This window comes from Lynx rufus, unplaced genomic scaffold (genome assembly GCF_022079265.1).
Source record: "Lynx rufus isolate CCGP_SWC_20201006 ecotype Redwood Valley unplaced genomic scaffold, mLynRuf1.p SCAF_2, whole genome shotgun sequence".
NCBI lineage: Eukaryota > Metazoa > Chordata > Mammalia > Carnivora > Felidae > Lynx > Lynx rufus.
The window spans coordinates 166,021,791-166,310,148 of NW_025814834.1; the positions used below are offsets into that span (position 1 = coordinate 166,021,791).

General features: G+C 41.1%; 1 protein-coding gene across 3 annotated transcripts; it reads left to right on the forward strand.

Annotated features, from left to right (window-relative positions):
• The first annotated feature begins 111,447 nt into the window (after nucleotides 1-111,447).
• Nucleotides 111,448-213,897, forward strand: WLS (Wnt ligand secretion mediator). 3 transcript variants are annotated; one of them, XR_006962621.1, is made up of 14 exons: nucleotides 111,448-111,779; nucleotides 154,449-154,721; nucleotides 181,340-181,464; nucleotides 186,186-186,347; nucleotides 187,663-187,799; nucleotides 190,687-190,855; nucleotides 191,072-191,149; nucleotides 192,180-192,277; nucleotides 192,634-192,697; nucleotides 194,870-195,013; nucleotides 196,200-196,283; nucleotides 202,830-202,983; nucleotides 209,945-210,033; nucleotides 213,046-213,223. XR_006962621.1 is itself a non-coding variant. In XM_047082559.1 (13 exons), exons 1-13 carry the CDS (start codon nucleotides 111,674-111,676, stop codon nucleotides 213,153-213,155), a joined length of 1,704 nt encoding a protein of 567 aa, XP_046938515.1. In that variant the 5' UTR covers nucleotides 111,450-111,673; the 3' UTR covers nucleotides 213,156-213,897. The 3 variants fall into 3 exon arrangements, 2 of the variants coding, with proteins under 2 accessions (XP_046938515.1, XP_046938516.1); XM_047082559.1 differs by lacking the exon at nucleotides 209,945-210,033 and having other exon boundaries at nucleotides 111,450-111,779; nucleotides 213,046-213,897; XM_047082560.1 differs by lacking the exons at nucleotides 191,072-191,149; nucleotides 209,945-210,033 and having other exon boundaries at nucleotides 111,451-111,779; nucleotides 213,046-213,897.
• Nucleotides 213,898-288,358: the final 74,461 nt, after the last annotated feature.

Genomic DNA, 288,358 nt, shown 5'->3' on the forward strand with positions numbered 1-288,358 from the left:
AAAAGATTGAAAATTCAAGTACACACAAAAATTAAAATTCTGTTTATCAAAGGAAGGTCAACATTTAAAAAAAACTAAACAAGGAAGGAAAAGACAAGAAGTCTGAAAAGCACACGTGTATCGCGTCTCAGGAGTCACCAGGGAAGTGTATTTGAAGACAGGAAGTTGCCATCTGTGTTCAATTCTACTGAGAGGCAGACTTAGAGGAACACAGTAAAGTGTGCATTGGATTTAAAGACACAAACAACACTGGTGAAGAGAACAAGAGCCGTTTCAACCAAGTAGGAGGAAACCCAAGGTAGTGCATGGACTGCTTATACATCCCCTTCCAGAAAATGCCACACCTTCCTAAATACCCAAAATGCCACGGCACTTGCAAATTCCCAGTTGTCCTCAAATACCTAAGCATAGTAGAGACAGATTTCTATAACCGAAAAAGTATAATTATGACCTGTTTCACAATTTACTTAGCTGATTTCATGTGCTTTTGACAATTCTGTCATTTCTCTGAAATTTCTCCCATAACAGAATTGAGGCAATCTCTGCAGTCAAAATAGTTCTTTATTGTTTCTAGTCAAGCTGAGCTTTCTGGAGTGTCACGGGATAGATATGTGAGGTGCGTCCAGCCAGTGCTAAAATCCTACACCTCATATGTGTGCATGCAGCACACACATACAAAAAAAAAATCTGAAATGAACCTTCCCTCTCTTCTTGCTCTCATTGTACCTTGCAAGGTTGACCTAATCGGTCATTTTGACCTCACTACTTCAATAAAAAGAAGTCAGGTTAGGAAGTGCAGGGCACAGGAACAGAGGCCTATTCCCCTGCTCCCTCAGTAGGGGTCGTACTTCAACCCATGGAACTTTGAAAATATTCCCCTTCCTCAAAATTACTCTCCTCCAGCAAAAACAGCTTCTAAACTACAGACACTCTGGATGTGCAAAAGGATTTCAAAATTTCACTAATGAAGATTATAATTAAAATATTTAAATAGGTTTTTAATTTTCTTTCTGGGCTATGCTATTTCCTAGTCCTCTCCAGGAGCTGCTATTGTTCAACCCTGACAGAATTCTCTGTTAAAAATTATAGCCTGCTGCCTTTCAGCATCTTCATTAAAATGCAATGCTGCCAGATATATCTGCATGCATATGAATGAAGCATCTATAGAATAATTAAGTCATGAATAACACATTGCTGAGCACGGCTTTTCCTGAATAGGGAAAGAATGTTATTTATGAACCCAGAGATTTTATATTATATGAAAAATAATTGGCAATAATAAGTATTATTTGAGGGCTCATTAATTTAAATTATGATTGCCCTGTTATAGACTCCTTTTTTAATAAAATGGCCATTTACATTGGAAAATGGATGTGAATTTATGTGCTATTTTTCTTCATTTTGCTCAAAAGGCCACCCAAAAGCTTTTTGGCAATGAGGATTGCATAATTTGAGAATCTTCTTTTAGATCTATTATAAACAAAAGGTCATTAGCATCCCAGCAACTTTACAGGCCTGGGTTCAAACTCATAGCAACATATCAATGGAAAAACATAGATACTATTCTTAAGCACTTCTTAGGTTTTTTCAAGGAATATTGTAGAAGCAAACACTGAGGTTCCCTGAATTCAGCCCTCCCCCAACGCAGTGTGTTTGAGCCACGAAGCAGTTCTTTTAGGAAAGGCCCCTAAGTTTAGTAATGACCATATTCTAGAGTTAATCTGTGCTGTAGTTTCAGTTCTGCACCCTCCTAGGATTCTTAGCCATAAGGCACTGTGTGCTAAAGTCACAGAGGCAGAGGCAGAGAAAGAGTAAGAGAGAAGGCAGAGGAACGGGGATACAAGACTTAAGGTGTAACATCTCTTCCTTCTTGACCTCCCTCAGGTCCCTTGGTTGATTCTCTTTCTTCATCACAGTTCCTTGTGACTCATTTCACATTTGACCTTTTCCTTCTCTTCCAACAGCCAGCACATGTAGCAAATTCTCCCTGAGCAAGGGGTAGAGTCAAACGTCAAGGGAGCAAACAAGGGACATCTACTGAGTCCCCAGGGAGCTGAAGATCTGCTGTAAATCTTGGGAACCCATTTCCTCCTTTCCAATTTTCCCTTCAAGGGGCCTGTCTGCTCTCCTCCTTTTGTACCTGGATTGTATACAGCAGCTTCCCCTCTAGCACCCTGCCCACAATCTCTCATGCTCCCATCCAATGCCCCACCTTGCCTTTCTATCCTCCACACCCCACCCAATACAAGTACATGCCCCAAACCATCTCTGACTACATCATTTCAGTGATAAAAACTCAGCGGTGACTTCTCATGGCACTGAGGATCAATTCCAAACCACTCAACATGGTCCAAACGCCCTGTAAGACCTGGCTGCAGATAACCTCTCTGCCGAGCCCCACATGGTCCCCTCCCTCCAGAATTACTCCAGTAATTACCAGAATTACTCACCACTCCTTGAGTTCTTCATGTTCCACATCCTCACACATATTGTTTCTCTAAATGACATCTGTTCCTGCTTAAACTTTCAGCTCAATACCCTGCTGGTCCTGCAAGCATTCCCTGACCATCCCCACTCTTGCTGGTTTTGATGCCTCGATGGCACCCCAGGTATCACATTTACACCTCTAGGAGACCGGTTTCTTGCAGCACAATTGTGGATTTGCAATTGTTAATTTGCTTGTCTGTTTTCCCTGCTAGAGTATAGTCTCCTTGAAGGTAGAAAAGCGTTTTTTTCAACTTTGTATTCTTATCACTGGTACCAGTGCATAGTTATAAAAGTTACTTGAAGGAAAGAATGAGCTATATATAGGACAATGCAGGATGAGGTAGGAGTTGTCACCTTCTGCTTTATATGGCAGTGAGTAAAAGCATAGGTTCTTGGAGAACAGATGGCTTGGGTTTACACTTTGACTCTACTATTTGCCAAATGACAGTAAATTATCTTGTTCCTCTGAGCATCCATTTCTTAATCTATAAGATTATATTACATATAGTATACATATAATATATATATTATATATAGTGTATATATATGTATGTATATACAATGTGTATATATATTGTGTGTATATATATATTATACATAATGTGTATATATATGTATATGTATAATATATATACTGGTATCTCACAGAGTTATTTGAACATTAAATTAAGTGAAAGAATATAAGTGTTTAGTGGGGGCTGGCACATAGAATGCAATCAGTAATGATAGCTATTAGTATTCTTGTTACTATTTTTATTACTATTATAAAACATAGCTAATAAAAACTCAAAAAGCCATTTGGGGTGGGGTGGGATGTGTTGGCCTTCATTTTAAAGGTTCATGATATCATTAAAATAGAATACTAGACCCCTAAGTAATCTATAACAAAATATCATAACTAAAACAGCACAAGCAGACTGGCAGACCAAATTTATTTTGCTACTCCCTCTGGTTCTTCGGTCATAGTGTGGTTGGGAGAAGGATCCTCTACTTTAATTGTAATAGTTAAATTGCATCTCTTTATGTTTGTTCCCACATTCACCGAACACATATCTTTCAAGAGGCACTGTGCTTAGTACTAAGCGAAGAGTTTATTTTTTTAATATGAAATTTATTGTCAAATTGGTTTCCATACAACACCCAGTGCTCATCCCAACAGGTGCCCTCCTCAATGCCCATCACCCACCCTCCCCTCCCTCCCATCCCCCACCAACCCTTCAGTTTGTTCTCAGTTTTTAAGAGTCTCTTACGGTTTGGCTCTCTCCTTCTCTAACTTTTTTTTTCCTTCCCCTCCCCCACGGTCTTCTGTTAAGTTTCTCAGGATCCACCTAAGAGTGAAAACATATGGTATCTGTCCTTCTCTGTATGATTTATTTCAATAAGTGAACAGTTTAAACAGCACCGAATAACTCTAGAATATGGTCATTACTAAGCATTACTAAGATGATACCCTGACCCCTGAATCAGAAGGTCTGGCTTAACTATGGCATTCACAAGTGGAGTAACCATGGGCAAGTCATATCTATTTGGGCATCCATTGTTCCCTCACCTACATAATGAGAAAGGTAGACTATCTGACCTAAGGTTCCTCACACCACTAAAATCATAATTACAAGTGGAAGTAGGGACCCCATCTTACCAAAAAATTGTCACTGCAGTGGGACTAAACTATTACAGTATAAATGACCTGGTTCTGTCCACTTGGTCCCCTCTCTCCCTGCTCTCATATCGCCAGGCTAATACTTAGAGTTCATGTAATGGAGTCCCCGGAATGGGGGAGGTGTCAAAAATACAAAAGCTGACTGGGTGGTTATTTAGAGTAAGAGGGGAGAGAGCTGCAAAGTGACAGAGCAGGTGGATGGAGAGGAAGAGTAGGAGGAGATTGAGAAAGACGGTAGAGATGGAATGACAGACAGGGAAAAGTTACTGGGTGCTACCAGAGGTAGCCAGGGATGTTCATGAGTTGCCACTGGATACAATCTCTAGTCCCATTTATGCCCTTCAAGAGAAGCACGTGAAACAGATTCTGAAGGACTGTACTTCCCGGGATGCAGCATCTCCTGAAAGATTGGACCAAGTGAGTCAAAGTGTCAGTGGACAGAAAGAAGCGCCAACTGGAACACCCACAAACGTGTACTCTGAACACGTATTTAATTTTCAGGGCAAAGAAGATCCATGAAATATGCTCGGGGTGGCTTCAGAACACTTAAAAAATTAAATTTTTGTCATTTTAGAGACAAAGAAAAGAGAAGAGTGGTGAACTTCATCATCATCCAACAGTAAGACGGTTGGATGAAATCAATCCATTTAAATGACCTAATCAACAAAACCAAAGTATTCTAATATTGTGGATGGGAAATTATTTCACAAACATGTTAGGATTACCCAGAAAGTTAATTTTTTTTCCTCTTTTTGTTTTATTTTTATTTATTTTTTTATTTTTTAATGTGTTTTTTATTTATTTTTTGAGAGAGAGAGAGGGAGCACAAGCGGGGGAGGGGCAGAGAGAGGGGGGGATAGAGAATCTGAAGCAGGCTCTGCACTGACAGCAGTGAGCCCAATGTGGGTCTCAAACTCACAAACTGTCAGATCATGACCTGAGCAGAAGTCAGATGCTCAACCAACGGAGCCACCCAAGCACCCCTCTCTTTTTGTTTTCACAGATGTTAATAAGGCAGGTAACATGGTCTCTGTTTTAAGAAAGGTATGACTACCTTTCTACTCAATATAGCAGACCCTTTAGCTGGATTTTTAAGGAAACTAAATGTCAGTTGGGTAAACAACATGTGTGAAGACACAGAATCTGATGAATTCAGAGAACCATAAATCATTTAGTAATACTAATAGGGGACTGTGGTCATTAGGGTTATTAGATCTGCATTTTAGAAAGATTATTCTGGTCGCAGAGTGGAGGACGGCATGGAAGGAAGCAAGACCAGGGAGTCCAGACTGGGATAAGAACCCAGATGAGAAACAATGGGAACCTGAACCAGACAATGGAGTTGAGAATGAAGTGTGGATAAAAGACCGGTGTGAGCCCCAGCTTTTGCACTTACTATACATGTGCTCTTGAGCAAACTACTTCTCCAAACCTGAATTTCATAATCTAGAAAATGTGAATAAGAGTACATAGAGCTGTTAAAGAATTTTAAAAAGACAAGGCGTACAAAGCATTCAGCACAGTTCCTGGAATGAAAAATATAGACCTGGAAGTAATCAGTAAATGTGTGTGAGTTAAATGAGATGGCCCAAATATCAGATACGGAAGAGAAAAGCAGAGGGTCAAGCTTGTCCTTGTTAAAACAGTGGATCTCTGACTCCTGAAACCCTAACCCTCCGGCTGCTACAGAATCCCACTGCTTCCTCAAGGAAGATAAAACCCACACCATGTAAATGCTGGTACCGCTACTACCAACCAGCTATTGCTTTTTGGCAGCTCTGTCTATGGCTCGTTTTTGGAACCAGGAGCAAGAAAGGAGACAAAAGAAAGTGTAAGTGAAGCCCTCTGGTCTGCCTTCTTGATAAATCCCACCATCCCTCACTAGGCTTACTGAAGCTGGATGGTTTTTCTCAGTTGCTCAGATGGGATGGAAAAATGAGGTCTGCCTTTTTATTCTGTTTTGATTTTTAGATTTAATTAGTGTTGTTTCTGGGGAATTCATTGCTTTAATTAATGATGTGCCCTGAATCTCTTAAGTGAAGAATGCCACTGCAAACATGAATATGTAATGAGTACAACTTTCTTTATCCCAGCTGAGGAGGGTGGCTGTTGCTTGGCTATCACCTCTCAGTACAAGTACAAGGACCTCAGGTACTAAAAGGAGCTGGGCTACAAGGTTTTATTTGTGTATCTGTTTTTTTTCAGCTCGAGTGCTCTTTTGTTTTATTTAAAAGCTGGGTCCATTAACAAGGAAACCAGAGAGAAAAAATAATCAGCTTGCTTTGGTGTACTTTTAGACCTTCTCTTAACTGCTTATAAATCAATAAGCTAAGTTCTAAATCAGGGTTTCTCAATCTCAGCACATTTTGGACCAGATAATTCTTCATTGTAGGATGCTGTGCTGTGTATCATAGGATGTTTAGCAGAACCTCTGACCTCTAACCAGCAGACTCCAGTAGCATTTCCCATTTGTGACAGTCAAAAATTGTCTCCAGATGATGGCAGATGTCTCCTGGAAGCAAAATTGCCCCCAGTGGAGAACCATAGGTCTAAATGAAGGACTTAATTTACAGGAAGGCAAAGGCAAGGCATATTAATCAACAATAAACATATGTGTATTGAAAATTTGCAAAATAGTGTTTGGTGTGGTGAAAAATACAAAAATGCTAGAAGTATTATGCAATATTAGGAAAGACCTTGGACTAACAGTCTAGATCCACATCTCTGCATACAAGCTATGTGTCCTTGAGAAATTCACTTACCTTTTCTGCATTTCCTCATCTTGCTAAGGAACAAGATTGAGAAATGTAAAGTGAAAAGATATATGTATTTGCAACTGGATGACTCATCTTAGTAGCGTTATCTAAAAGCCTCTAGTGATGAACAAAAGGTCTTTGTTCTCCAGTCTGATCCGTTCAACATTTTTATTATGACTTATATGAATGAGGACACAACTGATGTGTTGATCAAATGTAAATACAACACGTACTTGGAATGGTCTCTAGCTGGGTGAGAGTACCAGAGCTTGAGATGCTATGGAAAAGCCACATCTAGGGGTGCCTGACTGGCTCAGTCAGTAGAGCACGTGACTATTGATCTCAGGGTCATGAATTCAAGCCCCACATTGGGTGTGGGGCCTACTTAAAACAACAACAACAACAATTTTACCAAAAAAAAGCCACATCTAAGCAAAAGATATTTGTGTATACATAATGTAAAGCCATGCATTGGAACTCAGAAATTCATACCATAGCACAAATACCAATTTGGGGAAGTCATTGTGTATACGGGTGAGCAAGAAGGAGAGTAGGAGATGATGAGATAATAGATATAGGAGTTCAATTATATAGGGTCTCCTAGCTCATATTAAGATAATTTTGTCATTTACTCTGAGACGGAAAGTCATTTGAGGGTTTGAAGAAAGGAGTTAACTGATTGGCCCAATTTTTATTTTATCAGATTACTTTGGTTGCTGCATTGAGTATAAGTTAAATGGGGACAGGGACAGAAACAGAACAATTAGTAGGCTACTGCAATAAGCCAGGAGAGACATTATAGCAGCTTGGACAAGGGGTAACAGGGAGTACAACAGATTGGACCTGGGATATCAGAAAAAGAAAGGAGTCTATATGACTCTAAGATTTTAGATTTAATAAGATGGAAAGATGGAGGGCCATGAGCTAAGGTGGGGTAGGCAAGCTAAATGATTTAAAGGTAACATGAAAAGAGAACATCTGTGAAGGCAGAATTTGACTCACTCTATAAAAGTTTTGGATGAAAGCCAAGAGGTAGAGTGCATAGATACCACCATCTGATTCAGGATAAGAAAGCAGTGGCACCAAAAGAGTGGGTAAATGTGTGAGACAGCGGCTCAGTAATAATACCGACCTTTGCTCCTACTTCCTGTGAGCCAGACACTATTAAGGACTTTGCTACCATTGTTACAGCAAATACTCGGCGCCCAGGAAGAGACAAGCCACACGTACTCGGGGAATCAGAAAAGACTATTTACTGTGCACCAGTGCCGGCCCAGCAGAGTCACCTCCAAAGGTTGAGCCCCGAACCTTGGCATCGGCCTTTTATGGCTGGGATGGTAGGGGGTTGAGAGACAAAAGAAAAAGGGGAGGGGCCTTTATCAGTGGTGCTACACAGGTAGTTGGTGGAGGCAGGAGGCAAACAAGATGACAGAAGCCAAAAGTATGCAAGGGGAGTATCCAGCCTTGGGCATCTGGCTGTTCCCTTTTATCTTGTTTTTATTAGCTTTTCTTCTCACCATTATCTCGTTTAATCCTCAAATCAGTCCCATTTCACATATGAGAAAATCAGAGTTTGTAAGTGATTAAGCTACGCAGAGGTTGGTCTGAGTTCAGACTGGCAAAACTGATAACTCTGAGTGAGTTAAGGTTAACTTTCCTGTTGTTTTACTCTTGCTTCAACCAGTAAGCCAAGAGAAAACAAACAAACAAACAAACAAACAAAACCAAAACACACATAAAAGCAAGATGGGGGAATCCCTGTGTAGCTCAGTCAGTTAGGCATCTGACTCTTGATTTCGGCTCAGGTCATGATCTCACGGTTCATGAGATTGAGCCCCATGTCCATCCAGCTCCATGCTGACAGCACAGAGCCTGCTTGGGATTCTCTCTCTACCTCTCTCTCTGCCCCTCCCCAGCTCATGCATGATCTCTCTCTCAAAGTAAATAAACTTTAAAAAAATAAATAAAAGACAAATGAAAAGAGATAAAACTCTCTAGCAACATTTTTTCTCAAGGAACCAGCCTAAAGTGAAATCATTTCAGCAACTCATGTAGTTGGGAGATCCTCCAGGTTGGAAGAATCTGCAATACTTTACTTGCCCTTTAATCCTTTTCAAGGTGGAAGGACCTTTAGACCCTAGTGTCAAGGCTCCAGCTTCATAATTTTTGGTTAGGCCACTGTTATCTAATCTATCTCCATTTTTTGGTTCTTGCTTGGGCAAGGTGCCCATGTGAGCCTCCATGCCATGCCATTGCCATTACTGTGGCCATGGCCCGCCACAGTAGTGAGCTAGGATTTGAATGTGGGCAATCTGACTCCTAAGCCTGGTCTAAAGCCTCTCCTAAGCCTGCCTCCACACTATGTGCACATAAAAGCATTAAAGAAGAGACTCCAAACCCATTTGGAAAAATGAAGTTGAGAAAATGTAAACCTCAGATATGGCACGGATTAGGTGACAAAGTAACTTCAAATGTCTAGAACATAAGACTACCTCTTTGCCAGCCTGTTGGGTTGGTGAGCTATGATAAAATACAGGAAAGAATTGGAGAGGGATTGTTATTATTACATGTTTCTGCAGGGCAGAAATCCAAATCGCAACTACGTCTTCTGCAATGGGGATATCCTCTGTTCTAGATCTTATTCAACTTTCTTGTCTCCAAATAAACCGTAAGAGTAATGTGTGAACATATTGTTTCTGCTTCCAGAATACCTTCTCTTATCCTCTTTTCTCCTAGATAATAACAACTTCAAGACTTGACTGAGAGACCACCTTTTCTGTAAAGCCATTCAGAATACCACTCCTCTATCCAGTCAGCTTTGAGCTCTCCCTTTCTCTCTGATCCCAGAGACAGCCTCTTGGACCTGCTTTGTTCATCTGATTGTTACATATATTTATTTACTTACAGGTTTCCTCCAACAATATACCATTTCCTTGGATTGCTGATGATTTTTTTTCTGAGCTCTTTTCCAAGATGCTGATACAAAATGCTGTCTGACTGTTCTGAGTTTCATTTATCTAAGTAAATGGCTGGCTATCACAAGCAAGGTGAACTGGAAAATGAGATGGTGGTGGCAGGGTGGGGGAAGGAGTTTGTATCGGAGGCCCTTGCAATAGTCCAAATGTATAGAGGATTTGAATTTGAATGAAGATGAGAATGGGAAACATGAGGAATAAAGGAAAAATGCAAGATATGTGGGAGTTCAAGACATAAGCATACAAGAAAAGATAAAAAGGATCTTTCTAAATGAATGGGCATTTCTGGCAATACGGCTTTATAAACATTAAATGAGACCGCTTGTAATAAAACGCACCAGAAAATGCTAAGGAAAAAACATTTTCTTATTGCAAAAAAAAATTTTTTTAATGTATAAGAGAGCTGGTGGGAAGGAACAGAATTACTCAAAGGAGTCCAATAATGCACAAAAAGTTAAGTTAATGCAAGAGCCAACCTTTTCCTTGGGGTACTTGCTGATTCCTGGCGGCCTAAAATCTGAATTTTAATGAGTTTCTGCAAGCAGGAGACACAGTCAGAGGCCTAAGTAGAGTGGGAGGTTGAATCAAAGACTCTTCCATAAAGTCAGGACCACCAAAGGGTAATACCCTCAACGAGTGAACTAGAAATAGGGAGTCTCTCTCTCCCTATAGAGAGACTCTTGGTGATACTTGCCTTTCTCAGCCTTAGCTTTGTGTGAAAAGGAAAAATATGAAAATAAAAGAAAAAGTAATGCTTCCCCTGGGAATTCCTCATAAAACGTATTCTCATGGTTTAAAGGTGAAAATCTACACTGCATATATTTGAAACCCTAAGCCAAAGGTAAACTGACCCTTGGTTGATAGTGCTCCCAGAAACCTGGCAGAAAAATTAAATCCACTGTAGAGAAATTAATTTTAGGCACAGACTCGAAGAAAATTCTCAGAGATAAAATTCTAAGATATATAAGTTCACAATAAAAAATTATGGAACTGAGAGGCACCTGGGTGTCTCAGTCGGTTGAGTGCCCACTTCGGCTCAGGTTATGATCTCACGGTTCATGGGTTTGAACCCAACATCAGGCTTTGCACTGACAGCACAGAACTTTATTCAGATTCTCTACCTCACTCTCTGCCCCTTCACCACTCGCGGTCTCTCTCTCTCTCTCTCTCTCTCAAATGTAAACACTAATTAAAAAAAACATATTTTTTGAATTGTTGAACTGAGAAGGAAACAAACCATGATGAATAAAAGTTAGCAGGCAGAATACATAGAATAAGACAATAAAGACTAGGTGTTGGAATAACCAGGCCCCAAATATTAAATGAGTATGTTTAATATGTTTCAAAAAACAAAAACAAGCATTGAAATACTGCAAAGGCACAAGAGACTATAAGAATTGGACAGCGAGATTTAAAATAGAACCACATACAAATTCTAGAAACAGAAAAAAAAATCAAAATCAAAAAGCAGCAGATTAGACTCAGCAGTGGAGAGAGTTAGTGAATTGGAAGATAGATATTAAAACAAAAATTTACAAATCACTACCCAGAAAGACAAAGGAAACTATGAAGTAGAGGATAAGACAACTGAAGGAGATAGTGAGAAAGTCTGCCTTACTCAATGAATTGGTAAGAAAACTCTGAAGGGAATATGAGCTCTATCAACTGCAAAATTCAGGTGACTTCAAAAACTGCCCCCTGCTATGCAGATTATTAATATTAAAAGAGCATGGGTAATTGCTGAGTTCCAAAGCGCAGAGGAAAGTCTGCCAACTTGAGGCAAAAAAAAGATGAAAGGGAAAGTCTGACCATCCTCTTCTCCCTTCTCACTGAAATCAATAGTATCATATTAATACAATCCCAAAAGAAGTGGGGAGCTGGGTCCTAAAAGCCACAGGCCTAAGGATAAACTTATAATGGGACCATGGCACAGGGGATGATAGGTTTTCTGGAAACAGCATTGATTGTTGCTCATTCTCCCTGCTCATATAAACCCTGCTCAATTAAAACAATCTAGAAAATAATTATATCCACCCTTCCTCCTTGTCAGAAATGGCCAAAGATCTGCCCCTAAGAGAAGGTGTGAGAAGCCCATCTTTTGTGTCCCAGTTGTGAACATCCTTATGCAGAAATAATCACATGGAAGAACAGAAGGGGGCAAGCTTCTTCTGTACAGGTCCAGATAGCAAGTATTTTAAATTTGAAGGCCATATGATTTGTATTGAAACTACTAAACTCTACCTTTGTAATGCAAAAGCAGCCACAGACAATGCATACGCAAATGAGCATGGCTATGTTGCAATAAAATTTTACTTACAAAAACAGCTGGTGGGCTACAGTTGGTAACCCCTTATCTAGAAGTACAAATACTGGCAGCATTCAAGAAATGAAACTATACTAAAATGATATTTTAATGGTCACTCATTTTTAAACTCACGCCAATATGATAACTGAGGAAAAACATGCTCTAGCACTTGGGCATTGTGATAATATAAAAGCCTGGGAAATACAACCCAGTGAGTCACAGTGGCCCAATTTAAACCATATACTCATAAAGGATAAAGTGACCAAGTGGTTAAGGCAATAGTCTGCTAAACAACGTACACATGCTGATACAGATCTTAACAGATGGAGTGAAAATGACTCTTTCAGAAGGCACTACATGTGGCAAAAACTTTGTTATTTTCACACAGTGAAAGTCATTCACTTCTGAGTAAGAGATACCTTGATGTACAGGCGGAGAAGAAATCCCAAAGGAAGCACAGCATTAGAAAGCAGATGATGTTGAAGGAGGCTTACCACAGTGCCCTTTCCTTTGGATTCTGCCCCTGCTATTATAAAAGGTTATTCATGTCATTTTATCACACCTCTAGCTTCAAACAAACAAAGATTTCCCGGTAAATCAGAATTTCATGATTTTGTTATTATAAATACAACATAATACTTTCTTTTTCCATTTGGAACAAAATGGGTGTGTCTTACAAATTTTCATTTTCTTTTCTTTGGAAAACTCAAGAAATAGAAACAGAAAAAGAATTGTAAAATTTTTAGAGAGTAAAAGTGTTTTTTATTTTCAGATAAATTTTTCATCATGCAAAATAATGGTTGATATCACTTACTGTTTACAATGTCCAGGCACCATTCTAAACACAGTATGTGTATTATCTTACTTAGTCCTCATAACTCAATAAAGTGGGCACTATAACTGATTTGCAAGATATATGTGACAGCCACTTAAGACATCGATTTTACTTCATTTTCGTGGCTTTCCTCATATCCACTCAAAAATGCCAATATTAAACTCAGTAAAGAACTTATTGTGTGAGACCACAAAAGTCTGAGGAAATTAGAATGGTTCATTTTCCCAATTCTTGTAGCCTTCCTTACTAGGGGAAAAGAGATAAAGATAAAATAAGCTGAAGTCAGATCCAAGTTCCTAGATGTTAGAATTTGCTACATGAACCTTTACTTCCTCACTGCTTGTTTGGGAGTGAGACAGACAGCTATATTATTGTGGGGCTGCAAGAAGTGGGGACTTGTACCTTGCTTGCCAATTTCTTGTCAGCTGAGCCTTAGGGCTTGCTACCAGAACTTGGGTAAAGGAATATGAGGAGGAAGGGATGAGTACTGGCGAGGTCAGGCAGAAGAGGGCAAGGCTCAGACCCCAACTTCTTCCCACCACACATACACCATGTTTCCTGAGAGATGTGAACAACGGGATCACAACCACCCCCACTGACCTCAAGAACAGGAAGACAAGGATATCAAAATATGGACAGGAAGGGAAGGTTTTTACCTAATGGATCATGTTCACCAGAGATGTAGGTAAAATGGCTGTCAAATGGAAGATGCCACCAATTACTTAATGGAAACCGCAGGTGCCTAGATAGCTGCTCAGAGACAAGTCTATCACCATCCAGACCTGTACAGACCTAAAGTTCTCCCTCAACAGGAGACTTGGAATGAGCTTGATCAATGGTGATGACCAATTGAGGAGTGTGCAGTTCATTAGCCAACACCAACATCTAGGTGATCATGAAACGATCTGTCCCCCAACACTACTTCTTCCAGAAACGATGAAAGGAAGGAGGATAATATTTCACACCTCTTTTTTCCACTATTATCTCCCAACCAAATGTGTGTGTCAGTTCAGATCCTCCAGGAAACAGACAATTAATTGGGGGGGCGGGGGGGGGGGAACAACTATGAAGAATAAAGGGGAAGGAATAGTAAATGGAAAAAGCCTTCCAACCATGATGCCACCTGACAGTTGTAAAAGGAGAGGAAAGAAGGAGGATTGGGTAGGTAGTTATAGATCTCAGTACAGTACAGATCTCAGAAAGTCTTGAGCAGACCAATGGGGCACCCCAGAGCCAAGTTTACCCATTCAAGAAGCCCTCTGTTGGGTAGGAATGGCCCAGCTGTAGTACTTCTGCCATGTTGTTGTTGGCTTGGAGCAGCCCAAAGAGCATGTAGGCTCCTTGACACAGACACCTCAACGGATCCCAAAGGTACGGCATCTGGAAGCTGTCAGCTAACTATTCTCTTCGCAGCATATTCTCACATCAAGAAAGATATGAGCAACATACACCACAAGATCTATGATGTCTAATCTGGGATGATGGATTGGGCTTCAAACTTGGACATTAGAGTGAACTTATAAAGATTTTGCTCCAATTATAAAGATTTTACTAGGGGAGTAAGACCAGTCGCAACCTCTTCATTCACCATGTTTTAAGAAAGAACTAGGAAACCTGGTACATCTACTCTATATCAATTCTTTTATATATTCATTTCCTCCCACTCACTGCCTCCTCTCACCATTCAACCACATACCTGTCCTAAGAACACCTTCTCTGGTATCAAGACCACATTCTGCCAGATGGCAGTGCAAGTAATAATTTAAGTATAGCTGGGACGTTGCTTTTAGTAATTGATAAAAGGATGTGTAATTTTTTTTATCAGTTTTTGTCTTAGCATCTCATTCTTGTTTTAAAAAATTTTAAACGTGGCCAAGAAAGAGAAATCATCCCTAATTCGGGATAGATCTCAAATCAAGATATGAGAGGCTATTATAGCATTACTGAACCTAATCAAAGGGGCCAGAGAAGGTTTATTTGAAGAAATAGTTCAAAGTTAAGATCTTACAAGGGGAGGGAAGCACACAGTCCAGGCAGAAGAATTTACATGTACAGGGGCTCTGAGTGACTGAGGTAGGGTTGTAAAATGAGACTAGAAAGGTAGTTGAAAATCAGACATTCTCACATAAGTTTCATTATCCTAAGAGTAACGATAGGGTTTTAATCAGAAGAATGGGATAGAAGAAGGATGATATTATGAAATTTGTACTTTGAAAAAAAATCTCTCTGGATAAAAAATAGAGAACAGATTAGAGGATGCATGAGGGGATACTCAGAGATACTTAGGACATTTTGTTTATTTGTTTCATTTTGTTTTGCTTTGTTTTGTTTTAGAGCTTAAGTGAAAGATGAGACCATCTTGGACAAAGAGAAGTAGATGGATTCAAGAAATATTTACTTGGCAAAATATCCAAAACTCACTGGTGGACCAGATATGGGGCTTAAGAAAGAAAAGGGTGTCGGGGCACCTGAGTGACTCAGTCATCGAGCATCCAACTCTTGATTTCAACTCAGGTTATGATCTCATAGTTCGTGGGATTGAGCCCCACTTCAGGTTCTGTGCTGAGAGCAAGAAGCCTGCTCAAGATTCTCTCTCTCCCTCTCTCTCTCTGGCCCTCCCCTGCTGGCTCACATACTCTCTTTCTCAAAAATAAATAAATAACCAAAAAAAAAGGGAGAGAGAGAGAGAGAGTGAGAGGTGTCAAGATGACTCATAGGTTTCTAGCTAGAGGCCCAGATAGATGGAATGATAATGATATTCACTAAAATAATAAATAACAAAAGAGAACCAAGATGGAGGACAAGGCTATGAGTTCAGAATTAAACAGTTTACCAGTTAGGAATCTTTTAATTGATAGTGACTAAAAAACCAAAGTCAACCTCACTTGAAGAAAGAAAAAAATGTGGTATCTCATGTAATTGTAAAATTTATAAGTATGGCTGGCTAGGGGGCACCTGGGTGGCTCAGTCCATAAAGCATCTGACTTCAGCCCAAGTCATGATCTCATGGCTCATGAGTTCAAGCCCCGCGCTGGGCTCCATGCTGACAGCTAAGAGCCTAGAGCCTGTTTCAGATTCTGTGTCTCCCTCTCCCTTTGCCCCTACCCTGCTTGCGTTCTGTCTCTCTCTCTCTCAAAAATAAACAAACATTAAACATAATTTAATAAGTACCGCTAGCATTACCAGTGGCCTCATTTAAGAATACAGTGATATCACCAGGATCCATCTCTCAATTCTACTTCCTCTAGATTGGCTATATTTTCAAACATTGCATGGTGGCTCCCGGCGGCTTCAGGTGCACATCATCACAAGACTTCATTCAGTGCAAGAGGAAATTCTCTTTGCGAAAAGTTAAACAAAAAATTCCAAAATCAAGTCTCTTTATCCTTTATGGTCTTGATTTGGGCAGAGATCAAACCCTGAACCAATCACTATTGCTAAGATGATAATATGTGCTCATTGGATCCTGCTAAGTCATCCTCAAAAAGAAGTTCATGGCTAAAAATGGAGGAGGGTTATATATCCCAAAACAAAATCAGGCATTATTGCCACAAAAAGGGTAGTGGACATAAGTAGTGAAACCAAAAGATAACTATCTCTTATAGGTAAATATGATTTCTGAGGTTAATAACAGTCAGAATATGGTGGACATTTAAGAAAATCTAAACCTCACTGATAAACAAGGTGCAGTTAAAATCAGCTCTGAGCTTTGGCAGAGGTCAAGACTATGGGCTTTCAGTGACAACTGGCTTGATACAGGAGCACAGACTGCAAGGGGCAAAAGCGACATAAGATACAACCAAGAAAATCCATTTTTTAATAAAGATTCTCCGGAAAATCCATCAGGTATCTTGCTGTGGCATAATCAAAATTGATTTTCTTTCTATTTATGTTTGATTCACATTACACGATATGGGTTCAGTCAGTCTGTCTTACTTTTTCAATTTTTTAAGTATTCCTCCAGATAGCAATAGAAATATAATCTAAAATGGACAAAAGCAGGAGGGAGTGCAGCTTCTTTATTTCCTGTTGTATCAGCCAAACCTATTTCTATCTGGGAAAACTAACTGGTACACAAAAAAACCCTTTTGGGGGCTGTCTTGGAATGACTGAAAATGAAAAATAGTTTCCACTAGAGGGTGCTAAGTCTCAAAATAAAAATACAAACCAAGTACAGTACTTTCGATTTTCCCATACTTTTCAATATTCATTGAGCAACTAATAATTGTATTAGCCTGGATTCCCCAGAAAGCAGAGCCTGAGGCAAAGCTTATGTGCTACTACTCTATTATAGAATGTACTCCCAGGAAGCAAGAATGAGGGAAAAGGAGAAGAAGGCTGGGAAAAAGAGCCAGTCCAAGAAGACACATTACTGCACAGGTCACCTCTTGAACACACTGATTCCTAGATCTTATGGTACCTTCCACTACAAAGCCATATAAAAGCTGCTTCATAGAACTGACTATCCAGACTGGTTCAATCTTCCATTGTCAAAGTTTCACCCAGTGGGCACTAATTCACTCCATATGTCTGAGTTGCATGTTTGTGGACACTGAGCATATTTTCAGTGTCTCATGCCAGTGACTACAGAACAGAAGGTGAGAGATACACAGAAACGGAAAAAGCAAAGATGATGTCAGATTATTCTGTGGAACTGGTCCCAGTTCATGCACAGCTAGGTATTCAGTGCCTACGTCTGGAACAAGTGGCCGTAGGCCTCAGAGACAAGCAGGAAGCACACAAAAGGTGTCTGACATGATGAACAATGTTCAAAATAAACAATACACAACTGAAAGGGAAAATAAATACCTTACCAAAGATTTAATGCCATGCAAACAGCAGTTGGAGAATGTCCTTTGACAGTAAACATTAATTACACATCCTGTTTAACAAGACAGTTAGTTGTGAGTTTCTCAGGTATTTTTTTAATGTTTATTTATTTTTGAGAGACAGAGAGACAGAGAGAGAGAGAGAGAGAGAGAGAGAGAGAGAGAGAGAACAAGTGGGGGAGGGACAGAGAGAGAGAGGGGCGGGGGACAGAGAATCCAAAGCAGGCTCCAGGCTCTGAGCTGTCAGCACAGAGCCTGACATGGGGCTCAAACCCACAAACTGTGACATCATGACCTGAGCCAAAGTTGGATGCTTAACTGACTGAGCCACCTAGGCACCCCCTTAGGTACTTCTTAGTTGAAAACAGATTGCATTAGACTTGTTAAGAAATCAGTTTTGTTATTTATCCCCGAATTAATCTTATTTCCTTTGCCAAATAAATGCCATATTGTGATTGAATAAACAGAGTTATTTTTTTAAGAATGAGAACTTTTGAATTGTTTTCAAGTTGATTCATTTTGGGATATTTATAACTTTTACTGTGGCATTAGAAACAGATAGACTATAACAAGAAGACAGTTAAGCTGTGTCTTTAAACAACTATTGCACAATACTACAAGCTTGTTTTACATTTGTCCACTTAATAAATCAAGCCAATTTTGTATAGAAGGATTTGTCTAACTGCCATAATAATTTTCACCCATTTATTCTACCTGTTAGATAATACTTGTTCTAGATCCTCTTCTGTTCATTTTAACACTTTAAATGTTAAATTTAAAGCCATTTTCAAATAGGCTTTTTATTTGGAAGTAATTCCATGCTTCCAAAAGGTGGAAAAAATAATGGGGCACTTGGGTGGCTCAGTTGGTTAAGCGTCCAACTTCGGCTCAGGTCATAATCTCGCTGTTTGTGGGTTCGAGCCCCATGTCGGGCTCTGTGCTGACAGCTCAGAGCCTGGACCCTGCTTCAGATTCTGTGTCTCCCTCTCTCTCTCTGCCCCTCCCCTACTCATGCTCTGTCTCTCTCTATCTCTCAATAATAAATAAATAAATGTTTAAAAAAATTTTTTTAAGTTGCAAAAATAAAAATAGTACAAATGAATACCCATGCACTCATTATAGAGATCTGCCCATTGCTAACATTTTACCGTTATATATGGTTGTAGTTCGTGACTCTTTACCCCTAAATAATTCAAAGTGTATTTCCCAAGAATAGGGATAGCCTATCAAATAATCAATTATATTGTCAATCAATTATACTGTCCAATTCCAATATTATTAGTTAACCTACTAATGTCTTTTATACCATTTCTCCAATAGAGGACCCAGTCTAGGGTCAGGTACTGTTTTTAGTTGTAATGTTGCCTCAGTCTCCCTTGGTCTAGAATAGTTCCACAGTCTTTGCTTTTCATGAACTTAACATTACTGAAGAATATAGTCCCATCTCCCTTTTTTCTCTCATTTTATGATTGTCTAATGTGTCCATGTGATTAAATATATTCTCAGCCAGAGCATGCATAGGCTATGTTATGTCCTTCTGAGGGTATCACAATTGGAGCCCAATCACTTCCGTCTGTCCCTCACTGGAAATAATTTTGATCGTCTGGTCAAGGTGTTATCTCACTTCTCTGCTATGTACTTACTGCTATTTAAATTCCTCCTTATAATAAGCAATATGCGAGAAGACACTAAAAATCCATACAAATATCCTGCTGCTAAGCAAAATTTCCTTCTGAATTTAGCATCTGTTGATGATGCTTGCCTCATCCAATCTTGACTATGATGGTTATAAAATTTATGATTTACTACAGAACAGTGAGTCCTTGGCATTCTACTATAAGCAAGAATCCTTCTTTCTCCTCCATATATCTTCCATCAGTATGGACTCATGAATTTCTATGCTTTTCAATAGTTTAGAATTCATTACTGTACTTAATTATTTTATTGTTTAAATTATCCCAGATTTGGCTAGCAGGAGCCCTTCAGAGCTAGCTCCTGCATCCTTATGATTCTTTTTTTGGTAGCATTTCCTTACTACCTGGTATAATAAGATATTCCAGAACCATCTTGATCCTAACTTGCTCCAATTCTGCAATCAGCCATTTTTCTAAGGAGCCCTACTTCCTTTTGGTGGGGAATCATATTAGAAATCAAGACTTGGGTGATATGTGTGCTCACTCCTACCATTGGGGGAGAGAGGGTCTTTACTTCCTGGCTTTTTCAACCAGAGCCAAGAAACTATGCATACCCAGGCATACAAATATGCATATATACATAAATATATTAAAATACATGGACATATAAAGATGTGCATACATCCATTTTTTTTAAGAACTCAAGGGTCCACACTGAAATTTCCAGTAACTCATGCCTACAGTGTTTTTTCTTGCTTTTCTATATTCCACAGTTGTATGTCCCTTCTTCCACAAAGAGAATCCTGATTTCCAACATCATATTTATTCAATTGTTGAGTCCAATAGTACATCCTCAATAGTTTCAGAATTTCTTCTCCAATAGTACTATAATAAACAAAACTACTAAGAAGAGTTCAGAATTTATTTCCAATCCTGACCCCCGAAAGGATTGAGACCATTATTCTATGCCCTGCCCCTAAGTGTCTTCTTTGATAACTCCCAAATCTACCCTTCGCTCCACACCTTCCAAACCCCATTTTCATATTAACAACTATGTGCTTGATACCCCATCTAGGCAGGAGATCAATATATCCAAAACTTAATTTTTCTTCAACAAGCCTGTCCATCCTTCTGCCTTATTCCTATTCTTTTAGCCTTATTCAATTTCAAAATTTTGGATTTAATCTTCATCTCCTTTTTTCCCCCACTTCCTAGCACCCCATCTCTCAAGCAAAGTAGAAAGGACACAAGATTTGGAGCTCCACAGACTTGAAATCAATCTCAGCTATTCTATGTAGTTGTGATATCAGGAAAATCACCTCACCTCTTGGAGTACTAGTTTCCTCATCTTTAAACAGGAGAATAACAATACATACTCTGCAAGGCTTTTATGAAGATTACAAGAAGGAGATTTTGCAAAGTGCCCAGCTTTGGCACATAGAACTCTATGTATATAGATCCCCACGTCACCCCCAGATACTTTCCAAGACCTGTATGGTCAATATATTTTGACCATAAATTGGTATCTCTAGAAAACTCCAGAATCTCTTTTCACCCTCCTTTAACCCCAAACCTCAAGGAACAGAGTTGGTCAAATCCCAGAAACTATACTGGATCACATTTCTAAAGAGAGAAGATGGTAAGTGGTTAAAGACTGACCTCACTTGTAGGTAATCAATTACAGTCAGTAAGCAGTGCTAAAGGGTAGCTTGGGGTGGGGGCCCCTAACTTTCCCCCAAATCCCCATCAGCACACCCACCACACCTAAATTTTTGAAAATGATAATTTTATATGGACAGTTGATATTTTGGTCAATTTTATATATACTTCCAGTAAGGCATATTTTTAAAACCTTTGCTATTTTTATTATTCTGTAACAAACAGGATAGCCACGTCCTGGCCCTCTCTCTCCCCAGATACCTATCAGCACCCTTCTTGATAGAACATATTACCTCCTTTCCTATTGCTTCTCCTTTAGGGTTGTGCCACTGTATAAACTGTCCCATATACAGCTCTCCAAAAAAATCTTCCTAAAGTGTAACTTCACACATGCCATGCTCCTATCCATCAAAACTTTCCTTCACTTCCAACTGTTCAAAGAAAATAAACAAATTCCTCTTCCAAGCCCTTTGCACTCAGGTCCCAAACTAGCTCCTATGTCTCATGGTTCCCCAAATTACAGCCTATACCTTAATTCTAGCCAAAATGGATTATCTGCTATTTCCCAAATTGTTCTCATACTTTTTCTTTCATGCGGTTCACTCTTCCTGGATGTCTTTTATTATCAGATCACTTGCCTTTCGAAAGCCTATCAGTCCTTCAAGATCCATCCTCAGTACTACTTTATCCCTGATGGCTTTTTTTTTTTTTAACTTACACGGGTGTTAGTTAGGGAAAAGAAATAGTTGGTTTTTTCTGTATGTATTTATCAAAAAAACAAACAAACAGACAACACTTACTTATCTAGAATTTGGAAGAAACTGGGACCGGGAGTAAAATAATTGGCACCTGATAATATACTGTGAGGGCTTGATACTTTAGCCTCAACAGACCCAAGTCATTCTTGGTGGACCCTAATTTCACTATCAAATAGCCTTGAACAAGTAATCTCTTTGGCCTATGCTTATCATCAATAAAAGAGACATAAAAAATATCTTCTTTGGAGAATTGTTGTGGAAAATAGAAATAATCTTACACATGGTAGCCTGTTTGTCACTGTTGCTGAACATGCTTAATAAATGTCTCAGATGAGTTGGGATCCAAGAGAGACCAGATTCCAATCCCAACACCGTCAACACCTTGAACAATTCACTTCTTCTCTCTAGGCATCCTTCCCTCCCATCATGTGTAAATCAAGGTGATAAAACCTGTGTCCTCTGACTCTGAGTCAACCTGGTAGTTCATCCCAAGCTGCAGGGTCCTTAGTTTAGGCCCATACTTTGTGTCGCCACTAGCCGGCAGGATTGCCACATGGTTGCTTGGCCACTCCCTATTTCCATCCCCATCTCCAGGAAGAACTTGCCTTCAGAATTCGGGACCAAAACAAACAGAATATTCCAGCCCGGCAGTAGCCAAGACTTTGAAATGGAGTCTTATCAGGCTATAAAAGGAGATGGGAAAGCAAAGTCTCTAGCGCCTTTCTGCAAAGAAGACACTGATTTGTCTCAAGCCCAGAGGAGCAACTAGGACTCCAAGAGTCAAGTGACATCTCTCCAGCCCATCTACTACATGACAGATGCCCTTGTAGAGACCTACAGGTGACCCAGGCCAACACCAGGGCACCCTTTGAAGAATTTGACGCTGAGTCCCTCAGAAACCACTTCGCATGCCTTATATGATACTTGTGAAAAGGTGAGATTTGGACTTATAATGTCCAAATGTGTAGGTAACTCACTTTAATTTCTCCAATCCTGTTTTCTCCTTTGTAAAACTAGCATAAACCAGGTTTCTGAACTTGCTCTGTCTCCCAGGGCTGCAGGCAGTGCAGAATCCTAGAAAGAATATGGGCTTTATGAATACACAGACTTGCTTCAAATCCTGTTCTTGTCATTTATATGAACCCAAAAAAAGTCTTCTAAGTTTCCTCATCTACAAAATGGAGATAGAAAACCTTTTATTTCACAGTGCTTTCTGAGAATGAAATCAAATAGAGTCAGGACAATGGCACATATAGAGGCTCAATAATGTTAGATCTCATCCCTGATTATAAAAATACAAAACAGCATGGTTCCATAATCATTAAAAATTTATACACATGCATAGAAAGGATAAAATCAAAACACATATATCAAACAGTTAGTATTGACTTCCAGTGTGTACCCCTCTGTCATTTCTCAGTTTTCTAAAATGAACCATTATTACTGTTGTCACTTGTTTTTTTTTTTTATTGTGGTAAAATACATGTAACATAAAATCAACCATTTTAACCATTTTTAAGTATACAGTTCTATAGGATGATGTAATTCCCACTGTTGTGCAACCACCTGCCATGCCACCATCCATCTCTAGACCCCTCTTATCATTCCACACTCAGAATCCGTACCCATTAAATTACAACCCCCATGATCCCTTTACCCTGTCCCTAGAAACTACCATTCTGCTTTGTCTCTACGAATTTGACTATTCTAGCTAGACACTTCATATAAGTGGAATCATACAATATTTGTCCTTTTTTTGTCTGGCTTACTTCTTATTTCACTTAGCATGATGCTGTCAATGTTCATCCACGTTGTAGCATGTATCAGAATATCCCTCTTTTTTAAGGCTGAGTAGTGTTCCATTCTAGAGATATATCACATTTTGTTTATCCATTTATTCATCAATAGATATTTGGATTACTTCCACTTTCTGGCTATTGCGAATAAGGTGAACACTGGTATGCAAATATTGGTTCAAGTCCCTGCTTTCAGTCTTTTCGTTACATACCCAGAAGCAGAATTGCTAGGTCATATGGTAATTCTACATTGAATTTTTTGAGGAATGGCCATACTGTTTTCCACAGTGGCTTCATAATTTTACGTTCCTTTTTTTTTTTTTTAATAATAGCCACCCTAATGGTGGGTAGTGGTATCTCATTATGGCTGTTGCATTTACCTAATGTGCTGATTTGCATTTCCCTAAAGATTCGTGAAACGGAGCATCCTTTCATGTTGTTAAGAAACTTAAAAAAAATATTTTTCTACTAAACAAATGGATATATTATGGACTAGAATATAACATTCATATAAATTTTCAAGTTAAACCATGAGACCTCAAAGAAATTTCCCATATTGGGTGGGCATCTTTGATCTACGCCCCTGTATTTCCCAGGAGATGCCATTCGTTCTCCTTCCTTCAATTTTCCTCTACCATGGGGATGGGTCTGGGGACAGTTTGAAAAAAGCCTTCTTGTCCCTGAGTTCAATCAGGAGAAGAGAAGGTGTAATAAATCAGAAAGACCACAGCTACCTGACAAGATAGCATTTAATAAGAGAAAGTTTCCAGAGGCACCTGGGTGGCTCAGTCAGTTAAGCGTCCAAGTATTGGTTCTAGCTCCAATCATAATCTCATGGTTTGTGGGATCGAGCCCCACATGGGGCTCTGTGCCAACAGTGTGGAGCCTGCTTGGAATTCCCTGTCTCTGCTTCCTTCTCTCTCTGCCCCTCCCCTGCTCACTCTCTCTCACAATAAATAATTTTTTTTAAGAGAGACATTTTCCAAAGGAAAGTCAGCCCAAAATTAAAATGAAATCAATTTAATAAATATGTAAGGCATGTGGAAGGAAGCCATTCTGCATGCGTGTGATCAAGTTACTCTTCATGAAGAAGTGAGTAAAACAGACACAGCCTAACGAGTATCACTGATGGAAGAGAGGACCACAGGAAGTGTCATAGAAGGATCTAAAACTAAGGAGTGCAGTAAACACAGAGCCAGATGCTGAACTGATATGTCAGGAACTACAGAGGGAGACAGACCAGGGGCTAAAAGGAACACATAGAGCAGGTTGTCCTAAACATCTGTCTGTGGGCAAATGATAGCTAATCAGCAGTGAAAAGAGAAAAATAAGAACGTTCTCCTGAGTTTTTTATAAAGCCAAATTTACTCCACATGGGAACTACCACAAGGGATTAAATGTCCTTTCTTTTATAAAATAAAAAATAGTTTTAATGAACCAAAATAAAAGGTGCAAGCCCACATCATTTCTCAAATTTTATTGTGACCTTTTTTTTTTTTTCGTCTGTGACATTTCAGTTCTCCTAGCACTTTAGGAATTGCCAGCAAGGAGCAAGAAGTAGGGATAAGCCATGGAGAAGGGCCAGGTGGTCAAGGTGAGTTAAGGCCCACAGAAGGCTTGGTTTAGGAACTCCCACCTCTTCCAGACAGGGCCCTTGTATGACCTGATATATGCAGCCTCTTTCTTCACTCCCATCCTTCCAAGCCAGAGACATGCATTTAAAGAGGCAGGAATCTGCTAACATCTTTCAGATTTTTCTGACCCAACCTCTAGAGAAGGGTTGGCAAACTTTTTCTGTAAGGGGCCAGATAACAAACTTTTTAGGCTTTGTGGGCCACATGATCTCTGTCACGACTACTCAATGCTGGCATTGTAGCGCAAAAGCAGCCACAGATAATACATAAACAAATGGATGCAGCTGTGTTCCCCTGAAACTTCATTTACAAAAATAGGCAGAAGCCTAGATTTGGTTCACAAGACACAGTTTGCCAAGGGGTACTCTAAAGAGCAGAGAGGAGAACCTTATAAAACCCAGATCGGACTCGGCAATAAAAATAGATTGTGGTCATTTTATACACGTGAAATTCGTGGCATATGGAAACGTGTGGTTTTGAGTCCAGCTTAAACAGATGTTTTCTGAGCATCATTATCATCATCATTGCTAGAACTTTATGATGATAGTTGACCCTCGAACAATGTAGGAGTTAGGGATGCCAACGCTCTGTGGGTTTGAAAATCCACATATAACTTTTGACTCCCCTAAAACTTAACTGGTAATAGCCTAGTGTTGACTGGAAGCTTTACCTACAACATTAATGGTCAATTAACACATATTTTGTATGTTCCATATATTAATACTGTATCCTTTTCAGTAAAGTAAGCTAGAGTAAAGAAAATGTCATTAGGAAAATTATAAGGAAGAGAAAATACATTTATAGTACTATATGTATATTTATTAAAAAGAAATCCACTTATAAGTGGACCTGCGCAGTTCAAACCCATTTTGTTCAAGCATCAACTGTAATTGCTATACATCAAGCAATATACTAAAAATACCATATGAATTAGTTTACTTAACTCTCACAAGCACACTATATGCTGATATCACCAGAAGTTTCACTTTAGATCTAAGGGAATTGAGGAATTGGGAGGTTCAGTAACTTGCTTAGGCCCACTCAGTTGGTGAGCAGTGGGGCTGTGGTTCATAAAGCAGAATGTGGACTTCTGCTTCCAGCCATGGTGAGATGAGATTTACCTTCCCACCTTAAACAACTAAAACACTGAACACAATCCATGAAATAATGGTTTTCAGATATTCAGTAGCTGGTAGAGCAGGACAATGACCCCAATGAGAAGGTAAATCAAGAGGTAAGCCCAAGGATGCCCCTGCTTACTGTCTGCAGAATTTCCAGGCTATACCAAAGGAAAGAGGTTTGAGGACACAGAGCGTGAATGGAGTTCCTGGAGGCCAAAGCAGCTAAAGTTTCTGAGGCAAGAAACTGAAGAAGAGAGAGCTGCACAGAAAGAAACTCCAGAGAGATACAGAGGATTCCCCTTGCATCTTTAGCTGAGTACTAATCAGCACATGTGTGTAAGGAAACTGCTGACCCAGAGACAGAATGATCAAAGACGAGCACTTCCCAGGCTCACCCAGGGTTGGGAATATTTTATGTTCCTTCCAGCCAGAGTAAAAAGATCTCCTAATATTTGCCTCCTCAAAAAAATACCACCTTAGTAGTAGGGTTGTATCAACCCTACACTAAAGGCTGTTCTGGACCCGCCTAAGAAAAATTAAACCAAAAGGATCAATTTGTTTCCAAGTAACTTGGAATTTTGCATTCCCACAAAAAAAAAAAAGAAAAAAAAGCCTAAAAAATATCTAAAGGATTGAAAAACAAATCTGCAACCAGCAACATACAATTCACAATGTCTTCCACCCAACAAAAAATTAACACGCATTCAGAGAAGCAGGAAAATATGACCCAAAACCTGAGGGGAAAAAAATCAGTCAATAAAAACAGATACAGAAGGGGCGCCTGGGTGGCGCAGTCGGTTAAGCGTCCGACTTCAGCCAGGTCACGATCTCGCGGTCCGTGAGTTCGAGCCCCGCGTCGGGCTCTGGGCTGATGGCTCAGAGCCTGGAGCCTGCTTCTGATTCTGTGTCTCCCTCTCTCTCTGACCCTCCCCCGTTCATGCTGTCTCTCTGTCCCAAAAATAAATAAAACGTTGAAAAAAAAATTAAAAAAAAAAACAGATACAGAAATACCACAGATGATGTAAATAATAAACAAGGAGGTTAAGACAGCTTCTATAAATATACTCCATATGTTCAAAATGGTGGAGCAAAGCATAAGCATGATAAGAAATTAAGGATATGAAAAAGACCTCAACGATAGAAAACAAGCAATGGCAATCTCTGAGATGAAAGGTCACTCAACCAGTAAGTGGCAGACCTGAGATTACACCCCTGGATGGACTCCAAGTTGTGGTGCTCATTACATTACTGGAACAGTTTTGTAGCAAAGAAGACTGATCACAGAAGGCAAATCAAGCACCATTTTCTTAATTAAACCAATTGGTTCACACATGCAAGTAGCATTTTAAAAATTTCCCTGAATATATCAGAACTATCTTCTGCTTACACTGCGCTGTGGGGATCAAGGCTTAGTAGCCACTGACATGCATAATCTCTGACAATCAAAGTAGAGGGTACTAGGAAAAGAAACAGAGGAACAACCACTGCTACACAAGTGTAAATCTAACCACACCCAGGTGAATTTGTTTAGTTTCTTTCTTGTTGAGAATAGTCACCCTTTGGTTTGTTTGTTTTTCAGACAAACGTATATAATAAAAGTTCATTAATTGTGCTTCAGTTCAGGAACTACTCAGATGGTATCGAGACCTTCTTGATCCATGAAGGACATAAGAGGCATTAAAGAAAGACAAGACACTATTTTTTTTTAAGGTTTTACCTTTAAGTAATCTCTACACCCAACATGGGGCTTGAACTTACAACACAGAGCAGGAGTTGCATGCTTTAACAACTGAGCCAGACAGGCACCCCAAGAAGACACTACTGTTAATGGGAGAAGATCTTGCCTATCCCCAGGGGAAGTCAACCTGATTCTGGCACCCACATTCCACCACAGTGGGGCTGGAGCTCATCATGTGGCCTTTTAGGATTTTTTGAGGGCAATATCTAACCAGTAAAAAAGAATAAAGAGTTTTCAAGTCCCTTTGCCGTGTTTATTTTCACATTACACATTGCCAACCACCCTTGAGTTTATCTGTTTAGGTAAAGCAGACTAAGTAAGACCATAGTTCCATATGTAATGCAGCACATCTTACAATTAGACACCATCTTGAAGATTATGTAGTCCCCTCCTGCCATTTCACAGGTGAAGACACCAAGGCCACAACCATAGATGATAATGGCAGAGCTAGAACTAAAACCTCTACTTCTCAGAGAATTGGAGGACATGGAGGAAGAACCGGCTGTATCCTTCAGAGCTGTTGGTTACTGGGTCAGATCCTTAGCCTTTCTAAATGGAACTAATACCTTCTGTGGATTACATGAGATAATATATGGATGTTGCTTTAAGTTTACATTTATTTCAGTGGCTGCCACACAGGAAAAGCTTACTAAATGAACTTAATGCTCCCCCCACCCCGAACTTGTTGACTAGTATCCTCTCTAACAGAGGCCCCTGTTGGAACCTACACAAAATTAGAAAAAGCCAACCATCCTGAGAGCCTAATAAACATGGATATTTTCAAAGTCTAGGTAAAATAATTGAGGTGAAGTCTCAGGAAGGTATAACCAGAATACAACTGATGGTGGGAAAAGAGCTGTGGCCTAATGAACTTTATTTTAATCTTCCTAAAGAAAGATGACAATGGAAGGGGATCTGCAGAGGAACTAAAAAAAGGGCCAGAAAAGAACATAAACTGGCCATGTTGCCTCCAGTTTTGTCCAAGAGAGGTGATGCCATGAGCTGGATAATATTGGTTGTTACATTCATCCAGGGAATGCTTTCTTTTCTGATTCTGTGCTTTCGAAGCACCTGAGAGTAATAAGTGTTAGAACAATATCCTTGCCTTCTCAACCTCTAGTTCTCCCCTCTTTCCCTCCCCTCCCCTTCTCTCTCCTCTCCTCTGGCTTCCTCTCCCCTCCTCTCCCTTTATCTTCCTCCCTTACCCTCCTCAGACCCACTCTATTCAGGACCATGTGGTATGCAGATGTAAAACCAATGCATTCATTTGGCTACCCTAAGAGGAAATCAGCCTCAGAATGAATACAACACTGTAGGAGGCAGAGGTAAGGCACACGAGCATGCACACATATACACACACACACAACAAACAAACAAGTAAAACCAGAACTTGATAAAATGGCTGAGTACCTAAGTCAGTAGAACTCCCCATTACATTCTGCTTTGGATTTCCAAACATAGAAACCATCAACCCCCACCACCACTGCCACCGTTCATGTCATGCATTTTGAAATGCAGTTCCTGTTACTTACAACAAAATGCAACCTAATGAGTCAGCATTGGATTATCGTGAGGACTTTCCCACATAAGAGACAATGTACCAATCAGCCAGCATACATATTTGGTCCAACTGAAAGATCGCTTTCAAACAAAACTAACAAATTAGCATTAAGTTTTATGTTGAGGTCATATATGACTTTGTTTAACATGATTCATTTACTTACTGTGTGGGATGTGTCTTCTAGACTCTCTAAGTGGTCATTTCTAGCAATACCAACAATTTCACATTTCTGAACCTACAGATCTAAGGGCCAGACCGTAAAACGTGGCCACCATGCTCCCGTGTTGCACTTGTGTGATCCAGACTAAGTATCTGCTCTGTTCATCTCATCTCTCTCCTTTACAGCATCCAGTTCACAAAACTCCCATTACAGTGCCCTTTCCACCATGCCTCATTCTCATTAGGTGGTTAATTACATCATGAGCTTGAAAGTAATAAAACAGCATTTCTTACTTTTTGTTAATTCAGATAGGCCTGCCCTCCAATTAGTGCAAATTATCGAGGTTTTATTATATACATACATATGTGTTTGTGTTTGCAAAGTTTCATTGATGAATAATGACTATGCAGCCACCCACGGACCAGATGGAAATGATTGGAGATCATTAAATACAACATTGTTAGGTCATTTCCAGCATGTAATCAGCAACAATGGCTGTGGTTAGACTTGTTACATAAACAGATGGAGGAGAGGATGACTCACTGAGTGCAGAATTACTGAGGCCTTAGGTGTCCCCAACAGGGCTTACAAGAAATAAGCTTGGGGACTGCTAGCATGGCTTAGGTGGTGCCTAGGTTGAAGGAATGATAACAAGAGCTGGGTCTGCTCATTGCATGTTGACCATAGCTTGAAGTTATGAAGAGACTCTCCCTTCTCTTCCTTCCTTCCTTGCCTTATGTCCATTTGTTCTTTCTTTCTTTTCTTTCTCTCTCTCTCTCTCTCTTTCATGTTTATTTTGAGAGAGAAAGAAAGAGAGTGTGTGAGTGGGGAGGAGCAGAGAGGGGGAGAGAGAATTCCAAGCAGGCTCCGCACTGTAAGTGCAGGGCCCAATGCAGGGCTCGATCCGGCGAACAGTGAGCCAAGATCAAGAGACAAATGCTTAACCGACTGAGCCACCCAGGTGCCCCTATGTTCTTCTTTCTTAAAAACACTTATCGAATGTGCCACTCACTGGGCTGTTTATTTAAAAAGACAGTCCCAGGGTGCCTGGCTGACTCAGTCAATAGAGGATGTGACTCTTAATCTCAGGGTTGTGAGTTCAAGCCCCCATATAGGGCATGGAACCTCCTCAAAAATAAATAAATAAATAAATAAATAAATAAACAAACAAATAAAATTTTTAAAAATTAAAAGGACAGTGCTAACTTCTGCCACACTATTTCCCGATTCCATGGCCTTACTCAAGTAAATTAACTTCCAGAAGGTCAATTTCTGCATTTAAAACTGAAGATAAAGTTGCCCTCCATGCCTCTACTCCAGAGTTGCTTTGAAAATACAACGAAATTAGTGAGATAAAAGGAAGGAAACCCCTGGGGAGCTGCTATTATTATGCCGTGTCCAGCACCGCTGTAGCCCTCTAGCACATAATGTCATACTTGTGCCTTGCTTCTAAGCACATTTTCGCTAACGCTTATGTAGTACTTTATGTGTGACGTTTGTTACCAAAAAATCAGGTTTAAGTCCCAGCTCTACCATTTAATAGCTGTGCAGCACTGGGCAAATCTCTCAAAGTCTCTGGGCTTCAAGAGATTATTGAGAGGAATTAGGTTAGGAAGGAAAGGAGGAAGGACAGAAGGGAAGGAGTAAGGGAGGAGGGGGAAAAGGAAAGTAGATAGGTAGGTTTTTGGTTGCAAGGGCCATCTTTAAAAAAGAGAGAACATTTATTTTCAGGATTTATATTGTCTGGAGGAGGAACAAGAAGGTGACAGGACTTAAGATCCCTCTGAGAACCAGACAATTCTTTCAAATTCTTTCTCATTGCATCTATTTCTCTCCACCTATCTGGTTAGTGCTCACTGTATAATCTAGAGGAATCCTGAAGCAAACCAATCTGGGTAAGTTAGCAAATCATTATGGCCTCCATGAAACAGAGGCCCCCACACAAGATTGTCTCTAAACAAGCCCACACTGGCTCAATCCATGGCCACTCCTGCTCAAAGAACAGTCAAGCACTACTCTTCTGATTAAGGGGCTGTAGATGGGCCAAGGGATACTGTATGTGGCAGGAAACATCACTGACATTTCCAAAATAAGTCAGGAACACAGAGTACACCGTGTTGAGAAAGAAGCAGTAAATAGAAACTGCCCCCTGAGTACTCTGAGGGTATATTTAATGGTGTCCCACAGAAGGTGCCATGGCTTAGGGAAAAAGAGGTTAGGTTCCAGTCAGAAAATAATTTTCCTTGCTTAAAGTTTCCCTTCATTGCAGCAAATAGAGAAAAAAAGAAAGTTAACATGTATGGGGGGGAGGGGATGGGAGAGAACAGAGGAGGCAAGTACCATATATAAACTCAGGACCCAGAGTATAGAGATGAAGTAAGGGAAACAGAGATGAAACACCCCGCAACCATTCCCACAGCACAAAGGCAGGCAGCCAGCATTTTGCAGCAGGTTTGGGGGGATTCCAGTCTCCTCAGCAATACTGATGATAAAATTTGATACTCAATGGGAATCCTGAGTAATACCATAAGTAATTCCTACTAAGTGCCCTAACAAATATGCACAGAGTAACTTGGGAACAAAGAGTGTGGGACACCAGAGGAAAATCAGAGGAAGCTGGAAGAAGATAAAACTAAACTGTATCAAAATCAAGCCTAACCTCCTCAACAATACCTGTCTGCTATGAATTGAATTGTGCTTCCCCACAAAAAGATATGTTGGTACTAACTCCCAGTTCCTCAGTACCTCAGAATGTGACCTTATTTTAAAATAAGGTCTGGGGTACCTAGGTGGCTCAGTTGCTTGAGTGTCTGACTCTGGATTTCGGCTCAGGTCATGATCTCATGGTTTGTGAGTTCGAGCCCTGCATCAGGCTCTGTGCCGACAGTGCAAAGCCTGCTTGAGATTTTCTCTCTCCCTCTCTCTTGCTCCTCCCCCGTTCTCTCTCTCTCTCTCTCTCTCTCTCTCTCTCTCTCTCAAAAGAAACCTTAAAAAATAATAAGGTCTTCACAGAAGTATTCAAGTTAACATAAGATCATTAGGGTGTGCTTACATAATCCAATACAACAGGCAGTCTTATAAAAAGAGGAAATTTGGACACTGAGACAGGCACACATAGAAGGAAAATGATGTGAAGACACAGAGGGAATGACATCCACCAGCCAAAGATGGCCCGCAAACTACCAGAATTTAGAGAGACTTGGAACTCTCTCAGAATTTAGAGAGACTTGGATCTCCCTTAAATCCTTCAGAAGGAACTAACCCTTCCAACTCCTTGATTTCAGACCTCTACCCTAAATTTCTGTTGCTTAAGCCACCTAGTTTATGGTATTTATTTATGGCATCCCCAGAACAGCAATATACTATCTAAGGACGTTTATCAGTTCCTCAGGGAAGAGGAGAATAGAAAGTGACAGAACCTCATTGATAAGTACACATTCTTATTGCTTATAAATTATCTTATCATACTGTTTTTGTACAGTGTGTAGGTTCTCAAGCTCCAATATAAATTCAGTCCTTCCAGCCCTGAGTTGGAAGCTCTCTAGCATCTATTCTAAATATCTGAACTTGGTGTCTTCTACCTGAGTATTACAGTCTCGATTCCAGTAGCTGCAGTAGTCAAAGCCAGAATTCCTCTTTAAATGAGAATGACTCTTTAATATGGCTTTTATTTTTACTGTCCAAGTGGGCTATATGATACAGAAGCACCCTAAAGACTGTGAAATACTAAGAAATAACAAGAACACATATCCCACTGATAAAAAATATTCTATTTTATGGCTCTTCCTTATCTACAAAGACAGCTGTATGAAAATCCTATAAAACTCCAGGAAAGTGGTACCATGGCAAAAGTTCTATTACACCAGAATTACCCTAACAGTAACACACAAAATCCCCTCTGAGAATTCATTTCCCCTTTCCCCTCACCACCCTTCATACAACTGCATCATCATCTAGATGAGTTAGAGGAAGTCTCTCTGTGGCAAATTCCGGTAAGTGCTCCTCAGTATATCTACTCTTCTTTTTTTAGTTAGCCTGTAAATTTTATCTGGAGGCATAACCTCCCAAAGTGAAGACAGACTTTCCAGCTTCCACATATGTGCTCCTGTGTGATTAAGTTCTGACCAGTGGCAGGCAAGTAGAAGTGTTGAATGTGGTTTCTCTAAAAAGGGAACACGTGTGATCAGTATCCTTCTGTCTTCCTGGTTGGAACATAGACACGATAGCTGCTTCTTATAACACGATCCCTAAGTCATCCACTGAGGATGGTGTAACAACATGACAGAGGGAGGCCAGGCCTTTGCCACTGTGTATGCCTACCCTGGACTGCCAACACCGGTACATTTTTGTCAAGAGAGAATGACAATTCTGTATTGTTTAAGTCATGATTATTCTAGGATTTTTGTAACATGCAGTCAAGATTCATCCTAAATGATTCAGTGCCTTGGAATACAAAGAACAGAAAACTTACGTTGCAATGGTCCAAAGAATATGGAAGCTTATCTCACATAAGGAGAAATCCAGAAGTCAGGCAGCCCCAAGACCGGTTAATTCAGCAATTTAGGGAGGTCCAAGCACCCAGATTTGGGCATCTTTCTGGCCTATTTCCCACTGCTTCCCCACAACACCTTATACTTCAGGCCTGATGAACTACTGCTGGTTCTCTAAATACGCCATGCTGTTTTAAGTCTCCTTTCACTTAAATACACTGTGGCTTCTCCTTGGAATACTCTTCCTTCCCTTTTTAGCTGGTGTCTTAATCAGCTCAGGCTGCCATAATAAAATTGCACAGACTGAGTAACTTAACACAAATTTATTTTCTCACAGTTTCTAGAAGCCCAAGATCAAGGTTCTGGCCAATTCAGTTTCTGGTGAGGACTCTCTTCCTGGCTTGCAGAAGGCCACCTTCTCCTTATGTCCTCACATGGCCTTTCCTTAGTGCCTGGGGTGCCAAGAGAAAAGGGAGTTAGCTCTCTGGTGTCTCTCCTCATAGGGACACTAATCCTTTTAGATCAGGACTCCACTTTGATGGTGTTATCTAACCTCAAGTATTTTGGTAAAAGCCCTACCTCCAAATACAGCCACATTGGGAGTTAGGGCTTCAACATGTGGATTTGGGGAGGACACAAACATTCAGTTTATAACACCTGGAAATCTCCTCTTAATCCTCTAAGATCTAAAAAAACTTCATCTCCTTTTGGAAAGCCTTCCCAGACTTGAGAATTAGATGTCTCCCCTTCAGTTTCCACATTAGTTCCTATCATGCAGTGCTGATCCAATTGAACAATGATTAAATACATATTTGTCCCCTCCTTGTCAGTCCACAAGAGTCTTAAAAGCAAGGACAGTAGTTTGTTTGTTTTATACACCTAACACCTAGGACAGCACCTGGCACAAAGTTGGTGTTTAACAAAGGTCTAAGGAAGAGGGAGAGAAAGAAACATCACATCTTTAGAAGATAATGTAATCTGTATTCCAAATGAATTACAATTGAATTACAAATGAATTACAAATTACAAATGAATGCCAGAACATCCATCATCCACTGGATTTGTCTTAATGATATATAAATTCAATTTCCAGATTACTAAACTTGGTGTAGTGGGTGTCAGGATTAAAATGCTGTCTTCCAACTTAGTGTCTATATGACTTGATTAATTACTTCCTATGGTAAATCTTAAGTGATTCTAAATTCCTTGATGTCCCTCCTATTCCCTTCTCCTTGAATCTTGGCTGGTCTTAAAGACTTGCCTGTGGTAAAGTCACCTTCTGGGGGTTCTGAGGCTATATCATAAGAAGACTTGCAGCTTCAGCTCAGGCCTCTGAAATCCTTGTTCTCAGAGTGCTGGGGCACCATGAAAGAGGCCCACCTACCCTGAGTCCAACATGCTATGAGGAAACTCAAGCTGGCCATGCAGAGAAAGAGATGCCTGAGCAGCACCCAGACAATAAGTCACCCCCACCGTAACGAGCCTGACTCTGCTATGCCCTGTCCAAATCCATGACCTAAAGCAGCAAGAGGTAACAGTATTATTGTTGTTCTAGGCCAATAAGTGTTGGAGTAGTTTGTTAAGAGGTAATAGATGATGAAACACTACTGGGCCTCAGTGTCCTTGACTAAAAATGAAGATAAGAACAGTTTCCAGCTCTCGGCACTACGATAAAAGTTAAACAGGTTAGAATTTATAAAGCACTTAAAACAATACCCAGCCCAAAGTAAGTGCTAATAAATATTAGATATTTCTATTTGACTTCTTTATGTTTGGTTTCCATAGATCAAAACCATTTTGTTTTGGCAAATTTAATGATGGCTTAACTTAGGCAGTGGAACTCGATTCACACCCTGTTATAGGTTAAGGCAATCTCTTGCTGAGAATCTGTAGGTGGAGAGGGTGGAAGGAACAAGCCCCTGCCCCAATTACCAATGAATCATCTCCCCAAGACATCAGACTATGGCCTGGGCCTGAGAGAGGCCTCCTAGTAAGCTTCCAAATTTTCTGTTTACACGGCTGGAGTTTTTTCTTTTCCTCCTCCCTCCTGGGATAATTTGACACTAATGGGCAAAACTATTGAGGGTGGAAATTGTTGGTCTTTTCTCCCCGTGTGCCTGGAATCCAGCTTCAGAGGAGGAGAAATACAAACATGACACTAATGGACTTCCCTTGTTCTCAGTTCTTCTCATTTCAAGACAGCAGTCCCCTTGGCATCAGGGCTCCTCACTTCAGATCCATTAGCGCCGGGCAAATGAGCCGTGTGGTTTCTCTCATCTCCTGCCCATAAACCACCACACGTACCTCTCTCCTGACCCCTCCCTCTAGTTAACATTGTTTAACAGACTCAAGGACACAGTTGCGGTTCTTTTCTTCCTAGAAGAACAAAATGTGCTAATGCTCCTGGTGCTGGCCATCTGGGTCGGTGGGCTGTTAGATGCTCTCTCTTTTAAGATGTTATCGATAGTCTGTTACTGAGCACCTGGGTGATGGAAAGGGCCCCTGGGAGCCCACTGACACCCCTGTGTTCCTCCACTGACACCTCCTGGCACAACCCATTTACTCTCCTCGGACTTCCCAACCAGGCCCTGATTTTACTGGCTCTGGGCAGCATCAGGACCCTGAGCTGCTGGGGTTCGGAGGCCGGGGCAGGGTGCGCAGAAGAGGGACCCAGGACTTAGACTTAAACAGCTAGTACCCTAACTCAGCTAGCTTATGAGAAAAGGGGAAGCATTTATGGGCTGGGCTGGATTTTTAAGTAGCATCTGGAGTATAGGAAAGTGTTTCAGTTTTAAAACTGCATACCTGGGTCTCAGGCCCGCTTGGCCTTATACTAGCTGTCTGATGTTGGGTAAGCTATCTAGATCTCAGCCTGCTTAATTCTTTAAATGGGAATAAACTATTTAGCTTAGAGGACAACTTTGACAGTTGGACGAGATGAGGTTTTACCTTTATGCTATACAGCATCTGGGAAGGAATGCAGATATCGACCATTACCAGAAAGAGCCTGGTTTTCTTGTAGCTGGATCACAAACACACTTGGAATTCAGAGGATGTTGCAAACGTTTTTTGCTACTGTTCCTAACAGGTTGTCTTTCAGTCCACAAAGAATCTGCAATCTCTATTTCCTCTTTACTTCCTTTTTCCTTTCTAGCCTTTGCCCTGGGTCCCAGCCACAGGTAGGGTCTGTCCCTCGTGGCTGAGCCTGAGACAAGCCATATTCCAGGCACCTTCTGCGTGGAGCTCCTGAAATGAAACAAGACTCTTGCTGATCCTGATTGTCTCCTTAGCATAGCTTGGATGTATAATAACATTGAAAGATCTGTCCCATTGAAAGAATGGGACCAATTTAAAGGGACAGAGAGGTGCACCCTGACCAAGATGGGAAGCACCTAACACATAGTAGGCATTTAATAATGACCCTGCTTCCTCTAACTAAATCTTTACTAATTCTTCAGCCTACCAAATGTATGACCGGGGGCAAGCTGCTTAACCTCTTATGCCTCAGTTTTCTCATCTGTAAAATAGGGATACTAATAGAAGCTAGGTCATGCATGGGGTTGTTACAGAAATATGATGAGTTATACACATAAAACTCAGAATGATGCCCAGAAAATAATAAATAACATATAAGGGTTTGTTGGTATTATTGTCATTATTCACTATTTTAATTGCTTTTTTTTTTTTCTGAAATTGGGTTTCAGGGCACCTGGCTGGCTCAGTCAGCAGAGCATGCAAGTCTTGATCTCAGGGTTGTAAGCTCGAGCTTGGGTGTAGAGACTTCTTAAAAATAAAATCTTTTAATAAAATGAAATAGGCTTCCATCTAGGTTAACACAATTTAAAACTGAAGGTTCAAACAATTCAGTCTCTCCCTTCTCTCTCCTTATTTATAAATTTTAAAAAGTTGTTTCATTTGTTCAAAATCCCATTTGTTGTGGTGCAGGGTGACAGACTGGGAGCCTACAGGTCTGAGGTCTTCAGGCTCAGCCACTGTGTGACCTGGGGCAAGGCACCTGGCCACCTGCTCCTCCCTTTTATCCTCCATGACTCACTCTTAGCAGGTGATCTGTGGCATCAATTCACCTTCAGGCCAGGAGAATGGCAGGGCCCCTTTGATACTGAATCCCCGTGTTTCTCCTTCACCCTTGATTCCAGGCAAGACTGAAAGCAGCCTGTTTTCAAACTGTTCAATTCTCAAGAGAGGAGGAAAACCTGCCTTCAAACATAGTTTACTGCCTTTCCCCAAGATAAGCACCGCCCCCAACCAAGGCTCCCTGATTATCAAACATGTCAGCAGTATTCTAAGAATCCTGTATAAAATAAGCAAACCAGTCCTCCGGGAAGACCTGAGGGATTGCTTTGAATAAAGTGAATAAGGCTTAATGCATAAATGGATACGTCCTCATTAAGCTGCAGATGCTGGAATCACCAGGACAGTGACCCTCACTCAGGAGGTGCTGCCCCTCTGTGGGTGGGGGTCACCAGGGAGCATAATTGTCTAGCCTCTGTGGAATACTTGCCTCCAACATCTTTATACTCTCATCGTGATACCTGTAGAATTACGATTTTTTTCTTTCTTTCTTTCCTTTAACCTCTCTTTCCATAGTAGTCTCGAGCCCCTGCTATGCACCAGATTCTGTGCTTACTGACAGTTACATAAGGAAGATTAAGACATGCTTCTCGCTTTCAAAAAATTCACACATCAGCAGGAAAAACTAAAATGTAAAGAATTCTATAATACAATGCCAGGCTAAATCTGGTTTCCCTGTTAACACTCTAATGGCACTTAGTACTTTGCCTTCCTATAACTTGTCATAAGTTAGAAAATGTATTTGTCTTTTCCAGTAATTAATTCTGCTCTCCCTCTCCCTCCTGCACAGTATAGGCTGTGATGCTTTGAGCTAATATTTACTTAGTACGGATTATATCGCAGACACTAGTTTAAGTCTTACATATATCAACTCTTAATCTTCACAACCACTTTAAGATGAATGTCCTAATATTATTCTCATTTTACAAATGAGGAACTCAGACATGGAGAAATTGAGTAACATGCTAGAGGTCACACAGCTGTTAAGAGTCAGAGCCAGGTCTTAAACCTAAGCAGTATGGCTTCAGACCCCCGCTCTTAGTTCTACATTAAAGGGAAGACATCAAAGCTTTTTTAAAGGTGATAGATATGTACATGATACAGTCTAGAGAGATCTCCTTGTAAAATTATGGTGTTCTGGTAATGTGGGTAAACTTTAATTTGTCTGGAAAATCCATTCATGCAGAATCCCTAGTGACAAATGCAAGTAAGTGAGGTATTGCAGTGTATACAAAAGACGAAGAAGGGGGAAATGGCATCATTTAGATCAGATTAAGAAAAAGAACATTTGTTGAGGGGCACCTGGGTGCTGCAGTTGGTTAAGCATCTGACTCTTGGTTTCGGCTCAGGTCGTGATCTCATGTTCATGAGTTTGAGCCCCGCACTGGGCTCTGCACTGACAGTGTGGAGCCTGCTTGGTACTCTCTGTCTCCCTCTCTCTCTGCCCCTCTTCTGCTCACTCTCTATCCCTCTCGCCAAAAAAAAATAAAAATAAAAATAAATAAATAAATAAATACATACATACATAAACAAACAAAAAAAAGGACATTTACTGCAAAGCAAGTCTATGTGTAGAACTGAAAAATGCAACTATCCGAAGAGCACAGGGCTGTACCTTATCAGATTTCTGACTTGATCTAAATTTATAACTATGAAAACCAAGAAAATTGGTCAACTATTGCCTAAAGAAAACCCACTCTGAGTGTTATACCAATTCAAGTCATTGTCAGTCTGTGGGCAACAAGTACTTCTCTGTAGACCCTTACCATCTCATCAATTGAAATAGCAAAATGCCTATCAAAAATAAAAGATTCCTTTATGCAACCATGTAATCAAAAGACTTACTAAATTCAAAACTGTTTAACTATTCTGTGCCTTATGAAAGTATCACACAGAGACTTTTTATCTTGATGTGTTAAATTCTTGTTGGTAGTTTAAAGCATGAGGCCACACCAATTAGGTTTTGACCCCAGATCTCTTACTAATTGTCTACATAGATTTTAACACATCATTTAGCCTCTATTGGTCTCAATTTACTTAACTGCAAAATTAGGAGACTGAAATGGATTGTTTTTAAGACTCTTTTGCTCTCCTCTAACATTCTGAAATTTGATGATGTATTAAGCCTTTTTATATCTTTGTATAATGGTTTATTTTCATTCAGTTATGTTAGAAAATATTCATGCTTGACTCCACTTCAAATTCTTTCCATGAGTATTTACTATAATAAAAACCACTGAATTCACTTAGAAAATAAACTGAGGTAGTGGGGTGCCTGGACAGTTCAGTTGGTTTTGTGTCTGACCCTTGATTTTGGCTCAGGTCATGATCTCACTGTTTGTGAGATAAAGTCGCTGCATTAGGCTCTGTGCTAACAGCACAGAATCTGCCTGGGATTCTCTCTTCCTCTCTCTCTGCCCCCCTTCGCCCCGCCCTAAATAAATAAATAAACAAACTTTAAAAAAATAAAAGAAACTGGGAATTAGGATTTGTGCCCAACAAAGTCATGCGGTTCTCAGAGCATCAATAAATAGATGAGTTCAGGACATCTGATACAGAGATTACTGGTGTTTACAAATGCCAGGGTTCTGCTTTTCTTCTGGACACAGAGCTGGACCACATCCTGCAGTTAGCTGAGGCCATGTGTCTGAACGTCCACCAATGGGATGTGAACTTATGTGGCATGAGCCAGTTCCAGGCTGAAATATAAAAACCTCCTTCACGTATTCCTGGTCCTCCTTCCCCAACCACTTCCCCAACCACTAGCTAAATAGACAGAATCTGGAAGGTAGTGAAGGAATACAGAACTAAGACAAAAAGAAGTTTGCTCCCGAATGACTATGTAGATCAGAATGCTATTGGGTGGTCACATGAAAGGGAAAAGAAAATACCTATTGTGTTAAACTACTGAATTTGGGCAACAGCCTACCCTGACCAATACATCATCCTTTTAGATTTTTATCCAAGTGAAATTGCATTTTAGTGAACATCTGGTTCAACCCTGAAGGAAGGCATTCGCACAAAATGGTAAGTATGAGGACTTCTGCTGTGACACCCCTAACACCTTATCCTGCCATCTTACACATGGTCGCCCTAGTTTGCCAGTCATCCACGGGCACTTTCAGCACCTCACCTGCTGCTCCCTATCCAGCCCTTCCACAGCTTCCTAATGCTCCATTATCCAAACCTCCTCTCTCATAAGTGTGGCTGAGCTGTTCTTCATTTGTGTTTGCGTTTGTTATTTTCTATGACATAACTTGCAAAACATGTTGAGTTTTCTAATCTGTCACATTATTGACGAATGTTTCATCGCAGTTAAGACTGAAAGCTGTTTAAGAAAGCTGTCTGTAGATTGATCTATTTCTCCTTGCACTTCTATCAGTTTTTGCCACATGTATTTTGAAGCTCTATCATTAGGTGCACGTGTGTTTTAGATTATAATGTACTCCTGATGCAATGACCCCTTTATCATAATGAAATGACATTGATTATTCATGGTAATATTCTTTTCTCTGAAAAGTACTTTGCCTCCCTGCTCCACTGCCTGGAAACTCTTTAAAGGCAGGAAGATGGGACAATTACATAGCTTGCCTCATGTGTTTCCCATCTCAAGAATTACTGCCTTTTGTTGCCTGTCGTCCAGTGTCTTAAAAACTATTGCGTCACATATTTTAGCCAGTTTTGGTTTGTTTTGGCCAGGAGGGTAAATCTGGTCCCTGTTATCCCAATCTTAATCTGAAAGGAAAGTCAAATCATTTCATTTGTTCCTCAGAGGAACCCTCACAAGGTGACTCTTATTATCCTTTTTTTTTTTTAATCTAAATACTGAGTCTCAGAGAGGCTGCGTAATTGGCCTAAAGTTACACAGTTAATAAAACTAACTGACGTACATGGAAAGGTCAAGATTGGGTGATAGGTGCACCAGTTTTCTGAAACTAAAATTAGGCACATGCCATGAGATTATTTACATAATAAATCTCAAAACAATTAAAAAAAACAAAATGGTCGTGCCTGGGTGGCTCAGTCGGTAAAGCATCCAACTCTTGATTTTGGTTCAGGTCATGATCTCAGGGTTCATGAGACTGAGCCCTGCACTGGGCTCTGAGCTGACAGCCCAAAGCCTGCTTGGGATTCTCTCTCTCCCTCTCTCTCTGCCCTTCCCCCACTCACATGCGCGCGCTCTCTCTCTCTCTCTCTCTCTCAAAATAAACTTTAAAAAAATCAAAATCCTTGTTAGTACACATGTAGTAATTTGCCTTACCTGGCCATAGTTGCAGTACATGAAATGAGGTCTGTCTCAGCAAATCTGGGCTACAAGTTCAAAATATTTGATGGGAAGGATGATGAGATATTATAGCCAGTGAGACTGGACAAAGGATAAAAGTTAATGACACTTATTTCAGGTAGGTATTGGTCCTGCCATATTTTTAAAATATTCTCTGAGCCATCAATCACAAAGGAAATGTCTTCAGTATTCATGGAAACACTTAAAAGAAACAAATAACTAACGTGTTTTTTTTAATCCCCTATTTTCTTTTGCCTATTGGAATGAAGCAGAAGTAAATCATCTGGAATGGCTTGGGAGGGGCCATCCAAAATAGATGATTCCATTTATACTACAAACACAGTAGTACGTAGGGTACAAATGCCTCAGTTTAGCAATGTTCTCCAGTGGGCTGGGCAGGAACAATGGGAAAGCCTAGTTCAAAGGTGCCTTCTTCTTTTAAAGTACCTATCATGGTGTCTGACACATCAGATTCCGTTCAGCAAGTGTGCATCCCCTTCCTTTCTTTCCAACCAGAATAGATCAGACCAAATACTATCTCTGTCACAAAGGAAGCAGCAACTCAAGGACATGCAGGCAAGGCTGGATGAGGAGGCTTAATTTGTTTTTATCTTGGAGATCCTTCCATTGACACTAATTAATCTCTCCCTACAACTTGGAAGGTTAGCAAACCTCTTTTAAAATAGCAGCAATATAATGCTCCCTAAATGGGATTTTAACTAATGTACAATAATTACTCTTATCATAACAGCATCTCTTTAGCACATTCAGAAGAGAACCTCGCCTGTCTGCCCTAAGTGGTGTTATTAGAGGGAGGAGAGTGTTTTTCCTGTCCATTCATGCTCCAGCTGCCATTTAGCTGCATTCTGTGGGGACAATGATCCTTGCCTTTCATGGAGTGCAGATGGAAATGCAGAAGTGCGGCATTCAGAGAGATTCTGCTGTCTGCCAACAATTCTAGTCAGCCCTTCTCTTTGGAAAGGCTTAATATTTCCGAGCTGTTATGAAAACTTCCTTTAAAAAGAAAACTGCTTTCTGAGTTGACTATTGCCCAGAAATAGAGGTTAGAAGTGGGGAGCTGCCACAGCAGACCTGGCCTTTACATAAAGTGCCTTTTTCATTTGTTCAAATGCAGAGAATGTTCGCATGAACCAAAACTCAGTTGCCCAAAAATCTAATTGGAGAGCTCATGTTGCCATTGAACACAGTTGCAGGGAAGCATCTGCTTAGACTCAGCCCCTCTGCAATCTACTGACGTCTTAAAAGCATGGGCCTTTAACATCATATCAGGCCTGTGTTCAAATCTTAACCTGCCATGTACAGACATGGCCTCAAAGGCAGTGCTGTGCCGTAGAACTTCTGCCAACACAGTGATGTTTCTGTATCTTTGCCGTCTGGTAGAATAGCCACTAACTACATGTAGCTATTGAGCACTTGAAATGTGGCTAATGAAACTGTAACACTGAATTTTTATGTATTTTTTACTTTAATTCATTTAAATTAAAAAGCCACATGGGTTTAGCAGCTACTCTTTTGGAAAGCACATCTCTAAGATAAAAACAAGCTGTTGCATCTTGTACCTCCTCCCATTAAGAAAGACTTGCGCCAGGGAGCTTGGCTGGCTCAGTTAGTGGAGCATACAACTCTTGATCTCGGGGTTGTAAGTTTGAGCCCCACATTGGGTGTAGGGATTACCTAAAAATAAAAATCTTTTAAAAAACATTAGAGGGGTGTCTGGGTGGCTCAGTCGGTTAAGTGTCCAACTTTGGCTTAGGTCATGATCTCACGGTTCATGGGTTCGAGCTCCACGTCAGGCTCTGTGCTGACAGCTCAGAGCCTGGAGCCTGCTTTGGATTCTATGTCTCCCTCTCTCTCTGCCCCTCCCCTGCTTACACTCTGTGTGTCTCTCTCTCAAAAATAAATAAACATTAAAAAATTAAAAATAAAATAAAATAAAAATAAATTAGAAACAAAAAAAGAGTTGTGCCTTCAAGCACTGAGTTGGCCTCTTTAGGTTCTGAAGAAACATAAGATAATGGGGAACATTTTTTATGTATGATATAAATGGGGAGCCATTTATAAGATGACTCAGATGGCTGCCGGCTTCATATAGGACCCAAAGCAAGAGAGGAGTTTGCAGGAAGTTGAGACTCTGGGCCCACTTGCTCTCCCACTCTGACTATAAACTGAAGGTAGCAGTGGCAGGTGAGAATGCTGGGTGGAGGACCAGGCAAGTCCCAATAGGAGAGTCGCAACATAATCTCCTAGAACTTGAGGGTAAAGCCATGTCATTTGTAGCACTGAACAACTATCTGTTTGAAAATCAACACCCGACATTCCACCCAGACCCTAGGAGGGACTAAGTACTAATATCAAGGACTATGTGACCAGAGCTTCCCATCATATGCTGGATATTGTTTGATCCACTGTGTTGTAAGTTCAAGCAAGTGCAACACAATCTATGGAAACAGTACATTGGGGATTGGGTCCAACTAATTCAACAAGGTACAAGTAAATTGCAAGTGACTCAGACTCCCACTCACCTATCTTTATTGTATAATTATCTCTCCTAAAACTCAAACCTATAGCTCATAGTGGGATTCCCTACAACCAATTGTCAAAGAGGAAAGAATCTGGGCTTGGTTCACAGATGGGTTAGTATAATATGCTGGTGCTGACTGAAAATGGCCAACTACCATTACAGTTCCACTCAGAGGTATTTCTAGAGGACAACAGTGAAGAGAAATACTCCCAGGGGGCAGAGCTGCTAGCAATACACTTGGTCACCGAATTCTAATGGAGGGAGATGTAACATGAGATACTTAGACTCCTGGTAAGAGGTTGCATGACTTGGCTAGCTGTCGAGGGGCCTCAAACGAACAACACTGGAAGATTTAGCACAACTAGTTCTGGGGAAGATGTATGCAAATGAATTAATAGAAGTGAGGATGAAGCATGCAGACCTTTGTGTCTCACCACAATGCTCATTAGAGAGTGTTCACTGCAGAGGAGGCTCTCAACAGTTAAGGGAACAGGATGACTTCCTATAGATATCATCATTTGCCCCATGCCTTAGCAACCTCAAAACTCATGAAATGGGCCAATCAACAGAATGGCCACACAGTAGGACTAAAGACACTAGATGGTCCTAACAGCATGGACATCCTCTCATCAAGACAGATACAGCTGCTGCCATGGTGAATATCCAGTTTCCCAGGAAAAGAGACTAACTCTGAGCGGACATTATGGCACCATCCCTCGAGGCAACCTAAAGGTTGGCAGTAGACAAATACAATGGGCCACCTCTACCATGAAAAGGATAGTGATTTTGTCTCACTGAAATAGAAATCTAGTTAGGATGTCAATTTGCCTTCCCTTGCCCTTCCCTCAGCATCACCATCCACCAGCTCACAGGATACCTGATCTATTAGCATTTGTTCTATACACCACTTTTTGGAGCAAAATCACTATTTATTCCAAAAGAAGTGTTGCAGTGGATGCAGTTACATGAATCACTCATCTAACTACATAGACCTTCACCAGGAGAAGCTGTCTGATAGAACACTGGAGAGCCCCATGTAGCTAAGGTTGCCAGGTCAGGATTGGTTGCTGTCCTCTAGGATGGAGAGTATGTGCTGATTAATGGCATATACACAGTGATGCTTTATTTTAAATAGCATGAATACTGGGGCACCTGGGTGGCTCAGTCGGTTAAGCGGCCGACTTCGGCTCAGGTCATGATTTCACAGTCCGTGAGTTCGAGCCCCACATCGGGCTCTGTGCTGACAGCTCAGAGCCTGGAGCCTGTTTCAGATTCTGTGTCTCCCTCTCTCTGACCCTCCCCCGTTCATGCTCTGTCTCTCTCTGTCTCAAAAATAAATAAACGTTAAAAAAATTATAAATAGCATGAATACATGGGTATGAGAAGCACAGGGTGAAAATAAAATGGGTTCTTTTACCATATTTCTAAAACTAATAGAATTTGTACTTTCCAATCATAGGTTCTACAAGGTTAGAGACTGTGGTTCCTGGGGACCAGATGGGTAGGGTGGGATGGGAGAATGCTTCTATTGCATGACACAGAAAAGTTCCTGCTGAACTTAAAGGTGTGACCTACCTGTTCACTTTGAGCTCCTTGTACCAGGAAACAATAGGCAAGAAAGGAGTTTTTGCCTTGTCAAGGGTAACTGATCTTCATTATCATGAGAAGGAATTCAGAATTACTTCTATGTAATAGGGATAAAAAAAGGATGTGTCAGGAACCCAGGAATTCACTATGGGATCTCTTTGTGGTTTTATGCTGAACAAATAATCAATTGTAGCAACCATAGCTTGACAAAGGCAAGGCAACTATGGATACATATCCTCAGGGATGAGAATCCATGTCATTCCAGCAGGCAAGCAACTGAAGGTGATGGAATTCTAGAATAGATGGAGAAGAAGGGAGATGATATTTATTATACTCTTGGAACCAATTGAAGCTGACAGCATGCTGTTCTCACCAAACAAAAGAAAGAGAGAGATCACTGTATGTGGTAGACAGGTATCATGACAGCACATGGGTTGATGTGAATAGTGCAAGGGGGTGGATTGTTTCATATACCACTTATGGCTGCTTCAGATTCTCTCGACCTCTGTAGTTACCAAACTATTCCAGCACCAATAGCCGACATATTGACAAACTCTGGTTGGATTCTGACAAACCTAATGTGGGCACCACCTAACAGAATTTTACACATGTCCACACAATGCACATCTTGCCTCCTACTCCAGTTGATGCTGAAGGATGAGATGACGTGGGACCTGCTAGGTACCACATAGCACAACCTGGAAGTGCAAAAGAATTAATGTCCTAGGAAGCAAACTTCTGACCACTAAGAAATGGAAGCACATGGATAAATTCTCCCTCTTTTCTGCCCAGGAAGGACTGACTTAAGAAGCAATTGTTTTTATGGTCTCTCAGAAAGTCCCATGAGATTAGGTAACAGACACACTTGATACCACATACAACCAGCTTAATAATGCACCTTTTCATCAGCTCTTCCCCCAATATCCCTATCTTGCTCTCCTCCTTCTTCAGCCCTGCTGTCTAGGATTAGGAGAACCCAAACCAAGGGAGAATGGAATTACTGAGATTTTCTGGATGTGTGTGTATGTATGTGTACACAGTACATACACACACACACACACTAGATGCAAGAAAACAGGGGGCTATGTTTAAACATCCTATGAAGAATAATGTTAATATGCATCTGTCCACTTCAGGGAGGCAGCCTCAACTCTTGCTTACTCATTGTCTGTCAATTCCAACTCATCTATCCTTCAGACCTCACCCAAATTTTTCAGATGGCAGCACCAGCAAACACATAGAGGTCCCCAGAAGAGGAGAAGGCCATAAAGAAAAGGAAATGAATACTGACTAAGCACTGTGCCACATATACTCCATATATTATCCACTTTTCACAAGTAGGAGGTATTATTATCTCTATTTTACAGAGGAAGGAATAGGAGTGCAGACCAACACCACCCAATTACCAAGTGGCTGAATATCAAACTCATATTTTTTTCCCACTAATGTAATTTCTACAAACTGGATTCTTTTATTCAGGACCAGAGTTGTGTTAAGATACTCTGTTTCATGACCTTATTTGACTCAGAGAAAAAGAAGGCTGGTATTTGGGGAAGAAAAAAAAAACCTCCCACAAACTATCTTGGCAAAAGCAGAAGTTAAATACAGTTATATGTAAAAGAGGAAAATAAAAGAGAACAGAGAAAGTCAGAAGCTTAGACTGCATTTGTCCAGATCAATAGTTTACCAATAGTGTGACACAGAACACCTATGTATCCAACAATCTGTATGTGTAACTAGTTTTTTTTATCAACATGCTCAATACACTTTGGCTATCACTAAAGATATTCTGTTTAGCCAAGCCCACTGATTAAGCATTGCATTCAGTGGCTTATGTAACATGATGTAGTCAGAGCAAAACTTGCTCTGAACCAGAAAGATTTGTATCACAGATTCAAGCAGGTACCAAAGAAAGAAGTGTTTGCTGGAACACTTGAGAACATTGTCCTCTGTGTATATAAAAAAGAGTAGTTAGGATATTCAAATTTTCTAGCAAACAGCAACAGCAATGCTGGAAGATCAAGGGAATACTGAAAAAAAATTAAAATGTAAGACAATATTATTCTCTGTAGTTCAGACTGATCGATAATGACTGCTAACTTGTTTACTGCTGTTGGATGAATCTTTTAATCCTTTTAAGTCCTGCAACTAAAAATACCAGGAACATGAAAAGTGTGAGAATTACTGTTCTAAGAAACCTATTTATGTAACCAGACTTGCCACCTCACCTAAACTGAGAAACAAATGGGAAACCCGGCTTGTTAAAGCAATTTATTGTGTTCAAAAACCACCTTTCCCCACCAGTACAACCAAAAGAAAAATAAGGGGCACTTGGGTGGCTCAGTTGGTTAGGTGACCCACTCCTGATTTGGGCTCAGGTCATCATCTTGAGGTTCGTGAGTTCAAGCCCTGTGTTGGGCTCTGTGCTAACAGAGCAGAGCCTGTGTGGGAGTCATTCTCTCTCTCTCTCTCTCTCTCTCTCTCTCTCTCTCTCTCTCTCTCTCTCTCTGCCTCTCCTGTGCACTATCTTTCTCAAAATAAGTAAAATAAACTTAAAAAAGAAGAAGAAGAAGACTAGTGAGACAGAAATCTACATTCATGGAGCTTTCTGTCAGAATCAGCAGCATTCCTTTGAGACAGGTGACTCACCTGGGCCCAAGTGGCCCAGAAACCCTGAAGGGCAGAAGACACCATTCACTAAAAATATATTTGGGACGTAGAAAATCTAAAAATGAAATTCTCTGAGACCTGGGCAGCAGTTACAACATACATTAGAAAGGGCCAGAACAGGGTCTCCTGGGTGGCTCAGTCAGTTAAGCCTCTAACTTTGGCTCAGGTCATGGTCTTATGGTTCATGAGTTTGAGTCCTGCATCAGGCTCTGTGCTGACAGCTGGGACCCTGGAGCTTGCTTCAGATTCCACGTCTCCCTCTCTTTCTATCTCTCTGCCCCTCCCCTGTTTGTGCGCTCTCTCTCTCTCTCTCTCTCTCTCTCTCTCTCTCAAAAATAAATAAGCATTAAAAACTGTTTTTAAATAAAGAAAGGGCCAGAACAGGCACATCTGGGTGGCTCAGTCAGTTAAATGTCTGACTCTTGGTTCCAGCTTGCATCATGGTCTCACAGTTCTGAGTTCAAGCCTGGCATTGAGGCTCTGTGCTGAAAGTGCAGAGCCTGCTTGGGATATCTCTCTCCCTTTTTCTCTCTGCCCCTCTCCAGCTTGCGTGCTCGCTCTTGCTCGCTCTCTATCTCTCCCTCTCAAAAATAAATATATATAAAAAAATCTTTTTAAAGAAAGGGCCAGAACAGGCTTCGAAAGAAGAAAGCCAGGATTTTGCTTTGACCTGGCCCTTCTGTCTCTATTTTGTAGCACATGAAGGGAGTCTGCAGAGTGTAGAGGCTTTCTTCAGTAGATCCCACATTTGCTGAAGAGCAGAGGTGAAACGAGCCACCAAACGCTCCAGAGAGGCTCTGAAACAAGTCAAGCCCCCTGGTCAGGCAGAGACTGAGGAAGCTGTTATTGACCCTACAAATTGACTACAGCACTTTCAGGAGAGTTGGCTGCAGTTTCCTTTGCAAGATTTAACCACAACAAGGAGACAAGTTTCACTTGCCAAAATCTCTTCTTTCACACTGCTGTCCTTTTATCAAGATTTGATGACAACTCAATATGCAGCATTGGCTTCCACATTTGGCTCCTGAAAATAACAACTGACAAGTGAAAAGTGGCCCATGGTGAAAAGGGTATGAAAGGTGCTAGATGAAAACAGTAACTCCACCATTTACTGTTTGGGTAACAACTCTCTGAGCTTCAGACTGATCTCAGTTAAATAGGGAAAAAAATGATACTTGCCTTACAATAGTATTATGAGAATGATTTTATGTAAAGGGTCCAGCCTGTAGTGGATGCTCAATAAATGTTAATTCTCTACTCTGATTACAGTTAAATTCCATGTCTCCTTTAATCCTCACAGCTTTCTAAGGAATATAGTCAGGTATCCTCACATAATAGACCAAAGAAACTGACACTGATCAGTTTATCATTGTGGTGAACGATAGAATTAAGGGTTGTCTCCATGTCTTTTTAAACTCCTAATGTCTTTGCTCCTTTATACGGTCATCAGGTTCTGATTAATTTATTCATTCATTCAGCAAACATTTTTTTCAGTGCCTAATAAGCACCAGATATTAGAAATAAAGGACTCAAAGAACCAACAAATCTCTTTCCTTGTGGAATTTCTATTCTAGTGAGTGGACCATGTCAGAAGGAAAATGAAGTGCGGGGATGGGGGGCTGAGTGTGTGTGCTAATTTAAAGCAGTTGGTCTGGAAAAGGTTCAGATAAGCTGAATTTTGAGCAGAACTGAAAGAATAAGGAATGAGCCAATATAGATATATAAGTGATTATGTTTCAGGCAGAGGAAACCATCAAGTACAAAGGGCCTGAGGTAGGAACATTCTGCTTCCATCAAAGGAATATCAGAGAGATTCTGGCTCTGCACTTGCATTAATATCTTGATTCTTGTGGATCCCTTCAAAAGAAAATGAAGGAAACAGAGTGTGGCCAAGCTGAACCTTAAATCTGATAGGTTTGGGTTGAGTTAAAAAACGTCATTTTCCACTTTTGTCTATTGCTTCCCTCAAACCTATTCCCAGCACTCCCAAAGTGTAGACAGGGGGCTGATTTGAAAGCTAGACAAATAGAAATTCTACTGAACAAATAGAAAGTCCTCATATCTCGTCAGTACTGGATGACTTATAAAGCCCTCCCATAGTCACTACACCATTGAATCCTTCTGACAGCCCTATAAGAAAAGAAGGCAGGACAGGAACTATTGTCCCCAATTGACTAGTAAGGAAACTGAAATTCAAATTACTACTATTGCCCAATAAAACCACTGTTAAATGCAGAGTCTACATTAAAATCACTAGAATGTGGGTCTTCTGGTTTCCACACATAATGCTATTTAATAATAACAACTGCCATCTATTGAACACTGTATACCTAATGTTCTATGAATAGTTCATATAAATTATCTTATTCACTATTTACAAATGCCTATGAGATGCATGTATTTCCCCTATTTTATAAATGAAGAAACACTCAGAAAGTTTAAGTAATTCAATTATACCTCAATAAAGCTGAAATTAAAAAATAATAAAGTTCTTATATTGACTTCAAAAAAAAAAAGGTTAAATAAATTGTCCTTCTGATACTTTTGGGAGATTTAGCTAGGATCAACCTTGCCCCAGTGGGTGCTGTTGAGTGTCATATAGAGAAGTTTGGGTTTACAAATGGATTTTGACACAGTTGACCACTTCTTCACTCTTACCACACTTACCTCTCCAAGCTTTTTTATTTTTCCCCCTAGAGACATCACTTAAGATTTTCCTCCTACCTCAAGGCCATGGCTTTTTAGTTTCTACTACTAATTCCTTTTCCTCTATAATCATCTTAATTTTGGAGTCCCCAAGGGCAGATTCTGGGCCCTTTTTCATTCTTCCTCTCCCTAGATGGTTTTACCCATCCCCTTGGATTCAAATATAAACAGTTTCTAAAGATCCTTAAACTTCTGTCTCCAGCTTAGCAGTTCATCTGAGCTCTAGAGTTTCTTCCACATCCAATGACTTTCTGGCATATCTGCCTGCTGGTTTCACCAACATCTCAAACTAAACGTTTCTGAAATGAAAACATATGAGTCCCTCTTCACTCAACTCCTAAACTGATCATATCACAGTCTTCCCTTTCTCTGAAAATGACAGACCACCAGTTGTTAAGCCAGAAATTATGATTTTTTCCTTTCTCTCACTATCAGCAAATGCTATTGCTCTGTCTCCAAACTAAATCCTGAGACTCTCTAGTCCTCTCTGCCCTAAGCCACTATCCATTTTCATCTATGTCACCTCCTAGCTCTCCTACTGTGCCAACTCTTAGCCTTCTCCCATCAGCTCTTTTTTACATTGATTTTTTTGAAAATAAAAACCAGCTTATGTCACTCCCCTTATTTCAAAGCCCCCAGTGACTTCCCATAGATGCAGCAAATTTTCAAGTTTCCCCTTCCTTCCTTCATTATACTCCAGTCATGCTGGCTTTCTAGAAGCTCTTAAACTTTCCAGTTCTTCTACACCTCAGCACCCTTGGTGCTGCCTCTGTCCGGAGAGCTTCTCTTTTGACTATTCATGTGGCTGTTTTTTTGGTCTCATCTTGAACCCCGTCTCCTATGGGAAGCCCTTCCTAACTATTAGAGTCTCTGTCACAGCACCATGCTTACTTTCCCCACCACGCTTACCACAACCTGTAATTATCTTTTTTTGTTTATGTATTTATTGCCTGACCTCACATGAGGGCAAGGTTTTGTTTGTCTTGTCACTATCACGATACAGTCTCTATACATATGCGTCCTCAGCACACAAAGTTCAGTAGATATTTATGGAGTGAATGAAAGAACGAATAAATGAATCTCAGTTTTCATTTTGCAGGCCTCCATTTCCATAGAAATTATGTCGTAGTTATGTTTATCCTCTGTGGTCTGCTACTCTGAAAACTTGGGGAGGCATCCCAGTGATGAAGTCATGTAGAAATGAGCTGTGGTCAGGACCTAACTCCTATTAAATAAGAACAAAGAGGACAAACCATATTGACTCAAAAGAACCCAGGCCGTTAGGCCAGGTGCCAGAAGTTTTTGCTTTTTCATTTCCTTAGGTATATAACAGACTTGAGTTTCTGAGAAGTCATCCAAGATATGACCATATATTACAAAATCCATTTCACTTAGCCCTTAGACACATGTCATGCTCCATCTCAATATCAGCCAGATGTCTCATCAGCATTTACAGGGTTGGAGGTCATATCTGATCCAGGTCTTCATGTTTGTCACCAAAGTAGGCAATGCAACAATATAATCATAATAACTATTTGTCTTATGTTAAGAGCCTACTGCATGACAAGTACTGCTGGTACTAGGTGCTCTGTGTGTTCTTTTCTTGGTTAATCTTTGCAACAAATGAGGAAGATTCTTTGCCCAACCGATAGACGAAGAACCTGAAGCTCAGAGACGTTACATTATTTGCTCTGATGCCAGGCTTACAGCTGATAAGAGATAAAGCAGAGACTGAACTCAAGGTTTCTGATTCCAGAGGGAGCATTATTAAAACTATACTGTATTGCCTTTTGGAAAAAAGAAATCACACCGTCGTATTTGTATTAAATTATTTAAATCATTGGGCATACCGTATTTTCTGACCAACTCGCGAAATATGATTCTCTTTTTAAGATGCAATCTGTATAAGCTCTCTGGCTCTCCACTATTCCTTGAAGGTGAAATACTATCAGTGATGCTGTCACAGGAAACCATCTTTACTTACCTTCTCTGGGTAAACAACTGGCTCATAGACATTAGAGATTCCTCTTACCTGAAGACTCCTCAAAGAGGAAATGAATTCACTTCAGTAATGATTTGAAGAAACCTAGATTTCATAAAGTTGCTGATAAGGTCTCCACAAAGGAAAGAAGAAGGTACCATTATTCCATTGCTCATTTTCTCTCTGGAGCTTTAACTTAAGATTTCATTTGAAGCTTGAAAACTACTGCCCTTGAGAAAAAGAGAAAGGAAAAAAAAAGAAGAGGGAAAGAAGGAAGGAAAGAAGGAAGGAAGGAAGGAAAGGGAGGGGAGAAAGGAAAGGAAGGAAAGGGAGAGGAGAAAGGAAAGGAAGGGAAGGGAAGGGAAGGGAAGGGAAGGGAAGGGAAGGGAAGGGAAGGGAAGGAAAGGAAAGGAAAGGAAAGGAAAGGAAAGGAAAGGAAAGGAAAGGAAAGGAAAGAAGAATCTTTTTTTTTCTTGGAATGGCTTACACAATTAAGTCATCCTGGCACCCTATGTGACAGAAAGAGATGGGAAATAGTAGACAAAGAATGGTGTCTCCTTAGCAAGAAAGGTGAAAATAGATATGTTCCAGCCCCAGAAAGAAAGTTAGGTTGAATGAGAATATAAACTTCTTCAGCTAGAATATCTACATAGATGTGAGAGAATAAGAGCAATGTTTTAAACAAAATCAAAGAATAAGATCTTTTATACAGATAGTCTTCCACTTTTGTAAAGAACTTCTAGAAAAGCACACTAAAGTTGTATGAGTAAAAGTTCAACAAGAAGTCATGCAAACAATGTGAGAGGAGGTCAATCCACAGAAAATTAAATGTATTAGAAAATTCCTAAGGACACTTTAGATGATATACTGCTAACATTTCACATATATTCTTAGATTTGGTTTTTCCTCTGTAATTGAACAGTTGTCCTCCTTATGTCCAATGGATGACTACCTGAGACTTTCAGTATATCTAATGACTTAGATTTACTAAATCTAATGATTTACTGCTCCTTTCTAGCCACACATTCTCTCTAGGTAAATTCCTGTAGACCTATGGCTTTAAATCATATCCATATGCCCTTGACTCTTAAAGCTTCATTGCTAACCCTGATATTTCACCAAAGCACCTTTACTGGTATTTCTAAATCCCTACCTAACATCTCCAATAAGATGTATAGTATGAATCCTAAACTTGAAATATCCAAAGCAATGTTCTCAATCCCCGAAATTTGATCACTCTGCAATTTTTCATCTCAGGAAATGACTACACCACATATTGCTAAAAACAAACAGCTCTTGGAGTTATCCTTGCCTCCTCTCTGTTCTTCACATTCCACACACATCTAATGTTGGCTTTACCTCCAAATGTTATAATATTCATCCACTTCTCCCAGTCTCCTCTGCTACCACTCTAGTCTAAGCCACCATTATTTCTCCACTAGATGCACTGCAATAGCTTCCTAACTCATCTCCCTGCTGTTGTTCTCACCCACCTTCACATAATTTGCTCTCTAGACAGCAAAGCTAAAAACATAAATCAGACCATATTACTCTCTGCTTACAACTTCCCAGAGGTTTCCAATTATACCAAGAATAAAATCCAAACTCCTTGCTATGGTCTAGAACAGAGCAGTCCAAACCAAGCCATTTAGTAAGGTGTGAAACCAATGTTCTGGGGAAGGATCAGCATTTTAAAATAAAATAAAATAGAAAATATCAGAGTTTATTGTATGTAGTAAGAATAAATATTATCTCATGAAACTTCTCTTTCAGATGTGTGTGTGTGTGTGTGTGTGTATGTGTGTGTGTGTAGTGGAATGCAATGTCAAATGTATTTTCTCTGGGAAATACGTTTGAAAGCCACTGGCCTACAAGATCTTAAAGATCTGCTGGCTCACATCTCCTGCCTAATCTCCCATCCCACTTTCTGCTCATTCAACATACTCCATAGATTCCAGCCTCTTTATTGTGCCTTCAAAGAGAAGCTTCTTCCCATCTCGGGTCCTTGGCACTTGCCTGGAATGCCTTACTTCCTATTATTTGCATGGATGGTTCCTTCTTACCATTCAGGTTACCATTCACATATCACCTGCTCTGAAAGCCCATCCTCTAGGGGCACCTTGGTGGTTCAGTCAGTTGAGCATCTGACTCTTGGCTGAGGTCACAATCTCACAGTTAGTGGGACTGAGCCCCAGTTCAAGCTCTGCAACTGATGGTCAGGCTCTGGGTTAACAGTGTGGAGCCTGCTTGGGATTCTCTCTCCCTCTCTCTGCCCTCTTCTCTCTCTCTCTCTCTCTCTCTCTCTCTCTCAATAAATAAATAAACATTAAAAAAAAAAAAGAAAGCCCGTCCTGTCACTAATCTAAAGCAGCATCACCACTTCTCTATCACATTACCCTGTTTTATTTCCTTATGCTGCTAACCATGATCTTGCATATTTATTTGTTTGTACATGATCTTTCTCAGCCCTCCTGACGTAAATTACATAATGCAGGGATCTTAGCTGTTCTGTTTGCCACATTCCGCCACTTATAACAGCATCTCAATAAGTACGGTTGATAGACTATTGACTATTTCAGTTTTACACATGTTTGTATAAAATAAGGACAGCTTATAATGAAATGCTTAAATAATTATAGTAGCACTGCTGTGAAAACAAAGATGCTGTGGCTAACACCGCACAGGGACTGGCAGGCAGGACCCGTGGGAGAGCCTGAGCGGCTCATTTGCCAGTCAGTCGAGGAAAACCCAAATTCAGTGTACAAAAATGCAATTTCTTGGCCCGTAAAATATGAAACCTCAGAGTGGTTGACAATGAGCATCAAATAGTTAGGGACATTGTCATAGTTTTTGTCTAGTGCCCTGTGGTTCCTGACAACAAAAATCCTTAAAAATAAAAGCGTTCAGCGTGAATTCCCTTCAGATATCATGGAACCAAAAGTAAAATCTGCATCCAACACCTTCGATCCTGAATGGAGGAGGAGGGACACAGGAAGGCAAGTAAATAGTAGCAACTGTCAAGAATGACAAGATGAGGGCAGGCTCAGAATGGAAACTGCCCTGGGGAGCCAGGCCCAGAAGGAGACTCTGGAGCCTCAGAAAAAGGGACCCATATTCCCTTCACAGCCCCACCCAGCAGACTCCTTCAAGGGGTTATTAGGATTATCTCCTCAATCTTTATTTAATTCTTTCCAGGTGCCCAATCACAAAGGGGCTTGTGTGCTAAGCTGAGGCATTTGAACTTTCTTCTAGGTGGTTTGGGGAAACTCTGAAGAGTTTAAGAGGGGAGTGACCCATTGGGGTGTCTCTCCTAGAGCCCTCCTCCTGGCTGCAGTGTGGATGGGGGGTTGGAGCTCTGCCGGTTGGAAGCTGGAAGATATGTGGCAGGCTCTCCAGGCGAGAAGCAACAGAGAGCCTAGAGAGCCTCAACAGAAGCAAGGGGTTGGTGGGAACCGGAGGTTGTACGGAGGGACAGACCCTTGTGGGAATCTGACTCCTCCTACTTACCAGTTACCACTTCCAGTCTGTGACCCCGTGCTGGTTAGGAATTTCTAAGCCTCTTTGTCCTCTCTATAAAATAAAGCAGAGAATGGCACCAACTTCAGAGATCCCTGTGAGGATTTAATGTGATAATGCATGTAAACTCTTAGTGCCTGCATAGTAAGTGCTCAACAAACGTTAGTTACTATTTTAGTCGGGTACTATTATTATTTTTGAGTACCATGGGAGGCACCGAAGCGGACCGAGACAGACCCCTCATCCAGCAAAACAAAATACCGTGGGCCTGTCACAATGCTCTGCAAATACGAAAAAGCCACAGCTTAATCTTGCTTGCCAGCGGCGAAGGCTTCGCAGAGATGCACCTGGAGCCCTGAGTGAAAAGTAAACCGCATTCTGAAAGGCAGTGGACTTAGACTGAAAACTGCAACTCAGTCGAATGCAAACAGAGCGAAACTGGTCCTGACTGGGGTGAGTGTCTGACGGCGCCGGTGGGGTGGGGGTGGGGAGAGTCAGAATCCGGGCACTGGGCACTTTACCTCTGGCTCCTCCTTTCTGAGACACGGCTCCAATCTTAAGCTAGCAGGAGAGGCCGCAGGGGTCCAGGCCCACAAAAGGTCGGGGGTTGAGGGCCCCTCAGCACAGGTTTTTGTCTGCAAACCCAGTTTCCGAGGTGCCTAAAAGTGTACAAATAGTGAAGACAGGCCCAGCCGAGCCAATTCATTACCTCGCCTCCGTGCTGCATGCTGATTATTTGCTCTCCATATCACCTCTCCTCAGGGGGCTCAAAGGAATCAGCAAATCCCCCGCATCAGAGCTACGAATCCCCAGCACAACCCATTCACACACAGCGGGGTGGCTGGGGATTAATTGGAGGGGGAATGTTGTGAATTCCAGAGAGTTCTTTCTCTTTGCCTCACAGCCGGTGGCCGGGGATATTGCTACATGAAAGCTTCCCTGTCAGTATCAATCATCATTGCCTGGGCTGCAACATTCCAGAGAATGAATTGGCCTCATTTGGTAACTCAACTAGAGTTGGGAGGTGGGGGTGGGGGTCATTCCTGAGGGGCCACATTTGTGGGCCCTAATTCTTGTTCCATAAGTGGTTTCAAAGCAAACAGAAACCTAGAAGGCCCAGCTTTCTTTTTCTGGGTTCCCTCCCTTAGCGATGTTAGAGATGGAGTGGATCTGGAAGAAGGGTGGGAAAGGGGTGGTACCTGTGTTAGGGCCTGGCAGGAAATTAGCTTGGGCAAAGCCTTGGCTGAGAGCAGAGAGGCAGCCCAATAGCCGCTCCCACCGCACCCCCCCCTCCCCCGGGTTTCTCTTACTGCTTTGATTCCAGGCCGACTTTCTCCTCCCATCCCCAGGCTGCTCCACAGGAGGCCTGTGGGCTCTCCCCCACCTCCCTGCCGAATGGGGCCCAGTGCCTAGAAGTCTGTGAACCCAAACTCCTCGGGTACCCTCCTGGAGGAGGGCAGATAACAAGAAATGCAAACGTCAAACCTTTTCCTCAAGTTAGCAAATGCTGGGAGCCCACAGAAAGGACAAGGAGGAGCCTCTTCCTGGGATTTCACATCTGAAGTCTACAGACTCAAACCTTTTCCCGGTTCTTATTTTTTTAAATGCCAAGACTTCCAGGCTGCCTTCTCCACTCATCCACCCCCTCAACCCACCCCCCTGCCCTTTCCACCACCAACCTGCTCTAGCTCCTTCTGAGCACCTCTCTTCACTTCTAGTCCCTCCCTCTGGGAGGGAAAAAAAAAAAAAAAGTGAATTCTGCAAAAAAGAATTTCCTGAAACTCCCATCAAGTCAAGAGCTCAAAGCGTGCACCCTAGGGAATCCAGGCGTCCAGGCCGCTGCTCACTGGGAGAGGTGCCCAACCTGACAGTCCTGGGAGGCTGGAGCCCCCAGCTGGACTCTGTTCACCTATTCTGGGGCCTGTGACCCCAGGGAAGCGGCCAGGCTCCTGCTTAGTGCATCCATAAGATGGATGGTGGTAATCACTGCTCTGCCTCCCTCTTAGGATTGTGTATGGATTAATGAAAGAAGAGATTAAAAAGTGATTTGTAAAGCGCTCAGTGTAAGGTATTATGATTATTAAATTATCTCATTGGGCCCAGTATTGGGCATGTTAGTGATCTTTGTAAAAGCCTCACTCTGCATCTACCTGCCTCTGTCCAGGAGAGTGCTGGTAAAATGTGCCCTGGGAGGGAGAGAGATTAAAATGCTATGCCAATATATACAAAGAAAAACCCAGACAAAAAGCAAGATCATTATTATTTTTGAAAATAAAAACAGTGTGATAACCTTTCAGTATCTCAAATTACATATGCCCACAATGTGACACTACCTCTTGTGGGTGTTATCCTAAGCCAATAGTCCATTTTCTGGGGGTTCCTTAACATAGCAACAGACAAACCTTGGCCTGAAAAGCAGAAGACTCTGTGTAATATTGAGCAAGTTGTTTCTCCTCTCCAGGCCTCAGTTTCCCCACCTCTAAAATATGTAAGTAGCACCGGGCTTCTTTAAGATCTTATCCCACTCTTCTGTCTTGTAATTCCTTCGATGCCTCCAGTAGGCATCCTAACTTAGCAACAGTTGGGGCTCCAAGGTCATTTCATACTTGATAGAATATCAAAGAGTTTAATCCTCATCCTGGGATAAAGGACTAAGTGAGCAAACAATACAAAATCATGCCAGCCACTTAGGGACTCTTAATTCTACTTAATCATAATGAGAATTTTTCAACATTTGGAGACTGCTCTGGGGAAAAGCATGACATAATGCCTCCAACACTTAGAGCTGTGCCATTGGCACAGAATCTCCATCACAATTAGCAGTTTTCTTACCCCAAATGCTTTAATACAAAGTGCCTGCTTCACTTAGTAACTCCACTCAACAAGCTGACACCTGAAAACCACAGCCTAGGTGTTGCCAAGGTTCCTAAAGAACACGAGTCCACACTCCTCACCATTTCATCTCCCCAAATCTGAATGAACTCTCATCTAGTTTCAGACTCAGGGTTTTTATTGCCCAGCTGCACACGTCTGCCTAGAGAGACACTTTCCCGTCCTTTACAGCTGCTTGCTGTCAGCCGGCTTGTCTGTCCTCAGTGGGAACTTTCAGGTTCAAGTCTCTGTCTGGGGAGTCCATATACAGCCTTGGCTATTATTCTGATGGATCGTTTTAATTCTTTCCACTTTGATCATGTCAGTTTCCACAACAAACAAGGCTCACCAGAAGCATTCCTGGTCTCACAAAGGCAAACACACTTGGCTTTGCATCATAAGCCAGAGGCCAGAACTCTTCTGCTTTTGCTTCAAGGCTAGTTTAACCCTTGGTTGCACAAGTTTTCCAGTTAACCCTTTTTACCTTTCATTCCCTGCAACCATTGACGTGTTCATCTCCTCCGGAGCAATGCAATGATTTCCAGTCTTTAATTAATTAAGGATCCAAGTGGCAGATGCAGTTCACACACACTGGAGCCAAGCCCTGGCTAAGAAGATTCTTTTGCTCCAAATGCTCTGCAGTTCACTGAGAGTAACTTCGGCTAATAAAAATAGCTTTGTCGACTAAGTTGCCAGGAGCCATTTTAAATCATTGAAAATATTATCTCATTTAATATTGGCAAAGTATTAAGGTGAAATAGGAATTATGTTGACTTCCTAAGTAAAGAAACATAGGAGTTAGAAGCTAAGCTTTCTGTCCAAGATGACACTGCCAGCCTGGAATGGTGCAGGGGTTTTAACCTGGATTTGTCTGGCCTCCGGGGCAGGCCCAAATGCTGAAATGTTAAATGTTAGACGTTAGCACTCCTTAGGCTGTAGTAGAAAGAGTTCTTGACGGACAGTAAAGAGGCCAACGTCTCTGTGGCCACTTCCATCAAATCCATTTTCTCTATGCCTTGATTTCACTACCAGCAAATTGAAGATAGAATTAAATCAGTTTTTTTCCAAACCTCAGTCATTCACTTTATTACTCATACCACTCATATTATTATTTAATAACTATTCTTCCTTAAATCAATGTACTTTTAAAAACTAAGTATTTTTAAGTAAGTTAAACTTAAAAACCAACATGACTTGCTCTAAATAGATGGTAATAATAAAAATGAGATGATTAAAAATAATAACGTTAAATTCTAGCTAGACACTCTTGCCAGCCGTAGGCTAGCTCTAAGACTTAGGCTAACCTTATGTTAAATTGGAAAATATGCAAGTTAGTTAAAGACATTGCAGTTAGTTAAAGTATATTGAAGACATATTAACAAATACACTCTGAGACTTTCTCCTCAATGTAACCAGGTGGGAAGAGACTCCAACTGGAAACACCTTTCTCACTACCTTACTCAATGTTACTTAACATCAGTAAGTACTTGAGGTAGTACTTAACAATGGTACTACCTCAAGTTATCTCACCTAAAATTGTTTTACATACAACCAGAAGTCCCCATCTCGTATGTGAGCAGATGATAGATACTGTGTTTCTCTCTGAGCATTTCCAACTCTGAAACACTTCAATTCTAACTAGAAAAGTTAATATTAACGCCTATTAAATTTGAAACTTAATTCACTAGCATTCAGTGAGTACTCACCGACCTGCAGAGAAAGGAAAATAGGAAGAGATCTTGACAATAAACAATCACTGTTATCAATTTCTTTAAACAGCAAAATAAATGAAGACTTTTCTTTGGGAAGTGTCTTCGAGGACTACAAAGTATATTACCCCATAGCCATGTAAGAATTTTGTGTATTTGCTAGGGTATGCACCAGTAGGTTTTCAAAGTGTGGTTGAAGTCCCTGGGGATAACCAACATCCTTTCAGGTCAAAACTATTTTCAAACTTTGTTTTTAGTGTTTTTATTATTTATTTTTGAGAGAGAGACATAGTGTGAGCAGGGGAAAGACAGAGAGAGAGAATGAGACATAGAACCCAAAGCAGGCTCTGGGCTGTCAGCACAGAGTTTGACATGGGGCTCGAACACAGGAACCGTGAGATCATGAAGTTGGACGCTTAACCAACTAAGCCACCCAGGTGCCCCAAAACTATTTTCATGATAATACTAAGATGTTCATGCCTTTTTCACTAAGTTTCCCAGAGGCTACGTGAAGTGAGATACTACAACAGATGGAATGCAGAAGTAGACATGAGAATCCAGCTGTCTTCCATTGACACAAATATTAAAAAGATTTGCAGAATGCTAAACAATGCCATTCTTCTCACTGAATTTATTTGGGAAAACACAGTCATTTTTCATAAAAATGAAGTTATTTACGTTAACATATAATGAATGCGTCATTGTTATTTTAAGACAAGTATTTTTAAATGTACCAATTTAACTTCTCATGCAGTAAACACTGGTAGATAGAATTCACATAAACAAAAGCTCTTTAGAACCTCAGTAATTCTTAAGAGTAGAAAGAGGTCCTGTAGCAAAAATGGTTGGGAATGTCTGAGGCCATTAAAAACAGCAGGCCTAGTGTACATCAGCTGGAATATGAAATGAGCGAAGTCAAAAGTAGTTCATTATAGAATTACCCATAATGGGGAGGAGTAAGAAAGAGCCATGCAGTTAGCAATAATGAATTATTATATTTAGTAATAATGAACAGTTAGCACTTCTCAAATGATCAACTCAGGGACATCATTTCTGATTGTGACAAGGGAAAATTAAGAAATTAAGAAGAGGGCACCTGAGTGGCTCAGTCAGTTGAGTGTTCAAGTCTTGATTTCGGCTCAGGTCATGATACCAGGGTCATGGGATCAAGTCCCAAGTCAGGCTCTGTGCTGAGTGTGGAGCCTGGTTAGTATTCTCTTTCTCTCTCCCTTTGCCCGTGTCCCCTCTTGTGCTCGCTCGCTCTCTCTAAAATTGAATAGATAAATAAATAGAAAATAATAAAAGGAATTAAGAATCTAGTAACCAGAAAATGTCATATGTGTGTGTGTGTGTGTGTGTGTGTGTGTGTGTATATATATATATATATATATATATGCGTGTGTGTGTGTGTGTGTGTGTGTATAACAGGGAAATAATTTTGAATTCCAAACATTGTGACTGCAGCAATGTAAAACATGTCTGCTAGTACACACACCTAAAATGGGAATGTGAAAAATGGAGACTTGGCTTGGGAAGTTTGCATAGGAAAATTTGTTCTTTTACAAATTACTTTTAATGGTGTCCCCACATGGCTTATATAATCACTATAAAGTGGTAAAGTTTAATTTCTTGTCTGTTGAAAAACTGCTGAAAGGTTGGGACACTTAAAGCCATGGTTCTCGGATCACATGGCTGACTAAATCAACAAGTTAGGCCAATGTATCTTAGCTATTTTACTAGCTGAATCCCATCAGTTTTATAGCCATAAGTTGTCACTATCAGTTGAGACCATGGCCAAAAAATATAATTGTCAATTAGTGTGTTTCATGTAGATAAGGCCAAAGTGTATTCATACCTATACTAAATGTCTCACTCTCATTTTGATTCCGGGAGCTCAATTTACAAAGAGAATTAACATTTCTCTTTATTTTAAGTGGTTTCTATGGATACCTTCGATGAAGCATTTCATTCACATCTATCCAATTTAAGCTTCTTATTTTAATTTAAATACATTTTCCATTCCTCCAGAATTTGGATATGATATCTGCAGTTCATTTTCTGGACTTAACCTACAAAAAGCATTTATGCACACAAAATTTTAAATTAATATGTTTAAAGGTTTAAAAAGAGAGAGACACTCCTGCAATACAGAAAGTCATAATCTCAAAATTGGAATTCTATTTTTATTTGCCTCATACTCACTCAAAACCTGACCTGTAATCTGGAAAATCATGTTTTCTGATTTTGGTTTTTTGGGGTCATTATTGGGTGGGTTTTTTCCTCCCCTTTCTTGATCTCATTTATTGTTATACTGCAGTTTTCTTACTTAGCATAGATGGGATTAAAACTTTTTTAGGTTCTAGTACACTTAAAATTTAATAATACTTTAGTAAATACATAGTGTAGAAAAATTGGGGGAAAAGTTTTTTTAAAGAATACAACCTCAGGGGCGCCTGGGTGACACAGTCAGTTCAGTGTCTGACTTGGCTCAGGTCATGATCTCACTTCTCTTGGGTTCAAGCCCCATGTCAGGCTCTGTGCTGACAGCTCAGAGCCTGGAGCCTGCTTTGGATTCTGTGTCTCCCTCTCTCTCTCTGTCCCTCCCCCATTCATGCTTGCTCTCTCTCTCTCTCTCTCAAAAATAAGCATTTAAAAAAAAGAATACAACTTCAGATAACTGATAAAATGTTGCCAGCATTTGCTAATCAATAAACACTTAAAAGAATTCCCTTTTCCAAGAAAAATAAATATATATATATACCTGTTAGGAAGAGATCTGATGTCATCTCTAACTACAAATCTTTAATTCATTTATTATGCAAGTTTTATATGTCTCAGCCTAGAAACCAAAGTCTTCCACATATGATTCCAGACTCCTGCCAGTTTTATCCACCACCCCTCCCTACACAGACCCACTACACTACAAACTGGCCTACTGAGTTCTGGGGATGAGTCTCCTTGCTACCTCCGGTTTTTACACTTACCATTCTCTCTCCCCTTAAAATACCTCCTTCAGTTTCCCTCCTGTCTGTTAACTGAAATCTTATCCAGGCCCCAAAACAGATGACCAATGTCACTCCCCTTTCTTGACCCTCCCAAATAGAAGTGCCCACTCTTCTCTTGATGGCCACAGCCTCATTACTCTATCCCATGGTTTCTAAGATTCATTTTTGTACTTGCTTTATCCCCTACTTCAAAATAAAAACTCCTTTAAATTTTTTATATTTTTAATAAGTAATGCATACATACAATAATCATGCAGTTCAGAAGTCACCAAAGGATATTTGAGGAAACATGTCTGCTTCCTACCCTCCTCACCAGTTCTCCTCCCCAGAGGCACCCAATGTTACCAATTCCTTGCATATCTTTTCAGAGATAGTCTGTATAAGTGTGGATATGTGTGTGTGTGTGTGTGTGTGTGAGTGTGTGTGTGTGTGTGTGTGTGTGTGTATGCACACAAATGGCAGTATACTTTCATGTTATTTTGCAGGGTGGGCACATCATGTTGGGCAGGTTGTGCCTTAACGAAGGGCACCCAGTGGAAAGGGTGTTTTTTGGGGGGCTGGAATCCAGCTGTGCTTCCCTGGCCAAGCTGTATGCTCTGTGGTCCTGCTCTGTACATCCTAAAGAAACAGGCTTTCTTCAAATTTCCACAAATGCTCCTTCGAGGCTAGCAGTGGTCCTAGTGTGTATTTTTATTTCATTTTTAATTTTCACTTTGTTGTAAAATATTTTTGTTGTTTTCTTCACTTTGCACTATTACAAGAAAGAGCTTGTGTTACAAATCCATGTTTAAACACTGTCATTGGGGGAGAAAGATTAATTTCCAAATCCTGTTTTCAAGCACTGGCCTATTTCTTTAGACTTGCCAATTTGTTTTTTATTTTTTTATTTTTTTAATTTTTTTTTAACATTTATTTATTTTTGAGAGAGAGACAAAGCATGAGTGGGGTCAGGGCAGAGAGAGAGGGAGACGCAGAATCCGAAGCAGGCTCCATGCTCCAAGCTGTCAGCACAGAGCCTGATGTGGGGCTCGAACCCACGAACCATGAGATCATGACCTGAGCTGAAGTCAGATGCTTAACCGACTGAACCACCCAGGCGCCCCTAGACTTGCCAATTTAGAAGTCATCCGTGGATATGATATACTAAGCTGATGTTATTGTTTTCAAATAAAATATCCATGAAAAGGCTTCAGAAATGATGAAAATATCAATGATCATATTTATTATAATGGTTATTATTCTTTTAGAGTTTATTAAATCTAAAAAAATGTTAATTTAATAATTAAACATTTTTCTTTTCCCCAAATTAGTCTAGGACATTTGAGGGGAAAAAGTACTACCTCCCTACCCTAAGGGCTCATTGGGTGTCAGTTGCAGAACATGTCAAAATCCAAGATTCTTACAGTTTCGGAAAAAAATTTATTTTTAATGCTTCTCACTCCAGGGGTCCCTTTTGATGTATTTCTGCCCTCATTTCCAATAGTTAAATCTAAACCTGTGTTTCTTCTTAGAAAATTCATCATTCCACTTTGGAGCCTGAGATTTGGAAGCCAGGACCATGGCTTCTGGATATGAGAACCCAGAGATTCATTCTTATATCCAACCACCTATATTTATTTTATAAACCTATCTAGATTATAAACCTTAGATACATCCCTCTAAGAACTTTTTTTTAAGTTTATTTATTTATTTTGAGAGAGAGAGAGAGGACAGAGAACGAGCAGGGAAGGGGCAGAGAGAGAGAATCCCAAGCAGTCTCCACACTCAGTGCAAAGCCCAACACAGGGCTCGATCATGCAACAGTGAGATCATGACCCGAGCTGATCAAGAGTCAGTCGCTTAACCAACTGAGCCACCCAGGTGCTGCAGAATTTTATTTTAAATGGTCCTGCCACTCTGTTTGGGGATGTTACATTTAGGTCAGAATCTCTGGAAGACAGGGGCACCTGGCTGTCTCAGTCAGTGGAGCATGCAACTCCTGATCTTGGGGTCATGAGTTCGAGCCCCATGTTGGGAATAGAGATTACTTTAAAAAATAAAATCTTCAAAAAAAATTTTTTTGGGGGCGCCTGGGTAGCGCAGTCGGTTAAGCGTCCGACTTTAGCCAGGTCACGATCTCGCGGTCCGGGAGTTCGAGCCCCGCATCAGGCTCTGGGCTGATGGCTCAGAGCCTGGAGCCTGTTTCCGATTCTGTGTCTCCCTCTCTCTCTGCCCCTCCCCCGTTCATGCTCTGTCTCTCTCTGTCCCAAAAATAAATAAACATTGAAAAAAAAAAAAATTAAAAAAAAAAATTTTTTTTAAATAAAAAATAAATAAAAATCAAGTAATGTGCCAGCAATCATCTGCAAACCCAATGCTGGCCCTTATGCTGTTTCTCACACTCAGTTCTCTTCTGACCTCAGGCTCAGAGAAGAGTGAGCAAGATGATGACGGTGAAGATGATAAACAGAAGGAGAAGAAGAAGCTATGAACTTAGTGGTTAACTTTTTCAGGTCTCCAAATGCCAGGGAGCCAAAAGTGCCCTGTGAAAACATCCTGCTTAATTTAAGGTAAGGTGTGTCCCTGGCATAGTTTTCATAAAGTAAAATTAAGTATTAAGACATTATCGCCTTTCTTTACGTTGAAGGGGCCTAGAAGACTTCACTATGGCATAAAAATTATGTTGAACTGAAGGCATTTGAGAAGGCCTTTTTCCTTAACTCCCTTATGTGACTAAGAGCAGAGCCTCCCAAAAGAACACAAGAGGACTCAGTTGTCATAAATCCCCTAACCCTTGGGAGCAACCAGGAAAGCTTGACTCTTTTTTGTTGTTGTTGTTGTTTAAGTTGTATTTAAGTAATCTTTACATGCCACGTGGGGTTGAAACTCAAGACCCTGAGATCAAGAGTTGCATGCTCTTCTGACTGAGCCAGCCAGGCACCGTGGAAAACATGACTCTAATGACTGGTGAATAGAAATCAGAACCACATTTAAACAGATATTGTCATAGAACTGTCTTATCCCCTATCTATTCTCATAAGGGCCCATTTATCTTTCCTAAAAGTCATTTATTTTCCATAATGATGTATACACTTGTATTACTCCCTCATATTATAATCTATGTATTTTAAAGGCAAAGACTAGGAGGGGCACCTGGCTGGCTCAGTCATTTAGGTGTCCAGCTCTTGATTTTGGCTCAGGTCATGATCAGATTCCTGAGTTCAAGCCCCAGGCTGGGCTCTCCACTGACAGTGCAGGGCCTGCTTGGGATTCTCTCTCCCTCTCTCTTTGTCCCTCCCTTGCTTGCACTTTCTCTCTCTATAGATATAGATATAGATATAGATATAGATATAGATATAGATAGATAAATAAACTTAAAAAAATTTTTTTAAATAAAGACAAAAACTAGATCTAGCCTATCTTTGGGTGACAAGTAATACCAAGACAGTATTTTGTGTATATAATAGAGATCAGGTAGGAAGAAAACTTACCTAAGGGCCCTAGCATTATGAATTGGAGTAGTTCCTAAGGTGGTCAGTTCTTAACTACAAGCTTGGACAAGTCCCTTTTCATTCTCAGCCTCAGCTTTCTCCTTTGCAAAATAAGAATCCTAGCACTTGCGTGGAAAACCCAGAGATTAGAAGAGCCATCCCATTTAGGCATCTAGCAGAAAGTCTAGGACATCAAAGACATGCTGTAAAGTTAGTTCCTCTGATCCCTCCCGCCTCCTGAGCACGCACCTGAACAGTGAGGAAGTTCAGCAGTCCTCACATCTGGATCCAACCACCCTTTCTCCTACCCAAGTGAAAATTCCCCAAATAAGAGTTTTTCTTAATAGGCAATGGATGATAGGCAAAATCCCTTCCAAGGCCATAAACAGTCAAAATGTCAGGACTTCTGGAAACTGCCGAGCTCTTGTTCTGGGCATACTGTTATATTAGCTTACCAGTTACCTTAGTGTCTCCTGGGTCAGCCAAGAGAGGGGACTGGAATGGTGGTGGGGGTGGTAGAATGGGTTGAGCTGGTACAGTGGGGCTGGAGAAAGGAGGGATGAAAGAGGTCATCACACCAGTCGGCTATGCCACCAAAGGGAGGTCTATGGTAATGAGAACAGTGACCTGGTTTCTCTGGGAATATATATGAAGTATGTGATTTTGGCCTCTGTGTGAACCTGTGAGTCCATGTTCATGTGTGCAGGTGAATCGCACAGGAGAAATCCATGCACTCATGCATTCATTCTTGTGTTCATATTCATCAAATTAAATGAGCTTTTTAAAATGCCCTAAGTTCTGGCAGTGGGGGAGGGGGAAGATAAATAAGAGATCCCCCACCTATAAGAGTCTGACTACAATTTGTTTACACTCTGTTGGAGACAAAGGAGTAAATGCTTTGCAGGGCTTGTTCTATGAGAAGTTAGCCCCAAGCACTAGGAAACTTACCCAGGAAAAGAAAGAAGTTCTAAACTGGGAGTTTTTTCTCTGCAGGTTCTACAAATACATTCAGCTTCATATATTCCCCTTCTCAACCCCTCCCCACCCCAGGAATTCATTTGGAAATAGAAACAAACTTAGTGAGACCTTCACCCACCCCCACCCCCCTCCCCTGCCTTTTGACATGTGCTGAAAAGCCAGTACTATGTACTGGCTCTTTCCTCTCTTTTCCTCCACCAATTTCCAGCAAAATAAAAATGTCTTTGAGTTACAGCGTTTCCCCTTGTCAGTTGTGGTAGATTGTAGACTCCGAGGCACTGGCACAGGACCTAGCACACAGGAAAGCCTCAGAAAACGTAGTCCGAATGTTGTAAATTAGTGAAATGGTTTCATTTGTAGAAGGGAGATACCGCCTTCTCATTCTCGATGCTATTGTGAGAGTAGCCTTACCGTGAGCCTGGCCTTGAGAAGCACTTCATACATGGTAGGTGGTATTGTTAATATCAATACTTAACAGTTTAGTGGATTATACGAAAACATTTAAAATATTTATTTTTGCTTTTACAGTAAAGAGAGAGAAAAAGAAAGAAAAACCATTCAGACCATAATTAAAACCATGTGGGGCACTCCACGGCTCTGTTTTCCAGACCTCTGCAAGAGCACTACATATTGTTTCCTCCTTTTAGCCAAATTCCAAGATCTAAGAGTTACCCCCAGGAGAGAGCATGCCTTTCCAGGCAGTGGCCATTATCTTGCAAACCTCTGTTATCTAAACAAATTGTCTCCTTGGCTCCACGTTCGGATTAGTAAATAACCACACCTGAGGACAGGGCAGTCAGGCCCTCTGCTATTTACAAAAGATTCCAGTCCCTTGGGTCACAGCCTAGTGCCTGAGGAACCCAAGTAACAGCGTTTCCAAGGGCTGCCTCACTCAGGACTCACGACTTTGACTCCTTTGCCTCCCAGGCAATTGCTAACCACAGAATTCCCCACTGCCAGGTCTCCTGGCCAGTGTGCAAACCAGTGTGGTTCCCAGGTCTGATCCTAAACCAGCAGCTCACATCTTCCTTTGCTGAGATTACCCTGTAAAGGCAAAGTCTGAGTCATCTGCAAATGCCACCGTTGGATTTGTTATTAGTATGGGAAGTGGATTATTTACTAGCATTTGTGAGAAACATCTGGACTGCCACCTCAAACTGGAAGACTTGATTTTACCCCCTCACTCCAACTGTCACCAACAATGTTAGAAATGAGGCTGGACCCCAAAATCAAAGGCACATGCAAGGTTTTATTGGCGTTAGAGCTTGAGCTGAAGGGACACACAACAATAACAAAATAGTTATGCTGGCCTCCTAGAACAGCAGGGATGTCCTACCTATGTAAAGAAACTTCCCTTTCAGGTTCCCATTCCCACACAATATGCCAATGAGGGAAAGAAAAAGAAAAAAACCTTGTCTTGATTGGTTGGAAGGGCCTCGTTCTGATTGGTCAATATCTGGGTCCTCTGTATGAAGTCCAGCTGGTGTATAGGGTCCCATTCTGGCCTCTTTCTGGTTCTGCTTTGTAAAAGAAGCGGTTTAAACAATAACAGCCATCAGACAGTGCCTTAGGTGCATAATGTTTTTCAGTTTGTGCTTGTTCCCGTGGTCCCTGTCTTAAGGCTACCCGGATTTTCATTTTGAAAAGCTGACTTCTGGGCCTGATGCTACAGTTCTCCCGGTTCAAAAACATCACCCACACAGTAGATACACAAGAAACAGTTTCAATTAATGAAGAAAATGTCATTGGGGTCTTAACCTGAATGAAGACATTTACCTATCTAGGTAGAAGATCATGCTTGGCAAGATAGACTCTCAGGCTACCTGTTTAGAAAGAAAACCTGTAAAGAAATTATACCTGGCAGGCAGTAGGCACTTTTTAAAAGTTTGATTCACAATGGTAGGGCCAGAGGGACCGTGTGTTGTGTGTATATGTGTGTGTGTGTGTGTGTATGTATATACATATATATGTATTCTTTATGTAATTGAAAATTTTTATATATAAAAAAGACAAAAGGAAATATGACAAAATGCTAACATATATTTTCATGTTGTGGAAATATATATTATGTCTGTTCTTTTCTATATTCTATATTTTTCAAAAAATTCTCAAAATTAAACAAAGAGGATGTTGCCTAGATTTGCTCATCTAGAGAATCTGGACTAAAGGGCATCAGAATTCTTTCATAAAGGCAGAAGTGGCTTCTGCTGATTCATTCATTCATTCATTCATTCATCTATCTGCTGGCTCTTTTTTAAAATATAGCCTGGGTCCTATATCCCTCACAACAACCTTACATGTCAGGTATTATAATAGTCATTTTACAAATGAAACCAATAAATGAGGTGCAGAAAAGTTAGCTAGCTCAAGATCACACCGCTGTATATACTGAATAGGGCTTCCCACAGCCCTCCTCTTTAACTACTATCATGATGAACTGGAACCACGGAAATTGCCATCATTGAATAGAGTACCTAGCATAGTCCTGTCTCCTGTCTTCTTCCTGGAATCAGAGCTGAGCTAGAGAATTTTTATGTTTTCTCAAAGGCAGTGTTTCTGAACATTTGTTTTTTTCATTATCATATCCTTTAAGGAGACTTTTTAGACTTTTTTTATTTCCTAATTTCCCCCTCCCTGTAAACTTTATTTTAATTAAGTTTTTTTTTAATGTTTTTGTTTTATTTTTGAGAGACAGAGTGCTAGTGGGGGAGGGGCAGAGAGAGAGGGAGACACAGAATGTGAAGCAGGCTCCAGGCTCTGAGCTGTCAGCACAGAGCCCGACGCGGGGCTTGAACTCACAAACTGTGAGATCATGACCTAAGTGGAAGTCAGATGCTTAACTGACTGAGTCACCCAGGTGCCCCCCTGTAAACTTTTAATACTACAGATATACTGTTTACCTATTTATGTACTGGGCAGGGACACAAACCATTGTAGTATCTGGTTGTCTCATTCTCCAAGAACCAATTTTTACCTCCTTGGCAATAATGTCCTCTGCTAAGAATACAGGTTCTAAGGAAGCCGATATCAAGAATTTCTCAAGGCCTTTTATATTGCCACTGTTTATCCACCTGTTACAAAAACATGAAGTGAAACAAAAGCTCCTACCTGGGCTGAAATCACAGGAAATACAGCATTGGAAGAATTTCAGTTTTTTCTCCCCCACTTCTTTTTTTTTTTTTTTATTTTTTTTATTTTTGGGACAGAGAGAGACAGAGCATGAATGGGGGAGGGGCAGAGAGAGAGGGAGACACAGAATCGGAAACAGGCTCCAGGCTCCGAGCCATCAGCCCAGAGCCTGACGCGGGGCTCGAACTCCCGGACCGCGAGATCGTGACCTGGCTGAAGTCGGACGCCTAACCGACTGCGCCACCCAGGCGCCCCTCTCCCCCACTTCTAAGGTGATGTGTTTGAGGGGTGGCTGCGGGTGTGTTCTGAGAGAATGGGGAATGTGGAACACCAAAGTAACTGCCTTGGAGCTGGGGATTCCAGTCGTCCTTATTACACAGAGTCAGTTTTCAATTATGTCCGCTAATGAGGTCCAGCAATAGGATGGGTAATTAAAATCCACAAAGAATTCCCAAACCTCATTTAGAAAAATATTTCAAGCTCCTTCTTGAGCCTGTGAACATGTAAGAACCAGACTGGGATAACTGTTCATTTTCTTCTATTGTTTCCAGACTCAGATGGAATGGGAATAACAATCATGCCAGGTTCCTCTTTGTATTCATTTACTCAGGACCTTCTCTTTACCAAGCACTTTGCACGTCTCATTCACCGAGGTGTCTCATTAAGCCCATAGGCTCTATATGTGGTGAGTATCAATCATCCTTTCTATTTAAAGAAACGAAAACCTACTTCCCCAAAGGGCTGGGAAATGGCAGAATCAGGGTTCAAGCTCAGGTGTTTCTAATTCCAAGTACATTCCTTTATGGTATCTTCAAAGCCTTATGAAAAAGACCTGGAAAATGTTCAATTCAATGGAATTCAGTGCATTTTGAATTGTTGATCAATTCAAATGTTAATAATTTGAGCTTTAAAGTTAGATTGACTGGATTTATTTTTTTCTAATCATGTGTCCATAAGCATTTCTAATGTCTCTTGTGTTTCTCTCAACAGTCTAATCAGTAAAACCATTGTAAGGAGGATTAGATGATACAATGTTTTCAAGCACCTAGTACTACATCTGCATCAAAATATCCTGTTTCCTGCCCCATCCATTAGCCCTTATATCATTTATTTGGCTTTTGTCCTATGCTGCCCTGCATTGTTACCTCTCAGTTTACAGTATCTGTCTGGCCTTCTTAGCCAAATCGTAGGAACTCTGGGAGCACAAGCAGTTCTCATGAAGGTGGTTCTCAAATTTTCAAATTGGTATTTTTTCAATGTATGAAACTGTATACACTACACATTGACACTCCGAAAATGACAGTTCTAAGCTAATTTTAGACTTCTACACATCACCCAATGAGCAAGAACTTGAACTCTCAAATGGTGGTGTCTCTTGCCAGGATGACGACCATTTTTGTTTATTCTCTTATATGCATAGTTTATTGCATTTGTCCTTCTAATTTTATAACAAGTGCAAAACAGTGACAAAAAAAGTGATAAATAAGATGGTGAGATGATAAAAAAACATCACCTAAATGGCAGATCTATATCCTCAACTGAATGTTCATTGAACTTCAACCTATATCTGCATTCAACTTTGGAGGATAAGAATAAAATGCAAGGTTATCATGAAACATTGGGATTCTCTTCTCAGGCTCTGCCAAAATGGACAGAGTGGTGGTAGGAGACATGAAGAAATCTTTAGGTTATGAATTGTCAGTATATGTAAAAATCATTGCTATGACTCAAATGTCCAGAGGAGTTCAAGGCTGAGAGAACTATTGCCGAGAGTAAAGCTCACACTGATCCCTGGGAACACAGGCCAAAGTTCAATTTCCTTTGACATAATTTTTTTAACAAAAAAATAATACAATAAAATCATCATCGTAAACTCATACTCAATCTCCTGCACAAGTGCATTTGCAAATCCTTTTTCACACAACGAAATGATTTTTTTTTTCTATTTACAAGATGCCGTTTTTAGAAACTCAGTTCTTCAAGAGCAAAAATATCTGTTTTGTGCACCTATGTGCTCCAAGCACACAGATCCCTGCACAATCACTTAATAAATATCTACTGAATATAATTCAATTAAACTGAAGTTGAAAGAAGATATTACTTTATAAAATTACTTACTATATTCCACATTCTCTGTGTTTAATAATCATGTGAGCCTTGTGTAACCCAGGAGTTTAAGAAAATCTAAAATGGAGAATACACTTAGGATTTTCTTATTTTAGGTCTTTGGGTCCAGATACATACTGAGTTAGGTTCTGTCTCGCATTACGTATGCAATATTGATCAAGTCATTAAACCTGAACCTGATTTAAAATAGATAAATAGTAACACATTTATGTACCAAACTATTGATTTATTTATATATCCATCTCATGGTTAGGACAGCTTATAAGAATACATAAAATGAACCAAAACATATTCATACACATAAGTACTAAGAAAATATAGGTTAGATAAGAAGCTATGATAAAGAAAAAAGCCTCAGTTTTTTCATTTGTAAGTTAAGAAATGACACCAGCCACACAGGTTGATGTGAGTATCGCATGTGATATTAACTTGTTAAGGTTAACACAATTTTTTTTTTTGAGAGGAAGAGCACGAGCGGGGGAGGGGCAGAGAGAGAGGGGGACACAGGAACAGAAGCAGGCTCTGCACTGAGAACAGTGAGCCCGATATGGGGCGCGAACTCATAAATCATGAGATCATAACCTGAGCCGAAGTCGGATGCTCAACCTACCTAGCCACCGAGGTGCCTCAAGGTTAACACATTTTAAACCTTTTAGCTGTTGCAGTCATAATCATAATCTTAAAGGTGAGTAGCGTAACTTCATGTTTCTACTTACACACCACACCATTGGTGGCATTAATCTCCCCTCTCCACTGTAATCTTCACAATGGTTGTAGATGCTCAGTGGGTTTTCAGTACTGAGGGTGACACTGTGTTGTAGATTATCTGCAAACACAGCCAGCAACAACACTTCCTATTCCCACACATCTGCTGGGTCTCTCATCTAGAAGCAGTCTGTTTTCCTTTCTCTTAAATCTGGGAGAGCCTTGTGACTTGCTTTGACCAAGAGAATGGAACAGAAATAACACTGCACCAAGTTTTGTGAAGCATTGAAGCTTGTATTCTCACTCTGGGAGTCCTGAGACACCATGTAAAGGAGTCCATGTACCCTACAGGAAAGAGAAGCCATATGGAAAGAAATCGGCCTGGCCATCCCTGGCCATTCCAGCCACCCCAGCTGGAGCTTCAGACATGTGAGTGAAGCTAGCTGAAATCATCCAGCCCAGGTGAACCATCCCAGCAAAAACCATATGGAGCAGAGATAAAGCTGCTGCCACCAAGTCCTGCCCAAATTGGAGAGTCATTAGCAAAAATATGGTTATTGTTATTATTTTTTTTAATTTTTTTTTAAACGTTTATTTATTTTTTGAGAGACAGAGCATGAGCTGGGAAGGGGACAGAGAGAGAGGGAAAGTCACAGATTCTGAAGCAGGCTCCAGGCTCCGAGCCGTCAACACAGAGCCCGACGTGGGGCTTGAACCCATGAACCATGAGATCGTGACCTGAGCCGAAGTCGGCCACCCAACCGACTAAGCCACCCGGGTGCCCCTGGTTATTGTTATTTTAAGCCACTAATTTGGGGGATGTTCCCTAGTCTGCAATTGATCAACAGGGTGGTTTTCCCTGGGCAGAACTCTAGCCTCAGAAGGGGCTATCCAATAGAGACAGTTTTGTCTCAGTTTTTATCTCATGTCCTGAGCAACTTCCTCTTTATTTTGTCAATTGCCACTCCACTACCTGTCCTATCTGCTATCCATGGGTTTTCTTTTTTTTTTTATAAGTTTGTATTTTTATTTTGAGAGACAGAGAGTACACAGGGGAGGGGCAAAGAGAGAGGGAGAGAGAGAATCCCAAGCAAGCTCTGCACTATCAGCACAGAGCCCGATGTGGGGCTCGACCCCACCACTGTGAGATCATGACCTGAGCCAAAATCAAGAGTGGAATGCTTAACTGACTGAGCCAGCCAGGCACCCCACTATTATCCATGGATTTTCAAGGAAGATCAGTGATGTTGTATAAAAGACCTTAATGCCCTCAGAGAAGACTACCAGATGTGCATATTAGGTAGGTGGAGATAACATGTAAAACTCCTTTGTTTGGCAATAGAGAAATGAAAAGACGGGCCCTTTATAGACCAAATATTAGAAATCGGATGTCACAGTGGCTTGCTTGCATTAGGCAAGAAGGAAGGAAAGAAGAAGGAAAATGACATTAGTCAGTCTCAGTAGCCCCCAATGAGATATTGGTATTGCACAGGAAATACAACCACACTTCCCTTATAAAATGATAAAGAAGATTAACACACACACAAACATGCCCTTTTTATTCCCAGTTTTAATGTATTGTACAATCAATATTTTAATGACAAGGAAAAGAATAAAATAAGCCACAATCAACTATCTCCATTTGCCAAGTTCCTTTCCAGTCATTTTCCATGCCCATTAACTGTAAGCCCTTATTTTTAGCTGGTTAATTATCCAACTTCTCTTGCACAGGCCCAAAGACCAATATGAACCCAAAGCAATGAGGGAGGCAAGAAACGGAAAAATAAAGGAACTGTGCTCTTTATCTCCATGGAGGCATGGAGTGAAGGTGTTAATGGTTAATTTATCTCTTCATTTATTCAGTCAATGAACATTATTGCAAGTATTTTAAGTACTTTCCATTTCTTAACATTCTTCAGCTGTGTAATTACTTGTTCATTGGTCTTCTGCCCAATTAGACTGTAAGCTATACATGACCAGATCTGTTTTATCTAATTCACTACTGTTTTTCCAGCATTTAATATAATGCTTAGCACTTCAGAGGCATTAAGTAAATATTTGTTGGATTAAAGCAGGGGAATTGCAAGTCTAGAGAACACATTTACCAAACTAGAGATGGAAAGGAAGAAGGAAGAAGAAATGGTGGTTGTTAAATTAAATAGTGTCTGAGAGTCTATATATTAAAATGAGAGCATGCTTGCCCTAATGTACTTTAAGATGAATGTGGTTTATTTGATTAATGCTGCTAGTTAGAATTTGGGTCTTCTGGAAAAAAAATAATGAAACCATCTCCGGAGACATTGTGTATTCAGTTCATTTAATATTTATATTGAACTTCTTAACTCAGCATCCTCAAGGAGACCAAAAATGATCATTGCAATGTGCAGAGTGATACTCTGGAGGATGGGGTAAGAGCACTCCCCACTCTCCCAGTCCCAGATAAATCAACATAGATTGAGTTAAATATAGGTACTCTCCTAAGGGGTGGAGTGAGTACTCCAGATATTCAGAAAAGAAATATCCTTTCTTTTTTTTTTTATTTTTTTTAACATTCATTCATTTTTTTGAGAGAGAGGGAGACAGAGCGTGAACAGGGGAGGGGGGACACAGAATCTGAAGCAGGCTCTGGGCTCTGAGGTGTCAGCACGGAGCCCGACGCGGGGTTTGAACTCACGGAGGGTGACATCATGACCTGAGCTGAAGCCAGACGCTCAAACAACTGAGCCCCCCGGGCACCCCAAGAAATATCCTTTCTTATCTCTTTCTCCATAAGACTTCAGTCCAGGCTTAAAAAGGAGGTTTGCTCTTACAAGGAATAATAACCATATAAGTTAGGGTAGAGGTCAAAAAGGGACGCGCAAATTCAATGGCTTAAATAAGATACAATTTTATCTGCTCTCTCATAATAGTCTACAGGTAGGCAGACCAGGTGAGGAGACAGCTGTGCTCTAACAAAATAATTGAGACCTACTTTCCTTCTATCCTGTTGATTCATCATCCTCTACTAAAGCAGTACTTTTCAAATGTTAATGTGCATTTAAATCACCTGAGGATCTTGCTAAATGCAGATTCAGTGGGCCTAGAATGGGGCCCAAGATTCTGTATTTCTAAAAAGCATCCAGGTGAGGGGGGTACCCGGCTGGCTCAGTTGGAAGAGCATGTGACTCTTGATCTCAGGATCATGAGTTTGAACCCCATGTTGGGGGTTACTAAAATTAAAAAAAAAAAAAACCTTAAAAAAATCATCATAAAGAAATAAAAAGGATCCAGGTGATGCTGATGGTGCTAGTCCAAGGACTACGTTTTGGGTAGCAGAGCCCTAGAGCACTGTCATTATGTGCGTGGTCAAAGCCGGGTGGGTGGCTGGCACATCTTGTTTACAGTTCTCAGGAAGGAAAAAGAGAACAAGTCCAGGGCAAGAAGTTTCCTTTCAGCAAACAATGTGGGAATAATATACGCACCTTCTGTTTACATTAAAAAGTTAAAGCCTGGGCGGCTAGCAAATGTGCTTAATCTCTAGCTGGCAGCCACATTACCAGCAACAAAGTGTGGAATAGAGGGGAAAGGCGCTATCACCATGGTGAAAAGAGAGACTGGATATTGGGGAACAGTTAGCAGCCTGCACCACAAAAACCAAGAAGGCAGGAGCTTCTATTCAAGCAATAGGATGAAATGAAGCACCAAGAAGTAGGATGTATGAGGTAGGTGTTATTCTGACACCCGCGAAGACAGTTTTAGTGAAAAGCTGTTGGATCAGAAGCCAAGGGGCGGTGAAAGCCTTCCATGTTGTTTTTAACTTCTGGATCGTTTTGCCTGAACAACCTCTGTGACTTGTTCCTGGGGGTCCTGAAAATATGACAGGTAAGTGAGAACAACTCAGAGACTTTTAGAGACAGTGGGTGGATTCTGATACCTACCTGCGGTTTGAGAAAATAAATGTAAAAAAAAATCAAGAACATAACTAAGGAAGACATTAGGCCAAATGTTAAGATAATTCTAGCATAAATTAGGAACTTCTGGAATTATTTAACATGAACTTATATCTCTATGACTATCAGTTTACCCAGGACCTCTATTGAAATTTATGTGTTTCTGACAGCATCAGAAACATAATTCATTGTCCACCCTCTGGATAGACAAATTTTCTTAGAACCTTCAGCTGACTATTAATTTTAGGAATGTCCAGTAAAGAAAATTACATAACCTTTTCTGATATCCCCACCCCATTTCAACATTTAATTATCCTGTAGTTTTTAATATTTATTTATTTATTTAATTGAGGGGGAGGGAGAGAGGGGGGGGGAGAGTAAGCTGGGAGGGGCAGAGAGAGAGAGTGAGAGGGAAATCCCAAGCAGGCTCCACACTATTACTGCAGAGCCCGACACGGGGCTCTAACCCACAAAACTGGGAAATCATGACCTGAGCTGAAACCAAGAGTTAGACACTTAACCGAGTGAGCCACCAGGCACCTCTAATTATCTTCTATTTTCACAAGATCCCTTTTGTATCTAATCTAGTTGAAGTAACTACTTTGGAACTCTTCTGAGATTGAAAGTGGCATTGTTAAAATTATGCCAGGACAATAGATGGGCTCAGGTCATGATCTCACGGTTCATGAGTTCAAGCCCCGCGTCAGGCTCTGTGCTGACAGCTCGGAACCTGGGGCCTGCTTCGAATTCTGTGTCTCCCTTTCTCCCTCTGCCCCTCCCCCGCTTGTGCTCTATCTCTCCCTCAAAAATAAATAAACATTAAAAAAAAGAGAGAAAATGTTGTGAACTATGTAGACTTTTTTGTAGGAAAAAAAACAAAAAAACCCAGCTACTTGAAGATACTTGCCCTGAAGTCACAGTATGCACATAGAACATTGTAGATGTTTCTCTAGCAAAAAAAGAGAAAAACTCAGTGTGTTATATATTTCCATTTATGCTTTTCTTTTAAATGAAGGAAGCAAACAACTGGTTGAGATATTCAGAAAAGAAATAAGATCCTTTCTTATCTTTTTTCACATGGCTCTGGCAGACATTAAAAAATAGATTGTAAACTCTGGTCCATTGTGACCATAAAGCTTATTGCATCATTTGGTAATTCCTATGTAGGATTCTGTTACCAGAAGAAGCAGGGAGAGTAAGAGTGATGGGCGGACAAAAATACAAATACTATCATACTGGACAAGTGATAAAAGCTGTTAGAGTGGTGTGGAATGTGTGTGGAACTTACCCCAGTGATATTGGCAGTCTGAGCAGGAACTGCCCTCCAAGATGAGAGTTTGGGTTGTGTCTGGAGAGGAATGTTATATGGAAGGTGTTAACTCAGAATCACATAGCCTAGAGTAGTATGAAAAAAAAAACATTATGCAGGAAAGGGAGCTAAGAAAAAAATCAAATGTAGCCTTAAGCCACAGAGACTCAAATGGAAGCATAAATATGGTAATGCATAAGATAAAGACAGTGAAGTGAGAAAGGAGGAGCTGAGTGGTCAAGGTCAGGCATTTCTATATATGACTTTTTAAATATTGCACATCGGGTAGAGAATTTTTCTTTCAAATGTGGGTTCTGGTTTGTTTCACCATAATGGAAAATACTCCTTAATTAAGTTGTAAGGTACCAAATAAGATGAATTTGTCATTTTTTAATGTCTAACTTATTTGTTACTCTTAGAAAATCTCATTTTTAACATTTTTATTATTTATTTATTTATTTATTTATTTATTTATTTATTTATTTGAGAGAGAGAGAGAGCATGTGAGCAAAAGCAGGGGAGGGGAAGAGAGGCAGGGAGAGAGAGAATCCCGTGCTGTCAGCATAGACCCTGATGTGGGGCTTGAACTCATGAACCGTGAGATCATGACCTGAGCCAAAATCAAGAGTCAGATGCTTGACCAACCTAGCCACTGAGGTGCCCCAGAAAATCTCATTTTTGACTTGATTCAGAGGTAGAAAATCTCAGAGAAGACAGCCTCCATCTCTTGGCAATCTGTTCCTGGTGGGTTTGTTTCGCCTCCATCTCTTGGCAATCTGTTCCTGGTGGGTTTGTTTGGCCTCCTTCATTCTCTTGACCAAAAATTTAGTATACTCTGCAACGTCTTCCTTATTCTTCTTAGTACACTGTTTCTTTAGAGCAATATGCCAACACTTGTGTTGGGGGACACATGGGGTAACAAGACTGAATCTTGGGCACTTTGGTTCTAGGTTTCTTACCTTCTCTGTGTAGTGGCTTCCTCACAACATGCTGGTGGACATCATCTTCTTTAGAGAGATTGAAAAGTTTGCAGATTCTGCTAGCTCTTTTGAGCCCCAGGTGACAAGACACAGTAGTATCAGTGAATCCAGGAATATCCTTCTCCCCTTTTTTACAATGACCAAGTTGAGAACATTGAGATGGGCATCCACAATGCAACCCTGAACAGATTTGCATTTTTTCCTCCAGTCCTCCTTGCTCTGTAGAAGTCAGCAGCAAGTGGACATAGCCAAGGGTCAAGACACCCTGCTTCATGGAGAAGCCTTGTTTTTCATTGCCACCACTGACTCAGACCACATAACCCTCCATTCTTCACCCAGAGCGTCAGCAGCAACTTCTGTGGTCATACATTTCTCATAAAAGGTAGGAAGTTTGTGTTCATCATCCACTTCAGTGAGTTTCTGGCAGCCAGTAGCTGGGAAAGAGATGTTCATCTTCATCCTGAAGCAGCCCACTGCCTCCGAGGCACCCTGAAAGAGAGCATGAATTTGTCATTTCAAGGAATTATAAACCATGTCTTGAGACAGGAGGTCACTTCTCTAGACTCCCTACTGCCTGAGCGAGAGGCATGAAACCAGCAAGGAAGCCACTAGGAGGCAACACTGGTGGTACTGTGGAGGAGAGCTGCACTTGAGTATTCACCCTTTCTGTGCTCTATCTAATGCCACCAACACTATCAATAACCTTTAAATGTGCTGCTTCCCAGCAGAGTTGTGATGTGCGATAAAGCTTTGTTGGATGAATGGATGATTGGTGTTTTTATGTCTTTGTCCCCCCCACCCTTCAAATGTAAACACAGCCTGAAGGTCCAACCATCCCTCTCTTACCACTTCATAGCAACCAAGCCTAGAACCTCAATCAGACCTAAAGACCTCCTTTCAGTATTTTCTACTAACAAACTTCTGTTTGTTCAACTTGTTGATGGCTATATTTCTCTTTGCATTCCCTTTCAGGACCAACAGGACTAATTTCTGGGATATAAAGTATAGTTAACCAGCTTGAATTACAGATACAGAGCCCAGCTACCAAGCATGGGTCAAGGGCTTACTGTGGCAGACACTGAGTAGCTATACACCAAATCTATTTTTTCTCCTTCCTGGAAGCTTTTCCAGCCTTGTTTGTAATTAAATGTGATCCTCTTTTAGCTAATGGAGTGTGAGCAAAAGTGATAAGTGCTAATTGTAGACCTGTCCAATAACCTTCCATCCCTCCATAACATACCATCTTTGTTTTCTATTTCCCTGGCTTAGTGACAAGAAGCATGGTGAGCTGGGAGCCCACAGGTCAGAATAGCAGACCCACAAGATAAAAGAAGCCCTAAATCTTTACTTGGAGGAGAGACATTTGCCAGTCAGATACCTCTTTTGGACTTTATATGAGTGAGAAATGAACATGTTTTGTATTATGTTACTGAGATGCTAGTATCTATCTGCTAAAGCAACTAGCATTACCCTAACTGAATCATATACACACAAAGAAAGAATCATGGAAATTACAGCTCGAAAGCACTTTAGAAATCAAATCCAATGCTCAACATTCAGAAAGGTGAAATGATTCCCCAAGAGTAACAATCTGGTACCAGAACCTACGTGTTATATATTAGTCAGGATGAACTGAAACTGCAGTAAACAAAAAGAGTAATGTATTGGCTCATTTTATTGAAAAATTCATGGGTAGGGCTGAATCCAGACGCTGAGACAATGTTATCCTGATTTGGCCTCTGAGTGAGCTCTGTTCCATGAGGTGGTCTCTGTTCCCACGAAGGCTCTCCACTTCTGGGAGAAAACTGTTTCCTGGCAGCTCCAAGATATAACCCCGACAGAGTGGAAGTTTTTCTTTGCCCACACTTTAAACAAAAATCTTGTAATAATTGCTTCTGATTGACCTGGCCTTGTCATATACCCATCTCTGAACTAAATGATGCAGCCACCACCCTATTGACTAGCTACGTGGCATCAGCCTCAATCATAAGATCTATAAAAGCCAGAGGTCAGGGTTCTTACCCAACTTTACTAGATGCACCCTCTCTCTTTCACAAGAGCATTAACTATGCATTTATTGGGGCACCTGGGGGAGCTCAGTGGGTTAAGCATCCAAGTTCAAGTCAGATCATGATCTCATGGTTCATGAGTTCGAATCCCACATTGGGTTCCATGCTGATGGTGCAGAGTCTTCTTGGGATTCTGTCTCTCTCCCTCTCTGCCCCTCCCCCACTTACTTGCACACATGTGCACATACAGTCTCTCTCTCTCTCTCTCTCAAAACTAAATAAATAAACTTAAAAAGAACTATGCATTTATTCGTTGAACATTTACAATATGCTAGACTCTGTGTAGACTGCTATAGTGGATAAAAAGAACAAGATACAGGTCCTTCACTCTACTCTCTATCCTGTGTGTCTGATAAAACATATACACAAATAATTACCTGGCCACCAACCAACAATAAAAAAAAAAACTATCTGTCATAACAAGGATATACTTAGAGTTTATGATTATGATTTCCTGCTATAGGACCACATGTTTGTTTAAATCCACAGAGAGAAAGGGGCACCTGGGTGGCTCAGTTGGTTAAGCATCCAACTTAGGTTCATGATTCGTGGGTCTGAACTTCCCATCAGGCTCTGTGCTGAGAGCTCATAGCCTGGAGCCTGCTCTGGATTCTGTGTCTCCCTCTCTCTCTGCCCCTCCCCCACTCACACTCTGTCTCTCTCTCTCTCTCTCTCTCTCTCTTTGAAAAAAATAAAAATAAATCCACAGAGAATCAATGCCGCTAAGAAGAGTAGACATGGTTAAACTAAGGGATTAAAGAAAGACAAATTGAAACATAGTTGGGTAGAGTATAATAAACCTGGTTTTTCCTTGCAATTCCAAATTCCAACTTTAACTGCCAAAACAAAATGCCCAATTTACCAAAAGTAATTTAGACAAGGTAGAAGTGTATTTCTCGGGGTGCCTGGGTGGCTTAGTTGGTAGTGTCCCACTCTTGATCTTGGCTCAGGTCATGATCTCACAGTATGAGTTCAAGCCCCACATCAGGCTCTGCACTGATGGCATGGAGCCTGCTTGGGATTCTATCTCTCCTTCTCTCTCTCCCTCTCCCTCTCCCTCTCTCTCTCTATCTCTCAGTCTCTCTCTCAAAACATAAATAAGTTAAAAAAAAAAAGAAGTGTATTTCTCTCTCATAAAACATCCTAACTAAATAGGGGATAATAAAGGTAGCTTCTTAATGTTAAAGCCTGAAGTTCCTTCTGTCTCTGCCATTTAGGATGGTGTTGTTCTCTCCCCATGGTTGAAGATGAACTGCTAATACATATCCTTAGTCAGCATCTGAGCAAAGAGAAAGAGGGCAAGATTCAGCAGAAAGACATGGTTTTTGCTTCTAAAGGTACAACCCAGAGGCTGCAAACATCACTTCTGTTCATATCGCATTGACTACAAGGAAGTTTGAGGAATATCTTTTGTAGCTGGGAATTCTAGTAAACAGCAAAGAGAGTGGATACCAAGGAACTATTAGCAACCATGCAACATAATAGAAATAATCACCTAATCTATCAGTGAGTTATAAGGGAGAACCTATAAGCATTCTTTAGTCAAGTTGTATCATAGGAAACCAAGGTCCAGAGAGGTTGAGTGATTTGCCTAAGGTCACATAGCAAATTACAGAGGGAGCCAGGACACAAATTAGTATCAGTCAACTTTGAATGGTAGACTGTTAATGTCATCTTGTGCTGTCTTTCAAAGTGCTTTTTTACATAAAGTTGTGAAGAGGAAAGTAATAGTATAGACATCAATGAGAGTTTCTGTAAGAAATGTCAAAAGGCAAAATACTGATTTTTTTCATTGCACAGTTGATAGAGCTTATATAGATTTTAAAGTATTTAGTTGTGTTATTTAATGCAAACTAATATGCTGTCGTAAAAATTTAAATACTATACAACTTGTTAAAAGTGAAAATCTTCCCCTTCCCAGGAGTAACCACTGTTAACAACTAGTACAGCTCTGCTTATAGAGATTTTCAAAGGTTCTTTTGTCTATTCCTAAAGTGAGAGTGTTCCCAACAATTTTTTTTTTTTTTTTTTTTTTTTTTGTAGAACCAGGAAAACGGAATGGAAAGTAGATCAGCAGAACCATTCTCAGTCACTGAAATTGAGGTGGTTCTTTGGCTGGGAAACTTTGGGGGTCCCTGAGGCCAGGCAGCAGAGAATAAGTTCCAGCACTGGCTATGAGGTGGGGCACATCTATACTTGTCATCTTGCCGACACCAGGACTGGTTACTTAGCACCAATTCTTCCATCTCCATAACCTAGCTCTCCCTACCCAAGCTGGTATATTCCTAATGACACTACTTTATTTCCCCCAAGAAGACTGACTTCCACAGTCAAGTATACTGGGTGGAAAATATTAAGGTGGCAGTGTGGGGACAGGAAGAGCATGAGTTTTCTGTGTTATTTCCTAACGATTCAGAAGTGACAGCCCCAGGAGTTTCTCTGTATCCCCAGTTCACTCTGTCTCTCTACGAGATAGCATGTGCTGAAAGGCAGGCAATCTTGCACCACCATTTACTATATGTGTGCCTTATAGCAAGTCATTTAGTTCTGAACCTAAATTTCTTTTTTTTTTTAATTTTTTAATGTTTATTTATTTCTAGGAGAGAGAGAGACAGACAGACAGACAGAGAGAGCATGAGGGAGGAAGGAGCAGAGAGAGAGGGAGACACAGAATCCAAAGCAGGCTCCAGGCTCTGATCTATCAGCACAGAGACTGATGCAGGTCCTGAATCCACAAACCACAAGATCTCAACCTGAGCTGGAAGTTGGACACTTAACCAACTGAGATACCCAGGTGCCCCATGAGCCTAAATTTCTTTATGGTGACTAGGGACAATCTCACAGGGTTAAGAAAATTAGTGACATGTTGTGTATGAACAGTACTGCCTTATAAGCCTTTGTGGAAACGAAGCTTCAAGACTCTGCTGTCAATGGGCTAGACTACCTTTCTCTTGTAATTACTTTCTCAAGTAATTCCTAGTATCAAAAAGAGTAAACAAACTCATATACCATTGACATTAGTGCCAACAGACACATAATTGTGATTTATAAAAAGATTTTGAGAAATGAGGACACAACAACAAAAATTATTAGACCAAAACCTAACATTCTCAATTCTTTAGGGACTTAGCAGGCGTCAGATTATAGACTTGAATTGCCCTGGGTATTTTTAGCATTAATAATAGGAGTCTTTTTCATGAATAGACAATAATTCTATAATATTATTCCTGATCTCAGAGAGCCTAGTCCTTTTTGTTGTTGTTTTTATTATGACTTCTACTTCTATTATTTTTACTTTTAGTTCTGAAGTTTTATGAAGATTTTCTGGACAAAAAGAGAAATGAGATCGAGGAAGCCTATAGGACTAATAGTCAGCAGGTACCATTAGTTCAGCCTAAAGGTGATGGTTGAAGGCTGGCCTCTTTTCTGATTAATCAGCACCTATACCAGTGCTAATAGTGAGTTTTGTATTAAAAAAGCAAATGTCAGGGGCGCCTGGGTGGCTCAGTCAGTTAAGTGCCGACTTCGACTCGGGTCATGATCTCACGGTCCGTGAGTTCAAGCCCCGCGTCGGGCTCTGTGCTGACAGCTCGGAGCCTGTGTCTCCCTCTCTCTGACCCTCCCCTGTTCATGCTCTGTCTCTCTCTGTCTCAAAAATAAATAAACGAGAGGGGCGCCTGGGTGGCGCAGTCGGTTAAGCGTCCGACTTCAGCCAGGTCACGATCTCGCGGTCCGTGAGTTCGAGCCCCGCATCAGGCTCTGGGCTGATGGCTCAGAGCCTGGAGCCTGTTTCCGATTCTGTGTCTGCCTCTCTCTCTGCCCCTCCCCCGTTCATGCTCTGTCTCTCTCTGTCCCAAAAATAAATAAACGTTGAAAAAAAATTTTAAAAAAAAAAAAAAAAATAAATAAACGTTAAAAAAAAAATGTTTTATAAAAAAAAAAAAGCAAATGTCAGTTTGAAAGCCAATTCATTCTGGAGGAGAGTAGTTTAAGTAAACTTAAAACATCTTCATTTTATTTTGGTACAGAGTTTTAAATCAAATGCAGATATGTTTTTCAACTCCCCAAACAAATGTCATTTACAAGCTAACTAAACTGCATAGAATTGTCCTTGAGTCTTGGTGCTCTGTTGTTAATAGTTTGGGGTCGCTTATAAAAGAAACAAATGAATCACCCTCCTCCACTGCTCCTCTCCCTGCAAAGAAACCCAACAAACAAAACCAGTGGGTGTCATTAATGTACTAACCCTTGTTCCTTACAGACACAGGGGACATATTTGTCTTCCAAAGAATACAAACATTTAATCCTTTTCATTCCCTCAGAGATATTCCTCAATCTACATTTTCTGTTTAAATTTGAAAAGCTCTAAACAGAGATATGTATATATTGATTGATAAGTATTTGAAAAGAGTGATTTGTGAATCATTATTAGGTTTATTGTTATTGTTGTTTTTGAAACATTTTAAGCCAGTGACTAATAAAACTAAGATTTCTCAGCTTTTTGAGAGAGAGAGAGAGAGAGAGATACATGGAGCATGAGCAGGGAAGGGACAGAGATAGAGAGGGAGACACAGAATCCGAAGCAGGCTCCAGGCTCCAAGCTGTCAGCCCAGAGCCTGACACAGGGTTAGAACCCATGAACCGGGAGGTCATGACCTAGGCCGAAGTCAGATGTTTAACCAACTGAGCCACCCAAGCACCCCAGATTTCCCAGCTTTTTCAAGCAAACATTAGAAATTCTTCCCATTTCTTAGCCTCCAATAATTTATCCTGTATTCATAGGACACTAAGAAAAGACAGCATGAGGAATCAGTTAATTTAGAAACTCCTTCTCTGTCATTTATACATATAGAAACCAGATATATAGACATGTAGAAACCAAATTATGAGGAAAACAAGATCAGAGAATTCCATCATATTTCTATAATGACTAATGCAAACAATAAATTATTTAAGTCACTAAATCTTCCAAGTCTAAGCATAGCTTACATAAATGAAGAATAAAGGTCAAGCTTATTTGATTCTATTTTTAAAGTTTATTTTTACTTATTTTGAGAGAGAGAGAGCAAGCATGCATGGGGGAGGGGCAGCCAAGTGGAGAGACAGAATCCCAAACTCTGTCAGTGGAGAATCCCTCGCTGTCAGTGGAGAGCCCAACTTGGGGCTCGATCTCACAAACCATGAGGTTATGACCTAAGCCAAAATCAAGAATTGGACGCCCAACCTTGGCACCCCAAGGTCAAGCTTATTTTGAACTATGAGTTATTCTCCTATTGATACTTTTCTACAATACACTGAAATCTTCACTTGTTATGTTTTAGATGTGAGATTGTGGATGATCAATTGCTTTGTTTTTACTTCAAACATTTTTTTGACTAATGTATACTACTAAAATTGGAATTTTTAAACTAGAAAAATAAATAAAATATTATAAAGTCACTTCTATCATTGCAATGCCGATGTGTGTACTAAAATGTTGATCCCACTGCTTTGCCAAGCTCCAAAGAAATCTGAAATGTAAGAATGGATGTGTTCATTTTGCCATTGTCCTCTACTGTTCAATTCAATTAATCTTAGAATTTTTTGATGAAATCTATCTGTGTTGGCAAGATATCATAATTCTGAAGTCAGCCTACTTTCACAAAATTGAATATTCCTCTTATGCAGTAAGTCTCAGGAAGGTAACAAGAGCCAAATTATTCAACCTAGAAAGAGCCTGAATCAACTCTAGTGGAAGCTAAAATTCATAATTTGATTTAATTTTGTGTTATACTCATTTTATGAACTTTATTTTATTTTTATTTTAGAGAGAGAGAGTGAGAGAGCAGGGGAGGGGCAGAGGGAGAGAGAGAGAGAGAGGGAGGGAGAGAGAGAGAGGATCTCAAGCAGGCTCTGTGCTCAGTGCAGAGCTCGACGTGGGGCTTGATCCCAGGACCCTGGGATCATGACCTGAGACAAAATCAAGCCAGACATTCAACCGACTGAGCTACCCAGACACCCCATCATTTTATGAAGTTTTAGTTAAAGAATTGGGCACCTGATTCTGACCAGGAAATGAAGCAAGGACTTAGGCACATTTTCTTTAAACAAGGAAGGTTCATATTTCTGATAGTGATATAACCATTAAGGCAATTTGTTACTTTTGATATTTAACAACCAGATAATTTCTAAAAAAGATTGACTAATGACTAACATCAGTCAGAGGAACTCTACTAGTTAATTAAAATCCCCAAAAGGAAATATCACAGCAATCTTCTTCAGTATAATTTATGAAATCAGTCAATGAGACTGAAATCAAAATTTGCCCTCATGGTAGAGATGACTGGTTTATTGTGAACTCTGAATATCAGCAGTTAAGTACAGCAAAATTAGACAAGAAATAGTTAAAACATGATAGCTTTCAGGGATTTAATTAATTTCCACCATTAAAATGATTATTTCAAACTTATATTTCAATGCTTATGTTTCAACCTGTTAAGGGAAAAGCCTCTGTTGACTGTCTCAACAAATGCAAAATGTTTATGACTTTTTCCCTAAGAATTGAGGCTAGAAGTTATTAGAAACTTATTAGCAGGAAAAATAACAGGGGTAACTGTAATAAAAATCATTTTTTGTGTGTGTTTTGTATATTTTACTGGATACTAATACCACCTATGTAAAGCAGAATAGCCTAATGTTGAAGAATATAGATCTGTATCAGAATCCTGGAATCAAATCTTGGCTCTGCCAATTATTAGTGATAAAACCTTTAACAAGTTAATATAACCCATCTGAGACTCTGTTTCTTCATCTGTAAAATGGGAATATCTCATTGCATGTTATAATGATTATATAAAATGCAAAACTACAGTTTCTTATTCAAAACCCTAAGGCCAAGTGTGTTTCAAAATTTAGAGAGCATGTTTACAAAAGGAAATATAATTTATATACTGTATATTATGCAATACCTCCAACAGAGGTTGGGATAGCAGTCCAAAATCAAATACATCGTGTTAGTCAGCTATTGCCTCAGTATTTCCACATTAACAAAACACTCCCAAACTCAAAGGCTTACAAAAGCAATTGTATGTTTTTCTTACTTATAGATCTGTGGGTCAGAAGGGATGACTGCTTCAGGCTGCTGGTCATCTGGGCTCAGCCAGGATTGGCTGTGTCTTTTCCAGATTGCAGTTTGGAGAGGCTATCCTCTCACTACTCTCACTCTTCTCACTCTTCTTGGATCAGCAATTTCCTGGGGCAGGCTTCCTCATGTCAAATCATAGGAACAAGAGACACAGGGACAAGCCAAACTCAAATCCCACAAGTGACTTAGAGCCCTTGCCCTGCTCTCATCACCTCCAGTCATGTTCCCAAAGCAAGTCATATGGCTAAGTCTGAAGTTAGGGTAATATTTTTTAGGAGGAAGCAAGTGAATTATTTCTGTAAAGTACTCAAATCTATTATACATGCTGCCTTGTCTTCAGTAAAACATATAAATATATTCACATTAAGTGGGATAAACACATATTATAAATAACCTCATGATAGTTTGGTTTTCAGAACATTTTGGATTTCACATTCATAGTTAAGACATTGTGGATCAGTAATGTACTTAGTATAGGGCCTGATATTGGTCTTTTTCTGGGCTTTGTGATACCTGGAAACTTAACTATTGGAAGCTTTTCCCCATGTTATGCCAAACAGAATGTATCTGTATTCCCTCTTGAGTAGATGAATGAAATTGCATTGCAACTGGTTAAATGACCGCATCTAGATTCTACTGATGCCTAAACATTTCTTAATTTTATTAATGTTTATTTATTGTGAGAGAGAGAGTGAGAGAGATCACAATGGGGGAGCAGCAGAAAGAGAGGGAGAGAGAGAATACCAAGCAAGCTCCTGGCTGTCACTGCAGAACCTGACGTAGGCCTGGAGCTCACTAACCTTGAGATCATGACCTGAGATAAAATCAAGAATCCGATGCTTAACCAACTGAGCCACTCAGGTGCCCCTTTTAAACATTTTTAAACTAATATTTATTTATTTTGAGACAGAGAGAGAGAAAGAAAGGGAGAACTTGGTGTTTTGTTTTCTTTTTTTAAAGTTTAGTTATTTTGAGAGAGAGAGAGAGACAGTAAAAGAGAGAGCATGCAAGCACAAGAGAGGCAGAGAGAGACAAAGAGTGAGAGAATCTGCACTGTCAGTGCAGAGTCTGATGCGGGCTCAAACTCAAACTGTGAGATCATGACCTGAGCTGAAATCAAGGGTCGGATACTTAACTCAGTGAGTCGCCCAGGTGCCCCTCTTTTACTTTATTTTTTTTTGAGTTTTATTTATTTAAGTGATCTCTACACCCAACATGGGGTTCAAACTCACGACCCTGAGATCAAGAGTCAGATGCTCTACTGACTGACCTAGCCAGGCACACTAATTGTAATTAATTCACTTTACAGTTTGCTTTTTGAATGTGAAAGCCAATAATATTTCTTTAAGTCTGAAATACACAACTGTAAATATAACATAGTGCTTAAACTTCACATTTATAGCTAATTTAATCCTCTTAATGACTCTGTGAGTTAGGCACTTTTATGATCCTCAGTTTGCTATCCTCAGATAAAGAAACAAGCATAGACACTCTAAAACTTTAATCAAATTCACATACCTTGGAAGGTGCAGAATTGAGGCTCAAATCCAGATGGCTCTCACTGTCTTCTCCTTTCTATTAACCTTGGGCTAAACATTTTTGTAAACACAGAGAAGCTCAGTTTCTCAACAACCCACTCTGGATTTAAAAAGTCCCTGTTTGCACATGAATATAGGACTTCTCCAGCTATCTTTCAAAATTTGGAAAACCTAGTCACTACTTTACTATCTGCCAATGCCATTTACCTGTGAGCTACAGAAAATCTGGAAAACCATGTGATGTATCATTTTCCAAGTATCTGGCATAATGCCTGGCATATAATAGGCACCAAGTAAATATTTGTTGAACAAAAGGAATGAGTACGTTACACATAAGTAACTAATGTTTCCTAAACATGAGCCTTCAAGTTAGTGGTTTTTAAAATTTCAAACCAGTCATGTAGTGTTTCCTCTCTTGTCCATTTACTTTGCGATTTCTACTCCTGAGACTAGGTGCTGCAGTAAGGATGGCCTCCTTGGTGCTCACAGCAGGCCAAAGCTACTGCTAGCACCTGATCCCTAATGTTCTCCACAGCACCTGGCTTTTTCAGATTTCATCTACTTCTTTTGCGGCCCCCACAGGACCTAACAGAAGCTCCAGACCCATAGGAGGCACATAGGAAAAACACTTGTTCATTTGGATTATAACATCCCTGAAGCCGGTTTACCTATGCAAGCCAATTGTGAAAAGGCTTAAGGAGTTAAGCCCCAGGGACATTCCTGCCATTCAGTTAGTACATTTCATCCACTCCTACTCTGTTATCTCTCTGCTTCAAGAACATCTGAACAATTTCAGGTTTGTTAATTAAACTTCACATTCTCCGTTTATTAACTAATGCATCCTATCATGTTTTTAACCAGAGTGAGACAGTTACTTAGACTTCAATAATGTGCTCCCCAAATAAAGAAAAAACAATGTTAGCCTCAAGTTATACTAAGGCCAAATAATAATTAGCGACTATACTATTTTTTGTATTTCCTTAAGTTACCTGAGAATCATGTTTCTAAGGAGATATGAAGTAGAGGCGTGGACTTATGTTTAAAGTAGAATATTGCCCAATAATAGTGCTGTCTACTATATACTTATCCCTAACCCTTCTTGCCTAGATTGTAATTAAAAGAGAGGGTTATTATAACTTCATGGTTATTACTTGTTTCATGTTACAGTAGGTTGGTTGATGTCCTCTTGAAAAAAAAAACTCGACTTTAAGCTGAGGCATTTTTCTAAATACCCAATGCAATTCTTATGTGCCAAAATTACGATTTCTCAAGTTTTGGAAGAAGATTAAGTAAATCCAGAGATGTATGAAAGAAAAACAATAGAAAACAATACTGCTGAATTACTTGCAATTGAACCAGACAAGATTCAAAGTGAATTGCATTTATTTTTCAAGCTAGATCATGAAGAAATAGTAAGTCAAAAATAAGTAAAACGAGAGAAACTTTTTATGTTCTCAAAGATTTCTTGGCGATTTTCTGGGACTTTAAAAACTGACGCACACACACAATTAACACAAACTTCCCATGGCTTTTAAAAATTGGCTATTTTATTACAATAATAGTACAGGTTCGATATTTTAAAAATTAACAGAATGGAAAGGTACAAGGTCAAGCAAAATTTCCCTGCCTAGTACTTTGTAATCCTACTTTCTGGAGAAAACCACTGGTAACATTTTCTTCCTTTTATAGCCATTGAAAATATTTCACTTTTACTATTTGTATTTGTTTTGCTAGGGCCACCATAACACAATACCACAGACCGGGTGGCTTTAACAACAGAAATTTATTTTCCCACAGTGCTGGGGTCAGAAGCCCAAGACCAAGTGTTCACAGGGTCATGTTCTTCTAAGGCAGCTCTCCTTGGGTTGTGGGTGGCTGTTCTCTCCCTTGGTCTTCATGTGCTCTTTCCTCTCTGTTCTAATCTCTTCTTATCGGCACATCAGTCAGATTGGATTAAGGCCACTTTAAGTGCCTCATCTCAATTTAGCCACTTCTTTAAACATCCTATCTCCAAATACAATCACATTCTGGGGTTCAGGGCTTCAACACATGAATTTGGGGGAGACAGTTCGGCCCATAACACTATTAAAAGCAATACTACAACAAAATTGTAAAATTCCTGTACATACATCTGAAAACTTTTGCAGGTATATGAGAAGGATAAATGTCAAAATGGACATCAAAGGATATGCTCATTAGTAACTTGGAAAGATATTTATAAATTCTCTATAAAAGGTTTGTAATAACTTATACAATTGACAATACATAGAAATACCTATTTCCCTTCAGCCTTGAGCCTACCTAACCTTTTAATTTTTTAATTGTACAGAAAATATGACAGTTTATTCTTGTTTTAATTTGTACACTTTAAAACATTAATATGGTTGGGTATCTCTTCTCACATTAATTGTCTAAAATATTTTTTCCATGAACCCCATACCAATTTTTTTCTATTGAATTACTTATCTTTTGTTTACTTACTTGTGAGAATGTTTTCTGTATTAAAGATGGTTTGTCATATGTATGGCAAATATTTTTTTCAATCAGTTTTTGTCTTTCCTTTTGTACTGCATAGAGATTTAAAATTGATACAAATTTAAAATATTACGATATAATTTCAGATATTAACTTTTCCTGTAAGCTTGATGTTTTTCTTTTCTTTTTAATACGTTTTTTTTTTATTTTTGAGAGAGAGAGTGTGAGCAGGGGAGGGGCAGAGAGAGAGGGAGACACAGAATCAAAGCAGGTTCCAGGCTCTGAGCTGTCAGCACAGAGCCTGATGTGGGGCTTGAACCCATGAACTGTGAAATCATGACCTGAGCTGAAGTCAGACACCCAACCGACTCAGCCACCCAGGTGCCCCTTGATGTCTTTGAAAATACTCAGAAAGGTCTTTCCCATGCGAAAATTATTTGTGAACTAATATTATCCTATGTTTTCTTCTATATATTTTATGTTGTTGTTGTTGTTTTCATATTTTAGTATGGAAGGAAAAGAAGAGAATTCAGCTTTATGTTCTTTAAGCATTTGGCCAGTCTTACCAACATTGTTTATTCAACAATTCATATTGCCTCATTTACTAAAGTGCAACTTTTATCATTTATTAAATTCTGATAATGAGGATGATTTATGGATTTTCTCATTTGTCTCATTGATCTGTTTGTCTAGTCCAAGATCAGGGAAACACAGTTTTAAATATTTTATCTATTATTTCCCTCATGAGTCTTCTCTTTTAGAATTTTTTCTGATGTGTATTTTTTTAACGTTTATTTCTGAGAGAGAGAGAGCATGTGCAGGAGGGGTGGGGAGTATCCCAAGCAGGCTCCAAGCTGACAGCAGTGAACCTAACAATGTAGGGCTCAAATTCATGAACCATGAGACCATGACCCAAGCCAAAGTCAGATGCTCAACCAACTGAGCCACCCAGGCACCCCTCTTACATGTATTTTTTATATGTATTTTAGTATCATTTAGTTTAAGTTTAAAAAAAAGTCCTGGGGTGTCTGGGTGGCTCAGTCAGTTAAACATCCAACTTTGACTCAGATCATGATCTCACAGTTTGTGGGTTCGAGCCCCATGTCGGACTCTCTGCTGACAGCTCAGAGACTGGAGCCCACTTCAAATTCTGTGTCTCCCTCTCTCTTTACTTGTGCTCTCTCTCTCTCTCTCTCTCTCTCTCAAAAATAAATAAACATTAAAAAAAATTTTAATAAGAAAAAATCGAAAAGCCTTGTTCATATCTTCGATTGATTCAAAGATAACTGATGTCATTCTAAATATTGAATCCTCTATCCAAATTAAGGATGTCTTTACATTTATTAAATTTATATATATATATAATATATCAGAGGACTTTTAAATTTCTATGCTTTATTATCACATTCATTCCTGGAATTTCACCTCTTCATAGTGATTGTGAATGAAACATTTCTTTCCATTCTATTTTCTGAGAGACAATCATTATTTGAAAGTAAAGTAATTGACTTGGCTTTTATATTAAATTTGTGATTACCATTTTAATGAATTCTTCTATATCTTGAAATAATTTTTGAGTTGTTTTTCTTTTTTTATTTTAATTTTAATGAATTTATTTATTTATTCTGAGCAAGAGAGAGCACACCAGTGGGGGAGAAGGGCAGAGGAAGAGAGAGAAAGAATCTCAAGCAGGCTTCATGCTGAACATGGAGTATTTGTATTTTTAAGGTTTACAATTACATCAATTACGAATAATTATAAGTTTGTTTCCTTCTTGCCTTATTTTTATTTTCTTATTCAATTGCATTGGCTAGTATTTCCAAAACAAATACCAAATAATAGGTGGTGACTTTTCAATTCAGCATTGCACTGGAATTAGCCATTATAATAAGACAAGAAAACAAAATAAAAGCTATAAAGTTTGGAGAGCAAGAAGTAAAATTATCATTATATATGACGATTGCTCATGTAAAAAATGAAAAAATCTACAAATAAATTATAATAAATTAATTTTACAAGGTCACTGGAAAGAAGATCAATATAGAAAAACAAATATATATATATATATATACACACACACACAAACTATACAATCTATATACAATAGATTATATATATATGTGTGTGTGTATAATTATATATATATGTGTGTGTGTGTGTGTGTATAAATATATAAAACACTACCAAACAAGAACATAAAAATTTTAAATTATCATTACTTATGTGTGACTTACTCATTTGGTCATTCATTTTGTTCAACAAATATTTACTTGGTGCCTATTATATGCCAGGCATTATGCCAGATACTTGGAATATGATATATCACATGGTCTTCCTGATTTTCAGGAGCTCACAGCAAATATTTAGAAATAAATCTAACAAAAGATGTGCAAGACCTGTTCCCTAAAAATTACAAAATATGACTGAAAGAATCTGAAGAAAATTCAAATCAATAGAAGAAATCCTATGCTTATTGATGAGAAAGTTAAATATATGGAGATGTCATTTCCTACACGATTGACTCATGCAATCCTGTATTTGTAGATAAAGTCTTAAAAGAGTTGATTAAGTTAAAAGAGACCATTAGGAAGGGGCTCTAATCCAATATGATGGATGACCTTACATGAAGACAAGGAGACACCAGGGGTGTAAGCACACAAAGTGAAGACCATGTCAAGAGGAACTGAGAGTGGCTATCTGAAGGCCAGGAGAGAGGCCTCAGAGGAATGCTATCCTGCCAGCACCTTGATGTTGTACTTCCAGCCTCCAGAACTGTGAGAAAATAAATTTCTGTTGCTTAAGCCACCCAGTCTGTTCTGTGGTATTTTATTATGGCTTCTGTAGCAAACAAGTATAATATTCATTTATAGGAATTAATCAATGTGTACATGTGTGATTTATATAGTTTACTGTATGTAAGTTACATATATACTGGTCTAAACAAACAAACAAACAAACAAATAAATAAAGTTTCCTTCTGGCAATCAACCCAACTTATCTCCAGCACAACCTACTTGTCATCACAAACCTGTCTCACAGTTCATCCACCATCTTCTACATGGCTCATCACAATTTCTGATTGTTTTTGAACTCCACCCTAGCCTTGTCAAGCTACAGCACTTTGCTCTACGTTTCCATGACAAGGAGAGAAATGGTTGTGTGTGTGTGAAATTAGTATGATTTTGTTATTTTGGACACTTTGGTGAGCAACAAATTATTGGATCTAGAAATGCACCAATAACTTTCTGAGTAGCCCTTGATTTCTGCTTTCCTCTCCTTGTACTTCTGTTTTCCCATATGAAAAACAGTGATAATTATAATTGGACAGACCTCCAAGGTTGTGAAGATTACTGAGATATTATCTTAAAATTGTACAGAATTGGTGCTACACAAACAGGAGAAGGTGTTATTATTCTCTGTCTAGTAATAAACATGGTTTCAAATGATAGCTTTTAAAGATCTATAGTCATAATAAGAACATCACTTATCCACCCTTGTTATGTTCCTACCTCCCATAGCCATAGGTATCCAAAGCAAAATGCTGAAGACATTCTGACATACCACATCTTCAGCTGGATGTATCAGCTTTAGAAGTTACTGTTCCTCGATTTTAACCTTGCCCATCTATATTTTCCTTTTTTGTCTACCTGGAGATTACCTACTCACCTTCTAAAACTTATCTGAAGTTATGTTTTTCTCTAAAGACTTATCGGGACTCCTTTTTCTCCAATATAAAAAATCAGTCTCTCGTTTTCCAGCTTTCTGTTGCCAATGTACCCTTATGTGTCAATCCCATGACAATGACAACTACTACTATTCATTATAGCTGCCCTTCGTGTTACCATGTTCTAGGCACTGATCAGAGTTCTTTATTTACATTAAAACTTAAAGTCTTGGGGCGCCTGGGTGGCTCAGTCGGTTGAGCGTCCGACTTCGGCTCAGGTCATGATCTCGCGGTCTGTGAGTTCGACACCCGCGTCAGGCTCTGTGCTGACAGCTCAGAGCCTGGAGCCTGTTTCAGATTCTGTATCTCCCTCTCTCTCTGCCCCTCCCCCGCTCATGCTCTGTCTCTGTCTCTCTCTCTCTCTCTCTCTCTCTGTCAAAAATAAATAAACATAAAAAAAAACTTAAAGTCTTGGCATCAATCATATGATATAGGTACTATGAAAAAGAATACAGCACAAATAGTTTAAATAAATTTCCTAAAGTCATGTGGCAAAACTAGGCTTTGAACAAAGTCTGTCTGGGTCTTGAATTTGTTCTTTTAACCTCTGTGCAATCCTACATGTCACACTTCATTGTATTTGTTAGCTTTAATGTCCTTTCTATTTCCTAGGTTTTTATTTTCTTGAGAGAAGAAACATTTTTGAAAGTATTTAATGTCTTGCATACAGTAGGTGTTCAATAAATGTTTGCTGAATGGGTGGAAGGTGGAATGAATAAAGAGATCCTCACTTTCATACTGCAAAGTTACCTGTTGTAAGTACCATTTGAAGTACATATTTTTTATTATTGTATTTTAGTTATGTGTTATATTCTATGTATCTATGCATCTATGTATCAATGTATCCATGTATCTATGTATGTATGTATGTATCCATCCATCCATCTCGTTTGGAACAGTGCCCGTTACACTGTAAATATAAGTGTTTGGTATTATTATGATGATGTATTATTTATGAGGCTGGGCAGATGATATTCTCAGCATCTGTTGATCATGGTTATAAAAGAGAAGTCTAGGATGATTTCTAGGTTTCCACTTGGGTCTCAGGATAGCCAGCACTTTGGAATAGGTTACGTAGGGGAGGAATACCACAGAATCATAGCTTGGTGAAACTACCTTAGGTCAACTGGCCTATTCTAGTGATTATGTTATAAGGAGAAATACATGAGCTAGACTGTGAATTATACACAATAATGTACAGATAAATGTCTTGGTAAGTCCAAGAATAAGAAATAATCTAAAGTAGCAAGATCTTATTCAGTTAGATTTTACTGTATGTGGACTTTATCCTTAGGCTTTATTTGTAGGCAATAGGAAGATATTGCAGAGTTATATTCAGAAAGTGAAGAAAACAGATCTGTATTTTATAATGATCACACTTTGGAGACTGTATGCCGACTGGATTACCTATAGTAAGAAACCAGAGATTGGAGAGTTGATAGGGAAGATCTTCAATAAGTCCAAGTTGGAAAGACGATGAGGGTCTGGACTTGCAGAGAGGTGGGAGGGTGGAGAGGAGAGGCTAGCTCATGTATAAAAGAGGTAGAATCTGGTCTGGATAACTGATTGGATGTGTGGGTAATGAATCAAGGATGGCCTTGAGGTATGCAACTTGGGTGACTGGTTGGAGAGTTGGGCAGTTAACTGAGATAGGGAAGGCATCTGCTTGATTTGGATGTGAGTGTAGTTTGTCTAGGAAGAGATGTCTAGGAAGCATAAGCTCTTTGAGTCTAAAGTTGAGGCAAGAGGTCAGAGCTGAAGATACAGATTTGCTCATAGACCCTCTGGGAAGGGATGAGGTAAAGGAGAGAATGGTGAGGAAAATTAACTTTCAGAGAGTGGGCAGAAGAAATGGAACCAATGAGAGAGAGCAAAGGGGATGTTAGAGAAGTAAGGGAACTGAAAGAGCAGATTTTTTGAAGCTGAGGAGGTGAGATTGTTTCCCAAAGGATGAGTGTTAAATTTCAGAGGCATCAAATAGGATGAACACCAAAGAGGTCATTGGTGATCTTTGTCAGAGCAGAGCCAAAGGAATGTTGGGTCTGGAATCTAGATTGTCTGCAGGGGGTCAGGAAGGGAATGGGAGGTGAGATTATAGAGCCAGCAAATGTGAAGTGTTATTTTCAGAAATTCGATTTACAATTAAAGGAAAGAAGTTTGTGAAGATTATGAATTAAGGAGAATGCAGAGCTGAGAAGGATATTTTTTTAGGTTGGAGAAGATTTGAAAGTAAGATTGAGGAAAGATATGAAAGGATGTCATTAAAGAAGCAAGTTATAGAAGCTGATACAAGATCATTAATAATAATAGCTAACATTTACTGAGTGTGTACCATGTGCTAAGTGCTTTATCTGGTAAGTACTTTTCATGTGCTAACTCATACAATCCCCATTCTTACCCTGGCAGGGGCTAAACAGGACATACGCCCTTAGCTATTAGGCTATGCTGGGCAGCTCTCTAAAATAGCTCTAAGAGCATAAGGACAGGTGGATGTGCTTAAGTAAAGGTATATACTTTGCCCAAGAGGTCGTTCATTGTTTCCTTGGAGATCAGGCATAGGAAAATATTAATCAGGTTGGAGTGTTTATATCTGATGGCTCGTTCTCCTGACCTACCCAGTAAAATAGAACATCTGTTTTGAGAAGAAGGTGAAGAGGCAAAAATCTGGAAGTAGAAAGCTCTAAGAGAATTGCTGCAAAGCCAAGGATTCCACTAGAATTAAATAAAAACACTTCTGAGTACAACAGCCTTTTTATCTTAAAAATTTTGTGACCTACTGGAATAGATAAGACAAATCCCCAAATGACTGCAGTATTGGGGTAGCATGTGTAAAGGGACACAACAGACCTAGCTATATGAGGGTTTACCCAAGGTAGATACTGTATCTGCTTAGGAGGAAAAAAGGATCAAAAAAGTATCTCAAAGTATGTGTGATACTTGAAAGACAGAGTTTCAACAGGCAGTCCTGAGGCTTGCCATCCCATTCTTTCTAAGTAACAGCAGGGTTGTTCAAGGAGAGAGAGCTGTCAACAGGATTACAGGAAAGTGGGGTTGAGGACAATACACCATCATGGGAGAAAGAGCCCCTAAACAGAGCAGAACAGGAAAACAAGGACTGAAGGCCTTGAACCTCAGTTTTCTGACTAAATAATGGCAGCCACCGGTAAGATTACCCTCTGCCTCCTCCTCTAGTTCCTCATTATTGAGGGCTTATCAAATTCCTGGCACCTTGATAAGCACTTTATGCATTGAATGTATTCAATCCTCACCACAGCTTCTGTGAAGATGCCATCATCTCCACATTTACAGGTGGCTTAGCTGAGGCTCAAAGAGGTCAAGCTATGTGACCAAGGTCCCACAGTTCCACCAGGTCTGTTTGATCCTTATCCTTGCTTCTCACACTGCCTCCGATAATCACGCAGCAACACCTAGCACACAGGAGCAGCTCAATAAATTACTAATGAATAATAATAGTAATAATTACTCATATGTAGATAAATTTGGGGAATTTATCAAGATGTGTAATGTGAACAAAACCCACAGTGCCCTTGTGGGAGTGGCAGGAGAGGGGAAAATATATATTTTTAAGTAGGCTTCACATGCAGCGTGGAACCCAATGCGGGGCTTGAACTCATGACCCTGAGATCAAGACCTGAGCTGAGATCAAGGGTTGGATGCTCAGCTGAGGCACCCAGTCCCCTCAAGACACTATTTTAAATACTTAACACAAATTATCCCATTTAATATTTATAACAATCACATATGGGGAAAGTATTTTTTTAATTTGTTAATGTTTATTTTTAAAATCTTTTTTAAATGTTTTATTTATTAATTTTGAGACAGAGAGAGAGAGAGAGAGAAAGAGAGAGAGCATGAGCAGGGAGGAGGCAGAGAGAGAGAGGGAGACACAGAATCCGAAACTGGCTCTAGGCTCTGAGCCGTTCAGTGCAGAGCCTGATGTGGGGCTCGAACCCATGAACCATGAGATCATGACCTGAGCTGAAGTCAGATGCTTAACTGACTGAACCACCCAGGGGCCCCAAATGTTTATATATTTATTTTGAGAGAGAGATACAAGCAGGGGAGGGACAGAGAGAAAGGGAGAAAGAGAGAATTCCAAGCAGGCTTCACACTGTCAGCACAGAGCCCCATGTGGGGATTGAATTCAAAAACTGTGAGATCACACCCAAGCCAAAATCAAGAGTCAAGCACTCAGGTGCACCTGGGTGGCTCAGTTGGTTGAGCATCCGACTTTGACTCAGGTCATGATCTCGCACTCCATGAGTTTGAGCCCCACGTCAGCTCTGTGCTGACAGCTCAGATCCTAGAGCCTGCTGTGGATTCTGTGTCTCCCTCTCTCCACCCTTCACCTGCTCTCTCTCTCTCTCTCTCTCTCTCTCTCTCTCTCTCTCAAAAGTAAATAAAAAAAAAAAAGGGTCATACACTCAACTGACTAAACCACCCAGGTGCCCTGGGGAGAGTATTTTTTTATTTTTAAAAATTTATTATTATTATTTTTTAAGTAGCTCTATGTCCAACATGGGGCTTGAACTCACCACCCTGAGATCAAGAGTCACTTGCTCTACTGACTGAGCCAGCCAGGCACCCCTGGGGAGAGTATTATTATTCCCATTTTACAGATGAGGGCACAGAGTGACCAAAAAAAATTACCCTAGCTAGCCTAGACGTACAACTAGTAAGTGGCAAAGTCAGGACTCAGACCACAGGTAGTCTGGCTCCAGAGTGTGGAGGACCTTGTGCACTAAGCCAAGGAGAGCACCTGCTGTCCTTTCTCTTTCTCCACCTGAGGTCTCCTCCTTGCCTCCTACACCAGGGATTCTTTAGGACCGACTCTCTTGGCTAATACAGCTGTTGCATCATGCACACACACCTGCCATGAGAAGTTTGGTGAGAGCGAGAGCCTATCTGTCTTTTTTGTATTTGTATCCCAGCACTTGCCAGATACCTGGCATATGGCAAACATGTAATAAATATTTATGAAAGAAATGAAAGAAAACATCATCAAGTCATTCAGGCTCCAGAGTTCTTATAAAAGGAAGACACATATCAGAAATTGGGAATTTTTACCCCCATACATTTTTACATTAAGATGAATAATATTGATCAAGCCACTTCAAATCCTTGGCCAAGAGGGTCTTTGTTAGGGACTTACATGATGACTACAAAATAAATAACCAAACAAAAGTACTTTAGGAATCAATTCGCAGGTTAGCTACAGCCAAAACTAATTCTGTACACTGAGTCTTCTGATAACCTGAATGTCTTTTGCTAGCATGTATTCTTGAAGAATGTCCTCAAAACACTGAAATTATGCTTAATTACTTTCGTGAGTCATTTGACTTGAAAATTGATCTTCAGCTTGGAAAAGCCTTAATGGCAAATACTACCAAAGAATGGATTGCAAAGATTAAGGCTTCATTGGAGGGAGTTTGATCTGAGTGGGAGTGAGGTGCTGAGGAAGAAAACAGAGCTGGATGTATGAACAAAGGAGCAGCAAAAAACGCTGCAACAGTGCCTGTGTCCGAACTGGCAGGAAAAGGGGCTTCTGAATGAATGTCTCCTGAGGGAAGCATGAGGTGAGGCCCTTGTGCACACCAAGGATTCCATTTCTCCTCACTTCCACAAGTCTGTAGGTTTCTTTCCTTTGGTGAGTTCAAAGGGCATAACTGACATAAAAGGAAATAAGAACCAAGGCTCTGAAGTGGGCTTTCTAACGTAGGCTGCATGAGCGCAAGGCCTCTGTTGGGCCCACTGCTCTTCCCCAGCCTCTGGATCTGTTTCTGGCACTCAAGGAGGTCAATACATATGTGGTGACTGAATGAATGAATGTTGTGTTGTAGCTACCTTAGAATCTCAGCTTCCCAGTGTAGTAGCCGTGTGGCCAAGGGAATATTCCATAACTTCTCTGAACCAGCTTTCCTCTCTTTAACATGATAAACGTAGTACCTACCTCACAGGATTGTGGTGTAGATTGATAGAGATAACACTTGTAAAGCATTTAGCAAAGTGCTTGGGCTGAGATTAAGTCTCAGCGCTTCTTCCTGCCATTGGCCATCTGTGGAGGGCCTTCCTTTCTGAACCCGTAGATAGCTGGGGACCATAACGTGTTCCTTCATCATTTACTCATTTAACAAAACTTATGTGCCAACTCTATGCTCTGGTGCTGAGTGTTATCCACACATCACTGGATCATTGTCCAAGGAGGTGTATCTTGGCCTGGCCAGACTCTCCTCCCACTGCCACTCTCCATGGGAAAAAGCAGATGGAGAGGTACTTGTGAGCAGGACGAAGTACGTGGTGAAATGGCGAGGGAGCACAGTCATGAGGGCAAGGTGGGCGGGACAGAAGCATTCAGCACAGACCCCATAAGGCCTACACTATGGAAACTGGCAAAGAGAGAAAGACTTTTCCCTACCTCTTCTCCAGGAACCAAGCACATGTGATCTTGGAGGTTTAAACACTGGCACATCCCAGCCCTCTGCAGCAGTCTCTTTCAAGCCTGGGAAACAACGGGGGCCTGGCTGACTACTTCAAGTTGTCAGCTGCCTCCCACCAGAGGCCTCTGGAAACCTATAAAGTTTTTTTTTTACTTTGCCCTTCCAAGTTGCCTGGGTTCAAAAAGCAATTTCATAAGAGACAATAATTAAGGGTTTTATAGTTCTTTTTTTTTTTCTATTTGGGAACAGAAACCTTCTCCCTTATAACATGCAAAATATTCATTGAGTGCCCACTCTGTGTCAGGCTCTGACCTAGGCACTTTGTAACATATGTTTAATGCTTACCACAGCCTATGAAGTTAGTATTAGCATCTTCTTTTGTTTTAAGAAATAAGAAGAGTAAGCCTCAGAAAGCTAAGTAATTCTCTTATTTATTTACACAACCGTAAGATTTAAAGCTGTGATTGAATAAACCTAATGTCTGAAATGTATGCGGAATGTCAAAGAAAAGATGTAAAACTGGGTGCTGATGTGTAAAAAGGGAGGCAGTGGCGGGGTATTTATTAAACTATTTCATCAAAAAAGATCACCTTAATGTACTGGTCTTCTAAGCTCTGGGTTCTGAACAGTTCCTAACCAAGATTAGTGTGTGAAAGGAGGTGCTAGAAAAGCTGTTGTATTTACATACAAAATAAGACAATGGGGATCACAGAGAAAGAAGGGAAGGATGGTTGGGGGTGGGGGAAGAAAAAGATTTTAAAAGAAGCTGTGAATATATATATATATATATATATATATATATATATATATATATATATATATATTCCTGTATGTATACTGAGTGAAAAGTGACACTGAATAATAGAGTAAGAACCCAAAGTGCCTGCTCACATTCACAGGCACTAACTACAAGAAAATGCCAACAACAGAAGAGCCCCGGGGATGCCATTTATGGGTAAAAGCTATTTATGAGAATGAGAAGACTGGAGTGGGATTATTACTCTTGTTAGGTCCCTCTGGGAAGTAAATTAGGTGTTTGAGTAGGTATATGCAATTCTTTTAGATCTCTGCATTACATTTATTTCAATGACAATAATGGAATGCTGCCCTTGGCTTCCAAAGTGGGCTTTCTCAGCTCCAGGAACTGAGTCCTCCTCTGTGCAAGGTGCAGTGCTGGGGCTGTAAGAGAGACAAAGGCTCTGGTCACACTTTCCTTGTGTTTAAGCAGCTTGCAAACCAGGGTGACAATACGGCACATATATAGATATATGTGAAAACTACAGCCCAGGTTACATATGCCAGATAGGAATTTGTCAGTATATGCTATATAGGAATTTGGGGGGTGGGGGCAGGGCTGGTGGCAGTTAATTTACCTTCACTTACTCATTTATTCATCCATTTATTCATTCATCCATTCAATAAATATGCCTTGAACATCAGTGTATTCTTCCATAAGACAAACCCTTCAAATAAAATGATGGATAAATCAGGATCTCCAACTTAAAGTCTCGTGAAATAGAATTGGAATGATCCAATGCTGTTGGAAAAGTTGGATTGCACTCTTGGATTATCCAGTGTCTGGGACAATCTACCTCAGGACCCACAACAAGTGCTTTACTGGTGATTGGAAGTATTTTTTAGAATAGAATGTTTCTGTTTCAATTTTACCTACTGTTGTTCAGAGTTCCATACTAGATGTTAACCTTTCTAAAGCCCTTCTCAAGTAGAGTTAATCTCTCACACTGTTCCTAAAATATGCCTCGAAAAATAATGATAATGTGGTAACATTTTAGAGCTGAGGAAGAACCAATTAATGATCAGTTTTACTAGTTTTTAATGCAAGGTTATCGGTTTCCCTTAAGGGTTCTTCAGTATAATCATCATCACCATGTCTTGCAAGAATACCATGAGGCAGATGTTGCCATTATCTGCATTTTATTTATTTACTTTTATTTATTTATTTATTTATTATTTTTTATTTTTTTAAATTTTTTTTTCAACGTTTATTTATTTTTGGGACAGAGAGAGACAGAGCATGAACGGGGGAGGGGCAGAGAGAGAGGGAGACACAGAATCGGAAACAGGCTCCAGGCTCTGAGCCATGAGCCCAGAGCCTGACGCGGGGCTCGAACTCACGGACCGTGAGATCGTGACCTGGCTGAAGTCGGACGCTTAACCGACTGCGCCACCCAGGCGCCCCTATTTATTTATTTTTAACGTTTATTTACTTTTTGAGACAGAGAGAGACAGAGCATGAACGCGGGAGGGTCAGAGAGAGGGAGACACAGAATCTGAAACAGGCTCCAGGCTCTGAGCCGTCAGCACAGAGCCCGACGCGGGGCTCGAACTCACAGACTGCGAGATCGTGACCTGAGCAGAAGTCGGCCGCTTAACGACTGAGCTACCCTGGTGCCCTGATTATCTGCATTTTAGAGACAAAAAAGCTAAGCTTCGGAGTGCTAGGTAACTGTAGTGGCCCATAATCACATATAACAAGCAAGGGGCAGAGCTGGGGTCTAAGCTCCATTCCAAACCCAGAGAACTCAAACACTCATGCTCTTTTCAACTTGTGTGTGTTATTCCCTTGGGAAATAAGGATCTGACAGTCATTTTAAATTTTTAAAAAGATATCATAGAAATTATAAATTTTTCTTGAAGCAGCTCATGGTGATAAATACTGAAAATGTCTGTTCCACACACAGTTTGGTAATATTGGTCATCTCATGAGAGTTAGAAGAGTTGATTAGCAATTAGAAATATTAAAAAAATTTTTTTAAATGTTTGTTTATTTTTGAGAGAGAGAGAGTGACAGAGTGCGAGCAGGGGAGGGGCAGAGAGAGAGAGAGCGAAACACAGAATCCAAAGCAGGCTCCAGACTCTGAGCTGTCAGCACGGAACCTGACATAGAACTCAAACTCATGAGCCATGAGATCATGACCTGAGCTGAAGTCGGACGCTCAACTCACTGAGCCACCCAGGTGCCCCAGAAATATTTCTTTTTAATTAAAATGGTTATCTAATAAGTGCCATTTAAAAATAGGGGACCACCCTTGTGGGGAAACAGTATTTTATTCCAATAATCTCATTTTCAGATGGGGAAACTGGTACCAAAGAAGTGAGACCAGTTACTCTAAAGAGATGCACTTGTGAACCAAGGGAGTAGAGTGTGTTGTAGCAGTTAATAGAAAAATGACTTGAGGAGGGTCACCTGGGTGACTCAGTGGGTTAAGTGGCCGACATTGCCTCAGGTCATGATCTCCCGGTTCGTGGGTTCGAGCCCCATGTCAGGCTCTGTGCAGACAGCTCAGACCCTGGAGCCTGCTTCAGATTCTGTGTCTCTCTCTCTCTCTCTGCCCTACCCCACTCATGTTCTGTCTCTCTCTCTCTCCCTCTCTCTCAAAAATAAATAAACATTAAATTTTTTTTTAAAAAAAGGAAAAATGACTGAAGGAGCTTGCTAATGTTAAACAAATATAGTACACTCCCTTATCTGTGGGATGTATGTTCCATGATCCCCAGTGGATGCCTGAAATTGCAGATAATACCAAACCCTGTATATACTATGTCTTATCCTATGTGTATATACCTATGATAAAGTTGGGTACAGTAAGAGATTAACAACAATAACTAATAATGGAATAAAACAATTATAACAATATACTGTAATTAAAGCTATGTGAATGTAGTCTTTCAAAATACCTTATTGTACTGTACTCAGCCTTCTTGTGATGAGGTGAGATGATAAAATGCCTTTGTGTTGACAGGAAGTGAGGTGAATGACAAAGGCATTGTATTGTAGCATTAGGCTACTTATTGACCTTCTGACAATAGGTCAGAAGGATCATCTGCTTTCAGACCATCAGACTGCAGTTGACTGCAGGTAACTGAAACCACAGAAAACTAAACCCTGGATAAGGGGGGATGACGATAAACCAATTCAACATTCTTGTGGCTGCACTTCATATTTGAAGTTCATAGAATACCATTTCTGTCTTCTTAAATAGAGAAACTTAATATCAAATGGAGAGTAAATCTTGGTAGTGAATCCTATCAACCTTAATTAAAAAAAAATTCCTTGGTATTAAAAAGAAATTCGAACCCAAAGGCATCATTATTATCCAAATGTGTGGAAGTTGGTAGTTTGCTGAGATAAGAACACAGAATGTGGAGTTAACTAGCAGCAGAGGTGAGAAAGGCATTCCTACTTCTTTTTATGATGTCCTGGGACCTACTCCAGTCAAGGGGAAGAAAAGTGATGTAAGCTCTGAAAAGGTAAAGAAGGAAGGCAAATATCCCACACTGGTCTATCTGTGTTTGGTACCAAACACTTCTGACCACTACTGTTGACAGCAATTCTGTGTGCTGCTTCCCATCTGATCTGGTGTTCTCCAAAGTAAAGGTCATTAATCACTATTCAGTGAATAACAGCTGGATGTGGGCTCCTCCAGGACAGGAGTGTCTTCATATCTTGGTATCCTCAAGGGCTTAAAACAGAAAGCCTGGAACAGGTTAAGGGCTCAATATGTGAGCCCTACTGGTTAAAAGGTTGAAGGAATGAATGGATAAATAGCAACTATATCCCCAGAACTCTTAAAAACTGTTAGACTCCAAGGAGATGGGTTTTCAATGCATAAAGTATGGTACCCATCCTTGAGGAGTGTCTAGTCTAGCTGGAGACTAGAAATGAATACTTCTATTAAGTGTAATCTGCATGGTATCTTCCATAAGGGCAATGCAAGTTCAAAAATAGAGCAGAGAAGAGAGGATTTGGGGTATTCCCTTGGCATAAAGAGGCTGTGGATAGAGGGAAGGGACAAGAAGCCAGGTGTCTAAGGAACGGTGGGTGGTAGAAACCTTGTTTGTGTAGGAGTGGGGGGTGACCAAACCAAGGGTCTGTTGGGCAAATGAGTTGTGCTGATCAAGTGACCTATTTATGGAACATGGAAAAACCAGGTCCAGGGATTTAGGCTTGATAGAACAGGAAATCTCTGAAGAGTCTCAGCTTCCTTCTCCTCGAGAAGTTAAGTGTAAATATAAGTATATCCTCACAAAGAGACAACAAACATTGCAACTAAATAAGTGTACCATCTAAATCAAATAAGGTCTCTTTCAGGCTTTTGAAATGCAAACCGTGGGCTTGCTTTCACATTCATTTATTCATTCCACAAAAGTTTATGGAGGACCTACAAGACCTAGAATTTTGTTAGGCACCACGGGGGGTGGGGGTGGGGTTCAAAGATGAATAAAACTCGGTCCCTATCCCCCAGGAGTTTACAGCTCTGTGGAGACAAACATGTACACACAGGTCCTCACAATAGGAGCTAAGAAAGTAAACACGAGTTGTAGGGGTTTATAGTTCAGGGAAATACTACACGGAGGTGATTTGGAAACTTAGGTGACGAGCTGGTTTTTAAATGAGGTTTAAAACTCCGACGGAGCAGAATATATATATTTAAGGGCCAGGGTCAAGGCTCTGGAAACTCATGCAATGGGGGATAATGAACAGTGGTCTGACTTGGCTGGAGCACAGGATTCCTCCAGGGGTGCAGCGGAGGAAATTTAGCTGTGTATGCGCCCAATAACTAAGGCTGGGACCAGGTCGAAGGAAGCCGAAGACTATTCTGCATCTCTGTGCTTTGACTTAAGCATCTTTGGGTCCCTTTAAAAAATTCTTCTCTTTCCCAAAGAGAGTTCTAGCAGTTGCGGGTGGGGCCCGTTTCCTAAAGTCAACGCGTAAGTTAAAGGTCTGCAAAGCTGTCCATGGGTGATTTAAATCTCGCACCAGAAAAGGAAACGTGAGAGGCGGGGTAGGGGGAACCCACTTAACAACAACATCAACCCCCAAACGACACCAGCCCCAGGCGGGACAGGCTGCCAGACAGACCGGGGTCGGGACGCCAGCACCCTCCGGAGCTCGGAGCCCCGCACAGGCGGGCAACGGGGAGAGGAAGAGAGAGAGGGAGGGAGGGAGGGAGGAAGCGCGAGAGGGAGGGAGGAAGAAAGGGAGGGAGGCAGGCAGCGTCATGTGATCCGCTTCCCTGCTCCTTTAAGCGTCCACAGGCGGCGGAGCGGCCACAATCACAGCTCCGGGCATTGGGGGAGCCCGAGCCGGCTGCGCCGGGGGAATCCGTGCGGGCGCCGTGCGTCCCGGTCCCATCCTCGCCGCGCTCCCGCACCCCTGAAGTTTTGCAGCGCCCAGAAAGGAGGCGAGGGAGGAGGGAGCCTGAGAGGAGAGGGGGCAAATAGCACACCCTAAAACATTTATTTCAAGGAGGAAAGAAAAAGGGGGGCGCAAAAATGGCTGGGGCAATTATAGAAAACATGAGCACCAAGAAGCTGTGCATTGTTGGTGGGATTCTGCTCGTGTTCCAAATCATCGCCTTTCTGGTGGGAGGCTTGATTGGTAAGTGCGAGAGCTGCAAACTTTTCCCCCTTTCTCTCTTTTCGGGCCCCTTCCCTCTTTGCCTCTCGGGCTACTTGTTACAGTATCACTGCCTTGCTTCTATGATCTAATTAGTCCGGCTATTGTGCTTAAGAAAGCAGAGCTCCATGGGGCTCCGTGGGGCACAATCCAGTCTAGTGGCTAAGAGAAAAGGAGGGGAAAAAGTTTTGGCCTAGTTTCAGTATCCACTTGAAAGGAAGGAGGGGGGTGGCGGGGGTGGGAATCTTAAGCATGGCGACGGATCGCGCGAGGAAGCGCTGGGTTACAAAGTTGATTGCTGCTCCCCCCGCTTTTTCCCGCGTTCCCCCCTTTTCCTCTCCGTTCCCTCCCAATCAGCTCCCGGAGGGCAACGTAATCGACTTTATTGGGAACAACAGAAGAGTCAGGGAACTGCGCCCGGCGCTAACCCGGAGTCCTGCTACGGGGCTGTGATCGTTGCCTGTGTAAACCCATTTGGTCGTCTCAGCTAGGGGGTGAGAGTTTGCGTTTTGGGGTCCCAGCCTTCGCGCCCGCTGCTTCCTCACCGCACCCCACCCCCACCCCCCACCGCGGACGCGGACGGGTCTGCGAGGTGGGCCCGGAGGCGAGATGCCGTGGGGTGCGGTGGGAGAAAGTCCTTGGCTGGCGCTGCGGGAAGTTGGAGAGGTCGGAAGGGAAAAGCGTATCCGTAAGGTGTTGCTCTTGGCCTCCTGCCCTCTCGCGAATCTCCCCTCCCCCACTTCTCAGAGCCCGCAGAGCTGGGGATTCTGAAGCCCCCAGTCCTCCCAGGGCGCCTAGCAGAGCGCCTCCCGCCTCCCGCCCCCGCCGCGGCTCCCCGCAGGTGACAGCTCTCCGGCCCCCGGCGACGGCGCCTCCCCTGGCGAGCGCGGCCCGGACCTCTGGGAGCCAAACAGGCTTCCGAGTGAAGAAGATGGTCTCACGGATCTTCCACTCGGAAAAACTCCCTCTTGGCTGTCTCTCCGTCTTCATCCATCCTCCAGCCTCGCCGCACACTCGCGTCCCCTTCCCCCTTGGGATTTAGGACATCCCGGTACAAACTTCAGTGCCAACTTTGCAACGGGCGCGGATGGGGTGGTTTTGCTTTCTTCGCGGACCTGCGAAACTTTGCGGAGTGGAGAGTCCGCGGAGGGGCTTTCTCCGCCCGTCCCTTCGCGAGAGTCAGCGACGCGCGGGCGCCGTCGTCGGCGTGGTGGTGAGAGCCGCACAGGCTTGGGCACCTCGAGCCCTGTGTGTGCCGTTTTGTCTCCAGACTTGGGTTTGATGCGAACAAATTAAAGGGAGTCTGGTTCTGTAAATCACTGTAACATCCAAGCTAATTGTTTTAAACAAAGGAGAGTGGGTGAAGCTTCACCGAGGCAGAAATTTCTGGAGGAGATCATGCCTTTCTCTCTGCGTATGTATCCACAAAGCAGAAAGGGGTTCGGAGTTTTACAAGCCCGTATTCTCAATTTGGGCCAAACAGCTTAATCTTTTTGTTCCTGGAACCCTCACCTCTCAAATACATACACGCGCGCGCACACACACAACGGGGTTTGGCTTTCCTGTTAAGAGCTCCTGTTTGGCTACGTACAATCTCCATGTTTCCCTGTATTGGATTTTTCGAGGCTCTTAATACATTCTCTGCTGGGAGCTGAAGGCAGCCTTCCCTGTGCCCTCACAGTGATTATGCAGCGGTTACAATTACACCTCTTGTCTCCCTTGATGAGCAGTTGCAGTTAGATGCCATTGGATCTTGTGTGATTTCAGTGGCAGACCATAATTAAAATTTCTTGCACCTTGTGCTTTCAGAATTAAATTGGCCTATTATCCCTGTCTGACCTTCATCCTCTTTGAGGTTTTTGCACAAGCAGCGAACCATTACACATAGTTCCCTGGTGTTTGTTGGTGTGGGTTTCTTTTTCTTTTCCTAAGAAGCTGATCTCCTAGCCTCGAAGAGCCCATTATCCACTGTTGTGGGTTTCTTAGGGCGCTTCCGGAACTAGTATAATTTCTGGGATCTTAGTACTGTGGAACAAAGGTGCAAAGACACTGGTGAGTGGCTGCTGGACATTAACGTTGCTGTAGGATCAGAACAGTTTTATATTCAAAGGGGTTTGCCTAGAGTAAGTGGTGCCAGGAGTTGTTTTAACCAGAGAATTTGGTTGGTGACCATACTTGATAACCATTGCAAAAAGTTAGTGATAGGTCCTAACTCCAACTAGATTCTTCTCAATAAACTGTTGCAGTTCCAATTTCCTTGGAAAAGGAAAAAAAAAAAAACATCTATAACACTTCTTGGGGGGGAGTTGTGTAAATTTACTCCTTAGCTCCCCTCCTTCCTCAGTTGCCAAGACATGTCCTCTGCTCTGGCCATAGTAGACTGCAAAGATCAGATTCAGTTCACCTTCAACACTAAATAGTGACTTAGCCTTTGTCTCAACTGTTTAGACAGTATTTATGTTTGTTTGTTTTTGCTGTTAAACAAATCAAGGAACTTGGGTACACTACAAGACCCCCAAATGGGAAATAAATATCAACAAAAGGTAAGTGCAGTGTTTTCCCACCAGACTTCCCTAAAATGAAAAGCAGGTGAAACTGAGCAAAGCCTGGAACTTCAACAAAGTGGCAAGTGGAATCAGTAGTTGAAGCAGTTTGTAGGCTGGAAAGTTGAAGTAAAGTTCAGAAACCTCTTCCTCCACTCTTCTCAGTGAGAAGAGAACTCCACTGATAAGTAGGAAGTCAGGGGTGTGTGTGTGTGTGTGTGTGTGTGTGTGTGTGTGTGTGTGTGTGAGATGGGGGGGATGACTTCACTTCTTTTTAATGCGTCTGCAGAGGCTAATTGAGAAAGTGATATAAACATAATTTACATTTCTTTTTGATCATTGTTGGTTCCCATGAAAGGAAACATGGCAACCTAGAAAGGGGAGGCTCTGAATGGCAAAGTTCCTGATTATAAAAGTACTCCATACACGTATATACAAAACAAAAACAACCATCCATCCCCCCCACCACCAAACAGTCATGACAAACCATGCACCCCAAAGTGACCAGGGAAATCAGTTAACCAACAAGTTTCATTTTCTTCATTGGTAGATCAATGAGTTCAAAGTCTCTAGTTACAAAATTGTATGAATGTTTCAATACTTGGAGAATTTTATATGCTGTTTTTACACTGGCATTTGGTTGCAGCCTTCTAGAATTGGTGGGGGAAATTTAGACATCAGATAAAAAGCAGATAGGAGGGATTGGGTTTTGGTTTAGCCAGCTTACGCACTTCCCTACCCCAATGGCCTTTCGAGAACCAAGTTTTTGTTTTGTTTCCTGCTTGTTTTGTTTGTTAGTTTTTCTTGTGCCAGTGTCTGTATACTGCACACCTTTAATGGTATTTTGTAAAAAGGCTCTAGAACACAATATCTTATAAGGTGGAATTTGGGGTATTTAAAATTTTGCTGAATTATGCCATGCTTTTATAAAAACTTTGAACCAGTATAAAATGATGCATCTTATTGTTTTCTTATGTGTTGAGAAGGTTTCTTAAGTAGCTAGCTTCTTTAGAATTTAGAATGTATTTAAAAACTTAAGAACCCCTAAAGGAAAAGAAAATATTTTTAAAGATGTAGCCTAATCTTTATCCTCCTTGAAAATAAGCCTGCAGAAAATGCAAAAAATAATTTCCCTTTGATTTCATGTTTGGTGAATTTAGTTCATGGAGAGGCAGCTGCAGGGGTGGTGGAAGGGGGGAAGGGAAGGAGAACCATGTGCCCTGAAACAAGAGTGCAGCCTACTAAAAATTGTGAACTTGAATCCCTGGCCCATTATGTGCAATTTGCTCAGCTTCAAATTAGTCATGTCTGGGGGATATAATGGTTGAAAAAAGCAGGTCACTGTTCCCACCTGTTCTAAAACTGTTAAGAGTATGAAGATCAGAACTGAATGAATAAAAAATGATTGCATTGTTTTAAGCATAGCATAAATGAGAATATTCCAAACTTAAACTCCAGAGAAGTATCAACAAATTGCCAATATTGTATCTTCAGTGAGAATTGCTTTCTTTCAAAAGCTTACCATACCAGTAGTCTTTTTTGTTTTGTTTTTTAATGCTGAGAATGTTATGTGTACATATAAGCATATATAATCACTTAATTTTTACATGGACTTCTCTATTGCTTTTCAGTGATATAACCCATATTATTGTGCTATTACTATTTAAATGGGAACTATTGATAATCTTGTTTGTGGTCCATTCTTGTGAATTTTTGTTTCTGCTATTCTTATTTGGAAGTTCAAGGATTTTAAGAAATAAAATTACACAGAATTAATGTAAAGGCTAGGCGGAGCATGCAAAGGTTTGCTTCCCAGTACATTAGGTTTTAAGCTCGTGGTATTTATTATATTTTAGCATATTTTAATAATGTGATGCCAGTAATCCTGCAGTGTTTGGGTGTCTGGTGAAAATCTCAAAAAGAACTAATCACTTGGCTTTTGGTTGATGTTAGCCCACATTACTTTCTGTATTTGATTCTCCTTTTTTATTTTGTAAAATTTTGTATCTGACTGAACCATGTCATTTTTTTTTCTTTGTTAAACTACCCGAGTGTCTAATGTGGTTTGTAGGAGTACTGTGCAATCTCAAAAATTCTTCTTGTAAAAGGTGGGAAATTTTTTATAGCTGATATTACATTACTTTACTTTTAAACTTAACTACCTACTTGGTTATTACAACAAAATCATGCTTGTTCTTTTTTTTTTTTTTTTTTTTTTTTTTTTTTTTTTTTTTTTTTTTTTTTTTTTAAATTTTTTTTTCAACGTTTATTTATTTTTGGGACAGAGAGAGACAGAGCATGAACGGGGGAGGGGCAGAGAGAGAGGGAGACACAGAATCGGAAACAGGCTCCAGGCTCCGAGCCATCAGCCCAGAGCCTGACGCGGGGCTCGAACTCACGGACCGTGAGATCGTGACCTGGCTGAAGTCGGGCGCTTAACCGACTGCGCCACCCAGGCGCCCCAAAATCATGCTTGTTCTAACAATCTCAAACCAAGCTTTCATCTAATCCTTCCATAGAGCCTGTCTGGCCTTCTTTTGGTACTTTCCCTTTTTCTTATTCAAAGTGAGAAACATTTCCTTGAGATAATCATGCAGAGTATGGCTTTGTAAGGTTTTCAAATCTCCTGCCTGGAACTCAGATCTAGACTCAAAGCCTTTCCTAGCTAGTTGACATTTTGCAATAATTTGGCATTAAAAAAATTTTTTTTTAATCCATATAGACTGAGGAAAGAATCTTACCTTATCTTCCTCATAAAGGTGTTTCTATGGAGATTTGGAATTTGAGATTGTATGAAAGTTCTTAGGTAGCGTTCATACCTAACATGTAAAATATTGATTTGAGCCTGCTGTGTGCCCAGGAAAGGGCTGCAATGCTGATTGGGGGTTAGGAAAGAGGGAACTTGAAGTCTGAGTAACCTAGGAGAGCTAGAGGTAGAAGAGAGCCAGAGGTAGAAGAGAGCCCTTCTTAATCCAAGTCCACCAGCAAAGGATTTCCTGTGATGACGTTTGTAGCATCAAGATAATTCTCACTTACTGGGAATCTGAGAACACATGAAATGAGAAACACTGTTAATTATACTATCAAATAATTTTATTAATATTTCATCTTGAAATAAATTTATTACTAAAATAATTTAACAGATGTTCAACATTAGTTAAGGTCTGGCACACAGTGCACATTTATCTAATTTAATCCATGCAAAGCCTTGCCAGATTGGTGGTGGTATACCTATTTTACATGTAAGTAATTTGGGATTACCCAGCTAGTCAGGGTCAAAGTTCTGAATGGGCTCCAGTGGATCTGACATCAGAGCCACAGTCCTCCACCATCAGGTTATCCTGCCCCCACCTCTCAAAGCCTTGACTTTTAAGATTGAATAAATGTGGTTTAAAGCCAGAAAGATGATGAGTAACATTACAAATGCAACTGCTTTCTCATTTTAATCATTAGGTAACGTAGCAAATGGAAAAAAATCAAATATGATGAATGAAATGGAGTTCAGCTTTACATAACTGCCTGGCCAAGGCTATGGGAGGACACCTTTGGAGAAGTCTGCCTATGCCCATCCGACCAATTTCTTACAGGTTCTAACTAGTTCCTATAATCGTGTGAATCATCCATTTGGCTGAGCAGCCAAGTTCATTATCCATAAAAGCGTTTGAGTTCTGCCCCTTTAAGGAAGATTAGTCGATTTTATTTTCTCAGGTTAGTGGTTTTAACATAGTTATGTAGTTATATATGTCTGGACTTTTCCAAAGGAAGCAGAGAGAAGGAAATCAGCTGTGGTTGGAGAGGATTTTCGAGGGTGTGGATTGGCAGTGATGGTCAAGCAGTTGAAAGAAGAGCCTTTTACTCAGAGTTGAAAATTCTGTTCCCCAAAGGATAATTTCTGTTTGTGTACACACCCATGCATAATAATGAGAGCATTTCAAACTAGAGGTTTCCATGCTGACACCATGAATAGGTACATTTTGTTTTTTGGGAAAACTGCTGATAGACTTTTGTCTATTCAAAGATTTACTGCTCTCAATTTTGATAGAGGCTGTGACAGATGATAAGAGACGGGGAACATCAAGACGTGAAATGATCGTGTCTGTTTCATTTATGACTTGTGTCTTCTCTGGGGTGTTGTGATGGTAGCCTAATAGAATACACGGATGTGCCAGAGGTGGACATTTCTGAGAGAACGTGTCTGGATAGGGAGGGGGATGGGAGTGGAGAGGAACTTGAGGTGTTGGCATTTTCAAACTGATGATGAAATGTTTTGCAATTACCATTCTCATAATAGGGCTAATCTAAAAGGATTGCTAAATAGCAGAAAAGAGCAACTCATGTTTTAGAACACAAAAATTCTTAGGCTCACCTTTTCACCTTTTACTGCTACCTCTTTTCCCCGCTTCCCCCATGTTCTACCTCTAATTAAATTTTATATGGGAGCAAAAGTAATAATCAGATTGTCATCAGACCAGTAGTGAGGGATTTGGTTTATTATGATTTGTTGCTTTTTGAGGATTTATTGGGTGGCAGTGGAAAAAGTATTTTACTTGTATTGATTCGTTTAATGATCATAGCAACCTAGAGAAGCAGATGCTTTCTCCAGTTTTCAGATAGATTAGATGCTCATTTAAGGAACTTTTCAGAGGTGACAGAGGTAGTAAAGAAGAGGGCAGGCACTCAAGTGCATGATCTTTGAATTCTAAAAGATGTTGTAAGTCTAATGCCACTCTCCTATTGTACCTTTAATTCCTATAGGAAACAAGGTGCGGAGTGTGATAAAATTGACTCTACACAGGTTTGATAGAAGATGGAAGCTTAGTTTCCCCTTTTTCTGTTTCTACCTCTTTCCAAAACCACATACTCCCGTCACTGCACGGGTACTAATAATCATTGTCTTGTTTACTTCCTAAACAGATGATCCTGACTTTGAATACAGCAGCCACTCTAAATGTTGACCAGTGCTTGCAGGCCATGCTGGGGGCGGGGGTGAGGGTGCAGGCCTGAGAAAATAATACCTCAGCTCCCTCCAAAGAGAAATTATTACACATAGCAAAGAGGAACTGAAAATTGTTATTGAAAATGTGTCACAATAACCAACCTCCTGAATGCCCGGAAGGCTGCCTGGACTTAGCATACAGAAGAGATCCTGAATATAGCTATTGACTACAGGTGAGGGGAAGGAAGATGGGGGTAGAATATGAACTCAGGAAAGAAAAACTAAGGCCTTTATAGACATACAAGGCCATCTCTTTGGGACACAGCTTGTATTTGGATTTCCAAAACCTTTTTCCGATACCACCCACTTCCCGCATACTGAGCTAGTGTTTCTGTCTCCTCTGACTTTTAAAGTCCTGGGCCTCCAAGGGCAATTTTCTGCTCCCTCTTTTTCCTTCCTACTCCATTCTGTTAACATTTCCAGGTAAAGAGGTGTTCTTTCTTCACTAGCCCCTAGGAATTATAGGGCCTTCTTAAACTTCTGGTTAATTCCCTGGGTTAACTCAGCAGCTTTATCCACAAATACACGTTTCCAAGAAAGCAGAGGTAATTGAAAGAAGATGCCAAGTTATTACATTTGTTTTGGCAAAGTGTTATGATTTTTCATTAGAAAGAAGGTAATGGATCTGTAAATGGCTGGCTCAGTTTCTTTGCAAACCCCAGATTAATAAGGCTAAGCTCTTGAGATCTGGTTGGGGGGGGGGGGCAGTAAACTGCTGCTTTAGCCCTGGCTGAGCCCCTCCCAAAGAGAGAGCTCCTGATCTTAAGGCAGTATCACACGGTGGAGAGAAACCTGACTGGAACTGCAGAACCCACCTGTGGTCTCAATGATCTCAAGTCACAAAAGCCCCTTGGCATCTCCCTCCTCAACCATGATGTGGGACAGAGCCCTCCTACATTATGGATGATGGCTTGAGGAGCCACCCTGTCCAGGACATGGCACCCCTTGGGGTGTCTCACTGAACCAGGCCCACCAAAAATGTGATTCCCAGAGGACTTTTCATTGAAGCCATCTGCTTAACCCCGTATCCATCTCTCCTACCTTTCTTTGGTTCCTCTCTGTTCCTAGATCTGGGGCAGCTTAACTACAACATTGTTTATATTCTACTCTTTTTCTAGCACCCCCAGATTCAGTGACCCAAAACATACCTGGTTTGGATATGAGAGTGTACAGAGAGGTCATCCTGCTTTCTCACATTAATTCTGTTATCACGGAATGTCTCATAATGAGCCTTCCCCAAAAGGTAGATATTAACAAGTTGTAGATTACTAGTAAATAAGAATGCGAGTCTAAATCATTGTCCTAAAGCACGCACATTTTATTCCAGGAGAACTCCTCATGCTTTGACTCGAGGTCTGTTCATTACTTTTACTTTACTTTATACACAGTTTAAAAAAATATTTAAGTAATCTGTACTCCCAATGTGGAAATGTGGGTCTCATACAAACAACCCCAACATCAAGAGTTGCATGGTCCACCCACTGAGCCAGCCAGCTGTCCCTGCCTTTTTTTTTTCTTTGTTTATTTGTTTTGAGAGAGAAAGAGAGCACTAGAGGGTCAGAAAGAGAGGGAGTGAGAGAGAATCCCAAGCAGGCTCTGCATCACCAGCGCAGAGCCTGACGCAGGGCCTGAACTCACAAACCATGTCATAACCTGAGCCAAAATCAGGAGTCAGATGCTTAACCAACTGAGCCATCTAGGTGCCCCTGGTTTATACACAATTTTAGTAGAGATTTAGTAAGCCATTTTCTAAGTGCACAACAGTTGGCACGATTTGTTACCAAAATTCATTGGTAGCAGAGAGATGCAGGAGTGTAGTAGGTAACATCAGGACAAAGGAAGAATGCCCAGGATTCTGGAACTCTGGGATCTAGGCGAGGCATTCCATACCTCAGTAGCCCCCTTTGGTGGCATCATTACTTTATAAGCTGATATGATAATTGGTTCTGCTCTAAAGCTGTGTGCTCTTATTACTTGCCAAGAGTGCCACTTGTTGGGTCCACTTTATCTGTATATATTGATGGTATTTGGCCTCAATGGAAGCTGTGGGGCTTTTGCTATTAAATTTTAAAAAGGGTCTTGGAGACCATCTTGTCCTACCTCCTTGGAAGAGGAATCAGAGTCCCAGGAAAAGGAAGGGACTCGGTTTATACAGATGAGGCTGAGCCATGGCTTGGACTCAGATTCAAATGCTAATCAGCACTGTGCTTCTGAGTTTCAGGGTGAAGATCATGGGAAGGCCATAGAGCTAATGAGCAGAAAATTCCCACCTTGTGGTTCTTTACAGTTCTATTGACTTTTCTGTTACTTGAAAATAAAACAGCAATAACTTTAACGTCTTCTCCCTCTTAATATCTGTATACTTAATATTCTTAGCAATAGAATTACAGGTAGCGTTATGCTCTTCTTTTGTTTTTTAATTTTTTTTAACGTTTATTTTCTTTATTTTCAGAGAGAGAGTTATAGGGTGCGAGTAGGAGAGGCAGGGAGAGAGGGAGAGAATCCCAAGCAGGCTCCACGACAACGCAGAACCCAACATGGGGCTCTAAGTCAGATCATGACTGGAGCCAAAACCAAGAGTCAGATGCTTCACTGACTGCTATTCGGGCGCCCCAGTGTTACGCTGTTGTGTGTGAATTTTTAAGAACACCACAGAATGTAAAACAACTAAATTCCTTCCTTGCTTGCTGAGTATGCTACATGCCCTAACTCTTACTTGAAAAATGTTGTACATTTGAAACATAAAAACAAAACAAAACAGGGGTGCCTGGGTGGCTCAGTGGGTTAAGCCTCTGGCTCTTGATCAGGTCAAGATCTCATGGTTCGTGAATTCTAGCCTGGTCTGGCTCTGTGCTGACAGCAAGAAGATTGCTTGTGATTCTCTCTCTCCCTGTTTCTCTGCCCCTCCCCTGCGCGCACGCGCGCGCTCTCTCTCTCTCTCTCTCTCTCTCTCTCAAAATAAAGTAAATAAACTTAAAAAAAACAATAAAACAAAAGACAACAACAACCCAAGACTATGGCCCTTACTAATCCAATCAAAGTACTGTCCTTGTGTTTAGTTTTAAGACTTAATCAATCTGAGGCTCCCTTGTCTAAAGTCTGTGACTAACTTTTGTGCTTTCAGGGAATGTTTGTGGCAGGCATAATTCTGAAGTTGTAGTGAGTTTGGGGGAAGTGACATGCCCTATTTTTTTGGTCTTGTTGCATACAAAAGAGGACAAAATTGTTCATTCTTCATCTCTGCCGCCTCTTTACTCTGAAGGTAATTGCAAGCAGAAAATTCAAATTGGGAAAATAGGGTTGAGAGCCCCATGATGTTATAATTGCCATCCATATTTTCGTGATTCTAGGGGTACAAGGGTTATATTGTAAATTCTTACTCCTGCCTTTTTGTTGAAAGTGAGCAGAATCACAAAGCACTGTGTTTTTTCTGCATCCTCTGCGTTAGTGGGAATGAATATGGACTTTTTAATTGAGGTGTATTTAACCTACATCATATTAGTTTCAGGTGTGACATAATGGTTCAATATTTGTATGCCCTGTGAAATAACCACAATAAGTCTGGTTACCACACAAAGTTACAAAATAGTTTTTTCTTGTGATGAGAACTTTAAAAAAAAATTTTTTTTGAGAGAGAGAGAGAGAGCATCAGTGTGAATAGAAGGAGGGGCAGAGAGAGGGGGAGAGAAAGTATCCCAAGCAGGCTCCGTATCATCAGCACACAGCCTGATGTGGGGCTCAAACCCATGAACCATGAGATCATGACCAGAGCCAAAATCAAGAGTTGGATGCTTAACCAGCTGAGCCACCCAGGTGCCCCAGTGATGAGAACTTTTAAAATTTATTCTTTTAGCAACTTTCAAATATGCAATACAATATTATTGACTGTAGTCACCATGCTGCACACTAATTACATCCCCATGCTTCATTTTAGAACTGGGAGTTTAGGGGCGCCTGGGTGGCGCAGTCGGTTAAGCGTCCGACTTCAGCCAGGTCACGATCTCGCGGTCCGGGAGTTCGAGCCCCGCGTCGGGCTCTGGGCTGATGGCTCAGAGCCTGGAGCCTGTTTCCGATTCTGTGTCTCCCTCTCGCTCTGCCCCTCCCCCGTTCATGCTCTGTCTCTCTCTGTCCCAAAAATAAATAAACGTTGAAAAAAAAAAAATTTAGAACTGGGAGTTTGTACCACTTGACCTTTTTCATCAGTTTTGCCTAGCCCCTATCGCCTTCCCCTCTGGTAACTACCAGTCTATTCTCTGTGTCTATTAGTTCTGTTTTGTTTGTTCTTGGAATTTAGATGCCATGTGTATGTATAAATGAAATCATACGGTATTTGTCTTTGTCTGACGTATTTTACTTAGCATAACACATTCAAGATCCACCTGTGTTGTTGCAAATGGCAAGACCTCACTCTTTTTTATGGCTCAGCAGTATTCCATTGTGTATATACACCACACCCTCTTTATCCATTCATCTATCAGTGGACACTTAGAATGTTTCCATATCTTGACTATTGTAAATAATGCTGCAATGATTATGGGGGTGAATATATTTTTTTGAATTAGTGTTTTCATTTTCTTTGGATACTCAGAAGTGGAATTACTGGATCATATGGTCATTTAATTTTTAATAGTTTGAGGAACATTCATAGGTTTTCCACTGTTTTACAGAGTGGCTGCCCTAACTTACATTGTAACAGTGCGCAAGGGTTCTCTTTATTCCACATCTTTGCCAGTGCTTGTTATTTCTTGTCTTTTTGATACTAGCCATTCTAACAGGTGTGCAGTGATATCTCACGGTGGTTTTGATTTGCACTTCTGTGACAATTAGTTATGTTGAACATCTTTTCATGTGTCTGTTAGCCATCTGTATGTCTTCTTTAGAAAAGTGCCTATTCAAATGGTTCTCTGCTCATTTTAAAATCAGATTGTTTGTTTTGTGTGTGTATCTGTGTATGTGTCTGTGTGTGTGTGTGTGTGTGTGTGTGTCGTTGCTGATGTTATTGAGTTGTATGAGTTCTGGGGTTATTTTAAGATTTTTTTTTTTTTAAGTAGGCGCCATTCCCTGCATGGAACCGAATGTGAGGCTCGAACTGACAACTCTAAGATCAAGAGTCACATGCTGTACTGACTAAGTCAGTTAGGTGCCCTGAGTTCTTCATGTATTTTGGATATTAACCTCTTTTTGGATATATGTTTTGCAAATAATTCAGTAGATTTCCTTTTCATTTTGTTGATGGTTTCCTTTGCTGCACAGAAGCTTTTTAGTTTGATGTAGCCCCACTTGTTTATTTTTGCTTTTGTTGCCCTTGCCTTTGAAGTCAGATCCAAAAAATCATTGCCAAGATCAATGTCAAGGAGCTTACCAACTATATTTTCTTCTAAGAGTTTTATGGTTTCAGGTCATACATTCAAGTCTTTAATCCATCTTGAGTTTATTTTTGTGCGTGGTGTAGGGTAGTAATCTAATTTCATTCTTTTGCACGTGGCTGTCCAGTTTTCCCATTTACTGAAGAGACCGTCCTTTCCCCATTGTATATCCTTGCTTCAAATCATAACTTTTATGTCTCTGTTTAACATGCTTGCCTTTAGGTGATCACAACCAAAAAGTTGGATTCCACATTTTATTAAATCCAGCCCTTTCTCAAGGCAAATCATGCCTTTTTGAGGCCCTGTTCTTTTTCACTCTGGATTCTTATAGATTTTATCTGCTCTCATTTAGGTTGTAACTCGCCCGAGAACGGAATGCCTTAAATGTGGAAAAGACATGTCCCCACATTCCTTTCTTTTCTCTGTTCTGTTGAGCTAGTTCTGGCTTGTGTAAAATGGGTTCCAACTTTAGCCCCAGCTTGCCTGGGCCCAGGGAAGTTGTAGATAAGAATTTTACTGAGGGTTTGAAAGACTGTGCCATGGGCCTCACTGTCATTTATAGAACACACCTCTATAAGCTTGGAAGGAATCAGCTTCTTCAGAAGTGGGGGTGGTGTGGGGCGTGGCTGGGACTGGCAACCCTGGGACCTTAGACATCCTTTGAGTCACTCTTCCTCTTCATTTTACAAAGTTTGCAGAGAGCTGGTGTTAAATCCCTGGCACGATTCTAACATGCCCAAACAGAAGAGAGTTTTGTGCTCTGAGAACATGATATTTCTGGATAATAGTTGATGAAAGAAAAAGAAACAGGATAATTTGTAGACACAAGATTTTTAAACTAAAAGGACACTTAAGGTCACCTTTCAATTGGCATGTTTCTTTTTTTCTAGGTATCAGAAGAATCCCTCCTTTCCCCCTCCTCCCTACCTCACCCACCTGTTAAAAAAGGGAAAGAAAGAAAATATAGTTTGGGAGAAGGATCAGCAGTATGTGTGGGATTTGAACAAAATCCTCATGAGTATATATTTGAGACAGTACTTTTTCCTGGGGGACTTGGGTTAGGTACAGATACCAGCTCCATCCAGGGAAGTCCTCTGTCTCATTGTAGAGTAGTCTCCTGGCTACTCTACAATAATTTTGAAATTTTGCAGTAATTTTGAAATGCTGCAATAATTTTGAAAATTTCCTTTGAGGACTTGGGCTTCTTATCGCATTTCTAGGAAACACTATAAACAGCATGGTGTTGGTTCCAGGTTTTCCTGTTTCTGTTTTTGATAAATGTACTGATCCTTCCATTCAAAGTGATCAGATTTCTAACTGATGGCCTGTAGTTTTATGTTTAATCAATGGGTGTGATCTGGTTTATTATCAAACTTGCTTTGTAACTTGGACAAGCCATTTATATGCTGTGAGCCTCAATTTCCTCATCTAAAGGACACCTGGCTAGCTCAATCAGTAGAGTGTGTAACTCTTGATCGCAGGATAGTGTGTGTAAGTCCCACACTGGGTGTAGAGCTTACTTAAATAAATAAATAAAACTTTCTCCTTCATAGAAAGGTTGTAGGGTTTAATGAGAGAACATAAGTTACCTATATATATGTGTTGGATCAATCCATATATGTTAACTATTTGCCTTATTTACAAGTTGTCACTAATTAACTTCTCAAGATTCTTTCTTTCTTTTTCTCCTTTCTTTCTTTCTTTCTTTCTTTCTTTCTTTCTTTCTTTCTTTCTTGTCATCCTCTGTCTGGTTAGGATCATAGCAGGTCATTTCTGCTTCTTAGTGGATTATATAAAATTAAAACCCAGCAACCCTGCTTGATAGCCTTCTATTAGGCACAATGCATGCTGCCCAACAATTTAAGAAGCATGTCATTTACCCATTTGGTGAATTAGAGCGATTAACTTTTGATCCAGTTAGTGATAGTTTTCACCAAGGTTTAATTTGAATCTTAAATTTTGCTTTTAAAATGCTGGATGTGTTTTCACGACTCTTTACAGCATGGATAAGCCCAGGTAGCAAGACTTTTAAATGGATATTACTCAATACATGGAAGAGATCTGGATTCCATCCATGCTTGCTGCAAAGTGAATCCCAGTTGTTCTGTTTTAAATTATAAAATTGAAGTCGTTATCCGTTGGGAATTTTTTTTGCTTCTAGATATAACGTAAATGACAAAGACCTTTGAAAGTCAAGCTTCGAGGAAAAAAATGATTCTTTTTCTTATAAAATATTAACTACTTCTGACACATTAGCTAGAATTATAATGCTATTTCGTAAGAAATTATGAACAAAAAGTAAAGATAAAAATATAACCTCTGTAAGACTGTAAGCTGCATGAGAGCAAGGAATATCTAATTTGCTTGCCTTCATCTTTTTTTTCGAAGTTTATTTATTTTGAGAAGAGAAAGAGAGCATGCAGGGGAGGGGCAGAGAAAGAAGGGGAGAGAGAAGCTTAAGCAGGCTCTGCGCTATCAGCCCAGATTCCGAAATGGGGCTTGATCTCATGAACTGTGAGGTCATGACCTGAGCTGATATCAAGAGTCGGACTGTTACCTGACTAAGCCACCCAAGTGCCCCTGCTTACTTTTCTCTTGACTGGTTACAACAGGGTAGTGCAATATAGGTGACCAGAAAAACTTCTAGAAGAAAGAAAGAAATGCCTTGCCTTTGGACCTACTGCAGAAGTAGCTAAAATGCTCCAACTTTAAGGTCTGCCCTAAGACTTTAACATTATAGTCCAAACTACTCTCTTATAATTTAAATGAGAGAAAGGTTTCTTATTATTCACTTGAACTTAAAAGATGGTGCCACCTTCATGGTTTGTATGCTTCCATTTATAAAAGTGTATAATTTTTGGAGTTCTGGAAAGGGACCTTCACCTATTATATTGTGGAAACTAAGGCCTAGAGAAGTCACAGTGACACAATAAGATTTGAATGAAATGTCCTGACCACTAGTGGAGTGTTTCATTGCCCTAGCCTGTGGTTACACTGATTACTATTATGTCTAATCTATGTATTTGGTCTTTACTTGGCCATAAGGGTAGAAAATTGACTGTGACTGCTTGCCCTTACTGGTTGATAAAGTTTGCTGGGAGGAAGGGAACACACACTACTATCTGTATTTCCAGACTTTGAATATTCAAATGAGAATACTGAATGATAGTGGCAGTTTTGCATTTTATTGTCTTTAAGAAGTAAATGTGTTTCTTCTCCATGAGGGCTGGTTTTTAGGGGCTTCTTTCAGAAGACCATGTAGTTTGTTTTATTTTTTATAAATTTTTAAAGATGGGAAATTCATCTTTCAGAGCTTTCCTCCTAAGAATTTTGTAGAAGTAGGGGCGCCTGGGTGGCTCAGTCGGTTAAGTGTCGGAATTCAGCTCAGGTCATGATCTCAAAGTCCTTGAGTTCGAGCCCTGCGTCAGGCTCTGTGCTGACAGCTCCTGGAGCCTGCTTCGGATTCTGTGTGTCTCTCTCTCCCTGCCCCTCCCTTGCTCATGCTCTGTCTCTCTCTGTCTCAAAAATAAATAAAAACATTAAAAAAAAATTTTGCAGGTGTTACTTGTGCCTCTTCGTAGAGAGCAGTAATATATTTATTATGTTGGCTTTTCTAACTGACTGCCCTTGACAAGAAAGCCTAATACATTCCAATAACCACCTCTGCGGGCCATTGTGTTTGGCTGGCTGACTGGTGTGTGGGAATGAATTCCTCCACGAGGTCCTCCAGGCTCCTGAAGGGTACTGAGCCGCCCTGAGCTGAATGTGTGCCTGCGGGCAAAGAGGAACTGAGCCTGTTGACTGACTAGTGGAGCAGGTGAAGATGGGAAGAGAGATTTAGGGAGCAGATGTAAACTGAGAGGGAAGGAAGCAAAAGCCAAGGAGAAAGCCACGCGGAAGCCGGACTTGGACTTCTCTTAGAGGAGGGAGTATTGCGGGGGGGGGGGGGGGAAGGCTGCTCAGAGCAGCATGGAGTAAGGGGGGGGAGGGAGGTGGTGGCTTTGGGAGAATGTTAGGGGCTTGAAAGAAAGGCTGCCAGGAGTGCCTCCTCCAGCTGGTCATGATGTCATCCTGTACTCCCTCTAAAATAATGATACTTGTTTTTTTTCTATGGCCCCATCCAGGACTGTAAAGACTGGGTAAAACCCCACTGGCAACCGGAGTTTACTATTCTAAACATAAGAAAGAACTGTGGGGTTGGGAGCACGGGATGCATATCTCAGCTCTTCCACATGCTGCCTCTGTGGCCCTGAGGAAATTACTGCCTCTTAGAGCCTAAGTTTCCTTGTCTCTCAAATTGGTAAAATGGGAGCAGTAATGCTCACCTCTTGACGTTTCTGAGAGTCAAATGACACAATAAGTGAAAAGATGAAATGAGATAAGAAAGTGAAAAGTGCCCGGCACATGGTAGACACTTACCATGTGCTAGGTACTGTTTATGCTAGGTACTGTTTTACTATCGATGTTATTCTTTTAACCCAGGAGGGAGTTCCTGTTGTTGAATCACCCATGGTCCTTTGGGAGGCTCGCATAGAAGGTTTTCTGCCTGCTCTGAACTTGGCCATCCTGGTTCAGAGAGATGTAGATGCTTCTAGAGTCAGTTTTATGTTGCGTGTGTACATTTAAAATGTACATGTGCTTTTGTTATCTCCCAGTTTATTTATTTTTTTGAACAAGAATACAATGATGTGAAAGGTATTAAAAACAAAGAAAAAAAACCTCCTGACATCCATCATTTTAATACAGTTCCATGCTAATGTTTTATTCTTTCACTTCCTGTGACTGAACATCGCCAATTTTATATAAAAAAGTATAAAAGCCTACTTAGCAGAGGCTGAAAAGTTTATTGTTTACACCTCCACCAATTGTATGTTTACTTTGGAAATGCAGCAGTCAGCTCCTCCTCTCCTCCTTCTAAACTTTCCTCTGATACTTAACTCAAGATTGCTTGTTGAACCATTGAACCATGGGAAATTCATTTTCAAAATCTGCTTAATTGCTGTGAGACTTTTAATTTGTTCTGGATGATGGTGCTAATGTCTGGGAACTGGGACTGAAGCCCTCCGAAGTTGTTAATTCAATCAGCCGCTGCGCCCTTGCCATGCCTAATGAAGGAGGGGGGGCATCCAGATCCTTCTCACAAAGAGGTTGGGTCCCTCCTGACCACCTTGTCAAAGATGAATAAGAGAGGCCCCACAGTTAGGTCGAACACTTGGGGCAAATTACCAGGGTGTCAGTCCACATTATCCAAAGCCCTGGGTTGTACTTCCCCAAATAATTATTAAGTAGGTTTTATGTAGGACCCCAGAGTTTTAAGGCATGGATGGGTTCCATGTGCCTGTTGCTCACACCTGCTAATCTTCAAAATTCTTTAATGACTGCAATTCTGTTTTGGCTCTGTCTATAATCTGTAAGATCATAAACATCTCCCCCAGACTATTGATATTCCCGTTAACCACTGAAGTTTTCCGTGGCGAGACTGGTGAAAGCTTGCTCTGTCCTCATGATAAATTAGCTTGTTTATTCCTCTTCTGCTTATTTCTATCCTGCTGTTGATTAGTGTAATGAAGCAGAAGTCCATTGTGTATGTTCATTGGGTAGCGATCCTCTGGCACCAAAGGGGGTAATTGAGTAGAAAGGCAGAATGCTGTTGGTGCATGGGAGAAGTTAACACCACATGAGGTCACCAGGCTTCAAGCTTTAATCAATGTGGACACAATGCAATTGAGATTTTGAAAAGGGTTTGTTTATAGTGTGAGAGTAAGGGTCAGTAGTTAATTTGAAATGCTGTAGGTGTGTTTTCCTTGAACCAAGAAGGTACAGAGCATGTGTCATAGAGGATTGTAAATATCCTCAAGGGAGGGATGTAATTGCGGTAGAGGTTTAAAAAGAAGGGCATTTAAGAACTTCAGTGCACTTATTATTGATCCATCCATGTTTTATTTAAAACTTTTACCGTTCTTCAAAATGGGAAAGAGACTGTAGAAGAAACACTATATACGTCTCTAGCACAGAGGCACAGCGCTACCAAGAAACAAGTTTTTTGTTTTTGTTTTTGTTTTTTTTTAAAGCAGTGATTTCCTTTGGGACGATATTTGGAGCGCTATAACATATTGCTAGTATTAGTACTGTGTGCTAATTCTAAAAGAATTCTCACTCTCAGAAGTTTACGTCTTCTGGGATTTTTAATTGCTGTGGCTTGAATGAGATAGTATGAAAACCGTTAACCCCTCTACTTGTTCATGCTGCTGCCCTTTTCCATTGCAGGCTCCCATCGATACCAGGCATGCCTGTCTGCTCCTTGGATTATCTTTGGCATTTCTCTCCATTATTTCATTACCTCAGTTTCAACAGTTAGAAACACCATAGTTTTGTGATCACTCTGGGCGATCTGAAAGTAGAGAAGGCCCTGTTCTTCTGTTGCAGGGAGACTTTGCAGGCCAACATCTGTTTTTCACAGATGACTATGGGAAAAGAACATAAAGTCGGTGGTAGAGCCAGAGGCTTGACATGGACTCTCAGGTGTTTTGCTGAATATATGTCAAATGTAGGTGATGAATTTATACTCTTACAACCTCACATTTGGATGGTGCTTTTATCCATCTTCAAAGCACTTGCATAGACATCATCTCACTTGACCTTACCAGTGGTACTCCAAGATAGGCCGCTGGTTCACCAGGGATAGTCACATTTTAAAGTTATGGAAACTTAGAGGGAGAATAGCTGTGTTTGTGGTGAGTTTTGTTTGAGAAAGTTTGACTTGGTGAGATTTGTTTGCGGTGGAATTACTCTGGGGATTTGAAGTTTAATTGCTATATGATGATACGAGGAAGATAGGGAAAAAAGCTTAATTTTTTTTTCAATATATGAAGTTTATTGTCAAATTTAATTTTTTTTTACACAGAGAATTGTCATAGAAGTCACTGTATATTAGCCAAGCATTGCTTTTTTGAGGTGTCGCCAAGAAAAATCAACGCCATCAGTGGTCCATCTTCTTCACCTTACCTGGTGTAACACTCAGTTGCTCCCATAAACAACTATTAAACAAATATAGAAGGAATCTCTCTTTGAAGGAACAACAAATTTCAGCCTACTCAGAGTATTCAGATGTTTTGATCTTTTTCCTTGGCATAATCAGGGTCGACCCTGTGGTAAATCTTAAGAAGGAGGTACGGAGTGCCTAGATGAGAGTGAAACTAATTTACGAGGTTTAACTAGTGAATGGTGCTATGGTGTGGTCATTCACTGCATTAACACTTCTGTCTGCCTTCCTCCCTTATTTATGTCCTGCTAGTAAATATGCAGCAAAAGGCCATTTTTGATGTTGCTTTGATATCTGTTGGAATGGATGTACCATAATTAAGTTACCCAATTTCCTATTGGTGGACATAGATGGTATTTCCAGTGTGGGGACTGTATATTAGCAATACTGGGGAAGACTTCCTTGTAGTTAAATTCTTATTCATACCCTTAATTATTTCCTTAGAAACTTCACTTCTGTGAATTTATTTTAGGTCAAAAGGCATGGTCATTTTTTAAAATGTTTATTTGTTTATTTTTGAGAGAGAGAGCGAGAGAGAGACCGCACAAGCAGGGGAGGGGCAGAGAGAGAGAGAGAGAGACAGAGAGACAGAGAATCCAAATCAGGCTCCAGGCTCTGAGCTGTCAGCACAGAGCCCAATGCGGGGCTCAAAACCACGAACTGTGAGATCATGACCTGAGCCGAAGTGAGACATTTAACTTACTGAGCCATCCAGGCACCCCAGAAGGCATGCTTATTTTTAAAGATTTTGATTGAGACTGCCAACTTGCCTTTCACAGATCAGTGATAATCACCATATCACCCATTAGTCAAATCTGGAAGTGTCCATCTCCCTGCATCTTAGCCAGTACTGGGCATTGTTTTTATTTAGAAAAAAATTCTAATGTGCCAAGAATGTCTTTTAATTTATGTGTCTTTGAGTATTGGTAAGGATGAATCTCTTTTCATATGCTTTCTGGCTATTCTTTTGTGACCTTCCTTCATGGTTACTTCCTTCATTTATTTCTATCCCTGTAATATAACTTCTTAGAGATTAGAGAAGGAAGGAAGACTTATTGGGGAGGATGGTTCAGCCTAATTCTGTTGATGGAAGGACCCTGAGTTTCCTTGTTGCACTCATTCCTCTCCACTCTGCATCTGTGGTTGAAAAGAATCTTCACCTTATAAACTTCACAGGTGAAGTTTCACTCTCATCTAGGCACTCTATACCTCCTTCTTAAGATTTAGCACAGGGTTGACCCTGATTATGCCAAGGAAAAAGATCAGTTAACCAAGCCATAATGAACACGTGGCTCAAGTTAGTCTACTCACAGTGAATTCTGAAGCTTGTTGGATGCCACAGAGAGATGTCTTCTCTTTTTCCTACTGAACTTCAATCCAGATAATATGAGCCTAGAACTGTTGGGAGTCCTTCTAATGAAGCCTGAGAATGAAGCTAATAAAATATAAGGTAGAATTCAGTGACTGTAGAGAAGCGAGATCTGTTCACATAATTTGATTTCTCAAAACAACCACTATCTAAAGACTATTCTATCTCTGGACATTTTCAGCTTCAGCTTACTAATTGATTGATTAATTTTTGCTAAAGCAACTTTGAGCAAGATTTCCATTTCTCTTACAGCCAAAAGACTCCAGACTGATGTACTTTCTGTGTCTTGGTTTAAAGATAGGTTGATGGAGACTATTACTATATTGCATAAGGTGTATCTTGAGAGTTTGCTCATGCTTCATGGAATAAGTCTTCTGTAACAATAAAAAATAAAATCAGGTATGGAACCAACCTTTGTGAGGCATAGCTCGTCCAACCAGAGTGGTAGAGGAAATGGTGTGTGTGTGTGTGTGTGTGTGTATTGTACCACTGTTGGAGCATCAAGTGGCTGGTGAAGATCATTAGTGACACTTCCTGGAACTTGGCCAGGCTGTTGGCTTTGAAGTGAAGCTCATTGCAACACATGCTCCTGCTGAGCTGGATGTCTGTGTGAAATGGATGGCAACAGGATGTCCCAGCAGATAAAATGAGGTTCTTGAAGGCATAGGAAAAGCTTTAATGACTGCCCAAGCAGAGCAGTATTTCTGGGGATGGTTGGGAAACTTGAGTAGATGTTACAATGGCTTGAGGTTTCTTTAGGACATCCAAGAGTCTGTGAAGCAGAACAAAGAATGAGCCAGCATGTTACTGTAGTCCCTGAACTGGTTTAGTGATGGGCTAACAGAAGGAAGTGCACACGTGGTTCTTGCCTTCGAGCAACATAAATTTGATTGGAGAGACAGGATCAATAACATTAGACAGTTTGTCGTTAAGGTCAAAGTTGGGTGAAATAGAGTGTGTTCTAAGCATTTTTTAGATCAGATAAAAAGGTTTTTTTTTTTTTTGGTTTTTTTTTTTTTGAAGAACTAGAGAGTTTGACCTGGGCCTTTGAAGTCTGGGTGGTCATTTGAAACACAACTTGATGTGCATAATCCACAATAAGACTCACCTCGTTTAAGGCACTAAATTAAAAATGAGCTTAATAGAAAAAGGTATGAACAGAGTATCAAGAGATCTGACTCTGGCTTCTTTTGCCTCCTTAGACTTATCACTCAATCCCCATGCTTCTTCTTACCTTTATTATTTGCTAATTGGACATGGTAATGCTTTCCCTTGGCAAATAGAAACATGTCTTTATAAAGCCAAATATGTTGGCCTTTTCACCCATTTCTTTCCTTTTTATTAGAAAATCCTCAGTAAATCCTCAGAATCTTTAGGCTACCTACAGATTAGAAATTTGTTTAGATGGTGATTAAGGTCTATTTTAGTACTTTGCTGAATTCTGAGGAATGTAAGGAGGCACAAAACATGATAATCTGTTCATCTGTGGTGTTATGGAAAGAAATCACTGGATGTGAAATGAACGAGTCTGGGAACTGACCACTCGCCAGCTGTGAGACAAGGTTTGCTTTTAGGATCCCATCTGTAACCGACCATAGATCTGTGGGATCCATGACAGTGATGTAGAAGAAGATGAAGATGGTGCTTATCTTTTGCAGTGCACCAAAAACAAAGTGGCAGTGTTTTAGTTGATTAAAGTATGCAGGACATATATATAAGAATATTGTTAATAAAACAGAACAGCATATTACAAAAAGAAATATTAATTGAACATTTACTGTGTGCCCGGAATATGCAAAGTGTTTTATACACGTGATCTCAACTACTGAGGTGGTTGAGTTGGAACAAGAATCTTTGTCTCACTTTTGTTTTTATGTTTAAAGATCTTAGAGACCGGAGGATCCTTAAAGCAGTGTTTTGGACTTCCTTAACTTGTTAATTGTATTAAAAAAGAACCCAAAACCTTTATTCTAAAAGCAATGGATTTTGGGGGATAAAACCTGGAGGTGGTTGTAAATTGACCAGAAGGTTTACAAATACCCATAAGGACAGGCATTATGTTAGACATTGTGGGCAGGTCCATTCACCAAGGCCTTCCGTCGGTATTTTCCTTTGTGAACTCTTTTGCTGAATGTCCCATCATCCTTTGTTGAGATGAGGTCCTGTTCATCCTGTCTGCTTTCACGACATGAATGTTTTAGGAACTCTCCACAGACTGGCTGGATTGTCTCTCTGGGCTATGAACAGATTGTGTGGGTGATGAGACAAGTAGGTAAAGACTCAGCAGTCAACAAAGCGAGTGGAAAGCTCTTTCTCTGGCTTTCAGAATGGAGCTTGGACACAAAGGAAACTTCGTTAATCATGCCTCCTTTGTAATCAGAATGGTGGAGGCATTTTTTTCAGCCCACTATTATTTTGTCTTCTGTCTCGTCTGAGTTAAACCAATTGTTATAGCTAATTGAGGGGTTAAAAATTTCCCAGACACAGCCAGGCAGAATCAACTTCACTTGATAAAGGAGTGGGTCAGTTCTGATTGGAAAACCAATTGAGGTGTGGGCCAAGTTTCCTGCAGTCATGGCACTGGTCTGGTAGGATACCATTGTCCAAAATCTACATGGTGGCAGCTTTGTGCTTAGATGATGAAAATTTCATGTGTGTGTGAGAAATGTGGAAGAGATGGGTAAGACTTGGCGGTTTTGATGAGTTTACAAGATCCAATCACTTTTTAGTACTAAGTCCCTAAAATAAGCACTGAATGGAAAACTTCAAGCATCTCAATTTACCAAGGAACCTTGGACAACTTACTTGTTTAATCTTTCTATAGTTGCTTTCTTAGAAATCAAAGAAGGATAGTAATCTTTGGTATCCACTTAACCAGCATTGTGTAAAATAATGAGACTGTAAATGCTTTGAGTGCCCTGGAGATGAAGAGATAGGGAACATTCTCTTAAGTATTATTCATATTTAATATGGAAAGATGAATCAGAATAATTTTTTTAAACCTGTTATGCTTTCAGCACCTTTCTTTTATAAGGGAAGTTGTGTGCCTTAACAGAGGTTGACTTTGTAACAATTTAATTTTCCAAGACAGGTCCTGCAAATTTACAATGTGGTTGATTTTCCAAGAGGAAAGTTTGAGGTTATCCCTGTCCTCTCTCCATTCCCTGACTCTAGTGGTTAGATGTTTTATAATGAATTGTTGGTTGAGGGTGAATCAAGGGTAGTGAAACCAAAGACAATATTAGTGTTTTATGAGACAGCTGATCAACGATAACTCTAGCTATCCCCTAACTGTGTGTTTGCCTATTTTCTTTTTTTTTTAAGTTTATTTATTTATTTTTGAGAGAGAGAGAGAGAAAGAGAGAGAGAGAGAGAGAGAGAGAGAGAAACAAAGAGACAGAGTATTCAAGCAGGCTCTGCACTGCCAGTGAAGAAACCGAAAGGGGGCTTGATCTCGTGAACTGTGAGATCATGACCTGAGCCCAAATCAAGGGTTGGATGCTTAGCCGACTGAGCCACCCAGGCACCCCTTGCCTATTTTCTTTAAATGGAAATTTGAAACCAAAATAGTGAGAAGTGGCTGTAATTTCCAAGAAAGAGGCACCACAATGTTTTAGGGTTGGAAGAAGAAAAAGAGCTGCCTGATTCTTGGTCTACTTTTTCTTTTTTACCCCCAATACCCTATCCCTTGGTTATCTGTTTAGAGCAGAAGGAGAAAAATCCCCCACAAAGTCTGATCTGATCTTACCTAAATATTTTCTTCCCAGGCATGATTGGAGTTTACCTCTCCTGTTATGGTGATAAGCTACTACTGATGCTTTCTGCCCAGTGGAGACTCCACCGCCCCTATGTGCTGTTTGTGTGTTTTCAACAGGAATTGACTATTTCACGGTTCTTCATAGAAACAGATTCTTGTTTTGTAAGGGGCCTGGGAATTTGTCTAGTCCAGCCTCACCCATACTGGGGTCTGCCAACAGGGATGGCCTCCCTCCATCACCCTCCCATTGCAGTGATGAGTTAGCTGTTCTTTAGACAGCATGTTTAATTTTTTGATCCAGTTGAAACACTATGATGGTTCAGTGTTCTTTCTTATCATTTAGTGGAAAGCTGGCTTCCATTACCACGTCGTAATTTCCACTCACAAATCCTGGGTTTTCCTTTTGAAATAATCTAGAACATGTGCTTCCCTTCTGTTAGACAGTGGTCTTTGAAATCACTGAAAATGATTACCATTTCTGTCTGTTGACTTTCCGTTTTCTAGGTGAAAAATCTCTGGTGTAGACTCCTTACCATACTTGCTGTCCCTCTTTGGTGATTGTATTCCCAGTCAAGATTATCTCAGCTACTATGGCAACCAGCTACTGCTTGTTGTTTCTACTTAAGAGGAAACCACCATTTTCCTGTTTTCAGTAGAAAATCTGTAATTTAGAAGGCAACATGCTAATGTCCTTAGAACAAAAGAATTTGTATTTCTGGTGGTCAGCTTATTGCACACAACCTTGAGTTTTGCAATTCTCTGTGTACTGGCCTCACCATATTAACTCCTATACCTTATACCAAATGCATTTCCCAAATATCTCTCTGCATTGGTTTTTCTCACTAAGAGACATAGTGTGGCATGAGACAAAGAAAGACTGTAGGCTCAGATGAGTTTAGGTTCAAACCCCAGTTCAGTTGCTTACTGGCTGTGACCTTGGATGAGTTATTTACATTTCAGAGCCTCATTTTACTTATCTCTAAGTAGAGATTATATCTACCACTTCTGTATAAGAATGAAAATCAAGTTAAATCCCCTAGCCCAATACGAGGTACATAAGAAATTTCCAACAAATAGTAGCTGTTGTAATAATTTATATTTTGTAGATGACAGCCTGATGCAGACAATCCAGCAGGTAGGCAGCTGCAGTGGTTGAGAACTTGATATCCCTGTAGTTGCAAATTCTGAAAAGGGAGTGTCACAGAATGGCTTGTGAGGTATAAATATTTCTTCTAAGCCTGGGTGATTGGGATAAAACAGGGGTTCTCAACTAAGAGCAGTTTTGTCCACAAGGGGATATTTGGCAATGTCTGGAGACAGTTTTGATTTTCATGACTTGCTGGGGGAGGAGGGAAAATGCTACTAGCAACTAGTGGTACGAACAGCTAGCATCCTACAAGGCACAGCAGCCTGCAGTGCACCAGATGGCCCCCAAACAGTTATCCAACCCCAAATGTCAGTAGTGCCTAGGTTGAGAAACCCTGAGATAGAAGGACAGGAGCAAGACATCCAGGAATACTAAGAAGGAATTGGCAGGTGTAACTGTCTGATGACGAGGAGCCCCGGCTTCAGACAAAATATTGAAATAAGATGATGACTAGTGTAGCTATGGCTCTAACCTCATTTAGTCTAGCCTCACCATCCTAATGTGCCTTTCTAAGATGTCAATCCTTTCCAGCTTCCCAATGTCATGTGCTAGTTAAATAAATCCTGCCAAAGGTTTATATGAGGTTTTTGTGCCTGTTATCTTATTTTCTTATGCTGACCCTACTACAGACATGAATGACCTGATTGGTCTAGTCTTGATGGAGTCATTCTGTCACAGAAACGGACAACCAACAGAAATAAGTTTAATATGATGTAATAACTTCAGTTATTTATTTCTACTGCCAAAACATGGTGAAATTCCCCTTTCCTTTCCCATCCACTTTGATGCTTCTAGCCTCTCTTCTAAAATCTCTAAAAGACTGATTCGCCTCTGATAAAACTGCTTCCCCAGCCTAAGCCTATTTCTTCTACTGGCCCCTTTCTCTTGATTGTGTATCATGAAAACCCAGAGAGTCCATCTAGTGACAGCTGAACTCTCATGGGGGCAGGGGCAGGTGAGGGTGTGCAACAGAACAGGCAAAAAGTATTCTCTGTATCTGTAGGGAAGATAGGGAAGAGGGGAAGGAGTAGAGAAGACGTGTTAACATTTCTGGCTGTAATTATTTTGTAAGAATAACTTTATAAAAATAAAACAGTTTATAAAAATAACTGTGGAGAAAAGGTGTTATAGTCCCATTTCACTGTGTAGAAAACTAAGGGCTAATTTTGTGCTCCCTCAAACAACAATACTCCTAGGGTATTTCTCAGGGAATGACATCTGAAACATGCAAGTTAAAGTTCTTTATGGAATCATCTCTGAGTTGGGGCCAGTCACTGAGTGACAAGGAGAACCTCTGTTTTTAATGACCCAAGATCCAGACCTTCTAGTTCTCTAAATGTTGGTTAATACATCCCTCAGGGGAAGATGACAGGCTAGAGAAAGGGCAGTATGTTGCCATCTCCCAGCAGATTATTCTTCTCCATCTGTCGACAGCATTGTTATTGCCAAGTTAACATTTAAGTCCCCAATATGTGCAAGGTGCTGAAATAGGCTCTTCCTATTAATTATTTTATCTTCACAAGAAATCTATGGGGTGGGAACTCCTAGTAAAATTTTACAAAAAGGAAACTGGCATTCTGTAAAGCTCTGTAAGTTCCCCAACTGAATTGCTAGTAAGTAATAGAACTGGGATTTGAATCCAAGTTTTGCTTGTTTTGTTTGTTTGTTTGTTTGGTTGGTTGGTTGGTTTGGGGGTTTTTTGTTTTTGTTTTTGCATTGACAGCTTTTGCTTTTAACTTCTTTTATTCTGATCTTGTAGAATATTTCATGTTTCTTCAGCAACATAAAGAACCTTCCTGTAGAAGCAGTTCCCTTGCTGCATTGTGATCATTGTTTTTCTCCTGTGGAGTAGTTTTGTGTAAAAAGTAATCTGGGTAAATTTTGAAATATATTAAGAATCCAACAGTTTAAATGGAAAATTCGAATGAATGTTAGGAGTTGATGTCTCATTAGCAAATTTTGTCAATGATCTTTTGGCTTAGGGCAGTGTGTGCCACAACTTCCATTTCTTCTGAATAATAGACCCAGCTCTGGTGAGCTTATTTCTATCATCCTGAAAAATAGAGGTTGGACATGCTCCAGATTATTTCATTGTATTGGAATGTCTTTGTGTTGTAGTATACTGTGAGTGTACGGGCCACTGGCTGGAAGCTGGAATGGAGTTTTGCTTTTTCATCCACTAAACAATTTCATTATGATTGGATTGGACCCACCTTCCCATGGTTTATATTATGAAGATACATTTCATCATGCTGAATACATCAATATGAAGTTTTACAGTTGGCTCTTGTTTGCCCTTGCTTTCTAGCTCAGTTCAGTGGTCTCACCAGTAGTTGGAAGATAGAAAACACCCAGAGACCCTTCTGACCCCTAACAGCAAAAGAACAGAGTAGGATGACTAAGGTCTCTTCCTCTAACAGATGTGAACATCCAAAGGAAATGAGGGGACAAGGGGCCTAGATGGACAAGGCTTGGCAGCCTCTACTCTTGGCATATAAATTGACCCTAATTTAAAAGGATATGTTTTAACCTTAAAAGAATGACTTTTGCCATAACATAGAGTATAGAAATTCCCTTAAGACTCATGGAATTTCTAAGTCAGAAGTGACTAACAGTTAAAATACCACCTTTCACAGTTGAGAGAACTGGGACCCAGTGTTGATCAAATAATTTGCCTGGTTAGTCATATATCCAGCGCTAGAACTCCGCAATCCTGCTTCGTGGGATAATTCATTCTGCCAAGTTTCTTCTCAAATCTGCAGTAGTTCAGGAATAGCAGACCAGTTTGTGGCCCCGAACTGGAACGGTAAATGTGTGAAGGGGTGTCATGGAATGTTAATGCTGAAGAAAGCCCTACAGGCTGTTTTTTTCCTCCCCGTCTAGTGCTCTAATGTCCTCTGCACGCTTTGCACTCACCAAGTGTTACCGGCAGGAACACCTGTATGCACACAGGTGTGGGCTGTTCATTGTCTTCAACTGGTGACCTTAGGATCCTCAGATTTTACTGATCTCAGATTTCCTTCCTTAGAACCTGCAACTTTGGGACTACCTAGAATAAATCTAATTTCTCTTCCAAATCTCAATCATTCACGTATTTGACCTCTTATCTGTAACCCCTTCCCTCTGGCCCCCTCTAAACTGAGCTGTTTTCTGTAACAAGATGTCAGCTTCTACATATTCTACCTGTGACAGGATTTATTTTCCTTTGATTCCTTTCCTAGCAAATAACATTACCATCCATCTGCTACCCATGCAAGAAACGTGGGAACATCCTTGACTTCTCTTTCTCACTCACATCCCACACGGATCCATAGCGTCTGTAAATTCTTCCTCCTAAATAGTGCTTCCTTCCTACTCATGATTGCATCTACCTGTCATCATTTCAGAATTCCTGTGTGTTGTCTCAAAAAGTCTGGTACCCATCCCATGCTCCACAGTTCCTTCACACCGGGTCTTCCATTGCTTTTCTTTGCTAGTTCTTTGGGAACTTCCATATATGATTCATTAGACCAGTGAGAAAAATGCCTTTAGAGCTGCTGGGTAAATAAACCATTCGTGTAGCTGAGCTTTGCCCAAATTTCTGTCTGGGCCTATTTTGTAGATGTGACCTCAAAAGTAGGATTTGATGCCTTTAGAAGGGGTGTTTGCTTTTCTCTCTAATAAGACTTGTTTGGAGGATATTAATGAAATGGCCAGAATTTTCCCTCTGTGTGTTCTTAAGAATATAGATTTTGCCATTAAATCTTCAAATATGCAGTCATGAATTCTATACATTTAAGGCAAAGGTGTGAACATTTTATCTCATTTTGTCTCCAGTTTTCTTTCTAGCATGCAGGCATTGATCTCCATAGGGCAGTACTCAAATAGGATAAATCACTCAAATAAGTTAGTCCTACTTTTGAGAACCTCAGTTTTCAGAAAAGATGCTTGAGAGTAGTTGCCTAAACATGCTCCCACAATTTTAATGTTGGCTACAATCCCTTTGGGAGAAATTTTTCAGAAATTACCATGTTTTTCAGGGCTCCTGGGTGGCTCAGTCGGTTAAGTGTCCAACTCTCGGTTTGTCTCGGTAAGTGTCCAACTCTCAGGTCATGATCTCACAGTTTCGTGAGTTTGAGTCCCACGTCAGGCTCCGCACTGGCAGTGTGGAGCCTACTTGGGATTCTCTCTCTCTCTCTGTCTCTCTCTCTGTCTCTCTGTCTCTCTTTCTCTCTCTCTCTCTCCCTCTCTCTCTGCCCTGCCCCCACTTATGTTGTCTCTCTCTCAAAAAATAAACTCAAAAAATTTTTTTACAAAGAAATTACCATGTTTTTGCTTGCCGGTTGTCTGTCTCATACACATTCTTTTGATGTGTAAATTTACTTTCTTTCCTGTGGACTGGGATGATAGTATTTCAGTTTAGGAAAAGTTCATTTTGTTGTTGTTGTTGTTGTTGTTGTTATTTGTTTGGGTTTTTTAAAGTTAATTTCTTTTTAGTAATCTCTATACCCAATGTGGGGCTCGAACTTACAACCCTGAGATCAAGGGTCATGTGCTCTGTCTACTGAGCCAGCCAGGTGCCCCTAAATCAGCATAATTTAATGTTAATGTGTTTATTATGACAAAAAGACCCTTTAATTCAGGTTTGGAGGATGCACATGTTCAAATCTCTATGCTTGGTGTCACAAGGAGCAATAAAAATGTGGTCCCTCCTCTCAGGAGCTTGTAATTCTGTAGGGTTCAGAAGATAAGTTTGCAAATAAAGTGGACATATAATAAGGACATAGACCAGATGATCTTGGCATCAGAGGAAGTAAGGATCATTTGTTACTGAAGGGATATTGGTGAAGGCCTCAGGTGCTGGCACATTATAGGCATTTAACAAATTGAATGAAGGAGGTGGCACTTGAGATAGAACCTAGAACTAATGAAAATATTAAAATATTTAACAGTTGTGTGGTGATTTTACTTATTTTTGTTATTTCAGGGTTTTAAAAAAACCCAACATTTCCTAAGAGTATGACTGTTAAATTTGCAGTTTACCCTTAAAATTTACCTCTCTGCCTTCAATTCTAGGGAATTCAGAAGTTCTAAGGTCTTACCTTTTCTTTGAATAATCAGGGATTATTCCTGGCATTTGTGAAATTCCAGATAAAGCCATTAATAAGCCTTGTTGACCTTAGCTTGTACTACCCAGCACTGAAGTTCTGACCCTTCAGAATGCCAATGCCCCCTTTTGTTTTTTTAATTGCTTTGCGTTGTTCTGAACAACAGAATAGAGAGAAAAATAAATCAGTAAATTGCATGAAGCTTTCTATTGGGCCGTACAGCCTCCATTCCCTAGTATTTCACATGTGTGAATGGGAGACTTTATCATTTTGGTGTCACTGAGAAAACCTTCGTTAGTTCAGGCTTTTATCTATTTGGTGACTTCCTGAATGTTTCCATGGATGGAGAACTTGCCCTTTCCTGAGTCAAGTTGTGCCATTGTTTGCTTACCCAAATTGTCTAGCCTACCTCTAGCTTGTATCCTTGGCCCTTATTCTGCCTACAAGATCTGTCATAGAGTCATCCATGGCAGCTCTGTCATGTGTTCCTGAGTTGGATTTTCTCTAGGCTGAAATTCTAGCCTAGAATCTGAACCCCAGTAAGTTATGGGAGAGTAGCCATTAGTTTCTGTCTGTGCTTTTTGGGAGCTTCTTTCCACCATGCCTTTATGGTACTCTCTGGAGGTACTTTGTCACCGACTGAGTCTCCCAAATGAGCTATCCTGATGGTTCCCTTTATGTGGTGCCCAGTCCAACGCTGGGTAGTGTCTTGTTGGTGGAGCTTCAGCAAGTTCCCGATGGCCCCAGTCAGTCTTTCTCATCCATCTCTTTGCTCTACACATTACCTCTCAGGTAATTTGAGAGAGCTAATTAATAGTGTGAGCTAATAATCGAGCAATGGAGAGGCAATGTGATGTAGTGGAAGGAGCGTTGGTGGTTTTAGTCTGAGTTCTGCCGCTTGCTGGTGGGACACAACCCATCAATCTTCTCCTGCGCGGTAGGGGTCATTGTAATGATTTATCTGTTTACTGTGAGGATTTGATGACCCAAGCATGTGAAAGTGCTTTGTACGATGTAATGTGCAGTCCACATATTAGTTAGTGTTTGTGTTAGTGTTTGTGACAATATTGACAAAAGGAGAATATCTGTGATTTATGAATAATCAATTAGAAGTAACAACTGTGTGAAATTTATAGAGTGTGACAGGTACTCCAGAACAAAGCAGCTGTTTCTCCTACCATGTTTAATTTGGGGCTTTCCTAACCCTAAAATTTTAATGCCAAAATGTGCCGGTGGCGAGCTTGCTCATGAAGTGGGGCCGGTTGCCCACCTTTTTGTCACCCCTACGGCTGCAGCTCTGCCAGAGCAGCTTTGGGGGCCCCTCCCAGGGCTCAGAGATTTCCCACACAAGAGCTGGTTCATCCTCCATGCTGGGTTTATGAGATCATAGCCAAGGTAGTAAATTATAAGATGCTATAATTCACTTTCCATAGGTGGTCTTGGCTACATTCCATAGCCTTTTGGCTAAAAGGTGGCTGATTTTGAAGCACTGGCACAAATTCAAAAATTCAGCCCAGATGACTGGTTAGCCGAGCAGTGAGCAATAACATCAACAGATGAGCCATTTGGTTTTTCTGTGGAGGTCTTTTGTGTTTACTTCATGTGCATTTAATTTTTACTGTTTTGAGTATTTCTGGAGTGATGGAGAAATAGTAATTGCAGGCATTTTTCACAGACAGAGGTTAGAAAAAGTAATTTGATGTACTTACATTGAAGTGATTTAGTTTTTCTTTGCTGCTAGATGTTAAAGGTGGGGGTCAGGTTTTTAATCTGAATTCAGGGTTTGGGATTTCTCTCCCAATTAGCACGTCTAATGGTCAACAGATTTTATGTACCCTTTGGTGCCAGGCTGTTTATGTGCATTTTATTTTTTTTCATAAAGATTTTTAACCCCCCCCCCCCCCACTCCAAGCCAAAACTACACCAGTCTTGAGCCTAAAGTAATCTCATGTTTACCACCGCATTTCAGATACTATGTAAGAGTTTGGCTCTGTGTCCCAAAGCACTCTAATTTTTTTCCTCTTGGTTCCAACGTTCCTCATTTCCACGGGATCCAAGCCAGGCAAATAATGGAAGCCAAGTGGTGCTGCTTGCTTGCCGCGTAGGTTCTGACAAATATAGAGTAATTCTTCTATTCTTCAAAGCTGTTACATCTTTGGCTCCAGAACAATGGAGTTTGCAGGCCAAGCATTTAAAATCCTCATCAGCCTGAGATGTAAAACATATAATATTTTTCAATATTTTTTTATCAGAATGAATTACACGAGCATGTGCTGTAATTTCTGAAACTTTGCCGTCAAAATGGCTGTGTCATTTATGCGTGAGTTTACGTGGTAGGGACCTATTAGTAAGTGCTTGACTTTTGTGAGTGCGGTACAAATTACTTTGCATGCAGCTTGGCTGTGTGGTGTGTGTGTATGTGTGTTTGTGTGTTTTGGTGGTAGTAGTTTAGAGGAATGTTCTGCTGTGTTTAAAAATTTAGCTTTCCTAGAACAGATGTTAGCATAATTAACTACTTACTGAAAATTGCTGGCAAGAACGAATTACATTTCACTTAGCATACCCCATTACATGCACTAGGGCATAGCTAGGATAATTCAGAAAATCACCTCTCCAGGTCTTGGCCCTCTAGACTCACTTTCAGCTGCCCAGTAATTGAGATTGAATTGTGAAATAATATTTCACTTAGTAATCTAGTGAGATTTAATTGGTATGGTTGAAATATAGGAGAATTTCATTTTCAAAGTCAGTGGCAGAAGTGGAGTGAATGTCCTGACCATTACAACTTCAGAGCAATTTCAGTAGAGGAATTAACAGACTGAGTCAGTTAATTCCGAGGCACTAAGTCAGTTTAACACAAGTATTTACACTTTCTTTAGCTAAAACTTTTGAAACTGTCATTATAATGGGACATTCTACAACTTGGATACCTGCTGTAGCAGATACTAAGAAATCTTTTTAGGAACTGACCTAGAGGGAACGGTAAGCAGAATTGGCTCAAAGAATTGCTAGTTGTCTAAAAACCTCCCAACTCAACCAGATAATATGATCTGGCTACTTCGTTTGTACAGTATACCCCACATGTTTCCTTTTAACTAGAAATAAAGCAGGAGGTTTTTGAGCTTGAGAAAGGGAGACAGAATCTCTGAGGGAACTCAATTTAACACATTTAAAAGCTAATTTCTAAATTTAGCTGAAGTTTCTTTTAGGTTAAATAAGTGCTTTCTGGGGCCTTTGAATAAAAACTGTACTTGTACAAATAACAGAAATTTATCTGGTCTCCTTGGTTTCTGCCACCTATGTTCCTTTTCCTTTCTTTTCTGCTCCTCTCCTTGAGGCACATCAAAAAATCCTCAACACTCCCTGGAGTTATCCAAGGGCCCAAATACCCAATACATTTCATATAAGTTCTCATTAAGGCAAACATAGATATTCAGATAGGCAAAGTATAGAAGCAATTTGAGTGTCTGATATTTAATGAATTATAAATCCATTTCATTGTGAAACAGTAGAAATTCCTCTACATTACAAAGGGAAAAGTAGTTTTTAGCTACCTTTAGCTTTGTAGCTCAGGTGAATGTTGTGGAGGCTTACATTATCCAGCTACTGCTTTTGTTCTCTACTTTTCTAGATATGGACTGCAGCCAAGTAATTCTTAGTGTGCCCCCAACATTAATCCTCTCCTTTTAAATCAGCCTCAATTCTTCTTTTAAAATAAAGTCTAGGGGTGCCTGGGTGGCTCAGTTAAGCATTTGACTCTTGATTTCAGCTCAGGTCATGATCTCACGGTTAAACATTAAAAAAAAAATAAAGTCTTGGGGCACTTGGATGGCTCAATTGGTTAAACGTCCCACTTCGGCTTAGGTCATGCTCTCACAGTTCATGGGTTTGAGCCCTGCTTCAGGCTCTGTGCTGACAGCTTGGAGCCTGGAGCCTGCTATGGATTCTGTGTTTCTCTCGCCTGCGCGTTCTCTCTCTCTCTCTCTCTCTCTCTCTCTCTCTCTCTCTCTCTGCCCTTCCCCTGCTCACGCTCTGTCTCTCTCCCTCAAAAATAAATAAACATTGGGGTGCCTGGGTGGCTCAGGCCATTAAGCATCCAACTTTGGCTCAGATCATGATCTCACGGTTCATGAGTTCGAGCCCCACATCGGGCTCTGTGCTGACAGCTCAGAACCTGGAGCCTGCTTCAGATTCTGCGTCTCCCTCTCTCTCTCTGCCCCTCCCCCACTCACACGCTGTCTGTCTGTCTCTCTCTCTCTCTCAAAAATAAACATTAAAAAAAATTTTTTTAAAGAAACATTTAAAAAATTTTTTAAATGAAGTCTAATATCTACTTTCTATTTTCTAATATCCAAAATCTTTTAGGAATGAGGTAGAAAATAAATAAATGACATAAAACACAGATAAATAAACCAAGCATTTGTATTTTTATGGGTGTGAAGAGCATGACAGCAGATTTTTAACTGTCACTAGATTTCAAGAGTTAGAGCAACCTCCTTGAGTCAGTAGAAGAAGGTATCTGCTAGCAATTATGTATACATTGTTTAAATCAGGGTGTATAGTTCTGTTTTCATTTCTGTCAGCTAATTGCTATGGTGAAAGTAAAATTCTCTGAAATATTTCTTAAATACATTTGGCCATTTTTACCTAAAATCATTACTTTTTCAAACTGAGGAGTTCTGATTATTAATGTTCATAAACATAACTTACCTTGTTTTTACATGCAGTTTTCTTTCTTTCTTTTTGTTTTTTAAGTTTATTTATTTATTTTGAGAGAGAGCCTGAGAGAGAACAAGCGGGGAAGGGGGGGCACAGAGAAGGAGAGACAGAATCCCAAGAAGGCTCTGCACCATCAGCCCGTAGCCCAATGCAGGGCTCAAACTCATGAACTGTGAGAGCATGACCTGAATTGAGATCAAGAGTCAGATGCTTAACCGACTGTGCCACCCAGGTGCCCCATGACTTACCCTTTTAACTGGTCTGTTCTGCACATTGCTTCCCCTTATAGCCCAAAGCAGATTAATCTTTAAATATCACCTTTGTTGCAGGAATATATTCTTCCTCTGGTTTAGGTGATCTAGACTTCAAAGGGGCTCCTGGAAGGCCCAGTTGCCAGGATAGAAGGCAGACCTTCTCCATTCCCTCCCCACCACCCTCCTCCTTTTCTTTCCAGGAGAGTTCATGGCTAGCCTCGTGGCTACCTACAGGACAGAGATGGTGTCTCAGAAAGAAAGAGCCCCCTAAATACAAACTCTCTGTTATTTGTGGATCTTTCTTTATTCTTCCTTACATCGCTCTGTAGAGTGGAGCAGAGCTGGTAGGGAGCAGAAGCCGAAGCACCCTAGTAGAAGGATGCCGCTAATTAGAGGAAGCACACAAAGTTAGGCTGATGCTACATTTTCAACTATCAAATGATCTTTTTATAAATTTTAATACTCAAACTCAGACATCTGCAGACTTACTATGATATGCTAGATATCCTGTGATCTGGCACAAGCTCTTCTTCAGTGTCTTCCCCACTTGGCTGTCCCCCTTTTCCCTCTGGCCAACTGACACGTGCTCTCTTTCAAGGCTAAGTCCAGGCCTCCTGAAGTAGTACCGCCAACCCCACCCCTCTTTACTGCTGGTGCATCCTGTGCAAACCTCTGTCCAAGCAAGTTTCAATCAGGATGTACTTCTCTGCCAACTTCTCAGCCTCCCACACTCAACTGTGAGCAACTCGGGGTCTGGGACTGTCATTTGACTCTATCTTTAGTTAGCACAATGCCCGCATAATAATGATATTCCTAGATAATTGCTAAAGGAACCTTCTTTACTTGTAATAAAGCAAAGAAAGAAATAGTCTGTGCTGGCTTAAACGGAGACCATGTGTCATGTTAGCATGTTGTTTTAATTTTATTTTAACTTTTCTAGGAGCCAACTAAGTCTTGTATCTCTGTCCAACTCTTTAATGACAGGTTCTGGAGGGAGTAGGGGCTAATGATTTGATGTTGACTCAACTTTGAGCATGATAGCGGTAGTGGTTGGCTAGATGGTAATTTGTAAACTGGACAGCCATTTGAGATGCTATAACAGGAAGCTGGCTGGAGTCAATGAATATTGTTCCAAAAGGAGTACAGGTTTAGTCATTGTTCACTTACATTTTTACTCAAGGTTATGTTGTAATGATGACTGGAATTTTTACCTCATTCTAGCGAATTCATTTCTCTTACCTCCCAAGTATCTTTCTGTTGCCCTTTCTCAGGTAATGTCAGGATAAATGTAGCATCCGAAATTATAATTACTTTTTACTGTAAATTATTTATTGCCCGTTAACCCCATCATTTGTACATTTCACATGGCTGGAAAGCTGATGTCTATTGGTTCACTGTAGCATCGAAGAGTACCTAGTGCAAAGTAGGTACTTAAGACATATTTGGTGAATGTAGTATGAACCTTTGTAATTTATGTTAATTGAAGAGCCACTGAATTTTCAAAGAAGCTTCAAGATGAGTTTGTGCAGTTTTTCACCACCTCGAGTTAGAAGTCTTATTGATTTCATATCCCTTTAAAATTAAATGTCATATAGTATCACATTTCACAATTCCTGTACTGTAGCAGAGAGGTGGAGGAGGCCAAAAATACTGGCAGTTGAAGTCCAGATAAGGAAAGAAAAAATGGCCCATATTTGACATAGTAAACGGAGCTGAACTCAAAACAGGTCAGAGTTTTCAATGAATAACTTGTGGTTTTATGACTTCTTTGCATGATCTAAATGCGGTCTTAAGCTACCACGAGTTAACCAATCCACAGTGCCTGGGCAAATTCACTTTTGGCCAGATTGCTCTGACTACTAAATTGCCCTGATGTTAAAGTAGCTTTTGGCCCATTTTTTTTTCTCCCCAAGTAAATGCTATGGATGGGTAGAGGGGACATTTATAATGTGTGCTGAGGCAGCTGGGTGATATTGCATTACTATCCTAGGAATACTGAGGAGTGGTTATTTTTAGCTTTCACCTGAGCAAACATGACTCAGTTTGTTGACCTGAATCCATCCAGCCCCTTCTTAAATATACAAACTCTATTAATCCTTAAACCACGCTAGTGACTAAGTAGGGCCTTCATTACATATACCTGTTAGTTGATTGTGGCTTCTTCAAAGGTTGCAGATAATTTCAACATCTTCCATTTTATTCTTTTCTCTTACAGTAATATCCTTCATACTTCTTTTTTTTTAATTTAAAGACAGAAAGTAAACTTTTTTTAAATTTTAGACACTGTTTTACGATGCATGTAGTCACAATTTTGTCTGTAGCTAGTGAAAACACTTTCTATTAGGTATTATCTTTGTTTTTAGTTCTCTGATAGGCTTTCTACCTAAAGAAACACCTGGGAATTCACTTTTAACTGTTGTAGGAGATTGTCCTAAGTTGTAAATATATTATTGCGAGAACATGAACTGTCCATGTTTGAATATCAGAATGTCTTTTTTACTTTCTCAAACAATACAAATATTTTGTGTTTTGAGCACTACTGGAAAAATTGAAGATGTTGAATTATCTTTAGGTATTTAAGGTATGTAAAAGGTTTTTGAGACTAGAGACTAGTCTCAAAATTTATTTATTCATGTGTAGAAAAATATTTGATTCCCATAGTATAACTTGAGATGCACTTGAGGCTTCTCCAAGTTCATTGCCATGAGATTTATGAAAATATTAGTATTCCTGGGATTTTTTTTCTTTATGCAAGATACACTAGACTAATGAAAGAATGAAAATAATTCAGGCCGCTACAAAGGCAGGCGTTCACTGTGTCCATTAAAAATGCAGCCTTTGTGCCCGTAAAGTGTTCAGCTTCTCTGTTATTAAGTTTGGAATGTGGTTTTGGAGCTTAGCTGAGGAACTCAGCTAGTTATTTTTCATTTTGGTCTAAGGAGGGAGAGACTTGTTTTTCAAAGTGGAGGGGGGAGGGAGGGAAGAAATTAAAAAAGGTTAGGTTCATTTTAGAAGAATCGAAGTTTTAAAATGTAGTAACTATTTTCTGCAGCAAATAGTCAGTTTGAGTATGTTAGCCAAAAATAGAATTCATGACTTTTGTCTCCCTGTTTATTTCTCCAGCCACATTAAAAAGCATTCAGTTAAATGTGCCATTTAGTTTTTCTAATGTCAGAGGGCTATTTGGCTGAGTCAGCATAACCAAAGTTTGATTGATTCATATTTCTAGTAAGCTAGAAGTCTGACTTTATGTGGATTACATGTAAAATGTCTTCGTGATACAGCTTTGTGTTTTATTTTTTATTTATTTTTAATTTTTTTTTAACGTTTTTATTTTTTGAGACAGAGAGAGACAGAGCATGAACGGGGGAGGGGCAGAGAGAGAGGGAGACACAGAATCAGAAACAGGCTCCAGGCTCTGAGCCATCAGCCCAGAGCCCAACTTGGGGCTCGAACTCACGGACCACGAGATCGTGACCTGAGCTGAAGTCGGACACTTAACCGACTGAGCCACCCAGGCGCCCCACAGCTTTGGGTTTTAAAGAAAACCTTCCCTTGCATGGATTTGTGGTGCTTCTGTGGTGTGCTGAAAGACTTTCAGCTAGAGTTCAGTTGTGCTGTGTTTCTGGGTAAGTTTTAGTAGACATTGCCCAACTCTCTGCAAACATAACATTTTACTACTCAAAATTTACCATTAGGACAGATATTTAGGGATAGAAAAATGTGTATTTGAGCATTAGAAGCAGGGCAAATATTAATAATGTACCCTTTTGCCTCCTAAGTGACTTTCCTCTTGCTTTACATATTTCTCTAGGTGTTATCTGATCTCTATTACAAAAGAAATGATTTCTGCTCCTAAAAGGTCTGAAAGTACAGTATGCCAATTATAATATGCACAGAATTAGACGTTTAAACTTGCATAATTTATAATGTTTTCCTTTCCCTGCTCATTTCCAGAGATAAGTTTTATAAATACATTTTAAAAATATATTGTAATACCAGGACCCACATGATGAAAACTGTGAAAATTATCAAAGAAATATAAACATGAACTCTAGTTAATGGAGAAGCAATCGTTGTTCTTGGATAGGAAAACTAAATGTTGAGAAAGGATGCCAATTCTGTCCACATTCATTTGTAGATTTAATGCAATTTCAGTCAAATCCCAGCGAAAGGATAAAAAGGATAAACTTGAATGGATTTGTGGAGGGGATTACCCTACCAGATACTGATACAAACCATCATTTTATTGGATTCAAAACAATGTTGTATTGAGCCATGATGTGACAGTCCAATACATGAAATAGAGCAGATTTTCCAAAAACATCTATTTGGTTTACATGAGATAAAGGCCGTATCCTAAATCAACAAGAAAGGAGAGTCTGTTCAGTAAAGAATAATTTAAATATTTAGAAAAAATAAAACTTAGAACCTCACTTCATCTTTTACATCAAAACAAATTTCATATGGACCAACTATTTAAATATTTAAGAAAAAAAGAAATTGTAAAAAAAATAACTAGAAATTAACAAAGGTGGCTGTTCATTGAATTTGGATATAAAGAAAGTCTAAGCACAAAATCATGAGAAAAAGCAAAACAGACATTCTACATAAAATCTGGAACTTCTCTAGATTTAAGTATGCCATAAACAAATTTAGACAGCAGATGGGAAAGTTAAGGTAAGTTACTAGCAAAAAATATTAGGCAAATAATTATTTATAGACAACCTTTATAAGCGAGGGGGATTTTGAGAAATTAAATTTGGTGTTATCATGTGACTGATTATTTTGCAAACACTGGTTGAAAATTTTTAATCATATAAAAATGTAATAGCTAATTTTTGTACTTTTCATGTGCTCAAACACTGTTCACAGTACATACTTTTCATGTTAACTCCTTTAATGTATACAATGACTCACAGAAGTACATATTATTGTTTTTAAAAACATTTTTTAATGTTTATTTATTTTTGACAGAGAGAGAGAGAGAGAGAGAGAGAGAGAGAGAGACAGAGACAGAGCATGAGCGGGGAAGGGGCAGAGAGAGAGGGAGACACAGACTCCGAAACAGGCTCCGGGCTCTGAGCTGTCAGCACAGAGCCTGACGCAGGGCTTGAACTCACAGACTGCAAGATGGTGACCTGAGTTGAAGTCGGACGCCCAACCGACTGAGCCACCCAAGTGCCCCAGAAGTACATACTATTGTTATTGCCATTTAAGAGATGAAAAAATACACATAGAGAGCTTTAGTAATTCACCCAAAAATTTCTTAGTGTGAATGAGTGGTGACACAGGTAGGAATTAGGGAATCAGGATGGGGCACCAGGCAGGTTGGCCTGGAGCTGGTGGTACTCACCACTGAACTACTCTGCTTCTTTAAGTGAATGAAAAGAAAAAGCTACAAACCTATGTATGTTGTGATCCTGTTTTATAGAAATATATGTTAATATGTATGTATTTTAAAGTCATATAATTCGTTTGTAATTTTTTATCTAATTACACACTCATAGAAAAGACAGTGTTTTGATATTTTTCCAACAGTGTTACTTCCCTCTAGTGGGATTTTGGGTGAATGTTGTTTTGAACTTTAAGATTTCTGTATATTTTACAGATTTTCTTTTATAATCACCTAACTGTTTTACAATCACAAAACAGTGTTTTGGTTTTTTTTTTTTTAATGTTACGTAGTTCAGGTGTGATGATGTCTATTGAAATGCACAGATCAAAAGCATGGCTTTTATATATCTCTGAAGTAGCAGTCAGTGTTTCAGTTTCTACCTCTGATAGGTACCATACTAAGTGAGGGCCTGAGGTCAACATAGTTCTCTCTCTCGATCAAAAGCAGGGTTAGAACTAAGGAGAATCTTAGAAACCTACTGTCTTGGTCAATCTTAGAAACTAACCATCTTGTTTCTCAGATGAGTGTCCTGAAACCACTAGATTTAACCAATTTACCCAAGATGAACTGACAGTAAGTTGTTCAACCAGGCTTCAGACGCAGGACTTCTGACTTCAGACACTGTGCTCTGTGAAGTCCCAGAACCCTCCAAGCCCTGAGGCCTGTGGGAACTGAAGCACAGTTGATTTTTGTGACATTTGTTTGGAGTAAGGAAGTAACGGAACCAAAGTGGTTACAAATACATTCTTTCAATAAAAGTGATGGTGATTGAAGACATAATGGGAAGGCTCTTAGAGATACTTTATGACACCTGTGGAGGTCACTGAAGGATCCTCACCTGGATTTGGGGGATCCCTAGATATTACTGATCCCAATTATAGAAGGCGATATAAAAATTGGGGACAAATGTTAGCCAAAAAAATGAGCACTTCAGTGGATGATTTTTTAAAATCAGAAAACATTTTCTTTTCAGCTCCAGGGCCCACGACGGCAGTGTCCTACATGTCAGTGAAATGTGTGGATGTCCGTAAAAACCATCACAAGACAAAATGGTTAATGCCTTGGGGACCCAACCAATGCGACAAGATCCGAGACATTGAGGAAGCAATTCCAAGGGAAATTGAAGCCAATGACATTGTGTTTTCTGTCCACATTCCCCTTCCCTCCATGGAGATGAGTCCTTGGTTCCAATTCATGCTGTTTATCCTGCAGCTGGACATTGCATTCAAGCTGAACAACCAAATCAGTAAGTGTTCTCTCTTATCCCTTTACTACTTTGGACATTTTTCCCTTCAGGTTCTTTCGGAGCCAGTTCTAATAACAGAAAATGAAAACATTAATAGCAGAAAATTACTGACTACTTGCTAGGCACTCTTCTGAATATCCTACTTTTACTAATCCGTTTCATATTCCTAGCAATTTTGTGAGATAAGTCTTATTATTTCATTTTACAGATAGAAACCTTGGGCATCAGTGAGGTTGCTTAAGGTCAGGTGAGAGAGTGGAAGGGCTAGGATTCAAACCCATGCAGCTTGGCTTCAAAGTCTTGCCCTAAACACCAAGCTTTCTCACCTTTCTAGTGTTAAGAAGGAACTCATCCCAGCAGAGAGATTTGAGGATTTCTTAAAGGTCCCATGTTGAGAAAAGCCATCATATTAGTCAAGATCCCTGTCAAAATGGGAATGTCAACCCATGAGCACCCATTTTCCCATAAAACTAGGGTTTTGTTTGTTTGTTTTTTTGTTTGTTGTGTGTGTGTGTATGTGTGTTAGCTTACTCAGTTGTGGTTCAAGACTCTGAGGACATGAGACATATACACATTGCATGAGCAGGAGATTACTGGATGATTTCTGGAAGACAGATCTATGTGTGGCATCTGAGAACAATATAGGGAAACTTAGGTTGAGAAGGAAGAAAACACTTTTTTTTAATGTTTTATTTATTTTTGAGAGAGAGAGAGAGAGAGCGTGCAAGTGAGGGAGATGCAGAGAGGGAGGGGACAGAGGATCTGATGCTGGGGCTTAAACTCACAAACCTTGAGATCATGACCTGAGCCGAAGTCGGGTACTCAAGCAACTGAGCCACCCAGGTGCCCCTAGGAAGAAAACATTTTTTACTGACACAGGATCCAGGGTGAGATGGAAAGAGGAAAAGGTGTGTTGGAGTCCTCTCTGCCTGAGGCATGTCCATGGATTAAAGCATCACTGTTTCCAATTCTTATTTTCCTGTATAGGCAATAATCTCAATATTTAATCATTAATTTCATTTTCTACAGGAGTTACCAATACATGTGCTTGATTGGCCTCTTATTGGGAACAAAAAGATATGCTAAGATGACTTTCCAGAATGGAGAGCATCTTCCATTCATTCAGTCTCTTACCCATTATTTCAAACTGTTGTGGAGTGCCTGCTACCACTAGGCATTGTGCTGATGGCTAGACATATGGATACGGATACAGATGAAGACACTGTCCTTTAAGGGGTTTATAGTCAAGTGGCAATGATGAGCAAATAAACAATCATTCTAGTATGATGTGCTACGGGCTGCAACCACGGTGTGCACAGGAGGCTGTGGAAATACAAAGAAAAGTCTTTAGAACGTGGAAAGGGAAGACTGCCTTGGCACACACGTACATGTGTGTATATACGTGCGTGTGTGTGTGTAGAAGTAAGCAAATAGATATTTAAAGTGAGTGTCAAAGAGTGAAAACCCAGATGAGGAGTTGGGGGTGAGGGTGGGGACAAATAGAACATTCAAGCTAGAAGGAATGGCTGATATGAAGGTCCAGATTTGCACAGCCTGAAGCATTCCGTGGTGTATTTTGTATTTCACATGTTCACATTCTCTTGCCTATTTGCCTTCTTCATTGTTTGTGTAACACATGTACTCATTCACTCATTCAAACTTCATTATGTCCCAACCGTATGTTAAACACTAAGTACTAAGGATACAAGACTGAACAAGAACATGTTCTTTTAAGGAGTTGGGAAAGACAGTGTTTGGGAAACATTTGACTTACCAAAAAGAAAGATATGTGCTACAATGAGAGGAATATGCAATGTTGTGACACTGTGATTTGTAAGAAATGTGTATTTGGTCATTCAGATCACCAAAATATACTTCTCATATATATTTGGTCTTTATCCAGTTCCTTGCTTACAGTTCCCACAACCCTTGGAATTTCCTGAGTGATAAGAACAATGGGAGCATCTTTTGTTATAATATTTGGTGCATCAATCCATAAAGGTGAAATGGGTGTCTTGTTCATAACAAGCCCCTTTCCACCACAACTGGGCTTATATACTGGGGTGACTTTTGGAAAGCACTAAGGGTGGGGGCTGGTTGCCAGGGGAACCAAGCATGAAAACTCTTGATTTTCAGGGAGGGGAGAGGAGCTGGAGGTCGACTCAGTCACCAATAGCCAAAGATTTAATGAGTCATGCCTATGTAATGAGACCTCCATAAAAACCCCAAAGGAAGGGATTTCAGAGAGCTCCCAGGTTGGGAAACCAGAACACCTCCTATGCTACCCTGCTGGGCCCCAAGGTTTATGAGGAAACAAGGAATTCCTTCCTTCCTTCCTTCCTTCCTTCCTTCCTTCCTTCCTTCCTTCCTTCCTTCCTTTTTAATGTTTGTTTATTTTTGAGAGCGATTGGGAGGAGCAGACAGAGACAGAGAATCTGAAGCGAGCTCTGCGCCGGGACTTGAACTCATGAACCATGAGATCATGACCTGAACCAAAGTAGGACACTCAACCCACTGAGACACCCAGGCGCCCCCAAGAAGGAATTTCACTAGGGACCTTGCCCCATGTAACTCTGATCCGGCTGTTGATTCATATCCTTTGTAATAAATTGGTAATCTAGTGAGTTAATGGGTTTTCTGAATTCTTTGAACTGCTCTAGCAGATTAAACCCAAGTAGGGTTTTGTGGGAACCTCTAATTTTATAGCCAGTTGGTCAGAAGTACAGGTAGCACCCTGGGCCTGAGATTGGCATGTAAAGCGGAAGGTGCTCTGTGGAACTGAGCCCTTACCCTTTGGGATTAGGTGCCATCTCCAGTTAGATAGTGTCAGAATTGAGTTGTGTTGTAGGACACTCTGCTGGTGTCAGAGAATTGTTGGATATGGGAGTACCCACTCCCAATACCCACACACAAACGCACGCGCGCACACACACACACACACACACACACACACACACACACCCTATTTGGTGATCAGAACCTATTATATATATGTTAACAACTTCACAAATGAATTACTTCCCAGAAAATATTAATCCTAAATATTAAAAATGCCTTCAGTGGTGAGGCTTTAACTTAAACATTTCTATATGTAAATGAATTTCAACGTCTTCTGTTTTTTTCTCTCTCAAGTATGTATTCTGCCTCCAAAATATATTTTATCTTCATCTAGAAAAAAGATTGTACTAAAGATTCTTACCTTAAAAAAATTGTTAAATTTCTTGTAACATGAGGGCTCATACCTGATGGGGGCAGACTAAAAAATTAAGATCAGCAACTAACAGCTCCTTCAATGAATGTATAAAGTAACTGACACCGTAGAGCCATCAAGAAAACCAGGTCAATAAAATACTTTTTTGGGGCAGTAGCTATAGGTGAGAGCTGTTAACTTTAATATGAGAAGGTTACATGTTAGGTTTGTGGGAATATTTTTTCCCTACATTTATTCTCTATACCTTTGTTTACGGACACTGAGGAAGGCATCAATTAAATAGTGATTACTTGTCTGCTTATAGAGAGATTTTTAATTGTAATAATATTTATAAGACGCTGGAGGTCTATGTTTTCCTCTGATCCTATGTTAACACATGAGACTGCTGTCTACTTTTTATATTTTATCATTAGTTTGGATGCCTTTCTGGCAGAAGCAGTAGGACAAGAAAGAAGGGATCAGGGGTGTGGTAAATAGGATCCTATTATATGTGAATGACTTCCTGCTTATCAGAGATTCAGCTGTAACAATATTACCTCAAATGTAAGAAGAAGTCAGGACCAATTCTATTTTTTTCTTTAAACTTTCTTAGGCAGCCGATGAAATGAGTTCCAGATTTCAAATAAGAGATTTTACCTATTTGATATGTAAAATTTTTCTCTATCTATCTAATAAACATACCTTTGAAGAATCTTTGAGCAGATAAAATAATCTAAGAATTATGTATTGTATTTTAATTTGAAAGGGAGAGCACCACTGGGGAAGAGGGAGTGTGGGGGGGGGGTGCGGGGAGAGAAAGAGAGAATATGAATATCTTAAGCAGGCTCCACACTCAGCATGGAGCCCGATGAGGGGTTCTATCCCATGACTGTGGTATCATGACCTGAGTTGAAATCAAGAGTCAGACATTCAACCAACTGAGCCACCCAGATGCCCTAAGAATTATATATTTTAAATGACGTTTAGTCATTTGATACTAAATGTATATTCTTTTCAGACTTTTCCATTTAAGGTAATACTGGTTTTAGCTAGAATTTGAGATCTTGACAAACCCTCAGAAACTGGAAAATATTGACTTACTCTTTAAAAGCTTGTCATTACGTAATCAGTTCTAAGATTCATCAGATTGATGCCTTCGGGGGGGGGGAGTGATGACATTCTAGGGAAATTTATAGTGACAAAAGTGGTTAGAGAATGTATATTATATTTGATTATTGACAAAGAAGATAGTCTATGTACCTTATGTAAAAAAGGTAATCCGTGTTTGAAAAAGCAACTTTAAACAGAACCCCTATTTTTCACCTTTTAAACATAAACATTTTACAACCTACAATTGTCCTTCAGTGATAAGTATGGAAAGCAGTAGGCGGTTCAGCTTTGAAGTGGTGATAGTTTTAAAACAACAGGCTGGGGGCGCCTGGGTGGCTCAGTGGGACTTTGGCTTAGGTCCTGATCTCATGGTTTGTGAGTTCAAGCTCCGCATCAGGCTCTATGCTGTCAGCTCGGAACCTGGAGCCTGCTTTGGATTCTGTGTCTCCCTCTCTCTCTGTCCCTTCCCCGCTCTCACTCTGTCTCCCTCTGTCTCAAAAATAAAGATTAAAGAAAAAAAATCAAAAAGAAAACCCAGGGGCGCCTGGGTGGCGCAGTCGGTTAAAGTCCGACTTCAGCCAGGTCACGATCTTGCGGTCCGTGAGTTCGAGCCCCGCGTCAGGCTCTGGGCTGATGGCTCAGAGCCTGGAGCCTGTTTCCGATTCTGTGTCTCCCTCTCTCTCTGCCCCTCCCCTGTTCATGCTCTGTCTCTCTCTGTCCCAAAAATAAATGTTGAAAAAAAAAATTAAAAAAAAAAATGTTAAAAAAAAAAAAAAAGAAAACCCAATACGCTGTAAGACCTGGGGAGGGGAGTCCCATTCAAGGGAATCTAGAGACCTATAGATGCTTGGAAACAGGAATAATTGACCTTTCAGTGAAATACCAATGATAAATTCCTAGCAGACCTATCTGTCAAAAATCTGTGATTGAGTTGTTGCTAACTTTTTTCTGAACCTTTCAAAGCCTTGGAATTAACCTGTTTGTCAGGGCACAAACATGGTGCTTCTGTAGAGTTGTAAGGGACACAGGACTTCAGTTTTTACCACATAGAGGAAATGGAGAGAGTATGAGTATACAAAAGGGTGTCCGAGAAAAGTCAGGTGAAACATCTGGTATCTGGATATATGGTTAATCACTGCAAACAATGAATGCTTATCTGTGTGATGGGCTTAGATTTTCTGTGACACCAAATTCTGTTATTTGAAAATATCCTCTAAAGTGGGTGTATCTCATTCTTTTTAAAGTGTATTATCGGGGCGCCTGGGTGGCGCAGTCGGTTAAGTGTCCGACTTCAGCCAGGTCACGATCTCACGGTCTGTGAGTTCGAGCCCCGCGTCAGGCTCTGGGCTGATGGCTCAGAGCCTGGAGCCTGTTTCCGATTCTGTGTCTCCCTCTCTCTCTGCCCCTCGCCCGATCATGCTCTGTCTCTCTCTGTCCCAAAAATAAATAAACGTTGAAAAAAAAAAATTTAAAAAAAAAAAAAAAAAAAAAATAAAGTGTATTATCAGTCACTCGATTTATGTATGCATTTGTGAAAGACAGGTTTGGATTGGCTAAGATGGTGCCCACTTGTTAAAAGGAATTTCACTCTACTGATTACAACTGCAAGTCACATACTTAGCATAACCTCAGACTCTCCATGGGGCTTCTTTTGAGGAACCTGGGTGCAGAGATCAAAGAAACTTTTTTTTTTTTGACATGCATCTACCACGCTTTCAAATCTACAGGCTGTTGAAGTAGAAGCACCGAGATTCATTGGCAGAGAGCCTTAAGATAGATTGATCTGTGTCGAGTACTAAATCTAGAATTTTAAGGGGTTTGAAAATTCCTTACACTGAAGAAATAATGGTAAATGCTGTGTGTTAAGAAAAGCCAGCACATCTATTCTGTTCTTAGGTAATGAAGTCATTGTCTTGCCTTGAGCCACTGCGATTGAGTGTTAAGTTTTATTTGCTTGTTTCATTACTGTAAATGACTGCATGAAATGATGGAATTATTTCTGTAACTGACAAGTGATTTTTCTTCTCTCAAACTGAAAACATTTCTATAAAAACATATTTCTAGTCAAAAAAATAATTAGAATGATAATATTACCCAGTTTTCAAGTTCAATAGCTGAGAGTTCTGCTTCACTTTTTACAAAGTGACTGTGCTCTTCCATTTGTACACCTGTTATGGAATGTTAGATAGACACCACACACAAAGACAATTAGAATAAAAGAACAATCTGTTGACTGTAAAAAACAGTCATGTTATCCAGAATGATTAGGGGTGAATTTATAGGAGGAAGAAAGTCTGTGAACTCATTCTTAGCCATTAGCAAGAATCTTGGTTCTTAAGTCTAGGTTTCCAGATGCCTTTTGGGAAGATTCCACAAAGAGAGCTTAATGGGGGAGAGGATTCCATATGCCATAGAACTACAACTGCTAATGATGGATGGAACCAGGCCATTGGTAAAATGGTATTCATGCGGCTGGAGTTCCGTGCTTTATCAGATAGTCTTTTTTAACAAAATATGTTGAAGCAACTACGGAGAAGAAATGTAATTCTACCCTCCCATTACTTTCAAAAAGAGACCGTATTTGAGTCATGACCATGTGACAGTCTCTGTTTTTAAGAAACATTTCTGATTGGATAATTTTTATTACAGGCTGGTGTCATCAATATTTTTCCAGTTACCTTTTATATTTCTTTACCTACCTTACTCAGAGTCAGTGTGAACAAAAATGACTTCAGATTTTCCCTCTGCCTTCTCCTCCCCAAAAAAGATAAACTGAAAAAGCTCAAAATACATCAAAAAGATCCAGGAGACTTAAATGTGGTGGGGTTTGAGGAGGTGGGTAAAAGATAGGGAGGTTATCAATATTTGAGATGAGCTTATGTGACCAGTTGGCTTTCTTCATGTGGAGTTCTGTGCCCCCTTAAAACCAAGGCAAGAACCTAGAATTTTCTAGTATGAATCAGCCTTAACTACTGACTTAGGATAGAAAGAAACTAAAATCACGGGAGAAGAATATATTTTGTTGATTAACCAGAACAGTAGAGATTAGGAACATCGTGTTTGTTTGCTTTCATTTATGGATTATCTTTCCCTTTGAGGGACTCTCTTCAGCCACAACTTTGGAATTAACCATTGTGAACAGGTTTATATTGGCAGGAACATGGGAACCTGTGACTTTGTTTTATTCGGGTGTGATTATTGGTAAGCTCATTACTTGGATAGCATCACTATAAACTCTCTGGATCTCCATTATCTGGCTCAAAGGTTTTGTGTTATGTATATCCAAGAGAAGAAATACAGCCTAGAAACAGAATTGGGCTCCTCTAAAACCTTCCCATGATTTTTAAATTAATGTTTATAGTTTGGTATATCCAGTCCCTCCTATTTCCTTCCGGTTATCCATTGGCTTGCGGGTCAATTTAACATTGGAAAGTAGATTGTATCAGGTTAGTTTCTAGTCATAACAAAACATACTCATCTATGGTTTGAATAATTTATAGTAATTGTTATTAAACCTCAGCTGTGTGATTGCAGACTTTGAGCACTGCAAGGAACGTAAAATGCTGCTAGTCTAGTAATCTTCAACCAAGAAGCCTTATGGGTGGACTTCAAGGGCCAGGGAAGCCCCCTGGTATTCTGTGTAAAACTCCAGTCATATTTATTGTATCTATTTTTAGACTAAGAGGGTTTGTGGCTTTTGTCAAGTTTTCAAGTTGGGTACTTGTCCCAGAAATGTTAAAGGACTAATCTTTTAATTTACTGGACGAAGAAACCTTACACCCTGAGATACTTGCCCACTGTAGCATAGCTGGCTGAATACAAAGCAGGATCTCCTAGTTGTACATCAACCATGTAGGTAGGTGGATGGTACACAGCAACAAGTACACAACTTATACAGGTCAGTGAGCCTTCTACCAAACAGCACCCAAATATTCTTGGACAGAAGTTGCACTGGTCTTTCTAAGATGGTGCATTTTCTATTTTTCTCTCTTAGATCTCCCAATCTGTAGTTCAGCGAATGTAGTGCAGTCTAGAATCTGTTTATAGTACCACAGCTGCAGATCACCCACGTGTCTGATTTCCTGCTCTGAGTTTAGAATATAAACGAGGAGATTCTCTTTGCATCCATAACAAGTATATCCTGGTTACTAAAATAAATCCTGGTGACATCAATGAAGAATGTGAATAGCAAAGCAGCTAGCAGCAACAGATTCCTTGATGGCACCCCCACTATATATAAGGTGTTTGGTTTTTTTTTCTTTTTTTTTTTAACCTCCTCTTCTGACTTTGGGTATTCTTGTCAGTATTTAAATGCCAGTCAGTCATCACATAGCTAATGTGAGGTTGTTTTCCCCAGAATCATACTTCAATTTTGGTTAACTTAAGAAAATATAAAGAAAAACGATTTTCTGGATTATGCTTTTCAAAACAAAAGTAAATTAGATGGGGGAAGGAAAATCCTCTGTTCAACAAAGCAGAATTCTACTTGCAAAAGTGCCAGGGACTCTACATTTGAAAAAAAAAAAAATTTCCCTTAATATCTACCCATTGTCTCCACACTGAGGCTAGATATGGTTCCAGTTCCTCTTTTGCTTTAGTAAATTAGTACTAATAGTGTTAGTTGGAGAGGTAGTAGTAATTCTTTAGAGCAAGAGGAGGTTCTGGTTTTTAAATTTTTGTGGTCGAGGTTATTTCCTAAAATAATTGTTCAAGGAATCTGTCTTTCCTGCCTTACCTGTTATTCATATTATGGCCATAAGGGAAGTTCAGACCTAACCTAACAAAGGTTATATCTTCTTTACAGGTAAGGTTTGGGGGAAGATTGAAAATATTGAAATTTTATATTTATTCTAATTTAAATATTTAAATTTAAATTTTTAAATATTCAAAATATTTAAATCCAGCATCTTAAAAAAAAAGTTGCTGCCACACAGTTGAAGTTGTCTCTTGAAGTATGGAGCAGCTTAACACTGGTAGTAATCAAGCAAAAGCTCGTTGGAGTGGAGAGAATCGTAATGGTGACCACAGTGATACTTTGGACTGGGTGGTGCTGATGGTTGTCTTTGTGGCCAGCCATTCGCTTTGGCTTCATACCATTTTCTTGCAGAACTAGCATATTTCCTGTCCCTCAGAGTGCGGGCTTCCACCACACCAGCTAAGTGGGCTGCTGGCCACACGACCAGCCCCCCAGCCGCAGCTGATTGGATTAGGATGGGCCCTCGACCTAAGGAGAGCAATCAGATTCTCTCTTGTGCAACATTGGGATTCAGTATTTCTAGGCCGACCTTTACTGACATCTAAATGAGAAGCCCTGAGGGCTCCCTGGGCAACCATCATTCACCACATGTATGGAGAAGCCACAGAGTGGGGAAAACCAGGTGCAAAGAGACAAGTGGAGGTGAAGGTCTATGGGGTGTAATTACAATCGACTACAAAAGATGACTTTCTTCCTCGTTCTAGTCCCTCAGGTTTGGTAGTGCTTTCTGCCCTCAAATTTCTTGAGATACCCTTGTTTCCATCCAGCTGATTTCTTTTCTTTTTTTTTTTTTTTAATTTTTTAATGTTTATTTATTTTTGAGAGAGAGAGAGAGCTGGGGAGGGGCAGAGAGAGAGGGAAACACAGAATCCAAAGCAGGCTCCACACTCTGAGCTGTCAGCACTGAGCCCGATGCGGTGCTCGAACCCACAAACTGTGAGATCGTGACCTGAGCCAAAGTCGGATGCTTAACTGACTGAGCCACCCAGGCTCCTTCCAGCTGATTTCTTTCTACCTAGTGCGGGTGAAATCCTGCTACCTGCAACCGAATCCTCTCTGATCAAGACAACGTTACTTTTATTTCATCTGATCATATCAACAGGTCCCTCTGGCAGAGTGAGGAAATTGACATATTCAGAGTCTTACAGCTGAGAAATAGAGGGGTTATAAGCAAAAATGATCTCTGGAGTCCAGTGCCTTGACCCCACCCCCAGTCTGTCTGTAGTGCTACGGAGCATCTCCCTGTTCTGAACAGGAAATTATACCAGATGACTCCTGAGGTCCTATCACTCCAGCTCTCTTTTGCTGCTAGTCCATGACTCACTTAAGATTCTTTTGCTTTATAAAAATCTTATGAGTATCCCTTCAGCATTATAAATAGGTGACTTCACAGACCCTCAAGTATGAACCATTTTTGAAGATGCCCCTCTGCTAGTGGGTGAGCTTAGTGTTGACATGAGTGAGTTTTCTAGTATTTTATTTTGTTATGTGTTTACCTTGCGTTCATTTCTAGTCCTTGGGTAGGCAGACAGGGTTGGTGTACTGGAAGTGTATTTTTAGTCTGACATTAAAAAATGTATCATAGACACCAACACAGGAAGCAGTTTTTAGGTGAGTCAGTGTATAAATAACCTCAAAGAGTTTTCATAAAAGGAAGGTCGATCTTTTAATTCAACAGTCCGGCTTCTGAGTCCCTCTTCCCAACTTCCTTCATTCATTGAGTGGTCATTTATTGGGCTTCTACTACGTGCTGGCATTTTTTGGACTTAGGATTTAAGATACAAAGTTAAGTCCTTATCCTTTATACTACAGTTTCAAAAAACCTCATGGCCCTTCTTTGTTACTTCTCTCTATCCTGCAAGACTGAATTTTGAAGGCAGGGACTGTATCTTGTTCATCTTTTTGTCTCCATACTTAGCATAGCCCCAGGCTGTGTAAATACTCAAGATGTACTCAGAATAACTAATTAGGAGCTCAGTCTAGTGCAGAGAGAAAGAAATTAAAAATTACACCAATGTGTTCAGTGCTAAGTGCCTAGAGTATTCCATAAACAAAGAAGGGGAAATGATTAACTTAACTGAGAAGGTAATTTTTTAACCAAGTCCTGAAGGGTGGAATCTTCAAGGAGATGTTGAAATTTGTGACTAATATATGATGGCAAAGAAACAGTCCAAGAGTAGCTGAATTTTGTTCTAGGAAACCAGAGTGTTTGGGCTAAATTCTTGACCTGACACTTACAAGTTTTGTGACACCTTTGATAAGTTAATGAACTTCCTTGTACTTCATTTTCTTCATCTATAAAATAGAGGTGTGTAATTGTAGTGCCACCCTTATAAGATTGTTTTAAGGATGAAACTAGCATAATACTTACGCAGCTTTTACATAGTAAGTGCTTGGTACATGGTCAATGCTCAGTAAAGTTGAGTTCTTATTATTCTTGGACTCAAGCAGAAAGGAGTGTGAGTTCTGGAGAGAACGTAGAAGCCCAGAAAGGAAGATAGCAGGGCTGAGTGTGCAATACAAGGACCTGGGTGGTTGCTGGCAATAGGCCTTTCATTACTTCAGGACAGTGGTTCTTAACTTTGGATCCAGGACCTTGACCTTCAGAGAAGAATGTGCATAAGTCCCATTGAGACATCTTGTATTCATGTTTCAACTGAACCCCCAGAGGTTATCCGTGAATCTTTAGGTAAGAGCTCCAACTTCATGATATTGGTGGACCCCATGAGTTTCAAATTACATGTTGATCAGTACTTAAGCAATCGGAGAACACCCTAAAATAGAAGATGTGGGAAATTTTCAGCATCCTTAGGAGAATATGCCCACGAGGCATGGTATAATTACATTTGACTGTAAATGTGTGTTAACATGTAAATTAAAATGTTTTGGAATAGGATAATAATTTAAGATGAGAGTAGAAGTGTATGGGACACAACCTCTCAAAGCTCTGCAGACTGAAACTATGGCAGTGACTTCTCCAGGGTCACCTCGTTAATAGGTGAGGAAGTCAGGGCCAAGATCCCTATTTTCCCACCATGAAATGCTGTGAAAGAACATGTATGTGAAGGACAGAGAGCCCATTTGTTAGCCTGGAGAAGAATTCATATTGGAGAGAAAAGATAAGCTCCTAAAAGACTGAGGGGGCAGTTAGTGAGTTGCATTGATGGCCAGGCAAAGAAATTTGGAGTTTGATCCTTAAGAAAAGGAATTTAAAATCACGTATCCAGTGCTGAAATAAAATGTGGAATTCAGGATTTGAGATTCGTAGCTTGTTCTTTGTATTATGCAGCAGCTGGAAATCGCATTTCTTTTTTTTTTTTTTCCATTTGGACTTCTCACACGGTGGTATTCCCGACGGGAGGGCATCTGTGAACTTTTTAATGGGAGAAGTCGTAAAGCTGGGTTAGGGCTGCTCGCTCGAGGCTGGCTGCCTTCGGAGGCAGGTAAAATCTGACTCCCCTTTTGCTTTTCAGCTACAGACACAGCCATCGCTGCCACCACCAGCTGAGTGACTCGGAATCTAGGGGTTGCCAGTAATTGTGGGTTTAAGTCACAGAGGAAAAAGATAAGAGAAGAGCAAGGCTGGTTTTTCCACAATTAAATGTTGCCTCTCGGGCTTCTCTGACGGCAGGAATCCAAGAGGTCAGGAACCACCAGCCATATTATTTTTCTCCCTGGCTGCCTGCCTTCATTTGTATCCCCTCCTCATTCATGGGAACGAAGAAAAGGTGGGTTGGAAATAAAAAGCTTGTTCTAGCCTACTTTTTCCTTTACGAAACTTGTCAGAAACAAAGCTTTCCCGTGAAACAGACGGAATCCCTTCTGCTAGCTGGCTAGTCCTGCTGGCAGCAAAAAGATATTTTGGGGTGAGGGGAGACAAACACTATTGAAATGTACTATTGTCCTTTTATAGTTATGATGGTTGTTTCTCGAGTACTGCCATGTACTCTGGGATTTTTGTATTTGCTACTGTTTAACTCTTACATTCGTCAGACTGGAGTTTTTATCCCTTGTCACTCTAACGCCTTTACAAGTGGCCTGAGGGCAGGGATTGTTTTATTGTTCTTTGTTTTTGCCACAATGCTGCAAGTGCAGAATGCAGCTCAGCAGCTGGTGGTGTGTTAGATTTCTACATTCGTGAAATGTTAGAACTAGATGGACCTTAGTTTGATCCAACTTCAGTAATTAATGAAAGAATACGATGCATAAAATACTCAAATGGTACAGCTATTAAGTGGCTTTACCTAGACCAAGAAACAGGGCTCCTAACTCAACTGATCTGTGACATAATGGCAAACAACTTGAGCTGTGGAGTCAGGCACGCTTGAGTTCATAGTTTGCCTCTCTCCCGCTCTAGCAGTATGATCACAGGCCTCATTTTCCTCGTGTTGAGACAGCAGATAATCAATCATCTGTGTCAGGCTGGCATGTATGTGTCTGAAAATGTTTACACATCTGAATATGTCTGCATGGAGTAGGCACTCAAAAGTTGGAGCTTTTAAAAATCGTTGTTTTATTTCTTTTGAAAATACGATACCTTCTTGGGGCACCTGGGTGGCTCAGTCAGTTAAGCCTCTGACTTCAGCTGAGGTCATGATCTTGCACTCTGTGAGTTCGGGCCCCATGTCGGGCTCTGTGCTGACAGCTCAGAGCCTGGAGCTTGCTTCGGATTCTGTGTCTCCTTCTCTCTCTGCCCCTCTGCCTCTCATGCTCTGTCTCTGTCCCTCTCTCTCTCAAAAATAAATAAACATTAAAAAATTAAAAATACAATACCTTCTTTATACAAAAACTCCCATTTCTATGGTCTCTTCAATATCAGAAAATATAGCCTAGTTCCTCTTGATGAGAACTTAAGAGAGAGAGCAGGTTAATATAGGGCTCTTAGGTGCATCCTGGAATGGACTAGAAATGAAAATTGTCACCCCCCCACCTCCACACAGGAAATAAGGGTCTCCCCTCTGTGCAAAGGACTTTGGTGGTTTGTTCAGCAGTTAGTAAAGGAGTGCCTGCCTGCTGAGCAAAGAACCTAGAGGTTGGGGTAGTGAGGGAACAAGTCAGCAGGCCCGGCTTGCCTCAGAGGTGATGGGAACATAAATGAGTATAAGTGATGTGATGAGAGGCAGGGAGGCCACGGGCTGCCCAGACTTTGTGTTGTAGAGGCAAAGGGGGTGCCAACAACACCTGAAGGGCAAGAGAAGTTATTTCAAAGGAGAGACTAAGGGAGATATCAGGAGGGAAAGAGAAGAAAAAGGAGCATGTTCCTGCAGGTGTCTTATATTGAGGGAGGGGCAGTGGAGGTCTTCTGGGGCTCAACCAAGGGTGGTTTTGATTTTGCTTCCTTCTTTCTCTTTCTCTCTCCCTGTCACGGACACATCACCTTCTCCCCCCCCCCCCCCTTGTGCTGTAAGGAGTCTGTCCATCTTCTGGAAGGCTGGGTGGCAGGCAGCCCAATATCGTCTCATTGCTGTTTGGAGCCTGAGTCTGGGGAAGGCCCTTGCTGATTGATCAAGGGTAGGCCCTCATCTGCAAATAGAGCCCCAAATCCTGAATTCCCCACACAAATCCTCTGTGTGAAGAACACTGGCCTGAATCCAGCAATAACACAGCTGTTGAAACAGCTTAGTCACCAGGGCAATGGAGGCAGTGCGGCAGGGGAATGCTGGGGTACAGTGCTCCGACATTTAGCTGGCTGGGAGCCCCCCTGAGAGCCAGTGCTGCAGAGAATCTGCTTCCCGCCCACAGGCATTCCCTTGTTTCTTTGAAGCGCAACCATAATCCCCTCCCTGGGGAGGCCAGAATGAGGAGAGAAACTAAAACATTCTAGGACCCAGAAGAGGAAAAGAAACGGTCACTCCTTTTAGACACCTGGTTTTTCCCTCTTAACGATCCTTGTTAATTTCTTGGATAACTTTTTTTTCTCTGCCCCAGGCTAGGCAGTATGATTTAGATGTGGTGGTAGGAGTGGGGAATGTGTTCATTTATCTTATCCAGAAAATGTAGTGACTTACTCAGCTTGTGGGTGTCCAGGTGATGCATGGAGAAGTTAAGAGGGCAAGTCTTGGCCCTTCTGCCTGATCTTGCTTGGATTCCTGTAGCAGCTTTGTCTGCCAGAGCTCTTGTCTGAAGGACTCTAGGCAGATCTGGGCAAAATACTTAGCTGATTTCATCAGGATTTGGGGAGGACTAATAAACTGCCACCAAGTGACCCCATTCCTCTTCCAGCTCTTTGAAGAGCTGACCTTTGTGTTTTCTCTTTATCCTGGACTACTTCTGCCCTGTTTGTTTTGGAAGTTGTTAAGTTAAATTAGCCATCCCTTTCCTTTCCTGGTTACTGTATGAGAATGCAGCTGTCAGTCTGTGAACTCTGCCATCTATTTTTAGATTCAGTGTGAATGAAGCTCTCTTCTCTAATTGCTTTCGGAGAGAAGGGGTGGGGGCGAGAGGAAGAGGCAGGTAGATTTCTGTAACCATCAAATCAGCTATTCTAAATGCTGTGTACGTTGACAGTGTCCTGGGGAGAAAGCAAAGAAGCCCACTGTGTGTTTTGCTCCCTTGGCTGTCAAGTTTGTTTTCTCTCCGCATTTATGTTGATTATGGTCAAATGGGAAAGAGCTATTGCCATGTTTGCTTTCCAGTGTTTTAACACTTGCCAGCTTGAATGGTTCTGATTTCTCAAGCATTCTTAGGCAAAGATCGGTTCATTGTTGAATTCAGATTACTTGGAAAACAGGGATGGTTCTTCTGGTGATAGTTTCTACGAGATTAGGTAATCTTAAGTATGCTGAGAGCTGTGTCAGTGCAGTGGGCCTGAGTTTTCTCTAGATCTCTCTATGCTAATGTCCCCACCCTCTCACACAGCTGCGGGGCCTCTTTGCGTAAACATCTTTCTAAACAAAATGCTACAGCATTCAGAGCAAGCTTCTTCCCTTTGTCATCAGACCCTTCCTGCTTGCCCTCCTTGCCCATTCTCTCCACTCCCATTCTCTGCCATATTGAGTTAGTTGATTTCTCAATTTCTCTGACTTCATGATATTGTTTATGCTTCCATGGCTTTTTATTCATGCAGTTCCCTCTGCCTGTAAATCTTTCTCTTCATTACCTAATGAACTCTTACTCATCCTGTAAGTTACAGTTAAACATCACCTCTTATGGATGAGGTGATCCGGAAGATTATGTATTCTGTGCTATATTCTTTGACCCCCTAGCCAGCACTCTTGACATCTTTGTACTGACGGTATACTTTATATTCTAATGTAGTACTAACCACATGTGATTATACTTATTTGTGTTTATGCCTGGCTTCCCTACGCTACTGTAAACAATTAAGAGCAAACTTCACATTTTATGTCTTTTTTTTTTTTTATCCCCCACTATTGTGCATGGAAACTAGCAGGTGCTTAAAAATATTTGGTGGAAGGAAAAAATGAATTGGATGGAATGGTCTACCTAGCATTAGGGGTTTCAGAGGTATATTGATTCCCTCTTGGCAGCACCGGGTATTATGGGTTCTCAGTTCCTCATGAACTTCCTTTCCAACTTGGCAAAGGAGGCTTGAGTAGATTACCAAAGACATGTCATGTCTTTGGTCAGTGAGTGCCGTACCTCAGTGAGTGCTGTACAGGTTTTCTTCTCTGGAATCTCTTGCAAGTAATCCCACCTATTCCCTTATCCCTACACACTTGGGATATAGACCTCAAAGGCCAACCCTTTTATTGCTTTGCTAATCATTAAACTCAGAGAAATTCTTTGGTTTCTAGCCCCTGAGGTTACATCTTGTTTCCTCCTTTGCCCCCACTAGCCCTCTCAGGCAGAATATTTATGCAGCTCCATATTATAATTTAGACAGACATGGAGAAAGGAGACACTACCTCCCTCAGGATGACTTCCCTTAAAAGCTCTCCTTTCACCCTGGGGAACAGGTACATTGTTCTTCAGTAGGACCATTGGGCCAACTTTGAGGAATCTTTCTGAGGGGTGTGTGTGTGCGTGTGTGTATGTGTACATGTATGCATATGTGTGGGAGTAGGAAAAGGGCAGCAGGCCCTGGGGAAAGAATGAATGCCACCAAAACAGAGCAAACTATAGACCACACATGTGGGGTATAGAAATGGTGGAGTAACAGAAGAAATTTTGGGTCATAGAAGTATTTGGAGAAAGAAGGGTGGTGTTAATTTGGCAGATACTTACTGAATGTCTATTCTGTAAAGACCTGGGTGATAAGAGTGGTGAAAGAGACTGAGGCAGTCCCTGGCTTTCGGGAACTTCTCCGTCTTCGTGGGAGGTGGGTAGGGAGAGAAACGGTCAGGTAGTTGGACTGTAGGAGGTTAAGTGTTACAGTGATGGATGCACAGGGTGCGAGGGCCACTTCTTCAAGTTTTAGTGAGCGAGGGAAGGCAGGATTAAGTCTATCAAATTTTAGAAGACGAACAGGAGTCTGCCATGAGTGGGGATGCAGAGTGCTATCCTCAGCTCAGAATAAAAGGAACCTTTTTCTAATTCATCCGCTCAGAGGCGACACCTTTTTAAAATTTGGGGTGCTGGCAGGGACCTTGAGTATAGCCAGTGTAGTTAACCTTGAATAGCAGCTAGCATTTACTGAGTGTTCGCTGTATGCCAGGGCCGTGCTCAGCAATTCATGTGCATTATCTCATTTAATCGTCCCAACTGTAGGAGATGGGCATTACCGCTGTCCTCATCTGTAGATAGAAGAGTTGGGTGACTTGCCCATCATTGCACAGGCACAAGTGGTCTAGGTGGGCTACAATTCCAGGCTGTCACCCATATTCCAAGGCTGGAGGCGGAGTGGCAGGCTACACTCAAGGTGACCTGCCACCTGGGTGACAGGAGTAGGGAAGAACTCCTAAAATATGAACCTAGAATACCAACCAGGGGCCAGAAATTAGCCTTTTATGCCATTCAGGGAGTTCCAGATCTTATTTTATTTATTTTATTTTTAGTTTTTTAAAAAAAAATTTTTTTTAATGTTTATTTATTTTTGAGACAGAGAGAGACAGAGAATGAATGGGGGAGGGGTAGAGAGAGAGGGAGACACAGAATCGGAAGCAGGCTCCAGGCTCTGAGCCATCAGCCCAGAGCCTGATGCGGGGCTCGAACTCACGAACCGTGAGATCGTGACCTGAGCTGAAGTCGGACGCTCAACCGACTGAGCCACCCAGGCGCCCCTATTTTTAGTTTTAAATGTTTATTTATTTGAGAGAGAGAGGACTCACAAGAGGGGGAGGGACGGAGAAAGGGAGACAGGGGACCCAAAGCAGGCTGTGCACTGTCAGCAGAGAGCCTGATGTGGGGCTCGAGCTCACAAACCATGAAATCATGACCTGAACTGAAGTCAGACACTTAACTGACTGAGCCACCAGGGTGCCTCAAGGAGTTTCAACTTTTAAACATTTTAAGGAGGACCATGTAAAGGCATTGAAAGTATTTCAGAAGTCATCTCCCTGGCTGTAGTGTGGAGAACAGACAGGAATGGGGCATGTGGTTGAGTTATTTAGGCCCGAGAGCATGGTGGCCTTGAGCAAGAGGAGTGACTGAGGAGAGAGAGGGGAATAAATCTGCAAGACTTGATGAGCAGATTGTGTACCAGCTTTGGTTGTTTGGCTTTCTGAACCATGGAAGTAGAGACCTCCAGTGGGAAGTGAGCCTGCAGGTTTGAAACTCCGGAGGGAAATCTGAACTTGAGAGGGGCTGGTGACACACCTCTCAGGGCAAGTGAAGTGAGTGAGAAGAGAGCCCCTCTACAACCTGGCGAACACCAATGGATGTAGTTTTACTATATCCCGTGGTACTTCAGACTCATTCGTTTATGAAACAGTTATATCCCCAGCTCCTTTTCCAAATGTATAGCCTTTAAGCAGTACAGTAGGGATAAGTGGATGTTTTCTGAGTTGTCACTTTGCAAAAGGCCCAATGGGAGGAACGTTTCCCCCATTGCATATTTCAGACCTGAACTGAAGTCAGACACTTAACTGACTGAGCCACCAGGGTGCCTCAAGGAGTTTCAACTTTTAAACATTTTAAGGAGGACCATGTAAAGGCATTGAAAGTATTTCAGAAGTCATCTCCCTGGCTGTAGTGTGGAGAACAGACAGGAATGGGGCATGTGGTTGAGTTATTTAGGCCCGAGAGCATGGTGGCCTTGAGCAAGAGGAGTGACTGAGGAGAGAGAGGGGAATAAATCTGCAAGACTTGATGAGCAGATTGTGTACCAGCTTTGGTTGTTTGGCTTTCTGAACCATGGAAGTAGAGACCTCCAGTGGGAAGTGAGCCTGCAGGTTTGAAACTCCGGAGGGAAATCTGAACTTGAGAGGGGCTGGTGACACACCTCTCAGGGCAAGTGAAGTGAGTGAGAAGAGAGCCCCTCTACAACCTGGCGAACACCAATGGATGTAGTTTTACTATATCCCGTGGTACTTCAGACTCATTCGTTTATGAAACAGTTATATCCCCAGCTCCTTTTCCAAATGTATAGCCTTTAAGCAGTACAGTAGGGATAAGTGGATGTTTTCTGAGTTGTCACTTTGCAAAAGGCCCAATGGGAGGAACGTTTCCCCCATTGCATATTTCCCCCATTACTTCAACTAGGAGACGGTGCTTCACATTACAGCAAGGGATCATTTTGACAATGGTTAGCAAAATGTCTTCTTACACGCGGAAAATATTTCTCCAGAATGCAAATGCTTGACGTGATGGAGAAAAACGACAGAGGTAATGTGAACTAAACTGTTAGGCTGGTTTGCGAAATAATTGTACTCATTCATTTTTATAACTGTGCACACCCAGGCCTGTAGGGCATCTTAAGAAAACAGCCAGGGCCAAATTTATAATTAGCTGAGTCCATTTTTGCCTGGCTTAACCATGGATGTAGGACAGGGTTGGTTTTGTTATTTCCTTAATTGAAAGCGTCAAGAAAATACAAGCCAGGTCAGAGAGTTTTTGATTGGGGAAGGAACGCTGGCATAAATAACCCCAGATTATATGTCTGCTGGAGGCTGGGAGGAGGCTGGTCTGTGCGGCCTCCTTCTGAGGTTACCCAAACAAGCCCTGGTGACTGGCGGCTCTCCTATGGAATGTGGGAGTGCATGTGAGCATTTTGAAATTTCTTTAATTTCTTCCCAGGGCAAAGGCCCAGGAAAACCAAGGTTTCTCAGGGAACCTAAAAGCTTCTGACAACCATAACATAATTCTTTATTTCCTCTTAATGTAACTTGCCCTCCCCTTTCTCCCCTTTATTTCCCGGTAACTGGTCAACCCAACCATCCTAAACCAGGGTGGAAGGGGAACTAGTATTTTTAAGTACTTGTGTACCAAATGGTCCTGTCAACAGCCTAGGGAAGTAGGTCCCATGATTTCTATTTTGCATGTGCAAACTGAGACTCATTCAAGGTCACTCATCCAGAAAGACGTAAAGATAGAATTCCGAAACAGATCTCTTTGGCCCACAGGCTCTACTATCTTGACTGGAAAATGCCCATTTCAAGAAGTCTAAATGAGAAGCATCCTGATCACTTCCTCAATGAATCTTCATCTTTTATTGCTTCACCCCACCGGGATCCATTCTTAATGTTAAACAGCTGCCCTAGATATTCTGCGGTGCTCAGATTCTTCCTGTTTGTCTCCCCAACCATTTCTTGCTTTATGCAAAGGACTTGCTCCCCTCTCTGGCTTTCTTCTTGTCTTTGGAAAACTGATTGGCAAATGCTTTTCTCATGAAGGGCAGGGCAGGGCAGTTTAACTGAGAAGGTAACATGATTCCTAAGGATATGATTGGTCAATGCTTCCCAATATGGAAAGGCATAGATCTTTCCACCTGCAGTAATACTCTACAGTCTGAGTCTGCACCTACAGAACCATGGAGTGCAGATTTCCTCATGTCAGAGCACCACCCCCGTAACAGGATGAAAATAGTAAATGTGAAGAACCACAGTGCCTTTCCACACCTCCTTTCCCAGTATTCCAAATGAATTTTCCACCCAACTAAAATGTGTCTCCAAAGCCATTTGAGAAATGTGAAGCTTGGACAGCCCACAGAATAGCAAAGCTGCTGGTTTGGTATAGGTGTGGAAAACCATGGGTTTCAAATCTACAAATGCCCTATATTGATACCTTACCACTTTTCCCCATGGAACAGGTATAACCAGTGTCCTCGTTTTATAGGGATCGTTCTCCAGGTGCCAGGGGTAGCCTTGGCCTTCCTGCCATTCTCCCAGGGAGTTCAAATTGGATTCTTCACTTTCATTATCTCTGGGGGTGTTGGGGGAAGGGGGGCAGTATTGCCCACGCAGTATCCCAGGAGTCATGAAACCGGTGTTTTATTACATGCAACATAGTCATTAAAGCTGAACTTTATTTCTGAGTCCATTGGAGGCAGAAGAGAAAATGATTCAGGAGGCTGACTTCACAGCTTTGCTGGGTTTCTCTGGCCAGTGCTTTCCTGTTTCTGAGTTCTGTGTTCCAGGTTTGGATAGGGGTTCATAGTGGGAAGTTCGATGTTCCTGAGACCTGGTAATGATGTTGAATTAAAGGTAGGTTATTAGATTTTCAGTTCCCTAATAAAATGATAAAAACAGTAGCTAATCCTTCATGCTTTCTGCAGTGTTCTAAGTATTTTTTTCCCACGTGGTAACTAACTTAATGGTCACAAAATCCTAAGAGACAAGTCCTGTTCCAGCAGGGTTAGAAGCCTGAGCATATGTGCCAGGGGGTGATATCACAAAGTCCAGTAAGGGAAGGTCAGAGGGTCACTTGAACCTGCCATTCTCCCTGTGGTTTCTGTTTTTTAAGTACACTATGAAAGACAGCCAAAAGGTATAGGACTGCAGTTCATGAAACTCTAGAAGCTTGATTCTGATGTTTCTAGAAGTGGGGCTTTTGTAGTCTTGACTTCTCTAGCTCAGGAATGATGACACCTGTCCCAGACAGCACAGGAAGTAAGTGATTGTGAGGATGAGGCGAAACATGTGATACAGTTTGTGAACAGTAATAGAAAGTTTTAGAAAGAACTTCACTTGATGGTGGAACAGAAAGAAAAGAATGGTGGTGTGAAGGCAGTATGAAAAGTGTCACCTCCACAGTATCACCCAGATCACATGATATTTCATTAGCTGAACTGCACAGAGAGTTTCATTTTGTTGTAGCTTAGTTTTTGTTTTTAGTGAATTAATTACAGACATTTAAAAATGGAGAGAGGTTTCGTAACGATTTGCATTTCTGCTTTGTCTTGAAAAAAGCAGAAGGTCTGGTGAGACCGACCTGTACTGCTTCATGATGGCTGTGGTCTGGAGCTACAAGCGGCCGCCTCCAACAGACGGGCTTAGTGCCACATCCAGACCCACCCTGTCCCTGATCTCCCATGTGGTTAGGGGCAGACTACAACATGAACTTAGCTGGCCCCAGGCTTCCAGCTCCATCATGTCACGTCACATCACGTTCTTAGGGCATGTCACACTTCCCCAGTCAGGTTTCTGAAATGGTGCTGTGTAGCTCAGATGAGAGAATTCCAGACACACTGCAAGCCATGCTCATGGCCTCCAAAGCACTACATATTTCTCTCCCGTAGAAAGCTGCAAAGGCTTTGGTTAGAGTTGAGTAGCCCGTGTTACCGCAGTGTGCTTGATTCAGGTGTCAAGTTTCATTTTGTTTGTTTCTAAAGTAAGCTCTACGCTCAACTTGGGGCTTGAACTCTGGACCCTGAGATCAAGAGTTACACCGTCTGCCAACTGAGCCAGCCATGTGCCCCCTGTTAGGTTTCTTTTGAAGTCTGCTGTTTTCTACCAACAAAGGTAGTTGAGGCTAGTTGGGTTTCGGGGTGACCCAGACCCAGGTTTAAGTCCCAACTCTGTCATTTACTAGCCATGTATTCTTGGGAAATTTCTAACCTCTTACGCACAGGATGGATGCCAGGCGTCAAGGAGAGGGTGTCTGCTTAGAGCCTGTGTTTTTGCTGAAGACTTACTTATTCATCTTTTGTGACTAGTTTGATGGGCTACTTTTAATACCAAGTAGTCAGTCTTCTCTAAGCAATGTAAAAAAAAGATAATTGTGTTTTAAGGCAATTTGAAAATGGTTGTCTCCCTCCCATTACCAACAACAGTATGATTTCAGGCAAATTACTTAATACCCGAGGACCTCAGCTAATTCACTAATCAAAAGAAAATATCTGTGCCCCACTTCATAGAGTTTGTTGGGAACATTAAATGATATCATTTAAATGAAAGCGCGGAAGTCATATGGGCTTAAATACAGAGTAATCAGACATGAAAGCAGTGTTTAAAATTTGTTTGCTTTTAACAGCGTACTTTAAAACAGTTTTTCCTTTAGGGATTCCCAACAGATGGGAATAACTCTTAAAGCTGGGAGAAGGCCAGGAGGTGAGTCTGTCTGGCCTTCCCTCCCCCTCAGGCACCTGTTCTGATGAAGCTCACCCCTAACATTTGGGCCCAAGGCAAGAGTGCCTAAGAAAGCATAGCTGTCATATGTCTAAATACCTAAAAGTGATAAATCAGGCCAACAAATTGTTAAGCCAAGTTAAGTTCTACTATCTGATTATAACATTTGCCTTCATAATGCACTGGAAAGCCAGGTTTGAATTTCGGATTCTTCCACTTCTTGGAATTCTGTGCCAAAATGGGACTGACCAAGGAGTTGTGGGCCCCTAAATGCCTTTTCTTTCCACCCCTGGCTCCATCCCCTACAGAAAAGGAGCTTTGAGTGTTATGTGTATGGACACCCCAACCTCCTTGCTCCATCTCTGACTGTATCCTACAAAGAGTAGCCTCTGACCACTCTTGAGCCCAGGGGGTGCGCAAGTGGTTGTATGGTTCCCCTTAGGAGGCCAGATCTGGGGAAGACCCCCCCACCAAGGCCATGGAGATAGGCTCAGAGCTATCAGGGTAGGGTATTCTGGGGTCCTGAGTTCTTGGAGCATATTCTAATTTTTTTTCACTTTTTAGATTTATTATTGAGAGACAGAGACAGAGAGCATGAGTATGAGAGGGGCAGAGAGAGGGAGAGACATAGAATCTGAAGCAGGCTCCAGACTCTGAGCCATCAGCACAAAGCCCAATGCGGGGCTCAAACCCATGGATCACAAGATCATGACCTGAGCTGAAGTCGGCTGTTTAACCGACTGAGCCACCCAGGAGCCCCAAGCATATTCTAAAAGTAGGGGTAAGGGGTTTAGGCCCTCAGTGGGCATGTCCCTTTCACTTGAGGGTTTCTCTTCCTGTGAGAAAGGGAATAGTTAGAAGAGGGCCAGACAGTAGGGCCCTTTAAAATTTGGATCTCAAATTAAGGGCCCTTCCTGCCAATATCTAAGGCCAGTGCTACTCTGAACCCTGGGGCCCCAAGAAGCCCAGTGTGTGGACTGATATCTTCTTTTACAGCTTTTCACATTTATACTCTTGAGTCCTGTGGTTCTGGAAGTGTTCTTTCAACACAACATAGCTGAAAGTCCCAATTGCTAATGCCAGTTTTAGAAATGAAAAGGATGTAGGGGCGCCTGGGTGGCCCAGTTGGCTAAGCGTCCGACTCTTGATTTCAGCTCAGGTCATGATCTCACAGTTCGTGGGTTCAAGCCCTGCATCAGGCTCTGCATTGTCAGTGTAGAGCCTACTTAGGATTCTGTCTCCCTCCCTCTCTGCCCCTCCTCCACTTGCTCGTGCTCTTTTTCAAAGTAAATAAATAAACTTTAGGAAAAAAAAAAAAAAAAGAAATGAAAAGGATGAAAAAGCTTGGTGTCTAATATGAGAGCTCTGGCCAGTTCATTCTGTTGACCACTGAGGCTGTCAAGCAAGGAGCAGCTGTGGCCAGGTTGAGCCCCAACCAAGAGGACATACAAACTCTGTAAGCATTTTTTCTGTCAAGCTGGGTATCGCACAGTTTCTTATGTAGAGACTTGTACTTCCCTGTTTTCAGCCCTGAGTCTCTGCACTGCCTGGTGTCTCCAAGTCCAGAGTTTCTCCTCAAACTGTGCAGAGACAGGCAGATATAGAAGACCTGGAGATCCAATGATTTTGTGTACAAACTTTGAGCCGGTTACCCTGTTGTCGGCACCATGCCTCACCTGTCTTCTGCAACACTGGTGTTTTCAAATTTTGAGTTCCTTGGGGGTCTACTGGACATGATGGCTCACTTTCCCACAGTAGCCCTTCTGTTGCAGTTTAGGCTGTGCCCCTCTCTCTGGCTGTCAGGAAGCCCTATTTCATGTATCTTTCATTTTTTTAAAAGTTGCTGCAATCCCTGATCTGCTCGTGTCATTACCACTTTTTCCCCTTGTGATTTAATATCCTTTGAATTCCTTTACTGTTTGTTCTGTGGCATTTCAGGAGGGAGAGGAGGAAAATAGGAATGGCCAATTCACCATGTTTGAGGATTTAAATAGTACTAAGAAAGTAGCAGGGCACTGGTGTTCATTGAGGGTTTCATCTACATCCAGATGGCCTCAGATCCCTCCTTTCTTGCATTCTTTCTTTCTCTTTCTGGATTTCAGAGAACTTGGGGTTCACATTGTCAGATTGGCTTCAGTCACACTGGGCCAGTGGATGGAAAGCCCTAATTTTCCAAACAGCAGTTATCATCTGTTTCTAGAGCCTAGAATTGAACCCCATCTCATAACGCCAGTGAAAGCTGGTTCTCCAATCATTTTGGAAATGTGATCTGTGTGGTTTTTTTTTCCCCAATTAAGACTCTCCTGTTCTTGAACTTGCTCGGCACAGTTTAAGACAGACATAACGGATAGATGCAATTTTTATTCATCTCGTCTCCTTAGTGAGTTCTGTGGTGAGTTAAACCCATTTATGGTTCTTACTGATATGGAAGTACATGTGAATATTCATTTGCACAATGATGTGCTTATTATTATATTCTTATCTGTGCATATATAAGTCTTTAATTTTGGAAAAATCCTTCATCTTTTACGTTAACTTTCCCCTCCATTTGCAGAAGGGGTTTTGAGTTTTTGAGAAATAAAAGATCCCATTTTTGAGAACTTCTTTGGGAGTAATTTTAAGAAAGACGCCTTGAGACTAGAGTGTGTTACAAAGGCAGCACAGAGCGTACTTAAATCATGTCTCTGAGCGGTGGTTATTTTTATCAGATAGGAGAGAAAACACAGGCAGATGAAGTATGGGTTTCAGGTACCTAAGGCACTTCTGTGGAAGAAGGACCTCACGTTCCATGTAACTCCTCTGGGCAGGCCTTAGGACCTGTGTTGCAAGTCTCAGGAAGATAAGTGCTGATCATGAGTCACAATCTGACCACTTGAGCTGCTTCGGAGAGAGTTAGACCCCTGTCTCTGGAGGAGTTTACATGAAAGCTGTTTGACTCTTTGGCAGAGAGGTTAAGGAAGGGACCGAGCATCCAACTTCAACATTCACCCTATGACTTTTAAGTTTCAGATTTGGAGACTTGGATCTGGAGTTTGAGAGAAATGAATATATATTGTTTTGTCTTCGTTTCCATGGCAGAGCCTATGAGAATTTTTGAACTGTTTCCAAAATACCTTCCCAGATGCCATTTCTGAATTGTGCATCCTTTCTCTTGCAGGAGAAAATGCAGAAGTTTCCATGGATGTTTCCCTGGCTTACCGTGATGATGTGTTTGCTGAATGGACTGAAATGGCCCATGAGAGAGTGCCCCGGAAACTCAAATGTACCTTCACATCCCCCAAGGTAGGATGCCTTGGTGTCTAAGTTGATAGGGTTTTTATTTGGGTTCCAGGTATTTGGGAAAATTTACTTTACAGCTCACAGGTATGTTCCTTAGTATGAATGACCCACAAAGGTTAGTCGTCATCCTTTGTCTTAGTAGAGAAAAGGGCAATGTGGTGATTGTATGTCCCTGTTCAGGAAAAAGGAACAGAAGAAAGAATGTCTGTTTGAAGTGATGTGGTTGTTTCTCTGAAATCGCTCCATACAAATAAACCCTTGGTTCTTAAGCACTGAGAGTGTCTGAAGAATGTTGCTAAGTTATTTTGAGGTGTGAGAATCTGTTCATATTGGATCAATGCTTGTGTCTGCTTCTCTGATTCTTAGGCATTCCTTTGTTGCCAGAGTTAATGTGCAGGTACAAAGACTAAAAATCCCAGTGAATACCACATACAAAAAGAGGCCCTGAGGGAGGAAACCTAATTTCATTTGAGACCTGGGTCTTCTAACCCATTTTTAAGGCTCTCCCTTCTCTGGTTCATCCAGGAGGACTCTTTCAACCACCCACAGGAGGGAGGTTACTCTCCTGCATTGAAAATAAGGAGACATTTTGTTTTGGGCAAAGGCCTTTAATTTTATGATTCCTCATAAATGAAAATGCAAAGATTGACTCAGTGACCCTCAAAGGATAGTAGGATTTGATGGTATAAGGACCAGGTCACAGTTAGCCAGGGGCCCTTTTCATTGCCAAGTGCTGTCCTCACACACACCTTCCCAGGTTCTGACTCCCCTGCCCGTACTGACTAAAGTTTCTGTGAAGATGAAATGGAGCCATGGTTATTGTCACTCATGGTTACATTCCTTAAGGGTATTGACATGGAGCACCATCAGCTAGGTGACCTCTGATGTCCCTTCAGGTACAGAAATTGTCTCATTTTTTTCTGTGTGAAGTGCATGAGAGACCCAACAGCACTGAAACACATTCTTGATTACGTCATCTGGCATCTTCGGATCAGTTGCTTTTAAAGGACTTGGGCAGCTTTGTAATACCTGCTTCATCGATCAGTTTAGTACTTCTTCTCTCCTAGCATTGGCCTTTCCTGGCCTCACTTTTGGCTATCGCTGCAAAGATGGGGTGTCCTGTGGAATGAATGGTAGGAATGGTAGGTTGAAGCTTCTGGGTATCATGCCCCAGCTGTCCACCCTACACTGAAGAGGAGTAAGATGGGGAAGGGCAGGTTCATAGTATTACCATTTAGTTAAAAGTGTGGATTTGGAACAAAACACACTTGGCTTCAGTTCCAGGCTGTATCACTTACTGACTGCATGGCCTTAGGCAAACGTACTTAATCTGTCCAAGCTTAATTTTCTCATCTGCAAAGTGGGATAATAATAGCTGCTTTGGGTTTCTTTATAAGGATTAAATGAGATGGTGGACACAAGCAGGGTGACCTTATTATTTCATATCCTCTCTGGGATATGTTTGGGAATGAAAGAGGAGGTTTCACCAGGTGGGCCACCAGGACTGTTGTGGGCAACCCACACACCCTGTATATAGGGGAACCTGGTATTTATGAACTCTCCCTTCCCCAGGTTCCCTAGACCAGAACTACAGAAAGTGTGGTCTGAGGATCAGCAATACCAGTATGACCTCGGAGCTTGTAGGAAATGCAGATTCCCAGGCCTGGTTCACACCCAAAACCTAGTAAGTCAAAATCTCAGGGTATAGGACCAAGGAATCTGTGTTTTAACAGGATTTCAACTCCTGCAGTTTCATGAAGTTTAAATGTCACTGCCCTAGACCCTCTGCTGTCTGCCAAATGTAGTACCATCCCCTAAAAAAAATCATCTGGAATTGTTTGGGGGTAGGTACTTGGGGGTAATCTGTAGGTGAAAATGAATGGTAGGGAAAAACCTGAGGTAGCAGGAGAGAGGAATATCTGACATTTTCAAATCTTTATATGCAGTGGGAAAAATTAATTAAAACCTTTCTGTCACTGCAAGTTGATTGCATCTTTCAGAGGTGAGACTGGTTGGATATCTAAGCTCAAGTATATGAAGCTTTGGGGTATGGAATTTCATCCTCAGAAAAGGGAAAAGTCATTTCTTGCCTCACTTACACACTTGGAGGGCGCTGAGAAGCAGAGTGAGGGGGAGGTCATTAAGAAGCCTGGAACTGCTTCTTAATGATGGCTGCTTAATTATCTTTAGGATGTGTTGATCCCTTTCAAGAAAGATATTAAACCTTGAAAAGTGTGAAGGAAATGAATCATCAAATCTCTGCTTTTTGATTGCAGTGAAATTTAGTCTTGAGTCTGAAGATTAAATGAGAAATTGCTTTAAAGCTTTTTAGTCCCTGGTGGATTGTGAGTTGGGAAAAAAAAAAAAAGTCAAGTTGCCACCTGCTGTAATTTGTCCTAATTAGCCAGTCTCATGCTGGAGTTGGGGGAGGACTAAGGGGGGATGGGGAAAGGAAGGGGGGGAGTGCCTTTCTTCCTAAATGCCCTAAATACTGGCAGAGGCAGAACCTTGGTGCATAAGGATAAGTTCCCAACAGGAGACAGTGAATTTGTCTTGGAGACAGGTAGGCCAGGCCAAGATCCCAGAATCTGGTGTGCCTAATTTGTTGAAGGTAAATTTGTCTCATGAAGTGGAAGTGTTACCCTCTCTATAAGGACGAGGAAGTGGAGGACACTGAGAGAACCGTGAATGGGGAATTAGAAGGAACCCTGGAGATCTTGTTTTACTTAGGAGGAAAGTGAGGCTGAATGAGGCAGATGACCTTCTCAAGGAATCCAGCAGGGGGCCAGATCAGGGCTAGACTAGAAGTCTCCTGACGTGACGTTCAGTGCCTTCCCTACCACAGACACATGCCTCAGTACATGTCTGGGGCAACATCACTGTTTTCTCCCTGCTGTACTTGAGGGTCCTCTTCCCCATCAGAGTTAGAGGCTGGATTTGGAAGACCTATGTCCCCCAACCCAGTACTGCTACTACTTTGGGACCTTGGGCGAGAAATACAATCAAGTCAGTGGCAATAGACTAAGTAAGTTTTGTTCCCTTCCCTCTCAAAACCTCAATTTCTAGAAATAAAACAAGACCCTGAAGGAAAGCACATAAGAAAATTCTTTCTTGCCGTTAACATAGAGGATAATTAACTTCTTCGGTGTGGATTAATCTGAGGCCAAATTTGAGCAGGGTAGTTCCTGCAGAGCCCCAATACTTGCCCTGATTTATAAGTGTAAAGGAAAGGAGTAGAGAGGAGAGAAGGAATCTACATAAGAAGAATCATCCAGTCTGCAACTGAAGTTTGGAAAAGAAGCAAAAAGCTTTCGACAGAAGAATTGTTTTAAATCTCATAAGCCAACTCTAGTCAACTGATAGTTCTGAAAGAGTCCTTCAAACCTTAGTGGATGAAAAACTATTATGATTGATTTGTAATGTCTGCTATGAGTGAGGAAGGGAAGAGTGGAAGCATAAAAGCCAGATATTAGCCTGCTGTACCTCTACTTTTGTCTCTGTCTCTATACAAAATTCTGTTTATTGCACTCTAAGCTCTGTCCAATAAAGAATTCTCCAAGATCACCAAAGGGTGAGAGACTCTTCATACACCAGTCGGATTGTGGATTACTTGTTATCTTCCTTCTGATTTCTCCACTGGACTTTTTACTCTAAAGATATACAAAAAAATTATGTTGGTGCTGAGAATATAGGCTTAGGAACAGCGAATTAGGTCTTCCCTATCACTTGGTTAAGAGGTGTACAGCAGGAAAATACTGAAGCTGGCATATAAACCCTACATCGATGGCAGACACTCATCTCTTTTATCAGGGAAAAGTCCCTAGCTACTAAATCCGATGCCTCTACATGCACATATTTACTCCTCTACCCTGACCCCTCAGCAGGGCCACATAGCCAGGAGTCCTGGTGAGGTAGAGAAGAATTTAGTTTTCAAAAGCAACCTGCACCCCTACTCTTTAATGTCTCACAACCATGCTTTCTGAGCAGTAGCTCTTCAATCATTGGCAGGAAGTCCCAAGAGGCTTTTCTAGACATTGGGCTAAATTTGGCTTAATTAAAATTTCTGCTCCCTTCTGCCATCTAACCTCTTGGGCAGTTAGGAAGCTTCAGAGGCAGAAAATTCCAAGTTGGCACCTCTGACAACCTAATCCCATTATTACCTTTTATCCCTTCTATCTTCCCCAAATTCTAAGTGTTCCTTGACTTGCTTCTTTTTCTATCAAATCAATAAAAGGAAGATATTTTCACCTTCTTGTGGCTTCAGGCAAAAGCCGTGAAAATAATTACTCTTGGCATCCAAGAGTGTGATGAACATTTCAGAAGTCGACTGTTCCATACAGCCAACAGTCATGGAATAGTAGTGGTCTCCCATGATGTGCTGCAAATAAAAAGCCCTTATAGGCCTGGTAGACCAGGTTATTCTGATGTGAAGCTTAATGCAGATTGAAGAACTGAGAAAGTGTTTGCTAAGAGAGGAGATTTCTGTTTTTTATCTAAAATTTTCTGGTTCCACTTCAAATGTGGCTGGGTCTTTTTTTGGGGGGGGGGTGGAGGGAGCAGCCATTGGATACCATGCCTCCAGTGTGCCCTATTATCTGTAGCTCTGAGGTATACCTTTAAGCATTAGCTTTTCAGCATTGGTGATATGAGGTGAAGGTAAGGCAATTTAGACATAGTCTGTTGGAAATAGTGATTCTGTCTCAAACTCTCTGCTCTTCTTCCAGACCCCAGAGTATGAGGGTCGTTACTATGAATGTGATGTCCTTCCTTTTATGGAAATCGGGTCTGTAGCTCATAAGTACTACCTTCTGAACATCCGGCTGCCTGTGAATGAGAAGAAGAAAATCAATGTTGGAATTGGGGAAATAAAGGATATTCAGTTGGTGGTAAGTGAATCTACTGGGTCCAGGCAGCATGTGACATTAGAACACCGGCTCAGAACGGTGGTTTGTGAGCATGTGTGTTGGAAAGTAACTCTATCTCACCCTTGGAATCTCCGTGTGCCCACTGCGTCACCTGAGAAATAGAAATGATGGCTGAGATTTAAATTGACATGAGAGATTACAGAAATGGAAAGTAATGCAGTTATTGTACCCATTTAAGATTTTATTATAATGGTCATGATTGTGTAATAATACCAAGATAAAAGTAATTTTTCTTTATATGTCTCACCTTGCAAGGACAAATGTTTCTTTTTTTTTTTTCTTTAAGTTTATTTATTTGTTTTGAGAGGGAGAGCAGTGGAGGGGCAGAGAGGGAGAAAGAGAATCCCAAACAGGCTCCACGCTGTCAGCACAGCACCCTATGTGGGGCTCAAACTTGCAAACTGTGAGATCATGACCTGAGCCAAAACCAAAAGTCAGATGCTTAACCAACTGAGCCACCCAGGCACCCCCCTCCTCTTTCTTTTCTTTTTTCTTTTTTTTTTCTTTTTTAAGTTTATTTCAAGCACAAATGTTAAAGGTAGCAATGGTGTTTTTTAGGTTCTTTCCATTTTATTTGTTTAACAGGCAAAAAAAAAAAAAAATAGAACATGGACCAAGAGTCTTTTTTATCTAAAAAAGTCACATAAGAAATGCACATTTATTGTAGAAAATTAGGAAGCAAAAGTAAACACAAAAAATAACATAAAAATTGCCCATAATATCTAGAGAAATAATCACTGTTGAGGTTTTGATATATATCCCTACAGACTTTTTCTATACAGATAGAAAGATACATGCATATAGTTTTTCCAAACAAAAAAAAGTCATACTCAACTGACTTCTTTGTTCCTTGCTTTTTTTTTGTTTAATAGTATATTGTGAATATAATATAAATATACTTTGCAATACTGTGTAGCATTCCACTGTATAGATTTACCTTAACACATTTTACTGTCCCAACATTTTGGGAGCTATCTTAAAATAGCTCCAATTTTTCAATAAAAAAGTCTCACAGAAAAATCTTTAATCATGCTCTTAGTGATTCCCTTTGTATAGAGTGGGTCCATTTTTTTTTGCCTTTTATTTAGATTTCTTACAGTGCCTGAGGAGGGGGCAGGGGAAGGGTGAAGAGGGTACATGCTATGAATATTAAAGCTCTTGATCTTGAAAGTTCAGCAGAAAAGATCTCTTTTCACTTCTCCCCAAAATGCGTTTTCTGGTAGAAAATAACACTAAGATATAGTCACCTTCAAAATTATGATTGGTCTTTGTCTAGGGAATCCATCAAAATGGAGGCTTCACCAAGGTGTGGTTTGCAATGAAGACCTTCCTTACGCCCAGCATCTTCATCATTATGGTGTGGTATTGGAGGAGGATCACTATGATGTCCCGACCCCCAGTGCTTCTAGAAAAGTAAGAACTGATTTCAGAGCACTCTTAAAGAACACTGGCATTCTAGATCTGCCTGCCATGGTCCTGGTTTTGCTGGGGTTTAGTTCAAGTGGTCATTGTGGTACTTAGGCAGGTGATTAGACCAGGAATCATCCTGGACTCTTTTTACTCCTTCAGCTTTCACACGCAACTTATTATTAAATCCTAAGGATTAAACCTCTCTCACATTTCTGTTTCTCTATTCTGTCTTTGCTCTTCATTCCCGTGGTCTGAGTCAGATACTTCTCTCTGTCACTGTGGACAAACTGCCTTGCTCCTAAGCCCAACCCTCTCACCTCCATAAAGATGATATGCTCGTAGATATATCCCCTTTCTGTCCCACATTACTGACTTTTCCTTTCTGCTAGATTATTCCCATTAACATGCAAACACACTATACCATTTCACATTCTTAGATAAAACTCGTGATTTTCCTATTTCCCCCTGAAGCCACCACACCATCTCTCTACTCCTCTTCATATCAAAACTCCTCAAAAATTTTGTCCGTATATCTCCTCCACCTGTTCTTTCTTGGGCCCATTCCACCCCTCAGTAAAACTGCTCTTGACAGGATCTCCAGTGACCTTCACATTCTAAATCCAATGGTCACTTCTCAGTTCTCACTTGACTCATCACCAGTATTCGATGTAATTGGTCATTTCCTTTTTCTTCACAGAGCCTTCTTCACCCTTCTCATGGTTATTATCCTCCTTTGCTGATCATCACTGTCTCCAGTGCTGTTTCCAACCATCTTTTCAACCTCTTAAACTTGGGAGCCAGTGCTCAGTCTTTGGGCCTCTTCTCTTTATTAGCTATGCCTGTTCCCAGAGTGATGTCGTCTAGTCTTGTGGTCTTAAAAATCACCTACACTCTGATGACTCTTAATTTATATCCTCAACTTCAGCCTCTCTCAGCCCTCAACCCAAATATTCCAGCTGTTTATTTAACATCTTCACTTGCACAAAAATGTAACACATGCAAAGAACAACATTTTATTTCCTCTGCTTCAAACTTGCCCCTCTCTTAGGCATCCCCACTGAAGGAAATGGCAGCTCCATCCTTTCAGCTGCTCAGGTTAGAGAAGTAGGAGTCATCCTTTACTTCTTTTTTTCACACCCCTCGTCCAACCCAGCTGGAAATCTCACCGTATCCATTGCTACCACCATAGTCTAACTCACTTTCACTTCTCATTTCTCACCTGGATGACTAGAAATAGCCTCTCAATTGCTCTTCTTGCTTCCACTCTTGTCCTTCCTATAGTCTATTCTCATAGCAGCCAGTGTTCACTTTCAAGTATAAATCAGATCTTGTCACTCCTCTGCTCAAAGCTCTCTGTTGGCTTTTCATTTCAAATCCTCGGATTTCATCTCCGATCCTCTCTACCATTTACCATCCCCCTTGATGATGCTTAGACATGCCTGGTATGCTCCCACCCCATGGCCTTTGCACTGCTGTTCTCTTCGTCTGAAATGCTCTTTCCTAGATATCTCTGTAGCCCAATTCCTCATTTTCTTCAGGCCCTGTCATAATATCTCTTATCTTAGAGACTTTTTCCTGTCTACCTTATGTAAAGTAGTATTCCTTCTTTCTTCATTTTCTTACCTTGATTTACTTTTCTTCATTATATTCTATATTTATTTGTTGTCTTTCCTCCCAGACCCATCCTCTCACCCCTGCTGAATGCAAGCATCGTTAGAGCAGGATCTTTGCCTACGTTGTTTACTACTATATCCCCAGCATCTAGAATAGTGACTGGCACATAGTAGGAACTCAAGAAATATGAATGTGTTGAATGAATGAATGAATGATATCATTCCACTGCTTAACCTTCTTATTGGATCCTCAGTCCTTTTAAGATAAATTTCAAGTTCTCTGATGGGGTAGGCAAGTTTCTTCATGAACTCAGCTTTTTTTTTTTTTTTTTTTTTTACTTATTTAGTGTCATGTCCTGTCATTTCCTGGTATGTGCTACATGCAGATCCCCAAATGCTTCAGGCTGTTCCAGGCTTCTGTGCCTCCATCCAGGCTTTTCCCTTTGCTTGAAATGTCCTTCCACCTCCCCAATCTTGACTCCCAGCTCTTCTCGGTTTCTGTCTCTGCCAAAGTTAGAAGTCCGTGTGGCAGCCTGTGCACACTTCTGTCATATCACTTGTCACACTTTATTTGGCTCAGCCACTACATATATCTCCTTGAGTAGAAGAGGGCTACTCTCTTAGGTATCTCTAGTCCTAACAAAATGCCTGGTATGTCATCTGTGCTTAATTAACCCTTGTATTTCATAGGTATGAATGGAAGTATGAATAAATCAGTGACAAAACGCATGAACTTGATAGAGCAGTGGCAATTAATAGTACAATAGGGAAAAAACAAAATAAAAACTAAACACACAGCTAAAGGAAGTATTTCATGTTGTTTGGAGTGATTTATTATTGAAACAATCATGCTTGTTCCTAGTTGCTGACGATATCATAATAATGATGATAATGAGTGTTCTTAATGATCAGGTTAATGATTACCTGAATAGGTAAGCGGGGATAATTATGTTCAAAGAGGTCTGCTTAAGAAGGCAAAGGCGGGGGAAAACATTGTAGGAAGCTCTTAATCTGATTTGGTACCAAAATAAAGTTCAGGGCATTAAGGAGGTTAGGTTCAATTACATAGAAAATGTTAATGTAACACTCCTTCGTTCTGCAGTGGTGCTAACAAAATAAGACATTTTGCATCTCTGTAGAAATGAGAGCTAAGAAACTGATCATATGGCTTCAGTCCTAATATGAAACATCTCATTTCCCAAAACTGGGTTTTTTTTTTTTTTAAATCTGCCTCCCAGATGAATAAAGTGGTTTTCCTGATATTCTCTCATGATCAGAGTTATCTTTGCCCTTGGGATTTCCATGACTTTTATCAACATCCCGGTGGAGTGGTTTTCCATTGGATTTGACTGGACCTGGATGCTGCTGTTTGGTGACATCCGACAGGGCATCTTCTATGCGATGCTTCTCTCCTTCTGGATCATCTTCTGTGGCGAGCACATGATGGTAAGAGCCTCCTGATGGAGGAAGGGACTAGAAGGAAGGGTCTGGAGTCAGACCGTTGGTTCAGATTCCTACTCTACCACTTACGAACTAGCCTGGTGGCCTTAGGCAAGTGATTTAATCACTCAGAATTTCAGGTTTCTTGTCTGTAAGATGGAGTTTAAAGGCCTAAAGCATAGAGTTTTGTGAGATTTAAATGAGATGATGTATTTTTTACAGAAAGTAAACACACAAATGTCAACAATTACCACCATTTCCTCTGCTTTGGCTTCAACTCTTCTTGTCCCCAGGACCAAGGTAACCCCCAGTGAATGTGGGCCTGGCTCTTTCCCACTGGCAACTTATCCAGGTGGCCTAGTAACCCCTATTACCTCCCTGGTCTCAGTTTGCACAGGCATCAAATCATATTTCAGGCGGCACTGAAGGTACCATGGATAAAAATAAGAATGGTGCAGTCATCATGTTGTGGCTAAGGTGATGTGCCAGCTGGAGCTTGGTCCTCCTATCAGGCACAATCAGCTTCGTAGTAGTGGACTGTTTTTAAATCCCATAATGGTTTGATCACTGCTTCTGAAGACTTGCAGCCCTTGTAGGAGCAGTGAGAGGAGAGAGAGGTGTTAGCTTACAGCTGGGGTAGCCATAAGGGCCCCTCCAGCAGTGATGCACTGAGAATGAGCCCTCACAGCAGGGACAGGAGTACAGGAGACTCAGGTAGAGCAGCCCAGCCTACCATGGTGGAGTGCCCAGAGTGAGTTGTGTGCAGTGTTCCCACCTGGGCTCCAGCCTGGCTGCTACAATTTGTCTTCTGCCTTTCCCTGTTTTCTCACTTTATATTCCTTCATTCTCTGTCTCTTGGTATCTTTCCGTATCTCTCAAGAGGAACCACTCTTGATTTTAATGAAGATAGGGAGAATATATGTCTATTATCCTAACCATGAGAGATATTGATATATCTCTTGCCATATTTTAATGCCTTAGAGTTTTTATTTTGTCCTCTGGGCACCACCCACCTGATCAAACACAAGTGTTTAGTCACATAGGAATTCAACTCTGAATGAGTCCTTTTACAGACCATAGATCTTCCACTGCTGAGGGAACAAGACCTTTCTTTGGGTTCCCATAGCATCCTGTTCCTATTACTGTGAGGGCCCCTATGGGTGGGCTGATAACAATGAGCTCCTTTGGAACAAAGATTTTGGTCTTACTCATTCTCCTCTGCCTAGAGCCTAGCGTGATGCTTGATATACAACAGGTGTTTGAATGACTGACTTAACTATAGAAGTGCTTTGCTTTCCCCTGTCTCATTTCTCAATTTGGTTTTCCTCAGGATCAGCATGAGCGGAATCACATAGCAGGGTATTGGAAGCAAGTTGGACCAATTGCTGTTGGCTCTTTCTGCCTCTTCATATTTGATATGTGTGAGAGGTGAGCAGGTGCCTGTGGGGTCCTGGGCTAACATGTGCATCCCTATGTCCACTCCAGCTCCTTTAGAGGTATTCAAAGAGGGGAAGGGTGGCCGGGAGCCTATGGGGTGAAAGCACTGGACATGGTCACATCCTCAGATAAAGATTGGGTTAAATCAAAGACAAAGCCCTTTATAGATGGAAGATATTTGTGCTGGCCCTATCCTTCAGACTCTGTTTCTCTTTAAGTCTGCCAGCCTTTCTTAGTCTAAATACAGCTCCCACCCCTCTGGCTGTGAGAAACTAAGAATGTGTAAAAAGAAAGTTCCCCTCTGCCTCTGTATTAATTGTGTCTTTCCATATCGTTTTTCTTTGTAGAGGGGTACAACTCACGAATCCCTTCTACAGTATCTGGACTACAGATGTTGGAACAGAGTTGGCTGTATCCTTCCTTGCTGGGTTCAGGGTTTCATTTCTTGTCATAGCCACCTGGTCCCTCAAGATGATTTTCTAAGTCCTGCTAATGTTCTCCATGTGTGCTCGGCCAGAGCTTTGATCCTCAGACCAATGATAACGGTGCAATTAAGGCAAATAAGAAGAAGAATGAATGCTTGCTTTTAAGCCCTGTGAGAGGAGGCAAAATGAAGAAGTTGCAGTGCGTCCTCACAGCAGATGGATCAGAGTTGCTAGTCTTACCACAGCCTGTCTAAATGATCTATACGCTTGTTTACTGCAGACTCCGGCATGGCTAGCTTTTCCCTGCAGCCACAGAGGCTCATATCTGGGCCCCTGTGGGAGAGCCCGTTTCCAAAGTCATCTGTGTGCGCGACTTCTCACAGTGACCTTGGTGTGCCAGCGTACGTGCTACTGCCATTCCTTTCTGAGACTGCATGGAGATAAGGCTAAGGTGATTAGTTCCAGGGGAGTTGCCGACGCTTCTGGTTGGTTGGTGTAAACTCTGTCTGAGTCATCTTCATGAAGCAGAAGCGACGGTCTTAGCTTATCCCCTTTAGGATGCTGGATTTAAATATTTTATCTTCCTGAATAATACGTCAAGAGCTTTGGGAGAAAAAGACTCTCCTCTGGAGTGGGGAGAAAGGCTGGAGTTGTATTATTTCCTGATGGATAATATCTTGTCACGTGCTGGTAAATAATGCTTTGTTCGGCCATGATGTTTATCTGGTCTTCTTAGTGTCACAAGAACTTTGTGAGCAAACTGATTCAGTAGTATCATTACCTTAAAGATGAGAGAGTTGATCTCACCATGACTCCCATCCTTCCTCTCCAAAATGTGAGCTGCACAACACGGGAAGTGCTCATAATGTTAAGTCTACTTCAACCTTTTCATTGTACAGATATGATGGAGGTCCAGGGAGGCAAATAAAATGTCAGGTTTCCTCATTCCAGGGTACTGTTGGCTTTATGGAAGAAGGAGAAACTGCATTAAATGTATTACTTAATGAAATATACATGCTGAGTTCACACTTGTTAAAATTTTTTAAAATATGCAACTTGGGGTAGAGTTGGAGCAGAAAGGACTTGCCCTGCCTCCCAAGCCAGCTCAGTGTACCCCAAGCCTTGGTGGTTCTCAAGTTGAGCTTTAAAGATAGGCCTCAGGGGCGCCTGGGTGGCGCAGTCGGTTAAGCGTCCGACTTCAGCCAGGTCACGATCTCGCGGTCCGTGAGTTCGAGCCCCGTGTCAGGCTCTGGGCTGATGGCTCAGAGCCTGGAGCCTGTTTCCGATTCTGTGTCTCCCTCTCTCTCTGCCCCTCCGCTGTTCATGCTCTGTCTCTCTCTGTCCCAAAAATAAATAAAAGTTGAAAAAAAAAATTTAAAGATAGGCCTCAGGGTTGCCCTGATCAGTTTCAATGTATATACTGCCCCACCCTCATCTCCCAATTTGGCCATCTGTCCTTCTGCCCCCTGTCCCATTTGACAAGATTTTTCTTGTGGTAACAGAAGATTGCAAACAGAATTTCCTCCCTGGTTTTACTTCAAGGACTTAGGTGCCATGCCCAGCATCCCTTCTAGCTGCTGTGGCTGCTCCCATCCCCCACTCCATCACTTCCTGATTCCAGGGTGTCTCAGTCTTCTTATAAAAATCCAAGGACTAACTAGCCCATTGGTTCTTAAACGATCCCTGCTCTTGGTTTCCCTGCTCTTGAAAAATCTGATTTCATATATCTTCAGTGAAACCTGGGCTGCATTTTAACACTTCAGGTGATTTTAATGCAGCATTCTACCTGATCAGTAATTTGCAACTGATATCCAGTATTTTAGTGCTTTTCAAATTTATTGTACATACATATCTCCTGGGGATCTTAAGAGGCAGATTCTGATTTCGTAGGTCTAAGGTGGGCCCTGGGATCTGCATTTCTCACAAGCAAGACTCCATTCCTCTTCTTCCTTGCTTCAGAGAGCAATTTGGTTCATTCTATTCTGTTGTACTTCTGTGTCAGAAAATCTCTATCACTGGCATTAGAATACCAGTTTTAATGTTTTATCCTCCTGAAAATTGCCCAACTATTTGGAGACAGAGGGTGTTGTTGCCAACAGAGCTGAGACATGCTTGTGTCCCCAGCTAGCCTGCCATTTCCTTTACTGGAAACCATCAGATGGCCTTCATCATTGTGGCTGGCATCTGCCTCTGCCTCTACTTCCTGTTTCTGTGCTTCATGGTGTTTCAGGTGTTTCGGAACATCAGTGGGAAGCAGTCCAGCCTGCCAGCCATGAGCAAAGTCCGGCGGCTGCACTATGAGGTGAGCAAATCTCTTGGCTCATGCAGGATCTGGTTACTCAGTGTCTCCTGCTTGATATGTAAACACCTACCACACACCTATACCTGGAGATTAGAAGCCATTATTTCAAATACACATCGAGAGGTTCTCATGTAATGTAGGAGCTCTGGGCAAAATAAGAGGCTAAATCCGACCCTAAAAACACCTAGCTGGCCTGCGTGGATCTTGGAGTTTTCTGTGGTATATATGTCTTTCTGTCCTCAGTAGGGGTGAACTTGTTCAGCAGGTTCTTCAGCTTTGGGGTGGAATGTGGGTGATACTAGATGGGAGATTTGAGTAGGGCAGAATCAGCCTTGAGACTGGGCTTCAGCCCAGGTGATCTGATTTTTAGACTCCCAAGAGGCTACATTTCCCCTAAAATATCCAGCAGGTGATCAGATAGAATTCGGTAATTTCTGTTTATATATTATGCATCTCATTCAAGGGAAAACACTCAACATCCTCTAATCTCTAATACAAGCAACACATTCTTAATTTTTCAAGGATCCCTTGGACTCATGCCTAAGTGGCTGTCCTTGGAGAGACATGGGCCTAATTCCTCCGTGAAAAGAAACAGAAACTGCAGAACCCCAGGGTTTTTATATGCAGTGGATCTGCAACTAAGCACCCCTGAATAAGAGGTGTCTCTCCCTGAAACACAGGTTCCCTTAAATCCTGCTTTCAGGAAACCCTGGGCACTTGCTGAAGCTTTGCCTGTCTCTAGAGCTGGAGTGACACATGAGAAAATTCAACCAAATCCACTTCATGTTGATTAATATGCACATTTCTTTTTGTTCACTGGAGCAGAATTTTATTACAACCGCAGAAAACTTGGATTTGGTGACTTTGAACCCTTGCAGAGAAGCATAACCAGCTTAGCAGGGAAATTAGCAGCCTCACCACGTGCTGTGAATATAATTTTCCCAGGCTCTGGTATCACTGTTTCTTGAGAGATAAGAACATAAGAAATATTTGGCCCAATAAATTTTTCAGCCACATTCACCTCTGCAGGAGAAATGTTACTGTGTGAAATTATTTTACTAGTCACTCTTAGGGATTTGGTTTTATAGATTTCTTTAAAATTAGTTTTTTATAGATTTATATATTGAGAAAAGGATTGGTACCAGCTGGGAGAGTGTTAAGCTACTCTTTTTCTCCTTCCTAACAGGGGCTGATTTTCAGGTTCAAGTTCCTCATGTTGATAACCTTGGCCTGTGCTGCTATGACTGTCATTTTCTTCATCGTTAGTCAGGTAAGTGGATCCTGAACAGTCAGGGTGAGAATGTGCTGGAGAGGTGCCTCTACTCTGCATAGAAAATTCTAGAGAGCCGCTGAGGAAGGAGCAGGGAGGCTATAATGCTGGGCAGCTCTTCAAACCATGTTTTTTAAGGGACATTCCACCTGGCCAGAGGTGGACGGAATTTTCCCTTTCAGTACAGCCTCACGGGAAGAAGAAGTTGCTGAATAAATTAAAAGCCTGCAGCCAGATGGAAGGGCACTTACTTCATTTAGTTGAGAATACACTTTTCAAGCCCTATAGCAGAACAGCAATAAGCAAGTATCAGTTTGATTTGATCCTTATCTAGCATTAACATAGATCCTTTTACAGTCCATCAGCCATTCTTTGCAGTAATTATATTGCCACTTAAACATGAAATATAATTCACAAGTCCCCTTGATAGAATCTTACCTTTCTGCTGGTTATTTCCAAAACTCAAACTTTTGCTCTCTTGATGACCTCAATAATGGTAATAATGTTTAAATATTGGTAACTGGTTTTGGAAAGTGGAAAGTACTGTTTAAATCTGACATGCTACCTTTCTGTCATTCATTGGAACTTCACAAAAATCCTGTGGGGAAGTAGGGTAAGTTTTGCTATCCCAGTTGCTAAGATGTGAAATCGAATGGCCTTAGAGACATTTCCCATTTGTGCTCTTTTCCAGCCGGGTAGGATTGTGGATGGGTTATTTCACAGTTCTAAGGTTGAATTTTCTTATATGTAGAACGGATGTTCTGCAAAAGGTGGCTGTAAGGATCACGGGCAGCAATGCTTGCAAAGTAATTTGCAGAGTGCCTGGCACGTCGTGGGCAGGAATAGCTGTGCTCTTGTGAATGAAAAAAAAAAGGGGGGGTTAAATATTGTGCCAAAGGACATTCAGTAAGTTAGGGACCAGAACCCAGTCCTTTTGACTTTTTCTTTTCTTTTTTTGCCAACTGTTCTGTCCTCTCTGTATTTGGCCCAAACTGAGAATGTAAGTAGTGCAGATAGAGCCTTAGGATGCAGATTTGTCTTGTTCTGCTAGCTTATTTCCTCAGAGGGTCTCCTGTGCTTTTTTGTGCCATAGACCAACCCCCTTGGGCAACCTGGTGGAGGCTGTGGGCTTCTTCTTGGAATGTTTTTAAATGAGTAAAATAAGAACTTTGGACTTCAAAGGGAATCAGATATATAGGTATTTGCAATTATATATGTTACAGGTATTACAGATCTATATCTATAATTGTGATTGATACGAAATTATGATTTCTATTGGTGGCAGAATTATCAGTGGTGCTAATATTAACAGGAACTTGTTTTCTACATTCATAAATGAAAGAAATGGTAACTTTCAGTTAGAAACGGGTGAAAATAAAGATATAATTGTTCTCATTCCGGTTCATGGACCTCTTGAACTTTATGGAAGGACACCCAAGGGCGCCTCTGACCCAAGTTAGGAGTCCCTCGAGCCATGTGGGCTCTGCCCACTGGGCAGTGTTAGTGTTGCTGTTGAAGGCTGACGTGAATGTGGAAAAAAAAAAATAAAACAAATATGCATATCTGTCTTCGTAAGTTCAGCTTACCACGTCTGCTGTGACCTACACCAGTGCTGTGTTTGTATCAGACTGTTTGTTTATAAAGCCTTGGAAATTTCACTCGCCACTCCAAATGCAGTAAAAATATTTCAAATTCTGAATGAGTTTTTTATTCAACCAGCTGAGACTCAAACAAGGGTGTCTGAGGCCTGACTTATCCTTTGGCCAGTTCCCTCGTGTGACCAAAGTGTCCAGCCCCAGTGCCGCGGTAACGCGCTGTGGTACTTAATATGGCCAGTTGGGGGAGTCCGAGAGAGCAGGGTGTGCTTGGAGAAAAAGAACCTCAAGTTAAACTGGACTGAAGAATGAAAGGCAATCCCAAGATATGTTCCCAGGGAGGCAGAAAGAAAGGGCACTTTTGGTCCTAACAACATGTGTCTGCCACCTTAGAAAGCTGAAGCCACACCACCACAGTCCCCATGCCACTTACCCTCCTGCCTCTGCAGAGGGTCCCTTCCACCTGAAGTCAAGAAGGGACAACTGGCCGATCTTTGAGGTACCTATGTGTTTCCCGAATTTAGCCTTGTATATGTTAGATAGCGCACCTTTTTACAGCAAGGTAGGCCAATTCTTCTAAGGAGCAGAGTTTGTGGCTTTTCTTTGGAGAAAAAGATTAATATTCCATTGCCCCAGTATTTTCTAACATAGCTCCAGCCTGTGGCTGGCTTTTTATATCTGCCGCGACAGTCAGCCCGGAGTGGATTTCTACTCCAAGGGGGTAGCAGCGAGTTCTTTTGGATTCCATTAGCTCCTCACATTCCTCCTGCTGGGTTATTTTTTTAAGGTTTATTTATAGATATCTAAGACGTTTTCAGGCATAACTCTCAATGTCCCAGGTACTGTACTAATATAGTCATCAGAGGATTTATTTTTTAATGTCATTTTGGAATGTCTCAGCAATGAGCTCACCTGAAAGAAAACCTATTGGGTAACTTTTTGAAATAGATCCCAGCCTTAGGTAAAAGGAATGTATTAAAACTCCCATTATACTCTCGGGCTTGCTGAGAGAGCTTGCATTTAAGCCCCATGAAATATAATGCGAGGGGATCTCGCCAGGATATTGAAGCTCTGAGGCCAGGAATGAAGGGCTAACAGGAAGCTGTGGAATGCAGTGACCTTGAGGCTTTGTAGCTGGGTCCTGAGGGGCAGTCTTTTAATGCCTGCCATTTTAATGGCCTCAGTCATAGCAACCGAGAGATGGTACATCACAGTCTGGTATTTTAGCCCCTTCCCTCTGGAAAAGAAAGAGGCGTTCCGTTTAGAGGTAGCGGACAGTAGGGAACAGAAGTGCAATGCAGGGAAGAAGGTCACCAACCTTCACTAAGGGGACCCCCAGGTGCCTGACATTCAGGTCAAGCCACATGCAGCAAACTCCCAGAGAGCCTGTCCCCGGCTCTTTTGTGTGTGTGTGTGATCACTTCATTCTGTCACTTACGGAGGAAATGTTTCCAGTAAGAGAGCCTGTGTCTGGGATTTGGAAATCTTGTTGTTAAGTGGAATGTTGGTTGTCAAGACTACTGGGTGTAAAGGGATTTGACCTTCACTTGGCTCCAGGGGTATAATTGGGTGGTTTCACACAAAAGTAAATTGTTCAAATGTTAAATCAGGAAAAACAGGGACTTTTAGAAACAAGACTTATGCAGGGGGAAGATGATTTTCTTTTCTTTTCTTTTTTTTTCACTGGGGGCTATCTGATTTTTTTCTCCAGAAGTTAAAAGAGGGTGAGTGTCACCTCTCTGCCTTGGCATTAATAAGATTTTGGATTTACAGGGCCTGCCTGCTCTGTTGAGGCTGCTTACTGTGGTTCACGTTGGTGGGAATGTGCTCAGAGCTCAGGAGGTCTCAGGCAGGAATAATTGAGGGAGGAGAAGGGCAGGCACACACAGTCGAGTGACACTGTGTATACAGCTCACTTATGCAAATTCAACTCTTTGCCCTCAGCAGGAAATAATACATTTAGAGATGACAAATTATGGGTACGGGTAATTCTGCAACTCCATGCTAAACAAGGTGCATGTGTCTCACAGCAGACATGAGACAGGGGCACGAATCTCCTGTGGTTCCTCAGGCCACCTGAGGTACCCCTCATGGTATGAGCATTCTCATTTCAGTGGTTCTACTGTAAAGTTGTATTTTGCATATATATCCAGTTTATTATACCATACATTACTATGTCTAGGATATATAGTGCGTATATATTGCTATACGGATTTGAATATATGAACCTGTGTATAATAATGTGCATTATGGTTAATTAAGTGAGTTTTCAAAGGAAGTTTGGTCTTCCGCAACAGTGGGTTCATATGCCAACTTAACACACTCACTCCTGTTTACAGTAATATTCCTGCTGTTGAGAATACCTTCTTTTGGAGTCAGAGCCATGACTTTCTGGCTGAGCAATCTTGGGCGAGATAACGTACCTCCCTATGGCATAGTTTACCATATGTTGAGTGGAAATATTACCTGCCTACCTCATAAAGCTGTTATTAAGACTGATCTCTTCCATGTAAAATTCTTACTGTAGTGCCTGACATATTGGCTTTGAATAAGTGTCAACTATCATTATCTTTGTTATTATTTTAAAATGTCTTAGCTTTGCTAATATCTGTGTTAGAGAGCAATATTTAAGTGAAATAACACTACCCATTGACGTCTTACTTCTAAGTAAAAGTATCATTATTTACTATGGAATGCAATATTTTCTCTTTACTTTGCAATCTGATATTTTCTTAGAGTGACTGTTTCTATCCTCCCTTTCTATTTCCATGCATTTGCGCTTGCATTCCTGCACATGCCAGTACTTTTGTCCATATTCATTCAACAACCGTCTGTCTGTCGAGTACCATTGTGTACCAGGAATACAGGTGACTGTTTTCTTGAGATCAGTCATGCCAGTCCTGACAAGAATCCATTTCAGCAAAATTCAGTACTGAGTATTCCCAGCGTATGTCATTGGAAGTAGGGTCTCTTGAAGGCCCTTCCCTTATTGAGGGACCCGCCGCCTTAACAGAGTGGAAGAAAATCAGAACTGTCTTACTCCATTTTACCGACAGTTCCTGTCCCAGCCTCCCCTCCTCCATCACACAGAACGGTTCTCTTTGTTATGACAGCAGGTACATATATTTCCAGGAACTATCTTAAGACTTCCTCTCCTCTTCCATTATATTCATTAAAAATCATCTTAAGTGTGCCCTAAGTACTGTAATTTTTATAAAGTTAGGATATTCTTCTTTAAAGTAAGAAGAGTGACATTTGGAGACATTGCTAAAAAGTCAGCCCTAAGTAGCTTGAATGCTTGTACATTGTTCTAAAATCAATAATGGCTATGAAATTCTTCTTGGCCAAAAAATATTCCTGAGCACATCATATCAAGTGAATTGTTTTTGAAAATAAGTAAGAGTTTGCAATGGTGGTTTATGCATCACAAAAATGAAAAATTATGTGTCACCAAGGCCAAACCAAAACTGATAAGTCTACAGTTAACTTAATTAACTGACACTCCAGGTATTTCAAAAGGAAACACCTGTACTTACAGCTTTATTATGCCTGGAGCCCCTGGGGTTGCGGGCTATAAAGACGGTGTCAAATGAATACAGATACCATCTGTATCAGATACGAATGAATAGATTACCATCTTACACTTTAGCTCCAAGAAGGGTCTCCTAGAGATGGTTTACATAATGCAGTCTCATTAAGTTATCACAGGAACATTTGTCCAGTATTCTTTTACTCCCATTTAAGATTTCCTGTAGCAAGCAGAAGTGGTCAGAGTCGTTTCATTGATCTCAGAGCTGGCACAACTGTTTAGTCACTCGGGTCAACAGTTCTGTTGACAGTTCTTAGTGTAATCCATATGTCATCAGACAGCCCTCAAAACAATTATCAAGTCATTAACATAGACAAAATCAGCCTCAAAACATTCTTGTAGAATTATAAAGCATATGAGAGCTTCATAATTACCTTCATGAGTGACTTACATAGAGTGACAATGTAAGACCTAAGATTTATTGTGTTTACTGTGTGTCAGGACATTTCTAGGAATATGGTTACTTAATTCTCCTCAGTAACCCTGCAAGTTTTTATATTGCCCTTAAGGTCATTGAAGTTCAGAGTCTTCATCTTAACTTCACTTACATTAAGCAGAGAGTGCGTGGTAAAGTCTGCATTGAATCCCGTCTCTGACCCCAAGCCTGTGTCTCCCTGCTTCCCCACTCTGCCCCACTAAGGAAAGCGACTCACTCTCACTCATTTGCTTCTTTAATCAGCTTGTCTTCATTGAGCCACTGTGATGCGTCAGGCACCGAGGGTATGGCAGTAAACAAGTCAGAAATGGTTTCTGCCTACAGGGCGTTACATCTAGCTGGGAAGACGGACAGAAGAGGAGTTATAGTTATGGATAAGTGTGAGACTCAAACACAATTTCTTTTTTTTTTTTAATTTTTTTTTTAACGTTTATTTATTTTTGAGACAGAGAGAGACAGAGCATGAACAGGGGAGGAGCAGAGAGAGAAGGAGACACAGAATCTGAAACAGGCTCCAGGCTCTGAGCTGTCAGCACAGAGCCCGACGCGGGGCTCGAACTCACGGACCGTGAGATCATGACCTGAGCCGAAGTCAGACGCTTAACCGACCAAGCCACCCAGGCGCCCCCAAACACAATTTCTTTAAATTAAGGCTAACTATGTACTGCTGTTCAAGGAAGAGATACTCTCCGGGTGATTCTGATATACAGCCAATGTGAGAACTACTGACTTTGTACCTGACACACAGTAAGCCCTCAGTGAACCTAAATCCATACTGGTATGATTTAGATTTTAAAAGGAGTCTTACATGGCCCTTTAGTTTTCCTGGAGGTTAGAAGACATTTGGTTTTTGTGTTGGTTGGCTCCTGTCTTGGTGTTATGTTTCTTCTTGGTTCTAATTGCATGTCACTGTCCTTTTTCCATAGGTGACTGAAGGCCACTGGAAGTGGGGCGGCGTCACAGTCCAAGTGAACAGTGCCTTTTTCACAGGCATCTATGGAATGTGGAACCTGTATGTCTTTGCTCTGATGTTCCTATATGCACCATCCCATAAGAACTACGGGGAAGACCAGTCCAATGGTGAGTTTCAGTCTCTTTAGAACAGCTGTATTCAGGATATAGGCTTCAGTCTCTTCAAGGCTCACATAGCAAAGGCTCTGGGTTCCCCAGGCAAACTTTCCCTCCAAATGTCAATGAGTGCCCCTAGGGACTGGAGAGCCATAAGACAAAAAGTCGTCTTCTTTTTTTGTTTTTAATGTTTTATTTATTTTTGAGAGAGCACAATCAGGGGAGGGACAGAGAGAGAGGGACCAAGGCTCTGAAGCAGGCTCTGCACTGACAGCAGAGAGCCCTATATGATGGGCTTGAACTCATGAACCACAAGATCATGACCTGAGCTGAAGTAGGATGCTCAACTGAGCCACCCAGGTGCCCATCTTCTACTTTCTTAATCTTTAAGTATTAGGGATACTGCATTCTAGCCTGAAACATGTGCCAGTTTTAGTATAAAACTTAAATTTGCTTTCCTTAATTTTTTGAGCAAAATTGACTATTGGAGATTATGCCATATTTATTCTTCTAGTTTGAGAGGCAAAATCTTAAGGTGTCATGTAGAATGGAACTAGGTCCTGAGATTTGAAGATTGAGCTGGATTCATTTTTTTCTCCTGCTCATTCTTCTGCAAGGCTGTTGACCTGCATCCAGACCAATAGCTATTTACCTACCTGTCTCCATGGCCTTCTTCTTAAGGGCAGTTGGTTCTACCAGGAGCCTTAGGGAACTTAGCCAGTCCGGTTATTTTGTAAGTGATGAAACTGAGGCCCAGAGAAAGGAAGGGCTTGCCTGGGGTTTCTCTGCCAGCCATAACAGAAGGAAATGACTGTCACTGCCTAGGCCATGCTCTTAACTTGGAATAGGTGCCCTGCTAAGTGACAGATCTGAGAGCTCCTTTTTCTTTTGAATACTTAGTCCTACACTGTTTGGCTGCACCCTTATTCTTCCTTCTCTTTTTCACACCTGCTTTACCTTAGCCATTTACTTGCTATTCCTCAAATATAAGGTGTTCTTTCTCAAATCAGAGCTAGTGCCCTTCACTGCCTTGGAGCAGAGATCAGGGCTTGAAGGTCTGCATGTGTGCTATGGCACCACAGGTGGGTCTTTCTCATAGGAAGTTCTTACCATGTGTGTGTTGAATGAATGGATTCATATCCTATGTGCATTTGGGCCTAATAAAACCCTACCCATCTTTTGGGCACATTCAAAATGGTTCCTTTTTCTTGAAACCTATTCCTCATCACTCTAGTTGCAGATCAGCAAACCGTGTTCAATAGAATATTGTTGCCAGAGGATGTTGATAGGTTTTAGTAGTCAATTTGAGAATCATTGGGTTTTTAATCAGCATTAATGAGGTTTTTATTTAAAACATCTTAATGCCTTTAGTACATTAATTTTTACTGTAAGTCATTTTAAATGGGTAGGAGGAATAGTGTTTCCCCAGATTACTTTTTTATAAAGTTTATTTATTTTGATAGAGAAAGAGAGAGAGGGAATGAGCTGGGGAGGGGCAGAGAGAGAGAGAGAGGATCGCAAGCAGCCTTAACACGGTCAGCACGGAGCCCAATGCGGGGCTTGAATTCACGAACCATGAGATCATGACCTGAGCCCAAATCAAGAGTTGGACGTTTAACCGACTGAGCCACCCAGATGCCCCTCCAAATTGTTAAACCGTTTGGCACCGGACCCCTTTTTCCAGGCACTGTATTTGTTTGGAACTAGTGTTCTAAGGAACAGGCCTGGGGGAACATGATTACACATTTCATATGACACTGCATAAATGTAATAGATGAGTTTGCCTGTGCCTTCCCTTTCCTGCTGGAATATTAACTCCTTAAGAGCCAAGGACAGGTTCTTAAGGGTGGTTTGAAAGTGTTGATTCAATTAATGCTTCAGAAATAAGAGTTCTAGATTAGTTTTCATATTTCACAGATGGGCCAATGATCTTGAGAGTTGGCGTAAAAGGACGGGGTGATGACATGAGAGGAGATGATGTGGGAAGTGAAGGGCATCTGTGCTGAGGGTTGGGATAGTGACTAGTCTCAACCACCATCCACCTCCAGTACTATACCTGCCGCTTCTGTGCAAGAGCATCCTTCAGGCCGGTCTTCCTCCCTCCTCCTTGGCTGGTCACACTCAGTGTGGGAAATGGGGGCACATGGCCTCTCAAACAGTGGACCTTCATAACACCAGCAGGAAGGGACTCTGGGCTTGTGAACGAGAATCTTGATTTCATTTCATGGTCATCCTGTTGGACTTTGACAGAAATCATATGGACATGTGTGTGACTTGAGAATATTAAGCAGGAACCCAATAGGTGAAGTTCCTCCCTTCCAGGGAAATACCACACAAAGCAGTCGCTGGACTTCCTGGGAAGTTGGAATAATACTACTAATGGGTAGTAGTTATTGAATTCTGACTGTGTGCTAGGCTGCTCTATGTAAACTATTATGGTTGTTTTTTGCTATGTGACGAGTGGCAGACTGCTTAACCTCTCTGTGTACCATTTCTCCCAACTGTAAGTGATCTCTTAAAGTCTTTTGGAACCATAAAATTCTGTGGTTCTCTTCCTTCCCGTTGGCAAAGAAGGAGCAAAAGAGCACCTCCTGTCCTAAGGTGGCAGCCCAGAGGGTGATTTCGTCATAGGTAAGGGGTTTCCAAACACTGGTGAGAATTTGTCCATCCCGGCACTTTTAGGTACCTGAGAGGCCAGAGCCATGGCCCAGCCTGCAGTGGGAGGATGACTGCCCGCCATGCTATTGGGCCAGAGGCTTGATGTGCAAGCCAGATGTCAGGCAGCTCCCATTAGGACTTCTTACTCTGCACAACAGCCACCCCCTGAGGCTTGAAACCTTGCAGTTGAGAATAGCACTTGATCTGTTCCCCATCAGAGTTTTTTTGTTTGAAGGCAGCTTGACCTGTAATTTCACAAAAAGTTCAAAAGCTAGTTCTCAGCAGGTGGTCATATCCCCCAAATCCCTTGCCAACTGGTGTTCAGAAGTATTCATGGTTTTGTTTTGATTTTTTTTCTTTTGGATGTCACTATGACTGGGACATACCACTAGCATTTAGTGGCCAGATTCTAGGGATGCTAAATATCCTTCAAAGAGCAAAACAGTCCCTTGTACTAGAGAATTACCCTGCCTAAAATGCCGATAGAACCCATGTTGAAAAACATTCTTCAAGCAGTTTCATGGGTAGACTTTTTTAGGACCCTGTTCTGATCATAAACACAAGTCACACAGTTGAGTAGTTCTGTGATGGTGACATGATCAGCTGTGACTTCACAGCAGCCCACGAGCACCTGGCAGTTTGTTGTGCCCTTCCCTTCCCATGGTCACATGGTACTGTGACCTTGTGCATTTGGAAGGGAGTCTTCCATGTTGGGTTCTCTGATCATTTTCCTTCTCTACCCTCTTTCACTTTTCATCTCTTCATCTGTTGCCAGACCACACAATGTCTCCTAGGAACTATGGAGCATTTGCCAAAATTTTGAAGCTCCTTGGAAAGAGCTAGTTTGGAATATCACATAGAAACCTAGAAAATGAACTTCTGTATTTTAAAATTCTCTGGGTCTCTGGATGACATCCCTTTTCCTCCCCCAGCCTTCCCCTGCTCCTCTTCCTTTCTCGTGGAAAGTTTTTATTTTTAAGTTGGCTTGGGCTCCCCCACACCCCCACCACCTTGCTTTTAAGGTCTGGAGCCAAGAATTCAGTTCTCTTGCTATGGAGAATGAATCCCAGGTTTGTGGTGCTTTTTTGCCTTCGTGAGATGGATCCTGGAGAGACCTCTGGAAAAAGCTCCTTTCCAGGAAGTTGGCAGGCAGTTTCTGATGCAGCCAAAGGGGATAAGGAAAGAGAAAGAACATTGAGAGGGGTTGTTTTGTTTGGACGTGGAAAGAGATGCCAAGTGTCAGGAGGGAGTGGGTAGGGAGGAAATGAAAGCAGAGAGCATAGATTTTGTTTCTCCCTTTTGGTCAAGGAATAGACTGACAGAAACAAAGCAGATGGCAGGTTCTAGAAAGGGTCAGCTTCCTAAGAGTGTTTGTTTTTCTTATATATATTTTTTTCTCTCTTATTGTGTGCATCAGGAAGCGACCCTTAGAAATGAACCACTCAGTGCTTCAGTATTTAGCACTGTGTCAGGTTTGATAAGATGGAGTGACATGAAGCCCAAAGGAGTGACTAAGACAGAGTCCCTGCTCTCATGGAGAGCTGGTAGCCTTGTCTGAGAGACCAGGCTTCCTTGACTGCCTCCTGAAACTCGGGATATGGCAGAACATCTCCAGGCCAGAATTCCCTCATGTTTTTAGCAGCTCACTGGTGCTGCAAGGATGTGAAGCTCTATGGGTTCCATCTTTTTGGTTGATTTACCATAGCTGCTGGTACCAACATGTTTACGTGGATCAATTTTATATACATACATATATATATGACTCTGTATCTATGTACATATGTTTATATATAAACGTTTTATGTGTATGTGTACATATATGTATACACATATACAAACATATATGTAAATTTTTTTAATCTGGCAGAGATATTTTAGAACTCTCTTTCAAGGACCATTCACATTTTCTGCCCTGCTCCTGCTGCCTTTTCATTAAAGTTGTTCTTTTTTACCTGTTTCCAATAGCAATTTGTGAGTCATTCTGGATGTCTTCCCAGGCAGGAATGGATCTCAGCTAACCTTAGGTTGGAGTGAAGACAGCATCTCCCAGGGGTTCAGCATCGATGTCCTGCACACACGACGAACTGTCCAAATCCTTTCAGACATCAATTCTCGTGGGAAAAAAAGTTGGAGTTGCTTATAAAGTCAGACGATTCTTAATAATAGCTTTGATTTTTGTGTTCTTTCGTCTATAGAATTCTTGTCAGAAGGTTTTAGAAAAAAACTGAGGAACGGAATTCCTGACTGGATGACTATGACGAAGGGAACAGGAGACACTCTAATTGCCAACCGGTTCCTTTCTATTTCTATTCGCACTAAATGTCTTCTGTCTGACACACTCATTCTGCTGGAAGCCACAGCAGCAGCCCCAGGTCCCATGTCATGGAGCTCACTACCACACTGCGTCAATTTTACTGCCAGAGGCTTCTAAGGTCTCCTGCTGCTTGTTTCACAGAAAAGGTGGCTTTGGCTTTTGTTGCCTCAGTAAATGTTTGGTTTGAGTCATGAGGCTCTGACAGTGGCTGCCTTTTATTGAGGCCTTCCCCTTGGTTGCATGTTAGATGACCCACCCATGGCTAGCCTGGCTTCTCGATGTCTGTGAGCAGTGATGGAAATGGTCTTACCACCAGGGCTGGGCTCAGACTTGGAAGTGTGTCTCAGTAGCCTTTTCCCATTTTCTAATGAAGTTTTCAAGCAGGTCACAAGCCATCATTAGCCTAGCACCTCTTGCTCTGTTATTTGTAGTTGGGCACTTTCTGTCTCCTGCCTCTCCCAAGGTTGCTGTCCCTCCAGTGACCTGATCTCTCCTTTCCCAGGCAAAGTAGATCATTTTTTCCAGATCTTGGAATTACCATCACTCCACTATAATAGGAGGTACCTCAGTCACTGTTTCCCTCAGTTACTTTTGGGGGAGTAACTTTCTGCTTCCTAAATGTATCAGTTTGGCAAGGCTGCTGTTACAAATACTGCAGACTAGGAGGCTTAAACAATAGAGATTCATTTATTTTCTCACAGTTCTGAAGGCTAGAAGTCCAAGTTCAAGGTATCCCCAGGATTGATTTCTTCTGCAGTTTCTTTCCTTGGCTTGTAGATGGCCATCTTCTCTCTACGTCTTAACGTAGCCTTCGCTCTGTGTGTATGTGTATCCTCATCTCCTTTTCGTATGAGGACATAGGTCATATTGGATTAGAGCCCACCCCAATGACCTCATTTTAACGTAATTACCTCTTTAAAGACCTCATGTCCAAATATAGTCACATTCTGAGGTAGTGGGTGGGAATTAGGACTTTAACACATAAATTTGGGGAGGGTATAATTCAGCCGATAACATTAAGATTTCACTCACAGCTTCTAGGTTTTATTGTGTCCACCCTCTTGCAATTGCCCAGAACTTGGTATCTGGAGGCACTTTGGAGGTGGGTGGGGAATGGCTCATCCCAAGCTTGCTATAAACCACCTCATTGTTTTTCTCCTTCTGCCATGAACCAGCCTGGACTTTATTACAGAGAGTTATCTTTTGAGCTTAGCTTTGAAGAATAGGAGGTCAGTAGGTATGGGACTAGAGAAAATTCCACAAGAAAGAATGAAGTCAAGAGTGTTACAGAAAGAACATAAGGTTTGGAGGTAGACATAGGCCGTTTGGAATCCTGGCTCCAGTATGTACTGAGTATGACCTAAAGAAATATAAACTCACGGTATGGGAGCTTTCTGGCTTCTGGATCTGGGTAATGGGGTGTTCATTTGCCTTAGTGGTGGTTGTGAGGCTAGAATTAAGTAGCCCCTTTCATATTCTAAGACTGGTTGTGTCCCAGATTCTGTGAAATAATCTTGGAATTATCTTAGCAGTTTTCCTTCCTTTTATACTAAAGTAGCCGCAGATAGGCAAGGGATGGGCATTAAAATGCAGCCAGTCGTAGGGAGTTGTGGTTATTGTTGTCTCGTTATAGTGCAGTTTATATAGCTTTGTGTGTCCCCAGGATGCATTCCAGCCAGTTAGAATCCAGTAGCAAGCAGCTACATACCTGTGGGTGCGATATCACAAATATGGATCCGTTGATAGTCCTCGGTGATTAAATCCAATGCCAGAGACTGGTCTCATTTTGCAACGGCTAGACACAAACAAGCCTTCATCTCCTTGTTAATTATCTGAGAGGAGCTGACACCATAACCAGGGAAAGAGACTTACTGCAAACTGAAGAATTCTTTTCTTTACCTTTCTTAATGTATTTTTTTCCCTTGTATTCTTCCCCTCCCCACTAAGTATGTAACATACTGCATTTTCGGAAAGGCTTTTTTTTTTTTTTTTTTGTCTTAGATGGAAAGAGACTCCGAGCATGTTTGTGCACTGAGTAGCAGGAGCCAAGAAAGAAGGAGAATAACAGATGGAGCAAGACCTTGGCAGAAGTAGGAGTTGATGGAATTTGGAGGGAATGGAGGGATCCCCACTCCTGCCATGTTACTGCCATATTCCCACATTTACCCCCTAAGGCGGAGGGGGGGCGGGGTTAGCCTTCAGGATACAATAAAAGCACATGTGAATCATAGAGTTTGCTAGCCAGAGACCCATTGGCTGGGTCCTCATCCCAGCTCTACCAGGAGCAAACTGGGCCGCATTAGAGAATAATTTCTCTAATCGTCTATTTGAGCCTCAATGTCTTCCTGTCTTACAAAGAAATACAGGGCATGCTGAGCCCCTAATAGTGCATACAATAAATACTCATAAATAACAACTCTCCTTACTATCAGTGCACTGATATTGTGTACTATAAATTCTTGTTTATCAAACGCAAAAGTAAAATTAATATGCTGAACAATTCATCCAGATTATTGTGTGTATATATTTATGACCATAACACGTTACGTGTGGACTCATACTTTGCTGGCAGACTCATTGGCTGTTGGAAACTAGAATATTTACAAAAGAATCAACATAGCCTAAAGGTTGAGAGCCTGGATTCTGGAGCCTTATTGTTCTGGTTTGAATCCCACATAATTTACTAATCTGGCCCTTGGGCAAGTTACTTAACCTCTCTGTGCCTCAGTGTTTTCATCAGTAGAATGAGAATGATGACAGTATTTCTGTCAAAGGTCTGGTATGAGGATTAAATACATTAGTATTTAGAACAGTGTCAGGTACATGATAAACACTATAACATGGGTACTCATTAAAATAAAGAAGCCAGGGGCGCCTGGGTGGCTCCGTTGGTTAAGCATCCGACTTTGGCTCAGGTCATGGTCTCAGGGTTCATGGGTTCGAGCCCTGCGTTGGGCTCTGTGCTAACAGCTCAGAGCCTGAAGCCTGCTTCAGATTCTGTGTGTGTGTGTGTCTTTCTCTCTGTTCTTCCCTCTCTCACTCTCTCTCTCTCTCTCAAAAATAAACATTTAAAAAAAGTTTAAAAAAAATAAAGAAGCCAAAGTTATTTTGGCTCAAGTGATCTGTAGAATCATATACATTTTTTAGGACATGCTAATTAGAATCACATTCTAAGCTTAAAGAATTAGCATCTTGGGTTCAAAACCTCGGTAGAATTACATTCTAGTGTCTATTTTTAAGTCTTTGGTGAAAGGGATTCTTTAGGTAAACACTAGGAGATGCTAATGAATTTACTGGGGTGGGCGGGGCTCTCTTTGAAAGTTTGATGACTCACACAGACATGCAGATCTGACAGTGGCTTTGAAGTTTTGATGGCTCACCCAGATATGCAAATCAAGAACTAGTTTTGACCAAGAAATTTGAGGCCTCTGCATTATGGTAGACTGAGAAGTGGGCTAGAAGTTGCAGTAGTGAGAATGCAAGCTAGTGACCTGGGGAAATTTACTTGTTGTACAAATCACGGTTCAGCATGACACCAGGGGGCCCTGTGTAAAGCGTCTGCAGCCTTTGCACCCAACTGGTCTGTGCCCTTGCCCGAAGGACGATGAAGCTGGATGTGCCGGAGGCTGGACTGATACCCCCTTTATTACTTGCTCTGCCCCTAGTCCTGTGGATTGGACCCTTACCTCAGTAGCCCCAAGTAACCATTAGCAGTCCTCTGCAACAGCTTAGGACTGCTGCTGAAAGTAGGGTCTCTTAGGTAGAGAGTCACAGACTAGCATTTAATAAGACCGATTGATCTGCACAGCTGCTGGGAAATGGGTCTACAGTGAAAAACTAATACATGTGGCACATGTGAAAGGTGCCATGCAGCCTGTGGGACCAGTGTGTGGGGTGACTCCTGGGGTTCTGAGACCATGAGATTCACTGATGCTCAGCAATTCTTAGACTAGTGATAAGACATTAGTTGTAAGTGTAGGGCCAAAGTCGCTTCTAAGTTTCAGTCCCAGTTGAAAACAGCACTTATTTATTTAATTCTGTGGTTTGATTTAGGAAACATTTTAGTTCCCCAAAATATGAAATCGTGCGTACATGGTATAAATATAAAAATCACAGACATAACCAGCACCCCTTTCTGTAAATACCCAAGTCCACGTGTATGCCCCTCAGACAACAGTCCTTAAACAGTTAGGTCCTGATGTTTTCCATTTTCCCTTTGCCAATTATACATTCATTTAATTTGTGTCCTGGCAGGTAGGAGAACGCTTTAATTTACAGAAACTTATTTTTTCTTGCTGGTGGAGAAAAGACTACATTATTCCATTTTAGCAGAGGAACACCTCTGTCACTGATGATGAGTCCAAAACACTGGTGTTGTATACGGAATCCTGGGGGCAGCAGAAAATTCAGAACACATTTCTGGTACTTTTTTCCTGGAGAAGAAAACTCTTAAATGTTTCTAAATGTGTTACGTGTATTCCCTGCCCAATCTGTTGGTAAATATAGGCAGGTCTTGTTTCCCTTCACGTGGCGTAGCTGCTTTGTCAATTACTCACATGGAGTGGGTACGTGCCTCCCTCCCCATCACTGGGGAGGCGTGCGGTGCTGGCTTAGCCCACAGCAGAGACCTTAGAGTCAGACTTTCCTTCCCTGGCCTAGTTCCCGGCTCTGTCATGTGTCTGCCCCTTTACCTGGGGCAGTTACCTTACTTCCCTCCCTGTTTCCTCGTCTGTAAAGCTGCCATGATCAGAGTGCTCACCTGGGCTGGCTCTCGTGAGGATTAAATATGATTACATATAAAACATTGCGAATAGCGTCGGGTACAAAGTAAGTTCTCATTAAATGTTAATAATTACTACAAATGATAATAAGCATTATGCTGACTCATCCATCATTCATATCTCTTCTCTGGGAGAAGAATGCTGTGAAACTACTGCAGAGTCTTGAGGAAAAAGGTTAGGAGTTAGCCCTACGTGTGGGGGCCCTGGTTGTCTCTATAAGCTCAGGATGTGAAAGAGGGCTGGGGTCAGGGCAGTTGTTACTGAGGTGCATGCTGTCTTTCTTCTTCCCTGAACACATCTAACACCAAAACCCTCTTTCAGGTGATCTGGGTGTCCACAGTGGGGAAGAACTCCAGCTCACCACCACCATCACCCATGTGGACGGACCCACCGAGATCTACAAGCTGACCCGCAAAGAGGCCCAGGAGTAAGAGGCTGCAGCACCTGGCTGGGACTGTCCCCCCACATCCCAGCCCCTCTAACTAGAGCGGGGAGTGTGCCAGAGAGAGCTCGGATGCAAAGGAATGCTTGAGGCTCTTAGCTGGGGTTTCTTCTTGGATCCGCGGCATGGACATTTGTCAGCTTGCCTTCTGACTGTAGCTCTCACAGGAGGATTCCTGCAGCCACTAATGCATTGTGTATAACAAAACCTCTGATATGACACATTTTCTGTGATCATTGTTAATTAGTGACATAGTAACATCTGTAGCAGGTGGTTAGTAAACCTCATGTGTTGGGGGTGTTTTCCTTGGGGGATGGTTTGGGCCAGATGGGGTCTATATGGAGTGGAATTATTTGACTCTTTTTCCTGTTTTAGATTCTAGGATAGATTTTAACATTTTTGCAGCCCAGGATAGGCTGATGTCATAGTCTTCTCAATCCTAGTCTGTGACCACTTGTGTTTTTTTTTTCTATTTATATCACCAAGTAGCCTATTGAGTTAATATTTAAGTTGTCGATAGATATGTGTCCCTATTTTTTAATGGCATAATATAAAATAACTGAATCTCATGAGAAGGTCTGTTATGCCAGGGGCATTTCAGCTTTGAAACCAAATCTGTGTATCCAATACTAACCAGTCTGTTGGATGTGGGTTTTAAAAAAATGTTTGCTAAACTACCCAAGTAGGATTTACTGTATTAAATGGCCTTTGGGTCTGAAAAGCTTTTTTAACCTCTTGCTTAAAATGTGTTTTCTTTTGATAAGATGCTTCCAACAGCCTCCAAAAGTGTAGATCTGATCATTTAAATAAACCTGTACATGTACGCACATATGTATACACACACGTCGCCCTCCTGCCCTACCAGCACACATGCCCGCAGGTTCTTTTCCCTGCTGAGTCTATGGGGTGGGGAACAGGTGGGGAAATAGCTTTATGAAAAATTAAAATATTTTGCCACCAAATCAGAGTGCTTGGGGATGGTATCTGTGTCTGGAAAGAGGGTAATATTTTCTGTGCTGGGTGGTTAACCACTGTCCCCACTCCCCCACCCTGGCGGGACAGTGAGTGGCCACAGGGGCGGGGAAGGAAAGTTCTAGGACATACAAGCAGACAGCTGCCCCCACCACCTTATTCTCACTTCCCCAGTAGCCTGTTTCATTGTATTTTACCTCTGCCTTCCGAGAGACAGCGTGGTATGGCAGAGAGAAAGGATACTGGATCTGATGTTAGAAGGCTCAGTTTCCTGTCAAAGGTCTCTCATTAACAATGTGACCTGGTTGAAGCCACCTGACCTCGGTGTTCCCTCACCTACAAGCTGGAATTCATAAACTTTAACTGCTTCGTGGGCTTGCGGTGCCTATATGGAAATGTCTCTTAAACTCTAAGCCATATAAATGTGTTCTTCCTGGAATCCAAAAACAATTTTGTGAGTATTTTTCAGACACACACTCCTGCAGGTCTGAGGCACAGTCCATTTAACGTACCCTGATTTTGGCTAAAGTCATGCTGAGCCGCGATGGAAAGAAATATACTTTGGCTTTGGCTCTTCTCCCAGGCCTTTTCCTGTCCTGGTAAACAAGGGATGGTGTATGATCCAATGCCTTCAACATCCACTTTCTGATCGACCACTGTGGTGCCAGGAATTCAGTGTAACTTGTGCCTAGTGGTCTGGAAGGGAAGATGAACATAAAATGTGACTAGTGGTCTCCTCTCCAAAAGGATGGAGGAAGAGTTTCTTCTAAGGACATAGGCCTTCAAGGAGTAAGATTTCACCAAGGTGAAAGGGCAGAGGGAACAGCAGTACCAAAATCCTAGAGGATGTGAAGAACAGAGAATGTTTGAATGAGGCTGGTCCTCAGGCCTGGCTGGCCCACGGAAGGAGTGGAAATAGCAGATGAGCCCCATGCACCTTGAGCCACAATGGGAAGGGCTTTTAGTGCTGTGGTAAGAGCTGTAGCCCTACCCTAAGGTTTTAGGCAGAAAAGTGGTAAGATCAGAATGAACACCAGAGCATGGAGAAGCTAGATAAGCCCAGCAAAGAGATCACAAAGGCCAGAACCAGGGTGATAGTAGAGGACATGGAGAGGCAGGGAATTATTTGGAGATAAAACTGACATGGTTTGAGTGTTCTGAATGAGAGTCTCATAAAAGTCGAGAGCAGAGTCCAATCTCAAGCCCTTGCTGTGTGAGGGAATGGTAGGGCCCTTGATGGAATTGGAGATACCTAGAGATGTGTCTGTGGGTCTATTACTTAAAGGTCTATAAGTAGTAGAAGACAACTAGCAACCTTAGCCAAAAGAAGGACTTTACTAGCACTTTCCTAGAGTATTTCATTGATCCACGAAAAAGTGGAATTAAACAGAAAGATGAGCAACTGGGACAACTCTAAGAGACCCAAGCGCTAGGAATTCACGGACCTTTCCCCTAAAGCTGTACCATTTACAACTAGTCCAAGTCTCTGTCTCACTGCAAAACTAGGAGGGAGTATGCGAGTGGCTCTGCCTCAGGCAGGTGCCTGTCCTTTCGCCAATCAACTGTGTTCAGGAAGTCAAGTCAAATAGCTGCTAGTGGCTCACCCTGTGGATTGGGGTTAGTTTCCAGAGAATCCATTTTGAACTGGACAAACAGAAAAGATCTGCCAAAATGAGGATGATAAGCTTGGATTTGCCTGGGCTGAGTTTTAAAAGCCATCTTCTGGAAGAATTGACAAGCCAACCATTGGAAATGAAAGGTGAAGCAGACCACTTGGGGTAGGAGGTTTGGCGGTCATTACCATCAGGAATAAGAAGTACAGCTGGGGCAGGGCATCAAAGCATTGGGGAAGATAACTGGCAAGAGTGGTGAACCAGGCACAGCTTCATTAATATAGGAAAGAAAGAAATGAGGTAGATCACCCAGAAAAATGCAAGTTGTCAAAGAAGCCAAAGAAAACCAGATTCACGGGGGAAGAAGTTAGAAATCCTGAGATTTGACAGCATTTAGGGAATGAAACCTGTTGGATTTGGTGGTTCGGATGTCTGTGACTTTCTCAAATGGTTAGAACACAGGTTAGAGGTGGAGCAGAATTAATAGGAGGTCATTTTGGGAAGGAAAGAGGATTGTTGTTACAAGAGGAACCAGAATAAAGGGAGGACTTGCGTGTTTTAGTCTGAGGAGAGAACTGGACTGAGTTTGTAAACCTGAGGCTTAAGAGCCAGCCTTGAAGTCAAGATGACGATGAGCTAACATAAGCCCCAAGGAAGTTCAGAGATTTGGAATCAAGGACACAAGTTCATGGGTTAGTTTCAAAAAAGTGAAAGGTTTCATCCTGAAACAGGAGAGAAATAGCAGATGGATGTTGGAGGAGAAAGTTGAAGTCCAAAGGAGAGAAAAACTTGCAGCCTCTCTCTCTCTCTGGGTGTTCTGTCTCCTCTGCAAACATGAAATGAGTGTTGGAGTTTTACTAAAGAAGGTCTCAGTTTCAAGAATGTAGGTTTGGGGGCACCTGGGTGGCTCAGTCGGTTAAGCGTCTGACTTCGGCTCAGGTCATGATCTTACGGTTCGTGGGTTCGAGCCCCACATGAGGCTCTGTGGTGAGAGCTCAGAGCCTGGAGCCTGCTTCAGATTCTGTGCCTCTCTCTGTCCTTCCTCTGCTTGCACTCTTTCTTTCTTTCTCTGTCTCTCAACAATAAATAAACATTTAAAAAATTTAAAAAAAGATTGCAGGTTGAACACAACCATTTTCCATCAGTGGAAAGTTCAAGAAACTCTTCAAGCAGTGAGAAGAAGCCTTTATTAAGGACTAGAAACCTAGAGAAAAAAAATTATTTACTGGCCATGTAGACCAGTTTTACTAGTTGATCTGAATTTTGCAGGTGGCTTTCAAGAGTATTATAGAAAAGAAGTATAAACTTCTCCAATTATCTGGTTTTAAACAGTAAGAAAATTCACCAACATTCAGCAAGCAAATAAAATACAGTTGCTGTTTAATAGAGAAAACAAAATCAGTTTTATCAGTTCAGTCCCACTGAGTATTCACTAGGTGTTCCTATATTTTTCCCTTCCAGGAAGAAAACGTCCATAATAATGAAATAAGTGCTTCCCTACATGACCTCCAGGTAGTTTTAACCTTTCTCGGAACTGAGGTAAATCACTGCAACAGTTCTGATGCCTGAGTCCCTCAGTGCATCTCTCAGATCTGTTGGGGCCCTTGAAGTCACACCCCTGGCAGGTACCTTTGAGAAGGTTGAAAGAAGTTCAGAGGCAATGTTGGTCTTGGGTCTCATTCACACCTTGGCAGTTCTAGAAACTATGTTTTATCAACTGTTTCAAACTGATCAGGCTCTGAGAGACTGACCGGTCACGTTGGGGAATCTCAATAAACGATTCCCATGCAATCTTTTACAATGCAGCATACACACACCTTCTGTGGCTCCATCATCCCATTGTCTAGTAATCATAGCGGCTGAAAGAGGAAACAGAAGAAAGGGATAACATGTCAACCACAAGAAGCCTGAGGGATCATCCCTGAGCCTCCAAAGAAAATACAGCTCCCTCAAAAGTGCTTAGCATAATGTGGGAATTCGATCGGGGAGGGTTGGTGAACATACCTTGGCTAATCCTAATCTCAGTTTGCTGTGGAAACATGAATTCTTTAGGACCCCTATCCTTTTTTGATTCAAGCCACCTTTGCTCCTTTCAGGATATGTTGGTGCTCCTGATTTGGCCAAACTTGCCGGTGCAAACTGACTTTCATGGGACTGTACCACTGTCCCCTGTATTTCAAGGTCCTTTCGTCCTGCTGGGCTACAAGAACCATTCTGATTTCTGCAAGCTTGCTCTCACCCACCATGTTTTGATACATGACTGATTTGGTTGTATAGAGATAACTTGGTTTCCGAGACTACATCAGCAGTGCCTTTTCTCTGGACATCAGAAGGGTCTTCTAGGCACTCCTTGAACTGTCCAGTCTACACAGCTGCCTGTCTGTAGCAATGCACTTAGCTTCGCTTGTTGAGAAGGCCCTTAAGTATCAAGACCAGCCTTTCCTTTGTGGCTTTGACCCTCTTACTGAATCCCTTCCCATAGTTCCTCTCCCACACTGGGCTGCGCTTCTCCAGGTTCATGTCTCAGTTCCAAAGCTCTTCCTGCAGACGTGGTTTCACGACCCTCCCCTTATGACCACTTGCCTGTTAACTGCACTCTAATTCCTCACTGTTCCAAAATGTGATACTCAGACTGCAGTATTTGGCACAGATTAGCATGACAATAATACTTCTACTGGGGTGTGACATCCTTAGAAAATGGCACTAGGTGTTTTAAAAATATCTACGTCTTACTTTTTTGCTTCTTGTGACCACGTAACCACTCAAACACTTGGTGTTTCAAAAACAAATATCACCAATACCTTCTTGTGTATTCAGCAGCATTTTTCAACTTAATTGTTGGACTTTACATGTATCCCTGTGATATTTCACTTTTCTTATACAGATTCAATAGGTAAGTCACATCTTTAAGTTTTAAAGTAAGCACAGTTCGAAATGTAAGTGCAAGTAGTCAAGTGCTTTCCAAGTGCAAAATGGGTTGGCTTCAACTGCCACAGAATTTAGAAATATATTCATCCACGACCAGAAAACCCTCCCAACAGCTTGGACCGCTCTCCTCTGTCCAGCTCTCACTCTGCTTCAGACACAACACATAAACACATATCCCATTGCTGTTGAACTCCCTTTCTTTTTGTGTGTTCTGTAATAAGGAAATTTATAATTTACATATTTTCCCCCTAATATCAGTTCTTCATAGTCACATAGTAGATAATAAAAGAATGAGGCTCTGAGAGGTAAGTGATTAATTTGGAACTAAGAAGAGATTTTCAGTCCCTGAACCTCACTGTCTTTTGAGGAGCATATTTGTAGCAGAAACATCAAGAATTTTCTTTTGAGTTGGAATTCTCATTAGAGCAGAATGACCTTATTAGGGAGATGTTATTCCAGCCTAAAAAAAATATCTGCCTGCTCTCTACCTCCATCAATGGCAAGTGTCTGCCCTCCTCTGGCCAAAGGGAGGATGACAGCTACGACTGAGCAAATCCTCAGGACAAAAGTCAGACCTTGGAATCTGGGAAATATGTAACTGCTCCAGGATATTATTGCTTTTTAGTGAATTCTGGTCTTGGCTCGGCATACAACTTTGCTCTGGGATTCCCAGGGCAGCCGAGCACCACCCCCCTCTTTGACCTAGGTAATCTCTGAAGTCCTTACCAGCCCTGATTCTAAGAATCATAAAGGAGGCTGTGTGCAATGATGTCCTGTAGTAATATAGGGTGCCTGATCCAAATCCACTGGACATCGCCATGTGGGGGGTGCTAATGTAAATAGACCCCAATCAGTTTTTGGCTCTGCAGCCCCGTAGACACCTGTCATTGCTCTTCTGAGCTCCCTCAGGTGGCTCCTGTATCCAGCAGCTCTTTCCATTGGGTGAGCCCAGGTGGGGATGGTCTTTACTCCCAGTTAAGCAGAATGTCTCCAGTTCAGGAACTCTTGAGAGACTAAGCAACAGACAGAAGTGGCCACCACATGAAATCTTCCCACCTGACATTTGGCTGACAGTCCTCACGTGCTGACCCAATGGAAATGCTTCACTAGCTATGCAAGGTAATAGAGTGGGTTACCCCTGTTTTTTCTAGGTTTAATTTTTTCCTTTTTAGTTTTCTTTCTTTCTTCAACTCATCAATTCACGAAGAATTCGGTTTTCCGTAGGAGTCTCAATTCAATATTTTCTCCAAATAGGTATCGTGGCATAAGTTTTTTGACAATAATTGGGAAAGACAGGATCTTAAAATGGGGAGGCCATGGCCGTGGGCCACCCGAGCTGAGACTCTGGAGCTGCCGTGAGGCTGACGCAGGGGAACCATTCCCCTGCCGGCTGTTGCTGGAGGCTGCCAGTGTCTGGCTTCTGCTATCCAAGGGGCTACCCAGAGGCTCCCAAGAAAAGCACCTTTGATTGTGGTGGTATGGGCCCTGTCAGTGCCGAGGAAACGCACCATCTGGGGAAGATGGACTTGCCCTGGGTCACAGAGGAAATGTGGGAGCTGTAGGCAGAGGCTGAGCAAGCTGAGTGGTGAGTAGGCAGTGATGGTCTCCTGCCCACCGTCCCTGGACCTCTGAGTGAGCTGCCCTGGAGAGCAATCTGCTCCTCTGTGCTGGTGTCCAGGGCAACAGCATCTGGGGCCGGAAGCTGACAGCTGCATTGATTAGAACAGTACCCAGGGACTACCTGAGCCTCCTCTGTGGGTAAAAAAAGCCAAGTGGTGACCTGGTGCAGTGGGCAGAACACAAGGCCCTGCCTGGCTAGTGCTCTCACTCTGTGACTAATTGTTGTGCATCCTCAGCCAAGTTACAGTACCTCTCTGGGTCGAGTTTGATCAAATCGGATGTTCTTTTTTATTATGTCACATTTAGCGTCATTAGTTGGGAAGAATTACTGCATAAGGATATGCACCCTAGATTGCATGGTTTGGAGCACAGGCTGCAGTTATACTGATAAAAATTTGGGAGTGTGCACAGTATTCTACTTGATGCAGAGGAGTGTGTGTGTGAGAAACAGATCCTTAGAGGACAACGAAGGGAAAGAAGAGACGGAGGGTGGGGGAGGAAATTGAAAATAAGTTGGGCCTGTGAGAAAAAATTGCACCAAAATTTGTTGTGAGTTGAAATTTCTGCCAATCATTCCAACCGACACAGTGTGAGTTAGAGGGGTAGGGACTATACAGGTCCTATAGGTGCGATAATGACCTATTAGCCTGCCAGCCAGCTCAGGAAGGACAGTCCCATTAACCTTCAAAGTTGACATTGAAAACCACCCTCGCCCAGAATCAGTGTCAGTCATAGCTATTTGCTGACCTCTGCTGGCCAAAATAAATAATGTCTGCATTACAAAAAACCAATATTTCTGATGGCAACAATATTCATTTACCCAACGAATATTTATGGAGCTCCTATTAAGTACTAGACACCGTTCTAACACAGACCAGGGGACGCCTGGGTGGCTCAGTCGGTTAAGTGTCCTACTGTGGATTTCGGCTCAGGTTGTGAGTTCCAGCCCTGGCTGGGCTCCGTGCTGCTAGTGTGGAGCCTACTTGGGATCCTCTCTCTCTCTCTCTCTCTCTCTCTCTCTCTGACCTTCCCCTGCTCACGTGCACCTACACGTACACTTTCCATTTCTCTCAAAATAAATAAACATTAAAAAAAAAATAAAACAGACCAGTGGTCAAAATAGACAAAGATTCCTACCTTCACAGTATTTAATTCAGTAACAACAGTTGTAACATCTAACGTTTAGAGTGCTGGCCATGTAGATGCCAGGTATTTTAACTGCTTGGTTTTATCAACTCATTTTAACCCTCAAATCAATCCCATGGGTTAGGTATGACTCTTTCCCATTTGCCAATGAGGAAATTGCTGCAGAGAGAGAGGTTGACTGATTCAGCCGGGGTCGCAGAGCTGGAAGTAATTGAGCCTCATTTAAATCCATCCATCTGGCTCCAGGACCTGTTCCAAACCACTCCATACATCCTCTTTACTGTTATGTCCTAGTAAATAGGCTTTCCTTCCTGCCCCAAATATTGTATAGACAACGGTGTTATTATATGGCAAACACCGGCTCTGCTCATCTGGTTCAGCCAGTCATCAATCTCTGCCACTGTGCAGCCTCAAGCTGGTCCCTTACCCCAGGTAGTTGTGAGAAGATTAATGCATGGCAAGTGCATGCTCCCAGCAGGGGTCTTTAGGTGTTTTCCCCATTCTCCTCCCTCCCAGATGCTGGCCCTTGGACGGGAAGGTCAAGGAAGCTACAGGAGGAGCTGAATTTCTGACCAGCTGCTCCTGTCTTGAGGTCTTTGTGATTCTTGCTTCTGCAGTTCAGCGTTAAGAGTAGGAAGCAATTTGGAAGTTACTGATGAAACCAGAAAGTCTTCTCTGCCTGGACTAGATCTCCAGGGCAAAGAGACAGCAAGAGGGTTTCAGGTCTGCTCCGGGGAAAGCTGGCATCTACTGACCTGCCTGCATGTGGGGGGTGGAGACCTGCCAGTCTCCAGAGAGGGCTGCTGTAAACGGTAAACCGCCAGCAGCTGCTGCCAGGAGGGAGCGGGTGGAAAGTGACAGAACACAGGAAGTGTGAAGGGGTCCTAGAATTTTTATCTTTTTTAATTTTTTTAAAGTTTATTTATTTATTTTGAGAGAGAAAGACAACACGAGCAGAGGAGGGGAAGAGAGAGAGAGAGGGAGAATCCCAAGCAGGCCTCAGGCTGTGAGCTTGAAGCCTGGTGCGGGGCTTGAACTCATGAACAACGAGATCATGACCTGAGCCAAAATCAAGAGCCAGACGCTTAACCGACTGAGTCACTGAGGTGCCCCCGGAGTCCTAGAATTTTTAGAAGCCCTTGATTTTTATGTGTTTATTTTTTAAATCTTGTGTGCTCAACCTCATACAAAATATTAATTTTATAGGGAGAGAAGAACATATTTTTTAATTTCATTAAAAATTTTGTTGACTTTTTAAGACAGTTTTTAAAAGTATTCTGTTATGGTATACCCCAGAATCCTCTCTTGTCACCAGTGTCCAAATAACAGCAATAATGATAACTGCCATTTAAGAAGCACAGATTATGTGCCAGCATCTCACAGCAGCCCCATGACATAGATACTGTTATTTACAAAACTTAGAGATGAGTACACTGAAATTCAGAGAGGTTACGTCATTTGCCTGGGGTTACACAGCCAACACTCAAAGCTGTGCCTGGATGACCCCATTACCACCACTCTATACTATGTCCCAAAATAAGGGAAGCGATATAAACTGAGTGACCCGCCTCTAGGTCTTAGAGATCTTTAAGAATCATCCCAAGAAGCAGAGAGAATTTATCCCTGGGTTTTGTCTGACCCATTGGTGTGATTTGGAGGCAACAGATCTGTGTGTCCCTGAGAGAGGGGTGGGTAGGTCTGTTCTTACGTGATGCAGATCTGGCAGTGTGGAGCCACCACAAGTCCAAGAGAGCCCCGGAAGGGACCTCTTAGGAAGCAGTGAGTTGAAATATGAAGTGCCAAGGACTGTCCCCTACACTAGTGAGAGGCTCTCGGTAGCCTTATGTGGGGGTGGGGGTGGAGAGTACCATTTATCCAAGCATTAAAGAGAAGGGACTGTGTCCCAGGGGAGGAAGCTTACCAGAGGCCATGTAGCACTGGGGGCCAGAGCTGGGACTACAGCCCAGGCCTTACAAGTGCAAGGTCAGTCCTACCTGCAATCCAGCACCCTGTCCTCTTCCAGGATAGCCCAGCGGCATGATAGAAATGCAGAATCTCAAACAAACCCGGCATCTCCTCCCAGCCTTGGGCCCGCCACTGAGGCCACTCTAGTCTACACTTGCCCACTGAAATGGCACCCTTAAATTGGAACATGAGGGACTTTTTCTCAAAGGAGATTCAACTTTCTCGGTTTACACTATTCCAGAAGGAATGAGCTCCATAGCATGGTAACTGGCAGTTTGGCTGGGGCACAAATTTGAATCATGTTCACCTTGGGGTGGGTCTCTGGTCAAGGTTCTCAGCTCTTGGGGAGCTGGATGAGGGGGTGGGGGGACAAGGCACCACTTCATCATCTGGCAGGTTTGGTCTCCACCAGTCACTTGGCACTTAGATCTGAGAAGTCACAATTCAGCATAAAAGGAGTTAAAGTGAGGAACCAGCCCTGTTGCTCTGTTTCCTCATGTGTAAAATGAATACAGTGCTCCTCTCCTAGATTGCTATAAGGAAAACACGAGTTAGGACAATGCTTGGCATGTAAGGAACTATCAATAAATGTTAGCTATCATCATCATTGTCACCATCTTTGTCATCATCATCATGAATTCTTGACGCCTGTGGGCTACATATGGCTCTGGACCTTCTCAAATTCCCTCAGTGACAAACAAGAAATGCTATATTTGCTCCTGAGTTTCTCCAAATGGCATGTGCCTTCTAGAATGCGGTATTTCCCTTGTATATCTTCACAATAAGTTAACCAGCAAAATCAGAGTGAAGGCTTATCTCTCATGGGGTGGCCAGTATTCATGGAGATTCTGTGTTGTTATTACCCCATGAGCATTGCCATAGATTCACTCAGTCATGGCAGAGACGAACCCAGCCACATGAAGGAGCGGACTCTGGGTCCCTTCCATCCCCCTAGCCTGCCCCCCCAGAACAGAGACCTTTGCCCGGTGGGCATGATTCAAATTTGTGCCTTGGCAAAGCTGCCAGTTATCATGCTATAGACTCATTCCACCTGGTACTGTTTAAACCAAGTAAACTGAATCAATGAATGCCGGGGGGGCAATACAGTTTTTCCCAGGGTGCATTTCACAGGATACTAGTTCCATCAAATGCTTACATTTGTTGAGTCATTGTTGGGCTGTCAAACAGGTTTGAGAAGCATTGGTGTTTTAAGCAAGTTTCTTTTCTGAGGACATCCTCATCCTTCACATGCCGGCTTTCTGAGTCTGCAAGGGAGGGCCAAGGTATGCTCCTTCTCAAACTTCTTTGGCCATCCAGCTCTCTTTTGTTTGTGGGACAGCTTGGGGGACTTGGCGTTCTATGGCAGTATTTCCAAACCTTTGCCTGCACATGGTTCACCTGGGAAGCTTACTGAAGTACAGTTTCTGAAAGGCGGTTTCTGCTTTAGAAGGTCTGGGAGGAGCCTGGGATTCTGCATGTCTATCATGCTCCCAGGTGGTGCTGATGCTGCCGGTCCACAGACCACAGCTTTGAACAGTGGCGTTTGAGAAAAATTTCTGAAAGCTCTGTCTGCTTGATTCCCTTCCCCAGGACTCCTGTGACATCCCTGTCACAGTCCAAATGTCTGCTGCGCTTGGATCATGTGAAAAGTGAACTGGATACTGAGCTGGAGTGGATGCTTGGGAGGACAGGGAGTTCTGTCCCTTTTGTTCCCAGAGGTGTGTCCAGAGGCTAGAACTGTGCCTGGATCACAGAGATGGTCAGGAAACACCAGCGCAATGATTGCATCGCAAGGGAAATTAGCAAAGTTGCCCTTTTCCTAGCATTTTCTGAAACATTTGCTCTGCTGAGCTGTGGTGGATCTGAGTCCTTAAGGTCCAAGACTGCTGCAAACTCACCAAAGATTATGAAAACCACCCAAAGCAACTCTTTCTTAAACTTGCAAATCTGACTCAGCCAACTTCTATGTGAGGCCTCTGCCTGTGAAGACAGGGCTGCTTTTCTTGTTAGGGGAGCCTCAGACCTTGTGGTCTCCAAGTCTCACGGAGAGGGTGCTTCCTGGGTTGGCATTCAGGGTGCGTCACAGGCTGGCCAGTAGCTCCAGAAAGAAGCACTTTCTTTAAGATGGCACCAAAGCATTCCAAGGCAAGTCCATGTGCAACTTACTAGGTTCTCAGATTTGGCCTCATCCTTGTCCCGATGCCCTCATTGCCAGTCCAGACAGGGAGCCAATTTTCTTGCTCTTCAACAATTTGTCTGTCTGTTTGTTTTGATCAGAGAGAATAGGAAGAGAAGCTCTTTGTTGCCATGGTAACTGCTCATTGAGATTCTCTTTTGTTAATGTTTATTTATGTTTTTTTGATGGGGGGAAGAGCAGAGAGAGAGGGTGACAGAGGATCTGAAGTGGGCTCTGCACTGACAGCAGAGGGCCTAATGTTGGGGCTCGAACTCACGAGCCATGAGACCATGACCTGAGCCCAAGCTGGACGCTTAACCGACTGGGCCACCAGGTGCCCCTCTCATTGAGATTCTTAAGTAGGTGTGCATGGAGGCCAAGTCTCCCTCAAATCAGTTCTTTCCTTCCAGGAACTTCTAATCTTTTTGGGGAGCAAGGCTACCAATGCATGAGCTATATAGCCAGCGACCAATGGGAGGTGCAGTGGGTGCTTTTCAGTGACTCCTATGCTGGGGCAATCTCAAAAGGCTTCCCAGAGAAGCAAAAATGAGCCAAGCTTTCAAATAGTTGGATAACAGGGGAACACAAGAATGGGTGTGAGAGACTGAAGGTGAAATTTCATAAGCATTATTTGGGAGGCAAGGACTAAATTACCCTGCTTAGAAGAAGGTCAGGGGTGTGCTGGGTGGAAAAGCAAATTGGACCTTGGAATGTCAGGTCATAGGGGCTGGACACCTGGCTCCATCTCTTTAGAACTAGAGTCTGGGAGGTATGTGCTGTTAGGTTCAGGAAGCCACAAGGCAGTCACAGAGAGGCTCCTGAGTGAAGCCAGGGGTGGATCACCAGATTGAGAGGGAATGAGAGGGTCTGGCCACTAAATACAGTTGTATAGCTCATGCACTGCACAAAAGCACCTGGCCAAGGGAGCAAGAGAGCACTGAAATCCAGTTCTCACTCCTCTGTGTTTACTAAGGCACCTGCATGGGCTGGCAGTGGTCTGATGGGCTCTAGTCACAGCCACTTGGTGTTTTCTCTTCATGGCAAGACGTTTTCTCAAGTAGCCGGTCATATGCATTCCCAGTGTGTCCCAAGGAGGGCGCTGCTCAGCTTCGCACAGGTGTTCTGAGAATGCAGTTAGAACTGGAGCAAACTAGTTTTCTTCTGCTGCCAACTGACCCAACAAGCCAGCATGGTCTGTAGTATCTGTATTTGTTCTCTTCGACTGAATTCAACTAAATCTTCTTCAAGAACGATTTAGCTCCTGGGCACCTGCGTGGCTCAGTCTGTTAAGCATCCGACTTCAGTTCAGGTCATGATCTCAGGGTTCATGGGTTCGAGCCCTGCATTGAGCTCTGTGCTAACAGCTCAAAGCCTAGGGCCTACTTCAGATTCTGTGTCTTCCTCTCTTTTTGCCCTTCTCCCAGTCGTGTTCTGTCTCTCTCTCTCAAACATTAAAAAGAAAGAAGAAAGAAAGAAAGAAAGAAAGAAAGAAAGAAAGAAAGAAAAGAAAGGAATGATTTAGCTCCCAAGCAGGAAATGAGAACAGAGCATCTGTAGCCCTCAGGGTCCTAAAGGTAGGACCAGCAACCAACTGTCCCAAGGGGTTGGGCAGAGATGTGCACACTTGAAAGTGCCCCACAGTTTCCCTGCTGGCAGCAGGGAATATCATGGATGCAGATGACACAGAGAAATGCAGATGGCTTGAAGGGCTGTAAGAACCAGTGCTTCCCATTAAGGGTACTGCTGGCATTTTGGTGACAACCAAAAATTCCCCCTCCAGGTTTCAAAGGCCTCTCCCAAGGGTTGAATCACCCCCAAATGAGAACAACTGGTCCCTGCTCTTGACAGAAGAGAAAACAGGCGTAGTAAGGTGTCCAGCCTCTCACAGACAAGAAGATGCAAAGCAGGGTTAGCATGCATGCTGCCTGCTCGGCACCACTTTTCACCAGCTTTCCCCACTCACCACGATTGTCTTTCTTTCCCCCCAGTCTTATTCATTCTCTAGATTTGTGAATTGAGACCACAGGACATAGTGGAGCCAACTGATCCAAGTTCACCCATGGTTCCCTCGGGCTCCCAATAGCTAAACAGAGAAAAGGTAAAGAGAACAGTTAGGTTCCTGGCTTTGGCCCGCAGCCATCTGTTTTGAGAGGTGGGCGCCCATAAGTACAGATGAGTGGGGCTGCAGGCTGGGCCTGACTTCCAAGGTCATACGTGATCCTGCTGTGCCCTCTCTTTCCCCTGGGCTGGACCCTCATCCCCCACACAACCTTCTCAGGCTGGGTAGTAATTCACCACTTTGTTCACCCCGCTGATAAGTACTAGGTGAACCTTCCCCTCTCCTTGCCCCGTGGCTGTGCTTACAGTGAGAAGGGGAAATTCATTCTCTCTCATCAAGGAGGTGAGGCAGAGGGCAGGCAGTGCCAGTGCCCACATGCCTCCTCCCCGGGCCTCTACCTGGACCCAGCATGTGACCTGGGGAGGCTACATGGATCACAACCAGTCATGGGCTTCAAACTTATGCACTGTGAACTCTAGAAACAGAACTCAGAAAAGGCCCTTTGCAGATTCCTGTGCTCCTTGCATTAATAACTGATAATAAATTATAGCCAAAAATGTTATTATTAGAACTTTCAATATTCCTCCTTAACATTTTTTAGTATGTAATACTTAATAATAAAAAATGTGTATGTAATGTTTATGTAAACAATTAAATGAAATAAAAGCCCACCAACAATTTAAGAATTAGAGTATTACCAGGGAGCCTGGATGGCTCAGTTGGCTGAGCGTCTGACTTCGGTTCAGGTCATGTTCTCACGGTTAGAGAGTTCGAGCCCCCTGTCAGGCTTTGTGCAGACAGTTCAAGAGCCTGGAGCCTATTTTGGATTCTGTGTCTCCCTCTCTCTCTGTCCCTCCCCCATTTGCACTCTGTCTCTGTATCAAAAATAAATAAGCATTAAAAAAAAAAAGAAAAAATTAATTAAAAAAAAAAAAGAATTAGAGTATTACCAGTGGTTTTGTATCTGTCTAGGTACTGGTGCCCTACCCCACACTTTCTTGGCCCCTTCCAGGTCGTCACTTTCTGAATTTGGTTGTTTACTGTTCTTCTGTTTTATTTTTATATTTTATCACATACTTATGAATGTTTCATCTTGCTTGTTTTAAACATTAGAGAAAGATAATATGCTATATGAGGTACTTTTTTCTACAATTCAAAACCATGTGAGATGCGTTTGACTTGGTCACATGGCTGCACTCTATGCGTTTTACACTCTTGGAAGTGTCTCCAGGCACACATATGCAAGAGTGCCTCTAGGTACACATTTAGGAATGGAGTTATGGGTCATAGAAAAGGCAGGTTTTCAACTTTACGATATGGTATCACTTTACAAAGTGATTGTACGAATTTCATTGCTACTAGCTGTGTATAAACGTTCCCATTAGCCAACATCCTCATAAACACTTGCTATTGTATTAGTTTTTCCCAATAGTGTGAAATCTAGTGTGTAAAATAGCATCCCAGTGGTCATAGTTTTCATTTTCCCAATTACTGAGGTTAAGCATGTTTTTATATGTGTATTTGCTATTTGTATTGTTTCTTCTGTAAAATGCCTATTTGTATTGTTTCCATATTTTACTGAGCTGTCCTAACTGATTTGTAGAATTTTAAATACAATCTGGATGTTAAATCCTTGGCAGTTATATCTGTTACAAATATCTTCCACCAAGATGTTTGATATTTTTCACTTTCTTTATGGCATCTTTTGGTGGTGTCAATGCAGTCAATTTATCAGTTTTGGGAGGGGTACTTCGTGTGTCTTTTGATAAACCCCACGATTTATTATAAAGATATTCAAATTTTCTTCTCAAAGTTTTAAGCTTCACTTTTCATATTTAAGATTTTAGTCTATCAGAAGTTAATTTTTGGATATCTGAATAAGGATCGACTTTTATTAATTTCCCTATTGGATGGCCAGTGACCTTAGCACCATTTATTGAATGGTCCACCCATGATCTACACCATCACTTTCTTCATCTAGCAACTTATCATATATATGTAATTCTGTTCTGTAGTCTGTTTCTTAGACCAATTTGACTGTCCTGGCTATCCCGCTTTAATTACTTTAGCTGTTGAGGAAGTCATGCAGTCTGGAAAGTGATGCACGTTCCTTCATCCTGTTTGTCTTCAACATAACTTGGCTCTTTTTGGACATTAGCTTTTCCATTTAATGATATAATCATATGCCCGTAAAACCATCTGAACCTTCTCTTTGCAGAAAGATTTTGGGCTACTGCTTCAATTTATTTCACAATAATAAGGCTATTTATATTTTCTATTTCTTCCTTAGTTACTTTTATAAGCAATATTTTTCCAAGAATTTGTTTTTATTTCTTTGAAAGTATAGGTATAAATACTTCAGAATATTTTATTACCACCTTTTTAAAACCTTTGTTTATCTGTGGACATGCCCTTTGTTTATATGTATTAATACCTTGTCTCTTCTCAATCTTACCAGAGATTAATTCATTTTTATAGTCTTCTAAAAGACTTTGGTAGTTTTTCTGTATTGTTTTGGTAGTTTTTCTGTATTGTGTTTTTGTCTCTTATTATACTAATTTCTCTATTATATCCTTGCTTCTACCTTCCTTTTGTTTGTTTTACCAGAAAATCAGGTTGATCCTGTACTTTCCTCACCACCAATTTAGGATTTGGCTTTCTTCGTTCTAATAAGTTTACTGTCCCTTGTTCATCTGCCTTCCATTTTCCAAAAGTCTGTTGCTATTATCTTTTCTCATGTTCTGCTCATCTTTGTGGGTTTATATCATTTTGAAAAATCATTTTGCTATAATTTTAATGGGTTTAGGGAAAGGAATAAAATTAGATATATGTGTTCAATCTGTTGTTTTTATCTAGAACCTATGATCATTGCTTATTAATCTATCTTATTTATCATCTATTTCTCCCTTGGATGCATCCTGTTTAATTTTTTCAACTTATCTTTCATTTCACTACGTCTTTCTTCTATTTAACCCACCCGCTGGGTTTTATTTGAATAATAATAATTTTCCTTTATAAACTTTAATTATTCTTAAAATCTTCCATTTAATTTTTTATGGCATTGCATGCTTATGTCTAGGACTTCATATTCTATTTCTTTAAGGATTCAATACATAGTTATTTTGCACTTATATATGATTATTCCACTACTTAAAGTCCTTCAAGATCTAACTATGGTGTTCTTTATTTCTTCTTCCTCTTCTCTCTCACAGTGGTTTGGCTACTCATGTGTTTGGTTATATTTTCCTGAAAGCTGATAGTTATATTTTTCATCTTAATCAGTGAAAATCCTAGAGAGTCAGAGAGGAAGCTTTCCTCTACCAAGGATTTGCATTTGCTTTTGCTCAGAGCCAGAGGGTGCTACCCACCTATTAAAAACTTCAGCCCCCTGCTAGAATCCCAGGCTTAATCTGTCCACCTTGTTAGCTTTTGACTGTGGTTTGACCATCAGCATTTGCCAACAGGGCCAACTGCTGTGAGTTGTGGGTGAACTGCTTTCACCTTTACTCATCACTTGCTGCTGTGTCAGGGTGGGAGCAGAAGAGTCCTATATCTCTTCCTGCAAGCCTGGAAATCAAATTAAAAGTATGTTTTATCAGGTTGTTATGGTCTTATAGTAGCAAGCACTCCATCATACATAGTTTTCCACAGTGCCAGAATGCTTTTGTTTTTTTGTGTGTGTTTTTTTTGTGTTTTGTTTTTTGTTTTTGTTTTGCCAGAATGCTTTTTAATACTACTGGATTCCACTAACATGGGGATTTTGGTATAGATGTTCAAGACAGAAATTATCTGATCTTCACAATCATCTCTGCCTCTCAATCAGTGCTTGAATATCTTCAAACATTACCATTTCCTTTCAACGTTTATTTATTTTTGGGACAGAGAGAGAGACAGAGCATGAACGGGGGAGGGCCAGAGAGAGAGGGAGACACAGAATGGGAAACAGGCTCTAGGCTCTGAGCCATCAGCCCAGAGCCTGACGCGGGGCTTGAACTCACGGACCGCGAGATCGTGACCTGGCTGAAGTCGGACGCTTAACCGACTGCGCCACCCAGGCGCCCCAACCATTTCCTTTCTTTATAATCCTTTTCTCTGAACTCACAGCCTCTGGGGTGTGCTAATTATTCCCATGATACAAAATTCTCCCCCCAATTTTCCAGCCCTTCGGCTTGTTTTACCTTCTCCGGAGGATAAGCCTATAGGCCTGAGCTGTTCAATATGGTAGCCACTAATTCTGTGTGGCTATTTAAATTAAAATGAAATAAAATAAAAATTTAGGTATCAGTGAAATAAAAATCTCAAAAAGGGAGATTCTAAGTGACTCAGTTCAATATATTGATGGACGTCTTTGAGTTCAGCTAACTTCTCTTTAACTTAACTGCCCACCGGTCCAATCAATCATAGTGGAGAAGGAAGTGGGAGGGGGGAACCTTGTCTAGACTAGAGAACATGTGGGGCTGAGTGGTAGAGGTGGGTGGGTACACTACCTTAGAGGGAGGAGGGAGGACTGGGCCTATGATGGGCCCTCTGTGAGAGCACATGTTATCATGAGCACTGGCTATTTTATGTAAGTGATGAATCACTAAATTCTACTGTTAAAACCAATATTGCACTATATGTTGACTAACTGGAATTCAAATAAAAATTTGAAGTGGAAAAAAAGAAAAATAAAGACCAGCTCCTCGTCCAGTAAGCTGGGAACATGCCCCTTTCAAATGGTTTGGGAACCGGCCATCTGGAGTTTTCTCTGTCCAAATATGTAGTGTCAGGTTTGAAAAGCCACTCTTGCCCTATAAGATAGCTACCTCACCCACAGCACAGAGCTATCAGTGGGACCGTAGGAGAGGATGGAAAGCAAACAGCTTTAAAGTGTACAGGTGTTGTGTACATATAAGCATTATTATACCTATTTTCAGATTGATAAAAACCCCCTTTGAGCCTAGGCTGTAGGGCTTGTCAGGATCACTTTGGCCTTAGGGTTGTTTCCACCAATGATTTCATTCAGCTCCCAGAGAGCTGGGTTCTAGAGCCGACTTTCTGCAAAACTGTGGGATGGACCTTCTTCTGCATTGTGCTCACCTCAGAGCCTGGGCCTTGGGTCAGGCAGACCCAAGTCCGAGTCCCTGTTCTGCCACTTTCAGCATTGTGCCTATGATTAGGTAGATTGTGTACCTGTCCCATTTTACTCCTGTATAAAATGTGGGTAATAGAATAGTATCTGCCTTATAGGTTTGCCATGAGCATTAAATGTTCCCTCACCCAAGGTGCATCAGGAAATGAGTGAGGCTTGTTTGCTTTGTGATAATGTGTGTGTATATGTGTGCGTGTGCATGTGTGCATATGTTTGTATGGGTATAGAGGCCTCAGGCATTTAGTGCCTGAGAAACACAGAACTTTCTGCCCTGAAATCTGGCATTGTTGAACATCTGGTGATTAGTTCCTAGATTCACCAGGTTTCTGGGATCAAGTTTAGATCTATTTGCCTCTGGGTGAAATCAAGTCACAGCCCAATTTCCGAGCTCCAAGGTGTGAGTCCCAGGCCAGGAGGCCATTGGGCCTGGGGTTTTACTTGCTGCCGAGAGATATCTTTATCCTCCACACTCCCTTTTGGTACAGTCAAGCTGCAGAGGTCACACAGAGACTAGGAATCCCTGAGGACACTATCTTCCAGACATACTTTCAGGGATCCCTTAGGGTTTCCTTGCAGCCAGCCCTGCCCATGCAGACTCAGCATCTTGCTGGAACACTCTCCCCTAACTCCCCTTGGGGCATGTTGCCTTACACTAGCATTTTCTTTTTATGAATAGTTCTAAGTGCCTTTTAATAAACCACTCAAGAATGTATATATTATTGATGTGTCCACATTTCAAATACAGAGCATTGCTATGGGAGTGACCATTAGTTGTTTTTAGCTGGGATTCTTCCCAGGCAAAATCTACACCAAGGAATTCTAGAATTTCAGAGCCATATACTTGGTTTCCTATAATAAAACTTTGACTGCAGTGACCAATGTTAAGTTTAAGGTTATTATTCCAAAAGAAGAGAGTAGAAAAATGATGGTATTTTACTGTCTTTTCTCTCACCCCTGGTACCTCAACACCAAGCCCATGCCCCTTCATCTCATTAGGGGCTGAAAGCATTTTTTTTCCGTTTTCCCTTTTTTTCCTTTTTCCCTTTTTTGTACACTCCTCTGGCTTTCAGTGTACAGGACTAATATATTTCCACAGATGCAGCCATATAATCCAAATCTATCTTTCCACTCCTATTTCCTTAGGTCAGACATATTCTGACTCCTTACTCTAAGGCTGAGATTACTCACACCTCTACATTCCAAGAAATATGTCCTTTCTGGATTTTTAGTTTTGCATGGCAGCTAGTTTCCTAGTAAATCTTGAGCAGAGTTCAGTGAGAAAACTAGGATTTCTTTTCCTCTGGAATTTGGATTTCCTGGAGCTCAGGACCCCTGGACAGTGGCGACTTCTGCCTTCATTTCCTTGTTTGGAATCTGCAACGTTGCCATTTGTTTCTTCCTGGGTTCTTGAGGCAAACCTTGGTTATGGCTTTGTGGAATCTAAACTTGACTTTACAGAAGAGTAATTGAACTGAATGAGAATTTAGCAAATGTGTCTATTCTAACAGACCTTGGAATTCTTTGTTAAAACAATTAAGCATAGCAGTCCTAGACAATGTAAGAGGACTATGCAAAACATAGACACTCAGGTGGGAAGTCTTTTTCCCAAATCCTAAACTATTACCTCTCACAAGGGCAATATATTATCAGGTAAATTAACTATGATGCTTCAACAGATTACAGAAAGAGCAGAACTCCTCAGTTCCTGCTGTTCCTCCAACTTTTCTGTCAAGGAATTAGAAAGAGGAGACTAGAAACTGATAAAGGGCAGATTAGACATTTAGCTTCATTAAACATGCTGGTCTAGATCAATTAGAGTTGAAGAAACTGGACCATGCAGATTATCCACAGGCAGTGACCTCCCGGGGCCTTAAAAACCAGGAGAGATGCCAAAAAATCAGAGATAGGATTGCACTTCGGTTTTGGTTTTATCGCAGTGAGGTAGTCTCTGCAATCCTGAATTTTAAAACACTAAAGCCGAGCGGATGAACTTGACAACAGAAGCAGCCAAGGGGCTAGAAGGGGCCCTGGACACCCACAGACCCAACAGAACTGGGGTGGGGAGCCTTATGATGTTGCACCAACAAAGGAGAGAGCTAGCCTGGGGATTTGCACTGGTTATGCAGAGTCCAACAGGAGTCACCAGTGGGATGCACCTGCCATCAGCTAATGTGAAGTTCAGCCACATTAACGAAACTGTGGTGTTTCCAAAAGAGGGCACTGTGACCCCCCTGGACTTAACGCCCCTGGCCACATCTGGAACACTGAGTCCTTCTCCATTGATCCCGATACTGTAGAAAGAAGTGTTTCATATGACATTTACTCTGGGCAACAGGGTCTGCACTTTGATTTTGGTTTTTATCACAATGAGGTGAACATCACAGGGCCCTGAGAGACAGGAGTTGTTCTCTTTGTTCTTAATCAAACGTTGCATCGAGGAACATAGAGTTTTTTCCCTACTGCTTCTCCCCTCTGCCGGAAGGTAGGAGTCTCCAAGTGGCTGGGTAGTCCTGGGCCTCAGAGCCAGTGTGGCTTGCTTGGTGATGGGCACATATGACAGAGGAAGAGTATGTCTCAGGTTATAAACAAGCCTTTGAACTCAGCCAGTTAATAGCATCAAGGAATGATCCCATTTTTAAACTCAAGATAAGGCAGCTTCACTAACAATCTGGGCTGTTTTAAAACAAAATTGACTGCCTTGGGAAAGAGTTCTTCATCACTGAAAATGTCTAAGAGCAGAGTGTGGTCAACCCTCCAATCATGGATGTGAATCAAAAAAAAGCTTGGCAGAGATGATACCAGTCTTTCTTCCAAATCTGACATGCTACATTTAGACCACCCTGGGTTTCTTTTCTGATGATGAAACTTCCCAAAGAGCTTGATTCTTCCAATCTGAAGTTAGGAGAGTGTTATGAATTATAATTTTGGGATTCAGAATCCATTTTTTAAATTTATTTATTTGTTTATGCTTTATTGTTTTAGTTTCAAGTTTTTATTTAAAGTCCGGTTAACATACAGTGTAATATTAGTTTCAAGTGTACAATTTCGTGATTCAACACTTCCATACAGCACCCAGTGCTCATCACAAGTGCCTTCCTTAATCCCCATCACCTATTTTACTCATCCCTCACCTACCTCCCCTCTGGTAACCATCAGTTTGTTCTCTATGGTTAAGAGTCTGTTTCTTGTTTTGTCTCTTTTTTTTCTGTTTGTTTTGTTTCTTAAATTCTACATATAAGTGAAATCATATGGTATTTGTCTTTCTCTGGCTTGTTTCGCTTAGCATAATACTCTCTAGCTCCATCCACATTGTTGCAAATGGCAAAATTTTATTCCAAATCCATTTTAAAATGAAAAGTCCTTGTAGATGTTCTTTAATCTCTCCCCATCACTTCAGGCGCTGCCCGCAGTCACTCTGTTCCGACCACCCAATTCATAAGAAGAGAAGGACTGCACTATTTTGTCCCTTTCCAGGTCCAGTAGAAGGACACCATGGTGTTCCCTCAAGCTCCTTCTTTAATCCCTTTGGCTTTTTGGCAAAGCAGTAGAAAAAGAACCCTTTATAAGGACCATGAATATCTCACAGTGGAAGCCAACTTGTGATTGTTCCCTCCTCCTTACCTGCTTCCCAGTCAGCTCAGCCCAAATCATTTTGAAGCAAAAGCACAAATTACAGCTAACTTAGGCCAATCACAGGATTTACAAATTAAACGTGTTCCCATTGGTTTCCCTAGCAACCGTCTCTGAATCACACAATGAGCTAAAACTATTGTTCTATTTAATGGAGTCTGATACTAAGAGAAGCCCAACTACATAATTCACAGCGAGTAGCCACCCTGGTGTGAGCAAAAAGAGCGCTGAGCATGGGGCAGGAGACCTATATTCAGCTTCCAGTCCACTGGGGTCAGATCCAGGATAGGATCTTATCCCAAGACCCTGGTGGTCAATGCCCCCAACAGAGAAACGGGGTCTGAGCAGTGGAAGGTTAAGGAAGACTCTGAGTGAATGAGAGCAACAGGCACAGAACAAGTTGAGGCCAGGGGTCTACTGGACAAAGCTGAGACACGATGAGGTCTGATGCAGAGCCAGCTCATTGAGCTCCACAGGGCCTGAGCAGTGCTAAAAGTGCCAAGGCATGGAACGATCTTGGGCAATGCACTTTATTACACTGCCAGCACCTTGCTGGGGTCTGGGAGGGCGGGCCAGCCAGAGGGCATTCAGTTCTCAGCTTTTTACCACCACAGTAAGGGGCTTGAGCTGTATCATTTTTTCTGGCTTCTTCCAGCTCTTTAAAATAGCAGGAATTTCTGGTTCTGAGCCAATTTTAAAAATGTCATATTTACAGTCAGAGATGAAATAGCAGCTTTACTGGTGGCCCATACTGGAGCCTTGAAACTGGACCTGCCACCAAATGACCTTCAAAATGGCACTACCCTGACTGAATCTGGACCCCTACAGGGACAGAATTGGGGCTATGGCGCAGATGCATGAGGTGGGAAGCCTGCCTCAAACTCATGAATTCTGGAGAAAGAGAGACATGGCTCTCTATACCCTATGCTGGGATCCAACTGTTCTTCCCATGGGAAAGCAGAAGCAGTGAAAAAAAAAAAAAAAAAAAAAAAAAGGCTCCATCCTGTGTGCAACTAGCCTAAAAAGAGAGCCCACCGTTCAGGACTCTTATGTTCACCAGGAAGAGAAGTCATTCCCTCCCGCTGGAAGAAGTGAAGGAGAGGTAGAGGGATGAGGGCAAGCTAACTTTCTAATGCTCTAAAGAGGGCAGAAATTTGTGCCTTGTAGACTGGCAAGAATGCAGGAGGAGAGAAAATGGTTTCCTACCACAGGGAGGGAGATACTGAATGAAATACTAAAGACACACATCTGCTCATGGTAGATAGTCCTTGCCTCTCCCTGCTTCCCAAAGAACAGACGTCTGGCCACCCACACCTCTGTGTGCAGAAAGACTGCAGCACCCAGAAGCTGTAAAGAAGACATTTGCTCCTACCCACATACATACAGGTCAAAGTCCCCTTGAAAACTAAAATCCGCCATGAGACATTTCATTTCTTTCCAACGACAAGTTTGAGTGGAGCAGAACTATTGAGTTGTTGAATTTTTAAGGGTATAAAAACATTTCAGTAACTTTCCAGTATTTCTCACCATGACTCAATATAGTTTTATAATTTTCCCAGTAAAACAAAGAATGTGTTTATAAGCCTGTGCTTTGCAAAGCCCTTTGCTGCCAATCATTCTGAATTGTCCCCATCAGAAGATTCATCCCTGCTCATTACCTTTCTAGATTTTTTTTGTATATTTCAAAGTTCTTCCTTTAGTAACTAGCACATTAATAATGGCAAGTCCTGTCATGTATTATGTGCTGGACACGAAAGAATGTCTAAGGATCAGAGAGGGAAAACAACACATAGAAGAACATGCTACAGTGAGTGGTTGAATCGGATTCAATCCCAAATCCATCCTCTTTATGCCTGCTTCACACAGGCCTGGAGTGACTTAACATTCAGGTTCTTTCTTTCCAGACATCCTTTTTGCCTTTCACTAGGTAATTGGGTTTGTGGAGGAGGAAGACACTGAAATAAAACCTTTCTGGGGCAGAATAATATATGGCCTTAATTTTTCAGAAAGTAAAGGAAAGCTCTCTCTTGTGGTAGGTTGCTGATGCCCAAAATAATCACAGCGATGGTGATTAGCATTTACCCGCACCTGATTCTGTGCCAGGCATAGTGCTACATATCTTATATTATTTCACTTATTCTTTACAGCAATCTCATGTTACAGATGATGCAAATGAGGGCTGGAGACACTCTTGAGTAACTTTGTGTGGAGTTTCAACTAGAAAGTGGTGGTGGAACTTTGCCAGTCCAGATAGTTTACTTTTAAATTCTTGCCAAAACCTTTATGCCCTACTTATCCATTCCTACTCCTACCCAAAGTTAGAGATTTAAAGCAAATCCACTTTGAATTTGCATGTTCCTTAAGTGTTTGCATTTATAGATTGCCCACACTTGATTTATTTTGTTCTTTGCCCTCTGTACTTAGGAAGGGATGGGAGGAGAAAGAGGATAGTTGGGGAAAGGCTGGATTTGGGAGCTGTGGGAGCTCTGGGTAGGAGAGAGAACAGGCTGATTCTCTGTACCCCAGGCCAGCTCTAGCCACGGTGTATTTGAAGGAGCAGCAGACAGGAGCTGGAGACCTGGATTCTTCACTAACTTAGCTACGTGAGCTTGGCCCCTAGACTTCCACTCTCCAGCTATAGCTTTCCTGCACGGCCGTACAGATTGGAATTGATGAATGATGTCAAGTTTCCCCAGAGCATCCAAGCTAGGTAATTCAATCCTATACCATTCAGTGAGAGAAACTGTTAGAAAAAAACCGTGTTTTCTCTGAGCAACCGTATTTGCATGTTTGGCAAATGCTTATATAATGCATACAACTGGCTACTATGTACTGCTTTAAGCACCTTGTTACATCAACATATCTAATCCTCTCAATAGACCTGCATGGTAGGTATTATAGGTGCTATTACCATCAGTTTATAGGCAAACTGAAGCACATGGTGATTTACTCAAGGTCCGAAAGCTAGTAGGGGTGAAGCCAAGTTGAATCTAAGTAGTCCAGCTCCAGAGTCCATGTTCTTATGTTGTTGTTATTTTAGAGACGATGGAATTCTGTAACTGATCTAATGTCCCTCATGACAACCAGTTTACTTTCACCTTTAGCAAATGTGCAAGCCCTGGGAGTGTATGTTTTAGGTGCCAGGTTCACCACGAGCTTTGCCCTGCCTTCCTGTTTTTCTCTTACTCTTTACCCCACCAGACTTTTTCCCCTTGGGTATGTCTGTTTGTAATTTACCAAAGCATCATTTTTGGAAAGTGATAATAAAATTTTTAAAAATAATAAAAATAAAGGTGATTCAATGATACAATTTGGAATCTTCCTAAGTGACTTGCTGTATTCTCCAGTGCCTGTGCTGTGCTTGCAGAGGATTTGGGAGAGTGGGAGTGAAGGAGGTAGCTCTCTCTTAACAGGAACTAGGTACAGGTTCTCAACAAAGATAACCATGCTCTGTGTTGGGAAAATTTGTTGGGTGTGGGGAGATTGATTATCGTAATAATTAGGGGATGCTATTCGGATTTACTGGACAAGGGACAAATCTGCTTATGTCCTACAATGAGGGACACAGTCCCAGACAAATTTTAAATGTTCCACTGGAACTTCAGGCAGATAAAAATCTCTACAGTTGCCAGACCCTAGCACCTAACTCCATTTCACATATTTTTTAAAAGGATAATTTGAGTGGTTTTAATATATACTGAATTTTCCAGGAAACCAAAGGGAAGATTGTGCTTTGTTTCAGAACTTTACCAAGAATTGATCACCATTTAGAAATATTCCATCATCAATGATACTGTTGCTGTTTCAATACAATATGCCTGTATCAGTTTGCATTTGTAGATGTCACATTCATATTGATTCTACTTATATATACATACAAACATGCCCGTGTAGCCTTTATCTCAAAATGTTCAATATAAAGAAAAAGCATCAACAATAAATATTATTTGAATATTATCTTACTTCTCTTACATCTAAATTTACTTATTGTATATAGAAGCAAACATCTGCCAACTTCATTATATCTCTAGTGTAGTCATGTCTGAACACATCCAGGTTGAAATACATACTCTCTTTTCCTTTTACTGAAGTATAGTTGACATACAATGTTGTTAGTTTCAGGAGTACAACAGTGATTCAACAATTCTGTACCTTAGGCTCCCCACAATGAGTGCTGTTACCATCTATCATCATACAATGTTATTACAATATTATTGACTGTATTCTCTATGCTGAACTTTTCATCCCCATGATTTATTTATCTTACAACTGGAAGTTTGTACCTCTTAATCCCTTTCACCTATTTCGCCCGTCTCCTGCCAATCCTTTCCCCTCTGGCAACCACCAGTTTGTTCTCTGTATTTATGATTCTGTCCCTGTTTTTTTTCTTTTTTTTTTTTTTTGTTTGTTTGTTTTGTTTTTTAGATTCCCCACATAAATGAAGTCCTACGGTATTTGTCTTTCTCTGTCTGACTTATTTCACTTAGCATAATATCCTCTACATTCATCCATGTTGTTGCAAATGGCAAGATTTCATTCTTCCCTATGGCTGAGTAATATTCCATTATATAGATATGGATATAGATATACCATATCTTATTTATCCATTCACCCATCTATGGACACTTAGGTTGCCTCCATATCTTGGCTACAGTAAATAATGCAGCAATAAACATAGGAGTGCACACATATTTTCAAATTAGTATTTTTGTTTTCTTTGGGTAAATATCACATGTTCCAGTAATTCCACTATAGGGTAGTTATAATTTTAATTTTTTTTTAGTTTATTCATTTACTTTGAGACAGAGGGAAAGACAGCACATACTTGCCACAGAGGGGCAGAGAGACAGACAGAGAGAATCCAAAGCAGGCTCAGCACAGAGCCTGATGCGAGGTTTGAACTCACGAACCAGGGTCATGACCTGAGCCAAAATCAAGAGACAGATGCTTAATCAACTGAGCCACCCAGGTGCCCCTCTATTTTTAATTTTTTGAGGAGCATCTATACTGTTTTCCACCAGGATTGTACCAGAAATATATACTTTTTATTATAAATTACTTTTCGTTTGTTTATTCTCTGTTCAACATAATATATTGTTTTCTAAAAATGTAGATTATTTGTGAATTTCTTTTCAAGATAGCAAAGGGGGTATTACAAATACATGTTTGAAATGGTGGTGGTGTTGTTTGAGAACCACTGGCTAAGGCCTCAAACATGTAGTTTTCTGGCATGTGCAAAGTCCTTCTTCAACTGTGATTCCTAGCTTAATATGACAATAAATAACATTTTCTCAGTATCCCTTCATTGTTTCTGCATCACTCAAATTCATTTATTCATTTCTCAAATAATTTATTGCATGTTACAAGGGACTAGACACTGTGCTAGGTGCTAGAATGCCAATTTATTTAAACTCAAGTAGACACTACAAATTACAAGATGATAAAATAAACATTTTTTGTCAATAAACTTGAAATTTTTAATTATCAGAAATAATTAAATTATCAGAATTAAATTATCTGAAATAATTAAATTATCAGAATTAAATTATCAGAAATAAATATTAGTTTAGCAAGGTTGCTGAACACAGGTCAAGATACAAAATCAATACCAGTAGTAAAAATTACAAAAAATAAATTAAAGCAGATACCATTTACAGTAGCAACAAAAATACCAAATACCTATGAATAAATCTAATAAAAAATGTGCAAGGCCTATACACATAAAATAACATAATATTGAGAGATATTAATGAAGACCTCTAGAAGTAGAGAAATATCCCATGCTTGTGAATTGAAAAACTCCATAAAACACAAACTCCATTATTTATAATCCTCATAAAAATCATAGTAGTGCTTTTTAATAAAAACTTATAAGATGCTTCCAAACTATATATGGAAATACTAAGGGTCACAAATAGCTGAGATTCTACTATGATAGAATAAGGCCAAAGAACTTATTCTGCTAGATATCAATACTGATTATAATACTACAGAAATTAAGGCAGTGTGATATTGATGTAAGTGCAGATAAACAGAGTACAGAAGAGTCCTCAAAAAGACCCACACATATTTGAATACTTGATCTTATAAGTTAGCACTGAAAAGCAGAGGGGAAAGGATAATTGAATAAACAGTGTTCAGTCTATTGGGCAGCTTTATGGGAAAAATAAACTTGATTATTATGTCACATCATACACAAAAATCAAATCTCAATTGATGGTAGTTCTAAATGCGAAGGATAAAATAAAATTTCTATAAGATAAAATAAGAGGGGTGCCTGAGTGGCTCAATTGGTTAAGCATCTACTTCAGCTTAGGTCATGATCTCATGGTTTGTGAGTTCCAGCCCTGCATCGGTCTCTCTGCCCACTTCGGATCCTCTGCTCTCTCTCTTCCCACCCCCCCCTCCGCCACTTGCACTCTCTCTCTCTCAAAAATAATTAAACATTTAAAGATAAAATAAAATGTCTTCATGATGTGAAGATAGGGAAAAACATTTATTAAATGACACAAAGATCACCAACAATAAAGGAAAATATTAATAACATGGACTACATTAAATTAAGAACTTTGTCTATTAAATGATATCACTAAAAGAGGGAAAACGTAAGCCACAGAGTAGAAATACTTGTAACACATGTTATTGACAAAGGACTTGTGTTCAAAATACATGAAAAATCTTTTACAAATCAGGAAGAGAGGTACAGATGATTCGATATATCTTCTTCACAAAAAAAGGATATCCAAATAACTGGTATGCCTACAATAGGTGCTCAACCTCTTTAGTAGCCAAAGAAATACAAACTGAAACAGACATTCTACCCTGTGACCAGCAGCTCCACTCCTAGGCACATACTCAACAGAAGTTCAAGCATATGCGTACAAAAAGATATTTACAAGAATGTTCATCATAGTATTATTTTAATAGCCCCAAATTGGAGGCAACCCAAATATCCATTCACATTAGAACCATATCCCCATTCAGTGAAATAGTCTTCAGCAATTATGATGAAAAAACTACAGAAACATGACATGTGAACAAATCTCACAAGCATTATTTTGAGCACAGAAAGCCAACATAAAAGAATATATAGTGTATGATTTCATTTACATAAGGTCAAAAACAAGCAAAACTAAACTATGGCTTAGAGTGTGTATAGTAATTATAGGGAGGGAATAGATTTGAGAGGAACTGAGCTTGGCTTTTGGGGTGCTGGAAATGTCCTATTGGCTATGGGATGGATTATATTGAGATATATGCTTATGATTTGTACAGTCTTTTTTTAAATGTTTATTTATTTTGAGAGAGTGAGAGTGCATGCACACAAGGTGGGGAGAAGCAGAGAGAGGGAGAGAGAGAATCCCAAGCAGGCTCCATGCTCAGCGCAGAGCTCAACATGGGGCTTGATTTCAAGACCTTGAGATCATGACCTGAGCTGAAATCAAAAGTTGGATTTTTAACCAATTGAGCCACCCAGGAGCCTCTGTACACTCTTTTTTTTTTTTGTAATGTGAGATACATTTCAATAATTTAATTCAATAATCAGCAATGCCTTAATCAGGCCAATCTCGCAAAATTGTTTACACTTCAGTCATAATAATGTAATAGTTGATGTGACAATTTATGAGCAACACTGATGAAACAAAAGGGGGAAATTATCTAAGGTTAATAATTACTAACAAAAGAATTAAATTGAACTCATGGAAAAACAGCTACACACAGAACATAACCAAACACCTTAGAAAAACGCTTCTTGCCTGACTTGACTTTGAGTCTCGCTGGCATTCAAGTACACTCTGTCTTCATCTGTGAGGCTCCTGCTGGTTCATACCCCACCTATTCTTCCTCTGGTCCCAGTGACACTTTTGTCTTAATCTTGGACCAGATGAAGGCAGAACTCTTTGAACGCTGACTGGCCAATAGCAGAATGGAAACGTCTCCATCAACACGAAGCTGCAAATTGCCGGGATTCATCCTAAATGAATGTAGCCCTCAGAGAACTTGGTTGTTAAGAGGAACACCCCCCCCAGAACCCTTCTGTGTGGCCCCAAGCTCCCTCATCTACAAGTGGGATACTGAGATTTGGGTTTTAATTTTTAATCTGAGAGTGCAGATTAGTAACCAGGCTGTTTTCCTCTGAGAGGTTTTGTCTTTGCTGTTACTGTCTTTGTTGTTGTATAAGAGAAAGGCGAGAAGGCAGGGATTTCAAGACCCTTATCATCTTTCCTTAAGCTAACTTTTCTAACATATCTCCAGCAGATCCCGTGGGTGGTGCCTATTAACTAGACAAAAGTCACCACCACAAAACACCATGTGCTTTTTGCGTTTGAGCATTTGTCCATAACTTGCCCACTTATTTCTACCTAGATGAATCAATTCTTGCCTTCAGGGTTGAATTGAATGCAGCTTCCTCTGAAAGGTTTTGCTGACTATTGGAGGCGCCTGTGCGTGCTCTTTCCTGTGCAGTCACTCTAATGGCTACATTGTGACTCTATTTTCCACACCCTAAATCAGAAAGCCTGGTCTGTAGAGGGTTTGTCAACCAGTTATGGGTATGAATAGCTATCCATGAGATATTTGAAGGTGGAAATACTGGAATTTCACATCGCTTTTCCTACAGTGGAAGTGCATATTATCAATGGTGTGCACTGTGTTAAGTACTCATATATGTTATTTCTTTAAATCCTCGTGAAAATCCTAGTAGGTAGATGTTATTATATAGTTGCCTAAGGTTATTCTAGAAACAATAAATTGCAGAGCCAGAATTCAAACCCAGCTCTGTCTGACTCTCCAGGCCGTGCCCCCCACTCTGCACAGAGCTGCTCACAGGTGTGGGGAAGGGCACGGGTGGCAGAGGTTGGGTCGCCTGTGGCATCCAGCATGGAGACAAGCTGGGTGAGATGAGGCCGGGCCTGACCGTGGAGTTTTGTCCACGTCAGATCGGTGCACCCTGAGCTGGAGCTCTGTCCCACAAGCAACCGGAAGACAATACGTGGGAGTAAGAAGACTTCAGTGAGCCCTCTGGAAGACGCTCATCAGTTTCAGAGCTTGTGGAGCACTGTGGCTGCAAGCACAGACTCGAGAGCCAGCCTGCATGCAGTTCAGTCTTGGCTTCTTCACTTATTGGATGTGTGACTTTACACAAGTCATTTGCCCTCTTTGAGGTCACTCTGTATGCCTGGTTGTTCTTGTTGTTGTTGCTGTTTGTTTGTTTGTTTGTTTGTTTTATCTGCAACATGGCAATGACAGTACTTCCCTCACAGTGCTGGCTGGTGTGAGGTTCAACTGAGTTAATACATGGAAACCTGTCTGTGCTCCTCCTCTCCAAACATTACCCCAGTCTCATTACAAGAAAAACATCAGACAAGCCCCAACTGAGAGACATTCTACAAAGTATCTGACCCGTAATCTTCAAAACTGTGAAGGTCACTGAAAACAGGGAAAGTCTGAGAAACTGTCACAATCGAGAGGAAACTAAGGAAAGATGGTGACTAAATATAGTGCGGTAGGTAGCCTTCATGGGATCCTGAGATAAAGAACATTAGAAAAGAAAATGAGGAAATCTGACTAAAGAATGGAAATTCGTTAAAAAAAGATGCACCAATATTGGTTCATTTATTATAATAAATGTATCGTAGTAATGTAAGATATTTGTAAGAGGAGAAACTGTCTATGAGATATATAGGAGCTCACTATACCATCTGTCCTGGTTAATTTTATGTGTCAATTTGATTAGGCCATAGTACCCAGTTGTTTGGTTAAACACAAGTCTAGATGATTCTATGAAGATACTTTTTAGATGTGATTAATATGAAATCAACAGACTTTGAGGAAAGCAGATTACCCTCCATAATGTGGGTGAGCTTTATCCAATAATTTGAAGGCCTTAAGAGACAAACTGAGATCCTCCCAGCAGAAATCTGAATAAAGTATAGACTTAAGTTCATAATTATGCATCATCAATGATTCATTAATCGTGACAAATGTACCATACTAATGTAAGATGTTAGTAATAAAGGGACACCGGCTGTGGGGTAGATGAGGTATATCTCTTTACTGTCTTTGCAATAATTCTATAAATCCAGAATGGTTACAAAAATTTTTTTTTAATTTTTTTTATGTTTATTTATTTTTGAGAGACAAAACAGACTGCGAGCAGGGGAGGGGCAGAAAGAGAGGGAGACACAGAATCCAAAGCAGGCTCCAGGCTCTGAGCTGCCAGCACACAGCCCAACGAAGGGCTCAAACTCATGAACTGTGAGATCATGACCTGAGCCAAGTCGGACGCTCAACCCACTGAGTCACCCAGGCGCCCCAGATGGTTATAAACTTTTTAAAAAATGTTTAAGAAAATCAGACTTGTAGAATTCAGTTTTCCTGGCAGAAATAGGATTTTGCTTTCAAACAGTGAAATGAAAAGCATATGCCATTATGTTCCACAATATCATCCAGAGTCTTGCTGTAGTGGCACAAAGGAGTGAAAATGGATTTCTCTTTATGGACTTGTACAAAAAAATACTTTTGTATAGCCAATGAGTGCTTTACAGTAGAAACACTGCACATACGGAAACAATCAAAAGGGAATACACTGCAGAATCCTGTGATTTAAAAGGGACATAAAATATGCTTCTTGTTTTTAATGGGATAATTATTTTCATTCTTAAATAATTATTCCTCTCTTTCTAGGTAACTCTCTTCTGCCACTTTAATAGACCATGTGGTGAAAATAGAGAACTGGGAGCAGGGGTAAGGGATGTGTAGGGAAGAAAGGTCTTTGTCTGGAAGGTCATGTTCAGAACATCAGGCAAGTTGAAGACAAAACCATTCATTTGGAAGTATTTATTATTTGCCTACTGTATGCCAGGAGTGTGAGGCTTCTAAAATGAATCATTTACAGATGCTACCCTCAAGCATCTTATCATTGTTCAGGGTTGTAACACACACACACACACACACGCTTTGTATATGAACATATAAATTATGTATTATAATTTATAATAAGGATATATAAATTATATCCTTATGTATAATGTGTGTATAATAATTATAAATATGTAAGTCAGGGGCGCCTGGGTGGCTCAGTTGGTTAAGCGGCCGACTTTGGCTCAGGTCATGATCTCGTGCTCCGTGAGTTCGAGCCCCGCATCGGGCTCTGTGCTGACAGCTCAGAGCCTGGAGCCTGTTTCAGATTCTGTGTCTCCCTCTCTCTCTGACCCTCCCCCATTCATGCTCTGTCTCTCTCTGTCTCAAAAATAAATAAACGTTAAAAAAATTTTTTTTAAATAAAAAAAATAAATATGTAAGTCATATATATATATGTATATACATATCCTGCAAAGATCACTCTTTCCTTACCTCCCATAGGCAACTTTTCTAATGTGTTTAATATGTATCTTGTATGTAAGTGTTCCTGAAAAAATGTATAATGCTGTTGATAGGCATACATCTTTAATGTATATAAATGGTGAGGTGCCATATATCTCATCCCATTTCCTTTTTTCAGCAAGCACTATGTTTTTAACACCCATTCTTATTGTTATATGAATATATGACATATTTATAATTGCTACACGATTTTCCAAGGTGAGCATCCTGGAAGGAAGGAAGGAAGGAAGGAAGGAAGGAAGGAAGGAAGGAAGGAAGGAAAGGAAAGGAAGGAAAGGAAAGGAAGGAAAGGAAAGAAAGAAAGAAAGAAAGAACAGAAGAAAGAAAGGAAGAAAGAAAGTCCCTCTTTAGCCAGTCCCATTGTGGTGTCTGACACTCTTCCCAACAGTCCCCTCCTCAAGAAGGCTTCAGTTAGTTGACGCATTCCCTTGGGTCTAGGATATAAGTATTCACTTACACAGATCTGACTGTCTAGGAAAGTTTCCAAGGAAGGAAACTATAATTAGTGCTACTCTATAAATCTTCTCTGCCTCCCAAGAATATATCATTTTTGATTCCTATGGAATTTTTTCTTTCCTGATTCCAGAAGACTATATTAACTTCATCTCTATAATCCCCATAGGATTTATGAGCATGAATTATATTTCAGGATGTTTACCTGTGGGAGAATAAAGGTGAAGGGTCTGAGAGACAGGAACAGACCTAGTCCTCGCTGTGTCTGATGGTCTGGGCCATCTTAATCTCCTTATGTGGTAAGAATAGGTGCTAAATTATTCTTCCTATGTTTGAATCTTAGTTCTGTAATTTTCTAGCTGTGTAACCTTGGGCAAATTACTCATCTAGGAAATTATGTAATTAAACCACAGATGATTTCTAGGATACATTCCAAGTCAACTACTGTTTCATCTATAGATGCTTTCTTGGCTCTGTGCCTTTTCAGCATCATTCTTCTCTCTGAAATGTCTTTTCCCCAATGTCCTCTTCTCCCTTCAAGGTTCTCTCCAGACAGCATTTTCTCTATAAAGCTTTTCCTTAGAACTCAGTTTTAAAAAAAGAATGAAAGATTGTTAAAGATGGAATAAATGAAGGTAAGATAAAATCTTTTATATTTCTTATTAATTGTTCTAATATACAAGTGTTCAAAGTAATAATAGTAAATAGTAACAATTTATTAGGTGATTATAGCATATGGGTGAATGAAATGAATGACATTAATGGTATAAGGGATGGGAGGTATGAATTGTAATACTGTGTTATAAGATACTTTCATTGCATGTGAAGTGGTACAGTGTTATTTGAAAGTGGACTTAAATTTGTTATAAATGTATATTGTAAATTGATATACTAAGAGAGGAGAGAAAGTGGAATTACATAAAATCCTCAGTTAAAACCAGAAAAGGAAGAAAAAGGTAAAAAATAAACACAGAACATGTACAATGAATAGAAAACAGTTACAAACATGGTAGATAGTAAACCAAATATATCAAGAATCACATTAAATATGAATGATCTAAATACATTAATTAAAAGACAAAGACTGTCAAAGTAAATAAGAAAAAGACCTAACTACATATTTTTTTAATAAGAAACCCATTTTAAATGTAAAGAAACAGGTTAAAAGTAAAGGGATGAAACAAGATATACTATAATAACACTAATCAAGAGAAAACTGGAATAGCTATTTTAATTTCAGACAAACTAAACTTTAGAAAAGAGAAATTATCAGGGATAAAGAGGGTCATTACATAATGAAAAAGGTGTCAATTCTCCAAGAAAATATAACAATCTTTAACACATATGTACCTAATAATAGAACATCAAAAGACATGAGGCAAAAAATAAATGAACTGCAAACAGAAATAGATAAATCCATTATTATAGTTGGAAACTTAAATACCCCTTCAGTAACTGATAGATCCAGCAGGCAGAAAATGAGTAATAATAAGATTGAAGTAAACAGCACCATTAATCAGCTAGATCTAATTGACATTTATGAAATACTTCATCCAATAAGAGCAGCATACACATTTTTTTTCAAACTCATATGGAACATTTACCAACACAACCACATTTGGGGCCATAAAACAGACTTGAACCAATGTAAAAGACTGGAAGTCATACAAGATATGTTCTCAGACCACAGTGGAACTTAACTAGAAATCAACAACAGAATGATAAATTTTAAAAACTCCCAAATATTTGGAGGCTTAACACACTTTTCATTGGATGTAGAGAAAGCAGTGCGTGTAGGCAAAATTTATAGATGAAATGACCTTATTAGAGAAGAAGAAAAAATCTGATATCTATAACTTAAACTTTCACTTTAGAAAACTAGAGAAAAAAAGCTCAATTTAAAACTAAATCAAGCAGAAGAAAGGAAATGAAAAACATCAGAGCAGAAATCAACAAAATTAACTGCAAAACATACAAAAAAATCAATGAAACAAAAAATGGCTCTTTGAAAAGATTAATAAAATTAATAAACCACTGGCCTGGCTAACCAAGAAAAAAAAGAGAAGACACAAATTACCAGTATTGGAAATGAAATAGGGGTCATCACTACTGATACGGCAGACATTAAAAAGTTAATAAAGGAATACAGTGATCAAGTAAGTTTCTAAAGGAGTATTTTTTTTTTAAGTTTATTTATTTTGAGAAAGAGGGAACGTGAGAGCAAGAATCCAAGGCAGGCTCTGCACTGCCAGCACAGAACCCAATGTGAGGCTTGAACTCACAGGCTATGGGATCACGACCTGAGCAGAAATCAAAAGCCAGATGCTTAACCAGATGAGCCATGCAGGCGCCCCCCGAAGGAGTAGTTTTAAGATTTGTTCTATATCAGAATTACAGGAAGGGGCCTATAAATTGCAGCCCCGCCCCAGGTCTCACCTATAGATTCTGATTCTGTAGACGTGGGTTGGGTATGTTTAACAAGAACCCCAGGTGATTCCAATACACTTTATCCTAGGACCACAACTTGAAAAGCACCTAGGGCTCAGACGAAAGCATTAACCCTAGATGGAGAAAAGAGCATAAATATACCACAGGAGATGTGTGGGCCAGGGGCTGGTGGAGTGTTTGTTTTTTTAAGGTTTTTTAATCTATTTTTGAGAGAGGGACAGAGTATGAGTGCGGGAGGGGCAAAGAGAGAGGGAGACACAGAATCGGAAGCAGGCTCCAGGCTCTGAGCTGTCTCAGAACTCTTGAACAACAAGATCATGACCTGAGAGGCAGTCGGACACTTAACCCACTGAGCCACCCAGGTGCCCCAGGGCTGGTGGAATTTTATCTGGTGGCCTCCTTTCTTTATGGAGAGGATAGCTCTGTGAACAACGGGCTATTTGTAGCCAGAAGGTGGTAGGAGCAGTCAGGCTGGAAAGAGAAGTTGTAGGGATGGGAAAAGATGCTTACATGGGGTAAGGGAAGGGATTCTGAAGTAACCCCAATCCTGGAAATCAAAGTTGTAAAGATACTATGTCTTTGTGAAGAATAGGGAACACAACTGCCATTAGTTTTCTACAGAGCTTAAAGAGGGGAAGAGCCTAGGAAGAAACTGGAAGAAAAAAGACTTCTAAAATTCCAGTTGTGAGGGTTCCAAACATCACCACTTCTCTCTGCTAAAAAGGCAGCATGGTGTAAAATGCACAAGTCCTGGAACTAGCCAGATTTCCCAGCCTAAGATTAACCACTTAATCTCTTTATGCCTGGTCTCCTCATTTATAAAATGGACATAAAATAATCTCCAGTTTATAGACTCAGAGTAAGTTCTAAATGAGTTAACACATGTAAAATTATTCAAGTAATGCCTATGTCATGGCTAACACTCGGATGAATGTTAGCTCATTCACATTCTACAAGCAATACCCTGCTTGAATTTTACACAAATCTATTAGTTTTACCTCAAACATAATTACTTTTGTCCCCATTTTACAGGTGAAGAAACGATGTAAAAGGAAAACAAATGGTTTGGCCAAGTCCCTACAACTACTACGTGAGCAAACAGGAACTGGACACCAGGTCCCCAAACTCCAGCTGCGTTTTCTGAGTGTCTACTCGGTGCCAGGTGGTTGAGAAAGGTGCTTTTTAACATGTCAACACTTGCTATGTCCTGCCCCTATTATCAATTGAGGATATTGAGGATAGAGTTAGAGGCTAACCTGTAAAGAGGTAGTGGAAACAGGGCTGGAGAGCAATTAGGCTCTTCCACACCCCCTTGATGGAATCTACGTTACCCCATAGCATACTGGTTGCCTCAGTGCTACCCACTAGTGCTTACTAGCCCCTGTGAGGAAATCAGAGTTAATGAATCTCAGCCCTGTCAGAGAAAAGCTAATAGCTTTGTGGGAAATAGAAAAAAGTACCTACAAAGCTTTAATACAAGGTGAAAAGGTGCCTGGGAACTCGGAGAGATTCCTTCCAGTTGGAAGTGAACCTTGAAGAGGAGTGGAACTGGGGCATGTGGATAAGGGGCCTGGGTTGGGGGAAGAGCTGACTGGAGAAGCAGACACACGGAACTCCCAAGAATATCCAGTGAAGTCAGTGTGTGCAGAAGGCTCGGGGAAGGTAAGATTTGAAGGGGAATTTGAGGGTCTGTTGGCAGGGAGCTGGGAATATGAAACTAAAGAGTTTGGGCTTTAATCGGGAGCCGTGAGAGTTGCGTTGCTTCTGGTTTTTTTTGCAAGTGCTTCTTAAAATTAATGTTTTTTACTTTGAGCTAATTGAAGATTCACATGCAATTATAAGAAATAATAGAGACTCTGAGTAACTTTGACTTAGTTTCTCTCAATGCTAAATACCTTGAAAAACTGTAGTCAATATTATGAACAGGATATTAACATCGATACAATCCACAGCTCTTATTCAGATTTCCCCAGTTTTACTTGTAGTCATTTATGTATTTAATTCTATGGAATTTTATCATATATGTAGGTTTGTGTATCTATAACCACAGTCAAGATCTATTCCAAAGATTTTCTGTCTTTTTTTCCTAGAAAATTTTTCACTTTACATGTTATATATAAGTTCTCTTATCCATTTTAAATTAACTTTATAAGGTGAGAGATGTAGACTGGAATTTGTTTGCTTATGTGTTTTTGTCCATGGATGTCCAATTGCTCAGCACCATTTACAGAAAAGACCATCCTTCTGTATTGAATTGCTTTTGTGCCTTTGTCAAAAAAAACACAGCTGAACATATTTGTGTGAGCCTATTCCTGGGTTCTCTATTCTGTTCCATTGATTTATATATCTATCTCTCTGCCAATATTACACTGTCATAATTACTGTGGCTATATCATAAGATTTAATATCAAATAGAGTGATTCTTCTCATTTTCATGCTCCCATGCTTTCTTTTTCAAGAGAGTGTTAGCTATTCTAGGTACTTGCCATATAAATTTTAGGATAAGCTTGTCTATGTCTACAAAAAACTTTACTGGGATTTTGGCAAGAATTCCGTTAAACCTAGAAATCGGTTTGGAGGGGATTGACATCTTTACTAAGTTGAATCTTCTAATACATGAACATATTATATCTCCATCTATTTAATTTGATTTCTGTTATTAGCACTTTGTAATTTTCAGCATTCAAATCCTTGATGTGTTTTATTAAGTATATACATGGTATTTCATTTTCTTTATAGCAATTTTAAATAATACTGTATTTTTAATTTTGGTTTCCATTTAAGCTGTGTTACTATGTAAAAACATCCTTTTACTTTCAATCTACTTTTGTCATTAAGTGTGAAGTGAATTTCTTCTCCAAACACCATATAATTGGCTTATGTTTTTTTTTTCTGTTTGTTTGTTTTAATCCACTCTACTAATCTGCTTTTTTAATTGGTGTATTTACATCACTTATATATAAGGTAATTCTTGATATATTTGAGCTTAAGTATGCCATTTTATCATTTGTTTTCTGGTTTTTCTGTTTCTTTTTTCTCACCTTCTTGTGAGCTACATTTTCCAGAATTCCATCTTAATTTACTTTTAGAGTATTTGAGTGTATCTCTTTATATAAAAATTGTTGTTCTAGGTATTACAATATGCATATGTGACTTATCACAACATGTTGCTATCAATATTTTACCACTTCGAGTGAAGTATGGAAACCTTACCTCTATTTAGGTTTCTTTGCCTTCCCCAGTGTTTAATACCATTACCTCAAGTATCAGATATTATGATTTTTGTTTCAATCATCAAATATGATTGTAAAAACTCATGACAAGGATATATTATTATATTTACCCCCATTTTTACCTATTCTAATATTCTACTTTCCTTTCTAAAATTCCAAATTGTTCTCCATTATCATTTTTCTGTTTGGAAAACTTCCTTTAGCCATTTTTTAAAGGGCAAGTTTGTTAGCAACAAATTATCAAAAAAAAATTTTATCTTAGCCTTTCCTCATCTGAACATTTCTTTATTTCCTCTTTGCTCTTGAAGGAGCAATTTGCAGTTGACCTTTCTTTTCTTTCTTTCCTTTTTTTTTTAATGTTTTTTATTTTTGAGAGAGAGAGAGAGAGATAGAGAATAAGTGGGGGAGCAGCAGAGAGAGAGGGAGACACAGAGTCCGAAGCAGGCTCCAGGCTCTGCACTGTCAGCACAGAGCTGGACACGGGGCTCGAATCCACGAACCCTGAGATCATGACCTGGGCAAAAGTCAGACGCTTAACCAACTGAGCCACCCAGATGCCCCAACCTTTCTCTTCTTTTAGCACCTGAAAAATGTCCTGCCATTTCCTCTGCTGTCTGTGGTTTCCAATGAGATCTCTGCTGTCAAATGAATTAGGTTTCTTTATAGGAAATATGTTGTTTCTTTTTAGCTGTTTTCAAGAGTTTTTCATTGTGTTAAGCTTTCAGAATTTAATTATGTGTCTTGGCATGGATTCCCCTGGAGTTATCCTGATAAATTACTTCATCTTCTTGGAACAGTAGGTTTGTATCTTTCACCAAATTTGGGAAGTTTTCAGTCATATTTTTTCCCAATACTCATTCAGATCTATTCTGTGTCTCCTCTCCTTCTAGGACTCTGATAATACAAATGTTGGAATATGGGTTCCTGTCCCACAGGTCCTTGAGACTCTGTTTATTTTTTCCCAGGTGATTTTCTGTCGTTTACACTGAATAAATTTTATTACTTTATATTCAAGTTGAATGATTCCATTCTCTGTCATTTCGATTCTACTATGGAGCTCATTCAGGAAATTTTTACAATTTCTATTATTGTATTTTTCAGTTCTATAATTTCCATTTAGATCCTTTATATACATTTTATTTCTTTGCTGAATTTTTAAATTTTTATTTGCCTCAAAAAAATTTATAAGTGATTATTGAAGAATTCCTATGATGGCTTTAAAAATCCTTGTCAGGTTATTCCAACATCTGACTCATCTCTGTCTTGGTTTCACTTAATTGTCTCTCTTTCTGCTATATCTCCAAACTTTGGATCCTAATTAGCTCCAGAACTCTAGTCTGGTCTATTCCTTTGAATCTTTGGCCCAGTGCAATGTTGGTTCCCTGGGCTGGGTCTCTTTATTAAGGTAAAATATTTTATACTGGCTTTGAGGTAGAAACCTTGATTTGGATATAGGAGCTATGGTTTCTTATGTTCATTATTCTTCGTGAATTCTATTTCATAATTTTTTAATTTGACCTTTCTAGCATTTAAAGTTTTTGGCTTTGGGATATATAGCTCTCCACCACTCATTCTCCCAGTTTTTCTGTGTGTGTCTATCTTTTTTTCTCTCTCTTTCTCCCTCTTTCTCTTTTTTCTTTGTCTTTTTCTCTTTCTCTCTCTGTCATTCTTTCGTGTGAGGCCTCCAGAGTCACCTTCATTCATCTACATCGGTGCTTTCAAGAGCCTCTTTTCTAGTCTTTTTTCATTCCCAAAGACTTTTCGGTTGCTCTAATTACAATAGGCAGAGTAAGTTTTGTGGTTTAGGAAAAATGAACAACAATTTCATTATGGCTTGCCATTCTCACCCTAATTCTTCCTTCCCCTAAGTTCTTCTGCCCTCCTCCAACTTATTCCTCCCTGAAACCTGCTATGTTTTCCAAAGCGAAATCTGCTTTCCTTTGGATTAAATAAAAAGGTCACGACACTTCCAAAAGCCATTTTTAAAATGCTGAAAGACTGGATATGTGGATATTCTTCTGCAGTAGCTCCTTAAATCTTCCCCACAATTCTTTTTCGTAGGCATTTGTTCCTATTCTACCGAAAAGTAATTTTTCCAAGATTACATAGCTCAAAGGCGTATTAAGGTGTATTCAAAAGAAGAAAAAAAGGGAAAAAACGCATAAGCATTCTAAACCAAATTTTCTGATGCTAAAGCATGTGCCCTTGATCTCTCCAACATGGATGTACTTTTGGGTAAAAATTAAAAAGCTATGGAAATTTTTTTTACTAATGAGCAAGAAATAGCATATCAGATTAATGACATAGAATGATAGCACCAGAAAAAGAATAAAACTAAAATTAGGAAAAGTAGGTCTGGGCCTATGTGTATCATTTATGCGTCCTGTAACCTTGAACAAGTAATTTTACCTGCTACATTAGTCCTTCTTTGGCAAATAAGAAACAAATTTGTAAACAAATTACAAATTTCTTTTGTGTAACAAATTACTACAAACTTCCTGGCTTAAAATAATGCTCAACTACAGAACTCACAATCTCATAGGTCAGAAGTCTGGATGCTCTCTGCTTAATCAAGGATAAAATCAAAGTGTTGACTGGTCTGTGGTCTTCTGTGCAGTTTCTAGAGAACAATCTGCTTTCAAGTGCATTTGGGTTGTTGGTAAACTCCAACTGGAAACAGTTGTAAGCCAGAGGTCCATGTTTTCTTGTTGGCTGTCTGCTTCTAGAGGTTGCCCACATCCCTGCCCCGATTTTCTTAGGAAGTTTTTGTGGTAATGATCAAATGAAACCCATTGTATAAGCAGTGGTAAGAAATGTCATAGCTGCTTAAGATCACTGGGTTTAGAGGACATCCCTCAACGTTCTTACATAGAACCTCCAAACCACAGGTAATCTTACCAGGAGGTAGCTTCTGAAGTCTCTTATAACATGTGTGTTAGTTGGACTTTCTGGACGGACAAAAATCGGGTTTTGTGTTGGAGAAATGCTTACTGAGCAAAGTGTTTGAGGCACCACGAAGCACCTGGCACTGGTGGTGGAAAGGATTCTAGCGGGTCATTCTGTAGTGAACTGAAGGCAGCGAGGCTTGGGCAAGGCAAACCTACAGTAGCCAAAGGGCACAGAAGTGGTTAAAGATGCCTGCACAGAACTAAAAGTGGAAATCCTGTAAGCCTACCCATCCGCATGTGCCAGGGCCTGTAAACCCAGGGTCTCTCCCTCATCCCCCTCTCCCCAACCTCCACCCCTCGGCTGTGGCTGTGCGCACAGCTCCTCCTCTGTGGGAGACGTAGGCACACCGCCCGGCTGGCCCTCCCTCTGCATATGAGCAAGTACAATCTCCAAGCCTGTGCCCTCCATCTCTGGCTGGCGCTGCGCTGCGGTGTTCAAGCACTTAGTGGGCTCAGCACATGGGTTGTATCCACCTGCTAGGGGAGGCTGTGATTGGTCTTTGCTGTTGCCACTGCCCCTACCCGCGCCAACACTGATTCTAGAAGCAGTTAATTTGCCCGCGTGCACACTTGGTGGTGCCTTGGAGAGAGGTAAAAGCTATATTCCCCTCCGCCTTCCCACCCCCACCCCAGCATGCCAAGAGACACGGTGGGTAAACCAGTTTGGGCTGTTGCGCATGAGAGCCGGAGGCCTACGTGTCCGGGAAGTGGGTATCCGTCCCTCGACCTTCTGAGGACAGTTGTTGTAGGCAATGGGTCAATACTGGCACCAGAGTGGAGCATCCTGGCTCCTTGGACACCCTCCTTACCCCCATTATTACTGAATTGGGTCCTTGAGGTCTCCAAGCAATAGCAATTGACGAAAGGCCAACGCCTTTCTGCCTCTCTCCCTCTCTCTCTCCCTGTCGCCTCTCCCCTCTCCCCCCCTCCTTCTCTCTCTCCCTCTCCCTCTGTCTCTCTCTCTCTCCCTCTCTCTCCCTCTCTCTCTCCCTCTCTCTCTCTCTCCCTCTCTCTCTCTCTCCCTCTCTCTCTCCCTCTCTCTCTCCCTCTCTCTCTCCCTCTCTCTCTCCCTCTCTCTCTCCCTCTCTCTCTCCCTCTCTCTCCCCCTCTCTCTCCCTCTCCCTCCCGCTCCCTCTCTCTCTTCCTCACTGCCCATACCGCCTTTTGTGATTACCATGGGTGGGCAATGAGCCTGGCTCTGCCTCAGTGAAGGGAAGGAGGTGGGATTGGGGGAGCGAGCTGAGACCCTGCCGAGTGTCCCCAGGTAATAGCTAGGGAAGGAGACACACGGGCAGTCTTCCAGATTCTAAACCCCATCTTTCTCTCTTCCTTTCTTCCTCCCTAACCATCTTTTGCTGCTGGGTAAGTGCCAAGAATTTGTGCGCGCGTCTGCCCACCAATTCCCTGCGATGAGCAATAAGTGCTTTGGCTTCAAGAAACTGCTGATTCAGAACGGCTGGTTCAGTGGCTGTGTCCTCTGCCCGCCCTGCTTGTCACACATTCTTTTCGTGCCCCCAGAGCAAGAGCAGGGCTTATGGCATCGTGGCGCATGGTTCGTATGGCGTGTGCAAGAGCGCGCTGGTGCAGAGGGCGGAGCGTGCGGCTTTCCCAATGTGTATCTGCCAGCCATTGAGGAGACCTATCGCCAGGTACTGAGCTGCAGACCCAGCCTTGGGGCTCTGCACGTCACCGACATCGTCGCCCGTGGCCACCGCTACCTGGATCTCCAGCGCCTCGCCATTGCCGTCATCCTGGTGTATTCAGTCACCAAGAAGCAAACCGTGGAGGAGCTGAAGCCCTTCGGTGAGCTGTTCCGCAAAGTCAAAAGCAACAACTTGAATAAGTATTCTATCTACTGGTGTGCAGCCAACGCAATGAAAGCGGCTGGGAGCTGACTGGTGAGGGACCGCGCTGCCTGCGCCTTGGAGTGGAATTGCCCGTTCCTAGGGGTCTCTGCCCAGATGGCTATCGGTGTGCAGGAGCTATTTCACATACTGCTGAAGCACGAGAAGCATCCTGCCACCTACCTCCACCATCCTGAGAAGAAATCCCAGATGCCCAAGACCGCCTAGAAGCTGCTACGTAAATACATCATCACGTGAGTTCTGGGTGTTAGGATCCCGAACTTCTCCTAGAGTGTGCGGAAACATGGACCCGTACCGGTGTAACGTGTCACTGTTAAATGGTTGAAACATTGGAGGAGGAGGAAAAAAAGGAGAACGATGCATTTAAAGACCACTTGGATAGACTGTAGAGATTAATGTTTGAAAAAGAGAATGAAATGCTGAAATGAATTGAAGAGGCCACTGCTCTTCGCGTAACTCTAACTATCGCATGTTATTTTTAAACATTTCAAGTCCTGTAAAGTCTCCATTGTATACTTAATTGTTTAAAAAATGTATTTTTGCAACAAAAGCTGTGGCAGATAGCTTTTAGACAGATATGTTAAACAAGATAAATAAATGGATAATCTATGGCTGAGCATTGGGGGTCAGGGAGAGAAAATAGTGAAAATGGAACTTGCTTACTAAATATGTGCTAGATATTTCCTAAGTCATTTAAAAATGTTTGGGTATTCCACATAGCAGTTTTTGTGACTTAAGGCTTTTCCTGCAAGCTTTATAATTTCTTTTTCACTGGGCAGCAAAAATATCCATTGCATTGAAATTTCAACCACATCTGGGGACAGTTTCTAATAAGAATTTTACACAGGGAAGCTTATTCCCTCTTGAAATTAGCCAGTGGGGGCAGGGGTGCAGTTAAGGAGTCCCCACCATGCAGAGCTGGTTTATATCCATAACCTTTCCAGGACTGACATCCAAAGGAACTCCAGGCACCTCTGAAGAGGATGCTCACTCTGTTGCTGTCCCAGAGATAAAAAGGTGGCAAAAAGCAGCCTTTGGCTGCTTCAAAAGTCTTCCCTCAAGAAATGCTAGATGTAGGGAGTGGGGAGGGGGAAGGAGGGTAGGGGAAATGGTGGAATGTGAAATTTGAGAAGTTCCTCCTTAAGGGAGTTATTTTAAAAAGATTAATTTTAGGGGCACCTGGGTGGCTCAGTCGGCTGGGCGTCCAACTTCAGTTCAGGTCATGATCTCATAGTCTGTGAGTTCAAGCCCCATGTCCAGCTCTGTGCTGACAGCTCAGAGCCTAGAGCCTACTTCAGATTCTGTCTCCCTCTCTCTGCCCTTCCCCTGCTCATGCTCTGTATCTCTCTGTCTCAAAAATAAATAAAAAAAATTTTTTTTAATTAAAAAAATTTTTTTAAATAAAAGATCAATTTTATATCTGAACATGATTTTTTTTTTTGAGTGAATACTATACATATCCTTTTGAGTGTCTTTATTTTTAGTTGGGGAAAGGAGGTTCTTAATCTGGTAAATTTTTTTCCCCATGATATATTTATTATTGAACAATTTATGTGTTTTTAAAAGTAACTTCTTACAGGGGCACCTGGGTGGCTCAGTCAGTTAAGCGTCCAACTTCGGCTCAGGTTATGATCTCACGGCTTGTGAGTTTGAGCCCTGTGTCCAGCTCTGTGCTGACAGCTCAGAGCCCGGAGCCTGCTTCACATTCTGTGTCCCCCTCTCTCTCTGCGTGTCTCCCTCTCTCTCTGTGTGTCTCCCGCTCATCTCTCTCTCTCTCTTAAAAATAAACAAACATTTAAAAAAAAAAGTAGCTTCTTATAGCTTGATTTTTAGGGAAAAAGCACACTGTTGAAAAGTAATCATAAACAGAAGGCAGATTTGAGGGAAGATCTATTTGCACATGCACAAGAAGATAATAAGTTATATTTTGGATAAGATGGTTGCTAGGATAGCCAGGTGGAGCTTTCCAGTGGGGATTAGACTGGGATTGGTGGCTGGAGATGATGAGTTTTCAGCATACAGCTGGTGGTAAGACTATGGAGGGGAAAAAAAGGCAAGATAAAAGGCTTTAGGACAGAATCCTAAGGGAACACAAGCACCCTAGAAAGCTACTGACCTAGAGGAAACTACAAAGGACACTTAGAAGTGACCAAAAGAGGGACGCCTATGTGGCTCAGTCGTTTAAGCATAGGACTTGGGCTGAGGTCATGATCTCATGGTTTGTGAGTTTGAGCCCCACATTGGGCTCTCTGCTGTCAGCACAGAGCCTGCTTCAGATCCTCCATCCCCTCTCTGTGCCCCTCCGCCACTGGTTCTCTCTCTCTCTCTCTCAAAAGAAATAAATAAAACTTTAAAAATGACCAAAAAAATAGGAGGAAATTCACAATGTACAGTAATAAATGTTGAAGGAGAAATGAGTTTCAAGGGAAAGCGTGTACTCTATCATAGCAAAAAAATTTTTTTTTAATAGAATAAGATGAGGATTAGAAAGTGTTGCTGACAGTTAGCAGATTTCTGGTTCCAGCCAAGGTAGAGTAACTCCCCTATTCTTCTGCACTAAAGTATCCCTGGACATAACACAATAAACAAGAAAAGGAAAATATTTAAAGATGGGAAGAAGTGAATGGCCTAGGAACCTGGGGATGTAAGAAACGACGTGATGATGATTTCTCTGAGTTTTCTTATTGTCTCCATTCATGCACTGTAGAATGCATCCAGGTCAAAGCTACCAACAGGCACAGACCAAAAAGGGCACATTTTCTTTCCCTAGCCAAAGCACTGGAAAAAGAGTGGTTTAATAATAGAAAATCTTTTTGGTAATACATACCTGAATATCCAACACCAGCAGCCAAACCCCTGCTCTTCCTCCTCCCCCCAGGGAGAGCTGGTCTTCCACCTCACAATACCCTGCCCTGTGGAAGCAGATGGTAGTGTTCTGACGTCCCCTCCTGGTGCTGGACAACAGGACAGAGCAAGGAGCGAATAATCGTCTATCCCAGAGCAGCAGATGCCTCCATCCTTTCCCCGCTGGCAGGGTGATGTCCATGGGGCTGAGCAGGGAGTTAATGCTCTCAGTCCCCTTCCAGGGTTGTCAGCAGGTGGCTGGCGGGGAGCTGAGGCTCCCTCTCCACCTGCCAGGAGCGGGACTGAATGAGGTGGTGTGAAACAGTGCAAGCCATCGGTCTAGTCCTCCCCCAGCCCACCCGCACCTTCATGAGTCTCAGCTTCCTTGACCATAATAAAAAATTGGGGACATGGTCATCTCTTAGGTCTCTTCTAAAAAATCATAAGTGAGAAACTTTACATATTACCCTTAGATGGGAGCAAGGAGGATATCAGCCATTCTAACCATTCCTTGAGCTAATAGTGTTATTCAAAGGAGCTAGAATCTGTAAGTTCCATTTTTGTCCTGTCCAACATAGCAAACTCTGGCCTTATGTGATGTCTGCACTTGAAATGTGGCTAGTCCCAAGTGAGATGGACAAGTGTGAATGTACCCTGGATTCAACTACAGAAAGAGTGAACGTAGAATAGCTCATACTTTTTAATATTTATTACATGCTGAAAGGATAATATTTTAGGTATGGTGGGTTAAATGACATGTATTATTTAAACTATTTTTGGTGTTGCTTTCTACCTCTATAAATGTGGCTGCCAGAATATTTAAGTATTTTTGTGGCTCGTCTTTGTGGCCTACATTATATTTCTCCTAGTCAGTGCTGATGTATGTTCACACTGGCTATCAGCGCTAATTTCTAATTTGAATTTGATCACACACATAACCAGGATCAATGATCAAGTGTCGAAAAAATGTTAGCGTGTATATAAAATAATATGTGCCGTCAGATGTTTAAGTAACTTCATGAAACTCAAGATTAACAGAAATGTAACAAAATCCACTGAGAGGTATGTGTGCTTGTAAGTTAATTTGGATAGTACATCTCTATAAGCTACATTTATAAACCTGGGTCCAAAGGCCCAGAGCTTGGGAAAATAAATACGTCAGACAGTGAATTCGGTGAGTGTGTGAGGACTAAAATAAATGAAAACTGAAAATATGCCCACTGCATTGCTATGATGTTTTCCCGGGCTGCTGATACTGACCGACCTACCATCCATGTGACACTGAGAAGTGGAAAAGTGGAGAAAAGAAATGTGGTGTAGGGACAGTACAATATTGTAAACTGAGACTTAATAAATTTAACTCTTTGGCAATAGTATTATGGGTGTATGTGGGTGTATTCATAGATGCTCATCCATTTTGTCCTCCAGCTTCATAAACGTGGCCTGGAAGAGATCTCACAAACTCTGAATAGCATTAGAATTCCCTTTCTACCTCCAAATTTCCTTTCCGGTAATGTGAGCACATCACAGCCACACACCCTTTCCCCAACCAGCCTGGATGATTTGCTGTTCCACCAAACATCCTGTGTAGTTGTTCTTTCACTGTTTTCTTCACACAAGGTACTTTTTCTTCCATTATTAGCCCACCAAAATTTTATTCACCCTTTCAAATCCAGCCCAAACACCGAAGGCCACTCCCACTGAAGGCTTCCCTGTTTTTCAGTAATCATTCACAAATGTTCTTAAGAGTTGGCAATGTGCTGGCCCTGTTCCAAGCCCTGGTGGACAGAGGCCCTGCCTTCAAGAAGCTGATAATCCGGGGCGCCTGGGTGGCTCAGTCAGTTAAGCGTCCGACCTCGGCTCAGGTTATGATCTCATGGTTCGTGGGTTCGAGCCCCGTGTTGGGCTCTGTGTTGACAGTGTGGAGCCCGGAGCCTACTTCAGATTCTGTGTTTCCCTCTCTCTCTGGTCCTCTCCGACTTGCACTCTGTCTTTCTCTCTCTCTCAAAAATAAATAAACATTAAAAAGAATTTTAAAAAGCTTGTAATCCAACAAATGAGATAGGGAGGAAGATAAAAATGTACAGCACAGTGTGACTGGTACTGTAAGTGGGTGCATTCCCCACCCTGCTATCATATTGACCTTTTAAAGATGCAATTTGGGGGCGCCTGGGTGGCTCAGTCGGCTGAGCGTCTGGCTTCGACTCAGGTCATGATCTCACGGTTTGTGAGTTCGAGCCCCGCATCCGGCTGTGTGCTGACAGCTCGGAGCCTGGAGCCTGTTTCGGATTCTGTGTCTTTCTCTCTGCTCTTCCCCTGCTCATGCTCTGTCTCTGTCTCTCAAAATAAATAAATAAACATAAAAAAAAGATGCAATTTGATTGCAGTACTGCTTTTTTCAAGGGCCATCATTTGCCAGCTATTCTGACAAACGTGCACAAAACTGTAGACAGAGACGTATGTTATAGCATTGTTCAGTCTACCTGGGTGTGAGTCTCATTTCCGCCACTTCTTGTTTGTGGAGCAAGTACTGACATTCTCAAGGTGTTGTTTTCCTCAAATGTAAGGTGGGGGTGATGGTAATAGCTTCTCCCCAGGATGACTGTATTAAATTAGTTAATACACACAAAGCACTTAGAATCCCGCCTGGCACATTATGAGCAATCCACAAATATTAGCTTTTTGCTATTATTAACAAAAGATTGGAAATTACCTAAATGACCTTCGATATGGGTTCAACTCTATTAAAATGATGAGGTTTATATGAGTCATCACATAATGTCTCCAAGATTTATTTTGAATTTGCTCATGTGTGAGGGTTAATGTGTGTATGTGTCTGTGTGGTTGTATGTACATAATAGAAAATTCTTCTAAAAGGATATTGAAATAATTGATAATTGACATTGGCTTTGAAGATAGGAATGGCCAGTTTTCACTTTTATAAACTTTAATACAGTGTGAATTAGAATATCACGTATACGGGGCACCTGGGTGGCTCACTCAGTTGTGTCGGACATTTGATTTTGGCTCCGGTCATAATCTCACGGTTCCTGGGTTCAAGCCCTGTGCTGATGGCGTGGAGCCTGCCTGGGATTCTCTCTTTCCTTCTCTCTCTCTCTGCCCCTCCCCAGCTCTCTCTGTCTCTCTCAAAATAAATAAATAAAACCTTAACAAAAATACCATGCACATAATTTTTCTAATTATTGAAAAAAACCCCAGGTAATTTCCTTCTGAGTCCCAACAGGAAAGAACAGAGTGGGGGCTAAAATCCAAATTTTCTAACACCGACTTCAGTGCTTTTTCAATTTTATTCAACATTAAGGTAATCCCCATGAAGAACTTTCTGGTCTAACTGAAAGAAAATAACTATAAATGTATCCTGCATCTAATGTATGGCATTTAACAGACAAGGAACAGATGAAGCTCAGAACGGTTAAATAAGTAACCTAAAGTCCCAAGCTGAGGTCACCGGAGTTGGGATTCTCTCCCAGATCCACCTGATGTGTCACCAAGATGAACCCAGAATCAACAAAAGTGGGTCTAATCCTAAGTCTCTCCTTCTTTGCTTTTTTGCTGCTCCCAACCTTGCGAGTTGTGTGAATGAAACCAAACACCTGTGAAAGCACTGCGCACAAAGCCCAGCGCATAGTAGGTCCTCAGCCACTTAGTTGAATTGGATTGATGCTACCTTCTCTCTCTACCTCTCCTAGATATTTACTCTGTGGTTAATGCAACTTTCATTCTACCCAACACCCACTGCCTCTCGACTCTTGGAGATTACATTTGCCTGATATTTGTAGGAGAAGCACATCTAAAAAATTCCATTTCTAAAAGCTCTATGCTCAGGTGCGAGAGGTAACTAGCCTGCCACATGAATGCATGTCCTGTTTACTCCTTTTGCTCTGAAAGCTCATGTAACCTCTTTGTCCAGGTAGTCATTAATACAGAGTGAGAGAGAAAAAGGGATTCAAAGAGAAATTACTGGTAATTGTGGTCCCCTATCAGTATGTTTTCTTCTCTCTGCAACCTGATCTCAACATTGTGAAATATATTCGTTCCCAGTATAATTGAAATGGGAATTAAGTAGTGCGATGGGGCTGGGCTGTTTGAGGACAAGGCAGCTTGTCGCATGTTTGGAATTGTTGCTTGAAAATGCCCACCTGAATCAAAATGCCTCATGTCCTGCTGGCGAGGGCACTCCTTGAGGTACTAACTTTGACATCGGCTCTGCCATTCTTAGCTAGCTGGCAGTCTCTGAAAACTTCAGTGGACTGCAGTTTTTTTCACCTGTAAAATGAGAGGATCTCAAACTCATGGTCCACAGTCAGCAAGTAGGGAGTCGAAGTGGTGGTGTAGAGGAAGATCATGCCCAGTCTAGAGGGAGGGAACTTCCTCTACTCGGTTCTATTGAGAAATGTGGACCCAGTGTTCCAAATTTTTCCAATTTTTTTTTAAAGAATCTAACAATTCTTAAATATTGGCAACTAATTAGAAATTGTTCATAAATTCTATTTGGGTCAAGTTACATCAGGCCTGCCAGCCACCAGTTAAAGACCTCAGGCTGGAGAACATGGAAAGTTTCTTACTTATTGGGGCATCTTCAATATTATCTGGAGGAATAAAAAAGTTAATGAGGTAATTCACTTGCAGTGTTCACAGAGGCACTGGTGAACTGATGAATAGTATGGAGAAGGGAGGTAGAGGCTCTTGACTGAGCTCGCTTCTAGAAGTTCTGTGCCTTATCCTTTCTAAACCCCAGTTTCTCTACCTGGAAAATGATGATACAAGTAACCTCTTCATATCACTGGGCTATGTGAAGTATGTTTAAAGCTGTAAATGTAACACAGATAGGAGATTATTGGGATTATTGTTTGAAGATGGGATATGGCAACAATCCAAAGTAAAAAACCAGAACAAAAAAATAAAACTAATTTGCTGAAGTTTATGAAGAGAGGAATCCACACTGGACCGTTAGCCAAGTGTGGTGACAGAGCTTCATAGTCGAGAGCATGGACTCTGAGGTCAGTCCTTCTGAATTGGAACTCAGGCTCTCCTGCTTACTAATCATGTGAATTTGGCCCAGTGCCTTTGTTCCTCATTTGCAAAATGAGGATAATAATAGTTCCTCCCTCAGTGTTGACATGCATATGCCTAAAGTGAACCCCAGTGATTCCCATCTCATAGTGTTCATGGTTTTGTAGAATCCCCTCTTCCTCAGTGGGGTCAAAGAAAGGGGTCAGTGACTTCCTCCTAACCAATAGAATAGGACACGGGTAAAGGGATCTCAGTCTTGTAATTATGTTAAACTTCATAGGACTCTATCTTGACAGACTGGGGCTAGAGCTTTTTGTGAGCTCAGTGAAATAAAGAGCCATGTTGGAGAAGCCCACATGGTTAGGAACTAGAAGTAGCCTCCAGAAGCTGTGGGTGGCCTCTAGGACCTGAGGTCAATCTCCAGCCAACAGCCAGCAAAAACCTGGGGCCCACAGTGATACAGATGCAAGGAGATGAATTCTGCCAACAACCTGAATTACCTTAGGAATAGATTCTTCCCCAGATGACTCTCCAAATGAGAACACACCAGCTGACACTTGATTGCAGCCTGGTTAAGACTCTGGGCAGAAGACCCAGTTATGCTGTGCCTGGACTCCTGACCCACAGAAATTATGAAATAAAAAATATGTATTATTTTAAGCTGCTATGTTTGTGATAGTTTGCTACACAACAATAGAAAATGAATAGACTCTCTTATATTGTTGCTATACATATTACATGAGTTGATATTTGTTAAATGCTTTCATTCCAATGATATAAAAGTGTTTACATAACCATATTCTGCATGACCAGTTCATTAACAAATACTTGAGTGCTAGACTTTTTGCTTCTGTTTATGACTCTATGGGAGACCTGTGTTACTCCTTTAATAATCTGAAACTCATGAGCAAACATTTTATATGGAAGATCCCACTCTTGCCCTCATTTGGTAATACAACACTCACCACCCACACTCCCACCAAGAATTTCTGTGAGCCCCCTTGGGTTACAACTATGCACAAACTGGTCAGTCCCACTTGGCATTTGCCATGTTCTTCCAGGGCGGCTCAATCCCCCAATAGCAAGGTCAAAAGCCAAGTTCATACTATGCTGTTCCCAATGCTGGAGAATGTCAGGGCTTCATGAGGAAGTGGAAATAACTGCCTTGTCCCAAATTCTATGCTCTTTGTCACCTCATCCCCAAGGTGGCATGGCTTTTCCAAGAGTCTCACCAAACCTCTTATGAGAACAGAATCTTCACCTCTAGCCCTAAACCATAGCTCAATAGGAGGCCTAAAACTGTTCCTCTTTTTTGGAACCCACTTACTCATATCTCTTCTTTGCCTAACTCAGTTTAACCCTATTACCTCAGTTAGCCTTCCCTGATTGTCCAGACTGGGTTATATCTCCATTGTAAGTTTCCATCACACCCTGTTAATTCCCTTTGCATTATTATTTTTTAATGATTGTCCAAGCAGAGTATAAGATTATGAGCATGAGGTCATATGTGGCTTTTGCTCATTGATGTATCCTAAGGTCTAGCACAATGTCTGGAACTTAATAGATGCTAAATAAATACACGTTAGTGAAGGAAGTCACATTTTATAAAGGAAATTGAGTCTCGGAAAGGTTAATATCTTCTCACGACACAGAGATAGTTTGGGGCGGAACTAGGACTGAAGCCCAGATTTGCCTGATTCCAAAAGCCCTGATCTCCTAACCACCATAACCAAGAGCAAAGCCCCATGTTCTGCTTGCCAAATTCACTCTCCCAAGGGAGAGCCCAAGGCAAACAAATCTGAGGGTAGGATTTTGTTCTTAAGTCAGAATAAGAAACGGACTCTTCTGTGCAGATCAAAAATAAAAATACATGCTTGGAAACGCAATCGCTCCATTGTTTCTAGAAGCTTGTCATTTTGTGGTTGGCTTCATCAGGTCTGAAGTGAGAAAGTTTCCTGGGGAATCGGATGCTAGTAACAAACCAAACAATTTCCTAGGAGAATCAGAAAGGAAAGTTCCCAAGTAGCCTTCTTATCTCTCCAGAACACAGTGGAGAAAGATGGTGTCATCAGAAGGACTTGGAACTGCTACATGAGGACAGGCCAAGGACTTGTGGAGACCATGGGAGGTAACATGTGTGGAAGAAGGAAAAAAGTTCTAGATCCTGGAGTACAAGTGAGCCACCCAATGGGACCCTTAATACAAAGGGAAATATTTGAAAAAAAAATGAAATTATTAATAACCAATATATATGTTAGGCTCTTCATTTATCCCCATTCATCCATCCACATCCATCCATCTATTCATCCATACATCCATCTTCCAAATATTTAGTGAGAGCCTACTATATTCAGGACGTTTTAGGTACTGAGGATATAGAGTTGAATGCAACAGACTGAGACCTTGCTCATGTGGAACGTACGTTCTAGGAGGGTGGAGGACAGGGGGGCAGAAAATGAACAAATACATAGATATTATATAATATAACCTCAGATAACGGTAATTGCTATCAAAAAGTAACAAGGATGAGGGGACCACATGTGACAGAGGAGCTTTTTGGACAACATGGACAGGACACTTTGTTAAGCACAGGACAAAAAACATGATTGCATGTGATTCTATCCTCTGAAGTGCAAACTAGTACTCCTACAGAAGAGGAAATTGAACAGTAGTTAACTAAAGTGGCCAAGGGTCAGACTCAACCCCAAATCCACCTGATGCCAAAGCCTGCATTCTTGGCAGTTATGCTTTCAAATCCCAGGGATGTGGGCTGGTCTGGGTTGAGCCAGATAAGCCCTGGTTTGTTGCTATTATGTTTTCTCTAGCACAGATATTTATGAAGTTTGTATGATGTATGAGACTCTGTGCCAGTCTCTGGAAAAAAGATTCTGTCCCTGCTCTAAAGGGAGTATGCAGTCTGGTTAGAATGCAGACAATTAGCCAAGCACTCAGAAGACAGCAGACTAAACCCTGGGTCTGCAGTCAGAGCAGTGCAGGTGCGGAATCGGAGCAGAGGCTCGTGGCCCCACACCACAACCCTAACACCCTCCTCTGGACCCCAGACCTTTTCATATGCCTGTCTCAGGTGCTCCACCTGCCAGTATCTCCTGCTGTCCCTCAAGCCCACCCAGCTCGCTCTTGCCTCCAACCTTTCACCACCCACTGCATCACTTTCTGTTCCTTACCATGTTTTATTTTCTTCAAAGAGTTATCCCTATCTACAAGTATAGTGTAGAGTCTTTGCTTCTGTGTTTGTGTACTGTCTCCTCCACTTGGACATCAACTCCTCAAGAGCAGAGCTTTTGTTTTGTTTCATTTTATTCAGTATTATCTTCCAGGCACCTTGCAACAGTTTCTGGCCCAGCATAAGCCCTTAATAAATGTGCTTTGAGTATTTGAATGAAGGAAGGAATGTACAAATCTCTCTCTCTGTGCTTGATGATATCTTAGGGGCTTGGTACAACTACAAATGCATGGGCCTCACCCTGGAGAATTAGAGCCAGCAGTTTTGGAGAAGAGCCTGGACATCTAAAATTTTCAAATGCTGCACAGTTAATTCTGAGGTACAAGAGCCAGTTGTTAAATATTGAGAAATTTTGCGAGCTGGTTGCTAAACACAACAATTGTTAAAAATTAGAGTATGTAGAACTGCAAATAAATAAATAGTTTAATTATATTTAAAACAAGTACTCAAATTTAGAATACTCAAGATTCATCACTGTAATTCCCAATTATCTTACTACATTTTACTATTATCTGTGTTCTTGAGTGTTTTATGTTGATTATATCTCACGATGGAAATTCTCTAGGATATGTGCCACTGCACATCCCTTCCCGACTCTGTGTTCAGTGATGTCACGTTGGTGGCTTGAAAATGGCTGCCATGGGAGTGTTTATACCACAGAAATTGCCGAACTCTACAAATCAGGGCTTGGTCCCTCTGGAGAGCCAGCTGTTGAACATTTATCAGCGTACCGCTGGGCACACTCAAGTATGACAACCACTGACAGAGTGAGAAGATAATGGATTCAGATCAACTGTGCCACTCACTCACTGTGTGACCTGAGTAATTGCTTACCTTCTCTGAGCCTAACTTCCCTTAGCTCTAGATTGGACTTGATTGCATCTTTCTCCCTCCCTGGCCCTTCCTGTTCCTCCCTGAGCCTAACTCAGAGGAAGGGAAAATGAAGGTAGAGCAATTATTATTATGGTTGGCATATAAGACGCCTTCAGTAAAAGTCATATAGCTGCTCTTGGGGGGCTAAAGGGAGTCTTTCCTTGAGGAGTGACTTTCTTGCTGGGTACTGAAACACGTTAAAGTAGGCAAAAGAGGGCAGGGGAAAGATTATGTGGTTGGGAAAGGTGTTCCTGCCAAAGAAAGTCATTAAAGAGAAGCCTGAAAGAGAGAGAGAGAGAGAGCATGACGTTTTGGAATACTCAGGGTGGTTCCTTTAGGCAAGAGCAGTAGTTCTCAAACTTTTTAGTGTTGGGACTCCATTACAATGCTAAAAATTACTGAGGATCTCTGAAAGGTTTTGTTTACGTGGTTATGTGGGATATATCTATTGGTATTCACAGTGTTGAGTTAAAACTTTTAAAAAATTTAAAATAGGTGTTTATTAATGTAAAGTAAGAATAAAGTAAACCCATTATATGCTCACATAAATAGCATACCTTTTATGAAAAATAAGTGTATTGTTCCAAAGCAAAAACTATTTAGTGAAGAGCTGGCATAGGTTTACATTTTGGCAAATCTCTTTAATGTCTGGCTTAGTAGAAGACAGCTGGATTCTCATACCTGCTTTTTCACTCAATCTGTTGCAATACCACACGTCATGTAAGCTTGGAAAGACGTCACTGAATACTCAGGAGAGGATGAAAGTGAATAAAGCAAAGTGTCTTAATATTATTATGAAAATGGTTTTGACCTCAGATCCCTTGGAAAGGCCTGTAGAACCCCATGGGTCCTCAGACCACACTTGGAAAATCTCTTGTGTCATGTATAAAGTTTAAAGTGTGCAGTGAAGGAACTGATGAGGCTTGAGAGTGAAGAGGGGCCAGATAGCACCTCAAGGAGTACATGGAAAGCCATGAGAGCTTAAAACCAAATCATGGGTTATAAAGAGGGAAGTAGATTAGAAAGGCCAAGAGGGGCTCGGGGTGATTGACCAGTTATGAGGTTGTTGCCATAAAGCACATGAGACATGAGACTGGCCGGAGCAGCAGCTGTGGTAGCATATCTGGAGAGCAAGGGGAGGAGAGCAGAGTTGACAGGATTTGTGGTAAATCATATGTGAAGAGACAGTAAGGTGGAGAGGGTGTACCCTCCAGCTTTTTTTTTTTTAATGTTTTTGATTTATTTTTGAGAGAGCACAAGCAGGGGAGGGGCAGAGAGAGGGGGACTGAGGATCCACAGCAGGTTCTGTGCTGACAGCAGAGAGCCCAATGTGGGGCTTGAGCTCATGAATTATGAGATCATGACCTGAGCTAAAGTCAGATGCTCAGTCAACTGAGCCACCCAGGTGCCCACCCCCGCCCCCACCACTCTCCCAGCTTTCTGACTTGGGCAACTGAGTGGATGGTGGGGACATAGGAGGAAGAGCAGGTTTGGGGTGGGAAATAATTAAGTCCACTCTGTATGGGCAATCAGAATTTTCTAGTACACAGTCAACAGATGGGTCAGAGAATAGGAAAGGTATCTGGGCAGAGGTTATGGTGGTCTGGGGAAAACAAACAAAGGCTTTGAGGGACAAACTGGTTTGATTGTGGTGACACAGCTTCTCGGCGCCTTTGACATTCTTCATCAGGACAGATGTATGAAAATGTTAACACAGTACCTGGCACATGGTGGTCCTGCAAATAAATTGGTTATTTTCTGCTTTCATTGGTTTCTGTTTTCCTAATGTGCAAGTGGGCTGCCCAGCCTGTGTCCCTGCAGTCCACTCACAGTTTGGGGCATTCATTTGGGGTGTACAATGGGTGGGCTTAATGCCATTTTCTTCAGCCCTGTGGCCAGGAAAATGAGGGACATCGGAAAATTTACAACGTAGCTATTCTGTAACTTGCCGTGGAAAAATGTAAACAGTGTAGAAATCTGCCAGGAGGATATAAGGGGCTACCCCCGCCCCCACCCTGCGATGTTTCAGGAGCAGAAGAAATCCGGTGCCAAGTTGTATAGTTACTGCACAGGGTCTGCTTCTGAGCGCAATGACTGGCACCAACACTGATCTCATGATTGATGTGGGGATGGCTTAATCACTGGGGGCCCAGAAGGGCAAGGGGTGTGGTCAGTACAGACTCATGTAACTGTCATTCATTCATATACTTACTCAACAAATATTTATTGAGTATCCAACTGGAGTCCAAGCAAGATGCTTGGTCCTGTGGGAGTTATAAAGTGAAATGAGATTATTAGGGTCTTACCTTTAAGGAATTTACAGTCTCTGACACAAAAAAGGAACATTTCTTGAAGTCACATGAAGCCAGGAACTGTTCTAAGCATTTTACATGTATTAGCTCTTTTGATCTTTACGATGACTATATAGAGGTCGCAGGTTAGTACTACACTTCTCATTATACAAACGGGAAAGCTAAAGGAAGGAGGGATTAAGGCACTTGCCGAAGTCCCTAGCGCATGTGCTCCAGTGGGGGAGATAAGTGAAAGTCTCTGAGAGGATCTTGCACGTTGTCTGGGTCTTCACAAAGGTGCCCAGTCAGGAGCACACCCAGGAACAGAAACCTGAAGGAAGGAGCATACAAGGCTGATCTGGGGGCGGAGGCAACATGTGGAGAGTAATGGGCAATGAGGAGGAAAGCATGGCACCAACCTGACACAGAGTTGGTGCTTCCTAAGTATCTGTTGAATGAGGATTTGAAGAGAACAAATACTAACAAAAATATACAGATAATATGCTGGGACTGGGTTGACAAAGACCTGGAAGCCCAAGTTAAGGAGTTAAACCACTATATATGTATATATGTGTGTGTACGCACATATATATATACACAAATGCGCACATACACAAATGTTTAAACATTTCTTTAAACAACCACATATTTGGTTGATTGAAAAATGGTGTAATTTAAATAATTTGCTATTGTTGGATATTTTCTTTGGTTCTGATTTTGTTTTTGTGGTTGCAAATAGTGCTACAGGAAACAGTTCTGTACATTCACCTCAGTCCTGGTCTCTGAACATCTCCCCAGGTTCAAGGCCTAAGAATAAAATTACTTCATTAAGGGGGTATTACCATTCTTAAGGTTCTTGATCTGTATTTCTAAATTGCATTCTGGAAAGAGTGCAACAATTTGCATATCTACCAGCCCCGGGCAAAAGTTCTACCATCGGACTGCCTGTTTTGCGTCAGCTTGTGAGTACCTAGCCTTGAATTGTGTTGAGTATGCCAGACCACAGTTTCAAATTGGATTTCAAATATTTTGACTTGGATTATGTATCACATCAGGACAGTTCTTTCTTAAAGCCAGGTTTGCGCAGTGGGCCGGGAATTAGATAAGTAACTGTTTATGTTGTGGGAGTAGAAATGAGGGCTGACGTCATCAAGCTCATGGCCTGACTTAAAGGGATGCAGCTTGGAGAAAACTAAAGACCTGGGAAGAGGACTGACTTTTCAGACACCTTCTTGTTAAGTCAACTTCAGCATAAGCAATCCTGATTTTGGGGGGCCTGATTACCCTGAATTTTTATCCCTTTTCTGTCTCCTCCTGATGAGTTGGGATTTGACCACCTCGCTTTTCATTAACACCTCCACCAGAGAACTAGAAGAAGGGATAAAAGGGAAAGAAAATCAAAACTTCCCAGGCTTCTGTTTTGTTTGGTGGGAGGATAAAACTAGCAAGCAAGTGAATGTTCTCATAATCCCTGCTCTTTTTGACACCCCCCCCAAAATCACAGAAAATTGAGATATTGTTTTAGAAATGATGGGAAAGGGTTTTCTTTCTATCACAAAAGATGCCTGACTTTTCTAGCTCTGGATAGTATAATGTCTAATCTTTTTTAAAAACTGTAGCATACAGAAGGTTTCCTGTTTCTCCAAGAGATTCCTGGATGTTGTCACATCTCCTAGCACTCATCCTCATTGGCCCAGTTTGCTTATCTGTATGATGAGCAGGAGGGGATAAATTAGCTTAGTATTAATTCTAGCCCAATGATTCTTTGATTTGAACACCTTAATCCAAGCTAAATGCCCTGGGGAAGATCGGGGAGTAAAAATTGGAGGAACCTCTCTCCTTTGTATTTCCTATGGGCAAACTACAGTTCCCTCTCATGACACCTACGCTATTCTAAGTGCTCCATGAATGTTATACAGCCAGTTCACATGAGGACAGGTACTGTTAATAGTGCAAAAATTGACAGATGAGGAAACTGAGGCACAGAGGTTTTTAGTAATTTGGCCAAGGTCTCACAAACACTAAGTTGCAGAGATGCATTTCCTCCCTGGCCTCAGAGCGAGTGCTCTCAAAACATGGTGCTATGATGAGAAAGAATGAAATCAGGCCATTTGCAGCAACGTGGATGGAACTGGAAGGTATTATGCTAAGTGAAATAAGCCAGTCAGAGAAAGACAGATATGATATATTTTAACTCATAGGTGGATCTTGAGAAACTTAACAGAAGACCATGGGGGACAGGAAGGGGAAAAAAAAGTTACAGACAAGGAGGGAGGCAAAGCATAAGAGACTCTTGGATACTAAGAACAAACTGAAGGCTGATAGGGGGTGGGGGAGAGGGGAAAGTGGGTGATGGGCATTGAGGAGGGCATCTGTTGGGATGAGCACTGGGTGTTGTATGGAAACCAATTTGTCAATAAATTATATATATGTGTGTGTGTGTGTGTGTGTGTGTGTACACACACACACACACACACACACATATATATATATATACATGGTGCTATGCTGCCTCACAAAAAAAGCTTTGCTCAGTTAGACTCTAGAGGGTTCTAAGCCTGCTGACTCTGCTTCCTGATATTGACCCCTTTGAACAAGTCTGTCTGGCTTGCCTCGAACCAAAAATGGTAACACAAGAATCACACCTCACTGTAGTGGTGTGAAGTATAAGTTAAAGTGTTTGTAAAATAACTTTATTCACTTATTGGGATTTGCTAGCTGTGTGATTTTAGGAAAGTTTATTTGCTTTCCCTGTGCCTCTATTTACATATGTGTCAAATGGACATAATAGTATCTTTTGCAGGAGATTGTTGTCAAAAGCAAATATACGTAAAGAGCTCAGAATGGTATCTGGCATGGTGAAATTATTCTTTAAGTGCTGTTAATATCATTACAGTATGTTATGCTATATTATAAACTACAACTATATGTCAGGTACTGTGCAAAGCGTTGGAGAAAAAGGACTAAAGACAGGTGGGTTCTTCCCCTTGGGTCTAGTGAGGGAATGATGATGATGATGGTGATGATGATAATTTTGAGAGAGGGACAGAGTGTGTCGGAGAGGCAGAGGGCAGGAGAGAGAGAATCTTAAGCAGGCTCCACACCCAGTGCAGAGCCCGATGGGGCTCAATCTCACAAACCATGAGATCATGACCTGAGACGAAATCAAGAGTCAGATACTTAACCAACCGAGCGACCCAGGTGCCCCTGAGGGAGTTATTTTAAATCAATAATGACAAAAGGTAAATGTTGGGAGTGTTACAAAGGAAAACTGTATGATGCTCTAGGAGCAACCAATATAAAGCTCCAACCAGAAGTGATGGGGGAAATTGTCAATAAAAAATAACCTAGTGTGGCAGACACTGAAATATTATTTTCTCCCCAGAGTTATTCCTTCCTTACTTTCTGTATTGCCTTCTTTGTTTTCTTCACCCCTGCTATCCAATCCATAAACAAGATCTACGGGCTCTAGTTCTAAAATTCACCCCAATCTCTTTTTTTTTTTTCCCAACGTTTATTTATTTTTGGGACAGAGAGAGACAGAGCATGAACGGGGGAGGGGCAGAGAGAGAGGGAGACACAGAATCGGAAACAGGCTCCAGGCTCCGAGCCATCAGCCCAGAGCCTGATGCGGGGCTCGAACTCCCAGACCGCGAGATCGTGACCTGGCTGAAGTCGGACGCTTAACCGACTGCGCCACCCAGGCGCCCCTTAATCTCTTGAATTCCACCAATACCAGCCTCACCAAAACCAGTACCATCGCCATATTGCCTCCTGAAGAAGTCTCTGAATATTCTCTTCCCATGTGTTCTCTCTGTCACCCCTACTAGCCATCCCCCACATAGCATCCTACATAATCTTGTTCAAATCTAAATGTAAATTAAAATGTTCCAGTGGCTTCCATTTATACTTAAAATCCGAACCTCTTACATTATCAACATGGTTGATTATGCTCTAGATCACCTGTCCCACCCTCCTCTCTGACCTATGGTATACTTGTCTATCCCCATCCCTGTGTCCTAGGACCCAGGCCTTCTTTTTCCTCTTGACAAAGCTCATCCCTGCCACACACAGCTCACGTTACTAAAAGGTGATCCAATCAATGCATACTGCCCTCTTCCGCCCAACTGCCACCCTCCAGAGAGCCTGACATTCCCTATTCCATTATCCTTTTATTTCTCTCTCAATAACCGCCATAAGAAATGATCTTGCTTGTTTATTCTCTGTCTCCCCACTGTTAGAAAATGAGATTCATGGGATCAGGGTCTCTGCCTTTTGATCCACAACTATCTCCAGCATCTAGGACAGTGCCTGGCACATAGTAGGCACTCAATAAATATCTGTGATTTTAAATTTTTTTTTTCAACGTTTATTTATTTTTGGGACAGAGAGAGACAGAGCATGAACGGGGGAGGGGCAGAGAGAGAGGGAGACACAGAATCGGAAACAGGCTCCAGGCTCCGAGCCATCAGCCCAGAGCCTGACGCGGGGCTCGAACTCACGGACCGCGAGATCGTGACCTGGCTGAAGTCGGACGCTTAACCGACTGCGCCACCCAGGCGCCCCAATATCTGTGATTTTAATGACTGACATTAAGCTGAATCCCAAAAGAAGGATGAGAGTTAACCAAGATGAGGAGCAAGAGTCTTCCAGGCAGTAGAACAGTGTGTTGACAGGTCTCACTTGGGAAGAGTATGGTATCAAGTGGACTAGAAAGAAGGCAAATGCAGATGGAGAACAAAGAGCTAAAGCGGGCCTGGTACAAGATGAACTTGGAAAATGAGTAGGGCCAGAACCTGCTGAGCCCTGTAAGTCGTGCTGAAGGTTGTAGACTTTTGTAAGGGCAGTAGGAAGCTATTTTAAGGCTTAAGCAACAGGTTCAAGTTAGTGATTTTTGTATGGAAACCAATTTGACAATAAATTTCATATTAAAAAAAATTTTTCCTTAAGAATATATATATAAAACCTAAAATAAATAAATAAATAAATAAATAAATAAATAAATAAAGCCTCTATAACCAATGGGTGGGTGTAGAGTGGATACATAACCCCAGGTCATAACTCCCCTTCCCTTACCTCAATCTTCACAAAAATCCTGTGGGGTGGATAATGAAAGTGTGATTATTTCCAAGCTGTAGATTAAAAAAAGCAAAGGTTCTGAGAGCATAAACAAGTCATTGATGGTCAAGGTGACTTTATTCTGGACTCTCTTGGCTTGAAGCAGCCACTGACAAAGAAAACAGGGAGGTGCTTAAGGAGATCACTCAAATGCCCTTAGTGTCTCTTCTCCTCCCTGTTCTAAGGAGGGAGGGCATCAGGCACAACATACATTTAGAAAGTTGGCTTATGATAAATGTTCTACTTCCTTATGAAGAGCATCATGAATCTTGTGTCTTCAAGAGTTTCTCTGTTCCATGAATTTTAACAACTTTCTTCAGTGTAGAAACTTGGCCTCTCCCTGTCCATGGTTAACTTTTGAATCCCAGATGAGCAGATATATTATACCACTGAGTCACAAGAGCACTAAGGCCATCCATCCATCTGCCTCGCTGTAGGTCAGTCTTTCTCACCTGTGACTGATGAGACTTCTGCTCTGGTTTGCTTCCACATCACTCTTCTTCCCACTACTCTCTCCCTGTATGATTAGAGCCCAGAACTGTGGCTGCTGTAGGGGGGGCAGGAAGGGAGGCAACAGTTACTGTGGGCCTACTATGTGCCAGGCTTTGGGTGAGGTGCTATACATGCCTGGTACAAGCCCGATCTCATTTAATCCATCCACAACAATCCCTTTTCTGTTTTGTTGATTAAGAGAACTAAATCACATTTTGTGGGTAAAACCTTCCAACACATTGGAATCAAAGTCAACATTCTCTGTTCTGACTATCCTCATGCTGCCTCCAACCTCATTGTTTCTCACATTATAAGAACCACCTTACAGGTGTTTGTCTCAGCCTTGGGTTTTTCTCTCAGCTATTCCATACTCTGTTACTGCTAGGGTCATCTGACTGAAGCCCAAACCTGACTGAGTTTCTGCCCTACTCAGAAACACCCCCTAGCCCCCGTTGCCCATGGTTTATTGACCAGTAAGGAACAAAACCAATCATGCCACAAGTACAATAACCGAAGAGGGCTCTTAGGGCAATATGAGAGGAAAAAACCATGATCCTTTGGCTGGTGGAGCAGTGGGGGGGGGGGGGGTGGAAAGACTTCACAGACAGTGGTTGAGCTGCGTTGGTGGTGGATAGAGGGTTTTCTCTAAAAAAATGCAGCGATGTGAAAGTCGTGGCTCTGGCTGCCCGTGAGATGCATAACTGGTTGTTGCCGCGCTGTGGAATCTTTCTCTCAGGGCTGCAAGGAGCAGCATAGCAACAAGCAGTGATTTGTTACAGCTAGGCTGTCAGGCAGTTTATCTGATGTTAGTGCCTATGTGAACTGCATGATGATTTATGAAACTCAATTTCTCTACCAATATAGGCAAACAGATTTAGTAGCACAGTGAGGAAGAGCTTAGGGAAAGGCAGCCTACCCCCTCTATCGCCCCAGCTCCACCTCTATGGAACACTGAAACTGTGATTTGGACCAAGGCCATGGAAAATAAAGCCACAGGGTTAGGGCAGAGCTTCCAGTGAGATAAGGAAAATGATTAAAACAACAATAACAACCCTGGAATTCAAATGCCATGGTTTCTCTTTAGTTTTTCCCTTTTTGCCTTATATACTTGACTTTCAAAATATCTCTTCTCCTATGAGCTGAAGGAAGGGGTGTCGGTGCCCTGGGAAGGTCAAGTAGACACCATAAGGGTACCAATAAAGGGACTCAGAGAAAGGGAGGCTTCATCTGTCTGTTGAGGCATTTCCTGTTTAGACTTAAAACTAAAAAGGCAAAGAGTCTCCCGACATTTTTCCATCTCTACTCATTGGGACCGAGGGCTCCTGAGAGGAATTAGGTCTAAATCGTAACTAGTAATAAAGAGGGTCCATTTGCCCAGGCTCCTTCTCTGTGTTTATTGCTTTCATAAAACTTAGCAGCCTAAGGTCAATGATGTATCCTTGAGGATAGATTAGTCCCAAAGTTTAGAGTTGCCATGCCCCAGGGCCACACGAAGCAATAAGGAGGACTTGAATTCAAGCCTTGTGATTGGTTTGTCTAGGACACTGGCAGCCTCTGACAATAGGCTTTAGAAGCAAGGGTGGAGACAGAGTCAACCATAACTGCATTCTGCCCAAGGCTGAATTCCCACTGTATATGCACATTAACCCATCCTAGGCCACCTGCCCCTCTTGGGCTATGTCTGCAGCCCTCACATTTACTCTCTAGACTTGTGCATGCATGTAGCCAGCCCATGAGAGTCACTTGATCTACAGATTTAATACGACTCCTATCAAAACCTCAACATGGTTTGTTAGACTTAAACAAGCGTATTCTAAAATTCATGTGAAAAGGAAACGTGCTAGTATGGCCAAAGAAATTTTTAAAAAGAGAAATAAAGTGTGAATAAAGACTCCAGAATCTCAATGTTGATTCTTAATGTTAACGCTTAATATATAGTTACAATAATCGAAACAGTATGGTATTGGCAGAGAGATAGGCACACAGATCAAGGGGACAGAACAGAGAGCCCCACAATAGACCCCCACACATGCCCAACAGATTTTTGACAAAAGTGCAAAAACAATTCAATGTAAAAAGGATAGTCTTTCAACAGATGGCGCTGGAGTGATAGAACATTGCTATGGACTGAATTGTGTCCTCCACATTGCCCCCTCCCCAATTTATGTGTTGAAGCTGTTACCCCCAGTGTGACTGTATTTGGAGATAGAGCTTTTAAGAGGTATTTAAAGTTAAATGAGATCATGAGGGTGAGGTCCTAACCTAAGATTGGTGGACTTATAATAAGGAGAAGAGCTCTCTCTCCTCCACATGAGGACACAGCAAGAAAGCAGCTGTCTGCAGGCCGGGAAGGAGACTTCTCCAAGAACCCAGCCCCGATCTCAGACTGCTAGTCTCCAGAACTGTGGGAAAATTAATTTCTATTGTTTAAGCACCCCAGTCTATAATACTTTGTTATGGCAGTCTGTGCTAACCTAAACATCTACAAGCAAAAAGAAAAAAAACTTTAATATAAACTCCACACTTTGTACAAAAATTAATGCAAAATGGATCATGGACTTGAATGGAAAATGCAAAACTATAAAACTTTCAGAAAGAAACATAGAAGAAACTCTTTGTAACCTAGGACTAGGTAAAGAGCTCTTAGACTTGACACCAATGTGTGCTCTATATGAGGAATAATTAATACATTTTTATCAATATGAAAATATCAAAAATTTTTGCTCTGTGAACAGCTCTATTAGAGATTGCATATTTGTATACAGATTGTATATTTGTAAATCACCTAACAGGCAAAGTATTTCTATCAAGGATGTATAAAGAACTCTCAACACTCAACATTAAAAAAAAAAAAAACTCCAGTTGGAAAATGGGCAAAAGACACAAACAGACATTTATCAAAGATTCACAGATGGCAAATAATCACATGAGAAGATGTTCAGCATTTGTAGCCATCGGGGAAATACAAAACTACAATGAGATATCACTCTACCCCCACCAAAATTGTTAAAATAAATTTTTTTAAAAGGCAATAACACCAAATGTTGGAGAAAATGTGGAGAGCCTGGCCTACATTGCTGGTGGGAATTTAAAATGGTACAACCACTCTGGAAAACAGGTTGGCAATTTTTTAAGAATTTAAACATAAATTTACCATATGACACAGCAGTTCCACTCCCAGGTATATATCCAAGAAAAATGAAACACATTCACATGAAAAATTGCACATGAATGTTTATAGCAGCAGCTTTATTCATAATATCCCAAATGAGGAGACAGTTCTTATGTCCATTCCATGGTGAACGGATAAGCAAGATGTCAGTTGGTGAATGGATAATAAAGTTGTGGTACATACACACAATAGTATGCCACCCAGCAATGACAGGGAGTGAAGCCCCCAAGCAAGCTACAACATGGATGCATCCCCAAAATATTATGCTTCTCGTCTCTGCTCCTCGCCTCTTAGAACATCCTCGTTGCGCTTAGCTGAGCCCAGAGTGTTTACTGTTTTTTAAAAACCTATTATTTTGGGGCCCCTCTACAAAAGCATGGCCCTGGTGGAGAGTTCAGATGGTTTAATTTGACTTTGTAAAAGACATTAGTCATAACAAGCTTTTCTTAGGTGAACCTGGAGAAGGATCAACATCGGTTGTTTCTGTGTGTCAGGAGGAAGGATTGGGCACAGTGTGCCCAGCTGATGGCCATCCAGAACCCAGCGCCTGGGCCTCACCTGTGGCTTTACTTACCTGCATCCCCTCAGGTCCCAGGACAGCCCTGCACCCCAGTTTTGGTTGGCCGGACCGAGTGACGTTGAAGGGAACGTGAAAAGGCAGACACAGAAGACCCTGTATGGCAGGATTTCATTTATGTAACATGTCTGGAAAAGGCAAATCTGTAAGAAACAGAAAGTAAGTTATTGTTTGTTTAGGCCTGAGAATGGGAGCCAGGAGTGAAAAGAGGTAGGAGGGATCCTTTTGGGGTAATGGAAATGTTCCAAAATTCCACTGTGGTTATGGTTACGTAACTCCCTAAATTCACTAAAAATTACTGAATTTATGTGAGTGAAGTTATGTTATATAGATTACACCTTCAAGAAAGCTGATAATTTTTTAAAAGTTAGTTTTTAATTTGAAAGTTAATTTATAGAAAAACTATTAAGGAATGAATAGCATATTTAATATGCAGATACCACTGTAAGCTAATTTCCAGGTAATAGAAACTGGGAGACCCTTTGTTCTATACCTCAAGTTTCATTCTGGTACTAAGATTCCCTAATGCTAAGATATGGGTTGAAATCAAAATTTGTCATGGAGAATCACAAATAGAGTGGGTCTGCAATTATCTCATGGCACACTGCATATTCCGATTTTCAGACCTCCATTTCCCAGAACTGTCATTATTAAAGAAATTATAGCTTTTTGGAGAAATTGTTCTGTCTTAGAATTTCCATGTTAAATTAAGAAATCGGGTCAGTAGCAGAAATCAAAATGGTCCATCTAGTGTCTGTGTTCTGCTCTCCCTCAAAAAATCTCACCCCGTGCAAAGTCGTAATTATAGTTTTACAATTTTACCCAGTTCTCTGGCATCCTTAAATTCACTCTCATGCTAGGAAAGTGTGGGAGATAGCTGTTCACTGCAAAGAACTTCAGCTATACTTAGAGGAAAAATGGGCCAAACTAGAGAATTCTAGTGAGAGATCAGCATATGGCTTGCCATTATGTTTGCTAAAAATATGTTTACTGTAGTAGAGCATATTTTCAGACTGCCAAGATGTGGAATCCTCAGCTCATTCTTTTATACCTCCATCTGTTCAGTGCTCTGCCACTTTTATTTTTATAACATGAAGATAATTTAGTCTCAATAGAACAAGAGAGTAAGAATAAAGCAAGGTATGTGTGTGTGTGTGTGTGTGTGTATCATGATCTACAATGTTCTTGGGTTGGTTTGTTTGTTTTAATACAGTTAGTTTTTTCCTATTCTTTGCTCTAATTCTTTTTTTTCTCTAAAGAGAAGACCCTACCTTAATGGTCATGGGTGACATTATCTAAAAATGTTTGAAAACCGTTTTGACTAAAACACAAGCTGACATACAGGAGCATTTGAGTGATGAAAAGGAGGCTCAGGTTCTTGAATCAGCTGTGTCTCATCACATAGGCCAGTCACTTGGCATCTGTAGGTCTCCCTTCTCTCATCTCTGCAGTTCTTTGAGATTTAGGGGAGATAATCTCTAAAGTGCCTTCCAGGCCTAAAATCTATGATTCAGAGAATTGTTTTTTTTTTTTTTTTTTAAAGAATTTGTTCCACAGACAAGTGAACAACAGTTTTACATAGTATACTATGTAGCATTGTGGAAATATAATGATCTTTGGAGTCACAATTCTGCCTCTGCCACTTTCAAATCTGTTACCTTGGTCAAGTTATTTCATCATTGTGAGCCTTAGCTTCATTACCATTAAACATGAGGTTAATAATACACACTTCATAGGATTGGAGTATGGTTAAAGTCACACTGGCTGATGTAACAGATCAATCCCTAAGTCTCAGTAGATTACACAAATGGAAGTTTATTTCTTGCCCTCAAAAGATTATAATGGTGAAAAGGGACCAAGTCTTCCGTCCACTTTACAGTTCCCCCATTATTAAACGTAGCTTCCCAGGTCTCTGTAGAGGGGAAAGAAAGAATGGAGAATTCTTCCTAACCACACTACCTCTGCTCAGATTTCATTAGCAAAATCTAATCATGTGGCCACACCCACCTGTAAGAAAACTTATAAGAAATGTAGTCTCTAGTTGGGCAACCAGTTTCTAGAAACGACTCTGTCCTATGGAAGGAAAGCATACATTTGATATTGAAAGCTAGCTATTTCTACCACAAAACTGTTAGGAAAATAAAATGAGTCTTTATTTGTAAATGACCTAGTCTAGTGCCTAGTACAACATAGATAATGAAAAAAGTTAAGATTTGGTAGGAGTAAAAAAAGTAAAAATTTCGTTGGAATAAATTTTGGTTGGAAAGTGAATATATATGTACATATATATGTACATTTTTTTGAGATAAAAAGTGTTATAAGAGAGTACAAAGTGCAATGAGACATTTTTTTAGTTTCCTTTTGTCACTGGAACAAATGACCTAAGAAGTTAACACAATACGAATGTATTCTTTCACGCTTCTAGAGGTCAGAAGTTTGAAATGCGTCTACAGGACTAAGATCAAGGTGTCAGCAGGCCTGCATTTCTTCTGGAGGCTGCAAAGGAGAATCCATTCTTTGACTTTTCCTGCCTCTAGAGGCTGTCCTCACTCTCTGGCTCTTGGCTTTATCTCTCCAACCTCTGCTTCCATTGTCACATCTTCTCTGACTCTGATCCTCCTGCCTCCCCCTGATAAGGACGCCTGTGGTTACATCAAGCCTGTATGGATAATCCTAAAATCAATCTCCCCATCATAAGATTTTTTTCCTTGACTTCATGTGCAAAATCCCTTTCACCTTGTAATGTAGTCACAGTTTCTGGAGATTAGGATGCAGACATCTTTGTTGGGGGTGGGGGAGGGGACATTATTTTTCCCATCATCAATATCAAAGGAAGGAAAGACACTGGTTATAATTTAATATTCTGAGGGTGACATGGAATTGAAAACCAGTTCTGTCTTTTTTCATTGTTGTTGTTATTATTTTTTTTTTATTCTCAAGTTAATTAACATACAGTGTAGTCTTGGCTTCAAGAGTAGAACCCAGTGGTTCATCACTTACATATAACACCCAGTGCCCATCCCAACAAGTGCTCTCCTTAATGCCCGTCACCCATTTACCCCACCCCACCCCAAACCCTCAACCCTCCATTTGTTCTCTATATTTAAGAGTCTCTTGTGGTTTGTCTCCCTCTCTGTTTTTATCTTATTTTTCCTTCCCTTCCCCTATGATCAGCTCTGTCTTTTGCACTGGCGAAACAATCTTGAAATTTGTTCCACTTCCCTCTTCTGTAAAATGGGAATGATAATAGTGATTACCTCACAGACTTGTAAGGATTTAATAATGTATATAAATTGCCTGACACATGGTCGACGCTCAGGATAAGAGATTCATTATTATTTCACTATTTTAATGGTATATACTGGAGCCCATACACATCCCTTTATCATTCTAGGGCCCTCTAACATCCCAGTTGAATCAGAAATGAGTATTGTGGTTATTGTGTACCATGAGGGTAAAAAGATACTATCAGTTATGTTCATCATATTGACCTTCTCTTGGAAGAAAAGCAGAGTAATGCATCTTAGAGAACTTTGCAGTAGCAAAGATTGAGCAATATGGTTCTTCTGCTGTGTCTGGTAACCCCTATATTCCAGGATGTTGTCATGACTTGAGTTTTCTGAGGATTGTGGTTTTATTGTGTACTTGATCATCCAAGGAACCATTTGGCAGGGAGTAGGAAAGCTGAAGCATTTTCTCCCATGAGAGAGATAGTCACACAAACTGATTCCAAGAATTTGGCCACACAGTGAGCAGAAGTCAGGATAACTTCCTGAGAGGCTACCTTCTAGCACCAACGCTTGAGGACCCAGTAACAAGCCCCCACCTCACCCTCACTTTTGGGTGGTTTAGAGCCCTCCCTCTTAACTCTTGCCACAGCTATCAGATGTCCGTTCCACTTAGAGAAATCTTCTGGTTGGAATTTTACCACACACCAAGAGATTTGTAGGTTCAAGTTTATCATAAACAATTTGGCTTTACCAAAGAACTATGATCATATTAGTGTTAACTGTCAGGTAGGGTCTAATCATCTAGAATGGCTTAAAGTTTCTCCATTTCCTCATCAGCAAAATAATATATGTAAGGGCAACTCCATCAAAACATGGAGAAGCCTTCTCCCAAGGCTAGTTTCCAATGTCAAAACTCTTAAGATTAGTACTTTTTTGGTATGGTTAAAGAAAGGTCTATTATTCACACAGGTGGGAGGGGGAAATCTCAAGATGAAGGACAAAGGGATGGGTCTGCTGGAGAAGTCCAGAAGAGAGAATGTACAGAGTGCACAAGTATTTTGTAGAGAGGAAGTGCTTCCAGTGGGAAGAGAGCTCACCTGCTACAGTGAAATTTGAAAGAGGCAGTAAAAACACACTTGAGCTCAAGGTACAGGAGTGAGAGAGTGTGGCCCTTATTGTATAGTTATTAGACACAGGAATGTCAGCTGGGGTGGGTGGGGTTCAAGTTCCTTTCTTATGCTCTTCACAACTCATCTGAGATATTTGGGCTAATATAGCAACCTCCCAGTTTTCCTATAAATAAACATGTATTTGAAAGGAACCAAATTTGCAAGGCAAACCCAAAGTAAGAGGACAGCAATTGTTATTACAGCTCCCTGAAAGACAGTGGGGAGTTACTTGCCCCTGGCAGAAGGAGATAGCCAGAAGAAGAAATAAATGGAGTCCCAGAATGTCTTAGAATATTTTAGTAATAACACTGACTATTTTAATTTGTTGCTTTATTTATTTATTGGACTCTTCTGCAGACCTTATCTGTGTTATTGACCTACATGTAGTAGGAAGTTCACTTCAAGGCACACACTCCACTTTGAGATGCCAGTAGATAGTCTAATGCCAATCTGTTATTAGCTACCATAGCAACCAGAGAGTTTTATCTCTCATTAATGACATCAATGGCTTGGGACATTTGAAGTGTGTTGTCTTCTAAGAGTTGTGACATTTGTCTTGTGGCCTCTCTGAGTTGAACCTGTGTTGCAGAATTGAAAATACCTAAATCTATTCCTGTTATACCAAAGGTGTGATGAGGCCCAACATAATAGGTAAAATGTGACCCTTTTGATGGAAGTCTCTATGAGACAAGCAAATTCTCTGTTTGGAGGTGGAGTGATCTGGGTGCTGTCTGATGGCAGGACACAGGCCAGGTTGCATAGGTGAGAAGGGGTAGGGTGGAGGAGGAGAGCCTGAGTCACTGTTGAGCAGGAATAATACCATAGGAGAACCAGTAACCCTAGGGTCTTAGAGGATGGAGTTTCTGGTGGGCAAATTTATATTGATACAGACATGTGAGAGCCAAATAATCTCAATGAGGGTTGGGGCGAAGCCACAGCTATATATATAATATTACTTGGTTGGGGAGGCTGGGAAGGGCAAGGAGTCCATGAAGGGAAGGTTAATAGAGAAGCACCTGGTGAGACAAGAGAGTGCTGAGAGGTGTACAGAGGCTGGAAGTTGACTGGAGATGATGAGTAGTTAAGATGAATATTTCAGACCTGTAAGAGAACAGAAATTAGTTGTAGAAGTGGTTTCCTAAAATCAAATGATTAAAGAATCCTAAATCCCTGAGCCTCCTGTGCCAAAGATTTGGAATGGGGTTGTAAGGGGGTGTTGTTTGAGAGACCCATATTTTAATTTTTATTATCATCGTGACAATTACAAATTTTTTTTTTCAACGTTTATTTATTTTTGGGACAGAGAGAGACAGAGCACGAACGGGCGAGGGGCAGAGAGAGAGGGAGACACAGAATCGGAAACAGGCTCCAGGCTCTGAGCCGTCAGCCCAGAGCCTGACGCGGGGCTCGAACTCACGGACCGCGAGATCGTGACCTGGCTGAAGTCGGACGCTTAACCGACTGCGCCACCCAGGCGCCCCAATTACAAATTTTATTGACGCTACTCTTTCCTGGAATTAAGTATACTATGGCATTCAGGACAGATTTAGGTACAGTTTATAGATCCAACATGTCT

Excerpts from the sequence above, each read along its gene's own strand:
- WLS (XM_047082559.1), top strand. The coding sequence starts at position 111,674 with ATGGCTGGGGCAATTATAGAAAACATGAGCACCAAGAAGCTGTGCATT. Across the intron at positions 191,150-192,179 it reads TTCTTGTCCCCAGGACCAAG|GATCAGCATGAGCGGAATCA; the intron begins GTAACCCCCAGT and ends GGTTTTCCTCAG. Across the intron at positions 195,014-196,199 it reads TCCGGCGGCTGCACTATGAG|GGGCTGATTTTCAGGTTCAA; the intron begins GTGAGCAAATCT and ends CCTTCCTAACAG.